Raw genomic sequence first — 260,226 nt, 5'->3', positions numbered from 1 at the left:
CCTGTGATAGCCCCCAGATGGTCTATCATTCAAAAAATGCCATAAATCGTGATTGAGTCATCACGCTGGCCCCCGGCGCCTGCAAGTCGCTAGATACATCTTCATCTCTGGGCTTCATCATCGTTCACATTTGTTCACTCTCTCTATTTTCAACTACACATGCAACACATTCCTCAATGTGGCAAGGAGTTCTTGGTCAGCCAGAGGATTGAGGACAAGAAAGTCACAACATCTTTCCAGATACATTAGCAGATCAGGACTGTCATCCTTTTTCTCAAAGGTAGGACATTGCAATTTAATGGGCTTCACACCCACATGACGTCTACTGAAAATGAACACCAGGATGCATGGTGGATTGCATCCGGCAGGGTGTGGCTGCAGCATGGCTTTGCCTTGGCTGTTCTGAGGTGACAGCTCGGCCCTGAGTGGTCTGAACAAAGGTGGACACCAGGGAAGCTGTGTGCAAGGAGTTGTGCCTAATGGAGGCCATGTCAACGGACACATCATCCAACATTTTACCATATTTAGTGAGCTCTATCTGTAGGTGGTCTACAGTGTTCACCAGAGGAGAAAATACTGAATAAACGTCCTTGAGGACCTCAGTGTGGTGATGTTGCAGGCGCCACTGAAGGGTGGTAGCGAGTTGGGTTCTGTGGTAGTAACTTCCCTTCTTCCACTCTCACTGAGCTCTGTTAGTTAGTGGGTTAGAGTGCTCAGTGAGTCTCTGAGGTCCATTGTGCTCTGTTGTTGATCTTCACTCAGACGTTGGAATTTATGGTGGATGAGAGCTTGGAGATGTTGGTGAGTCCGACAAATATCAAGTATGCCACCTTGACGTTGTAGGACTACGACCTCTGGAGATGAACCAGAAGAGGGAGGGAGGTCGGGGGTCAGAGGGAGGGCTAGCTCAGAACTTCCACACAGGTCCACGTCAATAAGAGAGTGACTATTTATGCCTCCTGTGGCCTGTGGTCGAGACAGAGCATTCAGATTCCCAGAGCTCTGGCCCAAATCAACTCCATTATCTCCATTCACATTATCCGTATTCACATTATTATTTGCATTGTCCCCACTGTTATTTGCATTTTAAGCTCCATTGTCAGAATGACCGCATGCATTCCCATTGACAGGTATGATAAGGAAGAGCACATTTTCTTGGGTTGAATCCATTGTTGTAATTCCACACACACACAATGTTGTCTCAATGTTGTTAATGTCCCATCTGGGGTGCCATTTCTAAAGTAACATCAGTCTCATTTTTCAGTCATAGTCTAGACCAATACAAAGGACTTATGTAAAAGTCAGTGTTGTAAAATACACTTTGCATTAACCCTTAAACATTAAAATAAATAACTTGAAAACTGTGTTCTTTTGCTTTTTGTTGTATATTCAACATAAATGATCTCACAAACATAACACAGTCTCAAAATAATAATACCTTAGGGTCACTTGTAAATGTCCCGCTTGTAAAATAGTCCAGCCCGGTAAATTATTAGAGTGAACCAAGTGACCTCAGTCGCAAGCAATTGTTCGTTCATAAATTCAGAAGGCAATAACTACCCAACACAGGAATGGCAATGATAAGGATTCACTATCTTTTTACCAACAACTGAACACAAAACCCAACACAACACAGAGTAAATCACAATAAAAACAAATGAAATACCGCTTGGGAAAAGTTGTAGTCAGTCAATCAATCCAATCCACCAACAGATCTCCAGCGGAGAAAAGCCTGGAGAACAGCTGATACCAACTGAGATTTGTAGTTGTCCAACTATAGAAATGAGTAGATCCGATCCATGTTAATCTTACGACAAGGCTACAATGCACACTGTTAAATACAACAAAACGGTCTAAAGGAGCTATGAAACTGAGGGTTTAACTTCCTCAGCCATCTTTGTGCAGCTAATGCTGGCCATTTAATGGGGAATTAAAAGGAATGTGCTGTGTCGGGAGGAGCATTGAGATGGTTCAGACATAATTCGGGGCCGTGACAATATGTCTGAGGTTATCTTTTATGATGACAAAATGATGCAGTTGCACAAATTATAAAGATAGTCTACAATCATAAAAATACAGAATTGAGATAAAATAATTGAATAATTTATATATGTGACTCGTTTCAGGAACCTATGCGTATGTCGCAAGTCACGACTTTACAGGAGAAGCATTTGAACGTTTATTTTAAATTTTTTATCAAAATGCGTTTTTTGGCACAAATGCCTTCTGGAACATTTGAACTTTTATGTGCCTTAATAACAAACTTGTATGCCATCTGTAAATATGAATACTGCTGTTAAATTACGAGACTAGTTGCTTTAGCCACAGGAAAAGACAGGAACCTTCCTGCTAGCCATGATTGGCTGAGGTAATGAATGGGCTGGACATGCCGAGAGATGAGTTTCGGATTGGTCAGTGGGAAAAGGTTGTGATGGACTACTTTCAGGAGGACGACGGCACCATGCTGACTCTTTCTGACTCTGAAAATGAATCAGACGATGAGGAAATACCTGATTTAGGTAAAACATTTTAATTGAAGAAGACATTGTAGAGTCTTCTGATGACAGTGATGTGGAAGAAACGGCGATGAACAGTGTTCTTGTCACGGAAGAAGTTGACCGAGTTTTGAAATCAGTGGAATGTCTGGTAGAAGCAGAGTATGATAAGGAGATGAATAGAATTCTGGCGTTTCATTGTAAATGCAGAGGGAGTCGAAAAGAAAACACAGAAGGCTGTTCTATAAAACACCTGTCTTCGGATTACATCTTCAAACTAAGAGAAACCATGGCATCCGTGACAGAGAGGAAGAAAGATCGTATGATTCTTATGGCATTGCACATGGTCAGTGTGAACCAGAGTGACTTGACACAACGGCCAAGCAAGCTGTACAAACAAAACGGAAACGACACAGGACGTCTTATTTAATGAAAGGGGTTGCAGTCTGCCATGAAGCGTTCATCCATGTATACGGGTAAGAGTCCAGCTACAGTTTCAGATATTATACATTTCTAATTTTGTCAGAGTTGTTTCATTGTAAGTTATTGTTTAGCTAGCTAAACAAAAGACCCCAAGTCAAAGCGTACTGTTAGCTAGCTAGCTGACAATCGGTTTGTATTGCTAGTATTCTATGGATTGGGATTATGGTTTATTGTTTAGCTAGCTAGGTGTCTAAACAAAAGACCCCAATTTAAAGCGTACCGTTAGCTAGCTAGCAGACGTTAGATGGCTGGCTCACTAGCTAACATTATGTTTATGATCTGTGTAGTACTATTATCTGAGCAAGCCATTTGCATTGCTAGTTATAGCCTAATGTTAGCTAACTAGCTAACATTGAACCTATTTGGTTAACTTTAGCTAGCTATGACAATCAGTTTGTATTGCTAGTACTCTAAGGGTTACGGCCATCTATTGTATAGTAATGCTAAAATATTTGTATCTGGAATTTGTCTTTCAGCATCATTAGAACACGCCTGACTCTCCTCCACCAGTCAACAAGTCAACTACTTGATTGATGAAGGCATGCCATCCAGCAAAGGCAGCAGCGCAGTCATCAACTACATGCACCATTTCTTCACCAACTACGGAGTTGGGGAAACAAGTGTGGACCTGAATTGTGATAACTGCAGTGGCCAAAACAAGAACAAGTTTGTGCTCTGGTATTGTGCCTGGCGGACCACGCACAAGCTCCACCACAGTCTGGACCTTCACTTCCTGATCACAGGCCACACCAAGTTTGCCCCTGACTGGTGCTTTGGCCTCATCAAGCAGAGTTTCAGAAAGACCAGAGTGAACACTTTGTCAGAGATTGCTGGTGTGGTGAAGGACAGCACTGTGACAGGGTTCAACATCCCATAGCTGGTTGGACTGGAGGATGGTACGGTGATGGTGGAAAGCTATGGTTGGCAACAACCCCTGACTCCGTACTTCAGGCCGCTGCCACAGATCAAGCAGTACCAGCACTTCAGGTGAATATCAATATTGCATTGTATGAGGTAATTCTTCTTATCTAAACTTGGGAGGTGAATTGATGTTATGTAAGGTTGTAATGTCTTCTCAATTTTTGTTTGTTATTTCCTGTTTTACAGCTTCGATGCTCTGGAGTCTGGTGTTGTTGTCGCCAAGGAGCGTTCTGACTCAGTCGGGACCAGGTTTCAGCTGCTGCGCAACGCTGACATCCTTCCTCCCATAGATGGTCTGCCTGTACAAGCACCACCTGGACTGGACACAGCTAGACAAACATATATTTTTGAGAAGATCAGGGAGTTTTGCGATGAAGAGGCTATGGACATCACATGCCCTGCACCAAAGTCAAGGGCAGGACAGAAACAGGCTCAACAAATATAGATTCCCTTGTTCATGCGTGGTTTGGACAGACTAGTTGGGGATGAGTTCCCAGTCATCAGCACTATCTGCAGTGCCTCTATGGACATTCACTACCGGTCAAAACACCTACTCATTCAAGGGTTTTTCTTAATTTTTACTATTTTCTACATTGTAGAATAATAGTGAAGACATCAAAACTATGAAATAACACATATGGAATCATGTAGTATTTTTTATATTTGAGATTCTTCAAATAGCCACCCTTTGCCTTGATGACAGCTTTGCACACTCTTGGCATTCTCTCCATAGCATCAACTCCATCTGCCCCAGTTACAAGGATGTGAAGATACAGTGGAGTTATTGAGGACAATGGATGCAGCTTTTGATGTCCTCAACAGCAGGAATCCTCTAGCAAGGGGAACCAAAACACCAATGATGCCATGCAACAAGGTAAGCTTTAAAGACATCCTGCAAAAGACAGAGAGGTGCCTTCTGGAGCTCAAGGATGGAGGGGGCAAGCCTATGCATAAAATTCTGGTAAAAGGAAAACGTGTGATTGGCTTTATTGCCAGCATCAGAAGTGCCCTGAATTTTTTTCCATTACCTTGTGGAAGCACCAAACGCTCCAAGCAGGTACCTTCTGACCTACAAGCTCAGCCAGGATCACCTTGAGCTTGGTCTGTCAGACCACCGAACAGCATTTTCAGAGGCTTCTAAGTACAACAAGCCAACAAAGGGACAAGGAATAACAGCAGGCATTGTCCAGGATGTTCTTGAGGCTTATGCTGAGAAGAGTACAGTGCCATCAGAAATTATTCATACCCCTTGATTTAGTCCACATTTTGTTGTGTTACAGCCTGAATTCAATGTGGATTACCTTTATTTATTTATTTTTAATTTAAAATTAAATACAGAAATATTCATTTACATAAGTATTCCCACCCCTTTGCTATGACACTCCAAATTGAGCTCAGGTGCAGGAGTCTAATTCAATTGTTTGGACATGATTTAGAAATAAACACACCGCTTTGACAGAGTATTTTGTGCAGATTATTTACAAACAAATCCAATAAAATTCATTTTAACCCCACTTTGTAACACAATCAAATTTGAAGAAATCTAAGGTGTCTGAATACTGAGTGGACTGTCCCACAGTTGACAGTTTCTAGAGTGTTGAACGTTTCTAAGAGCACAGTGGTCTCCATCATTGGGAGATGGAAGAATTATGGAACTACCCAGACTCTCTCTAGAGCTGGCCATCAGACCAAACTGAGCAACCGGGCAAGAAGAACCTTGGTCAGGGAGGTGACCAAGAACCCAATGACCACTCTGACAGAACTACAGAGTTCCTTGGCTGAGATGGAAGAACCTGCCAGAAGGACAACAGTCTCTACAGCACTTCACCAATCTGGGCTTTATTGGAGAGTGGCCAGACGGAAGCCACTCCTGAGAAAAAGGCACATGACAGCATGCCTGGAGTTTGCAAAAAGGCATGTGAAAGACTCTTTCTGTGGGCACTGTATGTTCCCAGAGCTGCACAGGCACGTTTGACTTTGCTGTAGTCAAATCATCTGCATTTGCTGATAATAATGGCATCCTCCTGGTATTGTAAGATCCACATACACCACTTGGCAAGACAGGTGAATGACATGAGTACTGAGAAGTCTGCTAGAAGAAGATTAACAAAAACTGTCAATTACATGTGACCGTTGAGTCACGGTAATCCCCTCTTATGCACTCTGGACATGCGTTAGTAGTACCCAACTCACTAACGATCATTAGGTCGCTAATGGCCTGGTACTAAGGGCTCAATTGTCCCTCAAACCACTCTGACATCAATGCAAATGCAATAAAAAATCACATCAAACACATCATCAAAACAGTATGCACTTTCAAAACTCATCTCACTGTGATTGATACATTTGAAGAAAGAAGTTCAACAAGAGGTTGAAACTGAGTGGAAAACATGGTAATTGTGGATGTTGTTTCAAAGCCTAACACAACGAAATGGACAGAGCTTTCTATGGTGATGATTAATTCAAAACACCCATATGCATATTAGAGCTTATGCATACGCATAGGCCTATGTATGAGCCCAAGCCCGAAAAAAACCCTGAATTAAAATAATGATTGTGCCGTTATACAATACATAGCCTACCGTATATTACACACGGCAGAAAAACATACAAAATACTTTGGTACATAATTGGTCTAGCCTAAATTAAACAAATTCAGAGTTAAAGTGAATTTGTATTTGATTTTGAATAGCCTTGTAATAGGGATTTTATATTTTCATAATTAACCCTTTGACACATACCAACAAACGGTGTGATCATTCTACAGTGGTCCCTGCAGCGTACGCTCAAACCGGTGTGATTAGAACGCTTATTTAGAACGTCCAGTTTCGATTGACGCAACAGTCTCTGTTTGAGCTGGTCACACAATCCTTACAAAGTTATGTCCTGAATGTGACCAGTTTATTTTTGGATGCAATGTTCAGACATTCACAGAAGTAACGACAGCATAACACAATCATCCAAACTGAGGAAAGATTGATGTAACACAAGCGGTCATATTTAGCTAACTCTCGGCTGACAGAAACCACAATATGAATTAGCTAATAGCAATTACTATTCACAATTCATCACATCATGGGTGAGCTCACCATTGTTCGAAATAATTCAGTAAAACACTTTCTAAAAATCTAAAGTAATCTGACGATGGTTAGTTTGTGCGCGCCACCATGTTTGTTTTTTTCGTGTCAACCTAATATAAGAAGAGGAGACAAGATGAGTTTGGTCTGTTTGCAGTATGCATGTTGACGGGGGTGTGTCGTCTACGATCATTCACTTCCCATCATTCAATTCCGGACGTTTACTCGAAAGATGAGTGAACCATTCCTTCACCTCATTTTGTTATAACATCTTTGGTCTGACAGACGTTTACATGACACCCAGAATGCATTGTATAATGTCAACAAACATGGCGCCACATATAGCTGGCAAATAGCTTAGCATTAGCTCATCATAATCAGTACAACCTTCAAAAAAGTATTTTACACACATCATAGGTGTTCATTACAATCTATGCAATAATCGGAATGATTTGTCAGCAGTACTTGAAAATGTGAATAAAACTATAAATGCATTATGCTCCATACATACATATACAGTTGAAGTCGTAAGTTTACATACACTTAGGTTGGAGTCATTAAAACTTGTTTTTCAACCACTCCACAAATTTCTTGTTAACAAACTATAGTTTTGGCAAGTCAGTTAGGACATCTACTTTGTGCATGACACAAGTAATTTTTACAGACAGATTATTTCACTTATAATTCACTGTATCACAATTCCAGTGGGTCAGAAGTTTACATACACTAAGTTCACTGTGCCTTTAAACATTTGCAAAATTCCAGAAAATGATGTCATGGCTTTAGAAGCTTCTGATAGGCTAATTGACATCATTTGAGTCAATTGGAGGTGTACCTGTGGATGTATTTCAAGGCCTACCTTCAAACTCAGTGCCTCTTTGCTTGACATCATGGGAAAATCAAAAGAAATCAGCCAAGACCTCAGAAAAATAATTGTAGACCTCCACAAGTCTGGTTCATCCTTGGGAGCAATTTCCAAATGCCTGAAGGTACCACGTTCATCTGTACAAACAATAGTATGCAAGTATAAACACCACGGGACCACGCAGCCGTCATACCGCTCAGGAAGGAGACGTGTTCTGTGTCTGTTCTGAACGTACTTTGGTGCGAAAAGTGCAAATCAATCCCAGAACAACAGCAAAAGACCTTGTGAAGATGCTGGAGGAAACAGGTACAAAAGTATCTATATCCACAGTAAAACGAGTCCTATATCGACATAACCTGAAAGAACACTTTGCTGCAGGAGGGACTGGTGCACTTCAAAAAATAGATGGCATCATGAGGAAGGAAAATTATGTGGATATATTGAAGCAACATCTCAAGACATCAGTCAGGAAGTTAAAGCTTGGTCGCAAATGGGTCTTCCAAATGGACAATGACCCCAAGCATACTTCCAAAGTTGTGGCAAAATGGCTTAAGGACAACAAAGTCAAGGTATTGGAGTGGCCATCACAAAGCCCTGACCTCAATCCTATAGAACATTTGTGGGCAGAACTGAAAAAGCGTGTGTGAGCGAGGAGGCCTACAAACCTGACTCAGTTACACCAGCTCTGTCAGGAGGAATGGGCCAAAATTTATCCAACTTATTGTGGGAAGCTTTTGGAAGGCTACCTGATACGTTTGACCCAAGTTAAACAATTTAAAGGCATTGCTACCAAATACTAATTGAGTGTATGTAAACTTCTGACCCACTGGGAATGTGATGAAAGCAATAAAAGCTGAAATAAATCATTCTCTCTACTATTATTCTGACATTTCACATTCTTAAAATAAAGTGGTGATCCTAACTGACCTAAAACAGGGAATTGTTACTAGGATTAAATCCGGAATTGTGAAAAACTGAGTTTAAATGTATTTGGCTAAGGTGTCTATAAACTTCCGACTTCAACTGTAAGTACTACAGACTCGGTCAGGGAGAGGTTGACAATGTCAGTGAAGACACATGCCAGTTGGTCCGCGCATGCTCTGAGTACACGTCCTGGTAATCAGTCTGGCCCTGCGGCCTTGTGAATGTTGACCTGTTTAAAGGTCTTGCTCACATCGGCTATGGAGAGCGTGATCACAGGTCGTCCGGAACAACTGGTGCTCTCATGCATGCTTCAGTGTTGCTTGCCTCGAAGTGCCGCCACCACTTAGAGTTTTGTGAACATAGTTATTTATTTTACAGTTCTGAATATATTGTAATGTTGTAACTTGCCTACATCCAAAAAACAACAATACAAATCTTGTAATATCGAAAAAGTAGGTTGTGTCGTTTTCCTAGTATTGGCATTACTTTTACAGTAGCCTATCACACAATGTCTGTGTAATGCAAATGAATGATAACAGAGTGATAGTTCGCCTACTTCATTTAGTAGGCTACACACAGTATTGGCCCTACATACAAAATGTACAAAAATGTAGGCCTATCTGAAATGCAGCCATATATACAACAACTGTCATTTTGCACATAAGAAAGCATGCAATGTTGAAGAGAAGCCCCATGAAGACTGGTAGAGATGTGCCCAAGATGTGTTAATTAAAACAGCACACACCGTAACCATCGATTCAGGACAATGGACAGAAGGCTACCGCCAGGCAGCGCGATGAAAGGACAACGTTAGATGCACTGCCAGTTTCAGCGACACCTCAGAGCACAACCAATAGGTTACATTGGTCATTGTCCCTATACCCGTCAAATAACGCAAAGCTATATATCTATCGACAGCAATTAGACCCGCAAAAGCAAGCAATGACATTAAGAATCACAGAAAAATCTAAAAGATGTATTGAAGTAAAAAGCAAAGGCCTAAACTATACATTACATAAAAAATCTGCCTAACAATCAGTAGTCTCCCGAGTGGCGCAGTGGTCTAAGGCACTGTGCATCGCTGTGCCACTAGAGATCCTGGTTCGAATCCAGGCTCTGTCGTAGCCGGCCGCGACCGGGAGACCCATGGGGCGGCGCACAATTGGCCTAGGGTAGGGGAGGGAATGGCCGGCAGGGATGTTGCTAGAGCACGGCGTTTGCAACGCCAGGGTTGTGGGTTCGTTTCCCATGGGGGGCCAGTATGAAAAATATATATAATGTATGCACTCACTAACTGTAAGTCGCTCTGGATAAGAGTGTCTGCTAAATGACTAAAATGTAAATGCTTACATGAGGGAAAACCAATGAATTAATCATTCTGGCACAGCGGCCAGGACAATAAATGTTGTAGTTTACCATTTAGACGAGTTGCAGCCTCCTCCATGCTGTGTTGAACCTCATGAGAAGTTTCTGATTCCATTCTCCTTCCTGGTGAAATGTACTTGTCAGATCCCTCTCAAATGCCAACTGGACAAGCTTTTCGTTGATGTGTTCACTGTGGAGTGGAGAAGGAATTTTCACACATTGCTGTAGGTCCATGTCTCAGTGCCAACAGCACAGTCGGCATTGCTGACAAAGGCCTGCCGTATCTTTGAAGAACATTGAGTGGGGTAAATTTGTTGTTGCTGGCTGTGGTTGCGATTTCACTTAGCAAGAATTAATAAACTCTGCTTCCACCGTTTCAGTTTTGGTTAGATCCTACAGGTCATCAGGTGCTAGTGGCTGGGGTAACGGAGGTGCAGGTGCTTGTTGTTGTGACGAGTTCCCACGAGGGGGCCATGTGCAATGGGGGGGGGTGATTTACAATTACACCTTCACACAGGAACCAGTGTCACCCTTCCTGTCTTTGAGGGGTTTACCAGAGCTACAATGCAGGATCCATGATATGGTGGGTCCATAAAGGCCACCAGGGACAATAGCTTATCTGTCCCAGAGGAGATCAGGAATAGGAGACACACCTTCAAATCAGCAGATCGCCTTGTGATCTGCCTGGGTTACTAGACAAGGGGGGTTATCAGAGACTTTGGCGACAGAGCTGTGTTCCAAGAAAGAAAGAAGAGTCAGGGACTTTTTCTTCCCACTCCCCGTAACAAAGAGAAAAGGACGCCAATACCACCAGAACATATTAAACATGCTTCTTATCAATGTATTAAACTGAAAAATCTCATGACATTGAAACATAACGTGATATTTCCGTTCTGATCCTCCTATGTCATTCAGTAAGTATAATGTGGATGTTGCTTTAACATACCAAGTGTGTAAATCAAATCAAATTTTATTGGTCACATACACATTTTTAGCAGATGTTATTGCGGGTTTAGCAAAATGCGAAAAGGAACAATGGTCATGTTTCACTCTACAGGCTACGTATTTCATGTTAAAGATTGTGAAAAACATTATGTGAACACTTTTGAGGAAATCTCAGGTTTATCTCATATGAACATTACATTTGTTGAGTTCTTAGGACCAATAGACCATCTGTCTATAGGAGCCTACCTTCTGTGTGTCTCCCTATAAATTAGAGGACTTACTAAACAGACTGAAGATTAAGTTCCGCAAGGCGAGGCCATGCCAGTTGGACGAATGAGCCCATCTCCTTGGAAACCAAAACACCGGTCAAGGAAGTCTTATCCTACTCAGACAGAATAATCACCTGAGAGGACCCTGCGGAGAGCACTGTTGCTCATTCAAGACTGATGGACTGAGTTCACAATACATCCCAGGGGATCAAAGAAAGAACAAGATCAATTCTGACATACTTTACTTTCATGGACTGATCACTGAAAACCAAGAGAGGAAGATGTGGGAATCACTCCTTTGGCTATGAGCTATTTCCAGCCCGCTGGTGAGCTAGAGACTGAGACCACCATTCTCCAACCACTCATCCCATCCTGACGGAATCCACTGGCTTCCAGTTGAAGCTCGCATCCGTTACAAGACCATGGTGCTTGCCTATGGAGCAGTGAGGGGAACGGCACCTCCGTACCTTCAGGCTCTGATCAGTCCCTACACCCAAACGAGGGCATTGCGTTCATCCACCTCTGGCCTGCTGGCTCCCCTTCCTCTGCGGAAGCATAGTTCCCGCTCAGCCCAGTCAAAACTGTTCGCTGCTCTGGCACCCCAATGGTGGAACAAGCTCCCTCACGACGCCAGGACAGCGGAGTCACTCACCACCTTCCGGAGACATTTGAAACCCCACCTCTTTAAGGAATACCTGGGATAGGATAAATTAATCCTTCTACCCCCCCCAAAAAAAAATAATAATAATAATTGTAAAGTGGTTATCCCACTGGCTATAGGGTGAATGCACCAATTTGTGGGTCGCTCTGGATAAGAGCGTCTGCTAAATGACGTAAATGTGCCCTTGAGCAAGGCACTTAACCCTAATTGCTCCTGTAAGTCGCTCTGGATAAGAGCGTCTGCTAAATGACTAAAATGTAAATGTAAATGTAAAAGTCTGGTGAATGTATTTACTGTTGTATTTGCTGAGTTGGGTAGGGAAGTTAATTTATATTGACCTGTGGAGATTCTCACCTCAATAACTGTGCTGTATCCCGAATACACTGCCTCTGTAGTGTATCTGTTAACTACATCATTTTCCAACTTATTTAGTCTAGTAAGTAAAATATTCAACAAATTATTTGTGGCGTCAGTTCATTTAAAAGCGATTGGGTTCTTGAAGTTTCCAATCTCGACGACCGTTCAGAATGATAACATAGTAAATTGACTGTTGATTAAGACTATTGTTGATATAGGATTAATGATATAACGGTTAATGAGAACTACTGATAGAGTTAATTCAAGGGGTCTCTCTATATCAAAACCCTTAATGGTGCCCCTCTTTGATTCATTTGGATAGGAAAACCAAATTAATTAAATCAATTAGTTAAATTAATTATTCCAGTAATTATCTTGTTGGGCAGCAGGCAGCGTGGGGGATGGGCAGGTATTATTTGCTGCTAGGCTCCTCAACCTCGGTGGTCAGCACTCGACATGGTGGTCCTCCGCTTTCTTGGCGGTGGCCAGCCATTTTCGGATATCCATGCTATAATTATTATTATTCAGCTTGCCACTACCAAAACGTAACGAAAGTAGTAGCTAATAGCTGTAGCTGTCTGGAAAAGTGAACAACCTTTTTCCCTCTCTGTGAGAAAAAAACGATCAATTTTACCCCACCCTGGGTGTGATCCAATGAGCTTCCTAAACAAGGTAATGAAGGCGATATCTTATGACATTGCATGGCTAGGTGCCCAATCAGAATGCATTTTTAGATTTGAACTACTAAATATTACATGATTATTTCCCCCCTCCTCAGATCATGAGCGCACACCAGGCATAGCTTCTGTTCCGGTCAGCACTACTGGCAGGCCCGACAATGCTACATTGGCAAAGCCGGGCATTTTAATTAATTTACCATTTGTTATGATTTTGGAGAAACAAAACTTGGGGGGCACAAATTCTATCTGGGGGATCCATGCCCGGCTTTTCCACCCCGTAGAGCCGGCTCTGCCTTGTTGTGGCGAGTTGGCTTTAAACCAAACCAGGCATCTCAATTTGTCTCAATTCCCATTTGTTGTTTTTCACTGGTATTCTGTAACTTGAGTCTTTTCTCAAATTCCTACAGCCCAGAATCATGTCCATTTGCATAGAATTCTTTAACACCATTAAGGCTGGGTTAGCAATAAGATTATCCGTTCTTTATGTCATGATGAGTCCAGTGACGCGACACAAATGTCAATTTTGATCCTTAGCAGATCACTATCCCACCATTTCACAACTCTTACAAACAGCCATGAGGTCAAGGGAATGCTCTGTGGGATTAGAGTTGGCTCATCACTGTTTAACAATGAGAATTACATTTAGGTCTGTACAAATTATGTATCTATACATTTTTCGTTCAGTAATGTGGGTGAGGAAGATGTGACACAACAAGGCATCCCTCCATGGCAATTACTGCTCAGTACCATGTCCACTTTCACCCTGGCCATCACACCCCCAGATGCCCCAAGACCAGTGGAGGCTGCTGAGGGGAGGACGACGCATAATAATGGCTGGAACGGAGCGAATGGAATTGCATCAAACCATGTGTTTGATGTATTTGATACCATTCTACTGATTCCGCTCCAGCCATTACAACAAGCCCGTCCTCCCCAATTAAGGTGCCACCAACCTCCTGCGCCCAAGACTGACTGGTTTCCTGAGGGGGGTTGAATCTTCTTGTGTTTTTCACCTTCAACCTTAGATACTCAGGGTCACTGACCAACAGCCTTTCACATGGGCGGTCCCTGGAGAAGGATTTTCCCAGTTACAGAGAACACTAACAATATTTGATTTAATTTCCCAGATACAGTACCTCCTATTAGTGGACCTACACCCTTGAACTGAGATAGTGGCATGTGTTTGTTGTTTCTAAGTAAGTAAATACTAAAAAAAACCTGTCAGGTAAGTTCAGTATTGGTATTTTAACCCAGTCTTGTGACTAACATACAGTGGCTTGTGAAAGTATTCACCCCCCTTCGCATTTCTCCTATTTTGTTGCCTTACAACCTGGAATTAAAATGGATTTTGGGGGGGGGTTGTATCATTTGATTTACACAACATGCCTACCACTTTGAAGATGCAAAATATTTTTTCTTGTGAAACAAACAAGAAATAAGACAAAAAACTATTCACCCCCCCAAAGTCAATACTTTGTAGAGCCACCTTTTGCAGCAATTACAGCTGCAAGTCTCTTGGGGTATGTCTCTATAAGCTTGGCACATCTAGCCACTGGGATTTTTGCCCATTCTTCAAGGAAAAACTGCTCCAGCAAGTTGGATGGGTTCCGCTGGTGTACAGCAATCTTTAAGTCATACCACAGATTCTCAATTGGATTGAGGTCTGGGCTTTGACTAGGCCATTCCAAGACATTTAAATGTTTCCCCTTAAACCACTTGAGTGTTGCTTTAGCAGTATGCTTAGGGTCATTGTCCTGCTGGAAGGTGAACCTCCGTCCCAGTCTCAAATCTCTGAAAGACTGAAACAGGTTTCCCTCAAGAATTTCCCTGTATTTAGCACCATACATCATTCCTTAAATTCTGACCAGTTTCCCAGTCCCTGCCGATGAATGGTGATCTCGGGATGATGAGAGGTGTTGGGTTTGCGCCAGACATTGAGTTTTCCATGATGGCAAAAAAGCTCAATTTTAGTCTCATCTGACCAGAGTACCTTCTTCCATATGTTTCGGGAGTCTCCCACATGGCTTTTGGCAAACACCAAAAGTGTTTGCTTATTTTTTTCTTTAAGCAATGGCTTTTTTCTGCCCACTCTTCCGTAAAGCCCAGCTCTGTGGAGTGTACGGCTTAAAGTGGTCCTATGGACAGATACCCAAATCTCCGCTGTGGAGCTTTGCAACTCCTTCAGGGTTATCTTTGGTCTCTTTGTTGCCTCTCTGATTAATGCCCTCCTTGCCTGGTCCGTGAGTTTTGGTGGGCGGCCCTCTTTTGGCAGGTTTGTTGTGGTGCCATATTCTTTCAATTTTTTTATAATGGATTTAAATGGTGCTCCGTGGGATGTTCAAAGTTTCGGATATCTTGTGACAGATCATGTGACACTTAGATTGCACACAGGTGGACTTTATTTAACTAATTATGTGACTTCTGAAGGTAATTGGTTGCACCAGATCTTATTTAGGGGCTTCATAGCAAAGGGGGTGAATACATATGCACGCATCACTTTTCCGCTATTTATTTTGTAGAATTTTTTGAAACAAGTAATGTTTTTCATTTCACTTCACCAATTTGTATGTCCATTACATGAAATCCAAATAAAAATCAATTTAAATTACAGGTTGTAATGCAAGAAGATAGGAAAAGCGCCAAGGGGGATGAATACTTTTGCAAGGCACTGTCCTTTGCTCATATGTGTAATTTTCTCCTGTTCATAATTTCTTGCTTGAATACAAAATGGATGAGCACCTCAAATTTGTTTTCAGGGTTGCCTTTTAGGCATCATTTGTGCCATGCACTGTGAGGTACAAACCCTTGAGGTCATACAAGTAGTCATAGTCTCTTGCGCCCTCCTGGCCTCTTCACCCCACTGCCCTCCTGTTGCATCTCAAAAAGTAAAGGTGAAAGAATGCTACACACAAATGAATGATCATGTGATGTGTACAAATACTAGCTGTGTAATTCTTCACCATATAATTTAGCAAATTAACAAATTATACATTCAGTAATGAATTTTTATTTATTTAACTATACTGTAGTAATATTTGTCATATCATTTTAGATTGTGTGACCTGTCATGCAATCTTCGTCATGGATTCAATGCAAGGACAAAGCAGTGGACTCCAATGTAAGTTAATTTCTCAAATTATAAATGACACTGGTTGTACTCTTAGTTATGGCAGTTACATTGCAAGCATGATCATCTCACCTGACATTATTTTAAGGAGCATTTCATGCCCCAAAAAATTATTTATATGGAATGAAGCCAAGAAACAGGCAAGTAATGTGGACTCAAAACTTTCATTACAGTGAAAAGGATTGGAATTGTGGGTTCCAATCTGGTGCGCCGAGCTGAATCAAGGGCTATCCGTATATGCAGGGGGCAATGATTTAGGAAGGCTTAAGAGCGTGGAGCTGGTTATAAGAATGAAAAGAGACATGCTGAGTCTACGCGCAGAGTTCCCCTCAATTAAGATATTTTACTCCTGTATCAGTCAATGCGTGCATTGGAGGAATGCTCATCCAGTGAAGATCAACAAGGCACGGATCTAGGTCAACAATGTGATGACAGTCATTGTCAGGGGATTGGGGGGAGCAGCAAAAAAGCACACAGACATTAAACACAGTCACTCAGGGCAATTTTTGAGGGATGGGGTTTATCTCACTGCAATGCTTCTGAATGCCATCCACCTAGGAATTAAAAAATACTGCTGAGGTCCTTTGGCCCCCTTCTCAGCTGTAACATACAAGCTCTCTGTTTTGCACACAGACTTTCACACACATGAAACTTAACTAAGCAAAAATTGGCCATACAATAATGTAACCCCCCTCCCCACACACAATTCAGTCCCTTTCAAAATCCTATTTTCCCTAACCCCTAACCCTAAACCAAACCCTAACCTGTACCCTAACCTTAAAACCTATCCTTAACCCTAAACCTAACCGTAGCTCCTAACCCTAACCCTAAAACTAACCCTAGCTCCTAAACCTAAACCTAAACCTAATTCTAACACTAATTCTAACCTTAACCCTAAACTTAGAAATATCATTTGACCTTGTGGGGACTAACAAAATGTTCCCAGTTGGTCAAATTTTTGTTTGTTTACTATTCTTGTAGGGGAAAAAACATACATTTAATATCCCTTTGAGCATGGTGAAGTTATTAATTACACTTTGGATGGTGTATCAATACAGCCAATCACTACAAAGATACAGGCGTCCTTCCTAACTCAGTTGCCGGAGAGGAAGGAACCCACCATGAGGCCAATGGTGACTTTAAAACAGTTACAGACTTTAAAGGAAAAATCAGCCCAAAACCACTCATTCCTATAATCGCACGTCACTACTTCACAGGACCGGCATTTGAACTTTTTTATATTTTTTTATCCAAATGCGTTTTCGGAACATGTGGAACATGTGAACTTTCATGTGCCTTAATAACAAACTTGTATTCCATCCATAAATACGAATACAATTATTAAATTACGAGCCTAGTTGGTTTAGCCATGGAAAAAGACAGGAACCTTCCCGCTAGCCATGATTTGCTGAGATAATGGATGGCCTGGACATTTAGGGAGATGAGTTTGGATTGGTCTGCCATGTAGCAAGCTTCTGTCTATAACGTGAGCTGTTCAGTATGTGTTGACAGTCCTTTATACTGCGCCGTTTTTGAAAGATATAACGTTAGCCATCGAAAACTACAAACGTTTTGCTACTTTTCTCAACAACATTGATGCCCTGAATTTAGCAGGCGCTATCGACAGATCAGTTGGAAAAAGTGATGGGCTACTTTCTGCACACGCCACGGTCAGTGTGAACCGGAATGACTTTACACAACGCTGGCCAAACAAGATGTAGCTACAAACAAAACTGAGTTAAATGGTTCCAGTCTGCCGTGAAGCATTCATCCATGTATACGGGTAAGAGTCTAGCTACATTTTCAGATATACAGTGAGGGAAAAAAGTATTTGATCCCCTGCTGATTTTGTACGTTTGCCCACTGACAAAGAAATGATCAGTCTATAATTTTAATGGTAGGTTTATTTGAACAGTGAGAGACAGAATAACAACAACAAAATCCAGAAAAACGCATGTCAAAAATGTTATAAATTGATTTGCATTTTAATGAGGGAAATAAGTATTTGACCCCCTCTCAATCAGAAAGATTTCTGGCTCCCAGGTGTCTTTTATACAGGTAATGAGCTGAGATTAGGAGCACACTCTTAAAGGGAGTGCTCCTAATCTCAGCTCGTTACCATGCAAGATCTCACCTCGTGGAGTTGCAATGATCATGAGAACGGTGAGGAATCAGCCCAGAACTACACAGGAGGATCTTGTCAATGATCTCCAGGCAGCTGGGACCATAGTCACCAAGAAAACAATTGGTAACACACTACGCCGTGAAGGACTGAAATCCTGCAGCGCCCGCAAGGTCCCCCTGCTCAAGAAAGCACATATACAGGGCTGTCTGAAGTTTGCCAATGAACATCTGAATGATTCAGAGGAGAACTGGATGAAAGTGTTGTGGTCAGATGAGACCAAAATCGACCTCTTTGGCATCAACTCAACTCGCCGTGTTTGGAGGAGGAGGAATGCTGCCTATGTCCCCAAGAACACCATCCCCAACGTCAAACATGGAGGTGGAAACATTATGCTTTGGAGGTGTTTTTCTGCTAAGGGGACAGGACAACTTCACCGCATCAAAGGGACGATGGACGGGGCCATGTACCGTCAAATCTTGGGTGAGAACCTCCTTCCCTCAGCCAGGGCATTGAAAATGGGTCGTGGATGGGTATTCCAGCATGACAATGACCCAAAACACACGGCCAAGGCAACAAAGGAGTGGCTCAAGAAGAAGCATATTAAGGTCCTGGAGTGGCCTAGCCAGTCTCCAGACCGTAATCCCATAGAAAATATGTGGAGGGAGCTGAAGGTTTGAGTTGCCAAAAGTCAGCCTCGAAACCTTAATGACTTGGAGAAGATCTGCAAAGAGGAGTGGGACAAAATCCCTCCTGAGATGTGTACAAACCTGGTGGCAAACAAAAAGAAACGTCTGACCTCTGTGATTGCCAACAAGGGTTTTGCCACCAAGTACTAAGTCATGTTTTGCAGAGGGGTCAAATACTTATTTCCCTCATTAAAATGCAAATCAATTCATAACATTTTTGACATGTGTTTTTCTGGATTTTTTTGTTGTTATTCTGTCTTTCACCGTTCAAATAAACCTACCATTAAAATTATAGACTGATCATGTCTTTGTCAGTGGGCAAACGTACAAAATCAGCAGGGGATCAAATACTTTTTTCCCTCACTGTAAGTTTCAAATTTTGTAAGAAAGTCGTTTTTATTGCAAGTTAAAGCGTACTGTTAGTTAGCTAGCAAACGTTAGCTTGCTGGTTCGCTAACTAACATTACGTGTAATATTATTCAAATCAGAAATCCATCTGCATTGCCAGTTCTTGCCTAATGTTAGCTAGCTAACATTGAACCTAGTTTGTTAGCTTTAGCTATCTGCAGATTCATACTACAGCTATGACAATGTATGTATTGGTAGTAGTATGTTGGGATTATTACGCAATAATAATCTTGCGTAACAGTGTGTGTGCTCTGTTACGCAAGCACACACACACACACACACACACACTTTTTGCTGACCCTGTACAATACCCACACATGCACACATACACTCAAGTCAAATACATGTGTTTATGTCTGTGTGTGTGTGTGTGTGTGTGTGTGTGTGTATCTGTGTGTATGTACGTGAGGCTCTGCTCTCTGCAGTCCCTCCAGGTGTACATGTGTGTGTAATGTGACTGACTTCTCCTGCAGGTCATGCAGGCTCTGCTCTGCTCTCTGTAGGCCCTCCAGGTCCATCATCATCTTGCCCAGGTGGTCTTTGGAGCTGCGGTTCTGGATGTAAGCAAACCAGCAGCCACCCAGCGCCATCACTATGGAGACCACCAACATCAGGTCCTTCAGGTAGCTGTGTCTGCTCACTGCCAGAGAGAGAGAGAGAGACAGAGACAGAGAGAGAAGAGAGAGAGAGAGAGAGAGAGAGAGAGAGAGAGAGAGAGAGAGAGAGAGAGAGAGAGAGAGAGAGAGAGAGAGAGAGAGAGAGAGAGAGAGAGAGAGAGAGAGAGAGAAAAGGGGTGGGGGTGAGCGGGAGAGGGACAGAAACAGACATGGTTTGTTTCATTTGAAGTTGATTTCACATGTGTTGAGAACCCAAATTGTATTCTGATCTGAAGAGGACTAGCCAGAAGAGGCCTGGCCACCCCTCTGAGCCTGGTTCCTCTCCAGGTTTCTTCCTAGGTTCCTGCCTCCTAGGGAGTTTTTCCTGCCCACTGTGCTTCTGCCTATGCATTGCTTGCTCTTTGGGGTTTTAGGCCGGGTATCTGTAAAGCACTTTGTGAAAACTGCTGATGTAAAAAGTGCTTTATAAAATACATTTCATTTGATTGATCTGATGCCTTTGTTTGTGGGAAGGAAGTTTCCTTTCTTATGGCATTGAGGGGGATGTTTATACAATGGGTGTATGGAGAGTGATAAAGATCTGATCATGAGACAAGTGATGGTTGCACTGTAGGCTACACAGAGTGACATACAGTAACCTCTGTGGAACAAAATGTGTGCATAAACAGGTGTGTCTAAAGTGAGATTACTGGAAATGTTGCCTATTGTTTGTTTAAGGTTGGCAGAGCAATGAATGAATGCTGTTGACTAAAGGTCTTCACGGGTCCAAAAAGTTTGACTTGGACCTGAATAGACCCAAGGACAACCAGACCCAAAACAGGTACAAAACATGTCAGTCAGGGCTATAATTAGCACTGAGGACACCTAGGTCATGACCTTGTATAGGCTATTTTCCTAATTTGAGTGAAGATTTTTATTTAAAAAATTAAATGAATAAAATTGTAAATAGTAATGAAAATCAAATACAGGTGAATATTAAATTATAAAATTAAAATATAAAGAGCTGCTGCTCTGGTTCTTTTCCCTTCCTTGTACGTGACTCACTCACTTGACTATCGATTTTACCGTGGCAGCAGTGACACCTAACCTGGCTGATGCGACCCATGTGGTACACAGCAAGGGAGAGCTGTGCCCTATTGGCTATTTAAAGTTATATTTCATTTACATAAGTATTCACACCCTTTTGCTATGACACTCCAAATTGAGCTCAGGTGCATCCAGTTTCCTTTGATCATCCTTGAGACGTCACTACAACTTGATTCCACCTGTGGCCAATTCAATTGTTTGGATATGATTTAGAAAGAAACACACCTGTCTATATAAGGTCCCACAGTTGACAGTGCATGTCAGGGCAGAAACTATACCATGAAGTCCAAGGAACTGTCCGTAGAACTTCTGAGATAGAATTGTGATCAGGCACATATCTGGGGAAGGGAATAAAACAATTTCTAGACTGTTGAAAGTTTCCAAGAGCACAGTGGTCTCCATCATTGGGAAATGGGAAAACGATGGAACTACCCAGACCCTGTCTAGAGCTGGCTGTCCGACCAAACTGAGCAACTGGGCAAGAATGACCTTAGTCAGGGAGGTGACCAAGAACCTAATGACCACCCTGACAGAACTACAGAGTTCCTTGGCTGAGATGGGAGAACCTGACAGAACAGTTTCTACAGCACTTCACCAATCTAGGCTTTATTATTGTCTAGACAGAAGCCACACCTGAGAAAAATGCACATGACAGCACGCCTGGAGTTTGTAAAAAAGGCATGTGAAAGACTGGAGTTTGTTAAAAAATAATATGAAAGTCCTTGAGTGGCCAGGCCAAAGCCCAGACTTGAATCCCATTGTAAATCTGTGGAAAGACTTGAAGATTGCTGTTCACCGCCGCTCCCCATCTAACTTAACAGAGCTTGAGAAAATCTGCAAGGAAGAATGTGTGACAATCCCCAAATCCAGATGTACAAAGCTGATACAGACATACCCAAGACGACTTTACACTGTTATCGCCGCCAAAAGGGCTTCTACAAAGTCTTGACTCAGGGGTGTGAATACTTATGTAAATGAGATATTTCTCGACTTCCTTTTCAATACATTTGCAAACAAAATGTTCAACATTGTTATTATGGGGTATTGTGTGTAGATGGATGATACATTTTTTTTTCATCAATTTAAAGTTCATGCTGTAACAAGTCAAGGGGTATTGTATATGCCTTCAGAAAGTATTCACACCCCTTGACTTTTTCCACATTTTGTTGTGTTACCGCCTGAATTTAAAATACCCCATAATGTCAAAGTGGAGTTATGTTTGTAGACATTTTTACAAATTAATAAAAAATGAAAAGCTGAAATGTCTTGAGTCAATAAATATAAATAAGTTCAGGAGTAAATATGTCCTTAACAAGTCACATAATAAGTTGTATGGACTCACTCTGTGTGTAATAATAATGTTTAACATTATTTTTGAATTACTACCTCATCTCTGTACCCCACACATATAATTATCTGTAAGGTCTCTCAGTCGAGCAGTGAATGGGTAAAAAATAAATAATAATAATAATAATATCCCTTTGAGCATGGTGAAGTTATTAATTACACTTTGGATGGTGTACCAATACAGCCAATCACTACAAAGATACAGGTGTCCTTTCTAACTCAGTTGCCGGAGAGGAAGGAACCACCATGAGGCCAATGGTGACTTTAAAACAGTTACAGACTTTAAAGGAAAAATCAGCCCAAAACCACTCATTCCTATAATCGCACGTCACTACTTCACAGGAGCGGCATTTGAACCTTTAAAAAAATAAAAATATCCAAATGCGTTTTCGGAACATGTGGAACATGTGAACTTTCATGTGCCTTAATAACAAACTTGTATTCCATCCATAAATACGAATAAAGATATTAAATTACGAGCCTAGTTGGTTTAGCCGTGGAAAAAGACAGGAACCTTCCCGCTAGCCATGATTTGCTGAGATAATGGATGGGCTGGACATTTCCGGAGATGAGTTTGGATTGGTCTGCCATGTAGCGCGCTTCTGTCTATAACGTGAGCTGTTCAGTATGTGTTGACAGTCCTTTATACCACACCGTTTTTGAAAGATATAACGTTAGCCATCGAAAACTACAAACGTTTTGCTACTTTTCTCAACAACATTGATGCCCTGAATTTAGCAGGCGCTATTGACAGATCAGTTGGAAAAAGTGATGGGCTACTTTCTGCACACGCCACAGTCAGTGTGAACCGGAATGACTTTACACAACGCTGGCCATACAAGATGTAGCTACAAACAAAACTGAGTTAAATGGTTCCAGTCTGCCGTGAAGCATTCATCCATGTATACGGGTAAGAGTCTAGCTACATTCTCAGATATAAGTTTCAAATTTTGTAAGAAAGTCGTTTTTATTGCAATTTAAAGCGTACGTTAGCTTGCTGGCTCGCTAACTAACATTATGTGTAATATTATTTGAATCAGAAATCCATCTGCATTGCCAGTTATTGCCTAATGTTAGCTAGCTAACATTAAACCTAGTTTGTTAGCTATAGCTACCTGTAGATTCATACTACAGCTATGACAATGTATGTATTGGTAGTAGTATGTTGGGATTATGCCGGTTCATTGTTTAGCTAGCTAGCTAGCTACATGTCTAAACAAAAGACTGACGGCCTGATAATTACATGACCCATCAAATTAGCCGGGTGTGTCTGGGGATGATTACGGCCATCTATTTTATTTCATGAATATGTGTACATGTCTAGACAGTAGTGACCCATCCACTTACAGTTGAAGTCGGAAGATTACATACACTTAGGTTGGAGTCATTAAAACTCGTTTTTCAACCACTCCACAAATTTCTTGTTAACAAACTATAGTCTTGGCAAGTCGGTTAGGACATCTACTTTGCGCATGACACAAGTAATTTTTCCAACAATTGTTTACAGACAGATTATTTCACTTGACACTGACCCAACACACCTCCAGGCTGTGTAAGGGCTAATTACCAAGAAGGAGAGTGATGGGGTGCTGCATCAGATGACCTGGCCTCCACAATCCCCCGACCTCAACCCAATTGAGATGGTTTGGGATGAGTCGGACCGCAGAGTGAAGGAAAAGCAGCCAACAAGTGCTCAGCATATGTGGGAACTATTTCAAGACTGTTGGAAAAGCATTCCAGGTGAAGCTGGTTGAGAGAATGCCAAGAGTGTGCAAAGCTGTCATCAAGGCAAAGGGTGGCTATTTGAAGAATCTTTAAAATATAAAATATATTTTGATTTGTTTAACACTTTCTTGGGTTACTACATGATTCCATATGTGTTATTTCATAGTTTTGATGTCTTCACTATTATTCTACAATTTATTTTAATTTTAATTTAACCATGTAAGCCAGTTGAGAACAAGTTCTCATTTACAACTGCGACCTGGCCAAGATAAAGCAAAAGCAGTGCGATAAAACAACAACAACACAGAGTTACATATGGAATAAACCAAACGTACAGTCAATAACACAATAGAAAATCTATATACAGAGTGTGCAAATGTAGTAAGTTATGGAGGTAAGGCAATAAATAGGCCATAGTGCAAAATAATTACAATTTAGTATTAACACTAGAGTGATAGATGTGCAGAAGATGATGTGCAAATAGAGGTAGTCATTTGAGAAACCAAGGCTATTTAGTCTGCCAATAAGAAAGCGTTGACAGAGTCAAAAGCCTTGGCCAGGTCGATGAAGAAGGCTGCACAGTACTGTCTTTTATCGATCGCGGTTATTATATCGTTTAGGACCTTGAGCGTGGCTGAGGTGCACCCATGACCAGCTCGGAAACCAGATTGCATAGCGGAAAAGGTACGGTGAATCAGTGATCTGTTTGTTAACTTGGCTTTCAAATACTTTCGAAAGGCAGGGCAGGATGGATATAGGTCTGTAACAGTTTGGATCTAGAGTGTCACCCCCTTTGAAGAGGGGTAGAAAACGTAAAAAAAAAAAAAAACTGGAATGAGTAGGTGTGTGGTACTGTATGTGAGAACAATATTTTTTGTGAACAAATGTTTCAATTTGTCGTTATAGTAAGGTTGGTAGCAACATGTGAACATCGTTGTGGAAAATGTTGCAGCTCAAGTTGACTACAAAACCCACAATGCAATACTCTCTCTATGGGCTGGCTGGCTAGCTAGTTAGCTAGCAAACGTAGCTACACACAATAATATTAAAGTCAATATCAGCATGTGAAGTAGCTAGTTTGCTGTAAAATCGCCAAAACAAACTGCACTCTTAATTTAGGAGTCTACAATCTTACCATGTTCAACCTACAGATCGATGTGCCTTACAGAGTGGTCTGACATTCGCAACGGCACCATGCAATGCACCCTGGACTGAAGAGGCAGACAAATAGGAGAAATGTGTTAGACCCTTTGCTAAATAATACATTTCTCAAGAGAAGACAACTCCCGCGTTATGACATCGTCCAGTATTGAAATCTGACGTATGATAGATGTTTCACGATCTAAAAGTCGTATTCCTATTAACTTCCATGAGAGTGGCTTTATTGCAATGCTACGTCATACCAGACAAATTTCTGGCTGCTAGAAAGGCAATAGCTCAGATACACATGAAAACATAAAATTACCCAGGGAATCGATAAAACATTGCTCAGAGATGCTCTCTAGAAGCTCTGATAAGAGATGTACTGCAGCGGAAAACATTTGAGAAAGGGGGAAAAGATAAGTCACCATGACTAGGCGTGAAATTGCCGGAGATTGGGTCCCCCGAAATTAACACCATTTGCGAGGTCGGAAACGTTCACCTTAACCCCGCCTTACTCCAATCCCAGTCCAGGGCCCATTCGATCTAGACATAAGCCCATTGGGCTTTGTCTAGAGACCATGATATAGATGTTGCAACGCACAAGGTAAGCAGTGCTGCAACAGCTGATTCCTCTCCCATTCCGATAGAGGACCCACTGGGTCACGAAGTACAACAATCTGTCTTAAAACTCAACACAGATAACTCACCAATCCGTTTTGCCAACCCACTCCACTTTGTTGGCGATATGACAAGAAAAACTGACTCGAACAGGCCATTCCGCAAAGCTGTCTTAGAGGACTGTTTGACCTGTGATGCGCTGATAGATTCGGGTTCAACTATTTCCCTCATATCTCAAACTTTGCTGGATGAACTCAAAAGGGCAGTGGACCCAGTGAAACGTTGGTTAAAAACAGAACGATGTGACACTAAACTTCGAGGTTTCACTCAGGCTACCTCGCCTCTTACCAAGCATATCCTACTAAAACTGAACTGTGTACGTGACTAGCATTGACACCGAGCAGATGCTGATTGGGATGGAGTTAATAGACCATTTGGTACCACTGATGGATTGGAAATCCAACCAAATCTGGTCACAAATCGCAATAACTCAGCTGACACCACCGCCTTCATCGAAGGCTACATGCAATACGTTATGTGACGACGATGGTTCGGCGTCGTCAACTGAATACCCCCAGTGAACTTGGTAATGAGTCTGCCATTTGTGGCAGATGACAGGGTGACTAGTTTAACTCGGAAAATAACCGAACATGAGGTTTTCCTATGTAGCTTGGGTGAATCACCAGCCGATACATACCGCCCTCCACTGATCAGTTTGGAAATGTTCAACAACATTTCAAAAGCGACTAACTGCCACCCCCTGGTTCCGAAAATGTTCCGATTCCCACTGGGAACGACTCCCCAGACGACACTCACCACTTTAGGGGAATGTGCGCTATCGATCCGCATTGGAAACAAGGAAGTATTTCACTACTTACTGGTTGTCGCGAACCTCCCGCATACAGTCTATGTGGGAGCGGACATTTTGGTGAGATTGGGTGTTAAAACTCGATACCATACACCAAGTTTTTTGGTCTTTGGCGCGGCCAGCTCAACATGCCTTGTCTTTCGACCCTGTGCGAATGGCATCCGGGCAGACTATTCATGAAGCTTGCAACGTGATAACTGAGTCCGCCGTGGTGATACCGGCAAGAACCACAGTGGTTTCTATAAGACTGAACCTGGCACCCGGCTACCGGATGGAAGGCAAAACTGCGTTCTTCCAAACCTATTTCTCTAATTATGCATTTTTGTAGGGTTGAGTTCCTTTGGATGATCCTGACACTCTGCGCCCTGGTCAAAACCAATCCAGCAGATGTACTCACGAATGGACCCCCTAAGGGAATCGTTCTCCGTGATCATCCAGGACTCCTTATAACCAACTGCAGAGTACACACGCAGAAGGTGTACATCCACCTAGATGCAGAGAACGTGTACCGCCAACACATTTCCTGTGCGACACATATGAGTTGGGCCAGGGCTGACTGGACGCTCAGCTAGACACTGACCACATGTTGGCCCAACTCCAAAAGTTCACAGTCACCCAGTCAGAACTAGCAGAGCCCAGGCAAGAAAAACGATTCCTCGGGGCGCTACTCTCAATAGGTGCAGCCGTAGGGTCACTATTTGCTCTAGGTACCACTGCCGTCAACGCAGTCAGTCTAGCCATGGTCAAAATAAATGTTAGGGAGATTACTGAAGAGATGCCACTTATGCAGCAACAGATGCAATCACAGGCACTCAGGTTGCAGTATGTGGGAAGGTCTCTCCAGGACACTATTCTGGTGGTAAACACACACGCTACTCTCCTGAACAAAACCCTCCTGTCAAGCTAGTAGAGGTCATGAACCATGACTATCCCCATGTCTAATTGGTTCGATTGTTGTTGAAGGATTTTCTCTGTGAAGTTAGCTCTTCTATGGACCACTTGGCCATGAAAAGAATCCCCTCATATCTAGTGCCCCTCTCAATGGTGCACAACATATTGAACTCAGCTACCACAACCATGATAAAGCCGTTACAGTCACACCTGGCCTACAGTGAGGGAAAAAAGTATTTGATCCCTATGATGAAACTGGCTCTTATGAGGACCACCACATGAATAGAAGACCCAGAGTTACCTCTACTGCAGAGGATAAGTTCATTAGAGTTACAGTGAGGGAAAAAAGTATTTGATCCCCTGCTGATTTTGTACGTTTGCCCACTGACAAAGAAAGGATCAGTCTGTAATTTTAATGGTAGATTTATTTGAACAGTGAGAGACAGAATAACAACAACAAAATGCAGAAAAAGGCATGTCAAAAATGTTATACATTGATTTGCATTTTAATGAGGGAAATAAGTATTTGACCCCCTCTCAATTAGAAAGATTTCTGGCTCCCAGGTGTCTTTTATACAGGTAACGAGCTGAGATTAGGAGCACACTCTTAAAGGGAGTGCTCCTAATGTCAGCTTGTTACCTGTATAAAAGACACCTGTCCACAGAAGCAATCAATCAATCAGATTCCAAACTCTCCACCATGGCCAAGACCAAAGAGCTCTCCAAGGATGTCAGGGACAAGATTGTAGACCTACACAAGGCTGGAATGGGCTACAAGACCATCGCCAAGCAGCTTGGTGAGAAGGTGACAACAGTTGGTGCGATTATTGGCAAATGGAAGAAACACAAAAGAACTGTCAATCTCCCTCGGCCTGGGGCTCCATGCAAGATCTCACCACGTGGAGTTGCAATGATCATGAGAACGGTGAGGAATCAGCCCAGAACTACACGGGAGGATCTTGTCAATGATCTCAAGGCAGCTGGGACCATAGTCACCAAGAAAACAATTGGTAACACACTACGTCGTGAAGGACTGATATCCTGCAGCGCCCGCAAGGTCCCCCTGCTCAAGAAAGCACATATACATGCCCGTCTGAAGTTTGCCAATGAACATCTGAATGAACTGGGTGAAAGTGTTGTGTTCAGATGAGACCGAAATGGAGCTCTTTGGCATCAACTCAACTCGCCGTGTTTGGAGGAGGAGGAATGCTGCCTATGACCCCAAGAACACCATCCCCACCGTCAAACATGGAGGTGGAAACATTATGCTTTGGGGGTGTTTTTCTGCTAAGGGGACAAGACAACTTCACCGCATCAAAGGGACGATGGACGGGGCCATGTACCGTCAAATCTTGGGTGAGAACCTCCTTCCCTCAGCTAGGGCATTGAAAATGGGTCGTGGATGAGTATTCCAGCATGACAATGACCCAAAACACACGGCCAAGGCAACAAAGGAGTGGCTCAAGAAGAAGCACATTAAGGTCCTGGAGTGGCCTAGCCAGTCGAGTTGCCAAACGTCAGCCTCGAAACCTTAATGACTTGGAGAAGATCTGCAAAGAGGAGTGGGACAAAATCCCTCCTGAGATGTGTGCAAACCTGTTGGCCAACTACAAGAAACGTCTGACCTCTGTGAATGCCAAAAAGGGTTTTGCCACCAAGTACTAATTCATGTTTTGCAGAGGGGTCAAATACTTATTTTCTCATTAAAATACAAATCAATTTATAACATTTCTGATATGCGTTTTTCTGGATTTTTTTGTTGTTATTCTGTCTCTCACTGTTCAAATAAACCTACCATTAAAATTATAGACTGATCATTTCTTTGGTCAGTGGGCAAATGTACAACATCAGCAGGGGATCAAATACTTTTTTCCCTCACTGTATAGTCTGGGGTCTGCAATTCCAGTACACGTTGATGTTAATCGAAATGAAGTGGGATTTTTACTGACGCTGCCGGTTGTTGAACTGGAGAATATCTATAGGTTGAAAACAGTTCTAAATGTAGGATTTTGGCGTGACAACACCCATGTGAAAATCATCACACCTCCAGTCATAGCTTATTAGGAACACAATCCAGATTTCTATCTCAACCCTAACCTGTTACTGTGTACTCTAACCAAAGACGTCCACTACTTGTATCCTAGCAAACCCTTCATCAGGGATAACACTGAGCGCCTTTGTGGCCTTAAGCCTATCACCAGCGAAGAATGCTGTAGAGCCAAACTAACAGCAAGAGGTGGCGTCACCACCACGCAAGTGGAAGTGGTAGGGAATCAATGGCTGATTAACATCCCATTCACGTCTGCCACTATGACTTACGAACGACATGACTCAACCACCCAACTGAACCTCCCCAATCAGACAATTTTTGTTAAGGTACCAGAGGGGGGCGATTATCCACATAGACGACCTAGCCCTATACCAACTTCCTGATGACAGGATAGACACAGATATTGAAATGCCTGATGCTATTCAAAACCAAATTCAGTACGAGGGACCGATGACTGTTGATCTTAGGATACTGAATGAGGCACTTTTAGTTGACCCGATTGGCTATAAGCCAAAAGATTGGTCTGTCACCCGCTCTTGGACGGTGCTGGACAGTATCCTGACTGTTACCATGATCTTTGGTCTTATTGCCCTTGGCGTGTGCACCTACAATGTACACAGGCGCAATGGAAGACCTAATGAGGTCTTATGCTAGGATCACCTGTGGGACGGAAGCAATCCCGATTTCGGAAAGCTGCCAATAGATTCCAAAACCCCATCAGGTGACCCATCTACAGCATCCCCAGCTTCTTCCCCACAGTTTGCTAGGTCAGCACTGTAGTGCCACCAATGGAAGCTTTGTCATTCAGGGTGCCATTTTAGAGAGTGCCTTAACTACCCACCTTCAAATTGGATCGCCCTAGATATGTGCCGGTCTTGACACCTTAACAGTGCCATAAATTAGAGAGGAGGAGAATCTATCTCTGGCCCTCTAGTATAGTGAAAGGAATGCCTTTGTTTCAGATACTTTTTGCCACCCAAAAACTTCAACATCCAACAATGAGCATTGGGACAATATATTTCAACATCCAAACATTGGGAATGATGAGAAATGGAATATGGAAAATGTATGTATATTTTGTGATACCATTCAAAATGGTGTAAAGGTGTTATAATGAAAACATTGTGACTTGAAGAGCGTTTACACTGTGTATATCAGGCTTACATCCTTTACCTTGTGTAGAAAATATCAAGGAGGAAGACAATGTTTTCGTGAAGATAGGAATGTGATTTTAGCTTTCTAACAAGATCATAATGATGATGATATTTTGCCTCGTAACTAGCAACGCCCGAGGGAGCTCAGAGAGCGTGTCAGTATGACGGAAACGCCCCTCTTTACCAGAGTGCATAAAAGATTGAGATAAGAATGATCAGATCACACTAGACGGACCTCAAGCTGCAGCTTTTGTCCATATTGGTCCCGACCCTGGAAATCAACACGAGGTGAAGACGACAAAATTGTCTCCACTAACAATCAATGTTACGGCTGAGTAGCTGTTCTAAGTACTGTATCTAAGAAGGTGAATTTAAGTGGGACCATCCTGTTACTCTCTTCAAACCATTGTCTACTACACTGCTCTCATCACCCCACTGGGGATCATCGACACGGCTGATTAGTCGTCCTCAGAAGACCAATTCCAGAAAGAGTGAAAGTAAACAGACAACTAAGAAGGAGGGCATTGTGGACAATCTGAGCCTTACATCCGAAAGAGAAGGCCCAATCGACCCCTTCCCACGAAGGCCTGGGTCCAACAGATATACACGACGAAGATCTCCAACACGTAAATACATGCATTGCTTTTATTCCCAAACAGGCGGCAGTTCGGGGCAAAGTATTTGGATTACTGTGAGCATAGGTCCATGTGTATCTAAGTGTTTTCTCTCTCTCTCTCTCTCTCTCTCTCTCTCTCTCTCTTTAACTCGCCATCTTTTGTAACAAGTGTCATATTGTGTTAGTCCGCTAGGGACCCGTTTCCATTGTATTAAGTTTCTAATCCCTACCTATACCGTGTACGTGTTTGTATCTTGTGTTATCATTTTTAATTAGTTAGTAAATAAATAATGAAATCAATTTGTGTGGTACGGAATGATCAGTAAGACCCGGGTGCGTGCAGGCTTAAAGAGTCTACGACTTTCAGAATGAGACTGTTATGAGGTAAATCATTAATAAATGACTGTTAAACGATAAGAGATATCTAGATATCTTTAGAGTTAATTCGGGAAACGGTATCTCGTTAAACAACTTTTCCCGTGGTGCCCCAAATTCCTAATGAGTTAATTGTTACATGATTAATTTAATCTAGTAACAATTAAACATGGTAGATAATTATTCGTTAAATAATAGGTAAACACAATAATGAGAGTCACGTCACGACACTTGTTAAATGTTCATTTGTGGAATTTCTTTCCGTCTTAATGTGTTTGAGCCAATCACTTGTGTTGTGACAAAGTAGGGGTGGTATAAAAGACCCAAGTCCATATTATGGCAAGAACAGCTCAAATAAGCAAAGAGAAACGACAGTCCATCATTTAAGACATGAAGCTCAGTCAATATGGAACGTTTCAAGAACTTTGAAAGTTTCTTCAAGTGCAGTCGCAAAAAACATCAAGCGATATGATGAAACAGGCTCTCATGAGGCCTGCCACAGGAAAGAAAGACCCAGAGTTATTAGAGTTCATTAGAGTTACCAGCCTCAGAAATTGCAGCCCAAATAAATGCTTCACAGAGTTCAAGTGACAGACCTTAGCCAAATACATTTAAACTCTGTTTTTCACAATTCCTGACATTTAATCCTAGTAAAAATTCCCTGTTTTAGGTCAGTTAGGATCACCACTTTATTTTAAGAATGTGAAATGTCAGAATAATAGTAGAGAGAATGATTTATTTCAGCTTTTATTTATTTCATCACATTCCCAGTGGGTAAGAAGTTTTCATACACTCAATTAGTATTTGGTAGCATTGTTTAACTTGGGTCAAACGTTTCGGGTAGCCTTCCACAAGCTTCCCACAATAAGTTGGGTGAATTTTGGCCCATTCCTCCTGACAGAGCTGGTGTAACTGAGTCAGGTTTGTAGGCCTCCTTGCTCGCAAATGCTTTTTCAGTTCTGCCCACACATTTTCTATAGGATTGAGGGCTTTGTGATGGCCACTCCAATACCTTGACTTTGTTGTCCTTAAGCCATTTTGCCACAACTTTGGAAGTATGCGTTGGGTCATTGTCCATTTGGAAGACCCATTTGCGACCAAGCTTTAACATCCTGACTGATGTCTTGAGATGTTGCTTCAATATATCCACATAATTTTCCTTCCTCATGATGCCATCTATTTTGTGAAGTGCACCAGTCCCTCCTGCAGCAAAGCACCCCCACCGCATGATGCTGCCACCCCCATGCTTCACGGTTGGGATGGTGTTCTTCGGCTTGCAAGCACCCCCTTTTTCCTCCAAACATAACGATGGTCATTATGGCCAAACAGTTCTATTTTTGTTTCATCAGACCAGAGGACATTTCTCCAAAAAGTACAATCTTTGTCCCCATGTGCAGTTGCAAACCGTAGTCTGGCTTTTTTATGGCGGTTTTGGAGCAGTGGCTTCTTCCTTGCTGAGCGGCCTTTCAGGTTATGTTGATATAGGACTTGTTTGACTGTGGATATAGATACTTTTGTACCTGTTTCCTCCAGCATCTTCACAAGGTCCTTTGCTGTTGTTCTGGGATTGATTTGCACTTTTCGCACCAAAGTACGTTCAACTCTAGGAGATAGAACGCGTCTCCTTCCTGAGCGGTATGACGGCTGCGTGGTCCCATGGTGTTTATACGTGCGTACTATTGTTTGTACAGATGAACGTGGTACCTTCAGGCATTTGGAAATTGCTCCCAAGGATGAACCAGACTTGTGGAGATCTACAATTTCTTTTCTGAGGTCTTGGCTGATTTCTTTTGATTTTCCCATGATGTCAAGCAAAGAGGCACTGAGTTTGAAGGTAGGTCTTGAAATACATCCACAGGTACACCTCCAATTGACTCAAATGATGTCAATTAGCCTATCAGAAGCTTCTAAAGCCATGACATCATTTTCTGGAATTTTTCCAAGCTGTTTAAAGGCACAGTCAATTTATTGTATGTTAACTTCTGACCCACTGGAATTGTGATACAGTGAATTATAAGTGAAATAATCTGTCTGTAAACAATTGTTGGAAAAATTACGTGTGTCATGCACAAAGTAGATGTCCTAACCGACTTGCCAAAACTATAGTTTGTTAACAAGAAATTTGTGGAGTGGTTGAAAAACGAGTTTTAATGACTCCAAACTAAGTGTATGTAAACTTCCAACTTCAACTGTATATATTTGTCTAAAGTATGTCTATGTCTATGTATACATCTATATCTACATTTATGTCTATATCTACACTGAACAAAAATATAAATGCAATATTGCAACAATTACAAAGATTTTACTGAGTTACAGTTCATATAAGGAAATCAGTCAATTGAAATAAATTCATTAGGCCCACATGACTGGGAATACAGATATGTACTGGTCACAGATACTTAAAAAAAAAGATAGGGGCGTGTATCAGAAAACCAGTCAGTATCTGGTGTGACCACGATTTACCTCATGCAGCATGACACATCTCCTTCGCATTGGAGTTAATCAGGCTGTTGAATGTTGTCCCACTCCTCTTCAATGGCTGTGCGAAGTTGCTGGATATTGGATGAAACTGGAACATGCCGTTGTACACGTCGATCGAGAGCATCCCAAACATGCTCAATGGGTGACATGTCTGAGTATGCAGGCCATGGAAGAACTGGGACATTTTCAGCTTCAAGAAATTGTGTACAGATCCTTGTGACATGGGGCCGTGCATTATCATGCTGAAACATGACACGATGGCGGCGGATGAATGGCAAGACAATGGGCCTTAGGATCTCGTCACGGTATCTTCAAATTGCCATCGATAAAATGCAATTGTGTTCGTTGTCTGTAGCTTATGCCTGCCTATACCATAACCCCACCGCCACCATGGGGCACTCTGTTAAAATCAAATCAAATCAAAATCAAATTTTATTTGCCACATGCGCTGAATACAACAGGTGTAGACATTACCGTGAAATGCTTACTTACAGCCCTTAATGTCACAACGTTGACATCAGCAAACCGCTCGCCCAAAAGACGCCACACACGCTGTCTGCCATCTGCCCGGTACAGTTGAAACCGGGATTCATCCGTGAAGAGCACACTTCTGCAGCATGCCAGTGGCCATCGAAGGAGAGCATTTGCCCACTGAAGTCAGTTACGACACTGAACTGCAGTCAGGTCAAGACCCTGGTGAGGATGACAAGCACGCAGATGTGCTTCCCTGAGATGGATTTTGACAGTTTGTGCAGAAATTCTTAACTTGTGCAAATTCTTTAAAACAACGTTGGAGGCGGCTTATGGTAGAAATTAACATTCAATTCTCTGGAACCATCTCTGGTGGACATTCCTGCAGTCAGCATGCCAATTGCACGCTCCCTCAAAACCTTAGACATCTGAGGCATTGTGTTGTGTGACAAAATGCACATTTTAGAGTGCCCTTTTATTGTCCCAGCACAAAGTGCAACTGTGTAATGATCAAGCTGTTTAATCAACTTCTTGTTATGCCACACCTGTCAGGTGGATGGATTATCTAGGCAAAAGATAAATGCTCACTAACAGGGAGGTAAACAAATGTGTGCACCAAATTTGAGAGAAATAAGCTTTTTGTGCGTATGGAAAATGTATGGGATCACCGACTGGAGAGCTCTTCTTTGTCTACACCCATTCAGCATCGTTCACACCCTCTTAAACTATTGCCCTGCCCGTAAACTCAGAGCGTTTTCAGATTATCCGTTCGTAAATTCAGAATGTTTCGCTCTCGGAGCGTTCAGAGCGCACTGGCCAAGGAGTAGGGTTGATCCGAGCGTTCTGTCCTAACAACAGCAGTCAAGCACCCAATCTAACGTTGGTTAGCTTGCTAGCTACTTCCAGACACAAATGAGAGAACAGCTCACTTTGACCATTTTATTCGCCCTAGCAGAGCTAGTTATGCTGTTTTTATGTTATCCAGAGCATTGATGACTGCAACTGTGCTACTAGTAACAATTTAATAACGCTTTCTTGCCAACATTTACTGACACCGGCCATATTCAACGTGTGTTGAGCGTTCATAAATTCGGCAGTTATTCTGCGCTCTGGCACAATCAGACGAGAGTGCTCTGAAATCGGAGTAGGTAGCCAGAGCAAATTTACCAGCTACATCTATCAACAATTGTTGCATTGACATCATGAACATTCTATTGAAATGGTTACTTGCATAGTGGAGTCTTTTATTAAGAAATTTAGCTGGCTAGCTAAACAATTAACCATAATCCCAACTCATGACGTTACTACCCTGCATGAATCTGCAGGTAGCTAACCAACCCGTTCAATGTTAGCTAGCTAACATTAGGCTATAACTAGCAAAGCAAATGGCTCTGAGATACGAATAATAAGATCATACACGTAACGTTAGCTAGAGGACCAGCCAGCTAACGTTAGCTAGCTATCTAACAGTACACTTTAACTTGAAATGAAAATGACTTTCAGACAAATTAGAAATGAGTAATGTCTGAAAATTTAGCTAGCTAAACTATCTTACCTGTGCTCTGAAATTGGAGTAGATAGCCAGAGCAAATTTACCAGCTACGTCTATCAACAGTTGTCGCAGTGACATTCTATTGAAATGGATACTTGCATAGTGGAGTCTTTTGTTAAGACATGTAGCTAGCTAGCTAGCTAAACAATGAACCATAATCCCAACTCATGTCGTTACTACCCTACATGAATCTGCAGGTAGCTAACCAACCAGGTTCAATGTTAGCTAGCTAACATTAGGCTATAACTAGCCAAGCAAATGGCTCTGAGATACGAATAATAAGATCATACACATAACGTTAGCTAGCGAGCCAGTCAGCTAACGTTAGCTTGCTATCTAACAGTACACTTTAACTTGAAATGAAAATGACTTTCTGCCAACATTAGAAATGTGTAATATCTGAAAATGTAGCTAGCTAGACTATCTTACCCGTATACATCATGGTTGGACGCTTCTCCCTGTCACGGATGCCATGGTTGCTCTTAGTTTGAAGATGTAATCCGGAGACAGGTGTTTTCTCCATCTCCTTAGCTATCATACACTAATTCCACTGATTTCAAAACGCGGTCCTCCAGAAACTGAAGAGCAACACTTATGCAGTTCTAATAAGCGATATATTTAAAAGAAAAGCCACGTTAGACAGGATTACCTACACATACTGACCAGCTCAAATAGACAGAAGTGTGCTATACGGCAGACCAATCCGAACTCATCTCTCGGCTTGTCCAGCACACACATGTCTCAGCCAATCATGGCTAGTGGGAAGGTTGCTGTCATTTTCTGTGGCTAAACCAACTAGGCTCGTAATTTAACAATTGTATTCGTATTTATAGATGGCATACACGTTTATTATTAAGGCACATGAAAGTTCACATGTTCCAGAAGGCATTTCTCCCAAAAAAACACATTTTGATTTTTAAAAAAGGTTTACGTTCAAATGGCTCTCCTGTGAGGTAGTGACCCACAACATACGCCTAGTTTCCTTAATCGAGTCACATGTTTCTATGTCTATATATCTACGTCTATTTCAGGGATGTCAGGCTATTCCAAACACAGACACAGTAAATAGACAGCGTACAGCAGAGAGCAGACAAGGTCAGACAGGAATTCACATATCAACCCCACACACGCACACACACGCACACACTCAGAGACACTCACTGAGTGGTGGTCCGAACAGCACGGTGTCCAGAGCTTTAAGCTGTAGTTTCTGGGCGTGACTCCGGTCAATAATCTTCAGAACGGACAGAGTGAGAGTGGTGTTCTTTACTGCCAACCTGAGGGAAGAGAGGAGAGAGGGAGTAAGGAGGAGAGATGAGAGAAGTGTGTGTGTATGGTATAAGGTGTATGTGTGTGGCTGGTTCTTGAATTGTGGTGGCATTTGGGCATGGCATTTTTGATTTTTTTATTTAAATGTAATTGGGTACAGGTTCCCATTCTAAATCAACTAATATGGCATCTTAATGACATTATTATTTTTTTAAACCTTGATAACATTGTGCCACCAGTAGGGGGTAACACCAAATAAAAATTGTAGGTTATTGAGTTTTTTTAAAAATGTCTCAACAGCCTCCACAGATGCCCAAATCTAAGGTCATTAACCCTTTAAAATTAATTTACTAAAGTGATATGGTTTATAATTTTTCTCATAATGTTATTTCCCATAATTTAAATTGAGTAACACCAAGTGACACATTGGAATAAGACACACCAAATGATCAATGGAATCCTCAAATCTATGACACACTAAAAGGGTGTGCTTAGCTAATAATTTTCTTTAACACTAGAAATGCCTGGCCTCGAGAAACATTATGGAAATAAGAACATTTATTTGAAAAGAACAGAATAGCATATTTTGATATGTTTTAATATTTTAATATGTTACTAGTCTTTGCATAGTAGCCTGGGCTATATGCTGCCGCATGCTCACTTGTGGAACGCATGGAACAGCGGCTATTCTTAGAAAAGTGATATTTTAAAATATAACTCACCTTCTACATTTTGAGTTAATTGGCAAAGGTAAGTGTTTTAGAAACTTCTCTTTCTGATACAATACAGTGCATTCGGAAAGTATTCAGACCCCTTGACTTTTTCCACGTTGTTACGTTACAGCCTTATTCTAAAATTGATGAAATTGTAGTTTTTTTCTCATCAATCTACACACAATAACCATTAATGACAAAGCAAAAACTGGTTTTCAGAAATGTTCGCTAAAAAATAAAAATACAAGTATTCAGACCCTTTACTCAGTACTTTGTTGAAGCACCTTTGGCAGCGATTACAGCCTGGAGTCTTCTTGGGTATGACGCTAAAAGCTTGGCACACCTGTATTTGGGGAGTTTCTCCCATTCTTCTTTGTAGATCCTCTCAAGCTCTGTCAGGTTGGATGGGGAGTGTCACTACACAGCTATTTTCAGGTCTCTCCAGAGATGTTTGATCGGGTTAAAGTCCGGGCTCTGGACATTGTCCCGAAGACACTCCTTTGTTGTCTTGACTGTGTGCTTAGGGTTGTTGTCCTCTTGGAAGGTGAACCTTCACCCCTAGTCTGAGGTCCTGAGCACTCTGGAGCAGGTTTTCATCATGGATCTCTCTGTACTTTGCTCCGTTCATCTTTCCCTCGATCCTGACTAGTCTCCCAGTCCCTGCCACTGAAAAACATCCCCACAGCATGATGCTGCCACCATCATATTTCATCATAGGGATGGTGCCAGGTTTCCTCCAGACGTGACGCTTGGCATTCAGGCCAAAGAGTTCAATCTTGGTTTCACCAGACCAGGTAATCTTGTTTCTCATGGTCTGAGAGTCCTTTAGGTGCCTTTTGGCATACTTCAAGCGGGAAGTCATGTGCCTTTTACTGAGGAGTGGCTTCCGTCTAATCACTCTACCATAAAGGCCTGATTGGTGGAGTGCTGCAGAGATGGTTGTCCTTCTGGAAGGTTCTCCCATTCCACAGAGGAACTCTGGAGCTCTATCAGAGTGACCATTGGGTTCCTGACCAATGCCCTTCTCCCCCGATTGCTCAGTTTGGCCGGGCAGCCAGCTCTTCCTAGAGTCTTGGTGGTTCCAAACTTCTTCGATTTAATAATGATGGAGGCCACTGTGTTCTTGGGGACCTTCAATGCTGCAGAAATGTTTTGGTAACCTTCCCCAGATATGTGCCTCGACACAATCCCGTCTCGGAGCTCTATGGACAATTCCTTCAAGCTCATGGCTTAGTTTTTGCTCTGACATGCACTATCAACTGTGGGACCCTATATAGACAGGTGTGTGCCTTTCCAAATCATGTCCAATCAATTGAATTTACCACAGGTGGACTCCAATCAAGTCTGTAGCCATGAAGTGCTTTGAAAGGCTGGTCATGGCTCATATCAACACTATTACACCAGAAACCCTAGACCCACTCCAATTTGAATACCGCCCTAACAGATCCACAGATGATGCAATCTCTATTGCACTCCACACTGCCCTTTCCCACCTGGACAAAAGGAACACCTATGTGAGAATGCTATTCATTGACTACAGCTCAGCGTTCAACACCATAGTACCCTCAAAGCTCATCACTAAGCTAAGGACCCTGGGACTAAACACCTCCCTCTGCAACTGGATCCTGGACTTCCTGATGGGCCGCCCCCCCAAGGTGGTAAGGGTAGGTAACAACACAGGTGCCCTTCAGGTGTGCGTGCTCAGTCCCCTCCTGTACTCCTGTTCACCCATGACTGCATGACCAGGCACGACTCCAACACCATCATTAAGTTTGCCGACGACACAACAGTGGTAGGCCTGATCACCAGGATACCACCAGTGGTTCCAGGATAACAACCTCTCCCTCAACGTGATCAAGACAAAGGAGATGTTTGTGGACTACAGGAAAAAGAAGAGGACCGAGCACGACCCCATTCTCATCGACGGGGCTGTAGTGGAGGAGGTTGAGAGCTTCAAGATCCTTGGTGTCCACATCACCAACAAACTATCATGGTCCAAACACACCAAGACAGTTGTGAAGAGGGCATGACAAAGACTATTCCCCCTAAGGAGACTGAGAAGATTTGGCATGGGTCCTCAGATCCTCAAAAGGTTATACAGCTGCACCATCAAGAGTATCCTGACTGGTTGCATCACCACCTGGTATGGCAACTCCTCGGCCTCCGACCACAAGGCACTACAGAGGGTAGTGCGTACGGCCCAGTACATCACTGGGGCCAAGCTTCCTTCCATCCAGGACTTCTATACCAGGCGGTGTCAGAGGAAGGCCCTAGAAATTGTCAAAGACTCCAGCCACCCTAGTCATAGACTGTTCTCTCTGCTACCACACGGCAAGTGGTACCGGAGCGCCAAGTCTAGGTCCAAAAGGCTTCTTAACAGCTTCTACCCCCAAGCCATTATTTTTTACTTTAGTTTATTTATTCTAAAAACTCTTAACTCTTATTTTTCTTAAAGCTGCGTTGTTGTTTAAGGGCTTGTAAGTAAGCATTTCACGGTAAGGTCTACAGTCGTGGTCAAAAGTGTTGAGAATGACACAAGTATTGGTCTTCACAAAGTTTGCTGCTTCAGTGTTTTTAGATATTTTTGTCAGGTGGTACTATGGTATACTGAAGTATAATTACAAGCATTCCATAAATGTCAAAGGCTTTTATTGACAATTACATTAAGTTTATGCAAAGAGTCAATATTTGCAGTGTTGACCCTTCTTTTTCAAGACCTCTTCAATCCGCCCTGGCATGCTGTCAATTAACTTCTGGGCCACATCCTGACTGATGGCAGCCCATTCTTGCATAATCAATGCTTGGAGTTTGTCAGAATTTGTGGGTTTTTGTTTGTCCACCCGCCTCTTGAGGATTGACCACAAGTTCTCAATGGGATTAAGGTCTGGGGAGTTTCCTGACCATGGACCCAAAATGTCGATGTTTTGTTGCCCAGGCCACTTAGTAATCACTTTTGCCTTATGGCAAGGTGCTCCATCATGCTGGAAAAGGCATTGTTCATCACCAAACTTTTCTTGGATGGTTGCGAGAAGTTGCTCTCGGAGGATGTGTTGGTACCATTCTTTATTCATGGCTGTGTTCTTAGGCAAAATTGTGAGTGAGCCCACTCCCTTGGCTGAGAAGCAACCCCACACATGAATGTTGTCAGGATGCTTTACTGTTGGCATGACACAGGACTGATCGTAGCATGGTCAAGCAAGTTAATGTTTCCGACATTTTCCGACCATTAAACAATTATTGATTTAGAACCACAGAGAGTTCACTATTCCAGCACCATTTCAACTTCCACATTTCAACATCATCAAATCACCTCTACTTAGTCTAATATAGTGACAACTAAAAGATACCAAAAACGATTTAGTCCAATCAACATAAGCTAAATATGATGTGGCCGTACATGGATCTGATTTCTGTGTGTGTGCGTGTTAGTATAAAAACAAAAACATGTTGACTCACCCAACTTGTAGAGAAACGCCAATGCCATCTTTCATATTGACAAAACGGTCTATCACTGTCACACAGTACACGCTTTTTGTTGTCCTTGCTCGCTAGCCTAACTGCCATTCAGGGGCAACGTTAGCTAGTTAACATTAGCCTTCTACAGTACCAGTCAAAAGTTTGGACTCATCTACTCATTCAAGGGGTTTTCTTTATTTTTACTATTTTCTAAATTGTAGAATAATAGTGAAGACATCAAAACTATGAAATAACACATATGGAATCATGTAGTAACCAAAAAAGTGTTAAACAAATCAAAATATATTTTATATTTGAGATTCTTCAAAGTAGCCACCCTTTGCCTTGATGACTACTTTGCACACTCTTGGCATTTGCTCAACCAGCTTAACCTGGAATGCTTTTCCAACAGTCTTGAAGGAGTTCCCACATATGCTGAGCAATTGTTGGCTGTTTTCCTCCACTCTGCGTTCTGACTCATCCCAAACCATCTCAATTGGGTTGAGGTCGGGTGATTGTGGAGGCCAGGTCATCTGATGCAGCACTTCATCACTCTCCTTCTTGGTCAAATAGCCCTTACACAGCCTGGAGGTGTGTTGGGTCATTGTCCTGTTGAAAAACAAATGATAGTCCCACTAAGCCCAAACCAGATGGGATGGTGTATCACTACAGAATGCTGTGGTAGCCATGCTGGTTAAGTGTGCCTTGAATTCTAAATAAATCACAGACAGTGTCACCAGCAAAGCACCCCCACACCATCACACCTCCTCCTCCATGCTTCATGGTGGGAACCACACATGCAGAGATCATCCGTTCACCTACTCTGCATCTCACAAAGACATGGCAGTTGGAACCAAAAATCTCAAATTTGGACTCATCAGACCAAATGACAGATTTCCACCGGATAATGTCCATTGCTCGTGTTTCTTGGGCCAAGAAAGTCTCTTCTTCTCATTGGTGTCCTTTAGTAGTGGTTTCTTTGCAGCAATTCGACCATGAAGGCCTCATAGTCTCCTCTGAACAGTTGATGTTGAGATGTGTCTGTGACTTGAACTCTGTGAAGCATTTATTTGGGCTGCAATCTGAGATGCAGTTAACTCTAATGAACATCCTCTGCAGCAGAGGTAACTCTGGGTCTTCCTTTCCTGTTGCATTCCTCATGAGAGCAAGTTTCATCATAGCGCTTGATGGTTTTTGCGACTGACTGGCTCAAACGCATTAAGAAGTAAAGAAATTCCACAAATTAACTTTTAACAAGGCACACCTGTTAATTGAAATGCATTCCAGGTGACTACCTCATGAAGCTGATTGAGAGAATGCCAAGAGTGTGCAAAGCTGTCATCAAGGCAAAGGGTGGCTATTTTGAAGAATCTCAAATATAAAATATATTTTGATTTGTTTAACACTTTTTTGGTTACTACATGATTCCATATGTGTTATTTCATAGTTTTGATGTCTTCACTATTATTCTACAATGTAGAAAATAGTAAAAAATAAAGATAAACCCTAGAATGACTAGGTGTGTCCAAACTTTTGACTGGTACTGTACATTTAGCTACATATTGAACTTCCATCCTCTCAGGCCAGGGGCACAACAATGTATGAATGAATGGTTGGATCAGAATCGCCATTATAATCATTGGTCAGTACGGAGAATTAAGTAAAACCACAAGTCCAAATCCCTATCTCCATCCACGGTTAATTTAGGAAAGGGCCAATTTTAGCTAGCTGGCTAGCTAGCCACCGGAGGACAACAACACAACGAGATGCAACAATTCAAGTTTTTCTGTCAATGATGTATGCTCTCAATGGGATTTCATAGGAGTGACGCCAAATCCAAGCTGGCTTCCCTTGACACTTTTTTTGGTGCGCCAGAACCATTCATAGTTGAGCTCGCTCAGTTTAGCTCTACGCTGTTTTATAAAAATAATTGTCAAGGGAGGCCAGATGCTCGCTGGCTTCCCTTGCCTTCAATGCTATGGGCGGCAACAATGTCATACTCATTTGGACCAGACAGCATCAGATAGATGGCCTACACGTAGAGAGACAGAGGGGCACTGTTTCGCTCACTCGGATGCTTCTCCTGTGATATACATTCAGCCTCTTGCGAATTGAAGGAAAATTGTGAAACACAGAGTGACGAAATAAAAATTAATTTATGTTTTTTTATTGGTACATTTTTTGGGGGAGCCTGGCTTCCCTTGGTATCCATGAATACACACCACTGTGTGTAACTATTTGTCATTGTAAAGTGTTTTTCATGGTTGCAAAGGCAAAGGGACGCAAATGCCCCCGCAATTCAAGAACGACCCGTGTGTCTGTATGAGGCGTGTGTGTGTTACCTGGGTAAGGCCTTTCCGTCTAGATTGTGCTTCCTGAAGGTGTCCACATACAGAGGGAGCTCCACATAGTGTATGAGCCAGTCTTCCACCTCCACCACTGTCCAGTTGTACACTACACACACACACACACACACACACACATACATACACAAGGGAAGATTAATTGAGTAAGAGCACTGGCGGATCTCTGTCTTTGTCCCAAATGGCACCCTATTCCCTATAGAGTGCCCTACTTTTGAACAGAGCCGCATGGGCCCTGGTCAAAAGTAGTGCACTAAATAGAGACTCGGGTGCCATTTGGGACGCAGCCCCTGTCTATCTGGGGCCTACTCTGTCTCTCTGTATCTACCATGCTAATCTGCTCTAACACAAACAGCTGTCCCAACGCACCCCACACTCACTAACACAAAACAGCCTATTGGAGGACTGGCTGTCCCAATGGACAAACCAGATACACCTGGATTTATGAGAGTGTGAACGGTCTCAGGCTTACCCTCCCTCCTCCACAATCCCTCTTCGCTCCCTCCCAGATACCCCCTTCCCACCCACCTCCCTCATTCCCTCCGTACCGTCCGAGGCCCTCCATACGTTCCACATGTCCTCTACACTGATGAGCAGGTCTGCTCCATGGAAACTGTTGTGTTTTCCTTTGGGGTCATGGTACTTCAGATCCTCCCTCAGGAACTGAGAGAGAGAGAGAGAGAGAGAGAGAGAGAGAGAGAGAGAGAGAGAGAGAGAGAGAGAGAGAGAGAGAGAGAGAGAGAGAGAGAGAGAGAGAGAGAGAGAGAGAGAGAGAGAGAGAGAGAGAGAGAGAGAGAGAGAGAGAGAGAGAGAGAGAGAGAGAGAGAGAGAGAGAGAGAGAGAGAGAGAGAGAGAGAGAGAGAGAGAGAGAGAGAGAGAGAGAGAGAGAGAGAGAGATTACATACTGCTACTGTGTGTTTTGCCTTACATTGTGAACAACTGTTCAAATCCTCAGCCACAAAAACACACACACACACACAAGAAACACACAGAAACACACACACGAGAAACACACAGGATTAGGAGAGCTGTTCAGAGCGCTGCCAGAGGGTTTGGAGTGACACATAGGGACAGGGAGGTCGGGGGGATCATGGGGAGAGTACAGGTGTGAGGACAATGAGGGAGGGAGGCGGGGGGGGGGGGGACAGAGAGGACAGGGGGCAGGAGGATACAGTTACATTTTGTCATATTATTTTGGCCGATATTATATAGATACTTTGACTCCAACTATCAATTTAATTTATAAAAAATGTAATCCTATAGCTTGTTCTCCATCTTCTTTTTAAATAGTGAGCCAACCTGTTTTGAGCACTTTTTTTCCATGACTGATCAAAACTCACTTCTCATGTTTTCTCTTGTCTTTCTGCAGCAGACATATACTGAGTGTACAAAACATTAAGAACACCTTCCTAATATTGAGTTGCACCCCCTTTTGCCCTCAGAACAGCCTCAATTCGTTGGGGCAGGTTTTACAAGGTGTCGAAAGCGTTCCACAGGGATGCGGCCCCATGTTGAATCCAATGCTTCCCATAGTTCCCATGTTGAATCCAATGCTTCCCATGCAATGTTGCAGTTCTTGACACAAACCTGTGACATCAATAAGGAATCATAGCATTCACCTGGATTCACCTGGTCAGTCTACGTCATGGAAAGAGCAGTTGTTCTTAATGTTTTGTACACTCAGCAATATGTTTGGAACATCAAACTGCAATAAAATCACAGTATCGAATCGCAATACATATAGAATCATGAGAATCACAATACATATTATATCGGCACCTAAGTATTGTGGTAATATCGTAACGTGATGTCCCTGGCAATTCCCACCCCTAGTGCTGGTTTTCATCTAATTTGGAGTCCAGGAAACTGACACCTCTCGATAAAACAGCCTTGAGTTTTAATGTGGCCCTGACCTTCAGTACAGTGTGTTTGTGTGTGGATGTGTGTGTGTGTGCATTGTTATGTGTGTATCTCACCCCGTCTGTCTCGCTCATATCCACGGCTCCATCTGCATCATCGTCCATCAGTTTGTGGATGCTACGGATCGCCTCGTAACTCAGCAAAGCGTTCTGATCCTGGCATAGAATCACATCTATCATACACAGTTCTATGGAGAGAGGGAGGGGGAGAGAGTGGGGGCAGAGAGGGTGGGGAGAGAGAGATAGGGAGGGAAAGAGCGAGAGGGAGAGAGAGAAAGTAAGAGAGGGAGGGAGAGAGGGGAGTTGTGAGAAAGAATGAGAGAGAGGGGGGGGGAGAGAGAAAAAGCGTGAGAGAGGGAGAAAGTTAGAGAGGCAAACAGCATCTGTTTACACTAGGCTAATTTCAACCCATCCATCAACACAGCCAACAAAGTGGCCTTCAGGGGAACTGACAGAGGGAGGAAATTACTACGCATTTCTAAGTATGTGTGTGCACACAATGCATGCGTGCGTGCGTGTAGTATTGGCCAAGTGAATGTGCAGGGCTATGGGGTTAGACCTCATGATCTAACTATAAAATAAACAGGTATTAATAGACTAGGAACCACACACAGTCCCCATTGGGAAAACAATACAGTGCTGTGCATTTGGAAAGTATTCAGACCCCTTGACTTTTTCCACATTTTGTTACGTTACAGCCTTATTCTAAAATTTCCTCAACAGTCTACACATAATACCCCATAATGACAAAGCAAAAACAGTTTTTTAGAATTTTTGCAAATGTATTAAAAATATTACATTTACATAACTATTCAGACCCTTTACTCAGTACTTTGTTGAAGCACCTTTGGCAGCGATTACAACCTTGAGTCTTCTTGGGTATGACGCTACAAGCTTGGCACACCTGTATTTGGCACACCTTCTCTGCAGATCCTCTCAAGCTCTGTCAGGTTGGAAGGGGAGCATTGCTGCACAGCTATTTTCAGGTCTCTCCAGAGATGTTAGATCGGGTTCAAGTCCGGGCTCTGGCTGGGCCATTCAAGGACATTCAGAGACTTGTCCCAAAGCCACTCCTGCATTGTCTTGGCTGTGTGCTTAGGGTCGTTGTTCTGTTGGAAGGTCAACCGTCGCCCTACTCTGAGGTCCTGAGCGCTCTGGAGCAGGTTTTCATCAAGGATCTCTCTGTACTTTGCTCCATTCATCTTTCCCTCAATCCTGACTAGTCTCCCAATCCCTGCCACTGAAAAACATCCCCACAGCATACATCCCCACAGCATGATGCTGCCCCCACCATGCTTCACCGTAGGGATGGTGCCAGGTTTCCTCCAGACGTGACACTTGGAATTCAGGCCAAAGAGTTCAATCTTGGTTTCATCAGACCAGAGAATCTTGTTTCCCATGGTCTGAGAGTCTTTAGGTACCTTTTGGCAAACTCCAAGCAGGCTGTCATGTCCCTTTTCCTGAGGAGTGGCTTCTGTCTGGCCACTCTACCATAAAGGCCTAATTGGTGGAGTGTAGCAGAGATGGTTGTCCTTCTGGAAGGTTCTCACATCTCCACAGAGGAACTCTGGAGCTCTGTCAGTGACCATTGGGTTCCTGACCAAGGCCCTTCTGCCCCGATTGCTCAGTTTGGGGGGTAGGAAGGTGTCCTTAATGTTTTATACACTCAGTGTATGTTGTACTGTGTGTGTGTGTGTGTGTGAGAGAGAGAGCTTGCTAACTGTGGGATTCTTTAAGCATTGAACAGGTCAGAGTCAGTGTTTGAAGTTGTTAAGTGGAAGTTTTTGGCAATACACTGTAGATGTAGGCATATTTGTTCCAGAGTAGAGAGACCCACAGTAGCTACTGTAATTGAACACTGGCAGTGTCTGCTGTGGCAGGTGGGAAGGGGCAAATTACCGGAATGTCTTTATATTGTATTCGCTTTTGAATATAATTGACATTAGTTTATTCTTGTAGTTTTTGTTGTTGTTATTTTACATTCTTAGTAGATTTAACCTCTCAATGTTCATCACAAAGTGCACCAGATTGATGCATTTAGCTGTTCAAATTCCATTTTCTTTCTTCCGGGGGAGACCCCCGGATCCGCCTACTAGGGTTCCCCATTAAGCTTTGGGCTAAGCCCCAAATGTCCTCAAATCCTAGAAACAGCCTTGCACACTCACACAGCCAAAACCATTCTAGATATATAGCCTAGGTCATTTCCATGTAAAAGGACTCATGAGCACCAACATGTGAAGTTCGTGGGAGCATGTCAAATTGGGTGTCAAATGAAAGCTAAGTCTATTTTTTTATTTTTTTATTAAGACGTATATACATTTTTCAACCATTTTCCATCCTAAAAAGTAGGAATAATGAAAGGCTTTGATTTCTTGTCAAACAGATGGAGAAGGGGTCTTTGAAAACATCTAGCAGAAAAAGTATTAAAAGGTATTAGAAATAAATCCAAACTCAATAATGTTGAAGTAAAGACCCCTGCCAACTAATAGCAACACATATTTAGTTTGGGATAATTTTTTCTGCCTTCTGTAAGTTTAAGAAACCTTGTCTTCTGCCTTGAAATTCCGTTACCAAAAAGCCACATATCTTTAAGATATTTTCTAATTTCTCTCCCTCATGAGGGAGGATAATAAACATTCACAGAAGTAACAAGTAAAGGTAGATCTATCAATGACTTACAGATTTTTTAAATTCATTATTAAATGATAAAAAAATCTAACAGAATTTCTGAAAAAATCAGTAACAGTTGTAACAGTTCAATTCTGCAATTGAATTGGCTACAATGGGAAATCATAGAAGTCACAAACCACAGTTGGGTCACCTGCTACGACTTTCTGTCATCTGGTGGTCAACGCAAGAGTGTGAAATGTCTGGACATCCCCTCCCTCTCCCTCCCTCCCTCTCTTCTCTCTCTCCACATAATGCCACCTGTCCCGGCTCTTACTGACACCTACCCATGAGCCCCCTCTCTTTCCGTTTACTGTAAGGAGCATACCCACTGAGCACTGACCGACACCGGACGTCCGTTGATGTCTAAAAGTAGTATAAATTTGGTCAGTCCGCCCTGGCTTCGATTTCAACGTCCACATTCTTCGGACCAGCCTTGATTTCAATGTTCACAGACGTCTGGACCGACCTTCATTTGGCCTAAACATAGACGTCCATTAATGTTTCAGATTTGGTCCGGTCCAAATCTGAACCAATCATAGACATCTAAGTTTCACAAGTTTGTACAGCACAGTAGAGTACAGTACAGTCCATTACAGTAGAGCACATTAGAGTACAGCACAGTACAGTAAAGAAAAGTAGAGTATAGTACAGTACATTACAGTACAGTAGAGCACAGTAGAGTACAGTATAGTAAATACAAGTAGAGTAGAATTCAGTAGAGTAGAATAGAGTGGAGTAAAGTTAAGTACAGTACACAGTAGAGCACACTAGAGTTGACTATACTGTACTGAACTCTACTCTACTATATTCTACTGTTCAGTAATGTACTGTACTGTACTCTACTGAGCTATACTGTGCTGTACTTTGATATACTAACTTGTGAAAAGTAGACATCTATGATTGGTTCCGATTTGTTCTGGTACGGCCCAACCAAATTTGGTCTTGTTTGGTGGCGGAGCTCATTCAAATAATAGCCAGTGTGTAGAATAATACCCAAATATATGCAATATGGATTGCCCCCTACTGCAATCCATGAAACACACAAGTGCCACCATACACTAGAGACAGTGAGGGAGCAGAGAAAGAGGTGGATAGAGTCAAAGAAAGATGAGTAGCATTCCTTTTGGAATGAAAAGAGGAAACAAGTGGATGTTAGAGATTCGAGTGAGAGGCCACAGTGCATTCCTTTCCAAATTATTTTCCTAAATTGTGCCTTCCCAGAATTACACACGCACACACAGTTCTCCTGTTGCATGATGTGTGTGTGTGTGTGTGTAAAGAGATCTGAGGAGTCTGACAGAGAACTGGAGCCATGAGGATTTATACAGTGTTCTGTTTAGACAGGTCATGTTCAGCTCCCTCTTTCTCTCTCACACAAACACACGCACTCTCTCACACACATCATAACTAACACTCTCACTCACAGAGCAGTCAGACTAACACAGGCCGTGTCCGAATACATTTACATTATATTTTAGTCATTTAGCAGACGCTCTTATCCAGTGCGACTTACAGTTAGTGAGTGCATACAGTATTATTATAATATATTTTTATTTTTATTACTGGCCCCCCGTGGGAATTGAACCCACAACCCTGGCGTTGCAAACGCCATGCTCTACCAACTGAGCTACATCCCTGCCGGCCATTCCCTCCCCTACCCTGGACGATGCTGGACCAATTGTGCGCCGCCCCATGGATCTCCCGGTCGCGGCCGGCTACGACAGAGCCTGGATTCGAACCAGGATCTCTAGTGGCACAGCTTCCACAGAGACCACTGCGCCACTCAGGAGGCCCATACTTACATCCTAAATAGTAGGCCGTTTCAGTATCCGAAAAAATAATGTTTAATAGTATGTGACATTTCGGAAATCAAGTATACTTTAAATGCCCGGATGTCATACTCATTTCGGCTTTGACAACAGCTGATCAATTAGATATGGGGATGGCTACCAAAATCAACGAATAGCAGGAAGCAACGCAATCGCGCATTACACATTCTCAGTATGCGAAAATATAACGTTTTATAGTATGTGAATTTCAAAAATCTAGTATGCTTTAAATGCCAGGATCTTATACTCATTTTGGCTTTTCATCTAGTACAATTCGCTGCACACTTTTTGGGAATTTCACAGCCACAGTGCATTGGAAGAGGGGCGTTGCGAATTTTGATAGCTAGGTCTCTTTATGTAAACAAAACATCTTGGCAGATGGCAAATAGTGAATCTTCTGCGGTGGTGTTTAAATGTAAGTAGTTTTTGTTCTCCTTAAAATGATCGCAACTATTTCATTGTGATGTTACTGTAATGAATACTCAGGGAGAAAAAGGTGTAGATTCACGCGCAGAGTGTGGCAGGTGTTTATACGCCTTTGCAGAAGGCAGGAATCATGGTCACAGGCAGGCAATGGTCATACACCGGTAGGCAAACAGGCAGGTGAAACAATACTAGGACTGAAGGCTAAAACTGGTTCTTATAAACGAGCTAGGAAAAGGCTTAGTAGAGTCAAAACGAACAATACCTCACAAGGCACAAACAGAAAGAACTGAACTAAATAAGGAGGTGATGAGACCAGGTGAGTAACTAACACAGGTGAAATCAATGAACAAAAATGAAAGACAGGGCTACGTTCAAGAACACAAGGTGAACTAAGAAAATAAATACAGAACCTTACAGTTACATCTTTGAAAACAGATCTGCAGCCTGACGTGCCCTTAGCTAGCTACGTGCTTTAGGAGGACTAGAAGTTATACAGTGCCTTCAGAAAGTTTTCACACCCCTTGACTTTTTCCACATTTTGTTGTGTAACAGCCTGAATTTAAAATGGATTCACGAGCCTACACACAATAACCCACAATGTCAAAGTGGAATTATGTTTTTCGAAATGTTTACAAATTATTTAAAAATGAAAAGCTGAAATGTCTTGAGTCAATAATTATTCAACCCCATTGTTATGGCAAGTCTAAATACGTTCAAGAGTAAAGATTTGCTGAATAAGTCACATAACATTCCTATTTTCCACAGCGGTGCTGGTCCCAACACTTCTCTTTTCTTGTAGTTCTCATGATTTGTCACATTGGTTTATCTGTGTTAAACTGATTGTAATTTTAATGCTATGCAATGTCCCTGATTGCACTGACTTTGCTCACAGCTGCTTGTTTGAAGAAGTGTACTTACTGTGATCAAGATGTGGTTGTCCCACTGGCTATCCTAAGTTGAATGCACCAATTTGTAAGTCGCTCTGGATAAGAGCGTCTGCTAAATGACTTAAATGTTAAATGTAATAACAAGTTGCAATAATAGTGTTTAACATGATTTATGAATAACTACCTCATCTCTGTACCCCACACATACAATTATCTGTAAAGTCCCTCAGTCGAGAAGTGAATTTCAGACACAGATTCAACCACAAAGACCAGGGAGGTTTTCCAATGCCTCGCAAAGAAAGGCACCTATTGATAGATAGGTACAAATTGAAAAGCAGACATTGAATATCCCTTTGAGCATGGTGACGTTATTAATTACATTTTGGATGGTGTATCAATACACACAGTCACTACAAAGATACAGGAATTCCTAACTCAGTTGCTGGAGAGGAAGAAAACTGAGGATGGATGAACAACATTGTAGTTACCCCACAATATTAACCTTATTGACAGAGTGCAAAGAAGGAAGCCTGTACCGAATAAAAAATATTCCAAAACATGCATCCTGTTTGCAACAAAACATGCATCCTACTGCAAACTATTTGGCAAAGCAATTCACTTTTTTGTCGTGAATACAACGTTTTATGTTTGGGGCAAATCAAATACAACACATTACTGAGTATGCTTGTAATCGTTTAGGACTGGGGGTTTTCAGGATAAAAAAAGAAACGTAATGGAGCTAAGCACAGGCAAAAACCTGGTTCAGTCTGCTTTCCACCAGACACTGGTAGATTAATTGACTGTTCAGCAGGATAATAACCTAAAACACAAGGCCAAATCTACACTGGAGTTGCTTACCAGTGAATGTTCCTGAGTGGCCTTGTTACAGGTTTGACTTAAATCTGCTTGAATCTATGGCAAGACCTGAAAATGGTTGCCTAGCAATGATCAACAACCAATTTGACAGAGCTTGAAGAATTTTGAAAATAATAATGGGCAAATGTTGTACAATCCAGGTGTGCACAGCTCGTAGAGATTTACCCAGAGAGTTCTAATCGCTGCCAAAGGTGCTTCTAAAAAGTATTGACTCAGTGGTGTGAATACTTGTGTAAATGAGATATTTCTGTATTTCATTTTCAAAAAATTTGCTAATATTTCTAAAAACATGTTTTCACTTTGTCATTACGGGGTATTGTGTGTAAATGGTTGAGAAAAAGTTTAAATAGTAACCGTAGCTACAGGGAACTTGCTTGCTGTTGAGCGAAAACTTCATATTTAACATAAGCCTAGTTAGCTAGCTAGCTACTTGCTGTAAATACCAGGGCTTGTGTTCAAACTGTTACAGGGTCTAATGACAATACCAAGCATTGAATTCAGTGGCGAACACGGCAGAAGAAAAAAAGGTTTTGAATTAGCTAACTATAGCCACATGACTATCTTGCCACTGCACTATGCACTGCCACTAGCTATAGCTAACGTAGTAACGCGGTAGCCTACTGTACATTCCTATTTTCCACAGCGGTGCTGGTCCCAACACTTCTCTTTTCTTCTAGTTCTCCTGATTTGTCACGTTGGGTTATTAGTGTTAAACTGATTGTAATTTTCATGCTATGCAATAATAGTTTCTACCTGAATGGTCACAGCCTGAATGGGTCTAGCTAGTTCCATTGCACATAACCTGTTATGGTGAAAGTAATGGTAAGCTGCACTCGTTACTGTTTTACCTCCGTACTCCAATTTGATAAAGTATGTGGCAGTCTAGCTATCTACAGAAATCTCACACAACTCTAGTTTGCTCATGTTTTGGTTAATGTTGTACTTCATCTTATGTCTTTTCAGGATCTATGTGAAGGAGTGTGAGCTGGAGAGGCAGCTGTCACCTGCATGGGTGAAAAAGAAGTAGGAGAACCATAAGCAAAAATTCACGGTATGCTATTGTATGTTACAGTATCTTGACATTAATTGCTGTGCTGAACTTGGCTAATAAAGTTCCCCTTTTCTCTGAGAACAACAACACTTACCCATCTATTTCCTATGCTTCACCAGCACATTCATGTAAGTGTGAAGATATACATGTTAGAAAGGTGCAATTATGACAGAGAAATGTAATTGGCATAATACCTTTTACAGGCGTTTACATGTAGTATGTTTGATTCTGAAAGCTATCCTTTTCCATATTTTTCAGGAGTTGAAAGCTTCTCCCATTGGAGTCAGGGGCTGCCACTCCAACACCCCACCGGTCATCATCTCCTCCTCTCCCTCTCAGAAGGGTCCAGATGTGGAGGTGGGAGAAGTAGGTGACTGCCAGGGAGGCACGCCTTATGACCATTTTAGAGGCCATGATTAGGAAGTAGTTTTATGTATTTTATTCCAAGGTGTAACAGTAATGAGTGCAGCTTACCATTACTTTCACCATAATAGGTTATGTGCAATGAAACTAGCTAGCTAGCTAACTAGGCTAATTTTAAATATGAAGTTGTCGCTCAACAGCAAGTAACCGTGTAGCTAACGTTATTGTTCGAACAGTTATAACTTCTAGTCCTACTAAAGCACATAGCTAGCTAAAGGCACGGCGGGCAGCAGGCTGCAAATCTGTTTTCGAAGATGTACGATGAAATAGTCATAATCATTTTAAGGAGAACAAAAACTACTTACATTTGAACACCACTGCAGAAGCTTTGCTATTCGCCACCTACCAAGTTGTTTTCTCCGAGTGTGTGTGTGTGTGTGAGTGTGTGTGTGAACGTGTGTGTTGCTGTAATGTACTACTCATCTATCTGTGACATAACCAGCGTGAAATACAGTTCCCCACACTGGCACTCTCCGTCCCGTAGTTAAACTCCTAGCTAAGTGGTTATAAACCTTCATACCTGATTATGTAGTGTTTACGTAGCTATTAAGTAGCTCTTATGAGGGGTCTAAGGCAAACTGTGAGTGATATTGTTTAGCTGTGGCTGTGAGGGGTGGATAGGACTCTGCTTCTACTCAGGGAGATGGACAGGCAGTAGGATTCCTGCAATGATGGCCTGCATCCCAAATGGCACTATATTACCTCCATAGTGCACTACTTTTGACCAGAGCCCTATGGCCATATAGGAAATAGGGTGCCATTTGAGACGCAACCATGGACTATAGCAGATCATTCAGACAGCAGGGGTAAATATTAGGATTAGTCTCCACCAGAGCAGAGCAGAGCAGGGCTTTGTGCCAAATAGCACCCTATTCCCTTTATAGTGCAATGTAGTAAACGTAGGTTCAATCAGTAAGGCTGGTCTGAATGGTCGTTTAACTTCATCCATTAATAGGGCTGAGCGATTAACCAACATTTCATATTTTTGTTTTGTTATTAAACAACTAATTGACTGACGTCGGATCAATTACTTGAATTCCATTTTAATTTTTAATTTTTGTGAGCCCATTCACGAAAGAAATCAAGTCAAGAAATATGTGGGACGCTGGGTTGAAGGGAGTTGTAGTTTTCATTAAGCAAATATTCAACCTAGCTCAGTGCAGAAATGTGGTAATCAACTACAATGACAATATTCCATTGCAACAGTTTTTTCAGGCTCAGACGGATCAGAGGAAGAGGCGAAGCGAGAGATTTGACTCTCGCCCAAACCTGTCCAAAATAGGCCCGATGTGTTTCTATGGGTATATTTTGGACCTAAGCTTGTCACCTGCCTTACCTACTTTGAAGAACTAGTACAATTATTTTGTCAGACAGCTCTGCAGCATACGTAGGCAGGCTAGCTAAATAGGATGACTAAAGACAGTACAGTATGGGGAGCACATAATGTTAGATGGCCTGGCTGGCTGACTGCTACTGCCTGAGCAGAGATGATATGATTACTTTAAGGAATTAAAAATAATAAAGTCATCAAATAAAAACTAAGTAATATACACAACTGAAATATTTTATCATTTCATAGTATGTTCTTATATTTCTATTGATGTCTACCCAATGTTGACCTGATCAAAGACAATGCAATATTTTTAAATGTCTTGGCAATTGAATGTTCACTATTTTTGGCTTTGGAATTTCCATTAAAAAGCTCATTGTAATGTAAAAAAAATCATTGTAATGTCATTATTTCATAATGCATTTCATGTAGAATTGTTTTAATCAAAACCAAAATAGAAAACCGTGATTACATTTTAATAATCGAACAGAAATAGAATCGACCTCAAAAAGCAGTTAATCGCTCACTATCCAGTAAGCATAACATAATTCACATTATTCCCTATTCTACGGGGATAGTGGGAATGAATACAAACGTATCATCAGCATACAAGCGTGGAACCCCGTATTATCGGCATATTCAACAGCGTTTAAGAAATATATTACCTTCAACAGTGTTATCTTGTGATCAAGCCATCAATGTTTTGTGATTATTGGTGTGTTAAAAAATGTTAGCTAACGGGTTAGCAATTAGCATGTTTGACATTTCAGTGGAAATACTACTGTTATCAGCTTTTTGATAAGCAGTCTAGCAAAAAAATACGTCCCGGCATTAAACAGGACTTTTCAATGGCTGAAGGGTCAAAAGGGAAGAGGCCACACTTTTAAACCCTTCCACCACATAGCACATTTCCCTGCAGCGCTGGTACGGGTAGCGGAATACTCTGGCAAATTCTGATTTGTTTACCATGTAGGACTGGTAAAAATGGCTAAGGTCTCCAGCTACCTTGGAGAACTCAGCCTTTAAAGGGCCAAAGTATGTCACGTCCAGCAGCTGCAGGACATGGTGCAGTGTGGTGGAAGACAAATATAAGTATAACCCCTTCCCTTAGTGCTGCCGCGTGCCCCTCCGGGTCCATGTGGCTCTTGTGCCCATCGAAGAGGAGAAGGAGAGAGCGCTCCTTCACTGCATGCTTAATGAAGTGCTGAAACCACTTCCTGAACAGGTCCCCGTCAATGTAACCACTGTTTGTCCATCCATACAAGGCTTGGGGGGGGCTCCCAGTGTGTAGTGGCCACCGGGGAAACACTTGGGGTAGATGATAAACGGGGGGACGTCCTCCCCAGCTGCATTGAAGCAGGCCAGCACTGTGATGTGCTCCTTGGTACCCGGAGCCTGCTGGTACACGTGTTTTGTGCCCCAGGGAGCCAGCACTTTGTGCCTGCTCTGTTCGCTATGAAATCGCAGTTATAGATTTGTCTGGGTTTCTCCCTCAACCCACTCTCTTCTAAGTGCTTCTCATAAGATGTGAAGAAGGTGTCCATCGTCAGACGTGTGTCACACTCAGCTCTCCCCCTGTCCAGGGTGTCCGGCCTCCTCATGCTCAGGTTCTTGTGCCTCCTCCTGAACATTTCCCACCACCTTTTCCCCAGTGGTGGGATTGTTTCCCCTGGGTGCCGAAACCTACAATAGAATAGAATATATAATTGTCCATCCAGGATGAACATGTTTTGTTTTGGCATCACCATCCACATCCACATTTACATCACACACATTGGGAACAGTCAGTCCATAATTCTACATACATAAAAACAAAAGATGCCTTGGCAGCCTGGCGGATAGCCATCCCTGCCCCACAGTCCACCATGGCATGGAGCATGTCCACCTCACTCCATTGCTTCCTCTTGACTTTCTCCATGCTGTGGTGGTAAATACATGTAGCTAATTAACTTGGCATACTATACACATTTTAGAAAGATAACTCAATCTGAATATGTATAAACATTTACATTTCAAAGCTAAGGCATTGAAATGTGATGATGAAAGTTTTCACAATAACTGAAAGTGTCCCCAAGTTTTTTGTTTGATATTCTCTGTAATGAAAATTAGTGTCCCAATTAGTTTAATATTGATGCATACACTGTCACATTTGACTAAATACTGCCTCTATGTAGCTGTTGTACGATGAAACATAGCCAACAGTGATAGGTGTCAAAAAGATTATGGTTCAAAATTAAAATTTTATTTTTGCAGATTTGCAAAACGCCCCTGTCAAACTCAAATTTTGATACGGTAAAGCTTGACAACATTCAGCTGTTTTCGTGATACAGTTAAAGTCTGAAGTTTACATACACCTTAGCCAAATACATTTAAACTCAGTTTTTCACAATTCCTGACATTTAATCCTAGTATAAATTCCCTGTCTTAGGTCAGTTAGGATCACCACTTTATTTTAAGAATGTGAAATGTCAGAATAATAGTAGAGAGAATGATTTATTTCAGCTTTTATTTCTTTCATCACATTCCCAGTGGGTCAGAAGTTTACATACACTCAATTAGTATTTGGTAGCATTGCCTTTAAATTGTTTAACTTGGGTCAAACATTTCGGGTAGCCTTCCACAAGTTTCCCACAATAAGTTGGTTGAAATTTGGCCCATTCCTCCTGACAGAGCTGGTGTAACTGAGTCAGGTTTGTAGGCCTCCTTGCTCGCACACGCTTTTTCAGTTCTGCCCACAAATGTTCTATAGGTTTGAGGTCATTGCTTTGTGATGGCCATTCCATTACCTTGACTTTGTTGTCCTTAAGCCATTTTGCCACAACTTTGGAAGTATGCTTGTGGTCATTGTCCATTTGGAAGACCCATTTGCAACTGAGCTTTAACTTCCTGACTGATGTCTTGAGATGTTGCTTCAATATATCCACATCATTTTCCTTTCTCATGATGCCATCTATTTTGTGAAGTGCACCAGTCCCTCCTGAAGCAAAGCACCCCCACAGCATGATGCTGCCACCCCCGTCCTTCATGGTTGGGATGGTGTTCTTTGGCTTGCAAGCACCCCCTTTTTCCTCCAAACATAACGATGGTCATTATGGCCAAACAGTTCTGTTTTTGTTTCATCAGACCAGAGGACATTTCTCCAAAAAGTACGATCTTTGTCCCCATGTGCAGTTGCAAACCGTAGTCTGACTTTTATATGGCGGTTTTGGAGTAGTAGCTTCTTCCTTGCTGAGCGGCCTTATGTCGATATAGGACTCGTTTTACTGTGGATATAGATACTTTTGTACCTGTTTCCTCCAGCATCTTCACAATGTCCTTTGCTGTTGTTCTGGGATTGATTTGCACTTTTCACACCAAAGTACGTGCATCTCTAGGAGACAGAACGCATCTCCTTCCTGAGCGGTATGACGGATGCCTGGTCCCATGGTGTTTATACTTGCGTACTATTGTTTGTACAGATGAACGTGGTACCTTCAGGCGTTTGGAAATTGCTCCCAAGGATGAACCAGACTTGTGGAGGTCTACAAAAAAAAAATTCTGAGGTGGTTAATTTCTTTTGATTTTCCCATGATGTCAAGCAAAGAGGCACTGAGTTTGAAGGTAGGCCTTGAAATACATCCACAGGTACACCTCCAATTGACTCAAATTATGTCAATTAGCCTATCATAAGCTTCTAAAGCCATGACATCATTTTCTGGAATTTTCCAAGCTGTTTAAAGGCACAGTCAACTTAGTGTATGTAAACTTCTGACCCACTGGAATTGTGATACAGTGAATTATAAGTGAAATAATCTGTATGTAAACTATTGTTGGAAAAATTACTTGTGTCATGCACAAAGTAGATGTCCTAACCGACTTGCCAAAACTCTAGTTTGTTAACAAGAAATTTGTGGAGTGGTTGAAAAATGAGTTTGAATGAATCCAACCTAAGTGTATGTAAACTTCCGACTTCAACTGTATGTATTATCTAACGCTTACAATTTCTTCCTTTTTGCTTACTTAGCAGTTCTATCAACATTTAGCAACTAAGCTATCAACATTAGAAAATCTGTTAGCTATATTTCAGAGGTAAAAAGTTGGATATTAAATTATGTGTGGTCTGTCGCATAGTCGAATTTTACAATATTCAGCGTGTCCCACAAAATGTGTATACATATAACTTTTTGAAAACTCTCAAAACCTAACTTAACTTACATAAATTGCACTGAAAATCGGTGGTCAGCTAACTAGAAGGGTGTCTTTAGTCGCAAAACTTACCGTTATTTTCCAGTACATTTAATTGTTGAGCTCGATGTGATTTAGTCCTCCAACTGCTAGAGGGTGTCCGATGTTGGGGGAAAATTAGCTATCTTGTTTCTTCTCCTCTTTCCTATTAGCCATGTGCGGAATGTCATTCACTAATAGCCTATAAGCACTGCACATTCCTCACGCTTGCTGTTCAACCTATGGGCTCACTCTTGCAATTATCACCTTTATCTCAACTAATGGTCGTTAATCTTGGGATGTCAATTTACCCTTGTTCTCTCACTTGCTGTTTTTCAGCAACAGTTTTCACACATGACTATAAGTTGCTTTGGATAAAAGCGTCCGCTAAATTGTATATATTACATTATATTTCACTAAAACTTTCTCTCTTGGGTGCTTAGTCTATATTGGGCCTGACCTCAACTTCCCCCCCAAATACTGTGCTGCAGGATGAAAAACACTCAAAAGTGCATTCATGCACAACAAAAAACATTGGTAGGGCCTTTAAAAATATTTTTTTATTTTTTGCCTACTATTTTCTTTCCCAAATTCTGTTTTCTTGGTTTTGTTTTTCCAGGTTTCGGATTTCCCCAATTTTTTCTGGTTTACACTTTTTTAAATAGAAAAACAACCAAATTGGATTTTCTGCTTAAACCACATCAGGGAATGACTTTTGAGGTCTGGGAAAAAGAAAGTGTAGTTGCTCTATAATTCAGTGAGCATGCCCTGCACTGTTGTTTGGTTAAGAGGTTTTCTGTAGCGCAGTAAGCGCAAGTGATGTGACTTGGTTGCCAAGGGAATGGGTGGAGTAAAAGACCAGCAACACTCCGCATTATTCAGAGCCGCATGAAATTACACCATTTATACATTCTACAGACCCCACTGAGTATTCCCTACAATACTTTTACTGCAGCATCTAGAATAGTTATTGCTCTAAGCCAATATTTATTCCATTGGGGGCATTTATTTGACCTTGGAACATGTTTTAAAACCCAAATGTCACTTAAATATGAACAAATAAGAATCATTGTTAATGTTTAGACAGTAATTTCTCATATATCATGAATGGTTATTGACACTTTCCTACTATTACGTGGGGGACTTTTATCTTGAAAATGTCAAAAATTCTGTGACCCACTTGTGCTGCCAATGGACAGCGCAAAACAAGTACGTCAACCTTTATTTTATTTTTGGGGGGTTTTGGTATTTTATTAGGATCCCCATTAGCTGTTTTGAAAGCAGCAGCTACTCTTCCTGGGGTCCACACAAAACAGGAAAGATGACGTAATACAGAATATTAATAGACAAGAACAGCTCGAAGACAGAACTACATACATTTTTAAAAGGCAAACTTAGCCTACATATCAATACATACACACAAACTATCTAGGTCAAATAGGGGAGAGGCGTTGTACCGTGAGGTGTTGATTTATCTGTTTTTTGAAACCAGGTTTTCTGTTCATTTGAGCAATATGAGATGGAATGGCGTTCCATGCAATAATGGCTCTATATAATACTGTACGCTTATATAATGACTTTGGCTTCCCTCCAGGCCTGAGGACAAAGACTTTCCTCTAGGCTCAGATTAAAGATATGACAGATAGGAGTGGCTATATAGTCAGCTACCATCCTCAGTAGCTTTCCATCTAAGTTGTCAATGCCAGGAGATTTATCATTATTGATCGATAAAAAAAATTCAACCTCTTCAACACTAACTTTACAAAATTCAAACTTGCAATACTTTCTTTCACTTTTATTTATTTCATTAATTGGGTACTTTTTACCCCTTTTTCGTGATGTCCAATTGGTAGTTACAGTCTTGTCCCATCTCTGCAACTCCCGTACGGACTCGGGAGAGGCGAAGGTCGAGAGCCATGCGTCCTCCGAAACACGACCTCGCAAAGCCACACTGCTTCTTGACACACTGCTCGCTTAACCCAGAAGCCAGCCGCACCAATGTGTCGGAGGAAACACCGTACAGCTGGTGACCGAAGTCAGCGTGCATGCGCCCAGCCGTCACATGGAGTCGCTAGAGCACGATGGGACAAGGACATTCCAGCCGGCCAAACCCTCCCCTAACCCGGATGACGCTTGGCCAATTTTGCGCCGCCTCATGGGTCTCCCGGTTGCGTCCGGCTGCGACACAGCCCGGGATCGAACCCAAATCTGTAGTGACGCCTCTAGCTCTGCAATGCAGTACCTTGGACCGCTGCGATGGCTCACTGTTCTTGTTGGCATTACCTGCCTAAGTTTGCCCACCTTGCCAAAATAATTGACAACATCAAATGGTTTTGTGATGAATAATCCATCTGATTCGATGAAAGATGGAGTTGAATTTGTCTTTCTGCCCATAATTTCATTGAAAGTACTCCAAAGTTTTTTTCCCATCTTTATATAATTTATCTTGCTTCATAATACAGTTTCTTCTTCTTCTTGTTGAGTTTAGTCACATCATTTCTCAATTTGTAGTAAGTCAGCCAGTCAGATGTGCAGCCAGACTTATTACCTATTCCTTTTGCCCCATACATTCAACCACACAGTTTTTAAATTCCTAATCAATACATGGAGCCTTAACAGTTCTAACAGTCAGTTTCTTAACAGGTGCATATTTATCAATAATTGGAAGAAGCAATTTCATAAATTCATCAAGTGCAGCGTCTGGATGCTCCTTATTAATCACATCAGACCAACACATATTTTTAACATCATCCACATAAGAGTCACAGCAAAATCTTTTGTATGATCTCTTATACACTATTTTAGGCCCAGCTTTTGGAACTTTGTCTTTCCTGGATATAGCCACTATATTGTGATCACTGCATCCAATGGGTACGGAAACAGCTTTAGATCAAAGTTCTACAATATTAGTAAAAATGTGATCGATACATGTGGATGATTTTGTTCCTGCAGTGTTTGTACCCCCCGTATATATTGCCTCCCTACTGTTATTTTATTTTACTTCTGCTTTTTTTTTCTCAACACTTTTTTGTTGTTGTTTTATTTTACTTTTTTAAATTAAAAAATAAATGCATTGTTGGTTAAGGGCTGTAAGTAAGCATTTCACTGTAATGTCTACACCTATTGTATTCGGCGCATGTGGCCAATAAAATTTGATTTGATTTGATTAATAACCTGAACCAGATTACAGGCACTGGTTACAGTGAGAAGCTTAACGAAAACCAGTCAATATTCAGGTCCCCAAGAAAGTAGACCTCTTTGTTTACATCACATACACTGTCAAGCATTTCACACATATTATTTAGATACTGACTGTTAGCACTTGGTGGCCTATAGCAACACCCCAAAAGAAAAGGCTTTAGATGTGCCAAGTGAACCTGCAACCACAACACTTCAATCACACTTGACATAAGATCTGCTCTAAGCATTACAGGGATTTGGCTCTGAATATATACAGCAACACCTCCCCCATAAGCATTTCTGTCTTTTCTATAGATGTTATATCCTTGTATTGCTACTGCTGTATCATCAAATTAATTATCTAAGTGAGTCTCAGAAATGGCTAATATATTCATGTTATCTGATGTTAGCAAGTTATTGATTTCATGAACCTTATTTCTAAGGCTACATATATTAATATGGGCTATTTTCAGCCCTTTCCTGGGTAGCTTATCAGAGATAGACATCATATGGAAAAGAGCAAACAAAGCAAGATGAAAAAATATACATTCAGCAGTCCATTAATCAGTTGGTGTGTGTAAGTGTATGTGTGTTCTGCGGGGTTGAAGCTACGAACCCATAGGCTTGGCTCTCTCATCTCTTCCAGGCTTTTGGGAGGGAGGGTGGACAATGAGCCTGTCATAGCGGATGTAAGCAATGTCTCCATGCGCTCTGGCAGCTTTCATGGCTGGGATAAGATATTTTCTCTTCTGGCGCACATCTTTAGGATAGTCCTTGTTGAGGAAGATACAGTATATGTTCCTCTCAAGTTCTTTGCTCTTTCCAGAACAGCTACCTTGTCCTTGAACCTCAGGAACTTGACCACTATCGGCCTGGGTCTGACACCTGGGCCGGTGATGGGTTTTCCAGTTCTGTGGGCGCGCTCCCCCACAATCTTCCATCTTCAGTTTCTCAGAGATCATTTCCCTCACTTTTTCCTCAGATTCCGTCCAGGTCTCATGTGGAGATTCTGCAATTCCATCCACAACCATGTTGTTCTGCCTGGATTTCTCCGTCATTGTTATCATGGATTCATATACAGAACTGATGTCCTCTCTCAATGACTTACAGATTGCTGTCATTTTGCTGTTCTCCTGTTTAAACTCATCGAGCTGACCCTGTGAGAACTGCAAACTGTTCTTCAGGTCCTGGACCTCTCTGGTCAGATCATCCATTCTTTTATTAGTTGACTCCACCAGTATTTGGACAAAACACTTGAAGCTATTTTCTTGTTGTTGTAGAACTCTTTTTATTTGTTTAAAAGTTCCTTGACCTGTGATTGAGAAACACCACTGTTCTCAACGGTACTCCCGCTGGCTTTGGTCTTTATCATGGTAGCAACGTAGGTTACGCTGTTACTCCTCGCAGTTCCAGACAGGGCAGGTCGCAGGGTAGATTGAAAACAACAACAAACAGCATCAAGCCCGGGACAATCCCGCGGCCCCAGCCACAATGGCTAACCGCGTCGTGGGCTGCATTCAAGTCTTCAAGAAACCCCTGCTAGCTTGATAGGCAGTTAGCTAGCAGCTAGGTTAGCTGCTACGCCAAATAGCTCCTCAGACCCGGCCTTGATCGGCAGGATCACTGTACAGAGAGTGGAAGTCCCAGCAACTGATTCCAACCGCATCACGCGACCCAAACACAAAAGGTAGCTAGCTACTAAAAAACTTTTCAATACACTTTTAAAACAACAAACTTTCCAAAACAACAAACCGAGCTCTCCCTCGTCTGCGTTCAGCTCTCCCTTGAAGTAGTAGTTAAGTGTTCAGTTAGATTACCTCAATTGTTATTTCAAATTGCTAAATTTACCTCAATTGCTAAATACAAATCCCCCTAGATGCAGCCACATCTCATAGCCAGTATGAAAATGTATGCACTCATTAACTGTAAGTCGCTCTGGATAAGAGAGTCTGCTAAATGACTAAAATGAATATTTGTAAATTTACATTTTAGTCATTTAGCAGACGCTCTTATCCAGAGCGACTTACAGTTAGTGAGTGCATACATTTGCATACACTGCCTGCCCTCCAGGACACCTACAGCACCGATGTCACAGGAAGGCCAAAAAGATAATCTAGGACATCAACCACCCGAGCCACGGCCTGTTCACCCCACCATCATCCAGAAGGCGAGGTGAGTACAGGTGCATCAAAGCTGGGACCGAGAGACTGAAAAACAGCTTCTATCTCAAGGCAATCAGACTGTTAAATAGCCATCACTAGCCGGCTTCCACCCGGTTACTCAACCCTGCCCTATGTACATAGACATGGAATCACTGGTCACTTTAATAATGGAACACTAGTCACTTTAATAATATTTACGTACTGCTTAATCATTTCATATGTATATACTGTATTCTATTCTACTGTATTTTAGTCAATGCCACTCTGACATTGCTCGTCCTAATATTTATATTTTTCTTAATTCCATTCTTTTACTTTTAGATTTGTGTGTATTGTTGTGAATTGTTAGATACTACTGCACTGTTGGAGCTAGGAACACAAGCATTTCGCTACACCCACAATAACATCTGCTAAATATGTGTATCTGAGCAATAAAATTAGATTTGATTTGATTGTGATGACTGACATAGTGTTAGAATTAAAAAAGACACAAGGTTTAATCATGCCATCTCTCTCAACATCTGCCTCTTGTCTTCAGGTATGTTTTGATGTGAGAGAGGATCCCTTCATCGCCACCTCACCCACTCCAAAATAACCCTCAGGCCAACTGGGGGCCCAAGGCTGGTTAGGAGACACTGCTAGAGACACTATTATGGAATTGTGATGACCTGAAGGAATATGAAGTTTAGTAGCCCTGTAATTCATTAATCATATTCTGTCTTCCCTGCTCCACTGTTCTTATCTCTTTCCCTTTCTGTCTTCTCTCACAACTCTCTTCCCTTCTTCTCTTTCTTCCTGTCTATGTTTATATAATGCACACCAGATGTGCAATGAAGTACAGATTGAACTTGTATTCATAATACAATAAATATTACAATTATAATATTTATAATACATGTATTATGCATTTATAACACTTGGATAATTAACTTATTTCAATCAATCTTTTCACATTCTCTAATGGAATTGGTTCACATTCTCTTCTGGTTGAAATTAAGTCGTTCATTTGATGAAATACTACACCCCTCTTGTGTCCTCATATCAGTGCAGATGAAGGAAATTCGATGGTGAGATGAACCTGTTTTACAGTATTTACATGATGCATAGGAAGTGTAATGTACCGTTTTTTAATTCTGGTCCTACATATTTCAATTACAAATCAGCCTTTAACTAGTTAAAAAATGTGTTTTAGTCTACTGCAGAGTTACAATGTGTAACCATTGATGTCCCAGGACCAGGATTGGTAAACACTGTTGAAGTGTATAATTGTAATACATACACAACCAGTCAAAAGTTTGGACACACCTACTCATTCAAGGGTTTTTCTTTATTTTTACTATTTTTTACATTGTAGAATAATAGTGAAGACATCAAAACGATGAAATAACACATATGGAATCATGTAATAACCCAAAAAGTGTTAAACAAATCAAAATATATGTTATATTTGAGATTCTTCAAATAGCCACCCTTTGCCTTGATGACAGCTTTGCACACAATTGGCATTCTCTAAACCAGCTTCATGAGGTAGTCACCTGGAATGCATTTCAATTAACAGGTGTGCCTTCTTAAAAGTTAATTTGTGGAATTTCTTTCCTTCCTGCGTTTGAGCGAAATCAGTTGTGTTGTGACAAGGTAGCCCTATTTGGTAAAAGACCAAGTCCATATTATGGCAAGAACAGCTCAAATAAGCAAAGAGAAACGACAGCCCATCATTACTTTAAGACATGAAGGTCAGTCAATACGGAACATTTCAAGAACTTTGAAAGTTTCTTCAAGTGCAGTCGCAAAAACCATCAAGCGTTATGATGAAACTGGCTCTCATGAGGACCGCCACAGGAATGGAAGAACCAGAGTTACCTCTGCTGCAGAGGATAAGTTCATAAGAGTTACCAGCCTCAGAAATTGCAGCCCAATAAATGCTTCACAGAGTTCAAGTCACAGACACATCTCAACATCAACTGTTCAGAGGGGACTGTATGAATCAGGCCTTCATGGTCGAATTTCTGCAAAGAAACCACTACTAAAGGACACCAATAAGAAGAAGAGACCTGCTTGGGCCAAGAAACACAAGCAATGGACATTAGACTGGTGGAGATTTGTCATTTGGTCTGAAATCCAAATTTGAGATTTTTTGTTCCAACCGCCTTGTCTTTGTGAGACGCGGTGTGGGTGAATGGATGATCTCCGCATGTGTAGTTCCCATCGTAAAGCATGGAGGAGGAGGTGTTATGGTGTGGGGGTGCTTTGCTGGTGACACTGTCTGTGATTTATTTAGAATTCAAGGCACACTTAACCAGCAAGGCTACCACAGCATTCTGCAGCGATACACCATCCCATCTGGTTTGGGCTTAGTGGGACTATCATTTGTTTTTCAACATGACAATGACCCAACACACCTCCAGGCTGTGTAAGGGCTATTTGACCAAGAAGGAGAGTGATGAAGTGCTGCATCAGATGACCTGGCCTCCACAATCCCCCGACCTCAACCCAATTGAGATGGTTTGGGATGAGTCGGACGGCAGAGTGAAGGAAAAGCAGCCAACAAGTGCTCAGCATATGTGGGAACTCCTTAAAGACTGTTGGAAAAGCATTCCAGGTGAAGCTGGTTGAGAGAATGCCAAGAGTGTGCAAAGCTGTCATCAAGGCAAAGGGTGGGTATTTGAAGAATGATTTGTTTAACACTTTTTATGGGTTACTCCATGATTCCATATGTGTTATTTCAGTTTTGATGTCTTCACCATTATTCTACAGTGTAGAAAATAGTAAAAATAAAGAAAAACCCTTGAATGAGTAGGTGTGTCCAAACATTTGACTGGTACTGTACATGCAGACACAGCATTATTCAATGCTGATACTCCTGCTATTGGAGTTTGATACTCCTGCTATTGGATATGACTGCAAAATAATGTTTTACAGAAATCCATACCTGAACAGCACCTTTATTTTCCAAGGCATAATAACTTAACAACAATAACAACAGTAACAACAAACACATACACACATACACACTCACTAGTTATGTGCAGTTCGCAAAGACTCTTCACTGACTCGATAGTCATGATTATTTTTTCTGAGTGAAGCGTTCATTTTAGTAATTTGGTTGACCTGGGTCTGTCTAGTGAGAATCCTGGGTCTAGTGAAAATGTGCAGCAACAGCTTGCAGAAATGAGTGGTAATAGAACTTTGTGGCCATTCAACTTTGGAGGCGGCGTGGTGTGAATTGAACTTGATATCAATACCAAGAACAATGATAGTGATCTCAGTGCAAATATCACAATTTCCAAGATAGATTAGGTTATAGTGCATTACAGTGCAATAATTGTATCCTTCTTTTATCCTCAATTAACATTTCAGACAGTGAGTGATCACCACGAGGTAGCAAAGCGATACATTAAACTAACATTGCTTCTGTAACCATTTCCTTCAGCAAACATTCAAACCATTGATTCTTAGTTTCAATTTCGGAAGTAAATATAGTCGGGGGCCACACACGCACGCACACATACACACACGCGCATTCACACACACGCACGCACGGCTAGTCCTCCTTGGCCTCTGCTTCATAAATGATCCTATGGATGTGGAACCTGACGGCTGCTTTTTTGGCAATAGTCAGCCTTTTCATTGATGGGAGTAAGCTTTAAAAAAAAAACTTGTCCTCATCCAGATCCGGAGAGGCCTGGATAGGGGCCTGAGTGGGTGGTGGTATGAAAATGTATGCACTCACTAACTGTAAGTCGCTCTGGATAAGAGCGGCTGCTAAATGACTAGAATGTAAATGTAAATGTGGTGATGGTGGACCCTCCGATGCCTTCGTTGCTACTACAAGGAGTTCTTTCTCCAAAATAGTCTCTTTACAGAGGGAGCTTGTGGCTCAGCACTGGGAGGGAGCACTGAGTTGGTTGTGGTTGACCACAAGACTATCCTCACTCTCTGATGCTGCGGCTTCTCCTTCGTCTCTCTCTCTTTTTCTCTTTGCCCCTGCCGCTCCTCCTTCTCCTCCTCCTGCCGCTGCTACTGCCGCTCCTCCTTCTCCTCCTCCTGCCGCTGCTACTGCTCCTCCTTCTCCTCCTCCTGCCGCTGCTACTGCTCCTCCTTTCCCTCCTCCTGCCGCTCCTCCTTCTCCTCCTCCTGCCGCTGCTACTGCTGCTCCTACTTGTCCTGCGCTTGGCACTCCATGGCTGTCCATTACTCCCCCAACTCCTCCAGCCATGTTGGAAGTGGTCTGGCGGGACTCAAGGAAGGGGTTGAGGAAACTCATGACAGCCAGTGAAAATATTCAATGTATAGGCTACAATGTGGGGAACTCATGCTTGGCAACAACTTCATGTAGCTATATACGACTTGCATCCTTGACACCATAAACGTCAATTATATTCTACTCAAGCCATAGGCTTCATTGATGCCATTAAGAGTGTCTTGAAGTCAATACAACCGGCTATGCTAGCTAAGGTGTATGGCTAGCCAGCCAGCCAACTAGCTAGCCGGCTAGCTAATATTGACATGATATTTAATATTGACATAAAAGTTATGTTATTTTATGAAACCCACCAGGGACAACAACATTCTACCACATTCCTCCACGCTGCATTCTTTTTGTTTGTGTCTCTATACATAAAAAGGGTCACATCATAGAGTTCTGGAAACCCCATCACAGCAATAATCAATTTCTCCTCTATTGTTTTTGTTGAAGCTATCAATGGATACACATGAAAACAACTTTATGACCAATAAATATGCACAATCATTTGTCCCTACATTAACTAACATATTCCTCTAAACTGTAGATTTTTTGCATGATTCGTTATGACGTTATAATTACTTACATTTGCTTCAATCCTAGTATTTTTGTCAGCCATCTTTGCTGAAGAAAGTCTCCAGCGTTGGGTCGCAGAGCATCAAATTTGTCATGGGAACCACTCGGTATGATTGGTCATCGCCCAGCGTTCACCACTTGTGAACCATTTCTCCGCCTCCCACGCCATGTTCGCGCCGCCCAACGTTCCCCCGCCCATTCCGCTCCTCAACACTTTCTTTCCATAGAAAATGAATGGGAAGCAGTGTCTCACCGCGTGGTGCCGCTCTCTAGTGTACAGAGGCCGTCACTCACCTGCTTCTCTCAGTCCGCTCTTCACGCGCGTCTAGTCTATTCCTCCGTCAGTTTAAAAAATATATAATTTAGCCTAGATGACCCTGATGAGTCTTCTGTTGTTAGAGTTGTACATTTGTTACATTGGAGCAGCGTGTAAAGCGAGCAATGTTGATACATTGCATAATTTCATTGCCTGTTATAACCAAGAGCACAGACCAGTCTGAGTAGACTTTCCAAGTTCACTGTCATGCAGCCTCAGAGAGGTAAAATGGAGCACCGCTTCGCGACAAGTATACTTGCAGCTTTACAGTAAAGAAAACGGCTTGTCTCTAGCCTAAACGGTAAAAAAAATATTACCAGAGGTGCTTTTTTTTCGTTCTATTGGGATTCGCGCGCATTTTATACAATTTCACAAATCATGTCGCCAGCCATTTTAAACTAATCCCAGGTCGCTAATTATTGGTTTGATAACAAGCAATGTTGTTCAGTCATGTTACCTAGCTAGCTAACAACCTGGTAACTTGGTTTAGGCTAATTTGATTGGCACAGGAAGAAAGGAAAAGGGTCTGCTACTCATGAGATGTGCTTCAAAAGGTAGGATTCATATAGGCCTAATGCAAGCTTAAACTATATCAAAAAAAAATTCTGGTGCTCCTTAAATTTTGTATGGTGCCTACTGTTTTAAAAGTTGGTAGCAGTACGTGTTTGTGGGAGAGAGAGAGTGGTGTGTGTGTGTGTTTATGAGAGTGAGGGAAACAGAGTGTGTGAGGAAGGGAGAGTGTGTGTGTGTGTGTGTTAGGGGTGCAACTTTCACTGGGGACGGGGGGGACATGCCCCCACATTCTGAAATTGAGTTTTATCATTGCAATGTGATACAAAATGCGGCAACGGTGTGCTATAGGACCATGCGGACGCCTCCGAGCGGTTGGGTAGGCTGTTTGGAGTGTTTAGCCGGTTGGATTTAGGACCACGCAGACACCACAGAGCGGGCTGACAGGCTGTGCGAAGGCAAAGCTTCTGGAAGGCTGGCTGGACCAGCATGGGAGAGTTGAGCATAGTTCAGTGTGTATGTGTTGCGCTCTTCCACCGAGTTGTAAAAGGAAGCAGAGCAGAAACTGGCTACTCTTTAGTTGACTGATGTAGCTGGCAAGGTAACTGCTGCTTAACTTAACAGAAAAAAACAAAACTAGTGTTTATTCGCAATGCTGAGCTAGTATTATAACTGACATGTAACGCTAGTGTTTCATGCCTCTCGACTGAGGTGAATGAATAAGCTATGCTAGCTAGTAGCTACCACAACCAGGTCAGCTCTAGCCTCTAGTTATCTGTCAGATAGCGATATGAGGTGGCTATTATTACTATCTAACAGCTGTTATTTGTATGGAAATGTTGTGTAGCCTTTGTTTTGTCCCGTTTCAGAAGTAAATGAACTTGGCAAGTTTTCGCAAGGAGAGCTGGCCTAAAGTTGGCTATTGTTAGCTATTGTTTTTGCCTCAATCATACTAGACCTGAAACAAACGATGAAACCATCGGCCAAATGATTGAAGATTGATATTCTGACGTTTTTTCTGTGCAATGTGAGTTTTATTAGTCAGTATGGCAATGTAACGTTATTGATCTGTTAGTTTTCATAGCTAATTCCCTACTTTTCACACTGACACAGTAAAAAACAGCTCTTGTTAAAGCCTTCACTATCATGGTGCACAGTAAAGGTCTGCGCTAAGGCTGTTACTGTGCGGTGACCGTATTACCGCCACACCGGCGGTCACGAGTCATGAAGGCATTCAAATTCCACGTGACCGTTTAGTCACGGTAATTAGGCTTCTCCAAGCTTTGATGCTGCTGATGGTCATTAGTAGCCGACCAAACTTGCTATTTGCCTGGTATTCAGCACTCTATTGTCCCTCTAATCACTCTGACATCAATGCAAATGTAATCGAAAATCTAATCAAACACTTCATGAGAGACCATGAGCTCATGTTGCACAACATTTCTATAGGCTATGCAATTGTGTGAGAAAACAGAGTGATGGCCTCTATTAAAAAGAGGAGGATCCCATCAGCTTTCTATAGGCTAGTCCTACTATATTTATTTCTCAACTTTCCTAATATTAAGTACATTGCTTCTTTTTACAACAGGAGTATAGCTTACCTGGCTGGCATGTTAATTAACCACGGGAAAAGTGTCCTCCATTGGCTATTTAAGTGCATAGATGACATGTATTATTTTCCCGCTGCCCCTGTTTCAAGACAGGTGCATGATAATGGTCCATTCTAAATCAAAACAAATTTCACACATATGATTTAGTATATGTAAAGACAAGATTACATCAAGAATAGTCTGATGGGTGACAATATTAGCCTATCACTTGTGAATTATATATTATCACCTGTGAATGATGCCCAGTGTAAGGCAAGAAACAATGCATACCTTTCTTTGGAGACTTTTTCAAATCATAGTCCCATACCTCATGTAGCCTAGCCCATAGGCCTGTATGTTTTGATAAGGTTTGTATCACAACTAAAGTGGCCAAATAACTTCTTAAAATGAAGCACATTAATCCGCTTTACAATGGGTGTAGAGCCTAACCGGCATACCAAAAAAAATAGTTTAAAATTTGGGGAAGATAATTTCCACCATAAAAATGCACCTTTAAAAGCATTACATGCATAATCGCATTTGCGGTCACTTTTGATAATGGTGTTTTCCCGCTAATGGAACATTCAAGCTTATAGCCTAATGCAGTGTGCACATTGCTGCACTTATAATGTGAAGAAATAGCCTAATAGTTTATCAACATTGCGTAAAAATTTTTGGGGGATGCTAGTGGTTGTATTAATTTGGGATCTATCACATCCCACAACTGTCCCAGACTATGTTTGGAATATTTATTTCTCGCACAGAATAGAATAGGTCAACTTTTGTACAATGGGCGATAGTAGATTGACATAGGCTAGTGCTTTTGATGTTCCTTAGGCCTACTCATCTCGTTGGCTGACGAAAAGTAAATGTGGACAGTTCTTCCAATATCTTCAATATGCGCCTCGGAATTCGATATTGTTTCGTCCCTGATGTGTCTGTCTTCACTTGTAGCCTGTGAGAAAGACCCGATCACGTGACAGAGAGCCATGTGAGTGAGAGGTGCTTCGGAGCACACAGCACGCAGGGAGAAGGGAATACAAAGTATTATATTCTGCCAAAGGGCACAACGGCCACTGGCCGCAAAAGGCATGGATTTTTTTAAGGGGCATTACGTCCACACAAAGGGGATGCCGCCGGGAAATTTGAGGCATTATCAAGAGCTTGTCAAATTGTGAATGAGAGACTGATGAAGTGTGTACAGCCTGCACAAAAAAAACAAAGCAGAGCTCATGCCGTTCATGCGACTTTATTCAAATCATGCAGCCTTAGAATGTATTAAAAATCAAAACATATAGCCCCACGTTTGTATCACAACTAAAGTTACATAAATAACTTTAAATTAAGGATATATGAGCAGCTGTTTATTTGTTAACCGTTCAACACAGAATAGCTTCATGTGCGCACTCCCTCAAATCATTTGGAGAAAATATAAAATATATTGTTCAATTGTATTCTTCTGCGCAGGACCGATTTCTTCATCCCGCTCCCGCTTGCTTTCTGTCTAACTCCCACCCCCTACCGCAGTCCCCCAAACCCAACTGCAGTCCCCCAAACACTACCGCAGTCCCCCAAACCCAACTGCAGTCCCGCAATGTTATTTTAGGCGTATTTGACGCAGCTCACTTGTTAGATTACCAGAGATTCTCACATGGCCCTTATATTGTATTACTGGGCTATATCAGCCAATATGCTAGATGTAGTTTGAAGAGAGCAGAGTGGGAGAGACTTGCACTTTCTCTTGAGCTATTTTTATAGCCTACCTTTTAGGAGTGGGAATATTTTCAGACGGACAAATATGGGTGATCAATACTTAGGCCTATTTCTAGGCAATGTAGTAAGCTATAGCCTAATCATAGGCCTATTTAGGAAGTACATTTCCTTGGAAAGATAACTGCCCCGTGCTTCTCCACCCATGCATAGGCTATAGCCTACTCTATTTAATTGAGACCACACACGCACCTGATCTCGCAGGTATGGCTACTGAACTGGAAGCAGCAATAATGATGACAGCGACACTTGCTACGTTTAGCATAGTCTTATAGGATATAGCCTACCTTTTAGAAGGACGATTTGCAGGCAGAGACAAATAAATGGTTAATCAATACTTAATGAAAATGAAAAGGCACAACGCACGCTCACCATAGTGGCATAACCTATGTGCGCATTGTGCCTTTTCCTTTTCAATGATGATTACATTTTTTGATTGCACTTCAACTCATATTTAAGTTAATTTCACATTCAAGTTAACTGCCACGTGATTCTCCGCCCATGTAGGCAGCCTACTCTATTTTAATGAGACCACACATACTAGGCGTACTTGAACTCGCACGCCCAACTAGGAGAGGAGAGGTAGGCTACTGAAGTTGAAGCAGCGAGTTCTGAGTGTGTGAATAATGCAAAACATATGTGTTTTTAATTCAATGGGTAGGCTAACGCATACAAAGCAGAAAGAGGACCGTTTCCAAATAATCTGTGGGACAACAAAAATATTTTCATCCCAAAGTCGTCTGTCTGACCGCCCGCTCCCACCCGCAGCATGACAAATGCCTACCGTGCCGCAATGATCCCTGGTGGGACCCGCAGGTCCCGCAGGCATCCCGCGGGAATGCAGCCCTCTAGTGCAGTCAGTACACAACACTATGCTCATCATGTCTTAGCAGGATCAGATGGTGACAGGTGTCCCAGCAGGGTCAGACAGCCAGGTGAAGACCAGTCTACAGAGCTCAGGTGAATTTAGCAGTATATTAACATACCAGTGAATGATACAAAGTTCCATCTTGAATTGATGGGTAGACCTACAGTACCTACAGGATTGCAGCTTAAGCTTAAAGCTACAGTCTGGGATCTGGAAATAATGGTCATTTCAATTACTGAACCATTGCTTCTATTCTTGGATAATATAATGTATAAATGTACACCAAGGTAATTCTTTGTCATGCCTCATTTTAGGATGATCAGATGGTGATAGGGGTCTCAGCAGGGTCAGGCAGCCAGGGAAGGCCAGTCTGTGATGGAGGTGAGGTGAATTTTTGTAGATACAACACTTTATTCTCTCTGTGCAGCAAACACTGGACAAGCCAAATGCTATTTTAAGGCAGTCTGACAAACCTCCAAAGTTGATTTCCAAACTGTATCAAGGGATGATAAGAGGCTTTTCCCGATGACCCAAAACATGTTAAAAAGAAATGTGAGGAAGACCTGGTAGAAGCTATTGATGATGATAAATGGATACAGATATGTTTGAATGCCCAGTCATGTTCATATCATCTCAGAAATAAATTACTGCAGTTTAAGGCCATCCATAGAACTGTAGTTTAACTGAAATACATGCACTCAGAAATGTCATTCCTCTACTGGAGGTGTAAAACACAAAAGGGGACATATTTGCATATGTTATTGTCTTGTGAAGGCTGGCTTAATTCTGGCAAAGAGTATGTTCTTTTATCTCAGCATGTCTACAGATTCTCCCTTCTCCCTGTTTTTGTTTGCTTGGAAATGTTGATACTGGAGACTGTTATCTGAATAAACTGTGTAACCAAGCATTTATAGCGGCTAAGAAATGCATTGCCATTAATTTAAAGGTTGGTTTTCCTCCCACAATGTCAAGTTATGTATCACTACATTTTATTTATTACAAGATTAAGGGTATACTGGGAAACTTTCATAAGGTCTAGATGCCTTATACAGAACGACTAAAGGAGTCCGTATTGAAAACATGCCCACATCAGGGGAGATACCTATTTAGGCAATCCCTAGCTGCTGGGCTGCTCAGTCCTGGCCCTGGGGCTCTGCCGTCCTGTGGGTTGTCATTCTGGCCTTGGCCTAACACACCTGAAACCAATAATGAATGTTTCACTAAGATCCTAAAGCTGAGTGGGGTGTGTTGGGTTGGGGCGCTGCAGGGTGGTGGACCCCTAGGGACAGGACGGGGCAACCCAGCTATACTGTGTGCAAGTAAAAAGAGCTCTACAGTGCTATTAGTCCTATGATATTGATTATATGGAGGATTTGCTATTTATGTGTGTTAATGTATATTTGAGGTGTATGTGGGGTTTTTTGTTTAGTTTTTTGTTTCCAAACCTTTCCCTTGGGAATAAATGTTTTTAAAGGTGAGAACTGGGAAGGAAATTGTGTTGGGAGAGAATTGAATTATTGACTAGACTGGTGGGGTTGGGCGTGCATGCGGCTCAGGCTGGCTGGTGGGTCTGGCTGAAATTTGATATTGAAGATGTCTTCATAAAGACAATCGAAGTCTTTGTATTTTTTCAAGAGTTGGTCATTTGTTAGGCTATTGGTTAAAGGTGCAACATAATATTTATTATTGAATTATCTTTGATCTAGTTCAGTCTTATTAATCACTTAAACATTTTTAAATAATGATCTCTTACCTAGTTTGATGACTGTGGGCATTTTTGCTAATTTTTTGTTCTAAATGGAGAGGGCATATTGGATTGTGTAAAAATGCAGAAAAAGTGATTTAGATGCCCAAAGAAATTCTGGGGGAGGACCCCAGACCCCCTGCTTGGTTATGTCCCCACCACTTCTAAAACCAAAGTGGCGCCCCTGGTCTGTGTTAACTGAAGAGTAAAGAAGGTTTCATGCAGTGTTTTCCCCTTACTGACACAATGAGATGCAGATCATTATGCATGTATATCACAGGAGGTTGGTGGCACCTTAATTTGGAAGGACGGGCTTGTGGTAATGGCTGTTGCGGAATGAGTGGAATGGTATCAAACACATGGTTTCTATGTGTTTGATGCCATTCCATTTGTGCTGTTTCAGCCATTATTATGAGCCATCCTCCCTTCAGCAGCCTCCACTGATGTATATTCCTTCCTCCCATTCCTCCAACCAAATCACAGGTAGGCCTTTGCAAATATGAGCAAATCAGCCATTCTATTATACATTGAACAGTGTGAAGTTAAATTCAATTTGTTGTATTGAGTAGAAGTGTGAATTTCAGTGACAGGTTTTTGGAGAACGTTTAGAAAACGTAAACAAGCATCCGGGGGACAGGGCGAACAGGATCGTGATACTTGGCCTGGTATCGTATCATTTGTAAAATGTTGGTATCGTGAAAAGCCTAGTATGGCCAAATAAACATTTTAATCAAATATTTTGTACATATTTTTGGGGGATGCTTCAAGGGGTTTTACATTCTAAATCAAATAGCAAAATGATCCTTGGTATGACCTTCTTAAAACAATTCCATATAGCTTAGTAGAACCCCCCATAATGCACATTCCTAACGCTTGCTGTTCAACCTATGGGCTCAATTGCAATCACCTTTTATTATTCAAATATCCACACTAATGTTAGCTAGCTAGCTAGTAGCCTTGGGCAGCCTCTTTCTCGTTCTAGCATAGGAGGGTACATCAAATGCAAGATGAATTTGCAAATACAAGATGAACGATCATTGTTCCATTATAATCAGATCGCGGCGAAGAACTCCATCCCACCCGAATAGGCTGAAGTTCCAGGCGTTTTTTTCAAACAGCTCTTACACAAAAAGGGCATTATCAGCTTTATTTCGACCTCATAGTGTGGAAACATTATCGATGCCGTTTTTGTTGCATTCCATCTTTGTTGTTCATGTACTAGACTGAACTACTTTTGACCAGGGCCCATAGGGAATAGGGTGATTTTTGGGATGCACCCCCAGTAGAGGGCAAGAGAGAGGCTGGGTTAGGCCCTCCTCTACCCACAGAAAATATGGTCTGTGTGGGCTACAGATGTCAGCAGTGTCCCTTAGGACGGGAGAGCTACAGCAGATGAGAGAGAAGGAGAGGGAAGAATATGTGGCGATAGAGAGAAAAGGAACAATAAGGAGGGGGCATGGAGGTAGTCTTTGTACTAAAAACATCATGCCAAATAGCCAATAAAGCAGTTTGAATTAAATGTTGAGATCAAGAGATGAAAGGGAGAGAGCCTTTAATAGAAAGTAACTTTGAAAAGACAGTACACATATAGTCTAATGACACATGTGTGTCCCAAATGGCACCCTATTTCGTATATAGTGCACTAGTTTTAACCAGACGCCTATGGGCCCTGGTCAAAGTAGTGCACTATAAAGGGAATAGAGTGCCATTTGGGAGGCATCCACAGTGGGTCAGTAATAACTTGGCTAATCTAATGACAGTATCTATCCCAATCAGTTCTCTGTGGTCACAGTTACCTAACTAACCTAAAAATACTAAAGGAAGGTTGTTATGCATTCCAACTGCAGGAATGTTTTAAGTCTCTCTATGGCTCTCTCTCTCTGCCTTTCTCTCTTTCTTCCCTCTCTATGCCTCTCTTTGCTCTCTCTATTTGACTCTCTCCTTCTCCCCGACTTTCTTTCTCTGTCCTTACGCCTCTCTCTCCTAGTCTCCTATCTCTATGCCTCTTTCGCACTCTCTCTCTCTCTCTCTCTCTCTCTCTCTCTCTTTTACTCTCTCAGTATGTGAGTGGATGCAGCTGTGTACAGATGAACAATATCCTCATCATATCTGAACAGTAGACTAATGCGTTAGGATACGATTTTCTCTGAATGTAACTTTAATGATGGAAACCCAGCTGTTGTTATTAATAGCCTAGCAGTTTTGTCTCTGTCATACATACCTTAAGGACCCTATAGGGGGGAAGAGTCATATGCCTGTGAGCTCCGCGCCAGTTTATACACCTGAAGCTTCTCCTTCCCTGTACCACCTCCACTACTACTTCCTTTCTAAACTGCCTCAACACCCTGGCCTATCAGCTGTGGAAGACCACCGCCAAGTCAAGACCTGCCACTGCCAGAACCCTACATTTGTTTTTGTTCTTGTTTTGATTCTCTTTGTAATGAAAAGCGCTATTAAAAAAAAATATTGTATTATTATTATATTATTATTATGCCTAATGCCAACAACCCCCGAGACGCCAATGCTAAGGAGAGTTAAATAGGGAGTCAGTGCCAGCGAGGGTAGGCAGCACTGTGTGCAATCCTTACAAGCAAAGCAACATGACCATCACTGAAAAGAATGCACAGACAAAAGATCCTAAAGATCTAATAAATAATCTGCAAAATGTGTGTTCAATTTAAAAATGAAATAAAATCCAAAACAAAACTCTTGCTTTCTCTCGCCCTCTCTCTTTTTCTCTCTCTTATCCCTCTCTATCTCTCTCTCCTCTGTTGTGGGTGGTCGGTATGAGGCAGTGAAGTCAACCATGCTGTTTCCCATACTGTACTGTACTCAGCTACAGCTGTCAGCAGCTGGCTGCTCTGCTAACTTAGGCCACAGGAAGGCCAAATGGAATTAGTTAGTCTGTATGAATATGATATGAGATGGGGGAGGGGGGGGGAGAGAGAGAGAGAGAGAGAGAGAGAGAGATGCGAGGGAGTGAGAGACGGAAAGAGGGGAAGTGGGAGAAGGAGGAGAGTGAGTGTTTCACTATGCAGTGTATTCTCAGGGGAAGATGCTCTAATGCCTAACCAAACCCTTATCATTTAGTGTGAAACAACAAAAGATGAACTTGGTTTCCAAGTTTTATACCGTTCCATTCAAGCTTTTACTCTGAGCAGTCCTCCTTCACCAGCCTCCTGTTTAAACCAACATAAATCTTGGCTGTGTCCCAAACGGCAACCTATTCCCTTTATGGTACAATACTGGACCCCATAGGGCTCTGGTCAAAAGTAGTGCACTATAAAGGGAATATGGTACTGGGCTCTGGTCAAAAGTAGTGCACTATAAAGGGAATATGGTACTGGGCTCTGGTCAAAAGTAGTGCACTATAAAGGGAATATGGTACTGGGCTCTGGTCAAAAGTAGTGCACTGTAAATGGAATAGGGTGCCATTTGGGACACACCCCATAACACTTCAGACAGTTGTCATCACATCTTTCCTTTCCCATCACCCACTCCTCCATCATGGTAGAGTGGAGTCTATTTCAGTCTCACAGAACTTCCTGTTGTAGCGTCACCACATGTCAGAAACCAGGAAACTGTGGTGGTGAGAGACACACAGCCTCCCACACTATCGCTACAGCTTAGCTAGATACAGGCACGCACGGCAGACCCACGCACAGACGCACGCACACACACACACACACAAACACACAGCACGCACAAACACACACACAGCACACAAACACATGCATGCACACACACGTACAGTGGGGAGAACAAGTATTTGATACACTGCCGATTTTGCAGGTTTTCCTACTTACAAAGCATGTAGAGGTCTGTAATGTTTATCATAGGTACACTTCAACTGTGAGAGACGGAATCTAAAACAAAAATCCAGAAAATCACATTGTATGATTTTAAAGTAATTAATTTGCATTAATTAATAGATTCTGTCTCTCACAGTTGAAGTGTACCTATGATAACAATTACAGACCTCTACATGCTTTGTAAGTAGGAAAACCTGCAAAATCGGCAGTGTATCAAATACTTGTTCTCCCCACTGTACATGCGCACACGCACACTCTGAAATTTGAGAAGCAGAAGACACCCTAAAAAACTTGACCAGCCACAGACTGACAGATACTAATGATGAGGAAGAGTGGAGAGTCGTTGGTCTTCTTTACAGTGGAATGAATACACCCCTGATCACGTGTAAACACAGTTCACTTTCATAACAGCCACGTTGTATTCCTTCTCGCATTTATGCGCTCTCCTCCTCTCACCTTGACCCTTCGCTTGTGGACTTCAATGCACAACACATCAGCTGTATGTGACCAGGCAAAAAAAACTTTCCAAACCATATCATAACCGCTACACACGGCCTACTTCATTGTCACCATATTAGCTAAAGTTACATCATAGTCAACATAACTAATAGAACTAACACATTAGTAACGTTACAGTGTACAGTCAGTAAGCAGTTTAGTAATTACACCGGCAGGCCCCGGTGGCAATAAATTTCTCAAACCAAAAGCTTACCTTGACTTGGAAGAGTTCCAATGTTGTGTTGGATAGTCATAGCCAGCTAGCTAACATAGCATCCCTCTATTTGAGCAGGTTGTTTGAGTAGGCTAAACTAGCTAGCTGCATTTGCTAGCTAAGTGAGTGAAACTGAAAGTGAAAAAATAGATAAAACCTGTTTTTGCTTTATCATTATGGGGTATTGTGTGTAGATTGATGAGGAAAAATTCCTATTAAATCAATTTTAGAATAAGGCTGTAACGTAACAAAATGTAGAAAAAGTCAAGGGGTCTGAATACTTTCTGAATGCACTGTCTCAGTAACTGGGTTCATCAGGAAGTGCATAGTGGATGTTGTTTCTACTGTGACGATTAGAACTTTTCCAAACCCCAAAAATGTGGATAGATGGCAGCATTCGCACAAAACTTAAAGCACAAACCACCGCATTTAACCAAGGCAAGGTGACTGGGAACATTGACGTATACAAACAGACCAGCTATGGCCTCCGTAAGGCTATCAAAGAGGCAAAACGACAGTACAGGGACAAAGTGGAGTCGCAATTCGAGACATAAGTGGCAGCGACTCCAGACAATCATTATAAAGGTTTATAAAGGGAAAACCAGCCACGTCGTCGACACCGATGCCTCACTCCCGGACAAGCTAAACACCTTCTTCGCCCGCTTCGAGGAAAACAACACTGATCCGCCACTCACGAGGACTGTGTGCTTCTGATCTCCGTGGCCGATCTTCAAGCGTGTTAACCCTCGCAAGGCTGTCGGCCCAGACGGCATCCCAAGCTGTGTCCTCAGAGTATGTGCAGACTAGCTGGCTGGAGTGTTTACGGACATATTTACTGTAATCTCTCCCTATCCCAGTCTGTTGTCCCCACTTGCTTCAAGATGTCTACCATTGTTCCTGTACTCAAGAAAGCAAAGGTAACTGAAAGAAATGACTATCGCCCCGTAGCACTCACTTCTGTCATCATGAAGTGCTTTGAAAGGCTAGTTAAGGATCATATCACCTCTAGGGATGTGAAAATGTAAAACATTTCTTAATGTTTAAACTGCAATTTGTATCATTTAAACGATAAGAAAAAAAATCACAAAATGACGTGAATTCACAATTCAGATACGGTCCTGCGTATGACCGCTAGGGGGCAATGCAGTTCAATTTAGCCTTCCACAAGCTTCCCACAATAAGTTGGGTGAATTTTGGCCCATTCCTCCTGACAGGGCTGGTGTAACTGAGTCAGGTTTGTAGTACTGTCACGTTCGTTGAATGACGGGTCAGACCAAGGCGCAGCGTGATATACGTACATGTTTATTTAACTTAATAAACACTCAACAAAACAATAAGCGAAACGAAACGTGAAGTCCAAGGTAGCACACACACCATACCTTACAAGGAACAAGATCCCACAACTAGACAGTGCCAATAGGCTGCTTATGTATGGTCCCCAATCAGAGACAACAAGCGACAGCTGCCTCTGATTGGGAACCACACCGGCCAACATAGAACTAGACATACTAGATCCTCATACATAGAACAAGCACAACAAGGAATATACACACCCTGACTCAACATATAAGCGTCCCCTGAGTCAGGGCGTGAAAAGTACTCCTTGCTCGCACACGCTTTTTCAGTTCTGCCCACACATTTTCTGTAGGATTGAGGTCAGGGCTTTGTGATGGCCATGCCAATACCTTGACTTTGTTGTCCTTAAGCCATTTTGACACAACTTTAGAAGTATGCTTGGGGTCATTGTCCATTTGAAGACCCATTTGCGACCAAGCTTTAACTTCCTGACTGATGTCTTGAGATGTTGCTTCAATATATCCACAAAATATTCCTTCCTCATGATGCCATCTATTTTGTGACGTGCACCAGTCCCTCCTGCAGCAAAGCACCCCCACAGCATGATGCTGCCACCCCCGTGCTTCACGGTTGGGATGGTGTTCTTCGGCTTGCAAGTCATCTCCTTTTTCCTCCAAACATAACGATGGTCATTATGGCCAAACAGTTCTATTTTTCTTTCATCAGACCAGAGGACATTTCTCCAAAAAGTACGATCTTTGTCCCCATGTGCAGTTGCAAACCGTAGTCTGGCTTTTTTATGCCGGTTTTGGAGCAGTGGCTTCTTCCTTGCTGAGCGGCCTTTCAGGTTATGTCGATATAGGACTTGTTTTACTGTGGATATAGATACTTTTGTACCTGTTTCCTCCAGCATCTTCACAAGGTCCTTTGCTGTTGTTCTGGGATTGATTTGCACTTTTCGCACCAAAGTACGTTCATCTCTAGGAGACAGAACGCGTCTCCTTCCTGAGCGGTATGACGGCTGCGTGGTCCCATGGTGTTTATATTTGCGTACTATTGTTTGTACAGATGAATGTGGTACCTTCAGGCATTTGGAAATTGCTCCCAAGGATGAACCAGACTTGTGGAGGTCTACCATTTTTTTGGCTGATTTCTTTTGATTTTCCCATGATGTCAAGCAAAGAGGCACTGAGTTTGAAGGTAGGCCTTGACTCAAATTATGTCAATTAGCCTATCAGAAGCTTCTAAAGCCATGACATCATTTTCTGGAATTTTCCAAGCTGTTTAAAGGCACAGTCAACTTAGTGTATGTAAACTTCTGCCCCACTGGAATTGTGATCCAGTGAATTATAAGTGAAATAATCTGTCTGTAAACAATTGTTGGAAAAATTACTTGTGTCATGCACAAAGTACTGTAGATGTCCTAACCGACTTGCCAAAACTATAGTTTGTTAACAAGAAATGTGTGGAATGGTTGAAAAACAAGTTTTAATGACTCACACCTAAGTGTATGTAAACTTCCGACTTCAACTGTATATGTTTTTAAATAACATTCTTAGAATGTTCTCTGAACATTACTTACGTTTTCTTGTGGTTTTGATTGAAAGTTTTCTTAAAGTTCTTTGAACAATTTGAGAACATGACAGTAAATAGAACCATGAGGAAACCTGTAGGAAACCTTATTTGGAAATTCCCACAGAAGAACTGTCACACCCTGGTTCTGGGACTCATTATGTTGAGCCAGGGTGTGTGCATTCTATGTGTTCATTTTCTATGTTTGTATTTCTGTTGGGTTTATTTCGATGTTTGGTCAATGACTCCCAATCGGAGGTAACGAGTGTCAGCTGTCGGCTCGTTATCTCTGATTGGGAGCCATATTTATACTGTGTGTTTTCACCTTGGGGTTGTGGGTTTTTGTTCCTTAGTCGGTCAGTGTAACCGTTGGACTTTACGTATCGTGTTTTGTTTGTTATTTAGATACTTTAACTAAATAAAGTCATGTTCATTTCACACGCTGCGCCTTGGTCTACTCTCCTTTACGACGATCGTGACAGAAAAACCCACCATACCAAGACCAAGCAGCGTGTCCAGGAGCAGGCAGCCTGGACGTGGGAGCAGATCTTGGACGGGCAGGGGTCCTGGACCTGGGAGGAAATCCTTGCCGGGAGGGATCGCCGGCCATGGAGGGAGACGGTGGAGGCGCGCCGTAGAGAGGAGCTACGGCGTGATCAGGGTCGTCGTCGGACGGTCGTGAGTCAACCCCAGAAATTTTTTAGGGGGGGGCACACGGCATGGACGACGGGGCTGACGGAGGAGAAAAGGGGGAGTATCCAGGAGGCCACCAGGCCAGGGGTACACCGCCCTGTACGTCCTGTGCGGATGCCTCACACAGAGTGTGTGAGGGTAGGCATTCAGCCAGGACGGGTGGTGGCCGCTGTTCACTCCAGGCCTCCTATCCGTCTCCACAGCCCGGTCCGGCCTGTTCCTGCCACCCGCACCAAGTCTACGGTGTGCGTCGACAGCCCTGCCCGGCCTGTTCCTGCTCTACGCACCAAGTCTACGGTGTGCGTCGACAGCCCTGCCCGACCTGTTCCTGCTCCCCGCACCAAGGCTACGGTGTGCGTCGACAGCCCTGCCCGGCCTGTTCCTGCTCTACGCACCAAGTCTACGGTGTGCGTCGACAGCCCTGTCCGGCCCAGTCCTGCTCCCCGCACCAAGTCTACGGTGCGCGTCGCCAGCCCGGTCCGGCCTGTTCCTGCCACCCGCACCAAGTCTACGGTGCGCGTCGCCAGCCCGACCCGGCCTGTTCCTGCCACTCGCACCAAACCTACGGTGCGCGTCGCCAGCCCGGTCCGGCCTGTTCCTGCCACCCGCACCAAGTCTACGGTGTGCGTCGCCAGCCCGACCCGGCCTGTTCCTGCCACTCGCACCAAACCTACGGTGCGCGTCGCCAGCCCGGTCCGGCCTGTTCCTGCCACCCGCACCAAGTCTACGGTGTGCGTCGCCAGCCCGACCCAGCCTGTTCCTGCCACTCGCACCAAACCTACGGTGCGCGTCGCCAGCCCGGTCCGGCCTGTTCCTGCCACCCGCACCAAGTCTACGGTGCGCGTCGCCAGCCCGGTCCGGCCTGTTCCTGCCACTCGCACTAAGCCAGGGGCGCGAGTCGTCAGCCTGGTAAGGTCCATTCCTGTTCCACGCACCAAGCCAGGGGCGCGTGTCGTCAGTCCGGCGCCGGCCAGCGGGGCTAGACAGGACCAGGGGTACTGTGGGGGGTGTATCGGAGGGTGGTGGTATAGGCCGGAGCCAGAACCGCCACCGAGGAGGTATGCCCGCCCAGCCCTCCCCTGTTTGGGGGTTTTGAGGCGCGGTCGCAGTCCGCGCCTTTAGGGGGGGGTACTGTCACACCCTGGTTCTGGGACTCATTATGTTGAGCCAGGGTGTGTGCATTCTATGTGTTCATTTTCTATGTTTGTATTTCTGTTGGGTTTATTTCGATGTTTGGTCAATGACTCCCAATCGGAGGTAACGAGTGTCAGCTGTCGGCTCGTTATCTCTGATTGGGAGCCATATTTATACTGTGTGTTTTCACCTTGGGGTTGTGGGTTTTTGTTCCTTAGTCGGTCAGTGTAACCGTTGGACTTTACGTATCGTGTTTTGTTTGTTATTTAGATACTTTAACTAAATAAAGTCATGTTCATTTCACACGCTGCGCCTTGGTCTACTCTCCTTTACGACGATCGTGACAGAAAAACCCACCATACCAAGACCAAGCAGCGTGTCCAGGAGCAGGCAGCCTGGACGTGGGAGCAGATCTTGGACGGGCAGGGGTCCTGGACCTGGGAGGAAATCCTTGCCGGGAGGGATCGCCGGCCATGGAGGGAGACGGTGGAGGCGCGCCGTAGAGAGGAGCTACGGCGTGATCAGGGTCGTCGTCGGACGGTCGTGAGTCAACCCCAGAAAATTTTTAGGGGGGGGCACACGGCATGGACGACGGGGCTGACGGAGGAGAAAAGGGGGAGTATCCAGGAGGCCACCAGGCCAGGGGTACACCGCCCTGTACGTCCTGTGCGGATGCCTCACACAGAGTGTGTGAGGGTAGGCATTCAGCCAGGACGGGTGGTGGCCGCTGTTCACTCCAGGCCTCCTATCCGTCTCCACAGCCCGGTCCGGCCTGTTCCTGCCACCCGCACCAAGTCTACGGTGTGCGTCGACAGCCCTGCCCGGCCTGTTCCTGCTCTACGCACCAAGTCTACGGTGTGCGTCGACAGCCCTGCCCGACCTGTTCCTGCTCCCCGCACCAAGGCTACGGTGTGCGTCGACAGCCCTGCCCGGCCTGTTCCTGCTCTACGCACCAAGTCTACGGTGTGCGTCGACAGCCCTGTCCGGCCCAGTCCTGCTCCCCGCACCAAGTCTACGGTGCGCGTCGCCAGCCCGGTCCGGCCTGTTCCTGCCACCCGCACCAAGTCTACGGTGCGCGTCGCCAGCCCGACCCGGCCTGTTCCTGCCACTCGCACCAAACCTACGGTGCGCGTCGCCAGCCCGGTCCGGCCTGTTCCTGCCACCCGCACCAAGTCTACGGTGTGCGTCGCCAGCCCGACCCGGCCTGTTCCTGCCACTCGCACCAAACCTACGGTGCGCGTCGCCAGCCCGGTCCGGCCTGTTCCTGCCACCCGCACCAAGTCTACGGTGTGCGTCGCCAGCCCGACCCGGCCTGTTCCTGCCACTCGCACCAAACCTACGGTGCGCGTCGCCAGCCCGGTCCGGCCTGTTCCTGCCACCCGCACCAAGTCTACGGTGCGCGTCGCCAGCCCGGTCCGGCCTGTTCCTGCCACTCGCACTAAGCCAGGGGCGCGAGTCGTCAGCCTGGTAAGGTCCATTCCTGTTCCACGCACCAAGCCAGGGGCGCGTGTCGTCAGTCCGGCGCCGGCCAGCGGGGCTAGACAGGACCAGGGGTACTGTGGGGGGTGTATCGGAGGGTGGTGGTATAGGCCGGAGCCAGAACCGCCACCGAGGAGGTATGCCCGCCCAGCCCTCCCCTGTTTGGGGGTTTTGAGGCGCGGTCGCAGTCCGCGCCTTTAGGGGGGGGTACTGTCACACCCTGGTTCTGGGACTCATTATGTTGAGCCAGGGTGTGTGCATTCTATGTGTTCATTTTCTATGTTTGTATTTCTGTTGGGTTTATTTCGATGTTTGGTCAATGACTCCCAATCGGAGGTAACGAGTGTCAGCTGTCGGCTCGTTATCTCTGATTGGGAGCCATATTTATACTGTGTGTTTTCACCTTGGGGTTGTGGGTTTTTGTTCCTTAGTCGGTCAGTGTAACCGTTGGACTTTACGTATCGTGTTTTGTTTGTTATTTAGATACTTTAACTAAATAAAGTCATGTTCATTTCACACGCTGCGCCTTGGTCTACTCTCCTTTACGACTATCGTGACAAGAACGTTGTTTCTTAATGTTCTCTGAACTATTTGAGAACCTTCCCAATGTCAAACCAGTTGGAGAACATTCCTAGAACATTACCAAAATTGAAATTAAATGTAACTTTTAGTGTTAAGTGCTAGCTGGGTTTTCAACTGTACATGTCATACATCAACTATGCCATCCCATCCACAACAGTCCAGAAACAGTTTGGTCATCCTGAATGCACCCAAACAGGTCAGTCTCTCACAGATCTGAGGGGCCTATAGGCAGGAAGTAAGCAGGTAGTAGGCAGGGCTACGTTCAAAGGATCTTGTTTTAGTAGAAAATCATTGCACTCTCCCAGCTCCGTTCGTAGAAAGTATTTTTTTGTTGGTAAGTGAAACCAGTGAGGCAGTAGTTAGATATACAAACAATAGGTTCCACTCACCTAAAAGTGATTTAGAAATGGTCAAATTAAGAACAAAAATGAGTGCAGTGGACATGATTGTTCATATACCAACACAGAGCACCATACTAACTCATGACTCCACACAATACTGGAAGGAGAAGGCAGGCTGGAGTTGAGACTTGTTGCATGCAAATTCATGTAGCACATGACAACCTTTAACCCAAACCGGAGTCAACCTCATGTTCCCAGCAGTCTGCAAAACAAAACCAACCACAGAACCACTTCCTATCTGTGTCCCGAATGGCACCCAATCTTCCCTATATAGTGAACCACTTTTGACCAGGGCCCATAGACCCCATAGGGCTCTGCTCAAAAGTAGTGCACTATGTAGGGAATGGGGTGCTCAGTCTGGTCTGTGTGATGATGATGTCACTCGCTAGGCCACAATGGATGGAATAGGCTGCTCTATGTTGTGTGTTACATTGCAGAATGCTGTAAAGATCTGAATGCTGCCAAACGCTGCGATCCTGAATGTTATTTAGAGTTTGGCCAGTTTTGCCAGTCAGTCTTACCTGAGGCTCCATTGCCAAACTGCAGGTGGACGGGAGAGGCCTGGTTGGTCCTGTCTGACCAGCTCTGACCCCAAAGGCACACACACATCACATACACCGTCACCAGCCACATACACCCCATCCTCCTGAGAGAGAGAGAGAGAGAGAGAGAGAGAGCCCCAGGACAGCAACACAATTAGACCCAACCAAATCATGAGAAAACAAAAATATAATTACTTGACACATTGAAAAGAATCAACAAAAAAACTCAGCAACCTAGAATGCTATTTGGCCCTAAACAGAGAGTACACAGTGGCAGACTACTTGACTCTGTGACTGAACCAAAGGAAAGCTTTGACTATGTACAGACTCAGTGAGCATAGCCTTGCTATTGAGAAAGGCCGCCGTAGGCAGACACGGCTCTCAAGAGAAGACAGGCTATGTACACACTGCACACAAAATGAGGTGGAAACTGAGCTGCACTTCCTAACCTCCTGCCAAATGTATGACCATATTAGAGACACATATTTCCCTCAGATTACACAGACCCACAAAGAATTAGAAAACAAACCCAATTTTGATAAACTCACATATCTATTGGGTGAAATACCACAGTGTGCCATCACAGTAGCAAGATGTGTGACCTGTTGCCACAAGATAAGGGCAACCAGTGAAGAACAAACACCATTGTAAATACAACCCATATTTATGTTTATTTATTTTCCCTGTTGTACTTTAACTATTTGCACATAATATGTCATTTGAAATGTCTTTATTATTTTTGAACTTTTGTGAGTGTAATGTTTACTGTACATTTTTTGTTATTTTTATGTAACTTTTGTTTATTATCTATTTCACTTGCTTTGGCAATGTAAACATATGTTTACCATGCCAATAAAGCCCTTAAATTGAGAGAGAGAGAGTTTATTTATTTTCCCTTATTTTACTTCAACTATTTGCACATCGTTACAACAGACATACTATGACATTTGAAATGTCTTTATTCTTTTGGAACTTGTGTGAGTGTCATATTTACTGTTCACTTTTTATTGTTTATTTCACTTTTGTTTATACATTTCACTTGCTTTGGCAATGTAAACATATGTTTCCCATGCCAATAAAGCCCCTTGAATTGAATTGAATTGAAGTGAGAGAGAGAGAGAGTGAGAGAGAGAGAACAGTCTATGACTAGGGTGGCTGGAGTCTTTGACTATTTTTAGGGCCTTTCTCTGACACCGCCTGGTATAGAGGTCGTTGATGGCAGGGAGCTCGGCCCCAGTGATGTACTGGGCCGTACGCACTACCCTCTGTGGCACCTTGCGGTCGAATGCCAAGCAGTTACCATACCAAGCGGTGATGCAGCCAGTCAATATGTTCTCAATGGTGCAGCTATATAACGTTTTGAGGATCTGAGGGCCCATGCAGAATATGTTCAGCCTCCTGAGGGGGAAGAGACCATGATCATTCCTTAGTGATGTGGACACCGAGGAACTTGAATCTCTCGAACCGCTCCACTACAGCTCCATCGATGTGGATGGGGGCGTGCTCAGCCCTCTGTTTCCTGTAGTCCACGATCAGCTACTTTGTCTTGCTGACTTTGAGGGACAGATTGTTATCCTCTCACCACACTACCAGGTCACTGACCTCCTCCCTCGTCGTCGGTGATCAGGCCAACAACCATTGTGTCGTCAGCAAACGTAATGATGGTGTTGGAGTGGTGCGCGACCACGCAGTCGTGGGTGAACAGGGAGTACAGGAGGGGACTAAGCACGCACCCCTGAGGGGCCCCCGTATTGAGGGTCAGCGTGGTGGATGTGTTGTTGCCTACCCTCACCACCTGGGGGCGGCCCGTCAGGAAGTCCAGGATCCAGTTGCAGAGTGAGGTGTTCAGTCCCAGGGTCCTGAGCTTAGTGATGAGCTAGGAGTGCACTATGGTGTTGAACGCTGAGCTATAGTCAATGAATAGCATTCTCACATAGGTGTTCGTCTTGTCCAGGTATGTAATATGTAACACTGTAAATACATCAGTTTATTATAAAAGCTCAAATGTTGATAAGAATACATGTCTTTGAAATGACAAAGTCATTTGTGGAATATTAGGTTTCTACATTGTGTGAAAGAACTATTTTCCTATTGAGATAAACTACATTGAAAATTGTACTCAGTCTCTAAAAAAGTCAGGTTTGTGATGACAACATGCAAGAGATCTGTCATTCATTCATTGCTATTTAAAACATATATATATTTCACCTTTATTTAACCAGGTAAGCCAGATGAGAACAAGTTCTCATTACAACTGCGACCTGGCCAAGATAAAGCAAAGCAGTGCGATAAAAACAACAACACAGAGTTACATATGGGGTAAACAAAACATAAAGTCAAAAATACAACAGAAAATATTTATACAGTGTGTGCGAATGTAGTAAGTTATGGAGGTAAGTCAATAAATAGGCCATAGTGCAAAATAGTTACAATTTCGTATTAACACTGGAATGATAGATGTGCAAAAGATGATGTGCAAATAGAGATACTGGGGTGCAAAATTAGCTAAATAAATAACAATATGGGTATGAGGTAGTTGGGTGGGCTAATTTCAGAATGGCTGTGTATAGGTGCAGTGATCGGTAAGCTGCTCTGACAACTGACGCTTAAAGTTAGTGAGGGAGATAAGAGTCTCCAGCTTCAGCGAGTTTTGCAGTTCTTTCCAGTCATTGGCAGCAGAGAACTGGAAGGAATGGCGGCCAAAGGAGGTGTTGGCTTTGGAGATGACCAGTGAGATATACCTGCTGGAGCGCAGACTACGGGTGGGTGTTGCTATGGTGACCAGTGAGCTAAGATAAGACGGGGATTTGCCTAGCAGTGATTTATAGATGACCTGGAGCCAGTGGGTTTGGCAACGAATATGTAGTGAGGGCCAGCCAACAAGAGCGTACAGGTCACAATGGTGGGTAGTATATGTGGCTTTGGTGACAAAACGGATGGCACTGTGATAGACTACATCTAATTTGCTGAGTAGAGTGTTGGAGGCTATTTTGTAAATGACATCGCCGAAGTCAAGGATCGGTAGGATAGTCAGTTTTACGAGGGCATGTTTGGCAGCATGAGTGAAGGAGGCTTTGTTGCGAAATAGGAAGCCGATTCTAGATCTAACTTTTGATAGGAGATGCTTAATGTGAGTCTGGAAGGAGAGTTTACAGTCTAACCAGACACCTAGGTATTTGTAGTTGTCCACATACTCTAGGTCAGACCCGCCGAGAGTAGTGATTCTAGTCGGGTGGGTGGGTGCAAGCAGCGTTCGGTTGAAGAGCATGCATTTAGTTTTATTAGTGTTTAAGAGCAGTTGGAGGCTACGGAAGGAGTGTTGTATGGCGTTGAAGCTCGTTTGGAGGTTTGTTAACATAGTGTCCAAAATGGTATCGTCCGCATAGAGGTGGATCCGAGCGTCACCAGCAGCAAGAGCGACATCATTGATATACACAGAGAATAGAGTCGGCCCGAGAATTGAACCATGTGGCACCCCCATAGAGACGGCCAGAGGTCCAGACAACAGGCCCTCCGATTTGACACATTGAACTCTATTTGAGAAGTAGTTGGTGAACCAGGCGAGGCAGTCATTAGAGAAACCAAGGCAATTTAGTCTGCTGATAAGAATACGGTGGTTGACAGAGTCGAAAGCCTTGGCCAGGTCGATGAAGACGGCTGCGCAGTACTGTCTTTTATCGATCACGGTTATAATATCGTTTAGGACCTTGAGCGTGGCTGAGGTGCACCCATGACCAGCTCAGAAACCGGATTGCATTGCGGAGAAGGTACGGTGGGATTCAAAATGGTTGGTGATCTGTTTGTTAACTTGGCTTTCAAATACTTTCGAAAGGCAGGGCAGGATGGATATAGGTCTGTAACAGTTTGGATCTAGAGTGTCACCCCCTTTGAAGAGGGGGATGACCGCGGCAGCTTTCCAATCTCTGGGGATCTCAGACGTTACGAAAGAGAGGTTGAACAGGCTAGTAATAGGGGTTGCGACAATTTCGGCGGCTAATTTTAGAAAGAAAGGGTCCAGATTGTCTAGCCCAGATGATTTGTAGGGGTCCAGATTTTTCAGCTCTTTCAGAACATCAGCTGTCTGAATTTGTGTGAAGGAGAAGCGGGGGGGGGGCATGGGCAAGTTGCAGCGGAGGGTGCAGAGCTGGTGGCCGGGGTAGTGGTAGCCAGGTGGAAAGCATGGCCAGCCGTAGCAAAATGCTTGTTGAAATTCTCGATTATTTTAGATTTATCGGTGGTGATAGTGTTTCCTAGCCTCAGTGCAGTGGGCAGTTGGGAGGAACTGCTCTTATTTTCCATGGAATTTACAGTGTCCCAAAACTTTTTGGAGTTAGTGCTACAGGATGCAAATTTCTGTTTGAAAAAGCTAGCCTTTGCTTTCCTAACTGATTGTGTATATTGGTTCCTGACTTCCCTAAAAAGTTGCATATCGCGGGGGCTGTTCGATGCTAATGCTGTACGCCACTGGATGTTTTTGTGCTGGTCAAGGGCAGTCAAGTCTGAGGAGAACCAGGGGCTATATCTGTTCTTAGTTCTGAATTTTTTGAATGGGGCATGTTTATTTAAGATTGAGAGGAAAGCACTTTTAAAGAACAACCAGGCATCCTCTACTGATGGAATGGAGGTCAATAGCCATCCAGGATACCCGGGCCAGATCAATTAGAAATGCCTGCTCGCTAAAGTGTTTTAGGGAGCGTTTGACAGTGATGAGGGGTGGTCGTTTAACCGCGGACCCATTACGGACGCAGGCAATAAAGCAGTGATCGCTGAGATCCTGGTTGAAGACAGCGGAGGTGTATTTAGAGGGTACATTTGTTAGGATGATATCTATGAGGGTGCACTGTTAACAGATTTAGGGTTGTACCTGGTAGGTTCGTTGATAATTTGTGTGAGATTGAGGGCATCTAGTTTAGATTGTAGGTTGGCCGGGGTGTTAAGCATATCCCAGTTTAGGTCACCAAGCAGTACGAACTCTGAGGATAGATGGGGGGCAATCAGTTCACATATGGTATCCAGGGCACAGCTCTGGGCTGAGGGGGGTCTGTAGCAAGCGGCAACAGTGAGAGACTTATTTCTGGAAAGGTGGATTTTTAGAAGCAGAAGCTCAAACTGTTTGGGCACAAACCTGGAGAGTACGATAGAGCTCTGCAGGCTATCTCTACAGTAGATTGCAACCCCACCCCCTTTGGCAGTTCTATTTAGATGGAAAATGTTGTAGTTGGGGATGGAAATTTCTGAATTTTTGGTGGCCTTCCTAAGCCAGGATTCAGACACTGCTAGAACATCAGGGTTGGTGGAGTGTGCTAACGCAGTGAATAACTCAAACTTAGGGAGGAGGCTTCGAATGTTAACCTGCAAGAAACCAAGGCTTTTACGGTTACAGAAGTCAACAAATGATAACGCCTGGGGAGTAGGAGTGATACTGGGGGCTACAGGACCTGGGTTAATCTCTACATCACCAGAGGAATAGAGGAGGAGTAGAATAAGGATATGGCTAAAGGCTTTAAGTACTGGTCTTCTAGTGCGTTGGGTACAGAGAAAAAAAGGGGCAGACTTCCGGCCGTTGTAGAATAGATTCAGGGCATTATGTACAGATAAGGATATGGAAGGATATGAGTACAGTGGAGGTAAACCTAAGCGTTGAGTAACGATGAAAGAGATAGCATCACTGGAGGCACCGATTGAGTCTGTCTCCACGTGTATGGGGGTGGGGCAAAGGAGCTATCTAATGCAGGTTGAGCTGGGCTGGGGGATCTACAGTGAAATAGTACAATAAGAAATAACCGAAACATCAATAAGCAAGGCATATTGACATGGGAGAGAGGCATAAAGCAATCACAGGTGTTATTTGAGAGAGCTAAGACTGGTAATGGCGACAAAGTTTGGGCTGAGGCTAAACATAAACAGGATGCGGTACCGTAAAAAGGAACAGTCCAGCAGGCATCAGCTGTGTAGCTGAGTTATCATAAGGTCCGGTGAACAGCAATAGGAGAGTTCGTAGGTAGTTCGGGGGTTGCTATAGCACTGGCGAGAAAAGAGGCCACGGCTAGCGTGTGTTAGCGGGCCGGGGCTAGCAGATGGATCTTCGTGGTCGACGTCGTAACGGGAAGCATGTTGTAACCACATCAGACAATTTCGTCGGCAGACCAGTCGTGTTGGATCGGCGGGGCTCTGTGTCAACACTAGGAGGTCCCGTCCGGTTGACAGAGAGGTAGATAGCCGGGAGATGGGCCTGGCTCATCATTGATCTCCTGAAGAAGCTATCCCTTTTCCTTTCTTTCTGTGCCCCCAAATGTTTGGATATACTGGTAAAGCTACCAGGATGTTAGCTAGGTAGCCAATTATGTAACATGACTGAACAAAGTGGAACAAATGGTTAACGACGCGCAAGTAGTTTTAGAACGGCCCACAACATGGTTTATGAATGTAAAATGCGGTCTCGGCGATCCGCTACAGGAAGATACAAATGTTGCACCGGTAATACGGGTCAGATCTTTTGACCTGTTTGGGCTTGAAGCAAGACGTTTTCGCTGTAGTAATGGTGCAACCATGACGCTAAAGAACCTACACTCACTTGTTTCTCTAGAGCACTCATAAATAACGGTACAGTGAAGCCTTTTCATTACAACAGTTATTTTTTTCATAGTCACACAGTGCTCCCCAAATAAAACTCCTAGTCGCACAGCAAAATATTTTGTTGCATATGCGACCAGATTGGTCGCACTTTAGAGCCCTGTCTACATCACATGGTTTGCCTTGCTTAGACAAAGGGTTACAGTGTAAATCCTATTACACATTCTACTGTACTGTCCCTAGTAACGCATTTCAACGAGTGTTGTAGTATTCGAGTCCAGGACTCGGACTCGAGCCCCGATTTTCATGACTTGTGACTCGACCATTGGTGACTCGGACTTGGACTCGCCTTCTTGTGACTTGTATTTGCACTTGGACTGGATAGGCTACTATGAAAAGCAGAATATTAGCAGCACTGGGTACACAGAGCAGCGAGGGTTCTGTTCTCTAGCTAGCAGTGGGAAGGTGGGCTGGAAATTGGGGTGTGAGCAGGTGGGTCTGGGCAGGTGTGATGTTGTTCATGTTTGTGTGCATTTGTATGCTGTCGTTTGTATGTGTATGTTTTGTATTGAGTGTGGGCAGGCGACTCGCTTGCTTCCCAGTAACCACCAGTCACCAGCCTACTATTTAGCTTTACCTGGTTAAGAAACAAACTGCTTTACGAAATTGAAAACAATAGTATTGAGTTTACAAGTAAAACAACAGTCTAGCTATTGTCCCTCTCTCCCCTTGAATATCGAAAAGTAGGCTGTCTTTGAATTTGTCGTTTCGCTCTGCTCTCCCACTTTCCCCAGTCTCCCTTTAGTCTTCACTCTGGAATAGAAACACCTACACAAATATCAGTGGACGATTACAAAAAAGTAGCTGAGACCCTGTTACTATTATTTAAAATAATAATCTGGTCAATCTAACTAGAACAATAGCCAATTCCATCTAGTGACCATTCATCCCTTCAAAACATCATTAGGCCTATTCATTTGACAGAACATTCAAATAAAAAATGTATGTGAGCCTGTGTATGAAGGACTTATTTGCTTCATAGGCTATTGCATATTGCAGTTAATTATCTAAATCTATGCGTTACTTCAATGCTCACAGGAAAATCTTCCCGCCAGCCCGCCACTAGTTAGTTGTTGCTGGTCAGATTTCTTCTACACAATCCGAGCCAAATCAATAGAGGTGCGAATCTAGCAACAGATGAGCATCGAGCCAGCTACAGATGGCTACATCGGCCCGCTAATACAGGACTAGTAAAGGCCCAGCGCACTACTTTTGTGGAAAAATAATGTTTTCATTTATATTTACTTGTTATTTTTCCGATTTTCCAGGGGGTGCTGCAGCACCCTCAGCACCCCTGCTTCCCATGGCTATGGGACTGGGCGATATGCCTGTTCCAAATGCCTGTATTGCAAGAATCAAGGTTTAAAAATGTTTCCGTTTTTATTAGTTTATTTTTGGTCTCGTCTCCTTCGCTCATTCTGTGCACTGTGCATCTTCCCACTCGCACAGACACCAAGCCCCTGCCACTCACAACAAGAAAGACAAAATATAATCTTCTTCCTCTCTGACAACAAGCAGTTTCAACGCGCTGTTTGCATTTGAGGTTTGGTCCAACATAATTGGTCATATGGAAACCGAAACACATTGAGACATTATTTTACTGTAATAGAGGGTAACGATACACTTTTTATGTCTCAACTCTGAACATTTTGAACAGAGCAGACTCTAAGACGGGAGTATCAATGAACATGATTGTGGAAAATTACTGCTCAGTTTCTGTCATTGTGGTACCACGTACTGCTAGCAACATTTTAGCCACAGACTATTATGTGCTATCTGTCTAGTCTGTGTTTTTGTAAATGTGCAAAGATCAATAAAACATGCATTTATATATGGAATTGGCAACTCATTCTAATTCTGAGAAATAAGCATCTTCTTATCCAGGTAGGCCACTTGATATCAACATTAAACAGGCTATGTTGTTCAAACAGTTAGAGATAGACAGGAAGGGTGTATTCATAACAGTTAAACTGTTCTACCCTGTTAGCAAGCAAATAGATCCAAGTTGGCTAGACTTTAAATACTGTAGAAAGATTAGCTGGCTACTCACTAGCAGTTGGGATTGCTGCGATAGGAGAAAACTGAGGATGGATCAACAACATTGTAGTTACTCCACAATACTAACCTTATGAGATTTGTGTTACATTTTCTATAATGCCTGCTACCAGATATTGGTCATTATTAGTGAATGCATTATGCTTGGTTCTGGAATTAATTTTTTACAAAAAGGGCATTTACATAGACAGTCTTGAAAGCCAGATCAGTGATTATTGCAAAAAAGCAGGTTAAACTATTTTGATAAAATAATTTAATTACAGGTGTGGAAAAGGTACCCAATTATCATACTTGAGTAAAAGTTAAGATATCTGAATAGAAAATTACTCAAGTAAAAGTGAAAGTTACCCAGCAAAATACTACTTGAGTAAAAGTTTACAAGTATTTGGTTTTAAATATACTTAAGTATCAAAAGTAAATGTAATTGCTAAAATATACTTAAGTATCAAAAGTAAAAGTATAAATAATTTCACATTCTTTATATTAAGCAAACCAGACTGCACGATTTTCTTGTTTTTAAAATGTACGGATAGCCAGGGGCACACTCCAACACTCAGACATAATTTACAAAAGAAGCATTTGTGTTTAGTGAGTCCGCCAGATCAGAGGCAGTAGGGATGATCAGGGATGTTCTCTTGATAAGTTTTCACGTTCGTTGAGTACAGGAGGTGCAGCGTGGTATGCGTACATGTTCGTTTATTGAATAAACACCGAACAAAACAACAAAAGCAACGTAACATGAAGTTCTCAAGGCTAACATCAAACAAGCCAAACACACAGAAACAAGATCCCACAACATAGGTAGGCAACATGGCTGCCTAAGTATGATCACCAATCAGAGACAACGATCGACAGCTGCCTCTGATTGGGAACCACACCCGGCCAACATAGATCTACAATATCTAGATCTTACACATAGAAATTCACACCCTGACCAAACCAACTAAAGAAAAAGGGCTCTCAAGGCCAGGGCGTGACAGTACCCCCCCCCCCCCTCAGTCCTCCCACGATGCACCAAGCCCTGTCTGGACCCTGGTGTGGGAGGCCCCGACCCTGGAGAGGGGTTGACGTCTGGTTCTGGAGTGGAGCCGCTGACCGGAGCTGAACTGGGCACCGGTGGAGCGGACTGCTCTGGCTCTGGACTGGAGCAGCTGACCAGAGCTGGACTGGGCACCGGTGGAGCGGACTGCTCTGGCTCTGGACTGGAGCAGCTGACCAGAGCTGGACTGGGCACCGGTGGAGCGGACTGCTCTGGCACTGGAGTGGAGCAGCTGACCGGAGCTGGACTTGGCAGCGGTGGAGTGGACTGCTCTGGCACTGGAGTGGAGCAGCTGACCGGAGCTGGACTGGGCACCGGTGGAGCGGACTGCTCTGGCACCAGCCGTACCGGGCTGGGGACACGCACCACTGGTCTGGTGCGAGGAACAGGCACGGGCCACACCGGGCTGGGAACACGCACCAGTGGTTTGGTGCGAGGAGCAGGTACAGGCCGTACCGGGCTGGGGAGGCGCACTGGTGACACAGTGCGTAGAACCGGCGCAGGATATACTGGACCGTGGAGGCGCACTGGAGGTCTGGAGCGTAAAGCTGGCACAACCCGTCCTGGCTGGATGCCCACTTTCGCACGGCACGTGCGGGGCGCTGGCACAGGACGCACTGGGCTGTGAAGGCGCACTGGCAACACAGTGCGTATCTCCGCATAACCTGGTTCCACAATGAACACACGCTCCTTACAGCGAGTGCAGGTAGCTGGCTCTGCTAACCTCTACTCTAACGACTGAGCTCTCTGCTGCTGGAGGGTTAATTCCTCTCTCAGCTTCTCTTGTTGCCTGGCCAGCTCCTCTCCCTGTGCAACCATTGACTCCTTCTCCCTAAGGGCCTCCTGCAGCGCCTCCTCTTGAAGGGAGCCCCCGTAAAGTGGTTGCCTCTTCTATCAGAGTGCTAATCTGCAGGTCTCTCGGAGCCTCCTGCTGCTTAGCCAACCACCCTGTGTGCCCCGCCCAAACATTCTTTTATTAGGGTTGCCTCTTGGGCTTCCTTAGCGGTCGGCACCGTTGGGGTCGCCGTTGATCCTCTCCTACCTGGGCTTCTACCTTCGCCCAGGGTCCTTTACCTGCAAAAATCTCCTCCCAAGACCACGTCTTCCCCACCTGTGTACAGGGTGTTTGCTCCTCCTGTCCACGCTGCTTGGTCCGTTGGTGGTGGGATCTTCTGTCACGTTCGTTGAGTACAGGATTGGACCAAGGTGCAGCGTGGTTTGCGTACATGTTCGTTTATTGAATAAACACCGAACAAAACAACGTGACGTGACGTTCTCAAGGCTAACATCAAACAAGCCACACACACAGAAACAAGATCCCACAACATAGGTAGGCAACATGGCTGCCTAAGTATGATCCCCAAACAGAGACAACGATCGACAGCTGCCTCTGATTGGGAACCACACCCGGCCAACATAGATCTACAATATCTAGATCTTACACATAGAAATTCACACCCTGACCAAACCAACTAAAGATAAAACCGGGCTCTCAAGGCCAGGGCGTGACATAAGTGGACCATTTTCCTGTCCTGCTAAGCATTAGAAATGTAACTACTTTTGTGTGTCAGGGAAAATGTATGGAGTAAAAAGTACATTATTTTCTTTAGGAATGTAGTGGAGTAAAAGTAAAAGTTGTCAAAAATATAAATAGTAAAGTACAGATACCAAAAAAAACGACTTAAGTAGTACTTCAAAGTACTTTTACTTAAGTACTTTACACCACTGTTAAATTATTAGTGGATCTTATGGTTGAAAGTTTATATGTAGCCTAGATGTAATTTTACAAGTCCTGAATTCATTAGATTATTCCCGACTGTTTGAAATGCAGTGTATTGACCTTTAATTAGTTTTCTATTCCTAAACAAACCACACAGACACGAAACACATCAATCCAGAAACAATGACAACAAACGTAGCCTATCAATGTTGTTATGCTGAAGAAAACAATAAGAACTGCCTACTTTGAAAGTGAAAGTAGGCCTTTAACTATGGATATTGGTTAAAATAACATTCTCAAGTGTGCTGGAAACAATATTAGATATTGCAGAACTTGTGGTCAAGTCCTTCAGTTACTCACTTTTAGTTTCGCTTTATTTTACAAACAACCCAGCTAGCACATAATGTTCTAAGAACCATATGTTTCTTAGTTGGGAATTTCAGTAGGCCTACTTCAGTATGTTTCCTACAGGTTTCCTCATGGTTTTATATAAGTCAAGTTCTCAGAATGTTCAGAGAACGTTAAGAAACAACATTCTTCTGTGGGAATTTCAGTACTTCAGCAGAGTTTTCTGCAGGTTTCCTCATGTTTCTATTTAAAGTCATGTTCTCAGAACATTCAGAAAATGTTCCATGAAAACCTTAGTAATGTTCAAAGAACATTGTAAGAATGTTATTTAAAAACATATACACTAAACTGTCTATCTTGTTAAGTGTGTTCAGGTGTGTGGGCCGCACCCAATAATTGGCCACACTTGAACATAATGAGTGCTTGTTTCCTTTGAAATGGGGTCTGTTTTAATAGACAAAAATGTACATCTTTGTATGAGTTTTAAAAAATGGCACACTAGCTCCTTCCTGGTGGTGCAGTGGACTAGTTCCTTGGTTAAAGAACAGAAGATTATAGGTTGGAATCTCACTGAAGTGCCACAATAAAAAATAAATTTGTTTGCGTGATTAATGCCTAACCAAACCTATCGGTGCTTGGAATTCAAAACAATTAAACTAAGCTAGCAGCGTTATTGGAAGTCTTATTGAAACATTCAGTGAAACTTTTAAGGAAGTTATTAAAAAAGCTCAAAAAAATACTATAATTTCTGTTCTATAGTAAACCATAGTAAAACGTTCTCAGAACCTCCCTGCAACCTAATAATGTATGTTCCCAGAACAGGCAAAACTTTCACTTCCATTCACAGAACATTTAAAAGTTAAGTTTTACTGGTCAGGAAACGTTTGGCTTAGTTCCCAGAACCAATGGAACAAACCAAAAAGTACGTTCCCACAACTTCTAAGGCACCAAATGTGCTAGCTGGGAAGTGACACAAAAAGTAGCCAGACAATAAGCATATCACAATAAGTAAGAGACGTCAATGTAAACAAAGTAACAACCTTTGATGTATACCTAATAATTACTCGGTATTTAATATCAAAGCGCAACTTTTCATCTCCATTTTACTACGTCGTCGTTGGGAAACTCACCTTTACAACATGGGATATCCTATGAGATGTGCAGCCGTCTTACGATCCCCTACAGTAAAGTCCCCTGGAGTTTCTGTGTACTGTGACTAGATACTGTCCGGTCCTTTTGTGTAGTCCATTTGAAATCAGTTTTAATTGCAACGCCAGGGTTGTGGGTTCGATTCCCACGGGGGGCAAGTATGAAAAACGTAAGCACTCACTAACTGTAAGTAGCTCTGGATAAGAGTGTTCGCTAAATGACTAAAATGTAAATGTAAATGTTAATATAAGTCCACCCGGAGTGCGATGTCTGATGTCGCCCCTTGGCACCCCTGTCTTCGCGCGTCTCAGCGGTCGTGCATATAACAGTGCATATAACAGGAGAGTAGGCACTGCACTGTATGAGTAGACTAGGCTATACCTAATCGAGATCAGTTTACTTCGAACAGCTCCTTCCCCTCTCACCAGAATAAACTAAACTTTTAAAGAATCACTTACTCGTCCTCTGGATATGATCTGTAGATAGTATATTGTCGGATACTGAGTGCGCATCACAGGCGGAGCGCGGGAGCCACCTTCAGGATTTACCAGAAAAGAGCACTTCATTCTGGAGGCCTATAAACATACTTTTATCTGTTAAATGTAGGGGCCTATGTCTATCCTATTTAAATATATTGCACACACACTTTATTTATGTTTTCTTTGTGGTTAACCATGCGCAAAAGTGTTATAAATGCATGAAGATGGTGTTTAACGAATTATTTATTTTTAAAGTACAAAATATTGTGTGAGCAATTACCTACAAAATATAATCTTTATGATCACTTTTATTAGGATGTACAAAACAACTGTAGGCCTAGGCTACTAAAGCTATGGTTCTCAGTCAGAGTCGCATCCTCAGCTCAGCGGCTATTCGCCAACAAGTAAACTTCCTCAAACTTCACCAAAGCGGTTTCATACACTTCCTATCCTCTCCTCTCCGCAAATGAAGCGACTTCCTTTATAACGCAACTCCGCCCGCCCGGCTGACAACACAAGACAACGAAGATCCATCCGCTCCTCCGGCGCCCGACCAATTCTGCCACAGAGAGAGAGAGGAGGAAGGACTATGTTAGGTGAGTTTTTGACCCAAGACTCCTTACTTATTATACCGCATCGGAAATGAACAGGCTGGGACTACTAGACCTTTTAAAACTATGTAGTTTAGCCTAATGCTGCGAGTTATTCCACAACAAGTTTTGTCTGGCTTCCCAGAAACTCTACAGGGTTTGACTCCGAGATGTCCAGCTTTCTGTCTGGAGTCTCTCCATTATCATTTAGACGTTTGCTATAGGCTAGCATCAGTTATTATTTGTCTCTGCGATGTGATTATAGGTTATTGTGTTTTACTCATAAGAAAGTTGATTGAGGGACCAACCACTCCCTAAGAATGTTGACATGTCTTCTACACTCACTTGTTTACGGGTGTTCTGTGTGTGTGTGTGTGTACGCGTGAGTGCTAGTGCATGTGCGTGTGTGGTTTTCAGTAATCTGTATCATATCCTATCACCAGAAACAGATGTGAAATCATTCATAGAACAGTCACTCAGACAATCACAGTTTGATGGTTTCATGTTATGTAGCAATAGAGTGAAATGACTGACTTTACACCAAAATGTCACTAAGTACTTTTCCTTGCACCACCCACCCTCCAATATATATTATCTGTCTGTATACTCCAATACTGTTATTTCAGTATGGTGGTGGTGGTATTTTCATACTTTACTAGTGATTTCTCTCCTCGAACAGTTAGGTGGGGTTCGATACCTGAAACCTTTTGTGGGGAGGGAATGAGGGAGGTAAGGAGGGAGGTAAGGAGGGAGGGAAGGAGGTAAGGAAGAAGGGAATATTGAGTTCTGTGTTTGGACAGCTGGTTGTCTGACAGCTCAGTCCTCAATGGTTTTAACAGCCACCAAGAGGTGTTAATAAAACATTATAACACACCCACCAGTTGATGTCTGCCTGGGCCACATACAATATAAAGTACATATGTTTTAAAGGGGCAATCCGGGATTGGTATCTATTTTGTGACTTGCTAGATAGATAACCATTGTATATAGCCATTGTTGTTTTTCGAATCCCGGATTGCCCCTTTAACCGCTAGTCACTTTGGATGAGTAAATGGTTGCTAAATGACCATATTGTTGTCGTGATAACCCACAGCTCATAGAGTAGACTTTGACAGCTGACCCAACTAGGCCTATCCCTCAGGACATCTAGCCCTTCCTGTTTCATTTTCTCAAACCACTAGTTCACTCTCCTGGGGCCTCGCCTAGGGCCTCGCTTGTAAATGCTGTGAACTACACACACACATGCACGCACACACATTCCCAGTTTAAAGTGCTGCCTCTCTCTTTCTCTCTCTCCGAATGTTTCTTCTCCTTTCATTGTCACATCTGACAGTCTCCTCTGTGTCTCTCTCTTTCCACTCTGCATCCTCTCTATCTCTTTCTCTTTCCTTCCCTCTCTCACTCTGACTGTAGTTTAGTGCTGCTGGGGAGTGTTAGAATGTGTAACATGCTTACTAGATCGGGCATGCGTGTGCGCCATCGCGTGAATGTTGATTTTGTCCATCCACACCAGATGCGATCAAGACACTCAGGTTGAAATGAACAAAATGAACTCTGAACCAACTACACTATATATACCAAAGTATGTGGACACCTCTTCAAATGAATGTATTCGGCTATTTCTGCTTCTTCTTCTTCTTCTTCTTCTTCTTCTTCTTCTTCTTCTGTGGACTTTACATGGCGGTTGGCAACCAACTTTAAGGGGCATTACCATCACCAACTGGTTTGGAGTGTGGACCTCAGTTCAACTTTCAATCACCCACGTGGATATACAGTGAGGGAAAAAAGTATTTGAGTATTTTCTCAATCAGAAAGATTTCTGGCTCCCAGGTGTCTTTTATACAGGTAACAAGCTGAGATTAGGAGCACACTCTTAAAGGGAGTGCTCCTAATCTCAGCTTGTTACCTGTATAAAAGACACCTGTCCACAGAAGCAATCAATCAATCAATCAGATTCCAAACTCTCCACCATGGCCAAGACCAAAGAGCTCTCCGAGGATGTCAGGGAAGATTGTAGACCTACACAAGGCTGGAATGGGCTACAAGACCATCGCCAAGCAGCTTGGTGAGAAGGTGACAACAGTTGGTGCGATTATTCACAAATGGAAGAAACACAAAATAACTGTCAATCTCCCTCGGCCTGGGGCTCCATGCAAGATCTCACCTCGTGGAGTTGCAATGATCATGAGAACGGTGAGAAATCAACCCAGAACTACACGGGAGGATCTTGTCAATGATCTCAAGGCAGCTGGGACCATAGTCACCAAGAAAACAATTGGTAACACACTACGCCGTGAAGGACTGAAATCCTGCAGCGCCCGCAAGGTCCCCCTGCTCAAGAAAGCACATATACAGGGCCCATCTGAAGTTTGCCAATGAACATCTGAATGATTCAGAGGAGAACTGGGTGAAAGTGTTGTGGTCAGATGAGACCAAAATGGAGCTCTTTGGCATCAACTCAACTCGCCGTGTTTGGAGGAAGAGGAATGCTGCCTATGACCCCAAGAACACCATCCCCACTGTCAAACATGGAGGTGGAAACATTCTGCTTTGGGGGTGTTTTTCTGCTAAGGGGACAGGACAACTTCACCGCATCAAAGGGACGATGGACGGGGCCATGTACCGTCAAATCTTGGGTGAGAACCTCCTTCCCTCAGCCAGGGCATTGAAAATGGGTCGTGGATGGGTATTCCAGCATGACAATGACCCAAAACACACGGCCAAGGCAACAAAGGAGTGGCTCAAGAAGAAGCACATTAAGGTCCTGGAGTGGCCTAGCCAGTCTCCAGACCTTAATCCCATAGAAAATCTGTGGAGGGAGCTGAAGGTTCGAGTTGCCAAATGTCAGCCTCCAAACCTTAATGACTTGGAGAAGATCTGCAAAGAGGAGTGGAACAAAATCCCTCCTGAGATGTGTGCAAACCTGGTGGCCAACTACAAGAAACGTCTGACCTCTGTGATTGCCAACAAGGGTTTTGCAACCAAGTACTAAATCATGTTTTGCAGAGGGGTCAAATACTTATTTCCCTCATTAAAATGCAAATCAATTTATAACATTTTTGACATGCGTTTTTCTTGATTTTTGTTGTTGTTATTCTGTCTCCTTCTGTTCAAATAAACCTACCATTAAAATTATACACTGATAATGTCTTTGTCAGTGGGCAAACGTACAAAATCAGCAGGGGATCAAATACTTTTTTCCCTCACTGTATACTCCTAAAAAACAATGAGGAGATGGGAGAGGCGGTATTTTGAACGCGTCAAGCATCCAAAATAGAACCAAGCGCGTGAGCAGTTTGGATTAAATGATTATTTTGCAATGCTCGCGCACGCAACGCGGGCGGTGTGGTCAGCATGTAACGTGCTGAATAGACAAGGTACGCACGTGCATCCGTGTGCGCCATCGTGCGCATGTTGATTTTGTCCATCCACACCAGGCGCGATCAGGACACGCAGGTTGAAATATCAAAACGAACACCGAACCACCTATATGAATTTGGGGACAGGTCAAAACGCATGAAACATTCATGGCCATTTAGCTAGCTAGCTTGCTGTTGCTAGCTAATTTGTCCTGGGATATACACATTGGGTTGTTATTTTACCTGAAATGCACAAGGTACTCTACTCTGACAATTAATCCACAGATTCTAGTAATCTCTCCTCCTTCAGTCTTCTTTTTCGTCTTCTTCTGACTTTATATGGCGATTGACAACCAACTTTAAGGTGCATTACCACCACCAACTGGACTGGAGTGTGGACCTCAGTTCAGCTTTCAATCACTCACGTGGGTATATGCTCCTAAAAACCAATGAGGAGATTGGAGAGGCGGGACTTGCAGCATGTCACACGTCAAAAATAGAACCAAGTTATATTTTAGCGCCTGGCTACGCAGACGCTCGTTGACGCGCGCAAGCAGTTTGGATGAAATGATTGAATAACATGTATGTGTACATTTATTTTGCAATGCTTGCGCACCCAACGCAGGCGGTGTGGTCAGTATGTAAGTGGTAATGTAACGTCCTGTCTCACTTCTCCTTTCACCACTCTCTTTCGATGAAGTTGTAATCTGCGGTGAGGAGGACGTGTGAGGTTCTGAGTGAGCTTCTTTACCATGGCACCCTATTCCCTATATGGGTCATTCTACAGAAGTGGTGCAAATTGGGGGTTGATTTTATTTTGCATTTATATCCTATTTTTCCCCAAACGTTCAGAACACATGTCTTCCAACATACACTACCGGTGTAAAGTCCTGGGATATAAATGGCTGGCCATGCTTTCCACCTGGCTACCACTACCCCGGTCACCAGCTCTGCACCCTCCGCTGCAACTTGCCCATGCCCCCTGTTTGTCATTGAACCTCCAAACGAGCTTCAATGCCATACAACCCTCCTTCCGTAGCCTCCAACTGCTCTTAAACACAAGTAAAACTAAATGCATGCTCTTCAATCGTACACTGCTGGCACCCGCCCACCTGACTAGAATCACTACTCTCGACGGGTCTGACCTAGAGTATGTGGACAACTACAAATACCTAGGTGTCTGGTTAGACTGTAAACTCTCCTTCCAGACTCACATTAAGCATCTCCAATCCAAAGTTAAATCTAGAATCAGCTTCCTATTTCACAACAAAGCCTCCTTCACTCATGCTGCCAAACATGCCCTTGTAAAACTGACTATCCTACCGATCCTTGACTTCGGCGATGTCATTTACAAAATAGCATCCAACACTCTACTCAGCAAATTGGATGTAGTCTATCACAGTGCCATCTGTTTTGTCACCAAAGCCCCATATAAAACCCACCACTGTGACCTGAACGTTCTTGTTGGCTGGTCCTCACTACATATTCGTCGCCAAACCCACTGGCTACAGGCCATCTATAAATCACTGTTAGGCAAATCCCCGCCTTATCTTAGCTCATTGGTCACCATAGCAACACCCACCCGTAGTATGCGCTCCAGCAGGTATATCTCACTGGTCATCCCCAAAGCCAACACCTCCTTTGGCTGCCATTCCTTCCAGTTCTCTGCTGCCAATGACTGGAACGAACTGCAAAAATCTCTGAAGCTGGAGACTCTTATCTCCCTCACTAACTTTAAGCATCAGTTGTCAGAGCACCTTACCGATCACTGCACCTGTACACAGCCCATCTGAAATTAGCCCACCCAACTACCTCATCCCCATATTGTTATTTATTTTGCTCATTTGCACCCCAGTATCTCTATTTGCACATCATCTCTTGCACATCTATCATTCCAGTGTTAATACTAATTGTAATTATTTTGCACTATAGCCTATTTATTGCCTTACCTCCATAACTTGCTACATTTGCACACACTGTATATATATTGTCTGTTGTATTTTTGACTTTATATTTTGTTTTACCCCATATGTAACTCTGTGCTGTTGTTTTTATAATAATAATATAATAATATGCCATTTAGCAGACGCTTTTATCCAAAGCGACTTACAGTCATGCGTGCATACATTTTTTTTGTGTGTATGGGTGGTCCCGGGGATCGAACCCACTACCTTGGCGTTACAAGCGCCGTGCTCTACCAGCTGAGCTACAGAGGACCACAGTTTTTATCGCACTGCTTTGCTTTATCTTGGCCAGGTCGCAGTTGTAAATGAGAACTTGTTCTCAACTGGCTTACCTGGTTAAATAAAGGTTAAATAAAAATGTTTTTAAAGATTGAGCTGTTCTTGCCATAATATGGACTTGGTCTTTTACCAAATAGGGATATCTTCCCCCCCCCCCTCACCTTGTCACAACACAACTGATTGGCTCAAATGCATTAAGAAGGAAATAAATTCCACAAATTAACTTTTAAGAAGGCACACCTGTTAATTGAAATACATTCCAGGTGACTACCTCATGAAGCTGGTTGAGAGAATGCCAAGAGTGTGCAAAGCTGTCATCAAGGCAAAGGGTGGCTATTTGAAGAATCACAAATATAAAATATATTTTGATCTCAAATATAAAATATATTTTGATTTGTTTAACACTTTTTTGGTTACTACATGATTCCATGTGTTATTTCATAGTTTTGATGTCTTCACTATTATTCTACAATGTAGAAAATTGTAAAAATTAAGAAAAACCCTTGAATTAGTAGGTGTGTCCAAACTTTTGACCGGTATTGTATGTCAGGTAGACATATATATTACTCACACACTTTGTTTGTATTTGAAATATTTCCTTACCACCCCACCAGATTTGTCACTACCGAAACTTTGTGAAACAGTTGTCATAAAGGGAGAACCATGCACAGTAGTGATCATTTTGATTAACCTTCTATTACAGATTAATTGTAGAAATTGTATTTGCATACTAAATTAACAAAATAGTAAAACATGATTTTGAACCAGATTTTCAAAACCTTTACATTTAATTTTGAGAATTATAATCTCTATTGTTCTCTGTAAAATGTTCAATGTTGATTGTAGGAATCTGAAACTTGTTGATTGATTGAATTACTTATGCATCTAATTAATTATGTTGTTAGATGCAAGGATTGGAACCAGTTCATGGAACAGAACCAAAAACAGACAAGGAACAGACCGGGAACGAAAATGATCCATACTGTTCCAGAACATACCATTATTTTAAAAGCATGTAAATCGGATAATAACATTATTTTACATTCCAGTCCCACAAAAAAATGCCATTGAACTCTAAACAGTGGAAACGTGTTCTCTGGAGTGATGAATCACGCTTCACCACCTGGCAGTCCGACGGACTAATCTTGTTTTGGCGGATGCCAGGAGAACACTACCTGCTCCAATGCATAGTGCCAACTGTAAAGTTTGGTGGAGGAGGAATAATGGTCTGGGGATGTTTTTCATGGTTCAGGCTAGGCCCCTTAGTTCCAGTGGTGAAATCTTAACGATACAGCATACAATGACATTCTAGACGGTTCTGTGCTTCCATCTTTGTGTCAACAGTTTGGGGAAGGCCCTTTCCTGTTTCAGCATGACAATGCCCCTGTGCAGAAAGCAAGGTCCATACAGAAATGGTTTGTCAAGATCGGTGTGGAAGAACTTGACTGGCCTGCACAGAGCCTCAACCCCATCAAACACCTTTGGGATGAATTGGAACGCCAACTGCGAACCAGGCCTAATCGCCCAACATCAGGGGGGCATGAGGGGTCGGCAGGGGGACTTTAAATGTACTCTTGAAAGTTGTAATAGTAGAATGCACAAGGTGTAATTACGAAATTGGGTAGTGCAACATCAGTTCCTCTTGTCATGTCAGTCATTGCATACCTTAGACAGCTATTTCTAACTTGCCAGACATGTCCAGATCAGCTAGCCCATGTCAGCTAATGTTTATTTATTTAGTTTTTTTAGCCCATAGATATTGTTGTCATTTTTTTGTCACTCAATTATCACATGAATACACATTAGACATGGCAAAAAGTATAGAATTGCAAGAAAGTGTGCTTTAAAACTGCAAACATTTCTTTGCACCCCATGACAAGATCTGTAGAATTGAAGGAAATAAGCTTTAAACCTGCAACATTCTCTCCACCAACAAGAGGGGTGTGAACAGTTTGTATCATGAACAGTGTTTGTGCCCATTGTGTGTTCCACAATGCTGGGGGCCCCAAGTTAAAACGTTTTGGTACTTTAGATAATCCTTCATATATAAGATGTTGGGTAGTGACACATCTTAAAAATACATGAAGATTTACTAACTTGCTCACTCATTTTCTACTAAATGTTTGCAGACAGACTACTCACCATGTGGCCATGCTGGAGAGGGGTGCAATCCCATCACCTGGTGATATTTGTAGGGGTGTGGCTGAAGGCACATTCTACAGTCTTTTAATATGTGTGTTTCGGTAGAGACATTAAAAGGTGGGACAGCATTTTTTAGAGAAAGATGTTTAAAAATAAACAAATCTACTAATTAGATCAGTATCTTTCAATGTATTAATAGCACAACTCAAGATGTTCTATTGAAATATTAATGTAAAAAAAAAAAGAATCCTTCATTGCTTTCTTAAAAAAAAAGAAGTTTAGGAGTCAGAGTTTAGGACAGCCACCTCTCAATAGAAATAGGTGTTCAAACAATTACATTGTACTATATTAATTTAACAATATGTTTGTTATTGCCTTGGATTGAATTAGAACATATCATGATGTAAATCAATTTTCTAAATTGTTTATTTGGGCTGGGACTGCAATTTGCACCACTTCTGTAGAATCACCCATATAGTGCACTACTTTTGATGAGCAAGGGCCCGTAGTAAAGAAGCTCACAGGGCTCTGGTCAAAAGTAGTGCACTGCATAGGGAATAGGTGACATTTGGGATGCACCCAATTAAATCAGCATTATGGGGAAACGTAATCCTTCTCCACATGATTGGCAGAAGACCAGTGGGCCTGGGTCACGCATAGCGGATAGTGATTGACAGGCATGAGACCCCAGCAATAAGGCCTGTTCTGATTGGTCTGCAGGCTACAGTGACCTCAGTGGGTCACACCCCGAGGGGAGGTGGGGCTGACTGCCTGTTTCCCTGGAGACTGGGTGAAGTCACTGTATCTAAACATCTGGACAGAGCGAGAGAGAGAGAGATGAGGGGGTGAGAGAAAAATATGATTGATAGAGAAGGAGAGCGAGAGGGAGATGAGGAGAGAAACATACAGACATAGCAAGAGAGAGATAGACATGAGTCTGTATCTCATGTAAAGTAAATCATTCTAATTTTATCCGTTTGCGCTCTATGGGAGGATGTTGCTCAGTGTGTGTGTTTGTGTGCGTGCGTTCCACAGAGCTGAAGCCCATTGGCTGAACCCCCTGAACCCAGGATAACATCTCTGTTTTGTTTGGATCCCGTTTCCTTGTGTACTCTTCATTTACATAAACACAAATACTGTGGAACTAACAACACTGTTTCTCTCTCTGTCTCTCTTTGTGTCTCCTCTCTTTCTCTCTCTCTCTGTCTGTCTGTCTGTCTGTCTGTCTGTCTGTCTTGGTCTCTGTCTGTCTGTCTGTCTCTAATCTCTTTCTAATTTAAATTCAAATTCACTATGCTTTAATGGCATGACTGACAAGGTCAATGTTGCCAAAGAGAAGTGATACACATAACAATTATGAAAACAACAGCGACAACAATAGGAATAGTAGCTATAATACTAAAAGTCTCTATCTCTGTCTGTGTCTCTGTTTCTGTATGTCTCTTTCTCTCTTGTCTCTTTTGGTCTCTGTCTCCTCTTTGTCCTGGACTAAAAAGCATGCTCAATGAAGAATCTCTATTGAAAGTGTTTTATAGTCCAGGACTAGGCTTAATCTGTGTCCGGGAAAACTGGCCCTTATGTCTGATTCCTTTACAGTCCTCTAACCCTCAGCTGTTTACTGATACGTAGGTATATAAGCATGATCTGTACCCCCCCATGATACAGTACTTTCACCCATCCGGTCTTCCTATCTCTCTATGCAAATAAAATCAGTGAGTAGGGGCTAGAGTAGTGTTTCCCAATCCTGGTACTGGGAACCCAAAGGGGTGCACAATGTTGTTGATTTGTTACTTCTAGGGAAAAAAACGAAAATGTGCATCTGTTTGGGTCCCCAGGACCAGGATTGGGAAACATCGGGCTAAGGGAACGGTGAAGGAACCGAAATAGAATGGGACCTAAGTGTGTGTTATGTCTGTGTGTTCCAGCAGGTTGCTGAGGGGTGAGAGTTGAGGGGTCGGCAGCGCAGCAGGCATGCAGAGCATTAAGTGTGTAGTGGTGGGCGACGGTGCTGTAGGGAAGACCTGTCTGCTCATCTCGTACACAACTGGAGCCTTCCCTAAGGAATACATACCCACCGTGTTTGACAATTACAGCAGCCAGGTACTGTGTATGTGTTTGTTTGTGTATGTATCTGTTTTTACACCTGTGTGGGTGTGTGTGTTTATACCTGCCTGCATGTGTGTGTTCCCTGTGTGTGTCTGTTTACTTACCTGTGTGTGTCTACTTCCCTGTGTGTGCGTTTACGTCCCTGTGTGTGTGTCTTACACCCGTGTGTTTGTGTGTTCCAGGTGACAGTAGACGGGCGCTCCATCAGTCTGAACCTGTGGGACACGGCGGGTCAGGAGGAGTACGACCGCCTGAGGACCCTGTCATACCCTCAGACAAACATCTTCATCATCTGCTTCTCCATCTCCAGTCCCGCTTCATATGAGAACGTCAAACACAAGTGGCACCCAGAGGTCAGTGTGTGTGTGTGTTTGTCTGTGGGTTTATTACATGTTGTGTGTGTGTGCATGCTTGCGTGTAAATGTCTGTGTTTACACATGTCAAAGGTTTGGACACACCTACTCATTCAAGAGTTTTCTTTATTTTTACTATTTTCTACATTGTAGAATAATAATGAAGACATCAGAACTATGAAATAATACATATGGAATCATGTAGTAACCCAAAAAGTGTTAAACAAATCAAAATATATGTTATATTTGAGATTCTTCAAATAGCCACCCTTTGCCTTGATGACAAGGTCACCTGGAATGCATTTCAATTAACAGGTGTGCCTTCTTAAAAGTTAATTTGTGGAATTTCTTTCCTTCATAATGCGTTTGAGCCAATCAGTTGTGTTGTGACAAGGTAAGGGGGGTATACAGAAAATAGCCCTATTTGGTAAAATACCAAGTCCATATTATGGCAAGAACAGCTCAAATAAGCAAAGAGAAACGACAGTCCATCATTACTTTAAGACATGAAGGTCAGTCAATACGGAAAGTTTCAAGAACTTTGAAAGTTTCTTCAAGTGCAGTCGCAAAAACCATCAAGCGCTATGATGAAACTGGCTCTCATGAGGACCGCCACAGCAGGAATGGAAGACCCAGAGTTACCTCTGCTGCAGAGGATAAGTTCATTAGAGTTACCAGCTTCAGAAATTGCAGCCCAAATAAATGCTTCACAGAGTTCAAGTAACAGACACATCTCAACATCAACTGTGTGAATCAGGCCTTTATGGTCAAATTTCTGCAAAGAAACCACTACTAAATGACACCAATAAGGAGAAGAGACCTGCTTGGGCCAAGAAACACGAGCAATGGACATTAGACCGGTGGAAATTTGTCCTTTGGTCTGGAGTCCAAGTTTGAGATTTTTGGTTCAAACCGCTGTGTCTTTCTGAGACGCGGTGTGGGTAAACGGTGATCTCTGCATGTGTATTTCACACCGTAAAGCATGGAGGAGGTGATGTGATGGTGTGGGGGTGCTTTGCTGGTGACACTGTCTGTGATTTATTTAGAATTCAAGGCACACTTAACCAGCATGGCTAGCACAGCATTCTGCAGCGATATGCCATCCCATCTGGTTTGGGCTTAGTGGGACTATAATTTGTTTTTCAACAGGAAAATGGCCCAACACACCTCCAGGCTGTGTAAGGGCTATTTTACCAAGAAGGAGAGTGATGGAGTGCTGCATCAGATGACCTGGCCTCCACAATCCCCTGACCTCAACCCAATTGAGATGGTTTGGGATGAGTCGGACCGCAGAGTGAAGAAAAAGCAGCCAACAAGTGCTCAGCATATGTGGGAACTCCTTCAAGACTGTTGGAAAAGCATTCCAGGTGAAGCTGGTTGAGAGAATGCCAAGAGTGTGCAAAGCTGTCATCAAGGAAAAGGGTGGCTATTTGAAGAATCTCAAATATAAAATATATTTTGATTTGTTTAACACTTTTTTGGTGACTACATGATTTCATAGTTTTGATGTCTTCACTATTATTAATAAAGAAAAACCCTTGAAAAGTAGGTGTGTCCAAACTTTTGACTGGTACTGTATGTGTGTGTGTGTACCCACAGGTGTCCCACCACTGCCCCGGTGTGCCTGTCCTCCTGGTAGGCACTAAGAGCGACCTGCGGAACGACGAGGAGACCCAGCGCAAGCTGAAGGAGCAGAGCCAATCTCCTGTCACGCATCACCAGGGGGCGGGGCTGGCCCGTCAGATCCACGCCGCCCGCTACCTGGAGTGCTCCGCCCTCAACCAGGATGGGATCAAAGAGGTGTTTGCTGAAGCCGTCCGAGCCTTCCTCAACCCCCACCCCACCACCAGCAAGAGGTCCTGTAGACTACTGTAGAGAGGGAGGGAGGGAGAGGAGGGGAAGGGAAGGAGAGAGGGAGAGAGAGAGTGGTTTAGGGAGATAGAGAGGAAGAGAGCGGAGTGTAAAGGAGGGGTAAAGAGACAGATGTTCACTGAGGCCATCCGGGCCTTCTTCAACCCCCAGCGCACCACTAGCAAGAGGTCCTGTAGGCTACTGTACAGAGAGAGAGAGAGAGAAAGGGAGGTGGGAAGAGGGAGAGAGGGACAGTGGGACAGAGGGAGAAAGAGAGAGTGAGAGAGAGAGAGAGGGGTAAAGAGAGAGAGGAAAGAAGGGTGGCTAGCTAGATGAAGAGATAGAAGGGGGTGGGCAGTTGAAACTGAAAAACTTACTGCAACAATGGAAATAATATGAATGTACATAATTCAGTTACATGTAAATATGACAGGAGAACAGTATTCTCTTTTCCCTCAGTGACCGACGAGCCTTACTATTGGGAAGAGGGAGGGGCAACTGTACTCTTCAAATAACGAATTACAGTGGTCTGCTTTCATGGACACTTGGGCAGTCCTGATAGGCCAGAGCAGTGTCACTCAACGGCTTTACCAGAGACTGATTGGTCTGTGATGGTGGCGCCTGCTTTCTCTTCCCACCCCCTGACCCTCGTCTCGTTTCGTCTTCTTCCCGCTGTAGAGCTCAGTAGAACTAAAGCATATTGAGAAATATCATGATGAGCCATGCCTTTTTCCGACTAATATTTGTTTGTAAATCAAAAATGTGCCATGTTTGTTGACGCTGGCTGCCTCTGTTCAGGCCAGAGGTTAGAGGTCACAGATGAAGCTGGGGACCTGAGAGGTTGTCCCCCAAAAGTTGTGAAACCTTTTTTCCTTTCTTCCACAACCACTGATCTTCCTTTATATCTTCCCCTATGTCATAACCCCTTCTGTGTTTGCAGCCCTGAGTGGTATACTACGAAGTAAGCTAGATCTACTCAGGCTTTTATAAAGCTAGCCAACTTCAGTTAGCTTCACATTCCACCGTACTACGACGGTGGATATTGCTCGTCCGCCCGCCCGCCGTTAACTCTAGCAGGCTTGTAACTGCGCGTGCATGTCGCACATGGCTAGTCGCATGCCAAACTCTTCATTGAGACAATGCTGAATCATCAATCCATGGGCGAGCAGTGCCACATTTTCATTTGTGGCGAAATCTAAATGAAATTGAAGTTATCTTGCAAATTTCAGCAGGCTAGGGTGTGAAATAGGCTTTAAGCCATCTTTATTTTATTACTTATCGTTAATGTTACTTTTGGTGTGCTTTGGTGTGCTCATCAATGCACAAGCACCTTTTTCTATCTGTGGAACAGCTTGTTGCCATAGCCATAGCCATATAATCCTGTTTTTGGTTTTCGAAACTTTAAACCTGGTAATTTGACTGTTACACTCATGGTAACCTAACGTAGCAGGCGTAAAAGAAACGCCTGAAACTAGAAATTACTGGTCTTGACAATAAGAAGAAAAAACTGTTCAACCAATCCAATAAATGTGGAGGAGTTAAGATGGAGTGTCGTGCTGTTAATAACGTCTAAAAGCGGAAGTCGCGCCACAGGCTCTCTTTCCAGTTCCCCTGAAAATCAGAACATCCAGCTGTTGAGGACTCGACAGAGGCTACATTCATGGGTACACTAGCAATGGCTGCCAGTCTTCACTTGAATGGGCACTGCCATCTATGGATTATATGTCTATGGTTGGTTGCCTTTCGCAAATTTCAAAATACAATTGCACAAACAACATACAGTTTGGAAAGCAAATACTGTCATTACTAAATGTGTCGTGATGGGTGTTAAAAAATAAAACTATTTAGACACAAAAAACATTTTATTAATGTAATATTTAATCAATCGTCTTCCTCAAATGAAGGGGATAATAACACAATCTTTAAAGAGAGGGAGGGTATCTGATTTCATTGGTCCTCAACTCGAGGCTCAGACACTTCATTCAGGATAAATGGAGTACGCCCTGAGTTAGCCTGCAGGTTAGACACAGCTTGAGTCCAGAGTCTCTTTGCTACAGGAAGTAATCCTCCTACTGAGGTTCACAACGAGGCAGGGAGCCATTTCCACTTCCCCCCTCACTTCCTGTCTGCCTGTATACCTTCCAGACCATTCCAGCAGTGGAATGTTTACAGACCACCCTCCGTCCCCCTCCCCTCTCCTTTCATTCGCTCTTCTCCCCTCCTCTTTGCGCCTCTCCTCTCCCCCCCCTCTCCTTTCCCCTGTTCTCCTACCCTATGCCTCCCCTCACCATTACTTCCTTCTCCTCCCCCCCATTATATTCCACATGGGCTGTGCTTGAAAGTAATTTTTTTTATGTAGAATATCTATCAAACCTGTAAGGTAATTTGTGTTTAACATTATTTAATATTTTTTGTTTTAAATATTTCAGTGACCATGCAATGTTAAAAAAGTTGTCAAATGCCAGGCATTGTGTAAACTGAGAAGAGCTAACATTCAGACTGTGTTAATTTGATTTAAACTGAGAATAAAATCATGTTACAATCCTGACCGCCATCCTGTCTTTTACAATATTGGAGTCAAAGATATGTTCTAATTCAGCTTCTTGAATTGGAATTTTTATAGTAATTATTTGTGAGTGTGTGTGTCTCTGCTTAAACAGTCCAATTCTATAAAAGCTCCACATATCAGGAGTAGGTCTGTGTCCCAAATGGCACCCTATTCCCTATATACTGCACTACTTTTGTTTCTTTACAAAAGTAGTGCACTATGTAGGGAATAGGATGCCATTTGGCACTCCGCTCAGGACTTCCTCCTGGCCAGTATACAGTATTGGTGAACACTACAGTATCATGATGCACAGGCTTAACAAAAGCAGCCCTACTCTATCAACAAACACAGTTCCTCCACACTGGGTGGTTCCCATATGTGTCTGTCTGTAACTCAAAGAGGGAGAGAGACAGAGAGAGAGGAGAGGGGAGAGAGAACGAGAGACGGAGACAAGTGGGGGTGGGGTGGGGGGGGCATGTAAATGTGAGAGAAAGAGAGAGGGGGGGGTAGAGCTGGGGTGGAGAAAACGGGGACCTGAAGAAGAGAGAAAGGGTAGATGGAGGGAAGTGGACAGAGGTACACTTATTCCAGAGAACACTTAACCGTGACGCTGACTCACACACATGCACTGAAAGGTTGGGATTCCTGGAAACAATGAACTACTATGAACAGGGTTGAAAATCATATAGCATTCCTCACATTCGCCCAAACCTGCCTTTAGCAGTAGCACTGGCCTGAGGGTTGGAGTGTGAGAATGGTCTCTAATTCTCACGTTGGGGAGACCAGCAGAGTGAGAGCTACAAAAATATTTTTCCTGTGTATGTGTTTATGTCTGCAAGTGTGTGTGTGTGTGTGAGAGACAGTAAATTCCCGCCACTTAGCTACATTTACACCTAACACCTTTCACTGTTTTCAAGGCCCAACCTGTCCAGTCTTACTTTACCTACTCGAACAACCCTAATCTCTCGTGGACAGATGCACATAGCATAAACGGTGATAGCATCTGTCAACAGACTGGGATGCAACGACTAAAGAGGAACTTTTCTCCAGTACGCACATTTCTTGTCACTGATCATTTGGACAAATCACAATTTCACAGGTGCTTGCATCTTTTAGATTTCTGAAGGGTAGGGGACATCTGGCCCATAGACTTGCCCAAAACTCGCTGTCAGTTTCCGTTTCAAGGGGTGGAGACTTCGGACATTATCTAACGCGTCTCCTTCTAGAATTTAAACAAGCATCTGATGCAATTACGCCAGATTTTAGTTCTGGGTGTCCGAGATTAAACAAGCTCCAAAAGTATCTGTACACCAGAGCCAAATGATACAACGACTATGAGGTTAAAGTGCAGAGTTAGCGGCAGGCGGACAAGCAATAACCGTCGTAGTACGAGCCTGATCTGGAATGTGAAGCTAACTGAAGTTGTCTAGCTTTATAAAAGCCTGAGTAGATCTAGCTTACTTCGTAGTATACCACTCAGGGCTGCAAACACAGAAGGGGTTATGATATAACGGAAGATATGAAGGAAGATCAGTGGTCGTGGAAGAAAGGTTTCACAACTTTTGGGGGACAACCTATCAAATTCCCCAAGAAATGCTAACCTCTCACTATTACAATAACAGGGGAGGTTAGCATTTTTTATGACTAATTTTTGGCAGTTTTACTTTAGTGCCTTATTGCAAACAGGATGCATGTTTTGGAATATTTGTATTCTGTACAGGCTTCCTTCTTTTCACTCTGTCAAGTAGGTTAGTATTGCGGAGTAACTACAATGTTGTTGATCCATCCTCAGTTTTCTCCTATCACTGCCATTAAACTCTCTGTTTAAAGTCACCATTGGCCTCATGGTGAATCTTTCTGTAACTTTTTCACTCATCATTATTCTTGATTAATTCAGGATTATCCGTAATCATGGATGTTGAAGTATTTTGAAACACTTCTGATTTACAATAAAAGTGACTCCAAAATGACACAATACATTATTTACCATACATTTCTATTGGGCACAAAATAATCTGAAACACAACCAACACAAACAGCAAATGCATCCAAGTTTGTAGAGTCACAAGCTTCATGTAATCATTGCGTGCTAGGAATATGGGACTATGTACAAAAAGTACTGTAATTTCTAAACGGTTCACCTGATATGGATGAAAATACCCTCAAATGCACTTTAACCTCATAGTCATTGAATCATTTCAAATCCAACGTGCTGGAGTACAGAGCCAAAACAACAACAAAATTGTCACTGTCCCAATACTTTTGGAGCGCACTGTACCTCAACCACAGACCAGGGGTCGTATGTATCAAGATTTTCAGAGTAGGAGTGCTGATTTAGGATCAGTTTAGCTTGTTAGATCACAATCAATAAGACTACATGGACAGGGGGGACCGGATCCCTGATCAACACATTTACTCTGAGAGGGTTCACACATATGGCACCACTGTACTGCATCTCTAGTTTGACTGTATAACCAACCCAGGCCCATCCTGTTACCTGCCTCCTCCCTCCCTGCTCTGCTTCCTATAGCCAGTCTGATTTGAAAGTCAAATCAACCCTCAGTATTTCCCTGCACCTCTCACAGGTTCAATCATAATGTTCCTTTGTCCCAGGCAACCGCATGCTGCGTCACCCTCGTTTCTGTAACACACTCAAGCATACTGTTACTGCGCTGGTGATGTTCACAAGTGTACACACACTCACGCAAACACACCGTGGTTATATGGGCATTGACTGTGGGCGACAGCAGGCAACTGTTTGAGTAATCCATGAGGTGGCGTGTCCCACTCTCTAACCCCTGACCCACACACAGTAATAACACACTCATACAAACAGTACATATAATCATAGCATACAGCACAAAATGGTCCCATAATATGACTGATACAGTGCCTTCAGAAAGTATTCATACCCCTTGACTTACTCCACATTTTGTTGTGTTACAGCCTGAATTCATAATGGATTCATTTTTCCCCTCACCAATCTACACACAATACCCCCTAATGACAAAGTGAAAACATGTTTTTAGATTTTTTTGCTAATTTATTGAAAATTTAATTCAGAAATATCTAATTTACATAAGTATTCACACCCGAGTCAACACGTTAGAATCACCTTTGCCAGCCATTACAACTGTGAGTCTTTCTGGGTAAGTCTCTAAGAGTTTTGCACACCTGGATGGTACAATATTTACACATTAAAAAAATTCTTCATGCTCTGTCAAGTTGGTTGTTGATCATTGCTAGACAGCCTTTTTCAAGTCTTGCCATGGATTTTCAAGCCGATTTAAGTCAAAACTGTAATTAGGCCACTCAGGAACATTCAATGTCGTCTTGGTAAGCAACTCCAGTGTATATTTGGCCTTGTGTTTTAGGTTATTGTCCTGCAGAAAGGTGAATTTATCTCCCAGTGTCTGTTGGAAAGCAGACTGAACCAGATTTTGCTATAGGATTTTACCTGTGCTTAGCTTTATTCAGTTTCTTTTGATCCTAAAAAACTCCCTAGTCCTTGCCGGTAACAAGCATAACCATAACATGATGTAGCCACCACCATGCTTGAAAATATGAAGAGTGTTACTCAGTGATGCGTTGCGTTGTATTTGCCTCAAACAAAACACTTTGTATTCAAGACATAAAGTTAATTTCTTTGACACATTTTTTGCAGTTTTACTTTAGTGCCTTATTGCAAACAGGATGCATGTTTTGGAATATTTGTATTCTGTACAGGCTTCCTTCTTTTCACTCTGTCAATTAGGTTAGTATTGTGGAGTAACTACAATGTTGTTGATCCACCCTCAGTTTTCTCCTATCACAGCCTCTGTTTTAAAGTCACCATTGGCCTCATGGTGAAATCCCTGAGCGGTTTCTTTCCTCTTCGGCAACTGAGTTAGGAAGGACGCCCGTATCTTTGTAGTGACTGGGTGCATTGATACACCATTCAAAGTGTTAGTAATAGCTTCACCATGCTCAAAGGGATATTCAATGTATGGGTTTTTTGCAAGGCATTGGAAAACCTCCCTTGTCTTTGTGGTTAAATCTGTTTGAAATTCACTGCTCAACTGAGGGACCTTACAGATAATTGTATGTATGGGGTACAGAGATGATGTAGCCATTCAAAATCATATATATTGCACACAGTGCGAGTCCATGCAACTTATGTGACTTTTAAGCAACTTTTTACTCCTGAACTTATTTAGGCTTGCCATATCAAATGGGTTGAATACTAATTGACTCAACATTTCAGCTTTTAATATTTAATTAATTTGTAAACATTTCTGAAAACATAATTCCACTTTGACATTATGGGGTATTGTGTGTAGGCCAGTGACACAAAATCTCAATTTTATCAATTTTAAATTCAGGCTGTAACACAACAAAATGTGGAAAAGGTAAAGGGGTGTGAATACTTTCTGAAGGCAGTGTATGTGGTTGTCCCACCTAGCTATTTTAATATAAATGCACTAAGTTGCTCTGGTTAAGAGCGTCTGCTAAATTACTAAAATGTTAAAGTACAGAGGTTGTGCTTTGAGTTCTCTAGATCTCGATATCAGTGTTTCCTCAACATCTTTCTGATTGGGGACTCACACCTGGCGAGATAATCAGCGACATAGCTACCAGCGACCAGTCATTTTGCATTGAAAGGAGACAACGACTTAACGGCCAGCGACCAGAGATCGGCACGACTGCGCGACAGCCAATCGGGAGAGGGCAGCTCTTGCTTGCAAGCTTTGACATTGGCTTATAGGCCCTCCTGTAGCTCAGTTGGTAGAGCATGGCGCTTGCAACGCCAGGGTTGTGGGTTCGATTCCCACGGGGGGCCAGTATGAAAAATGTATGCACTCACTAACTGTAAGTCGCTCTGGATAAGAGCGTCTGCTAAATGACTAAAAGGTAAAATAAAACTGCCATCCTACACCCACCAGGAGAGATCTCAACGTCTTGATCACTGATTATCTCGGCAAGTGTGAGTCTACAGTCAGAGCTTCATCCAGGGTTGCTGACACTGACAGCCTTTTCATATGAACCCATCGGAGGCAGAGGCATTTTTTTTGTAATGGTAAAGATGAACTACTAAATCCAATGTATACACATGATGGGCCCCAAATGGCACCCTATTCCATACATAGCATGCTACTTTTGACCAGAGTCATATGAGCCCTGGTAAACAGTAATGCACTATACGGAGTAGGAAGCCATTTGAGATGCAGCCTGTCTTTTCAAACGATCAAAACATCTTTGGAGTCTGTCCACTGCAGTTTTGTTGAGCTGACATACTTGTACAGTAGGTTTGACATCACGATGTGTAATCCGAACCACATATGATAAGTATGAAACTAACCCAAAGATCCTGTTGCTCTAGCCTGAGTGCCAGTCTTTTCTGCTCTCTTGCCAACTCCTTACGGAATTGTCTTGGCAAAAAGGGTGTAAAGCAATATGGGGGCAACTCCGTCTGGCCTACCATAGCGACAGAATGTGTAAGAGGAAAGCTAAAAAAAGACCTCGGGGTAGATTTCAGACTGGACAAAGTCTGAAATCCCACGCTACAGAAGGCTATATAGGTCCGCTAACAAAGGAATAGTAAAGGCTTTTTTTAATTCCGATGTTCTTTTTATTTCCGATTTTTTTCCACTTCCAGCTATGCATGAGACCAGACCTGGGTTCAAATATTATTTGAAATCAAATACTGTACTTTGATCATTTGTTCTAGCCTGACTAGAGCGCCAGATGTACAGGGTTCACTTTTGCGACTACTATTGTTCCATTGTGCCAGGCAAGCTCAATCAAGCACGGGTAAATGCATTTGAAATGTTTTCCAATAGTATCTGAACCCAGGTCAGGAGAGATGAATGTGTTTAATGTCAAATGGGAACAATTGTGAAAGTCTATAGGCGATTCTATCACAGCTTTATTTTGAATGACGAATATTACAGGCAGCAAGTGAAATTGAGCAAAACAATATCAAGATGGAAAAATCAAATGAGAAGTCAACAGAAAACTTACAGCTGAGCAAAGCTTAAGAAAGAACCGTTGTATAGAGTAGGCCTATTTCCATAGCCTATTATTAGCAATGTAGGCTACAACCTACCTACAACGTATAGAAGCCTATTTAATAATTATGCAGTTCTGGGGACAGCAGTTGCGTGCTCTGCATTTACAACCCATCCCGACGCACAGCCAGCGGTTGTCACTTGCGCGTCGGCACACACAGACATCTTCCATGCCACAGCTCCAACAGAGAGGAATAAACCACCCAAAAATATTTTGGCTCCAAAATATATTTTGGCATGATTCCTTTCATCCCTCCTGTAGCATGCGAGCGAGCTCACGATAGCGGTCCTTTTAAAATTGATTTGTGTAACCTTTTTTCTTTAAAAAATATATATACTTTTTTGGGTTGGCCAATTCATGGGTTGCACGTTTCGTCACAATATTGTTCAGAATGTTGGTTTTAGGACTAATGGCAAACTGAACATTCTACTCAATACATCCTCAATAGGCACTGATAAAGATTTGGTCTAGTCATTTTTATCCAGAGCGACTTACAGTTAGTGAGTGCATACATTTTCATGCTGACCCCCCGTGGGAATCGAACCCACAACCCTGGCATTGCAAACGCCATGCTCTACCAACTGAGCTACACGGGACTAAAGTGCATTATTGTGGCTTGAAAACATGATGCCATTTCTAAAGACAGTAAATTATTAGTAGCAAAACCTTGTGTCATAATTTTTATGTCGTCAGATTTACTTTAGTTGCAGTATAATGTTAGCTCGCTAAGACTGAGTGGAGACTACTGGATTTTAGTTGGCTGAAGTTAGCATTTCTAGCTATTTTTGACTAACTTTGCTAGCTAATAACAACATTGCCATCTGTCTAAAGTACATTTGACGACATGATGGCTAAGTTGTTTCCTCCTAAATATTTGACGACTTTAGCAATGTCATCGTACTTACAATCCACTATAGTGTAATTTAGGCGAAACAGTCATCGCTCCCGTTCAAAGTCATTAGCCCCCTTTCTACTTTGACATCAATGTGGCTGCGGCGTCTGTAGAACGTTGATAACAATGACGCGACCGATTGACGGAGGTGCAACAATGAATAGGGGGGTGATACCATTGTATATCACAATGTTATATGGGTACTTAATCGCAGGTTGGCATTTACTGAGATGACTCATGTACTGGAGGCAGCTCTTCAAGGTGGTCACTAGCTGGCACAGTCACAAAGTCATACAATCTGATTTTAAACCTAACCCTAATCTTAACCACACTGCTAACCCTAATGCCTAACCTAAAATTAAGACCAAAAAGCACATTTTTGTTATGATATAGACAACTTTGCAGGAGGCCGATCTAGCGGCAACAGATCAGTTCTGCCTCCAGGACAAGATTCATGACAATAAAACGTCAACCTGCTACTTAAATCACGATAGGACAATGGTTGACATCGCCCAACCCTTGACCACACCTCCCAAGACTTTCAGCATGATGAAGAGAATGAAGAGTAGGGGTGTGTCCTCCCTCACTCTGTCTTCAGTAGTGTTTGTCCTCTGTTGGTGTGGTGACCATCACTTCCTTGTTTCCAAAGTCCCAGAATGCCGTCATGTGAAAGGCCATGTTGGAGAGCACCACCAGGTACTCACATAGAGCAAACAGAGTGTAGACTGGAGGGAGAGGGAAATAGAGAGGGAGGGAGTAGAGTAGATGAGTCACTTGTCTCAGTGAAGGAGAGCGGTATACTGTATAAACAAAAGTATGTGGACACCCCTTCAAATTAGTGGATTCGGCTATTTCAGCCACACCCGTTGCTGACAGGTGTATACAATCGAACACACAGCCTTGCAATCTCCATAGACAAACATTGGCAGTAGAATGGCCTTACTGAAGAGCTCAGTGACTTTCAACGTGGCACCGTCATAGGATGCCACCTTTCCAACAAGTCAGTTCGTCAAATTTCTGCCCTGCTAGAGCTGCCCCGGTCAACTGAAAGTGCTGATACTGTGAAGTGGAAACGTCTAGGCGCAACAACGGCTCAGCCACAAAGTGGTAGGCCACACAAACGGGACCGGCGAGTGCTGAAGCGCGTAGCGCGTAAAAATAGTCTCCTTGGTTGGAACACTCACTACCGAGTTCCAAACTGCCTCTGGAAGCAACGTCAGCACAAGAACTGTTCTGGGTTTCCATGGCTGAGCAGCCGCACACAAGCCTAAGATCACCATGCGCAATGCCAAGCGTCGGCTGGAGTAGTGTAAAGCTTGCTGCCATTGGACTCTGAAGCACTGAAAACACGTTGTCTGGAGTGATAAATCACGCTTCACCATCTGGCAGTCCGATGGACGAATCTGGGTTTGGCGGATGCCAGGAGGACGCTACCTGCCCGAATGCATTGTGCCAACTGTAAAGTTTGGTGGAGGAGGAATAACGGTTTGGGGCTGTTTTTCATGGTTCGGGCTAGGCCCCTTAGTTCCAGTGAAGGGAAATCAAAACGCTACAGCATACAATTACATTATTGATGATTCTGTGCTTCCAACTTTGTGGCAACAGTTTGAGGAAGGCCCTTTCCTGTTTCAGCATGACAATGCCCCCGTGCACAAAGCGAGGTCCATACAGAAATGGTTTGTCGAGATCGGTGTGGAAGAACTTCACTAGCCTGTAAAGAGCCCTGACCTCAACCCCATCTAACACCTTCGGGATGAATTGGAACGCCGACTGCGAGCCAGGCCTAATCGCCTAAAATCACTGCCCGACCTCACTATTGCTCGTGGCTGAATGGAAGCAAGTCCCCACAGCATTGTTCCAACATCTAGTGGAAAGCCTTCCCAGAAGAGTGGAGGCTGTTATAGCGGCAAAGGGGGGACCAGCGCCATATTAATGCCCATGATTTCGGAATGAGATGTTCGACGAGCAGGTGTCCACATACTTTTGATCATGTAGTGTACATTCATACAGATGATATACATAGCATGTTACAGAAGAGTTGAGAGAATGTGTACACTAGAAGAGACAGGAGTAAGAAACCAGCTGGGGTGGAGGTCAAAGGAGCGGAGCTTTCAAACTGTAGTATTGGTGTTATCATTACTGGTAAAGCCGGGGTTGACAAAGATATGAGGGAAATGGAGAAACAAAACCCTCAACACAGACAACTTCGACTGAAACTTCCTCTACTACAGGGTGATGTATATTAGGAAACATGACTTTACCAGCACCTGATTGACTGAGCTGAGAGGAGCATAAGTAAAAAATGGGTGGGACTCTGTTCAAAAGTAGGACACTATATAGGGAAAAGGGTTCCAATACGGATGCAGCCAAACACTCACTTCCTGGTTCACAGTACTTGTTGTGGCGTCTGAAAAAGTAGGCGGCGACCAAACAACAGCTGACATTGAAGAGAAAGAGACGCACCTTCCAACGAAACGACGTGAACTCCTGGGAGAGACAGAGAGAGAGACAGAGAGAGAGAGAGAGAGAGAGAGAGAGAGAGAGAGAGAGAGAGAGAGAGAGAGAGAGAGAGAGAGAGAGAGAGAGAGAGAGAGAGAGAGAGAGAGAGAGAGAGAGAGAGAGAGAGAGAGAGAGAGAGAGAGAGAGACCGACAGACAGAGGCAGAAAGAGAATGAGAGATCAAGACAGATAGAGAGATTGAGACAGAGAGGGAGAAAGAGATGGAGACAGAGAGACACACAGTGAGCGGTTATAATGTAGCTATAACAGGTGGTGTTGTAACAGTGTATTTAGAGTTCAGAGTGCCTCAGGCTGGTGAGGGTAGTTGGGTTGGTTCCAGTGTGCGTAACCCACTTCCCCTGCTCTGCTCTGAACAGACCAAGCCACACACTAACAATAAACAAGCTGTGGACTCACACACACACAACTCGGGTGACACCATCATAGTTCTGTGTGTGGTTATAAATTAATTTCCACACCTGTTTGCTGGTGTTGAAACTGTGGCTCAATTTGTGTTGAAAGGCTATCAGAGACCAGTGTGTGTGTCCATAACGAGCCAGGGCCATAATGAGCTCTCTGGTATTCAAAAAGCATTTCAAAGCAGGAATGCTAATCTAGGATCAGGTCTCCCTGTCCAATTGTATTAATTATGATCAAAAGGCATAATTAATCTTAGACTCTTTATTAATAGGGGCCCTGGTAACAGTAGCTCAACACTGTCACGGGTGGTGAGAAAGGGTCCTGTTCTCTGGCACGGCTGCTGTAGCAGTAATGACCCAGCCTCCGGCACACGTCTACAGTAATGGCATTTTCACTCACAAAAATATATTTAAAAAAAGAAAGGGTCCTGTTCCAAGTACTGGAACGAACAGCAGCTTTTTTTTGTAGGATGTTGAGACATTTATGACAAGTCTTACAAAGTGGGATAACACGACGAGGATTACGCTAGTACTCAAGGACTGAAGAGGAATGGCAATACGAAGGCACACAGCACAAATGACAAACATGCACACAGACACACGCACTCACACACTCGGTAAGGTGAGGGAATGAGGGTGTGTACTCTACCTCGGGGTTGAGACTGAACTTCTTAATCACCTGCCACAGTCTGCAGGTAATGAGCATGTGCAGAAGAGAGCAGGCGGTGAACGTGATGAAACCATTCTTGTGAACACCTGCCAAACACAAACCCAGCAGTGAATTTAACTCTAAAAACATCAGTACATAATAATAATATAAAGCCATTTAGCAGACGCTTTTATCCAAAGCGACTTACAGTCATGTGTGCATACGTTTTTACGTATGGGTGGTCCCGGGGATCGAACCCACTACCCTGGCGTTACAAGCGCCATGCTCTACCAATTGAGCTACATCTGTTACTTACTCTAAAACGGAATGAAATTACATTAATGCACCCGTCCTTTGGTCACAAGGGTGTATGAATGCATGTGTACGGTGCATCAGTCCCACGTCCTAACTTGGAATGCAAAGCAGTGTGTGTGTATGCATGTTCGATGCATGCTTGTGCACCTACCGGTACTCACTGTAGGTCTCAGTAGAGGACACATATCTTAAAGCACAAAGCAGTTTGTGTTTGTGTGTGTATGTATGGTGCATGTGTGTGTGTGTACGGTGCATGTGTGTGTGTATATACAGTGAGGAAAAAAATATTTTGTACGTTTGCCCACTGACAAAGACATGATCAGTCTATAATTTTAATGGTAGGTTTATTTGAACAGTGAGAGACAGAAAAATAACAACAAAAATCCAGAAAAACGCATGTCAAAAAATTTATAAATTGATTTGTATTTTAATGAGGGAAATAAGTATTTGACCCCTCTGCAAAACATGATTTAGTACTTGGTGGCAAAACCCTTGTTGGCAATCACAGAGGTCAGACTTTTCTTGTAGTTGGCCACCAGGTTTGCACACATCTCAGGAGGGATTTTGTCCCACTCCTCTTTGCAGATCTTCTCCAAGTCATTAAGGTTTCGAGGCTGACGTTTGGCAACTCGAACCTTCAGCTCCCTCCACAGATTTTCTATGGGATTAAGGTCTGGAGACTGGCTAGGCCACTCCAGGACCTTAATGTGCTTCTTCTTGAGCCACTCCTTTGTTGCCTTGGCCGTGTGTTTTGGGTCATTGTCATGCTGGAATACCCATCCACGACCCATTTTCAATGCCCTGGCTGAGGGAAGGAGGTTCTCACCCAAGATTTGACGGTACATGGCCCCGTCCATCGTCCCTTTGATGCAGTGAAGTTGTCCTGTCCCCTTAGCAGAAAAACACCCCCAAAGCATAATGTTTCCACCTCCATCCACATTCCTCCTCCTCCAAACACGGCGAGTTGAGTTGATGCCAAAAAGCTCGATTTTGGTCTCATCTGACCACAACACTTTCACCTAGTTCTCCTCTGAATCATTCAGATGTTCATTGGCAAACTTCAGACGGGCCTGTATATGTGTTTTCTTGAGCAGGGGGACCTTGCGGGCGCTGCAGGACTTCAGTCATTCACGGCGTAGTGTGTACCACTTGTTTTCTTGGTGACTATGGTCCCAGCTGCCTTGAGATCATTGACAAGATCCTCCTGTGTAGTTCTGGGCTGATTCCTCACCGTTCTCATGATCATTGAAATTCCACGAGGTGAGATCTTGCATGGAGCCCCAGGCCGAGGGAGATTGAGTTATTTTGTGTTTCTTCCATTTGCGAATAATGGCACCAACTGTTGTCACCTTCTCACCAAGCTGCTTGGCGATGGTCTTGTAGCCCATTCCAGCCTTGTGTAGGTCTACAATCTTGTCCCTGACATCCTTGGAGAGCTCTTTGGTCTTGGCCATGGTGGAGAGTTTGGAATCTGATTGCTTGTTTGCTTCTGTGGACAGGTGTCTTTTATACAGGTAACAAGCTGAGATTAGGAGCACTCCCTTTAAGAGGGTGCTCCTAATCTCAGCTCGTTACCCGTATAAAAGACACCTGGGAGCCAGAAATCTTTCTGATTGAGAGGGGGTCAAATACTTATTTCCCTCATTAAAATGCAAATCAATTTATAACATAACAGCGTTTTTCTGGATTTTGTTGTTATTCTGTCTCTCACTGTTCAAATAAACCTAACATTAAAATTATAGACTGATCATTTCTTTATCAGTGGGCAAACGTACAAAATCAGCAGGGGATCAAATACTTTTTCCCCCTCACTGTATATATGGTGCATGCCTGTGTGCATCAGTCTACTCACTGTAGGTCTCCGTAGAGGACACATAGGTGAGCAACAGCAGGCCTATGTTCTCAGCCAGGGCAGCTATGAGAGCCAGGCCACTAAGGGCCAGGTCAGGGAAGCTCTTAGCAAACCGCCCGCGGTAGAAGCTGAAGTAGGCCGCAGCCACCAGGAAACGAGGAGCGGAGTGCAGGCCGATACAGAACCTCCAGATATAGCGCTCTGGGACCAGACTGATAGACGCACTGATTGAGGGAAGGTAGTTGGGCACCTGGTGGAGAGGAGGTGTAGCAGGAGGAGAGGTCAGTTAATGAGTCCAGAGATACGCACTAATGGAGGGGAGGTAGTTGGGCACCTGGTGTGGTGGCAGCAGGAGGAGGGGTCAGTCAATGGAGTGTTATTTGTGTATGTAGTGTAGCACATTCTACAATGCTGTATTTAATTAAGTGACACACACACATTGTCAGTATTACCAGTAGTGTAGCATGTGTAGTGTAGCACATTCTGCATATAGCAAAGCTAATACTGCATTTATCAAAGTGCAACATAGGCCCTTATTAAAATTAAAATTCCACCCAAAAAGTATATTTTGGTATTCGTTTCATTAGTCCATTGTTGATATAGTCCCAAAATGTAATGCATGTTAGCATTCAAGATGTAACTTTTAAAATACATAAATAGAGCCGGTATGATGAATTTTGCATCATTTGATGCAGAACGCAGCATCATATGATGCAAAATGCATCATACCTGCTATATTTCCGTATTTTGAAAGTGATGTATCTTGAATGCTGACATGTAATACATTGTGGGACAATAACAGCCATGGACTAATAAAACAAATAAATACAAAAATTATTGGGAGGAGTTTTCCTTTAACTACCCAAAAGCAAGGACAGTGGTGAGGGAAACCTCCCTAGGAAGAGTCAGAGAGAGAAAGGAAGGCAAGACATACAGAGACAGAAAGACACAGACCGAAAGGGAGGTGAACTACTCACCTGACAGTGGGTATAGGTAGACTCATCGAAATGGAACATCAGAGAGATGACGAGGCAGGCTATTAGACCGGTTAGAGCCAGCAAGACGGTCCCGACGGCGAAGTGCGTGAAAGGCAGCCGGATCAGCGGCTTATCCCGATCCAGACTTCCGTACAGTCCCTGCAGCATCCTGCCAACACAACATCACCCAAACAAATGGAACAGCTCCCGTTAGCGGAGCTCCTTCCTTGACAACTTTTTTAAAACATGGATGCATGGATAACGTTAGCTGGCTAGTAGAATAATAAAAGCTACATAACGTCGTTTGCTGTATTTCAATATCCAGCTAGCTACTATAGCCTACCATCGGCGCATGCGCGGCTAACTATGGCCAAACCAGTTAACGTGACAGAAGATTCGTTAGTTAGCTGCTCTGGCATGCATTCTCAAATTAACCACAATAATAAATCAACCAAAGATAACTAGTATGACAGTACACGCAACACAAGGTAGCCTACCTGGCTTTCCCCCAAGCTATCCCGACCAGGAGCTGGATTTCATAGCCTTCCACCCGGTCTCATCCACCAGACTACCATTTTCGCTAACGTGTAACACGCGTTAGCTCCCAGCTCGCTAGCTAGCTGGCTAAAGAGGTAACAAGCTACCGGTACTCAAATAGGTCGTTAAAATTAAGATATGTAGCTAGCTAGTGTAAAGTAATCGTTATCAGTGGTGTAAGTATACTGTGCTGATAGTTTAGTAATCCGTTAGCAGGTTGAATCTAATGGTGAAACAGCTGTAGCCGAACAAGACTTGAGCTACATCGCTTCACCCGGAAGGACCGCTACGTACATCAGCAGGCGGCGTTTTTTCATTGTTTCGCCCACCAAGCAAGGAGTTTATTTATGGCGATCAATGAGTGTCGAATTTGTAAAATAAAATACAAATGTATGTATTATTTGCTACATGAGGTTTATTGCATTGAATATAAGTTTCGTAATGCTTAAATTGTTAAGATTGTACTGATATAAGTAGGACACGTGACATCCTGGCAATTTTGAGAAAAAACACTTTATATCTGAGTTGTCTCGAGATGGCTATGCATATTCATAGCATGAGGCTAGAAGCATGCAGTGGAGGCTCCTCCTCCGAGGGGGAGGGGGAGGACCATCCTCAGTGAATTTCATAAAAATGGTAAAACATTACAAAAGTTATCCTTTTTAGATAAAACTGTACTAAATATAATCACATGTCACCAAATAATTGATTAAAACACACTATTTTGCAAAGAAGGTCTACAGTAGCCTCAACAGCACTCTGTAGGGTAGCACCATGGTGTAGCCGGAGGACAGCTAGCTTCTGTCCCCTCTGGGTATATTGACTTCAATACAAAACCTAGGAGGCTCATGATACAGTAATTATGACAACTTCCAGACGTCCTCCAGCCTATCAGAGCTCTTGCAGCATGAACTGACATGTTGTCCACCCAATCAAAGGATCAGAGAATTAATCTAGTACTGAAAGCATAAGCTACAGCTAGCTAGCTCTGCAGTGTATAAAATGTGGTGAGTAGTTGACTCAAAGAGAGAGAAAGACAATAGTTGAACAGTTCTGAACAAATTAATTGCTTCCAAAATGAAGGAGAAGCAAGAGAGAAATAGAGAGTTTGTCTTTTTTTTTTCACTTTCAATTTCACTTACTTAGCTAGCAAATGCAGCTAGCTAGTTTAGCCTACTGAAACACCCTGCTCAAACAGAGGGATGATATTGTAACGACCTGGCTAGATCATAAATGAGCAATTGTCCAGACAGAGGTTTGAGTTCCTGGTTTATTAACCAAACTCAACACAGGTTACTGTTTGGCCGTAGCCCACGCCAAATAAATCAAGGATACCTGTATAAAACAACAGTGACCACCTCTTGTTAAGACCAGATGAAAGAGTAAGAACAAAGGCTAAGCATGGTCTTCAACTAGCGATGCTCCCCCCCCCCCCCCACACTCCACTACCAACAGGATGCCCGGCACCAGAACATTCCAGGCATTCCCGTGGTTGGCAAATAGCAGGTTGACTGGTATGTCGGACCCCACGAACACTGGGTACTGGTATGTACAAGACAACAAACGAACCGCATAACACATAACATTTACATTTACATAACACACAGCTGTCTGTGCGGGTCGCTACACAGCCCCCCCACCACAAAGTCCCTCAACCCCGAGGGAACTAATAAAGTCTCTGAAGCGACCCGGAAGTCTCCTTTGCCTGCGTGGCCATGATGGTTGCAGAGTGTCCAGATTTGGAACAGGGGGCTCAGTCCGTGGCAGGGGGCTGCCCCTCTGGGGCCCAGGGGATGAAGGCAGGGACATCGGGGACAAGGATGAGGGAACGGGGAATAGAGTCCGTGGCTCCGGGGAACCATGCGGTGACACGGGAGGGAGACTGGGTGAGTGGGCTGTCTGGAGCCTTGTCTGCGGCGCCTGGGGGTGGGTGCTTGGAGAATGTCATTGCCAGAGGGGGGAATTGTGGTGGTCCCTGCGGTTTGGGGAGAAGAGGCCCCTCTGTATGGGGCTAACCTGTCCCGGTGCAGTGCCACCTTTCTCCCCCTGGGAGAAGGCTGCACCCGGTACACAACCTTCCCTACCCTCTCCAGGGCGCTGCAGAGCCCCACTCAGTGGCTGTCCAACTTGGGGCATCTGCCTTTCTTTCTCAGCGGGCTGTAGACCCAGACCAGCTCCCCAGCCACAAAGTGCCTTCCCCGGTGTGCACGTCATAGTTCCTCTTCTGCCTAACACCTGCATTCACCAGCTGCTCTCTGGCGAAGGTGTGGGCTGTCTCCAGGCGGTCCTGGAGTCTCCGGGAATACTCCAGCCCCGCGGGAACAGGAGGGCCAACCAAACGCCATCTCTGCAGGGGTGCGGATCTCTCTCACCAGCATGAGGAGGGCAAGTGTGCAGGAGGTGGAGTCTTGGACAGCGGCGCGGCATGCCATGAGGACCATGGGCAGGAGCTTGTCCCAGTCACGCTGGTTTTTGGCAGAGACGATGGCCAGCTGCTGTCCAAGCGTTTTGTTGAAGCGCTCCACAAGGCCATCACTTTGAGGATGGAGAGGAGTAGTGCAGGTCTTGTGCATACCCAGCCTCTCAAAGTTTCTGCTTTGGTCGCTGTGGATGGACTCCGCAGCTCCAAACCTGCTGAATATCCCCGCTGTCAGGGCGTCGACGATGGTCTCTGCCTCCTGGTCAGGAAGAGCATAGGCCTCGGGCCATTTTGTGAAATAGTCCATGGCCGTGAGCACCCAGCGGTTTCCACTGTCTGTGGTGGGGAACGGCCCAACTACATCCACTCCCACTCTCTCTATGGGAGCCCCAACTGGGAACTGTTGGAGCTGAGCATGAGAATAGAGGGCCCATTCTTGCTGTGCAGTTGTCACAGCAGCGGCACAGACCCCATCCTCCGCACACAGCTCTCTCTCACGGCTCAAATGCTCAAAAGTAGCTGGAGCGTTGCACAGGCCGAAGCACAGGACCTTGAACTGCCAGTGTCCTCTGTTAGTGGAGAACGCAGTTTTGGCTCTGGCCTCTGGGGAGAGGGACACCTGCCAGTAGCCGCTACGGAGGTCTAGTGAGGAGAACCAGGAGGACCCCCTAACCAGGTCCAGCGACTCATCAATGCGTGGTATGGGGTATGAGTCCTTCCTGGTTACCTCATTCAGCCGCCTGTAGTCTGCACAGAACCTCAGCTTGCCTCTCTTCTTAGGAACCATGACGACTGGTGCCGCCCAGGGGCTGTCTGAGGGCTCGATGAAGTTTGCCCGCTGCATCTCCAACACAGCCTTGTCTGCCGCCTCCTGGCCTGCCAGCGGGATACGGCGGGGACGCATCTTGATAGCCGAGCATCACCTGTGTCGATCTCATGCTGTACCAGATGAGTCTGACCCACCTCTTCCTCACTCAAGCTGTCTCTGAATTCAAACAGCAACTGCCACAACCGTTCCTGCTGCTCGGGGTCAAGACCAACACAGTTCTTCTCCCATATCTCCCTCACTGCAGACAGCGTCCTCTCCTCTCCCATCTGAGGTAGCTGGGCTGGGGGGGCGTGGCCCCGGCTCCCGGAGGGATGTGTTGTGGAGGTAGCTGGGGGAATGTAACACACAGCCGTAGGTGACAGAGCGGCTGGGGAAAAGTCACACACAGATGTGGGGGAGGGGGGGCACCCATGAGTCTCTGCTGCTTTAACTGTTGGTGTAAGGGGGTTGTTGTGTTGTGTGAATGTGACATTAGTGAGGGCCATGGTGACTGCCGCCCTCCCTGGAAGCTCAGTGTGCCCCCATTTAGGTCTAACTGACAGCCTGTGCTCCTAAGAAAGTCCAACTCCAGGATACAAGGGTCCTGCACAGCCGCCACCCACACAGGATGACGCACAGTCCTGCCTCCTACTGTCAGAGTCATTATTCTCTTCCCTTTCATGGGTGCCAGCTCACCTGTGACTATACGGAGCTGCACAGTTGTGGGCTCAAACTGAGTCCAACCTGGCACAATATCCAGCCTCACCAGGGTTACTGTGGACCCAGTGTCCACCAGGGCAGAGCTGGGCACCCCCTCCACAGTGACAGGGACATGACAAAAGTCCCCAACACAGGTCCGACCCACCACAACAACAGGTTCCATCCGCCTACACTCGTCTGCTTCTGGGGGGGCGTGGAGCCTTGCTCCCCCGTCTGTGCCGGTGGGCTCCTTCTGGCGAAGGTGGTGGTTGGGAAAGAGAGCCAGGGGCCCGCACCGCCCCGTCTATGAGTACCCCAAGCCGTTTCCCTGAGCTCTGAGGGACATGGGGCAATCCCGGCGCAGATGGCCTGGCTGGCCACACCCCCAGCAGACCATGGGACCATGTGTTGCGTGCCACCTGTAGCGACACAGCACGAATGAGTTCAGTCATTTCAGCCACCCATGCAGGCTTTTCTGGCTCTGGGCTGCTCTGCCATGATAGTCAGCTTGCTAGTAGCTGGCTAACTTTTATCCATGTTTTTACTTCTGACGCCAATCTAATGACCTGGCTAGATCATAAATGAGCAATTGTCCAGACAGAGGTTTGAGTTTACGAATTCCTGGTTTATTTTACCAAACTCAACACAGGCTACTGTTTGGCCGTAGCCCAAGCCAAATAAATCAAGGATACCCGTATAAAACAACCGTGACCACCTCTTGTTAAAACCAGATGAAAGAGAGAGAACAATGGCTAAACATGGTCTTAAACTAGTGGCTGGCAACGTTCTTATCCCTTGCTTGCTAGATAGCCAACTATGGCTAACTTACAGTCATGTCAAACAGTGCAGCCAGAATACCAGCAAAGTAGCTGCATTTGCATTTGTTCAAGCTGTTTTCTAGTGACATTTATTTGGATACATTCATAACAATGAGCTAAGGATGCACGATTTCGCCTGGCATAGAAAATGTGGTCTCTCATCAGGACACTGTTGTTCAGAGGAGCTAGCCAACAACAAAGCTAACACAATCACTTCAAACTGAAGCTGGAAAGATAGCAAACTAGCGGCATTTCATTTTGTTTTACCTGTTTTCTATTGACATTTCTTTGTATATATCCATAAAAATGATGCCAGCTGATTCATGATTTCGTCTGGCTGAGAAAAACTGCATGCCTGTCTGTCTCGTCCCGACTCCCGACACTTCATTACTATGGGACAGCTGGATTGAAACAATGTTGCAAATGTCGGAGAGACAGACAGTAAGGTTTATACAAATCTCTGCTGTTGAAAACCAAATGCTAGTCTAAAAGAAATGTGAGATAATGTCTAGATACTTTTTATAGTGGATATCAAGTTTATAAATTGCCTGGCTGGGCTGATGAGACAGTGAGATGGAAAAGAGTAAATAGGCATTTAAATGTCATAGATTTAGCCGGTGGTAACTTGGGGAATAGACACCGGCTGGAATGCGGTTTTAACCATCCGGGATTAGACCCACCGTTGTATAATAATGAGTTATAACAACACCCCTGCCAATATATCCTCCAAACACTGGCTTCTCGGGCATTATCACTTAAATGTATCCATCAATCCAAAGAAAGGATAGGCGGGAGCTAGAAAGCCTGTCGTGCCGCTTTGTGGACAACTACTCCAATTGTTAGGGCGGAAAGACATATCTTGTCAGTATATCCATAATCTTTGCTTCAACCTAGGGGGGCAAGGTGGAGCTATAGAGAGCAATAGTAATGGCGTCTTTTTGTAGGCACTAACTCCACCATGGTTCTTTGAACAAAGCTTATGGGAAAATGAATGGAGTTTTTGTAGGGTTTTTGGATAAATGCCAAAATTAGGTCTGTGGTAAACACAGGCTTAGAAGATTTGTTCTACAGTATGAGATAATCTTCATCAGCTAACGTCACTTTTTGTGAATTCTGAAGGATTTATGGAATAAATAAAAACACAATGCTCATAAAAGCTTCATAATTCCTAAAAGTTATGTTAACTGGCTGATAATGTCTCATAGAACAAAACGTGTCAGATCTCATAAACCTGTGTTAATCTCAGACCTTATTTTTGGCATTTATTACAAAACCCTATTCTTTCCATTCATTTTTTCCCATAGGAATGGCTGAACGAAGCAGAGGTAAATCATTTCAGTTTTTTAGGACTACAAGCAGGCGAGCTCTATTACCAGATTGATTACACCTGTCAAATCATCTCAGATCTCCACAAGTGCATAGGGCGTAGGTTTTAGGGGATGATTTGTCATTGAGCCAGGCTGGGCACCACTTCTAAATTGATTGATTCTAAAAAAAAAATATGGACCTGTCATGCCAAATAGTGTCCCCCTGCCAAAAAGTGTGTCCCCCCGCGTCACAATGGGATTCGATGAGTTCTAGCTACTGTTGCTAAGGCTGTTGCTAGAACTTGCCAAATTCTGACCAGATTCCCTAATGAACCAAACCATCCGTTGCTATTCTGGTTGCTTGGCTCTATTTTACCTCGTAGGGGTCGCGAAGGAAGGAGACACTCGCTCAGTCCGCGCAAAATTATTACCTCAGAATTGCTCTCCAAGGACGGTGTTTTTGACTGTGACAACCTGCTGACTACCTGCTGCTTCAGAGGACAGAAAAGACTGGAAAGAGAACACTCTTTCTTTACCATATATTTGCCTTTATGTAAGAAAATATTGTTAAATAGAAAGAAATAATTTAAGCTGTTTTTAGATTGACGTTGCTAGCTACTGTCCTTATTTACCTCAGCCTGCCTAGTTAGCTGGCCAGCTGACTAGGCTAGCTGACAAGCCAGACAGTTTTATTTAGCTAACTGTACTGTAACTGTTATTGTAACTTTCTGTGTGTATGTAACTTGCACTTCAATGGCATTCCTCGAGGAGATTTTATTTTGTCTTTCCAACCACGCAAAGTACTATGAAGGCAGCACTGATCTCGACAAGATGCGCAACATTCAGAGAAATTCAGGGTAACGTTAAGCAGTTAACTTGTTTTAGATAACTGGATGGATTTAGCTATGTACAACCATTTTTCAACAACCATTTTCCATCTAGCTAGTTGGTCATCTACAAGTTGCTAGCTATACATATAGGTCAGTGGAGGCTGCTGAGGGGGGATGGCTCATAATAATGTCTGGAATGGAGTAAATGGAATGGTATCAAACCATGTGGTTGATACCATTCCATTAACTCAATTCCAGCCATTATTATGAGCCGTCCTCCCCTCAGCAGCATCCACTGATATAGTTATATACATATGTCTGTCATATTGAGGTATCTAGCTATGAGTTAAACCTGATCAATCAGGATTTATGGTAATTCCAAATGCCCTTAACTACGTGGGGGAGGGAGAGAGGAAGGAAGTGAGAAAGAAAGGATGAAAGAGAGAGAGGTGGGAAGAGAGTGGAAGACAGAGGGAAAGAGAAAGACAGCAGTGCAAATGTACTTAGACTTTGGTATTTCAACAACTCTTCTCTTCCAACTTGTTAGGCAATCATATGTACCTACGGGGGAAAGATGGACAGCCACACAGGAGGGTGATTTTTACTAAGGAGGAGAAGGAGGCCGTGCTGACCGAGATGCATGCTGGCCATTTCGGAGTGAAGCGCATGATTGCCAAAATCAACCTATGCTTCTTCTGACGGTGAATTGTCAAGGAGGTGGACAGCTGGGCAATTGAAATAACCTTTTGTTTATCAATCACATTCTATTATATCCTAAATTATTATGATTTCAATGAATGTCATATCAGAGAGCACACAATGTTTCAATGTGTCACTTTTTGCTTAAAGGTCAGTACCCTGTCTAGCCTGCCAGAAGTTTGAGAGGGCAAAGACTGTGGCGCCGGAGTTGAAGCCCATCAAAGTTGTTTCACCATGGAACATGATCGGTGTCCCAATCCAAATGTTGCCCTGATAAGTTGTTTTGTAATGGTTGCTTTATTTGACCACAGTTCAATATTATACACTGCTCAAAAAAATTAAGGGAACACTTAAACAACACAATGTAACTCCAAGTCAATCACACTTCTGTGAAATCAAACTGTCCACTTAGGAAGCAACACTGATTGACAATAAATTTCACATGCTGTTGTGCAAATGGAATAGACAACAGGTGGAAATTATAGGCAATTAGCAAGACACCCCCAATAAAGGACAGGTTTTGCAGGTGGTGACCACAGACCACTTCTCAGTTCCTATGCTTCCTGGCTGATGTTTTGGTTACTTTTGAATGCTGCCGGTGCTTTCACTCTAGTGGTAGCATGAGACGGAGTCTACAACCCACACAAGTGGCTCAGGTAGTGCAGCTCATCCAGGATGGCACATCAATGCGAGCTGTGGCAAGAAGGTTTGCTGTGTCTGTCAGCGTAGTGTCCAGAGCATGGAGGCGCTACCAGGAGACAGGCCAGTACATCAGGAGACGTGGAGGAGGCCGTAGGAGGGCAACAACCCAGCAGCAGGACTGCTACCTCTGCCTTTGTGCAAGGAGGAGCAGGAGGAACACTGCCAGAGCCCTGCAAAATGACCTCCAGCAGGCCACAAATGTGCATGTGTCTGCTCAAACGGTCAGAAACAGACTCCATGAGGGTGGTATGAGGGCCCGACGTCCACAGGTGGGGGTTGTGCTTACAGCCCAACACCGTGCAGGACGTTTGGCATTTGCCAGAGAACACCAATATTGGCAAATTCGCCACTGGCGCCCTGTGCTCTTCACAGATTAAAGCAGGTTCACACTGAGCACGTGACAGACGTGACAGAGTCTGGAGATGCCGTGGAGAACGTTCTGCTGCCTGCAACATCCTCCAGCATGATCGGTTTGGCGGTGGGTCAGTCATGGTGTGGGGTGGCATTTATTTGGGGGGTCGCACAGCCCTCCATGTGCTCGCCAGAGGTAGCCTGACTGCCATTAGGTACCGAGATGAGATCCTCAGACCCCTTGTGAGACCATATGCTGGTGCGATTGGCCCTGCGTTCCTCCTAATGCAAGACAATGCTAGACCTCATGTGGCTGGAGTGTGTCAGCAGCTCCTGCAAGAGGAAGGCATTGATGCTATGGACTGGCCCGCCCGTTCCCCAGACCTGAATCCAATTGAGCACATCTGGGACATCATGTCTCGCTCCATCCACCAACGCCACGTTGCACCACAGACTGTCCAGGAGTTGGCGGATGCTTTAGTCCAGGTCTGGGAGGAGATCCCTCAGGAGACCATCCGCCACCTCATCAGGAGCATGCCCAGGCGTTGTAGGGAGGTCATACAGGCACGTGGGGGCCACACACACTACTGAGCCTCATTTTGACTTGTTTTAAGGACATTACATCAAAGTTGGATCAGCCTGTAGTGTGGTTTTCCACTTTATTTTTGAGGGTGACTCCAAATCCAGACCTCCATGGGTTGATAAATTTGATTTCCATTGATCATTTTTGTGTGATTTTGTTGTCAGCACATTCAACTATGTAAAGAAAAAAGTATTTAATAAGATTATTTAATTCATTCAGATCTAGGATGTGTTATTTTAGTGTTCCCTTAATTTTTTTTAGCAGTGTATAATATGTGTGTGTGTGTGTGTGTGTCAGTATCCTTAAAAATATGAAAATCTGCATACACAGATATGGGTAAGAATAAAGTAATCTTCTCTCTAACACTTAAAATGTTAGGGGTGGACCTCATCGGACCCTTCACGAATCCAGGAATGGCAACAGCTGGTGTCTGACCGATCACTTTACCAAGTGGGTGGAGGCAATACCCATTAAGGTCAGTAAAGGAAGAGTATGTGCTTAACTCTAAATTCCCTCTGTAACCCATTAAAAAGGGTGCTTGGAACCAAAAATAGATATTCATTTTGTATGATACCCATCAAGGACAAGACTGGCGAGGCCACCTCCAAGGCGATGATGGACATCTTCTACACCTACGGTTCTCCTGAGGTCATCTTGAGTGACTGAGGTCATGAACGCTGGAACAAGGTACGGATGTTATAGGTTATATTCTGTCACCAATGGTTTGTTTTATTTATTTTTTACAATTTGTTTTTGTTTTTCCATGGTACATAATCAGACATATTTCAATATCTTACATTGTCAATAGATATCGCTTTCCTACCCCCTCCTCCAGGTTTAGTGAATGGACCAACCAGACCCTCAAGACTGCCATGGGCAAGTCCCTTGATTGGTACCAGGAAGGGTGGGAGAGCAACCTGAAGGTAATTCTCTTTGCACACAACAGCATCCAGGGGGACCAGCTTGAGGTAGGCTATACCTTCCAAACGTGTTGAAAAGTACATATCTCCCATTTATAACCCTGCACTAATCCATCAAAGTTTCTCACAGTAAAGTTTAACCTGTGTGTTTGCTTGTTTACGTCTCTGTCTCCTACCCTGTTCCCTTTAACTCTGCTCCTGTTCTCCAGGACCAAGGGGTTCTACCCAACACCCAGATGTGGATCCACGTGATGTCCTTCATTACCAACCAACCACCCTCCAACTTTTCATTACATCATCTACAGCTACTGTTATTGTCATGTTGTCATTATCTGATAAGAAAGTGTTCTTGCTCTATCATACTGGAACATAATATGTGAGATACACAGATTAACTAAAAACACTAGCACTGCAAACACTCAGAACAAAGAGAGCAGTAGTGCCTGGACTTTGCAGTCTCCTTCTTCAAGTCCCTCTTCCGAGACTGGCTGCCTGTTGAGAACAAGTGACAGGCAGAACCTCCCACCCACACAGCAACCACCGCCTCAATATTCCACACATGAAAATTGTTTATTTTAGTCTGATTGCCATGTGAGTGTACAAAAAATCTGTGAAAATAAAATCTTAAATATTGCCAGGTTGGTTTTCACAGGTGTTTATTATTGTAAGTTGTAAGGTATCCTTTGATGGTATTTATTTGTTCCACATTATTCATTGTTGTATACTAGGACCTACAATAGATACATATATATTCAACCACAAGGGTGTACTAATGAACTATGTGAGATAGAAAAAATTTTATCACAATAGAGGGCTACTGAAATTATATTATTTCAGTGTAGATAAGGGAAGGGCAGGTTAAAATAAAAACATGACAGCCAGACAAGTAGTGTATGAATCAAACATATTTGCATATGAATGGAGTGGAAATTAGCTGACTTCGTGATCTGGAAGGTAAGTAACTATAATGTGTCAAGCAGACTACACGTTTTCTTTGCCATGTCCGAAACGTTGCAGTGTTTAAGACATGGATTTCATGTTGTAATGTTAACAAGGGACCCAAAAGTAGTTCGAATTAATGTTTTCATTTTATTAGCTAAACAAAACTTGTTTACACAGCAAAATTGTCGCGGAAATCAGCCTTGTTTGCATAGCGATGGTGAAAATAACGTAATTTAGGCTGTAATGATCTCCAAAATTCTAATCATTAGGTCGTCACACCGTTGATATAGCAACGGACGCTAATAGTTCATTGAATCCCATTGTGACGCAGAGGGGGACGCTAGTTTGGCCGGGGGACATTATTTGGCATGACAGACCCTTTAGGCAGAACCTTTTTTTAAAATACTGAACAAAAATATAAACGCAACATGTAAAGTGTTGGTCCCATGTTTCATGAGCTGAAATAAAAGATCTCCGAAATTTTCCATATGCACAAAAAGCTTATTTCTCTCAAATTATGTGCACAAATTTGTTTACATCCCTGTTAGTGAGCATTTCTCCTTTGCCAAGATAATCCATCATTACACAGGTGCACCGTGTGCTGGGGACAATAAAAGGCCACTCTAAAATGTGCCGTTTTTTCACACAACACAATGCCACAGATGTCTCAAGTTTTGAGGGAGCACGCAATTGGCATGCTGACTGCAGGAATGTCCACCAGAACTGTTGCCAGTGAATTTAATGTTTATTTCTCTACCCTAAGCCGCTTCCAACGTCATTTTAAAGAATTTGGCAATACGTCCAACCGGCCTCACAACTGCAAACCACGTGTAACCACGCCAGCCCAGGACCTCCACATCCGGCTTCTTCACCTGCGGTATCGTCTGAGACCAGCCACCTGGACAGCTGATGAAAGTAGGTTTGCACAACTGAAGAATTTCTGCACAAACTGTCAGAAACCGTCTCAGGGAAGCTCATCTGCGTGCTCGTCATCCTCACCAGGGTTTTGATCTGACTGCAGTTCGACATCGTAACCGACTTCAGTGGGCAAATGATCACGTTCGATGGCCACTGGCATGTTGGAGAAGTGTGTTCTTCACAGATGAATCCCGGTTTCAACTATACTGGGCAGATGGCAGACAGTGTGTATGGCGTCGTGTGGGCAAGCGGTTTGCTGATGTCAACGTTGTGAACAGAGTGCCTCATGGTGGCGGTGGGGTTATGGTATGGGCAGGGAGGCAGGCATAAGCTATGGACAATGAACACAATTGAATTTTATCTATGGCAATTTGAATGCACAGAGATACCGTGACGAGATCCTGAGGCCCATTGTCGTGCCATTCATCCACCGCCATCACCTCATGTTTCAGCATGATAATGCACAGCCCCATGTCGGTAGGATCTGTACACAATTCCTGAAAGCTGAAAATGTCCCAGTTCTTTCATGGCCTACATACTCACCAGACATGTCACCCATTGAGCAAGTTTGCGATGCTCTGGGTTGACGTGTACGACAGCGTGTTCCTGTTCCCGCCAATATCCAGCAACTTCACACAGCCATTGAAGAGGCCACAATTCCACAGGCCACGATCAACAGCCTGATCAACTCTATGCGAAGGAGATGTGTCACGCAGCATGAGGCAAATGGTGGTCACATCAGATACTGACTGGTTTTCTGATCCACGCCCCTACTTTTTTTTAAAGGTATCTGTGACCAACAGATGCATATCTGTATTCCCAGTCATGTGAAATCCATAGATTAGAGCCTGATGGTCCGTGTGCTTATGGATAATTTATATTTATTTTCATCTCGGCAAGACCAAACAAGAGGAAATTAATAATTGCATAATTTTTCAAGTTCAAAACGAGAATTATAAAAAAATCATATTTTCCCTTTTGCCAATTTTAAAGCCAAAAATGTTAAAATGGCAAATGCTTTTATTTCCCACTTTTCCATTTATTTCTAAATGTGATGACGGTAGCAGACAAAATATAAAAACAAGTGATTGCTCTATTTCCAAGTAAGAATTCATTTATTTTCCTTTTCATGTCTTAAAAAAAAAAAATTGTGTTCTTTTAAAGTTGGAAGATGTCAAATTGCAGAAAACAAAAAAGCACTGAAGAATATAATGATGAGAGAAAATAACGGAATTGGTTCTATTTCTCATTGCTGGTGATTTGGGTGGAGCTAAATCTGTAGTCCTGTCTCATTGGCCATATGCATATCCTGTCCAGCCTTAAAATAAGAGTTGAGTGTTAGTTTGTTGAGTTTGTGTTGTGCCAAAAGTCAGTGAAACCAAAGGATTAGGATATATGTTTGGACAATGAAAAAGAGAATCTTTCCTATTTGTAATAAAATGTGTGGGACTTTTCGTTGGAACAGACGCTCTGGCATTTCTTAAAATGTATCTTGTTCAACAGTCCAAAACATACGAAACGTCTTAATCTAAAACACAGTCAGAAATACGAATGAATAGCACGGGCTTGGAAGCTCTAACCCTGGCAATAGACTGGTAAACTCATAGGTACACTCGCAACGGCTGCCTGGTATTGTGATGCAATAATTTCCATGGTATTTTGTAATGTTTAATCAACTGATGCTGGATTGCCACTGTAATGTAGAATGTTCATTCAAATGATACTAACTGATGTCGCTCATGCAATGGAATGTATTTTTTGAAATGTCAGTTGAGTTGACTCCACAAATCACAGCACAGATTGAAGGGTACACTTCCTGGCATGGGTACACTCAAAATGGCTGCCAGTCCACCGATTATGCCATCATTGATTTGAATGGAGACACTCTTTCTATTCATTCTTATTTCTATGTTGCTCCCTTCCCTCAGGCAATATTAGGCTGTTTTTATTATCATAGTAGTATTATTATCAGAATCCTCTAAAATAATGTAATTTATGCAAGGCTTAGACTATGCTTGTATATGAGAAATGTACAAATTAGGCTAGCCTACATTGATAGAACTTGGATCTTCAAATGTAATTACTTCAAACATTTGCACAATATCAACAAATAAAAGCAAAGTGAATTAGTTTTCAATTCAAAAACCATAATCAATTTCTGCTAGCCCAAAATATCTGAAAGTTAAATTGCTGAAGCAGTTGTCGCTAATGGGACTAGAGTTTTTTCTTAAACAACAACAATACAATACAATGGGACTAGAGGTTTAAGATACTCTATTTTGCTTAAGAACTAGTTCTAAACTGAACTGTCCCTAATCTACACATTTTTACAGTAGACTATGCCATTGATGAGTTCAATACTTCCTTTATTGGTGCAGTACCACTAACGGCCTACCTTGTTCAAAGGGAACGATCTTCATGACACTTCAGAGATTGTGTCTCTTCTCAATGCTGCAGTGCTGTGCATCTAAGCATTCTAAAACAATATCATGTCTACTGCCTACATATATGTACTTGGTTCATCCACCACTGCTAATAAACAATTAGCAGCCTGAAAGGCTTTAAACAATAGAGGGAACTTCTTCACTCACTCCTCACTGGACCTATTCATAAACAGTGACATGTAGCAGGCACTAGAATAGACTCCACCAAGAACATGTAAACACATAGATCTATAATAACAAGATACATGCAATAATCACATAACCAATAGGTTTTCTATGGTGTTAAATATGGTGCGATATGGCTGTGAGATGTTCGGGCACCATTACGGATTTCAACTGCAGTGTCAGACTCAAAGTGTTTACATAGTTGCGAGGGGCACATGTGCTTGAGAAATAGAACCAGTTTGAGACCAGGGAAAACGTATCCCACTGAGAGACAACAGTAAAACAACCGTGAAAATCCACTTTCACTTTCCTTTGAAACAACTCTCGAACTTCACACTTCTACACTCACACCTACAAGTGCCTTCTTGTACTGGAGTATGAGTTAAGATGAACAACGGATCTGATGTAGCAGCGCATCCTGGAAAGTCTGTGGGTTGTAATTATGGAATTTTCGAAGAGCACTGCTAAATCTGGATAGGAATAAGCAAAGCGCCTTTCTGCTTGGACTCGCTCTTCTTCATTTTGGAAGGGGTCCGCTCTTCTTCACTTTGGAAGGTGTCTCTTCCAAAGATCGACACCCTGGTCAAAGATGAAACATTCTTTGCCTCGTACACTTCCGCAGCTTGAGAGGCACTGGGCAGTAGACACTCTGGTGTGTTCTTTATGCAGCCGTTCTCAAAACGTTTGGTATTCCTTTGCCTGGAAAGAGAGATGTCTGTGGTTAATCATCCACAACTAAAGATATTGTAGTTAATTGACACATCTTAGTAGTCAAGACTCAAAGCCTCTACTTCTGAGTTATACTGTACAGAAGTGCTGTAATAAACAATGTGGAACTGTCACGGTTTCGGCCGAGGCGGCCCCTCCTCCTTGTTCGGGCAGGCTTCGGCGGTCGTCGTCTCCGGAGTACTAGCTGCCACCGTTCGATGTTTCATGTTTGATTGGTTTTGTCTGTTTGTCACACCTGTTTAGTGTTTAGTCTCATTAGGCACCCTATTTAGTTCCTTGTGTTAGTTTAGGTGTTGTGTGTAATTGTTTTACTGTCGTGTGGTATTTTTGGTCCGCTGTATTTTGTTCTCTCTTTATTTCGTGTTGTATTAGTGAGTCCTGCACTTTGTGCACACTTACTTTGTTCAGTTTAGTGTGCGTTTATTTCGCCTGTGGCCTGTGGCCGTTGTTGTCGTGTTTCTACGGACTTCACTAAAGACCTTTGGATTTATATCTCTGTGTCCTGCGTGTGATTCCACATTCCACTACACTCCACCCTTGACAGGAACAAGAATGAATGCCAATGTTATTGTGCGTAGGAACATTCTACATTTCTTAAGAAAACATTTAGAACTCTTTAAAATACTTTATACGTAAAGTTGATAAATCAGTGCCTTGGGCCTCAACACCAGTCTACTGTTGTACAGAGCCAAAACAATCAGAAATATTTCAGTCTGTCTAAGTCCCTAAACACCTTAAATTCTATGAGCATTCCATGACTCCACAAGTCCGCTCACTCCAATTCAGGCAACATGACAAGTCAGATTTGAAACAGAATTTCATGGCGTTGTCCTCTATGTCTATAATTTCTTGGTCCAGTAGATCCACCAAAGCTGCCTTAATTAGGTGGATAATTCACTCTTTGGTTGACTTCAGGCCACACCCTCTCAACACGGTGGTTCTGTTGACATTAAGGAAACAAATTAAGATTGATTAAAATATGCCATTTAATCAACTACCTCTCTGGACAATTAGTTGTGGTCAAGGGACAAACACTAGTCTAGCGCATAGAAACATACTGCACATAGGAGTCTATGTAGTAGAATGTTCAGTGCCCGAGGTCATGGTGGTTATTTGCGGTTGCCAAGTTAGGATTGGCTAGTCAGCGTTCAGTGTAGAATTTGTGCAAAGGGTGAATTCTTAGGTTTCACAATGTAATTTGAATGGAGCTATGAGACACATAAAACATCTCTAGGAAATGAATGGTGTACTGATCAGTGATGCACTGGATGCACATTTTTTTTTTTTTTTTTTTTTTTTTTTTTTCACCTTTATTTAACCAGGTAAACCAGTTGAGAACAAGTTCTCATTTACAACTGCGACCTGGCCAAGATAAAGCAAAGCAGTGAGATAAAAACAACAACACAGAGTTACGTATGGGGTAAAACAAAACAAAGTCAAAAATACAACAGAAATACATATATATACAGTGTGTGCAAATATAGCAAGTTATGGAGGTAAGGCAATAAATAGGCTATAGTGCAAAATAATTACAATTAGTATTAACACTGGAATGATAGATGTGCAAGAGATGATGTGCAAATAGAGATACTGGGGTACAAATGAGCAAAATAAATAACAATATAGGGATGAGGTAGTTGGGCGGGCTAATTTCAGATGGGCTGTGTACAGGTGCAGTGATGGGTAAGGTGCTCTGACAACTGATGCTTAAAGTTAGTGAGGGAGATAAGTGTCTCCAGCTTCAGAGATTTTTGCAATTTGTTCCAGTCATTGGCAGCAGAGAACTGGAAGGAATTGCGGCCAAAGGAGGTGTTGGCTTTGGGGATGACCAGTGAGATATACCTGCTGGAGCGCAGACTACGGGTGGGTGTTGCTATGGTGACCAATGAGCTAAGATAAGGCGGGGATTTGCCTAGCAGTGATTTATAGATGGCCTGGAGCCAGTGGGTTTGGCGACGAATATGTAGTGAGGACCAGCCAACAAGAGCGTACAGGTCACAGTGGTGGGTATTATATGGGGCTTTGGAGACAAAACGGATGGCACTGTGATAGACTACATCCAATTTGCTGAGTAGAGTGTTGGAGGCTATTTTGTAAATGACATCGCCGAAGTCAAGGATCGGTAGGATAGTCAGTTTTACGAGGGCATGTTTGGCAGCATGAGTGAAGGAGGCTTTGTTGCGAAATAGGAAACCGATTCTAGATTTAACTTTGGATTGGAGATTCTTAATGTGAGTCTGGAAGGAGAGTTTACAGTCTAACCAGACACCTAGATATTTGTAGTTGTCCACATACTCTAGGTCAGACCCGTCGAGAGTAGTGATTCTAGTCGGGTGGGCGGGTGCAAGCAGCGTTCGGTTGAAGAGCATGCATTTAGTTTTACTAGTGTTTAAGAGCAGTTGGAGGCTACTGAAGGAGTGTTGTATGGCATTGAAGCTCGTTTGGAGGTTTGTTAACACAGTGTCCAATGAAGGGCCAGATGTATACAAAATGGTGTCATCTGCGTAGAGGTGGATCTGAGAGTCACCAGCAGCAAGAGCGACGTCATTGATATACACAGAGAAAAGAGTCGGCCCAAGAATTGAACCCTGTGGCACCCCCATAGAGACTGCCATAGGTCCAGACAACAGGCCCTCCGATTTGACACATTGAACTCTATCTGAGAAGTAGTTGGTGAACCAGGCGAGGCAGTCATTTGAGAAACGAAGGCTATTTAGTCTGCCAATAAGAATGCGGTGGTTGACAGAGTCGAAAGCCTTGGCCAGGTCAATGAAAACGGCTGCACAGTACTGTCTATTATCGATCGCGGTTATTGAGACTTCTCAATAACCGCGAAATTGAGACTTTTATATTGTGAGTTGAACTTAATAAAAGAACCTACCCTTGTTGATTGGGTCTGCAGGAAAGGTGACCTGTCCTGGTTGTGCCTGTAGACCGACAGTTGGTCTTCCACAAAGAGACACAAGCAAAACTCTTTCCATTTGTCAACCCTCATTTGATCCCATATTCCACAGCTAACAACTGCTTGCCTGTCGAATGAAGTAAAATTAAAATTAAAAACACACAAGACAAACTTAACTCCATAATACATATAAACATATATAAACATACAGCGAGGACCAAAAGTATTTTTACAATGTCTCATGTTTTGTTGTTTTGGCTCTGTACTCCGGCACTTTGGATTTGAAATGATACAATGACTATGAGGTTAAAGTGCAGACTGTCAGCTTTCATTTGAGCATATTTTCATCTATATCGGGTGAACCGCTTATAAAATACAGAATTTGCTGTACATAGTCCCCCCATTTTAGGGAACCAAAAGTATTTGGACAAATTCAATCATATATGTATGAAGGTTGTCAAAAGTGTACTATTTGGTCGCAAATTCATAGCACGCAATGATTACATCTAGCTAGTGACTCTACAAACTTATTGGATGCATTCGCAGTTTTGTTTGTTGGTGTTTCAGATTATTTAGTACTGAATATAAATTAATGGTAAATAATGTATTGTGTCATTTTGGAGTCACTTTTATTGTAAATAAGAATAGAATATGTTTCTAAACACTTTTACATTAATGTGGATGCTACCATGATTACGAATAATCCTGAATGAATTGTGAATAATGATGAGTGAGAAAATTACAGAGGCATAAATATCATACAACCCAAAAATGCTCTAATGCACTGCATCTCAGTGCTTGAGGCACTACAGACCCCCTGGTTCGATTACAGGCTGTATCACAACCGGCCGTGATTGGGAGTCCCATAGGGCGGCGCACAATTGGACGGTGTAGGCCGTCCTTGTAAATAAGAATTTCTTCTTAACTGACTTGCCTAGTTAAATAAAGGTAAAATAAATATAAATAAAGGGTGAGAGTTTAGCATGTCTTTGGGCTATGATCTTTGTGCCTCTGTAACTTTCTCACTCATCATTACTCACAATTCATTTGTCTTTCTCTTTTTCCCCATACAATTCTGATAACTCCATGAAATACATAACTCTACCATTCCAATTTACAATATCATTTAAAAACAAAATACCCTTTTCAAACATATTTTGCATAAATGCCAAGAGTGTGCAAAGCTGTCATCAAGGCAAAGGGTTGCTATTTGAAGAATCTCAAATGTAAAATATATTTTGATTTGTTTAACACTTTTTTGGTTACTACATGATTCCATATATGTTATTTCATCGTTTTGATGTCTTCACTATTATTCTACAATGTAAAAAATTGTAAAAAATAAAGAAAAAACCATGAATGAGTAAGTGTGTCCAAACTTTTGACTGGTACTGTACATTAGATCGTTCTTGAATAAGTTCCTCCAGTTCTTTTTATTTTTCCTCTAACTTATTTTGTATCTCTGTAGTACAGTTTTTATTGCTATCTACCTGTACTATTAGTTAATGTATTTCCCTTGTTAGTCTTGTCTCTTTAGACAGAAACTACTTTTTTATTATTGATGAATATTGAATTGAATGACCTCTGAAGGTACATTTAAAGGTATCCCAAACAATAAGGGGATTTGCTGAACCTATATTGCACTGGAACAATGCAGTTATAAATTATTTTGTCTTAGTTAAAAATAAATTATCCTCCAGTAAACTTTCATTACATTTCCAATATCCCCGTCCACGTGGAAATTCTTTAACAGTTATGTGAAGGCCAATGAGATGATGATCCGATCGCATACTGTCTCCTATTAATACTTTTTTAACCTTTGATGCAATGAGAAAGAGTCAAGAAAGTAGTCAAGACGACTAGCTTGATTAAGTCTCCTCCATGTATATCTCACTAGGTCAGGGTGTTTTAGTCTCCAAATATCCACTATTTCTAATGTGTCCACAATATTTGTGATTTCCTTAAGGGCACGGGGATGATAGTTTGTAGAATGATTTCCTTTACGGTCCATTGAGGTACTTAACACTATGTTATAGTCTCCCACCATAATGATTTGATCGTTTGTTGCCTGTACGTTTTTCGAAGAAGTATGGATCATCCTGATTTGGACCATATAGATTAATGAGCCAAATCTGTTTTTCATCCACTTTCATATTCAAAAAGATCCACCTTCCTTGCGAATCATTCCTGACTATTTGCATATTCAGATCGACATTTTTGTTAATTAATATCATCACACCTTTTGTGTTCCTTTATCCATCACAGAACATTATTTCACCACCCCCATTCCTTTTCCCACACAACTTCATCTAAGGATGTAGAGTGAGATTCCTGTAAACAGTATATGTTATATTCCTTTTATTTTAGCCACGTAAAGACTGATCTTCTTTTTTTTATAATCTACTAAACCCTTACAATTATAACTGGCTATACTTATTTCACCCCTTACCATAACTAGATATTATCCTCAGTCTAAATTGGCCATAATTAGTGCTTGTAAAGTTACTTCCATAAGAGGTATTATGACGGTCAAAATGTATGATTTCAAATGTCTGATATTCAGAATTCAAGAAACAGGTTCTAGCAATATTTGTTTTATTCCCTTGCCTGTTTGCCTGTGAGCCAATGCTACAGATGTTAGAAAATTGAGTCAAGATATTATGTGTGTAGTAAATCTGAGTAGGTTGATATGTATGATATTGGATGTGATTTTGTGAGAGTGTGTATGATGTCTGGATAAGAGTAAGACTAGAATGTGTGATGTCCAAATATATAATAACCCAGACAATTTGCATGGTAGAGTGTCAATGTGTGTAAGATGTAGTGAGTATAGCCTTAATATTCAGGATGATAATTGTAATCCATACAGTATTTTTATATCCTTTTCATTATATAGCATACTTCCATTTTATTATGTGCTTGATAAAAGTATTGCATCTTCACTTATCAAACCTTTCAACTTTCCAACCTTCCCTGCTGGAGAAATAACACATTTTCTGCAGGAAATGTACCTTCTCTAGTTCTATAATGACTTCTTACCAGTATACCTCCTCATAGATTATGAGGTTGTTTTTGATAGGCATGGTTGATTTGCCAATGATTTTTCCACTGAAGCCATCAATGGCTATGACGTGTGACACCGAACATGGCCATCTTTTCATTTTGGGTGATGTGAATTTTATGGACCACATATGCTGCATAGTACGGTACAGGGTTCAGGTTCCGGGCCTCCTGGGGATAAATAGAAATATCATATTGTGTTTATTAATGTCCAAATACACAATGTCATGAGACAAGATCAAAATGCGGATGCCATGCTGAGCTGAGACCAATTTTCTAGAACAACGATATGATTTAATTTGTTTTATTGTTGCATTGTTGTGTTTATGTAATAATAATAAGCCATTTAGCAGACACTTTTATCCAAAGCGACTTACAGTCATGTGTGCATACATTTTTACTTATGGGTGGTCCCGGGGATCGAACCCACTACCCTGGTGTTACAAGCGCCATGCTCTACCAATTGAGCTACAGAGGACTCAATTGAAGATCTTAATGACGTAAAATATCTGGATTAGATTTTGTATTTTTGGGGGGGCAGATTCTACCCTTGCCAGAAAGACAGGCTGTATGTAGGCTAATTAAACAAAATGCATAACAACCTTAGCGCAATTACAACCTGGCGACACGTTTCTTGATATGCTGGTTCGACAGTTCGTAGCACCTCCATCACTCTACGCTCAGATGCATTTATGCCTTTGGTGGCTAAGTAGCCGGTCATCATTTACAGCCATAAATTGGCCCCATCTGTAGAAGCCATCAACAAAGTTGTTTCAGTTGAAAAAGAGATATTACTAACAAATTACAAATGCAAATTAAGATAGTGTCATGCCTTTGTTATACTAGCCTAAACAGCCACTAGTGGGTGCTATTGCCTCTTTTCTTGAGGTACTAGCGCCCAATAGCAGCTGTCTAGGCTATTGTTATACAGTTACTAATGTCCACTTCAAATCTATCCTGCAAAGTAACATTTTCTTTAAAAAATATCACAGACTAGAGTCCACTCATGACTTAGTCTAACTGCTCACTGATTCCAAAAATAGCCTACCAAAAATAGCCAATGGAATTTATTATCATATTTTCGATCAATTAAATCAACAGAGTTCAGCAAAAACAAATGGGTGGTCTTATTTGGAGCATACACTGGCATAGAGGTCGGCTACAGTAAAAACCAGGGAAACTTCACCTGTAATTAAAATTGCACTTTCCATTAGATCTTTCTGGTGATGTTATGAAAAGGAAACTATTTTGCAATTAAGACTTTTCCCACACACATGAAGACTTAGACAAATGTGGCAGCCATTTTACCTGGGTATAATTCTCATGAATGCCTATACAAACACCACCTGTATAACTGTCTTGTAGGGCTATGCTTACAATACTTTTATGGGGTTGACGTTTGGTAGGTACCCTGAACCAGAAATTAGAATCTGGCTTTACAGGACATGCTGAATGGCGATTCTCCTTTAAGCTCAGGAAGCAGCCATTCAACTTGCCATTCACCAGCTTTTCAAGCGTTAGGATGTCAAAATATGGTCGTTATTCACCAAATATGGAGTTTCATTGAGCAACTATCGTAATTTACTGCCATCACGGCCAGTATGTACTTCCAAAAAAGCTCTAAATAAAAATTCACAAACAAGTGACAAAATGTCTTGCCTGGAAAGAATCTGTATTGTTTTTGACCAAGTTTGCATGCACCAAATCCACCTATTCGCACCTCCAGATGCGCATGAGCACTTGGTCAAAAACAATACTTTAACTTCTTTCATGACGAGATTTATTTTTTCTTGGCTTAAATGACAATCGCCATTTAACGTCTCCTGTAATGCCAGATTCTGGTTCACCCTACCCCGACCACACTAAGCACGGCTCCGCGATCTGACAATAGGTGATTCAACAGAAACCTAACCCCTTGAATGGCTTCAGCTTATGACAAATCCAACTGAGAGTCATCTACAAGTCCTTTCGTCCCCAATTTTATCTTGGCTGCAGAACCACCTCTCGGCAAACCCATTGATACCAGTGACGCTGATATTTCATTATATGTTTTTTCCCATTTTGCTTCATTTGTGCGATGACATCATAATAAGGTGCGAGAGTAGATGAAGTCATATTTCCACTTGTACCATGTAGACATGGATCCACCGCAAGAGATAAGTTTACTCAAATATATGATACATTTTCTCCCTGATGTGCTTAGCTAACTGACTAGACTGTACTAGCTAGTGAGAGTGGAAGCTGTGCTGCGCCATCCCGACTCGCAAGCTCTTCTTCATTGGTAACTTTCAAGGCAACTTCCGGACGTTTTTAAACAGTCTGTGCTATTCAGTATCCTTGGGAGGTCCATACTCCCATTGAAGTTGAAATGTAAAATGGTTAGGGTTAGGGTTAGGCATAGGCATAGACTGTAAGGGGTTAGGTACGGGTTATGGTTAAAGTTAGGCTAAGGGTAGACTTTAGGGTTAGGTTTTAGGGTAGGGACGTCCAAAGGATAAACAACTTAACACGCCAAATAGCAAGCGCTATACTTACAAATTGACAGTGACAGAATCTTAGCCTGGTGTAATTGTTGCCTGGCTCACTAAACTCAATGCTAGTTTTTGTTCACTCTTCTAAATAAATACCACAACTTTATAAGTAGGCCTACTTGGAGTGACAGAATCGTTATGAGTACACATCCCGCCTACTGTTACTTTGTTGATTGATGGCTTACTGGCCAATCAGATGAGAGCTCTATTGTTTGCACTGGTTGAGCGTCAATTTTGACTTAATGTATGGCCCCGGCACGTAACACTGTTCTTTAGGTTAAGGTTAGGAAAAGGTTTAGGGTTAGCAAAAATGCAAAAACATTCAACTTTTGACTTTAGTTTGACAAAAGCTGGATGTTGTGTCCTTCTTTCCACACCTCCAAGCAACAAGGAGTTGGAAACAAAGGAACAGGGTCATTGATCTAGCTGTAGCTAGCTACTGTTAGCCAACTGTGGTAAAGCTAACAGGAGACGGCTAATCAACTCCACGGAGCAACACAACAATAGCTAGCAAAATGCTATTTTTCCCTCATATTTGCCATGTCAAACTGTCTTTGTTCCAGCTGTAGATGGATGGTGGCATTCAGATGAATCTGTAATTACTACAGGCTCCAGGTTTCTCTGTCCACTACATTGTACGTTATACAGAAAATATTATGTAGCTACAGGTAAGACCACCCATGGAGCAACTGGCACAGTTAACACCTAAGAGAACCTAACTGTTGTTGTCACAGCAAGGCCCTTCGTATCACCAACAACCCCCCTCACACCACTGTCCAATCATAATATAGGTATTACCAGGTTCAAAGAATTTCCACCAGGCTGCCGGTGTGCCCAATGTACATAAACATTATTTAGGAGACGCTCTTATCCACAGTGAATTACATTAGCAATTAGGGTTAAGTGCCTTGCTCATGGGCACATTGCCAGATTTCTCTACTAGACGTCTTGGGAATTCAAAGCAGCGACCTTTCGGTTACTGGCCCAAAGCACTTCACCGCTAGGCTACCTGCTGCTGTACAATGTGTACAGCAAACCATGTTAATACTGCACCCACTACAACTGCCCATTTCATTCTAGTCATAGACATATGATCAATTACATTGACCTGTACTTTATTGTTACCAAGGCGTGTTGTTGGACTAGTGGCTCATGTAAGAACATTACTATACAATCATTTTCAGAAACACTGAAATTATATGCAAAGGCCATGTATTTAAGAAAGAATTGAACAATTAAGAACCCACAACTGGTCAATATTTCAAGTATTTAAGAGAAATCTAACTATAACAGTAGTTATACTCTTGACAGTATTTAACAACTTTAGTATAAAACATCTTCCTCATATTTCTTTTAACAGTTGCTTTAAAAAAAATTGAAACATTTGGAGAAAATAATAGGATTAAGGACAGATTTATATTAAATATATTAACATCTTAAAGAAAGTTGTTTATTTCCTACTAATTCGTAGACCTCAGGGGTTGCTGTCTTGTCCCCCGGCAAAAAACAACATCTTCCTTAACAAATATCAATACAATGGAATGCTCCCCAGTACTCCTGCATAAACACCCTTCCACTCAAACAGATATTCTCTCATGAAGCCAACAATATCATCCAGCCCAGTAATCCTCTCATTTACACTAGAGTGTTCCTCTCGACACTTAGGGCACACGGTGGATGTTGTATGCAGTTGGTTCACACATGCTGAACATCCAATCACACTGGCGAAGCAGATAGCGAAGACTGGCTCAGACAGAACATCTGAAAATGAATGTAGAAAGACAAGAGAACAGCATTTGAAATGTCACTCACCTGTTTTGGCAGTTTATCTCAACTTAGTAAAGTATAAGGGTCATTTCAAAAATCAGGGGGCCAAATTGAAACATTGGGATCCAAATTTCAAAGTGGTTTAATAAAGATGAATAGATATGTTTAGTACGTACACTACCGGTCCAAAGTTTGGACACACCTACTCATTCAAGGGTTTTTCTTTATTTTTAATATTTTCTACATTGTAGAATAATAGTGAAGACATCAAAACTATGAAATAACACATATAGAATCACGTAGTAACCAAAAACTATTTTAAATTTGAGATTCTTCAAATAGCCACCCTTTGCCTTGATGACAGCTTTGCACACTCTTGGCATTCTCTCAACCAGCTTCATGAGGTAGTCACCTGGAATGCATTTCAATTAACAGGTGTACCATTTTAAAAGTTAATTTGTGGAATTTCTTTCCTTCTTAATGCGTTTGAGACAATCAGTTGTGTTGAGGCAAGGTAGGGGGGGTATACAGAAGATAGCCCTATTTGGTAAAAGACAAAGTCCGTATTATGGCAAGAACAGCTCAAATATGCAAAGAGAAACGACAGTCCATCATTACTTTAAGACATGAAGGTCAGTCAATACAAAAAATGTCAAGAACTTTGAACTTTTCTTCAAGTGCAGTCGCAAAATCCATCAAGCTCTATGATGAAACTGGCTCTCATGAGGACCGCCACAGGAATGGAAGACCCAGAGTTACCTCTGCTGCAGAGGATAAGTGCATTAGAGTTACCAGCCTCAGAAATTGCAGCCCAAGTAAATACTTCACAGAGTTCAAGTCACAGACACATCTCAACATCAACTGTTCAGAGGGGACTGTGTGAATCAGGTCTTCATGGTCGAATTGCTGCAAAGAAACCACTACTAAAGGACACCAACAATAAGAAGAGACCTGCTTGGGCGAAGAAACACGAGCAATGGACATTAGACCGGTGGAAATGTGTCCTTTGGTCTGGAGTCCAAATTGTAGATTTTTGGTTCCAACCGCCGTGTCTTTGTGAGACACGGTGTGGGTGAACGGATTATCTCCGCATATGTATTTCCCAACGTAAAGCATGGAGGAGGAGGTGTCATGGTGTGGGGGTGCTTTGCTGGTGACACTGTCTGTGATTCATTTAGAATTCAAGGCACACATAACTAGCATGGCTACCACAGCATTCTGCAGTGATACGCCATCCCATCTGGTTTTCGCTTAGTGGGACTACCATTTGTTTTACAACAGGACAATGACCCAACACACCTCCAGGCTGTGTAAGGACTATTTTACCAAGAAGGAAAGCGATGAAGTGCTGCATCAAATGACCTGACCTCCACAATCCCCTGACCTCCATCCAATTGAGATGGTTTGGATGAGTCGGACTGCAGAGTGAAGGAAAAGCAGCCAACAAGTGCTCAGCATATGTGGGAACTCCTTCAAGACTGTTGGAAAAGCATTCCAGGTGAAGCTGGTTGAGAGAATGCCAAGAGTGTGCAAAGCTGTCATCAAGGCAAAGGGTGGCTATTTGAAGAATCTCAAATATAAACTATATTTTTTATTTGATTAACACTTTTTTAGTTACTACATGATCCATATGTGTTATTTCATAGAAACACCCTTGAATGAGTAGGTGTTGAAACTGGCTAGCCAGCTAACTTAACATTAGCTAGCTAGCTAACAAGCGAGAAATGAACCAAAACATTGTTTAGAAAGTTAATTTTAGTTGCCTGGTTTGCTAGATTGACATATACAAAATTCATTTTTAAACAGATGGATTTATTGGTGTTAAAATAAAATAATAATATAAAGGTTAAATAAAATAAAAAAATCCACCAGTTATGCAATTTTGGACCAGCAGGCTGCTGATGTCATGCAGCCTGTTGTTTTTGTGTTTATACTTTTCATAACGACAACGACAAGTTTGATGTCGGATGACAATAGAATTAATGATGTCACTGCTACAAATGTCTACAGACACGTCAATAGACGTAGTATAAACCAGCCTTTAGTCTTGAAATCTTTGGTTGTTTAGTACACTACTGTACTCACCCTGTTTAGCACATGGCCTCACATGTGAATCCTTAAAGAGATGGGTGGGGCTAAGGCTTAAGAGGGTATGAACCATGCTGAATGAGTGTAGACAAAGAAGAGCTCTCCAGTAGGTGTAGCAAAACATTCAAGGGCCATTTTCTCAAAAGAGGGGTTGCAAGTTAATCAACTTTAAAGCAGAATTACTTTCCCATTGTTCCTCAACTGTAATGTATAATATAACATTTTCTAGCTCTGAGTCTCTACTTTTATCGAATGTAAAAAACACAATTGAAAATGTTGCTACCGAATCGAGCCGGTCGGTCACAAATATAGATGAAAACTCTCTTGGTAAATAGTATGGTCTGCAGCTTATCATGAGGTATTGTAACCTCGAGACTTCTTTAACATTATAGATCGTGCACCAGTTGTTGTTAACCAAGAGACACACACCTCCCCCTTAACCTTACCCGAAGCTGCCGTTCGGTCTTCATGATGCATTGAAAAACCAGCTAGATGTATATTATCCATGTCCTTGTTCAGCCACGACTCATAGGATATTACAGTTATTTAGGTCTCATTGATACGATAGTCTCGAACGGAGCTCGTCCAGTTTGTTCTCTAGTGATTGTACGTTCGCAAATAGAACGGAGGGTAGGGGCAGTTTATTTACTCGCCAACAGAGTCTTGTTTGCCTCTCTTGCACTGTCTCTTCCTCTTTCGAGTCCCAAATAAAATGAAATAAAATGTTATTGGCCACATGCGCCGAATACAACAGGTGCAGACATTACAGTGAAATGCTTACTTACAGCCCTTAACCAACAGTGCATTTATTTTAAATAAAAAAGTAAAATAAAACAACAACAAAAAAGTGTTGAGAAAAAAAGAGCAGAAGTAAAATAAAATAACAGTAGGGAGGCTATATATACAGGGGGGGACCGGTGCAGAGTCAATTTGTGGGGGCACCGGCTAGTTGAGGTAGTTGAAGTAATATGTACATGTGGGTAGAGTTAAAGTGACTATGCATAAATAATTAACAGAGTAGCAGCAGAGTAAAAATATGGGGTGGGGGGTGGAGGTAGGGGGGCAGTGCAAATAGTCTGGGTAGCCATAATTAGCTGTTCAGGAGTCTTATGGCTTGGGGGTAGAAGCTGTTGAGAAGTCTTTTGGACTTGGCACTCAGGTACCGCTTGCCGTGCGGTAGCAGAGAGAACAGTCTATGACTAGGGTGGCTGGAGTCTTTGACACTTTTGAGGGCCTTCCTCTGACACCGCCTGGTATAGAGGTCCTGGATGGCAGGAAGCTTGGCCCCAGTGATGTACTGGGCCGTACGCACTACCCTCTGTAGTGCCTTGCGGTCGGAGGCCAAGCAGTTGCCATACCAGGCGGTGATGCAACCAGTCAGGATGCTCTCGATGGTGCAGCTGTATAATTTTTTGAGGATCTGAGGACCCATGCCAAATCTTTTCAGTCTCCTGAGGGGGAATAGGCTTTGTCGTGCCCTCTTCACGACTGTCTTGGTGTGTTTGGACCATGATAGTTCGTTGGTGATGTGGACACCAAGGAACTTGAAGCTCTCAACCTGTTCCACTACAGTCCCATCGATGAGAATGGGTGCATGCTCAGTCCTCTTTTTTTTCCTGTAGTCCACAATCATCTCCTTTGTCTTGGTCACGTTGAGGGAGAGGTTGTTATCCTGGCACCACACGGCCAGGTCTCTGACCTCCTCCCTATAGGCTGTCTCATCGTTGTCGGTGATCAGGCCTACCACTGTTGTGTCGTGCCTGGCCATGCAGTCATGGGTGAACAGGGAGTACAGGAGGGGACTGAGCACGCACCCCTGAGGGGCCCCCGTGTTGCTGATCAGTGTGGCAGATGTTTTGTTACCTACCCTTACCACCTGGGGGCGGCCCGTCAGGAAGTCCAGGATCCAGTTCCAGAGGGAGGTGTTTAGTCCCAGGATCCTTAGCTTTGTGATGAGCTTTGAGGGCACTATGGTGTTGAATGCTGAGCTGTAGTCAATGAATAGCATTCACACGTAGGTGTTCCTCTTGTCCGGGTGGGAAAGGGCAGTGTGGAGTGCAATAGAGATTGCATCATCTGTGGATCTGTTGGGGCGGTATGCAAATTGGAGTGGGTCTAGGGTTTCTGGGATAATGGTGTTGATGTGAGCCATGACCAGCATTTCAAAGCACTTCATGGCTACAGACGTCAGTGCTACGGGTCGGTAGTCATTTAGGCAGGTTATCTTAGTGTCCTTGGGCACGGGGACTATGGTGGTCTGCTTGAAACATGTTGGTATTACAGACTCAGTCAGGGACATGTTGAAAATGTCAGTGAAGACACTTGCCAGTTGGTCAGCACATGCTCGGAGTACACGTCCTGGTAATCCGTCTGGCCCTGCGGCCTTGTGAATGTCGACCTGCTTAAAAGTCTTACTCACATCGGCTACGGAGAGCGTGATCACATAGTCATCCGGAACAGCTGGTGCTCTAATGCATGCTTCAGTGTTGCTTGCCTCGAAGCGAGCATAGAAGTGGTTTAGCTAGTCTGGAAGTATTGTGTCACTGGGCAGCTCGCGGCTGTGCTTCCCTTTGTAGTCTGTAATAGTTTTCAAGCCCTGCCACATCCGACGAGCATCAGAGCCGGTGTAGTACGATTCAATCTTAGTCCTGTATTGACTCTTTGCCTGTTTGATGGTTCGTCGGAGGGCATAGCGGGATTTCTTATAAGCGTCCGAGTTAGAGTCCCGCTCTTTGAAAGCGGCAGCTCTACCCTTTAGCTCAGTGTGGATGTTTCCTGTAATCCATGGCTTCTGGTTGGGGTATGTACGTACGGTCACTGTGGGGATGACATCATCGATGCACTTATTGATGAAGCCAGTGACTGATGTGGTGTACTCCTCAATGCTATCTGAAGAATCCCAGAACATGTTCCAGTCTGTGCTAGCAAAACAGTCCTGTAGCTTACCATCTGCGTCATCTGACCACTTTTTTATTAACCGAGTCACTGGTGCTTCCTGCTTTAGTTTTTGCTTATAAGCAGGAATCAGAGGATAGAGTTATGGTCAGATTTGCCTAATGGAGGGCGAGGGAGAGCTTTGTATGCGTCTCTGTGTGTGGAGTAAAGGTGGTCTAGAGTTTTTTTTCCTCTGGTTGCACATTTAACATGCTGGTAGAAATGAGGTAGAACGGATTTAAGTTTCCCTGCATTAAAGTCCCCGGCCACTAGGAGCGCTGCCTCTGGATGAGCGTTTTCCTGTTCACTTATGGCCTTATACAGCTCATTCAGTGCATTCTTAATGCCAGCATTGGTTTGTGGTGGTAAATAGACAGCTATGAAAAATATAGATGAAAACTCTCTTGGTAATTATGGTGGAAAAAGTATTTGGTCAATAACAAAAGTTTCTCAATACTTTGTTATATACCCTTTGTTGGCAATGACACAGGTCAAACGTTTTCTGTAAGTCTTCACAAGGTTTTCACACACTGTTGCTGGTATTTTGACCCATTCCTCCATGCAGATCTCCTCTAGAGCAGTGATGTTTTGGGGCTGTCGCTGGGCAACACAGACTTTCAACTCCCTCCAAAGATTTTCTATGGGGTTGAGATCTGGAGACTGGCTAGGCCACTCCAGGACCTTGAAATGCTTCGTACGAAGCCACTCCTTCGTTGCCCGGGCGGTGTGTTTGGGATCATTGTCATGCTGAAAGACCCAGCCACGTTTCATCTTCAATGCCCTTGCTGATGGAAGGAGGTTTTCACTCAAAATCTCACGATACATGGCCCCATTCATTCTTTCCTTTACACGGATCAGTCGTCCTGGTCCCTTTGCAGAAAAACAGCCCCAAAGCATGATGTTTCCACCCCCATGCTTCACAGTAGGTATGGTGTTCTTTGGATGCAACTCAGCATTCTTTGTCCTCCAAACACGACGAGTTGAGTTTTGACCAAAAAGTTCTATTTTGGTTTCATCTGACCATATGACATTCTCCCAATCCTCTTCTGGATCATCCAAATGCACTCTAGCAAACTTCAGACGGGCCTGGACATGTACTGGCTTAAGCAGGGGGACAAGTCTGGCACTGCAGGATTTGAGTCCCTGGCGGCGTAGTGTGTTACTGATGGTAGGCTTTGTTACTTTGGTCCCAGCTCTCTGCAGGTCATTCACTAGGTCCCCCCGTGTGGTTCTGGGATTTTTGCTCACCGTTCTTGTGATCATTTTGACCCCATGGGGTGAGATCTTGCGTGGAGCCCCAGATCGAGGGAGATTATCAGTGGTCTTGTATGTCTTCCATTTCCTAATAATTGCTCCCACAGTTGATTTCTTCAAACCAAGCTGCTTACCTATTGCAGATTCAGTCTTCCCAGCCTGGTGCAGGTCTACAATTTTGTTTCTGGTGTCCTTTGACAGCTCTTTGGTCTTGGCCATAGAAGTTTGGAGTGTGACTGTTTGAGGTTGTGGACAGGTGTCTTTTATACTGATAACAAGTTCAAACAGGTGCCATTAATACAGGTAACGAGTGGAGGACAGAGGAGCCTCTTAAAGAAGAAGTTACAGGTCTGTGAGAGCCAGAAATCTTGCTTGTTTGTAGGTGACCAAATACTTATTTTCCACCATAATTTGCAAATAAATTCATTAAAAATCCTACAATGTGATTTTCTGGATTTTTTTTCTCAATTTGTCTGTCATAGTTGACGTGTACCTATGATGAAAATTACAGGCCTCTCTCATCTTTTTAAGTGGGAGAACTTGCACAATTGGTGGCTGACTAAATACTTTTTCCCCCCACTGTACATGACAATACAGCAAAATCTGTGTTATCCATAACACATCCATAGCAATCCGAAACAATCACACTTCTTAACTACTGAAAATGAATAGACATATGCATATTGAAATCTAACTATGACATATAACAAAGTTTCAACCTTTATGATGAGAACATTTAGCCATCTGCATGTCAAAAACATCAGTAGTAGAGAGGCTGGACACAAATTACCTAAGCAATGACAATCACAAAGGCCTTTGAAATGTATCAAATGCAAGCAGCTCCCCTCCATAGAGAAACCCTGACTCCCAGACACTCAACACAAAAACCACAACAACAGGCATTAATGATGTCAATATTTACTGTCTGGTAGCATTAATGATGGCACAAAGGATTATTAGAAGTTTAATCATCATATTAAAAATAATCTAACGGTTAAAAAAGGGACAAGGGACTGTCTGTTTCACAAGGGATTGAGGGATAGCGAGATGGAGTGATGGGGGCATAGAGGGACGGGGATGCTGCTTCAATCCCCTGGCAACCCTCCTTAATGAAGTCATATTAATATTTAATATGATAAATAAACATCTATTTTGTTTGTGTCGTCGTTAACATGGACATAATGAGTGTCTGCTGTGGTTGTTGTGTTTACTGGTGGTCAGGGTTTCACTATAGGGAGAATTAAGGGCCTGAATGATGCTGACGTCTGCTCAGAGAGACAGGCAGATAGGCCTCTGTCACTAAGGTCCTGTACACACTGAGGTCATACAATTGATGCACAATGCATTTGACAAAATGGTTGTTTTACAAATGATTGTTTATTTTTATTGACATTTTCAATGTTGTATACAGAAACAACAGAATACAACAAATACAAAGTAATAAGACCCAACAAATAAAAAACGACTACATTAAACTAAAATCACTAGTTAATCACATCACACTGGCAGAGAGAATAAGATAAATACATCAACCAAGATTATGAAACACATGAAGCGGGTTATGCTTATGGCTTAAATGTAACACTTAATTTTCACTGAGGTCTCATGAACCACTGATATGATCAAGATATTTACCCCATTTCAAATAATATTTAGTTGGAAAGACAGTTTCTCGTATGCTGCTACAGTACCCAGTTGGGAGAACCGTACTGGGGGTATACAAATGATATTTTAGTGATACAATAGATAGTTTGTCTGCAAAATAATGTGTGGTGTCTCCACAACACTTGTGTAATAATTTTTGTGCAGACAACTCTTTGCTGTATAACAACCATTGTGCCAAATGAGTTGTACATCAGTTGAGTCAACTTGAGTGTGACCTCAGTCACAACACATTCTTTGTTCTCCTTAACTATCCATCTCAAAGCAAGCAGCCGTATCTTGTAGTTGGTCTTGTGGTCTCGGTTTAGATAGTCACTAATAATGACATCTATGCAGAAGTTAAGGTCATTCATTGCTTAGCCCAAACTCTAGTGCTGAAGATGCTCATAGGGCCACAAAACAATCCTGATAGTTTAAAATAAAGCTGTGAAGAATATCTCATTATACTTTTCTTGATGTGAATAATGTTTAATCATTAGCCTACAACCCTTTCTAGACACTTCACCAATTATTTGAGTCCACGATTAATAAAGACATTGGCCGATATGATCCATACCGGCACTCAAGGGCCACTCACTACAGTATGCTACCAGTTTGTGTTTCTCTCTGGATCCTGATTGGCAACAGGACTGGCAGCACTACCACTGGACCAGACTACAGCATGCAACCATTTCTTGATGATTCACCAATAATTTAGCAACTATTTTAGAGTCCACATTTAATAAAGACATTAGACCGACATCTGCCCTCAAGGGCTTGATCACCTCATGCTTCTCTGTTATTGGCTAGAGGACTGGCATGGTGTGACGTAGAGTGAGTTGTCGATATATGTCTTATAAGAGGTGGACGAGAGCTGAACCCCACACACCTTGGGCAGAGCCCTACAGAGCCTCAGCCTGTAACTGAACTGACAGTGAGTATTTCTGCTTCGAAATTACTTTAGGAGATCTCCCTGGTGATTCCTCTGCTTTCAATGTGAACTGAATAGTGACTGAAAAGCTACAGAAGAAAACAGTTCTGGGATTTTCTAATATTTGTCTTTTATTGTCTTTTCAGTATTCAATTGTTTTTGCTATTCAATTACAGTAATAAGCATAGCATTTATAGCAGTTTGCATTTGAGATTTTATTTGATTGTTATCAGATTGCATGTTTGATTTCATCCTATGGGGGTCTGTACAGGGCAGGCAATATGCTAGTCTGGTCCCAGAGCTGTTGTTTGGCATTGACAACAACCTTAGGAGTTGGCTATACAGCACAAAGAGATCTGGGACCAGCCTAATAATGTTTCTCATAGAGGTATAATGAATGTATGTTTGTCCTAACGTATATGACTGAGACATGTCCAATACAACACCACCATTCCAAATCTGTCCAGGGCTGAAGGAAATATATTACAGATTTATTATAATAATGGATGTATTTTTGTCTCTACAGAATGATGCGACTGAGACATGTCCAATACTACAACACCTGTATAAGCAATATACTGTATTACAGATGCAGTGAGGTCCAAAAGTACTTGGACCGTGACCATTTTGTTTTTGTTTTGGCTCTGTACTCCAGCACTTTGAAATGATACAATGACTATAAGTGCAGACTGTCAGCTTAATTTGAGAGTATTTTAATTCATATTCATAATGTAGAATTGTTCAGAAACATATTCTATTCATATTTACAGTAAAAGTGACTCCGAATATGACACAATACATTATTTGCCATTCATTTCTATTGGGCATAAAATAATCTGAAACACAACCAAAACAAACTGCAAATGCATCCAACAAGTGTGTAGAGTCACAAGCTTGATGTAGCCATTGCGTGCTTGGAATATGGGACCAAATACTAAACTTTTGACGATTTTAATACACATATAAGTGAATTTGTCCCAGTACTTTTGGTTCCTTAAAAGGGGGGAGACTATGTACAAAAAGTGTTGTAATTTCTGAATGGTTTGCCCGATATGGATTACAATACCAAAGTGCTGGAGTACAGAGCCAAAACAACCTCACTGTATATGTGAGTCTTTTTGTCTCTACAGATGCGCCTGAAACATGTCCAATACAACACCCCCATTCCAGCTCCTGTCCAACAACGTTTCGTTGACCAATCAGAGGTTGGCAGTGCCCATAAGGACGTTCATGGGCTTTCTGTCTGTGTCTCCATGTCTCCTCTTCCTCTATATCAACACTGTCATGCTGTACAGTCTGAAGAGCAAGCCCATGTTCAGAGAGACCTCACGCTACATCTTGTTTGGTAACCCTGGCTACCGGAAGTTTTACACAAGATTAACACATTTAGTTTGCAATTCTTTAAAAAATATATTTTCTAAGGGTTTTCAGATGTATTGAACAGATAGTGAGAGAGGATGACAGTGCGGAAAAATAAAGAGAGGTTGTGTCAAGGGGCCAGATCTGAACCTATGCCACCACTGTAGAAGTGTGCAGAGGCTTCAACAATACCGCTAGCCCAGTCAGGGCATACATTCCATTTGAAATATTCCGTGGCATGTGGCTTGTTACATGATAACCTGTTTCCAATACATTTGATATGTCTTTAGGAGCTCTAAATGCACTCCAAACTAGCTTTTCATGTGTTTGTGAAAGCAAAGAGGGTAGAATGTGTCACAATTCAAGTTGTGTTAAAATACAATTTGTTATTGTGTAATTATTGTATTTCCAACTAATGTTTAACATGTTCATTTCCGGTAGGTAACCTCCTCTTCGCCGACACCATCCTACTGGTGACCAGCCAACTGCTGTACATATTAGCCGTGGCTGGGTTGTTTGTGATCCGATACATATGTGTTGTGATTGTGTTGGTGGCCATTTTCACCAGCGCTGTTTCCCCTCTCAACCTGTCTGTGATGTCGCTAGAGAGGTATGTAGGCCATCTTTCTTTCTAGTAAACAATTGTTGTTTATACCCTTTTCCCCGTTTAGTCCCCCTGACAAAAGAGGTTTCTAACCTCAAGGGTTAAATAAAGGTTAAATAGTGTACTACTTTTGACCAGGGCCTATATTTGGGACTCAATAAAAATGATCCTTTCCAGGTACGTGGCTATCTGTTATCCTCTGAGGCATGCCTCCATTGTCACCCCCGGGACTACGGGCGTGGTCATTGCTGTAGTGTGGATCCTGTGTTCCCTAAACACTATCATTAAGCTTATCATGCTGCTGGTTCTAGAGTCCATGCCTCTGGACCAGTTAATGCAGGAATTCTGCTCTACCAGCCAACTTTTCCACCTGAAGATTCACAACCAGGTAGACAACGTGTTCATCAGCATCGTCTTCATAACCGTTAGTTTTATCATCATATACTCCTACATCGCTATGATGATGGTAGCCAAGTCCGCCTCCTCAGACAAGGACTTGAACACCAAGGCTCGTAACACGGTTCTACTGCACCTGATCCAGCTGGGGCTGAGTCTCTCTTCAACCCTGGTTCCTACCATAGTGTCAGCCTTGAAATCCAAAGCAATGGACAAAGCCACACAGATCGAGTACATTGTGTTTATCATCCTGATTATCCTGCCCAGGTGTCTGAGTCCTCTGATCTACGGCCTGAGAGACCAGACGTTCAGACACATCCTCGTGTACCATCTCACCTGTGGCCTCAGATGCACAGTGCAGCCCATTAAAATCTCCAGCTATTGATAACATTCATGTTTTTTATTGTAACAGAAAAATTCCTTCCGTTTTTAATGAAAACTGTTTTTAAGAACTTGTAATAATGCTGAAGAAATGTACTGAACTAATACACACGCATGTGAACTCTTTAAAGGGACAATCTGCAGTTGCTACATACATTTTTTGACTTCAAAATTAAGGATATGCACCCATTGATTCTTGAAGAATATAACTTATAAATGCCTCATTAGCTTCGTTCAACTGTCAGAACCCAAAGTATAAGTCTGTTTGACTATAATGTTCGTAAACAAAGTAAAATGTAAACAAACACTCTATAGCTTCAAACATGGTTAAAACTAGCATTTTGATATCATGGAATGTCAGTCCTTACATCCATAGCACTTTCTTTGAATTTGAGAGTAGTTACATTTCTCCAGCCCCATCCCTCAGCTTTTTACAGAAACAGTGGCGCTTTGTTATTGTTTCAACTGCGGATTGCCTCTTTAAGGAGTTACTTAAAGTTTTCCTGTAATACAATTTATGAAATAAACACCTTGATTTTTAGGAATATTTAATAAAAGGGATTTGACTTGAGCCTCCTCGTGCTTCCCGAGCTTCTTTACCTTTTAATGTACATTCACTCTTTTGATCCATCGTAGTGACCCACTCCTCTGTTTGACCACCCGATGGAGCCAAATTGCAGTTAAAGCCTTCCAGCACCGGCCCTTTGGTCACATATACTTTTTTAACCAGACTGAACGCTGCGCCCAATGATAAGTGCAGCTTTCAGTCAGGTTTAACCAGGCTACCTAGCCACATATCCTTCAATGTGCCATGTAGATGACACATTTTATCTCGGTGCTAAGCCATCTCCTATTCTGATAATCTGACTCATACAAAACAAATCACAGACACAATAGAGGCACAGAGAGAGACAACAAGTATGGATAAATGCACTTTAATATATTCACAAAGTAATTCAGCATCAGTGCTTTACAAACAAGAGAAAGAGAGAAATTGGCACTTAGTACGGTATAGTTTGTGTGACTATCGAGTGATGATGTTATCCATCAACTGTGATAAAGAGGATTTAGTGATAGAGGGTGCTGGATGTGTCACAAACGGCACCCTATTCCATATTTTGTGCTCTAGGCCTACATTTGACCAGGTCCCATAGGGTGGCATTTGGAACACATCCAGAATATATTTTTCAAAAGTAGTGCACTTTAATGGGAATACATTTACATTTTAGTCATTTAGCAGACGCGCTTATCCAGAGTGACTTACAGTAGTGAGTGCATACATTTTCATACTGGTCTCCCATGGGAAACAAACCCACAACCAAGGTGTTTCAAGCGCCATACTCTACCAACTGAGCCACATGGCACCCATTTGGGACCTATTTGGGACAGATCCCCACCACCCCCCAGCATCCAAAATCTGACATAGATACATTAGCCTACTTATCCAGCGGGAAAAATGTGGCATTGTAAACTGGTTTTCTGGTTATAAAGATAACCTGATTACAACAAGGTAAAGAAGACATCTGGGAAAGATGTCATATTTTTGTTGTTAGAGGTCTTTTCTGGTCACTAAAAAGATGTCTAAAAAACATATTTCTCTGACCTCACTTTGCAATTGCATGATATTTACACTAAGTGTAAAAAACACCTGCTCTTTCCATGACATATTGTAGACTAGACAGGTGAATCCAGGTGAAAGCTATGATCCATCATTGATGTCACTTGTTAAATCCACTCCAATCAGTGTAGATGAAGGGGAGGAGACTGGTTAAATAAGGATTTTTAAGCCTTGAGACATGGATTGTGTATGTGTGCCATTCAGAGGGTGAATGGGCAAGACAAATATTTAAGTCCCTTTTAACAGGGTATGGTAGTAGGTGTGAGGGGCACCAGTTTGAGTGTGTGAAGAACTGCTATGCTGCTGGGTTTTTCACGCTCAGCAGTTTCCAGTGTGTGTCAAGAATGGTCCACCACCCAAAGGACATCCAACCAACTTGACACAACTGTGGGAAGCATTGGAGTCAACATGGGAGGGCATCCATGTGGAACGCTTTTGACACCTTGTAGAGTCCTGCCCCGACGAATTGAGGTTGTTCTGAGGGCAAAAGGGGGTGCAACTCAATATTAGGAAGGTGTTCCTAATGTTTTGTACACAATGTATATTACATACGTTTCACCCGAATTGAAAGATGAAAAGACAGTTGAAGATATGTAATATTGTATACATTGTAATATTGTTTACATTGTAATATTGTATACATTGTCGTCAACTTCACTATACCAAAATATGACAGTAGCTGACTGAATGTATGTTTGTTGCATAGAGAAAAATAGGCAGTAGTACAACCACATGGTTTGTGTTTGAAATTGGGTTAACAACAACCTATTCTAACTCTGTTGTATTCCATAAGGAGCACCACCAACTCCACTGGGTCTGTCATAAGATGAGAGACACTCATCCCCCTTCACATCACCCTCTCCTCCGACTCTCACACTGACCCACATGCAGGGGCTGCGTCCCAAATGGCACCCTATTCCCTACATAGTCCACTACTTTTGACCAGATCCCTATGGGCCCTGGTCCAAAGAAGTGCACTATATAGGGAATAGGGTGCCATTTGAGATGCAGCCAGCCCAGTATATCCTCAGCCAACCAGACAGAACCAGAACCAGGAGGAAGCATAGACCAGAGTTGCTCTGTTGTTGAAGAAGGCATGCCATATGTAATGCCCTGGACCAGAGCATAGGGCCAGAGACCCAGAGACACACTGTATGGTATTGATAATGCAACTTTGGTCAAAGACACATGAGTATTAATAAAATGTTTGACATGATTTAGTAAGGAGAGAGGGAGTGGGCCCATCCCTCAGCTTTATAGCAAGAAAATTGGCAGGCTGAAAACATATTTTTGACATATAGTAACAAGAGAATGAGTATCTGTTCATTTCTAAACATTTCAGTGGTTTCTGCATATTAACTGGGGGAAATACATCTTAACAGAGTGAGAGGCCAGGCTATGGCTTATGTTACTGTCTCTGAACTAACTGAATGTTTATGAGGCCTGGGTTCATTGGTCTAGGAGACCTATCTCAGCCACTCTCACTTGTAAGCTTCATTTCTGCACAGTAGGTAGAAGAAGCTGTTATACACTGATACAGGGTCAGATGTTTTCCATCCCCTAGTGGTAAAGGTTAGAATTGGGGTAATCTGATCCTAGATCTGTTGTTGACTGATTTATGTAATAGTGGAGAACAGCAAGCAGTGTTTTTTTTTATATAAATCTTTGGAATGAACTCCCTGTAGCATTGGTCTGGTCCCAGATCTGATGGTGCTCTTGCCAACTCCATTGCTGTCGTTCTGAAGTCAATGTTAGGCATGACAATGAGTGACAGGAGTTGGCAAGATAGCTCCAACAGACCAGCACTCAGGCTAATGTAGTACCACTGTAAACCAATCATATAAGTCCATATCATTGTGCTCAGAGTTCTTTCTTGAGGCGTGGTCATGAATAGAGGCAAGGGTTTTTCTAAACAGGTTAAACTTCTGGCCCTTATTTGTGAGGCTTCAAGGTTTGTCTTTCTAAACATTGAACAGCATCACAAGCGTAGTCACTTCTAGACTAGTGATATAGGCTTCGTCCCAGATGGCACATAGGCCTCTAGTCAAAAGAAGTGTACTTCATAGGGAATAGAGTGCCATTTTGGATGTAGCCATAGTGTTGAACCCAAGTAATAGACAAACATTACCAGATAATCATGCATCCATTAGAAACCATTAGAAAACATCAACTGGAGTGTGTCATACATTTATATACAGTGCATTCGGAAAGTATTCAGACCCCTTGACTTTTTACACATTTTGTTACGTTACAGCCTTATTCTAAAATTGATTAAATTGTTTTTTCCCCTCATCAATCTACATACAATAACCCATAATGACAAAGCAAAAACAGGTTTTTAGAAATGTTTGCATATTTATAAAGAATTATAAACTATACTATAAAAAAACTGAAATATCAAATTTACATAATTATTCAGACCTTTTACTCAGAACTTTGTTGAAGCACCTTTGGCAACGATCACAGCCTTAAGTCTTCTTGGGTATGACGCTACAAGCATGGCACACCTATATTTTGGGAGTTTCTCCCATTCCTCTCAAGCTCTGTCAGGTTGGATGGGGAGCGTTGCTGCACAGCTATTTTCAGGTCTCTCCAGAGATGTTAGATCGGGTTCAAGTCCGGGCTCTGACTGGGCCATTCAAGGACATCAGAGACTTGTCCCGAAGCCACTCCAGCGTTGTCTTGGCTGTGTGCTTAGGGTCTTTGTCCTGTTGGTAGGTGAACCTTCGCCCCAGTCTGAGGTCCTGAGCAGGTTTTCATCAAGGATCTCTCTGTGCTTTGCTCCGTACATCTTTGCCTCAATCCTGACTAGTCTCCCAGTCCCTGCCGCTGAAAAACAACCCCACAGCATGATGCTGCCACCACCATGCTTCACCGTAGGGATGGTGCCAGGTTCCCTCCAGACGCGACGCTTGGCATTCAGGCCAAAGAGTTCAATCTTGGTTACATCAGACCAGAGAATCTTGTTTCTCATGGTCTTAAGAGTCTTTAGGTGGCTTTTGGCAAACTCCAAGTGGGCTGTCATGTGCCTTTTACCTGGGAGTGGCTTCCGTCTGGCAGCTCTACCATAAAGGCCTGATTGCTGGAGTGCTGCAAAGATGGTTGTCCTTCTGGAAGAGTGACCATCAGGTTCTTGGTCACCTCCCTGACCAAGGCCCTTCTCCCCCAATTGCTCAGTTTGGCTGGGCGGCCAGCTTTAGTAAGAGTCTTGGTGGTTCCAAACTTCTTCCATTTAAGAATGATGGAGGCCACTGTGTTCTCGGGGACCTTCAATGCTGCAAAAATGTTTTGGTACCCTTCCCCAGATCTGTGCCTCGACACAATCCTGTCTCGGAGCTCTACGGACAATTCCTTCGACCTCATGGCTTGGGTTTTGCTCTGACATGCACTGTCAACTGTGGGACCTTATATAGACAGGTGTGTGCCTTTCCAAATCATGTCCAATCAATTGAATTTACCACAGGTGGACTCCAATCAAGTTGTAGAAACATCTCAAGGATGATCAATGGAAACAGGATGCACCTGAGCTCAATTTCGAGTCTCATAGCAAAGGGTCTGAATACTTATGTAAATAAGGTATTTCAGTTTATTTTTATTTTTATACATTTGGAAAAAATAAATACAAAATGTCATTATGGGGTATTGTGTGTAGATTGCTGAGGGGGAAAAAGTTTATAATCCATTTTAGAATAAGGCTGTAACGTAACAAAATGTGGAAAAAGTCAAGGGGTCTGAATACTTTCTGAAGGCACTGTATATGTACATGTACATACATGAATATATAGATATAGTAAAGAACTTAAACAATCGTTTTTGTGGGGTAATTCATTCTTTAGTGAAGTGAATTTTTTAGGAGTGTTTCGGCACAAATACAGGCGCACACACACATACACGCATACACACGCACACTGTTCATTCCATGGATATGAATCAGCACAAACTGTAGAATAGATGTCAGTATAAAGAGGCTTGAGACAGCGCTCGCATCATCAGAAGCAGACAGACAGTGCTCGCATCATCAGAAGCAGCCAGCATCTGGCTCCTCTAGAAAGGGAGGGACCATTGCAGTGTTTCGTCATCCCTCCTTCCCTTCCACCAGGATCGAAAACTGCAGACCAGACTAAGGCCAGGCCAGACGCTAACCTTGCTAATCTTGAGGATAAGGCCCCAGACAGGCCAGAGGGCATCTCCCGCTCCCTATCTCTCTCTCTCTCCCTCTCTCTCTGCCCTTGGCCGTTCCTTTTCTCTCTCCCCCCTGTGTAAAAAACCCCCAGGTACTCCAGGTATTGCAGTACAAGTCCAAGTTATCTTGTGATCCCATTTGGTCCAGCCATTGGCAGTGATTAGTATATAACATAGAGACTGTTACTGCTGGCAACCTGAGCCGATACTGAAACACAGCTTCTGTTGCATGTCCTGGTTGGTGGATGGCTGGTTGAACAAGGTCTGAACACCAGTGAAACGAGCCACAAGTGAAAAAGCAGTCAAAAGGCAAATAACAAAACAAGAATAGACTGAAGAGAAGAAGAGCATTTGCACCATTAAGCTAGCACGTCATGATGGTGATGTACTGTACCCGACCACGGATTGCTCACTAGTCTAGGGATTAGTCTAGTGGCAGTTGTAGCACAGCGGTACTGAAGCCAGCACTATAAAATCCACTCTGCAGCTTTGAGAGGGATAGGCTGAGGGTTGACTGGAATGTTGTCAGAGCTACTGATTGTGCTTCGTGTGTGTGTGTGTGTGTGGGTGTGGGTGTGAGTGTGTGTGTGTGTGTGTGCGTGCGTACCTGTGTGTGTGCGCATCTGTGTGTCTGTGTTTGTGTGTGTAAGATAGTATATTTACTGGTAAGCTTAATAAAGGACTGAAATTAATTATCAGGTCATTCACTTATTTTCTAATTAGCCCAAAACTCAAATGTCTCTGTGCCTGATTGACATTTTGAGATAGTATGCGTGTTCTTCCATTCATACACTTGGAGTGCATACATTTCCTCTTAATTCAAGGCCCTTCCATGACCAGAGGATGTATCTGGAGAAAGAAGGCCTATACGTTGGGTTCAGACAAAGAGCAGAAACACTGAAGATCCCAACTCATCCGCTGTGTCTGGCTGCATCCTCTTCATGATAAGATAGTCCTATAGTCCCATAGTCCACAAACACTGGCTACTGTTTCTGTTTGATAAACCACACTACTTTTCATTAAATGAAAGAATCTACTTTTTCCTTCATTCTTTCATTTTCTTTCATTTCCAGTGTGTTCAGAAGGTAGTACACGTAATCAGCAGTGCACATTTGGCAAATCAACTCTCCTTTATCATGAGTCACGGCACAACCCTCGAGAGGGAGAAGTAATACTGAGGGCTTGGACACTTCCTCACTTTCTTCATCTACACAGTCCTCTCTTCCTCTCAGGGGAGGGAGGTGACTTGGCAATATTCGATTCCTCACACACCCACGTCCCAAATGGCACTGGTCAAAAGTAGTGAGTGCACTATGTAGGGAATAGGGCACCATTTGGGACACAACCTCAGTCTCTCACCGTGATAAGGCCGTGGCTGGCTGCCTGGCACATTTAAAGGTGTGCCTCAGGGTGTCAGGGAAAGGGCAGTGAGGGGGTGTCGTTTTTTCAGTGTTTAGGTGAGCAGGCAGTGTAGACGCGAGGATTGTTTTTTGCAGAGTGACTAAATACAGCTGGTGTGATGAGAGAAAGGTGGTCCAAGTGCACAGCGATCCATCCAGGCAGCAATTTACAGTTATTATTGATATACCGCTTCACTGCAGAGTCATACGCACTAGTACACCATGACCACCACATTCAGAGTACAGTGAGAAACACTGATGCATAACAACAACGCAAAACCAAAACAGACCGCCAGACCCCAGGCATTGGCAAGATAGATAACTCAAGAAGAAGACATAGCACAAATCGTCGTCGTTCCAAGTGCAAACGTTGTACTGTAGTCAGCGATAGATACAACAAGTGCTCCAAGATAGTAGATACCACAGGGCATTCTTTCCCACGGATAGCTAGCAGTTTGCCAGCCCCTCAGACCAGAGACAGGGACAATGGAGGGAGGGATGGACCTGACAGTATGGCCCCCGGCCCAGCCTCCCTCCATCCCTTTCTCCCTCCCTCTGCTTACTTCTCCTTGATGATCTCCTCGTATTTGGGCGGTGGGTCGCTGTACGGCGCCGACACCTCTTCGCTGCTGCTCTCCAGTTGTCCTGTCACCTCCTCGTAGGAAGGAGGAGGTGTGGCACCGGAGAGACGCGACGCTACTGACACAGACGGATCCTGGACGTACAGGGCGGAGCGAGTGTTCTGAGGGGGGTGTGGATGGGAATGGGGCTCTTGGGGAACGCTTGCAGCGTAAACCAGCGACCCTCCTCCACTTCCTCCTCCTACTATTCTCTCCACCCCACTCACCACCACGGTGGGCCTGGATAAGGGTGGGTTGGGGTGGGAGGAGGTCTCGGAGTGGGACGGCGTGTCCCGGTGGACCAGGATGCGTGGCAGGCTGCGGGTGTTGCGGTTGTTCATGTAGCGGTTCTGGGTGTAGGCGGGCCGCCGGCGGGTGGCCTTCTGCAGCTGGCACCTCCAGATGAGGAAGAGGGCGATGAGGAGGAGGAGAGCCACGCCCAGCAGGGGAACCACCATGTAGAGGTGACCCTCTGAATGGCCGTCCCTGTTCTGTTCGTGGCTGCTCACCGTGTACACACTGCGAGTCTTCCAGAATTCCATCTGGAGGAGAGGAGAGGCAGGTTGGCATTTATTAAGACCAAAAAGCGAATTTCTGTTTTCATGGATTTTTACGATAATATAGCCAATTTTGACTTTGCAGCTGGCCCATCTACACTGTAAAAAAAAAAACTAATTGTTTCAACTAAATATCATTAAGTAAGTGGTTCCACAGACATTTTTTGGTTTACTCAACTTTTGGGTCAAAATGTTTCCTGAACTTTTAAAAAATGGTTGGCCCAAACTTAGCTCCAACATGACAAAACTTTGGCAAATATTCTGTCAACTTAAAATGATGTGTTTGCTCAAAGTGTCTCATATCTTCATTCAACTAGAAACTATTTTTGGGACATCTTACCTAAAAAAAGGCTGTGGAACTAGTCAAACACACAGTGCTTTTAACATACAATGTTTTCAACTCACACAGTTCACATACAGTACATGATTACATTGCACATGTTCATTTATACAGTAATTCATATTCAAAATGTCTACACCTGGGATTTGAACTCACAACCTCTTGGTTTTCAGCATTCCAATCTTCCTGCTACACCACCATGTCTGTGTCAATAACTGATTTCACCTGTATGGCTACACTTTGCACTTAAAAGTATACCTTAGCTCTGAGATGTACTTTTAAGTGCAAAGTATAGCCTTAAAGCCCTACTCGGACGGGATAAGTTTTACTGGGGAGCTAGGGTAATGTAATTATGTGCACAAGCACAAATCACCACATCAGTAATTTTAGCCCCGTCCGAATCTGCCATGCTGAAAAACCTACAGTTTTTCGGCAAACTCCCAGGTCCTCTGATAATACTTAGCCTGTGTGAGTCATCATCCCTGTGTTTTGAGGGATATTACAGAGTTGAACAAGTTCTGCACCCAGATTGGGTAAGAACGTGGGAACATGCTCTTTTAAAAGATGAAATGCCAATGAATTGATAAATTGCCAAATACGTCAGGTAATTAAATGTCTGCATAGGTTACAGGTCATGGTTCTTATTGATATGCATTATTATTTTACTTTCTCCGAACTGAAGGCCAATAGGCCAATATCAGGCTATCCCTAGACATTTTGAAATATCTTCACTCCTAGAAGAGCCTCCAGGCTTCCATCAATTTTGAATGAGGAAAAAAAAGAATTACAGGGGCAGTTTGGTCAAACTAATCCCGTACGAATCGTCCACTGGAAGAACTGACATGCTGGGGTAATAATTACATAACTGACGTTCTATAGTAATACTAGTCCCCGTGCGAATAGAGCTATAGAGGTGAAATCAGTTATTGACACAGACATGATGGCGTAGCAGGAAGATTGGAATGCTGTGAACCAATAGGTTGTTAGTTAAAATAGTTAACCAATAACTACCCGGAATATCGACATTGACCCTTTTTGCACTAGTCTCTTTTGACTCATCACATACGCTGCTGTTACTGTTTATTATCTATCCCATTGACTAGTCACTTTATCCCTACCTAAATGATATGTACATATCTACCTCAATGACCTCATACCCCATAGCCAAGTTATCGTTACTCATTGTGTATTTATTCCTTGTGTTATTATTATTTTATTTTATTTTTTATGTCTCTCTCTACATTGCTGGGAAGAGCCTGTAAGTAAGCATTTCACTGTTAGTCTACACCTGTTGTTTACAAAGCATGTGACAAATAACATTTGATTTGTTAAAAGTACACTCAAGAAAAACTATTTTATTTATCATAGTGATTAAGGAGTAACATTAAAACAGAGTAATATGCCCCACCAACTATACAGAAAAAACTAAAATTGCTTAAATAAGTAAATAAAATCTATGAGGGAATAGTCAGATTTAACTGATAATTGACACAGACATGGTGGCGTAGCAGGAAGATCGGCATGCCATGAACGAAGGGGTTGTGAGTTCAAGTCCCAGGTGAGTAATAACAATTACAGCATAAATGAACATGCAAAATGTAATCATGTGTGTCAAACTTCAATGTGAAAAGCACTGTGTGTAACCAGTTGCACAGCATCTTTTAGTTAAGATGCCCAAATAATAATACATAATTTTAAATTGACTGAAGTTTTGCCAAAGTTCTCAGATTGGAGTTAAGTTTGGGCAAACAATTTTTTTTTGTTCAGGTAACAGTTGGACCAAAAAGTTGAGTAAACTAAAGAAAGGCTGAGGAAACAGTTACGTAATAATAATAATTTGAAACAACTAGATTTGTGGGTGTTTTTTTCTTTGCAATGTAGCGGAAATCACTCAGTTCTGCCTCCAGGGCAAGATTCATGACAATAAACGTCAACCTGCGAGGAGAGGGGAGGAGAAGAGAGGAGAAGAGAAGAGGAGAGGAGAGGGGAGGAGAAGAGAGGAGAAGAGGAGAGGAGAGGAGTAGAGAGGACAGAAGAGGAGAGGACAGAAGAGGAGAGAAGTGAGGAGAGGAGAGTAGAGGAGAGAAGGGGGAGAGGAGAAGAGGAGAGACGTGTGTTATAACATGGGCACATACATGTATAACCAGAACTCAATAACCAAAACTCAATGATTCAGACCAGTAATCAATACATCTGTGTATCTAAAGAGGAGTGTGATATAATTTACTGTTCGCTCTTTGTTCTCAAACACTTCATTGGCCTCCTCGAAGCTGCAGCTCTCCTCCACACACTCCCGTTCGATGTTACCCTGTCTGAACTCTTCCAGGAAACTGTTGGCTCGGGGGAAGCGCTTGAGAAGAGAGTGAGCATCCTTCCCATCTAGGAACGCTACAGAGAGATATAGGAGAGAGTGAGCATCCTTCCCATCTAGGAACGCTACAGAGAGATATAGGAGAGAGTGAGCATCCTTCCCATCTAGGAACGCTACAGAGAGAAATAGGAGAGAGTGAGCATCCTTCCCATCTAGGAACGCTACAGTGAGATATAGGAGAGAGTGAGCATCCTTCCCATCTAGGAACGCTACAGAGAGATATAAGAGAGAGTGAGCATCCTTCCCATCTAGGAACGCTACAGAGAGATATAGGAGAGAGTGAGCATCCTTCCCATCTAGGAACGCTACAGAGAGATATAAGAGAGAGTGAGCATCCTTCCCATCTAGGAACGCTACAGAGAGATATAGGAGAGAGTGAGCATCCTTCCCATCTAGGAACGCAACTGACTCACAGCGAGGAGAACATGAAATAGCATGACACAAACACACACACATACACATACAGTTGAAGTCGGAAGTTTACATACACCTTAGCCAAATACATTTAAACTCAGTTTTTCACAATTCCTGACATTTAATCCTAGTAAAAATTCCCTGTCTTAGGTCAGTTAAGATCACCACTTTATTTTAAGAATGTGAAATGTCTGAATAATACTAGAGAAAATGATTTATTTCAGCTTTTATTTATTTCATCACATTCCCAGTGGGTCAGAAGTTTACATACACTCAATTAGTTTTTGGTAGCATTGCCTGAAAAATTAAAAAATTGTTTAACTTGGGTCAAACGTTTCGGGTAGCCTTCCACAAGCTTCCCACAATAAGTTGGGTAAATTTTGGCCCATTCCTCATGACAGAGCTGGTGTAACTGAGTCAGGTTTGTAGGCCTCCTTGCTCGCACACGATTTTCAGTTCTGCCCACAAATGTTCTATTGGATTGAGGTCAGGGCTTTGTAATGGCCACTCCAATACCTTGACTTTGTTGTCCTTAAGCCATTTTGCCACAACTTTGGAAGTATACTTGGGGTCATTGTCCATTTGGAAAACCCATTTATGACCAAGCTTTAACTTCCTGACTGATGTCTTGAAATGTTGCTTCAATATATCCACATACTTTTCCTTCCTTATGATGCCATCTATTTTGTGAAGTGCACCAGTCCCTCCTGCAGCAAAGCACCCCTACAGCATGATGCTGCCACCCCCATGTTTCACGGTTGGGATGGTGTTCTACGGCTTGCAAGCGACCCCCTTTTTCCTCCAAACATAACGATGGTCATTATGGCCAAACAGTTCTATTTTTGTTTCATCAGACCAGAGGACATTTGCAAACCGTAGTCTGGCTTTTTTATGGTGGTTTTGGAGCGATGGCTTCTTCCTTGCTCAGCGGCCTTTCAGGTTATGTCGAAATGGGACTCGTTTTACTGTGGATATAGATACTTTTGTACCTGTTTCCTCCAGCATCTTCGCAAGGTCCTTTGCTGTTGTTCTGTGATTGATTTGTACTTTTCGCACCAAAGTACGTTCATCTCTAGGAGACAGAACGCGTCTCCTTCCTGAGGGGTAAGATGGATGCGTGGTCCCATGGTGTTTATACTTGCGTACTATTGTTTGTACAGATGAACGTGGTACCTTCAGGCATTTGGAAATTTCTCACAAGGATGAACCAGACTTGTGGAGGTCTACAATCTTTTTTCTGAGGTCTTGGCTGATTTATTTTGATTTTCCCATGATGTCAAGCAAAGAGGCACTGAGTTTGAAGGTAGGCCTTGAAATACATCCACAGGTACACCTCCAATTGACTCAAATGATGTAAATTAGCCTATCAGAAGCTTCTAAAGCCATGACATCATTTTCTGGAATTGTCCAAGCTGTTTAAAGGCACAGTCAATTTAGTGTAGTGTAAACTTCTGACCCACTGGAATTGTGATACAGTGAATTATAATTGAAATAATCTGTCTGTAAACAATTGTTGGAAAATGTACTTGTGTCATGCACAAAGTAGATGTCCTAACCGACTTGCCAAAAATATAGTTTGTTAACAAGAAATTTGTGGAGTGGTTGAAAAAAACGAGTTTTAATGACTCCAACCTAAGTGTATGTAAACTTCCGACTTCAACTGTACACAGCAAGGAGAACATGGACTAGCACGCCAAGAGAAGCATGACACAATGGAGGTGACCTGTGGCTGGTTGACCTTGGTTATCTATTCTAATGTATTCACACATTCTGTTGAATACACACACAGACACACACACACACACAATGTCCCCTTTCCAATGGGGAGTGGTCAGAGTCTGTGTCCCAAATGGCACCCTATTCCCTGTGAGGCTCTGGCCAAAAGTAGTGCACTATACAGGGAATAGGGTGCCATTTGGGAGGCACACAGAGAGAACAACTGACACATATACCAACCACGTATACAATAATGCTATAGTGTTTTAATATAGTTATAATACAGTACTAACACGCTTATGATACAGGTTATAATACAGTTGTTACAATGAACAGATCAGTCATATGAGATCCAGAGAAGCAGGCCATGCTATGTTCTTACCTTCCGCCATGCTACTCAGACCAAGATGTTCTGACCTGGGGGAGGAGAGAAGAGGAGAGAGGAGCACAAAGTTTTATATGTGCCAAAATTAAACCTTTTTCCCAGGGTAATGTTTATGATAAATTAACAATAGGCTACTACTATGATCTTGATATTAAATGCCTTACAAATGTATAAAATATTGTATTGAGAAATCATATATAATGTTGCAAAGGACTCATGATTAAATGTTTGACTGTCTGATATTTGCGATTATCAACAGTTGCTTTTTAGGAATGTCCTCCCCCTCCACCTCCTCCTCTTCAATCAATGATGGGTCCAGCCGTATTTCTACTTAAAGCAGGGCGCTGGGCATGATGTCATACAGCAGCCTAACCATAAAATGGCTCTTACATGTATTTCAGGCAAAGACACTGAGTTTTAATAATGCATGGTGGAGGAGCATGCTCTCTATAGTAGGGATGTATATGCTTTTATAAATGGATCACCATGTTGTAGCCTAGGCCAACCTTGGTAAATATATTCCACCTATAAATATGCCGACATGAGGAGGGGGTCGGATGGCTGGGGGGGTAGCATAGCAACGGGGATGGGGAATAGGAGTCCCGCGAGAGGCAACGTAAGCAGTGCCCGATCCTGGATGCTACCAAAATTGAATAATTACGAGAAGGCGCGTGTGGAGATGGAATATTTAAAATGTTATCTGTTGTAGAAAATGGGGATATATGAGCGCAAGCAGCACGCACCGTAGATCGCGCGGGCCATCTGCCATACAGAGCAGCACGCGATAAACGAGCCCTATTCATCAACTCTCTCCAGCCTCCTGTAGACCAACAACACAGATGCTTGCAAGGCAAGCCCTTACAAGCATACCCCGGCCTCAGTTTGCACATCCACAATCTCAAATAGTAGGCTACCATGTAAAATGAGTGGGGGGAATACATTTAGAAAGGCCTAAGAATAATTGTATGCCCTTAAATTACACTTAAAGGGAAAAATATGACAATACAATATTCAACAATAATTTTAATAATCTAAAGAATGACATTTGAAGAAGAAAAAAACAATTTAAAAATGTGTGATTGTAGTGACCTTAGCCAAGGATCCTTCTGCTCTTGCTGCAATAATAGAAAATGAAATATTTATAAAGACCCTTGTTGAGTTACAGTCCTTTTTCTGGAAAGGCAGACCATTGCTGACTGTCCGGCTGTCGCTTTACTCTCACTCTCTCTCTCTACCATTATACGACACATCTCTGATCATAAAATATATGTTTTTCTCTAGCCTACTCCAATGAAATGCTTTCTCCCATAAGTGTCCGTCTACAACTAGTTTAGAAATTAACAGAAGAAGAAACCCTACCTTCCACTCTACCGATACAGCAAAGAGCTTTTCATATCCATCCGTTTCCTTGCTATTTGGGATCCTTGGGATGTCCCGCTCTGACGTCACCCCTTTGAATTTGAAATCTAAAATGGTTAAGGTTAGGGTTAGGTAAGGATTATGGTTAATTTTAGGGTTAGGGTAAGGGTGGGGGTTAAGATTAGGGTTAGGGTTTAGGGTGTGGACGTCTCAAGGATCCCGAATAGCACATTATTTTATAAAAAGGGAGTACCCCACCACATGAGACAGTACCACACTGTGACCGAAATAACGTTCATGCAATAGCAGAAGAGGAATCCCCGGCCTTGTCCAATGAAATGACTCCTAGAAAATCGGAGACAACCCTCTATGAATACGGAGACATTCGGGTGATGGAGTTGTTGAATAAACGCGTCCCCAACTCCATCTAATTAGTTTTGTGTGTGTGTGTGTGTGTGGGGGGGGGGGGGGAGGGGGGGGGTTGATGTGTGTTGTGTGTTTTTAACCAATCAATGTTTTGCTGTTGATCCGTGCTATCACTCTTGTTCAGGGTATTTATGAAAGCCTTCCGGAAAGCACCGGAGTCTGCTCCAAGCCACACCTTACACCAAAATACTTCACCTCCCAGAATTCAACCGTTCGGTCTTCACGCAATTGGCTTTTTATAAGTCAATGAGCTGTGGGACTCGTGATGAGAGCTGAGCTGCGTTTAGTTCGATTGAACGTTTACTATGTTGCGGAAGGGTTTGCACTGAATGACACGTTTTCCCAAAACATTGTTGTACGTTCTTCAACAAACTTTGAGGTACGTTTGCTCCTGTTTGGTGGGTGTGGCAAGGGGTTGCTTGAAGCAACGAGTGACGTTTTTAAAGGATAGTGGCCATGCTGAAAGCGTTCCCCAATCCACAACCCCTCCTCGTTTTTCATCTGGTCGTTCAGTACAATTGAATGGCCCAGAACGTAAAAACTTTACTTAACGCAGCACTAGTTAAAGGCCTTTATAGCCCATCTGTAGACTTCAAAAGAGATGGAGACAGGATGATAATTGTTTAATGAATAATACATTATTATGGTAAATAAAATAATTAGTCTTGCATAATGCGGAAAATGAAAATGAATGTTGTTCATAAAAAGTCATATTAGCCTACCTTCATTATATATAGTGCATTCGGAAAGTATTCAGACCCCTTGACTTTCTCCACATTTTGTTACATTACAGCCTTATTCTAAAATGGATTAAATAAAACATTTTCCTCAGCAATCTGCACACAATACCCCATAATGACAAATAAAAAACAGGTTTTTAGACATTTTTGCAAATTTATTAAACATAAAAAACGGAAATACCTTATTTACATAAGTATTCAAACCCTTTGCTATGAGACTCGAAATTGAGCTCAGGTGCATCCTGTTTTCATTGATCATCCTTGAGATGTTTCTACAACTTGATTGGAGTCCACCTGTGGAAAATTCAATTGATTGGATAATATTTGGAAAGGCACACACCTGTCTATATAAGGTCCCACACTTGACAGTGCATGCCAGAGCAAAAATCAAGCCATGAGGTCGAAGGAATTGTCCTTAGAGCTCCGAGACAGGATTGTGTCGAGGCACAGATCTGGGGAAGGGTACCAAAACATTTCTGCAACATTGAAGGCCCCCAAGAACACAATGGCCTCCATCATTCTTAAATGGAAGAAGTTTGGAACCACCCAGGCTCTTCCTAGAGCTGGCTGCCCGGCCAAACTGAGCAATCGAGGGAGAAGGGCCTTGGTCAGGGAGGTAACCAAGAACCCGATGGTCACACTGATAGAGCTCTATAGTTCCTCTGTGGAGATGGGAGAAACTTCCAGAAGGACAGCCATCTCTGCAGCACTCCACCAATCAGGCCTTTGTGGTAGAGGGGCCAGACGGAAACCACTCCTCAGTAAAAGGCACATGACAGCCCGCTTGGAGTTTGCCAAAAGGCACCTAATGACTCTCAGACCATGAGAAACAAGATTCTCTGGTCTGATGAAACCAAGATTGAACTCTTTGGCCTAATTGCCAAGTGTCACATCTGGAGGAAACCTGGCACAATCCCAACGGTGAAGCATGGTGGTGGCAGCATCATGCTGTGGGGATGTTTTTCAGCGGCATGGACTGGGAGACTAGTCAGGATCGAGGAAAAGATTAACAGAGCAAAGTACATCGATTAACAGAGCAAAGTACAGCGATTACATCTGCTGTAATCGCTGCCAAAGGTGCTTCAACAAAGTACTGAGTAAAGGGTCTGAATATTTGTTTTACTTTTTAATTTGTAAGTCGCTCTGGATAACAGCGTCTGCTAAATGACGTAAATGTACCCCTTTTTGCCCCAATTTCGTGATATCCAATTGGTAGTTAGTCTTGTCCCATCTCTGCAACTCTCGTACGGACTCGGGAGAGGTGAAGGTCGAGAGCCATGCGTCCTCCGGAACACCACCCTGCCAAGCCGCACTGCTTCTTGACACACTGCTCACTTAACCCGGAAGCCAGCCGCATCAATGTGTCAGAGGAAACACCGTACAACTGGCGACCGCATCAGCGTGCATGGGCCCGGCCCGCCACAGGAGTCGCTAGAGCGCGATGGGACAAGGACATCCCGGCCGGCTAAACCCTCCCCTAACCCGGACGACACTGGGCCATCGCCTCATGGGTCTCCCGGTCGCGGCCGGCTGCCACACAGCCCGGGATCGAACCCGGATCTGTAGTGATGCCTCAAGCACTGCAGTGCCTTAGACTGCTGCGCCACTTGGGAGGCAGGGTCTGAGTACTTATGTAAATGTGATATTTCTGTTTTTTTATTTGTAATACATTTGCGAGAATTTCTTCTATAAACCTATTTTTGCTTTGTCATTATGGGGTATTGTGTGTAGATTGATGAAGAAAAAATACAATTTAATCAATTTTAGAATAAGGCTGTAACGTAACAATGTGGAAAAAGTCAAGGGGTCTGAATACTTTCAGAAGGCACTGTATGTATTGCTGCCCTGTGAAATTGCAATACACCTAGGTAGTAACACACAGGAGGCAATGTATCAATGTTTTGAATGCTATCATGCCTGGTTGCATGTAAGCCTAAGTTCACTCACATTGGATACAGGATATGTAAACTCCTTGGTGTTGTAACACTTGGGAATGCAGAATGCTCATTCCTTTAACATGTCGTAAAGCCTCAGAGTGGACTCTCTCGCAGGCAGCCAGGCCAGGCCCGCTGTGCTGGTGTCATTCACTGGCACTGACCTCCTGGTAAGGGGAAACTTTGTGCGACAGACAGACGCTCTAGACTTGCCACATGTCAGGGCAAAAGGGGCCTGAACTCTATCTCCCCTCTCACCCTCTGTTGGGTTCTGCCTGCTTGTAGCTAGCCTATAGCTAGTACGTTCATAAACGTGACCAAACTAAAATGCAATTTCTACAGGACAGTTGCTCTTTCTCAACAATCTCTCAGCTTCAGTCTGCTAAAGTCGTTGGCTAAGACTTGAACCCGATCTAACATCTCTGGAGAGACCTGAAAATAGCTGTGCAGCGATGCTCCCCTTCCAACCTGACAGAGCTTGAGAGGATCTGCAGAGAAGAATGGGAGAAACTCCCCAAATACAGGTGTGCCAAGCTTGTAGCGTCATACGCAAGAAGACTCGAGGCTGTAATCGCTGCCAAAGGTGCTTCAACAAAGTACTGAGTAAAGGGTCTGAATACTTATGTAAATGTGATATTTCAGTTTTTTATTTTTAGTACATTTGCAAACATTTCTAAAAACCAGTTTTTGCTTTGTCATTATGGGGTATTATGTGTAGATTGATGAGGGAAAAAACTATTTCATCCATTTAAGAATAGGGCTGTAACGTAACAAAATGTGTAAAAAGTCAAAGGGTCTGAATACTTTGCGAATGCACTGTAGTTACAGATCCCCTGCCCTGTTCACAGTCAAACAGATGATCCCAGGCACAGATCCGCACACATACAGAAGACTGAATCCCTGAAATATTTAATTGTGTGTGTGTGTGTGTGTGTGAGCATACGTGTGTTAATTTAATGCATGTGTGTGTGCTCATCTGTGTCTAATCTGTGTATGTGAGTGTGAACCGGGCGGGGTTGCTAGGGGGTGCTACAGGGGTAGGGTGCTAGGGAGTACCTAGTCTTGCGTAGCCATACCTCCAAATCACATTGTTTTCACACCTCCTTTGAGGGTCTGTAGAATTTTGTATTAGCCGAAACAGCTAGAATGGCCCACTGGCTTCCAGCGGCTTGATTTAATTTTTAAATACTGTATGTTACATTTCAAGAACCCTCCCCCACATGCCCGTAAAAGGGATGCCCGGCCATCCTCACACACTGTTGCTCCTACGGCACTAATCTACATTCTTAAAAGTATAGGTGCAAGTTGGAACCAAATAAGGTTCTTGAGAGCGATGCCATAGGGGAACCATTTTAGGGTCTCTGAAGAACCATAAATGGGATGGTTATTTGAAGAACCATACAAAAATCCATAACCAGAAATGTTTCGGCCCTCCAGGACCAGAATTGAATAGGCCTGCTGTAAGGTTTTAAGCCTTATTTGCATATTTCCCAGGGTGCCTTTCGAGTGAATTTTAGAGTTGCCAGTACCACCCATGACTGTGTTTGCTAGTGACAGAGACATGGTTGTTTCACTCACTCATTTTCAGTCCTGTGGCCTTCACCAAGTTAGATCCTAAGTGAATGTTGTCATTAAAATTAAATTATTTAAGACAATACAATACATATTTTATAAGGCCTTATTTTTTAGGACCTAGTTTTATACAGTGGCCTGAAAATCATAGTTTACAGGCCACATCACCACTCCAGCCGGAGTGGGGATATCCAACATTTGGAATTTTTATTCACCTGCCACCTGCATTCAGAATGACTGCCAGGGTTGGGAAGACTAAGATATGAGAATACCTAAACATCTAAACTGGAACAACCATTTCAGTAACGGGTGCAATATGTCCAAGTAACAGATTGGAATAGTTTAGAAAAATGTATGTTATTTATATTTGAGTAGCACATAAGATTAATTTATCAATCAATGTACATGCAAAAACAATGTACAAGTAAAAAGTTTGGACACACCTACTAATTCAAGGGTTTTTCTTTATTGTAAAAATGTTTTACATTGTAGAATAATAATGAAGACATCAAAACTATGAAATAACACATACGGAAACATGTAGTGACCAAAAAAGTGTTAAACAAGTCAAAATATAGTTGAGATTTGAGATTCTTCAAATAGCCACCCTTTGCCTTGATGACAGCTTTGCACACTCTTGGCATTCTCTCAACCAGCTTCACCTGGAATGCTTTTCCAATAGTCTTGAAGGAGTTCCCACATATGCTGAGCACTTGTTGGCTGCTTTTCCTTCACTCTGCCGTCCGACTCATCCCAAACCATCTCATTTGGATTGAGGTCAGGGGATTGTGGAGGGCAGGTCATCTGATGCAGCACTCCATCATTCTCCTTCTTGGTAAAATAGGCCTTACACAGCCTGGAGACACTAAGCCCAAACCAGATGGGATGGCGTATCGCTGCAGAATGCTGTGGTAGCCATGCTGGTTAAGTGTGCCTTTAATTCTAAATAAATTTACATTTTAGTCATTTAGCAGACGCTCTTATCCAGAGCGATTTACAGGAGGAATTAGGGTTAAGTGCCTTGCTCAATGGCACATCGAAAGATTTTTCACCTAGTCGGCTCGGGGATTAGAACCAGCGACCTTTCGGTTACTGGCACTACGCTCTTAACCACTAAGATACCTGCCGCCCCACAGACAGTGTCACCAGCAAAGCACCCCCACACCATAACACTCCCCCTCCATGCTTTATGGTGGGAATTACACATGCAGAGATCATCCGTTCACCCACACCGCGTCACACAAAGACACAGCGGTTTGAACCAAAAATCTCAAATTTGGCTCCAGACCATTGCTCGTGTTTCTTGGCCCAAGCAGGTCTCTTCTTATTATTGGTGTCCTTTAGTAGTGGTTTATTTTGCAGCAATTCAACCATGAAGGCCTGACTCACACAGTCCCCTCTGAACAGTTGATGTTGAGATGTGTCTGTTACTTGAACTCTGTGAAGCATTTATTTGCCCTCATGACAGCCATTTTCATCATAGCGCTTGATGGTTTTTGCGACTGCACTTGAAGAAACTTTCAAAGTTCTTGAAATGTTCCGTATTGACTGACCTTCATGTCTTAAAGTAATGATGGACTGTCGTTTCTCTTTGCTTATTTGAGCTGTTCTTGCCATAATATGGACTTGGTCTTTTACCAAATAGGGCTATCTTCTGTATACCTAAGACGGAAATAAATTCCACAAATTAACTTTTAAGAAGGTACACCTGTTAATTGAAATGCATTCCAGGTGACTACATGAAAATAGTAAAAATAAAGAAAAACCCTTGAATGAGTAGGTGTGTCCAAACCTTTGACTGGTACTGTATATTGAAACAAACTATTCTAAAAATCAACCTGCAACAGAGCATGCTGAGAAATATGATAATGATGGGCGTGGTTTTGGTTCAACTCCGGTCATTAACACCAACACTTGGATTATTTTACACCACATTGTTAATTTAACTCTTTACAGTGTTAATTTACGTTCTGAATCAACACTAGAAATGTTATACTGTAAAATTAACACTAGTTAAGACTGGCCAATTTTCTGTGTGCTATGAAAGGGACACATCTTCAGGATTCCATACATTTCAAGAACCTTTTAGAATTCTGAAGAACCGTAGATGCCATGTCAAGAACATCACACTTAAGAATTGAGGAATAACTATTTAAGAAGCTTAATTTTCAGTGTAGTGAGCACCTTTTGAGCTCTGCCCATGCAAGGCATTTGATTGGTTTGACGTGTTGTGAGGCTTCACTGGTTTCCACCCCTTTGGGGTGACGTTAGGGAAACGTTGTTTTCGACGAGGCTAGGGAGTGCCATGTGACAGGTCAGGCCTTAAGTCGTAAAACTGACAACAGCAGAGGTGTCCGGTGAACTGTGGCCCCAGAGATCCTAATCTCTGACCACAGCCCTGGAAGCCCTCGCTCTTCCATCAGTTCAACCTCTGCCTGAGACACTGAGGAGTATGTGTCCCAAATTACACCCTATTCCCTATATAGTGCACTACACTTAGAAAAAAGGGTTCCAAAAGTGTTATTCAGCTGTCCCCATAGGAGAACCCTTTTTGGTTCCAGGTAGACTCATTTTTGGTTCCAGGTAGAACTATTTTGGGTTCCATGTGGAATCCTCTGTGGAAAGGGTTTTACAAAGGGTTCGCCCTGGAACCAAAAAGGGTTCTCCTATGGGGGCAGCCGAAGAACCCTTTTGGAACCCTTTTTTCTAAGACTGTAGTGAACCTCCACTCTTCCCAGCCGCAGAGAACTAGCAGATATAGACAGATCAAAGGAGGAGAGGAGAGATAGCAGGGTGAAAACAGAGAGTGGAATCTGATTCCCCTCACAACAACAAGTGTGCGCCCCAAATGGTACCCTATTCCATAGTGGACTACTTTTGACCAGAGCCCTGTGAGCCCTGGTCAAAAGTAGTACACTATAAAGGGATTAGGGTGCAATTTGGAGCATAAACATTGTTTTTCTCCAAGTCTCTGATCATGTTATCAATAGGAAAAGAACAAGACAAAATAATCAGGTTTTCCCAGAATAGGTTTTTATTTTAACAGCTGTTGTTTAGACAGTGTTTCGACCGACAATATACAAAAAAGTTGCAAAATAGGAAATATATAAACATATACTGTATGTATCTATATACAATTGTACATCATAAGTTAGATATGTAAATAAAACGCATATAGATTATTTTTTATACACAAACAAGGTTCAGACCCTGTGATAAATGATCCCAATGTGGGATTTAATGTATGCAGTTATACAATCCCCAACAGACATTCCACTGCCCCCCAAGGAAGACTCATAGATGGTACTAGAGCAAGATTGTATACATTACTGTTACTGTACAACTTTCCATTACTATGTATTGCTACAGAAAGTCTTAGCTTGACAGAGCCTATGCCAACATAGTAGCAATACAAGATACCAGTTGAAACAGGCTCCACAATTCACATTTAACTTATGCTTCTTGGCTTTCATGGAGGTAAGATAAACAATCTAGAATACATAAGACATTACAATCACTTCTCTGTGCTCGGCATGCTGTGTACTACTGAATATGTGACATAAAGGGTTTGTTAGATCGTTCTGTGCTCCTGTAGGACAAGTCTATGACTCTGACTGACAGTGGTTATTCCATTCATAGAATAAGAATGGATTCTGATTCTGAGGACAGTTCCAGTTCTATTGGTTCTTCCAGGTGTCTCACCAGTGGCACAGCCCATCTGTTGACTCTGAGCGGAAGGCAGCAGACATAATTTTCTGTTGCACCAAAAAGAGATGTTCCGGAACACCCCATCTAATGTTCCATCTGTTCCAATTGGAACTCCTCTAGACTTCAGTTGTAGCTGGTGTAGTGGGACTGAAGCTTGAGGTACTCCTTTTCCTCACTGTCCTTTTCTTCTTCCCACTCCTCGTCCTCCTCGTCATCCTCGCTGTCTGACTCCTCGTAGAAGCTGATGGTGGCCTGGACAGGGAAGTTCCTCAGCAGAGCCTCTCCGTCGCTGTACAGGTAGTCAAACGACTTGGACTTGGGCCAAAATAGTCTGTGGTGGTGGGAAGAAAAACGAAACGTTAACAAAACGGATACCTTTCCTAATAGACTGAGAATTAAAACACACACACTAAGACAGAAGTGTGTGGTAGAAGAAATAAAGCCATGTTAACACACCAACCCCTTGGAATAGCTTCAGACTGAAAACAGACACTCACTAAAAGGTCAAATCCTAACTTGAAATCCTCAAATGCAATTCTTGACTTTCAAGTAAATCATGCTGTGATGAGAATGAGATATTAATAACGTATATATATCTCAAATTATAATTTGGCCCTAAGTAATACAGATATATTATCTGTATCGACAGATTAAAACTGTTTTGGAGTAGGAGGAGTGTAGCCTATTGGGACTTGGTACTGACCTGACAGGGTGCTGGAAAGACTGGGATTTCTCATTGAATGGGAAGAGACCTGGAGCTGCGGGGGTGGAATCTGTAGGTCTGGAGTAAGGCTGTTAATACACAGAGAGAGAGAGAGAGAATTAGGCGTTAATCTACCACACTGTCCTGTCAACACACAAATACCAAATGCCCTGCTATCATAATCACCACCTGGACCTCCTCCTGTCCTGCATTAGTTCACCATACTGCCAGAGAGAAACACAAATACACAAACACCTATCTTGACCTGACCACCTGTCCGAGCAAATCCAACGCCAGCGTCAACGCCAACCACACCACACATGAGGTACTGCCAGCTGGAGTTGGGTGCCAAACCAGGGAAGTCACAAGAGGTGTTTGCTGTGTGTGAAGTACCTGTGGGAAACTCTCTCAGCCTCTCTCCCTCTATCTCGAACATGACAACCCTCCCTGAGGTGTCCAGTTTAGTGTTTTTCAGGCGAACAGCAGGAAAGTGCCAAGCTAGTAGGATATCTGGAAGGCATTACTCTCTGGTTGTCGCCTTCGGTGTCGGTGTGAGGTGTGGTGTGGGGCCAGCTCAGCTCAGGATAGAGCCAGAGTGCGTGCCAAATGGCACCCTATTTCCGATATAGTGCACTACTTTTGACCAGAGCCCTATGGACCCCAAAGTAAATGCACTAAATAGGGAATTAGGGTGCCATTTGGGCTGCAAAACAGTCAGTATGAAACAGTCAGTATGAAACAGTAAAGGTCCATATGCTGCTGCGAGTCAGTCTGTCAGGGTGCAACAGACAGGCCTTCTCACCCTCTGAGCCTCAGTTGATTGGCTCAGTAACAGGAAAACAGATAGGCACTCACACCTTCTGCTCTGTCACAATGCTGCTAATGGTAATACTGCCCTCCCTCCCTCCCTCTATCCCTCTACAGGACTGTCTGACTGTCTCCTGCCTGGCCCTGGACACCGCCTTAAATGCTGTTCTGCAGCTCCTCTCTTGCTTCAATCAAAATGATACACAAATACACAGGCACTATCTTACATTCTATGTGAAATTAAATGCCAGACTTTCACTGCTTTTATCAACTTTCATATTTTCCTGTATATAAAACTGGTGACCTATGTTTGAGGTGGGCTAAGTGTCCCCATATTGAACGAACCTAATAGAACTACAACACAACAGAAAAGACAATAGCTTATTATTGGGGCTAATATAAACTTACACATGACTGTCTGCTTCTCTGGCATTCCCTTTGCATATCCTTCTTTGTCGCGAGCCAGGGTCTCCATTGTGAAGCATAACTGCAGAGAGAAAGGCCGTGCAGGATGGTTATAGTGTCAATCAAACAGAGATCATTAACATTCTAAGGGATGTGGAAGGAAACGTGCTCTGAAGAATTAAATGCGAATGCTGGTATGAATTCACCCTACTGTACAAGCTTAAGTTAGATAATATTATTGTCTACACTTAAAAATAATAGTATTCAATGCAAAAATAATACTTTCCTTTTGGAAAATTACTGAAAAGGTAATTGGGTGGTGCCATAATAAAGCACATTTTACGAGTCAATATAGGCTTATTATATAAATAATTTATTGTTACATTATATCAGCATCTAAAGCGCTATATATAATTCCTGGAATATTCTGTGATCTTCTTCGGAGCGCTTACCTGTCATTTGTCTGCGGACGAGTGTCCATCCCTACCCCGAGCGGAGCAACAACGAAGGGCGTCTGTTTGACGATCAGACATGCGGTACTCATTTCTGTAGCTGGTATCCCTTGAATACTAGACTGAATAACGATATTCCCTTTGCGGTAAACGCAGCGATATCTGCTATGCTATGGCTTAAATCGGCGGCGAGCTACTATTGGTGCGCTTCTGTCCCGTGGAACGGCTACACAGAGAAGTATAGAAGGAGTGTGTGTCCAACTGGTCACAACGCCCGCGGTTTATAAAGACTTCTAGATCTGGAGGGGGTGTGGGAGGAGTTGACCTGCCAAATGACCAGGGGTAGGAGGGCGAGATATACCTCAGTGGGTGCGAGCCTGTCTGGCAAATGATTGGGGGGTCGGGACAATTTGTTGTGAAGAGTTCTCCAGTTGTCCAAACAGCGGACCGCAGCGAGAGGGTGAGAAATCTGGTACCGCAGGGTTATTGGAAAAACACAGAGGAGAAAAGAGAGACACCATCTGTGAGAAAGACAGCGGGGGACAAATAAGGGGGAGTCATCCTATTATTTACCAATTAACGAAGAACAGAGTTTGAGCAAGCATCGAATTTGGTAAAGAAGGATAGGCCCGCCTAGCAGAGAGAAATCTAACACCAATGGACAGAGCGGGAGAAATGTCTGAATTCCCAATGCAGTCATATAACGCATCCTTATGTAGTCTTGGTTTTGGTATTATTACTTTTAATCTGAAACTGGATTTAGTCTATATTAGCTAAATCCCTGTAGCCTAAATCATATATTGTGAAGCACTTGGATATTTCTAGAAGGTTAGACAGGGTCCTATCCCAAGGAGATAATTCCATCATGGTCAACAGTGTTTAGCCTACAACTAATCTGTTATCAGGATTATCTACAGTTTATAATTTTAAAAGACTTGTCTTGAAGGACGTCAACAACACCATGCAGTTATCAAATGTGACATGGAGTCTGGTATGACAGAGCCTATAGTATATAAAGGCCTTTCTGTCGTTACCAAACATTTTCCCTGTAAATGTAAAAGTGATCACTAGCCCTATTCAAACCCCATGGTGTTGTCCTGAGCGCACGCGTCATAGCCTAGCCAGGTGTGAGAATCATCACCACTGCGTTCTAATGGTCCTAATTGCGGCGTGATGGACTCTGCTGCTGCGGCTTCCTTTGGAAAAGCAAACCTCGAGCCCAGCAGCTCCATATGACGTCCCGTCGAGACGGCAAACTGGCGCAAACGGCACAAATGGATAGGGACATGCAGAGTTATACATTACGCAGAACACTCAAACGCGCTATCAGCGTAATCAGTCGATAAATATCAGGAGGGCCCTATCTATTTAACTTGCAGCATGCACAAACATAGTTGGATTGATTGCGTAAATTACATTATAATTATTACATACGAATTCACGTTAAAAACGCAGAAAACGGTGACATGATGGGCCTACACGCAATGCTTGCGAAATGAAAGGCTAATTCTGTCCAAAATCTAGGCTATAAACATGAACAAACACTTGTTTTTTATACCTAATTTTGACATCTCTGAATAACTGTAGAGTAAATGTAGGGTTAGTGCTATCCGGAATCCTTGGGACCTCCTTACCCTAAACCCTAACCCTAACCTTACCCTAATCTTAACCATAACTATCACCTAACCTTAACCATTTTAAATTTAAACTTCAAATGGGGGGTAGGGACATCCCAATGACCCCAGATAGGGGAGAAACTAAATTAAATCTAGGGGAGAAACTAAATTAAACTTCAGTAGACATTTCAGAAAATAATAATTGCATGCTTGTCATGGTAACACATTTGCCCATAGTTTACAAATAGATTGTGACAAGATATGATTTGGACTTGATTTAGTAATATCCAATACAAGGGAAGGGATTGTCTTTTCTCACTAACAAACAGTCAGCAGATGAATACAAGAGCAAAGAAAAAGACTCACAAAAGTATTCTGGATAATTTATTGGATCTTTCTATTCTATGAAGATTCTCAGAGGATGACTAAGGTCTTGACCAGAACAGTGAGACTATAGCTGTCTTTAACAAATTGTAGACAAACTCATCCAACAGACATCGTAAAGTATTCTGGATAATTTATTGGATATTTCTATTCTATTCTAAGAAAATTCTTAGAGGATGATTAGAAGGTTGTGACCAGAAAAGACAGACTATGGCCAACTGACTTGTACTAGAGCACTGTTAAACAAAACCAACAGTCATCCTGAAGTATTCTGGATAATTTATTGGATCTTTCCATTCTAAGAAGATTAGAATGTGTTCTAGAAGGCTGGAAGGTCATCACCAGAACAGGCTTTGGCCAAGTCGCCTGACTTCTACAAATAGTACTAGCTTTTAGACAAAAGCTGTCCAGAGATCCAAATGTCTGATCTCTAAAATAGAGCCTTACAACAACAAGGAATGGCACAGCTTGTATATTTTGCTCATCTATGTGTGTGTGTGTGTGTGTGTGTGCGTGCGTGCGTGCGTGCGTGCGTGCGTGCGTGCGTGTGTGTGTGTGTGTGTGTGTGTGTGTGTCCCACTGTTTTCACATTTGCTGATAGATAGGAGAGGCACAGAGAGCCCCCTCCCTTCTCCTCCCCAAAAGCCTCTCTCTCCCCCATGGTGTGGAATGCCAGTAATTGGCGACCAACTGCTCTTTTGCCTTATGTACATATGTTTCTTTCACAAGGTCAATATGATCCTTATCTAGGCAAACTAAAAAATAAGTGTGGTGGTGGTGATAACATTTTGAGCTAAACAAAGCTTAGGATACTTACATAATCCTCTCGGTCCCTTTTGGGGACTTTGGGGCGGGCAGGCTAAATAAAAATCAGATTGCTGTGAAGTTGGCCTTGTAGGCCTGTAGCCTTGGCTAGAATTAGTTAAGGGATGTATTGGTATATGGGTGGGCTTGGCATGGTAGTTTGAGCTCTATTGCTTCAGGTATAGTGAGAGTAATGTGGGAAGTATGCTCACCAACAACACTGGTCTGCTTTTATGGAGTGGTCTAATATGGTAGTTAGTTACATAGGCAGCTTGTAAGTAATTACTTTACATGTACATGTAACTACAGTGTAATTAGACACGTTTTAGGCAACATAATATAATGTGGAACCGAAATTATTGTAGACAGAAAATATCCAAGTGTCTTTCTCTAGCTCGGCATGTTTGAGCACATCAGTGACGTTTGATAATAATAAATAATATGCCATTTAGTAGACACTTTTATCCAAAGCGACTTACAGTCATGTGCGCATACATTTTTACGTATGGGTGGTCCCGGGGATCGAACCCACTACCCTGGCGTTACAAGCGCCGTGCTCTACCAATTGAGCTACAGAGGACCACCATGCGTGGTCCTGATGCGCCATGCCTCCAGCCCAGGTCAATTCTATTTGAATTCATTCAATTCAGGGCATGAATTGAAATTCAATTGAAATTCAAGAAATTATTTTAAAAGTCCACATTAAATCAAATTAAATTCATGTTTTGAAAAGTCCACACTGAAAATAACTGTCCATTTTAAATCTCCTGAATTGTCTGAATTGAAATCGATATGACCCAAAACCTGGTGTATGTGTGTAACCACAGTGTGTCCTTGCCTCTGGCCCTCCTGACCACGCCTCACACCTCTGGCCTCATTTGGGGAGGTGTTGGGGTGTCAGGTCAGCCCTCGCCCCCCTCCACTCACACCTCCACAGGCACACTCCAGGGCCGAATTCTCCCCTTCGACCAGGGCCCAGTGCCCCCTCCCCTCTTCGCTCTCCTAGCATCTTGTTAGAGACAGTCTCACCCTCAGGAGAAATACACTGCATCTCTCAGGGGTCCCACATCAGCACCTATAGAATAAATGAAATTGTATTTGTCACACGCTTCGTAAACAACAGGTGTAGACTAACAGAGAGATGCTTACTTACGGGTCATTTTCCAGCAATGCAGAGTTAAAGATAAAGATAAAATAAAAATAGTGACACAAGGAATAAATACACAGTAAATAACAAATAACAATAACTACTAAAAAAGAACATGGGTCTATACAGGGAGTACCAGTACCGAGTCAATGTGCAGGGCTACAAGGTAACTGAGGAAGCTATGTACATACACTGAGTGTACAAAACCTTAGGAACACCTGCTCTTTCCATGACATAGACGGACCAGGTGAAAGCTATGATCCCTTATTGATGTCACCTGTTAAATCCACTTCAATCAGTGTAGATGAAGGGGAGGAGACAGGTTAAATAAAGATTTTCAAGCCTTGCGACATTTGAGACATGGATTGTGTATGTGTGCCATTCAGAAGGTGAATGGGCAAGAAAACATTTTTAAGTGCCTTTTGAACGGGGTATGGTAGTAGATGCCAGGCGCACCGTTTTGAGTGTGTTAAGAACTGCAACAATGCTTGGTTTTTTATGCTCAACAGTTTCCCGTGTATATCAAGAATGGTCCACCACCCAAAGGACATCTAGCTAACTTGACACAACTGTGGGAAGCATTAGAGTCAACATGAGCCAGCATCACGCTTTCGGCACCTTGTAGACAAATTGAGGCTTGTCTGAGGCCAAAAGGGTGTGCAACTCACTATTAGGAAGTAATGTTTTGTACAGTGTTTAGGAAGGGGTAAAGTGACTAGGCAACAGGATAGATAATAGACTGAACTGTAGCAGCAGCGTATGTGGAGCTGTAGCAGCAGCATATGTGAAAGTGTGTGTGTGAGTGTGTGGCATCAGTATGCATGTGTGCGCATATTATGTATGTGTGGGTGTATGTGTTGGGATGTCAGTGTAGGTATGTGTGAATGTGTGGGTAGAGTCCAGTGTATGTGCATAGAGTCAGTGCAAGAGAGTTAGTTCAAAAAAGGGTCAGTGCAGGTAGCCGTTTGATTAGCTATTTAGCAGCCTTGTTTAGCAGTCTTATGGCTTCGGGGTAGAAGCTGTTCAGGGTCCTGTTGGTTCCAGACTTGGTGCACTGGTACCGCATGCCATGCAGTAACAGAGAGAACAGTCTATGGCTTGGGTGGCTGGAGTCTTTGACAATTATTTGGGCCTTCCTCTGACACCGCATGGTATAGAGGTCCTGGATGGAAGGGAGCTCGGCCCCAGTGATGTACTGTGCCATATTCACCACCCTCTGTAGCGCCTTGCAGTCGGGTGCCTTGCAGTTGCCGTACCAAGCAGTGATGCTTTTCAGCCTCCTGAGAGGGACGAGGTGCTGTCGCGCCCTCTTCACAACTGAGTGGGTGTGTGTGGACCAATATCGTCCAGGATATTCTTTCCCATAAGTATGGTAGTCGCTCTAATCACCTGCTCTTAAACTCTACTTTGCCCAGATATGTGTTCAAAAGACACTTCTGTGGTAGAGTTTATGTCACTGACAACCACTCAGAGGGGTTATAAGATTGCTGAAATCAGTGGAAAGTTGCATGAACACTCAAAGGGCCAATAAAAAACATGGACTTTGATTTGGGAGCATTTGTGGTAAACCCTACTTGGGAGATACAGGATAAGTGTACAAAGGCGAATCTGCTCATCATTGCAAAGCATTATGAGGTCAAAGTGGCACATGCCGATTCAAAAGCAGTAGTCAAAGAGTTAATTGATACTGCTTTGGTGGAGGAAGAAATCCTTCCGGAGAGGGAGGATGATGAAAAGAGTCCTACGGGTGGTAGAGTACACCCTGTAGACGTGCAACTGTGAGAGGTAGAACTAAAGGCAAAATGGGAGCAACAGAAATTAGAACTCAAGCACAAGGAAAGGGAAAGAGAACGTGGGGAGAGATAGGACCAACAGAAATGAGAGTTCGAGCAGGCCATTCGGTTAAAACAGATAGAACAAGAAGTACCGTATGTGCAGCCAGAGAATGAGAACAAGAACGTAAACAGGCCATTCGATTAAAAGAGATAGAGCTGGAAGCACTTTGAATCAAGTCAGGCCATCCTGTACCCTCAATAGAGTTGGTCGGAACAGCTGGCTTGTACCGACTTTCAACGAAAAGGAGGTGGACGTATATTTCACCTTGTTTGAGCGGATTACTATATCCCTAAAATGGCTGCGAGATATCTAGCCACAGTTCATCTAAAGTGTTCTTGTGGGAAAAGCTCATAAAGTGTACGCCGCTTTATCTCTTGACCAGAGGTCAGATTATGACACTGTTAAAGCTGCTGTCCTTCAAGCTTACGAGTTGGTCCCAGAGGCATACAGACATCAGCTCCGTAAATTACAAATGACAGAATCACAAGGCCATGTTGAATTTGCAAGGGAACAAGGATGTCTTTTTGATCGGTGGTGTGGTTCTCAAGATGACCTTGAGGATTTAAATTTAAAGACACTCATACTACTCGAGCAGTTCAAGAATTGCCTTCATGAAAGGGATGCTACTTACATTTATGAGCACAAGGATCTCACTCTCGAGAAAGCTGCAGTCCTTGCAGATGAGTTAGTGTTGACACATAAAACTACTGTGATGGAAATTGTAATGTTGGTGCTTTTCTATTCTATACATTTCTATGTTCTATTCATGTGCTGTTCTAATAACCAATTTCTGTGTTCATGCAAGTGACTGATCGGACGAATCCTCACTTATCAGTATCTGCAATTTGGCAGTACGCCCAGACCTTTGTTTTGAGAACAAGTTTCAAGGTCTCAGCTTAGAGAAAAGAAGACTTGTGAGGTATTGGTCTGTCACATGCTATGAACCAGTATTGGTCGGTCACATGAATTAAACAAAACGGAAATTATGAATTAATTATGCTAAATCATGCAAATATAACTTGTCTGTGTATAGCCGTATATAAGACAACTGCTGGGACTGCCCCAGCAGAGCTTCTGACAGATGTTGACTATGGTGCATTATGTTTGTTGGAACCTCTCCAGCATGCTGACAATAAACAATGATTCATTTAAGACTGACTTCGAGTGTCACTGTGTAAGAATTTCCACGACACTACCTTCACAAATAAAGCACCCGGTAGTTATCCCTATACAAAAAGCAATCCAGAGAAGTCACCTCCTACCAAAAGGTTTCAGTATTTTTCCCCAGTGCCCAAAGACAAGGATAGGCAGAAAACTGGTTCTTCGTATCCCCCAGTTCGTCATTACTGCCATGAGAAAGGACACATTGTCTCTCAGCGTTTTAAGTTGAAACAGAAAAATGAGAGAGATAGAGAGAGAAAGCCATTTCTTCTTGTGGGAGCACTCCAGCCCGTTAAGTCTCTGGTTGGGATTAGTTTATCTCCTAAACAAGATTTTGGATCAGATGTGTATGAACTCTTTGTTTCAAAGGGTTTCTGTCTCTGCACAGCCTGGTCTCATAGAGTAGACATAACATAGTATATGTAAATCCTGGACACTCAAATTAGTATGATATGTTACGTTTGGTATAGTTATTTAAGCCAGAAGGTTACATAAGGCAAAACAAAAGTAGGGTGGTAGACGTATAACGCGAACATTTAGGTTGTGTGTTCGAATCTCATCATGGAAACTTTAGCATTTTAGCTAATTAGCAACTTTTCTACTACAAAGTACTTTTTAGCTACTTTGCAACTACTTAGCATGTTAGCTTACCCTTCCCCTGACTTTAACCATAACCCTTTTAGCTAACCCTTCCCCTAACCCTAACCTTAACCCTTTAACCTAGCTCCTAAACGTAACCCTAACCCCTAGCCTAGCTAACGTTAGCCAGCTAGCTAACATTAGCATTAGCCACCTAGCTAACGTTAGCTAGAACAAATTGGAAATTCTAACATATCATATTGTACGTTTGCAAATTCATGGTATTTCGTACGAATTGTAATTCTTAACATATTATACAAAATGGATGATGGACATCCACAAATTAATACATACCATACGAAACGTAACATATCATACTAAATGGAGTGTCTCAAATTTACGTACTGAATAATACGAAATGCACTGAGACCAGGTTGCGCTGCAGAGTGGTGACGCTGTTAAGCAGCCTGTGAAGATATTGCGAGACACTGGGGCATCCCATTCCTTCATTTTGGAGGGTGTTTTGCCTTTGTCTGACATTTCAGCAACTGGTTACAGTGTGTTAGTTCAAGGCGTGGAGATGGGGTGCATGGAAGTTCCTTTGTTTAATGTGGAACTTGAGTCTGATCTGGTTTCTGGTTCTGTTGTCATAGGAGTGAGGCCTAGCCTACCGGTAAATGGGGTCTCATTCATTTGGGCAACGATTTGAGTGGCGGGATGGTTGTGCCAAATCCTGTTGTTTGTAGGGAACCCAGAGTGGAGGAACCTGATGGGTTATCGGAAAAGCAGCCTAGTGTTCACAGCATGTGCGGTTTCATGTGCTATGTCTAAGAAGATAGCCGAGACAGTCTAGTGTTAGGGATGATGTCAGCGATTCCACCATGTTCGTTCTGTCTGAGACATTTTTGTGTGGTCCTGATTTCGGTAAACCTCCTGAGTTGACCTCTCCTTGTGAGTGAATTTGTAGGACCTCTGACAGAAGAGAAGGTTCATACAGTTGACACTTTGATGTATAGGAAGCAGATTATTGCTGAACAGAGTAAAGATGTTTCCCTCTCCCCTCTTTTTGCTGAGATACATCCAGAGGAGGAGTTTGATGAAGTATGCTTGGGTTACTTTGACAGAGATGGTGTTCTGATGAGGAAATGGCATTCTCGCTCCACTTCTAGGCAAGACGATTGGCCTAGTGTATCTCAAATTGTCGTTCCAGTTACATTTTGACAAGAGATACTGGGGTTAGCTCACAATGGTATTATGGCCCGCCATCTTGGGGTCAACAAGATGTATGACCGTATCTTGCATAACCTTTTCTGGCCTGTTCTGAAACAGGATGTTGTGGCGTACAGTAAATCCTTGTCACGCCCTGGCTCTGGGGACTCTTATATGTTGAGCCAGGGTGTGGATTTTCTATGTGTGATTTTCTATGTTTTGTTCTAGTTCGTGTTTTCTATGTTGGCCAGGGTGGTTCCCAATCAGAGGCAGCTGATTCTCGTTGTCTCTGATTGGGGACCATACTTAGGCAGCTTGTTTGGCATTGTTGTTTTGTGGGATCTTGTTCCGTTAAGGTTTGTGTTGTATGACCTAGGACTTCACGTATCGTTTGTTTTGTTGTTTTTGTTCGTGTGTGTACAAGTAATAAAAGTATGTACGCTTACCACGCTGCGCCTTGGTCCGCTGTTTATGACGATCGTGACAATCCTGTTACGTTTGCTAGCGGATGGGTAAACCAAACCAATCTGTACCGGTTGCACATTTGCAGTCTATTCCTGCTTTTGACGAACCTATCAGCAGGGTTCTGATGCACTGTGTTGGTCCTTTGCCCAAAACAAAGACCATCATGTGCGCTGCGTGAGGTCATTCCACTGAGGAAAACCACAGCTCCTAGTATCGTTAAAGTCCTTATGAAATTATTTTAAGCTTTGAGCGTTGTGTCGAGCTCTACCCGTCTTGTGGTCTATACCGATCCTAACTCTCTCGTTTTCCTGCAAAAGATGAACTCCACGAATAGCTGACTCCTTAGCTGGAGTCTCACATTGCAGGAGTTTCCCCTTGAAATCAGACATGTCTGTGGTAAGGACAACTTGGTTGCAGATTGTCTTTGAAGGATGGGTAATCAAAAAAGTTTTGTGTTTTGCCAGTGTGTAGCCCTGGCACACATTTTGTTTTGACTGCACGTTTTGCCATATTCGAGATGAGTTTTGTTTGGGTTGGGCTCGTCCCAAGGGGATGAGCGTTAGAAAGGTAAAAAGATAAAAAATGTACCTCTGTTTTTCAAAACTTCTCCGTTTTAGACAGCTATATACAGTACCAGTCAAAAGTTTGGACACACCTACTCATTCAAGGGTTTTTCTTTATTTTTACTATTTTCTACATTGTAGAATAATAGTGAAGACATCAAAACTATGAAATAACACATATGGAATCATGTAGTAACCAAAAAAGTGTTAAACAAATCAAAATATATTTTATATTTGATATTCTTCAAAGTAGCCACCCTTTGCCTGGATGACAGCTTTGCAAACTCTTGTCATTCTCTCAACCAGCTTCACCTGGAATGCTTTTCCAACAGTCTTGAAGGAGTTCCCACATATGCTGAGCACTTGTTGGCTGCTTTTCCTTCACTCTGCGGTCCAACTCATCCCAAACCATCTCAATTGGGTTGAGGTCGGGTGATTGTGGAGGCCAGGTCATCTGATGCAGCACTGGCTCCCAAGTGGGTGGGCCAGTCATGTGAAATCCATAGATTATGGCCTAATTAATTAATTTCAATTGATTGATTTCCTTCTATGAACTGTAACTCAGTAAAATCTTTGAAATTGTTGCATGTTGCATTCATGTTTTTATCCAGCATATATACAGTATATAGGTTTAAAAAATAAGAAAAATATTATTTAAAAAAGGCTATATACAGTGGGGGAAAAGTGTATTTAGTCAGCCACCAATTGTGCAAGTTCTCCCACTTAAAAAGATGAGAGAGGCCTGTAATTTTCATCATAGGTACACGTCAACTATGACAGACAAAATGAGAATTTTTTTTCCAGAAAATCACATTGTAGGATTTTTAATGAATTTATTTGCAAATTATGGTGGAAAATAAGTATTTGGTCAATAACAAAAGTTTCTCAATACATTGTTATATACCCTTTGAAGGCAATGACACAGGTCAAACGTTTTCTGTAAGTCTTCAATCAGAAGCAAACGTTTCTGTAGACAATCAGAAGCAAATACTACGACCTCTGTCTATCACGTGACTTCCGTCTCGCTTCCGCATTGTCTCCGTGCTGCTGTGCTGTTTGTTGCTACTTGGCTACCTGCCAAACTATTCACGTTTTACTTTTAATAAACGTTTAATCAATCTCTGTGTTCAACAAATTTACCAACTTTTTAGTTTTGTCCTCACTCATCTTTTTTCGTTAAACTTTTTCACCCCGGACGTTTATCCCGAGACAGAAGAGTCATTTTCCTGTGCGTTTTAGCTGCCAACTTTACGTTATTTTCCTTTTTTCCATCGCAACTTTTTTCCCTTATTCAACTTTTTCACTCCGGACGCTTTATCTGGACATGGTTCATCAACATCTTCAACAGCCGAAGCTAAGTAGTAACATTAACATGATGTCTTCTAATTGCAGTCGCTGTACTCATAATATACAGGAGAACGATCGCCTTACGGCGAGAATAGCTGTGCTACAAGCCCAGCTTCAGACGCAATCGTTAGGCAAGGGTAATCTCAGTGTAGGAAAGGAAGAAACAGCGTCTGTGCCACCAGTAAGTACAGACAGTAACGTTAGTATAAATCCCCCCGCACAGTCCCCGCAGCCGGACAACTTTCTCATGGCTTCTGGAGGGAAATACTGTTGGAATGCTCAACCGGTGTCGCTCATTCAGCCGACAGAAACCTTCAACCGGTTTTCCCCATTATGTAGCGAGTCGGAGTCTGAGTCTGAGTCTTCTCTAGTCTCTACTCCTCCCGTTACGGGGTCTGAGACGCCGAAGGCTCCCACCATTAGCTCTGACAAATTGAAAACCCTAGTCATTGGCGACTCCATTACCCGCAGTATTAGACTTAAAACGAATCACCCAGCGATCATACACTGTTTACCAGGGGGCAGGGCTACCGACGTTAAGGCTAATCTAAAGATGGTGCTGGCTAAAGCTAAAACTGGCGAGTGTAGAGAGTATAGAGATATTGTTATCCACGTCGGCACCAACGATGTTAGGATGAAACAGTCAGAGGTCACCAAGTGCAACATAGCTTCAGCGTGTAAATCAGCTAGAAAGATGTGTCGGCATCGAGTAATTGTCTCTGGCCCCCTCCCAGTTAGGGGAAGTGACGAGCTCTACAGCAGAGTCTCAGCACTTAATCGCTGGTTGAAAACTGTTTTCTGCCCCTCCCAAAAGATAACATTTGTGGATAATTGGCCCTCTTTCTGGGACTCACCCACAAACAGGACCAAGCCTGACCTGCTGAGGAGTGACGGACTCCATCCTAGCTGGAGGGGTGCTCTCCTCTTATCTACCAACATAGATAGGGCTCTAACTCCTCTAGCCCCACAGTGAAATAGGGTGCAGGCCAGGCAGCAGGCTGTTAGCCAACCTGCCAGCTTAGTGGAGTCTGCCAATAGCACAGTCAGTGTAGTCAGCTCAGCCATACCCATTGAGACTGTGTCTGTGCCTCGACCTAGGTTGGGCAAAACTAAACATGGCGGTGTTCACCCTAGCAATCTTATTAGGATAAAGACCTCCTCCATTCCTGCCATTATTGAAAGAGATCGTGATACCTCACATCTCAAAATAGGGTTACTTAATGTTAGATCCCTCACTTCAAAGGCAGTCATAGTCAATGAACTAATCACTGATCATAATCTTGATGTGATTGGCCTGACTGAAACATGGCTTAAGCCTGATGAATTTGCTGTGTTAAATGAGGCCTCACCTCCTGGTTACACTAGTGACCATATTCCCCGTGCATCCCGCAAAGGCGGAGGTGTTGCTAACATTTACGATAGCAAATTTCAATTTACAAAAAAAAAAATGGCGTTTTCATCTTTTGAGCTTCTAGTCATGAAATCTATGCAGCCTACTCAATCACTTTTTATAGCTACTGTTTACAGGCCTCCTGGGCCATATACAGCGTTCCTCTCTGAGTTTCCTGAATTCCTATCAGACCTTGTAGTCATAGCAGATCATATTCTAATTTTTGGTGATTTTAATATTCACATGGAGAAGTCCACAGACCCACTCCAAAAGTCTTTCGGAGCCATTATCGACTCAGTGGGTTTTGTCCAACATGTCTCTGGACCTACTCACTGCCACAGTCATACTCTGGACCTAGTTTTGTCCCATGGAATAAATGTTGTAGATCTTAATGTTTTTCCACAAAATCCTGGACTATCGGACCATCATTTTATTACATTTGCAATCGCAACAAATAATCTGCTCAGACCCCAACCAAGGAGCATCAAAAGTCGTGCTATAAATTCTCAAACAACACAAAAATTCATTGATGCCCTTCCAGACTCCTTCTGCCTACCCAAGGACGTCAGAGGACAAAAATCAGTTAACCACTTAACTGAGGAACTCAATTTAACCTTGCGCAATACCCTAGATGCAGTTGCACCCCTAAAAACGAAAAACATTTGTCATAAGAAACTAGCTCCCTGGTATACAGAAAATACCCGAGCTTTGAAGCAAGCTTCCAGGAAATTGGAACGGAAATGGCGCCACACCAAACTGGAAGTCTTCCGACTAGCTTGGAAAGACAGTACCGTGCAGTACCGAAGAGCCCTCACTGCTGCTCGATCATCCTACTTTTCCAACTTAATCGAGGAAAATAAGAACAATCCAAAATTTCTTTTTGATACTGTTGCAAAGCTAACTAAAAAGCAGCATTCCCCAAGAGAGGATGGCTTTCACTTCAGCAGTGATAAATTCATGAACTTCTTTGAGGAAAAGATCATGACCATTAGAAAGCAAATTACGGACTCCTCTTTGAATCTGCGTATTCCTCCAGGGCTTAGCTGTCCTGGATCTGCACAGCTCTGCGAGGGCCTGGGATCGGGAGAGACACTTAAGTGTTTTAGTACTATATCTCTTGACACAATGATGAAAATAATCATGGCCTCTAAACCTTCAAGCTGCATACTGGATCCTATTCCTACTAAACTGCTGAAGGAGCTGCTTCCTGTGCTTGGCCCTCCTATGTTGAACATAATAAACAGCTCTCTATCCACCGGATGTGTACCAAACTCACTAAAAGTGGCAGTGATAAAGCCTCTCTTGAAAAAGCCAAACCTTGACCCGGAAAATATAAAAAACTATCGGCCTATATCGAATCTTCCATTCCTCTCAAAAATTTTAGAAAAAGCTGTTGCGCAGCAACTCACTGCCTTTCTGAAGACAAACAATGTATACGAAATGCTTCAGTCTGGTTTTAGACCCCATCATAGCACTGAGACTGCACTTGTGAAGGTGGTAAATGACCTTTTAATGGCGTCAGACCGAGGCTCTGCATCTGTCCTCGTGCTACTAGACCTTAGTGCTGCCTTTGACACCATCGATCACCACATTCTTTTGGAGAGACTGGAAACCCAAATTGGTCTACACGGACAAGTTCTGGCCTGGTTTAGATCCTACCTGTCGGAAAGATATCAGTTTGTCTCTGTGAATGGTCTGTCCTCCGACAAATCAACTGTACATTTCGGTGTTCCTCAAGGTTCCGTTTTAGGACCACTATTGTTTTCACTATATATTTTACCTCTTGGGGATGTTATTCGAAAACATAATGTTAACTTTCACTGCTATGCGGATGACACACAGCTGTACATTTCAATGAAACATGGTGAAGCCCCAAAATTGCCCTCGCTAGAAGCCTGTGTTTCAGACATAAGGAAGTGGATGGCTGAAAACTTTTTACTTTTAAACTCGGACAAAACAGAGATGCTTGTTCTAGGTCCCAAGAAACAAAGAGATCTTCTGTTAAATCTGACAATTCATCTTGATGGTTGTAAAGTCGTCTCAAATAAAACTGTGAAGGACCTCGGCGTTACTCTTGACCCTGATCTCTCTTTTGACGAACATATCAAGACTGTTTCAAGGACAGCTTTTTTCCATCTACGTAACATTGCAAAAATCAGAAATTTTCTGTCCAAAAATGATGCAGAAAAATTAATCCATGCATTTGTTACTTCTAGGTTAGACTACTGCAATGCTCTATTTTCCGGCTACCCGGATAAAGCACTAAATAAACTTCAGTTAGTGCTAAATACGGCTGCTAGAATCCTGACTAGAACCAAGAAATTTGATCATATTACTCCAGTGCTAGCTTCCCTACACTGGCTTCCTGTTAAGGCAAGGGCTGATTTCAAGGTTTTACTGTTAACCTATAAAGCGTTACATGGGCTTGCTCCTACCTATCTTTCCGAGTTGGTCCTGCCGTACATACCAATACGTACGCTACGGTCACAAGACGCAGGCCTCCTAATTGTCCCTAGAATTTCTAAGCAAACAGCGGGAGGCAGGGCTTTCTCCTATAGATCTCCATTTTTATGGAACAGTCTGCCTACCCATGTGAGAGACGCAGACTCGGTCTCAACCTTTAAGTCTTTACTGAAGACTTATCTCTTCAGTAGGTCATATGATTGAGTGTAGTCTGGCCCAGGAGTGTGAAGGTGAACGGAAAGGCTGGAGCAACGAACAACCCTTGCTGTCTCTGCCAGGCCGGTTCCCCTCTCCACTGGGGTTCTCTGCCTCTAACCCTGTTGCAGGGGCTGAGTCACTGGCTTGCTGGTGCTCTTTCATGCCGTCCCTGGGAGGGGTGCGTCACTTGAGTGGGTTGAGTTACTGACGTGATCTTCCTGTCTGGGTTGGCGCCCCCCCCTTGGTTTGTGCTGTGGTGGAGACCTCTGTGGGCTATACTCGGCCTTGTCTCAGGATTGTAAGTTGGTGGTTGGGGATATCCCTCTAGTGGTGCGGGGGCTGTGCTTTGGCGGAGTGGGTGGGGTTATATCCTTCCTGTTTGGCCCTGTCCGGGGGTTTCTTCGGATGGGGCCACAGTGTCTCCGGACCGCTCCTGTCTCAGCCTCCAGTATTTATGCTGCAGAAGTTTATGTGTCGGGGGGCTGGGGTTAGTTGGTTATACCTGGAGTACTTCTCCTGTCTTATCCAGTGTCCTGTGTGAATTTAAGTATGCTCTCTCTAATTCTCTCGTTCTCTCTTTCTCTCTGAGAACCTGAGCCCTAGGACCATACGTCAGGACTACCGGGCATGATGACACCTTGCTGTCCCCAGTCCGCCTGGCCTTGCTGCTATTCCAGTTTCAACTGTTCTGCCTGCGGCTACGAAACCCCTACCTGTCCCAGACCTGCTGTTTTCAACTCTTAATGATCGGCTATGAAAAGCCAACTGAGAGACCTGAGCCCTAGGACCATACGTCGGGACTACCGGCCGTGGTGACTCCTTGCTGTCCCCAGTCCGCCTGGCCTTGCTGCTATTCCAGTTTCAACTGTTCTGCCTGCGGTTATGGAACCCCTACCTGTCCCAGACCTGCTGTTTTCAACTCTTAATGATCGGCTATGAAAAGCCAACTGAGATTTATTCCTGATTATTATTTGACCATGCTTGTCACTTATGAACATTTTTGAACATCTTGGCATGGTTCTGTTATAATCTCCACCCGGCACAGCCAGAAGAGGACTGGCCACCCCTCATAGCCTGGTTCCTCTCTAGGTTTCTTCCTAGGTTTTCGCCTTTCTAGGGAGTTTTTCCTAGCCACCGTGCTTCTACACCTGCATTACTAGCTGTTTGGGGTTTTAGGCTGGGTTTCTGTACAGCACTTCGAGATATTAGCTGATGTAAGAAGGGCTATATAAAATAAAATTGATTGATTGATTGATTCACAAGGTTTTCACACACTGTTGCTGGTATTTTGGCCCATTCCTCCATGCAGATCTCCTCTAGAGCAGTGATGTTTTGGGGCTGTCGCTGGGCAACACGGACTTTCAACTCCCTCCAAAGATTTTCTATGGGGTTGAGATCTGGAGACTGGCTAGGCCACTCCAGGACCTTGAAATGCTTCTTACGAAGCCACTCCTTCGTTGCCCGGGCGGTGTGTTTGGGATCATTGTCATGCTGAAAGACCCAGCCACGTTTAATCTTCAATGCCCTTGCTGATGGAAGGAGGTTTTCACTCAAAAACTCACGATACATGGCCCCATTCATTCTTTCCTTTACATGGATCAGTCGTCCTGGTCCCTTTGCAGAAAAACAGCCCCAAAGCATGATGTTTCCACCCCCATGCTTCACAGTAAGTATGGTGTTCTTTGGCTGCAACTCAGCATTCTTTGTCCTCCAAACACGACGAGTTGAGTTTTTACCAAAAAGTTCTATTTTGGTTTCATCTGACCATATGACATTCTCCCAATCTTCTTCTGGATCATCCAAATGCACTCTAGCAATCTTCAGACGGGCCTGGACATGTACTGGCTTAAGCAGGGGGACACGTCTGGCACTGCAGGATTTGAGTCCCTGGCGGCGTAGTGTGTTACTAATGGTAGGCTTTGTTACTTTGGTCCCAGCTCTCTGCAGGTCATTCACTAGGTCCCCCCGTGTGGTTCTGGGATTTTTGCTCACCGTTCTTGTGATCATTTTGACCCCACGGGGTGAGATCTTGCGTGGAGCCCCAGATCGAGGGAGATTATCAGTGGTCTTGTATGTCTTCCATTTCCTAATAATTGCTCCCACAGTTGATTTCTTCAAACCAAGCTGCTTACCTATTGCAGATTCAGTCTTTCCAGCCTGGTGCAGGTCTACAATTTTGTTTCTGGTGTCCTTTGACAGCTCTTTGGTCTTGGCCATAGTGGAGTTTGGAGTGTGACTGTTTGAGGTTGTGGACAGGTGTCTTTTATACTGATAACAAGTTCAAACAGGTGCCATTAATACAGGTAACGAGTGGAGAACAGAGGAGCCTCTTAAAGAAGAAGTTACAGGTCTGTGAGAGCCAGAAATCTTGCTTGTTTGTAGGTGACCAAATACTTATTTTCCACCATAATTTGCAAATAAATTCATTACAAATCCTACAATGTGATTTTCTTGATTTTTTTTTCTCAATTTGTCTGTCATAGTTGACGTGTACCTATGATGAAAATGACAGGCCTCTCTCATCTTTTTAAGTGGGAGAACTTGCACAATTGGTGGCTGACTAAATACTTTTTTCCCCACTGTATATGTTTTGTCTTGTACGATAGACAGACAAACACCAGGTTTAAATTGGAGAAAACTAGGCATTTAAGTAGCGAGGCATTTAAGTTGATCATGTTGTGAAATGGGAGTTGTTTTCTGTTGGTTGTGAGCAAAAATATGGGATATATTTGTTGTCTTAAAAGGGGAATTTCACCCTGGGGGAATCTGGGCTTGTATTCATTATGTCACGACACTCTCCGAAGCTGTCACCTCTCCTTGTTCGGCAGGCTTCGGCGTTCGTCGTCAACGGCCTTCTAGCCACTGCCGCTCCTCATTTCATCATTCCATTTGTTTTGTCTTGTTTATTACACACACCTGGTTCATATCCCCTCATCAGTACCTGTATAAGTGTTCCCTCTGCCTGCTTGTCTTTGTGTGTGATTGTTTATTGTGAGGATAGTGAAGCTCGGTTGAGATCCTTGTATTTTGTATCGCCAGTGTCACGATCGTTGTAAAAGGCAGACCAAGGCGCAGCGTGATAGGCGTACATCTTTTAATGAGTTCTTAACACCAACAACAAAACGATACGTGAAGTCTAAAGGTTCACCAACACAAACCTATACAGAACAAGATCCCACAATCAACTGTGCAAAACAGGCTGCCTAAGTATGGTTCCCAATCAGAGACAACGAGCAACAGCTGCCTCTGATCGGGAACCACCCTGGCCAACATAGATCTAAACGATCTAGACAGAAAACAAGGAACAACTAAACATAGGAACTAACACCCTGGCTCAACATTAAAGAGTCCCCAGAGCCAGGGCGTGACAGTACCCCCCCCAAAGGCGCGGACTGCGACCGCGCCAACCAAACACCACAGGGGAGGGGCCGGGTGGTTATTCCGCCTCGGAGGCGGATTCGGCTCCGGGCGTGACCACCACTCTCTCTCTCGCCCTCGTGGTCTGGCCCTGCTGGCCGGAGCTGGACTGAACACCGGTGGAGCGGATTGCTCTGGCTCCGGCGTGGAGCAGCTGACCGGTGCCGGACCAGGCACAGGTGGAACAGGCACCGACCGTGCCGGACTGACGACGCGCACCACTGGCTTGGTGCGGGGAGCGGGAACGGGCCGGACCGGGCTGACGACGCGCACCACTGGCTTGGTGCGGGGAGCAGGAACAGGCCGAACCGGGCTGGCGACGCGCACCACAGGCTTGGTGCGGGGAGCAGGAACGGGCCGAACCGGGCTGGCGATGCGCACCACAGGCTTGGTGCGGGGAGCAGGAACAGGCCGGACCGGGCTGGCGACGCGCACCACAGGCTTAGTGCGGGGAGCAGGAACGGGCCGGACCGGGCTGACGACGCGCACCACTGGCTTGGTGCGGGGAGCAGGAACGGGCCAGGCCGGGCTGGCGACGTTCGCCACAGGCTTGGTGCGGGGAGCAGGAACGGGCCGGACCGGGCTGACGACACACCCCAGTACCTCTCGCCGTGCCTCTACACTCTCCTTCCCCCTCATGACCAATGGCCCCCGTAACCTGGTGGCCTCCTCTCCTAGTCCGCAAACTCGCCCTGTAGCTGCCTCCAGCAGCCCCGTCATCCATGCCGTGTGCCCCCCCAAAAAATTACTTGGGGTTGCCTCTCGCCTGTCCGACGACGGCCCGGTTGGCGCCGCTTCTCCTCTCCTGCCTGGGAATCCTCCCTCATCGCCCTCCGGTAGCGGACGGCCTCCTCCTCCGTGATTCTCCCCCAACCGAGGAGGACATCTACCAGAGTAACCTCCTGTTCCATACCCGGCGTTTGCTCCTGCACACGTTGCTTGGTCCTATTTTGGTGGGATCTTCTGTCACGATCGTTGTAAGAGGCAGACCAAGGCGCAGCGTGATAGGCGTACATCTTTTAATGAGTACTTAACACCAACAACAAAACAACAAAACGATACGTGAAGACTAAAGGTTCACCAACACAAACCTATACAGAACAAGATCCCACAATCAACTGTGCAAAACAGGCTGCCTAAGTATGGTTCCCAATCAGAGACAACGAGCAACAGCTGCCTCTGATCGGGAACCACCCTGGCCAACATAGATCTAAACGATCTAGATAGAAAACAAGGAACAACTAAACATAGGAACTAACACCCTGGCTCAACATTAAAGAGTCCCCAGAGCCAGGGCGTGACAGCCAGGTTATTTTCCCTGTGTGCCTTGTTGGTTCCAGTGCGCCTGTTTTGCATACTGGACTGTTTTGATGCATTACTGCGTAACTCTGTTTTCCGGAATAAATCCTGTTATTCGGTGATTTACCCTCCTACGCCTGACTCCTTCAAATCACCCATCACAGAATAACACACCCGCCATGGAGTCAGCAGGAGAGGAGCACATGCCTGGAGTCGTGGCACGGGTCCGGGAGCATTCGACGATGCTAGCCAGCTTGGGAGAAGCGATGGATCGGGTTCTCCAGGTCGTCCAATGCCTGGAGAGGAGAGGACGCGATCTTTCTGGACCAGCTGGCCGACTGGATCCATCTACCCACACCCCAGCACACAGAAGGATCCATATATCCCGACCACGGGATTTAGACGGGACAGCTGCTCTCTGCCAGGGATTCCTCCTACAACTGGAGTTGTACTATTCGAACTTCAGCCCGGCTCCATTGGAGCGGGAGAAGGTGTCCGCCCTCCTCTCCTGCCTCTCGGGGAAAGCGCTAGAGTGGGCCAGCGCGGTCTGGAGTGAAGGAGGAGCTGTGTTGGACAACTACGGGGAGTTCGCTTGCCTATTTCGGGCTGTCTTCGATCACCTGCCTGAGGGTCGAGATGCGGGCGAGCGGCTGGTCCACCTGAGGCAGGGGACGAGGACCGCGCAGGACTTCGCCCTGGAGTTTCGGACTCTAGCGGCTGGGTTTAGGTGGAACAAGCGGGCCCTCATTGACCACTTCCGATGCAATCTACAACAGGACGTCCGAAGGGGATAGGCGCTGTGGCAAGGTCACAGCTCCCATCATATCTCAGTTGAAGGGTGGGCCGTCCCGGCTCCGCTGGTCTGCTGAGGCTGACAGGGCCTTCAGTAACCTGAGGGTTCTGTTCACCTCAGCCCCGGTACTGGCCCATCCCGATCCATCACTACCGTTCGTAGTGGAGGTGGATGCGTCTGAGGTAGGGATAGGCGCTGTCCTATCTCAACCCTCGGGCACGCCACCCAAGCTCCGCCCCTGTGCCTTCTTCTCCAAGAAGCTCAGCCCGGCGGAGCAGAACTACGACGTTGGTGATCGGGAGCTGTTGGTTGTTGTCCGAGCCCTGACCGTGTGGAGGCACTGGCTCGAGGGGGCGAAACACCCTTTCCTCGTCTGGACGGACCACCGTAACCTGGAGTACATACAGGCAGCGAGGAGGCTGAACCCTTGCCAGGCCAGGTGGGCCCTTTTCCTCACCCGTTTTGATTTTACTCTATCATACATCCCAGGTACGAAGAACGTGAAGGCAACGCACTGTCACGGCTGTACGACACAGAGGAGAGGCCCATAGACAACACCCCCATACTCCCAGCCTCCTGCATTGTGGCACCGGTAGTATGGACATTGGATGTGGACATAGAGCGGGCGTTACGCACAGAGCAATCTCCACCTCAGTGTCCAGCTGGGCTGCAGTACGTGCCGTCTCTTGTCCGTGACCATCTGATCTATTGGGCACACACGTCCCCCTCCTCTGGTCACCCAGGTATCGGTCGTACAGTGCGCTGCCTGACCAGAAAGTACTGGTGGCCTACCTTGGCTAAGGACATGAGGGTGTATGTCTCCTCCTGCTTGGTGTGCGCCCAGAGGAAGGCACCTAGGCACCTCCCAGCAGGTAAGTTACAGCCCTTACCAGTTCCACAACGGCCATGGTCCCACCTTTGTATTGACTTTCTCACTGATCTTCCGCTCTCTCAGGGTAACACCACCATCCTGGTTGTTGTGGACCGCTTTTCAAAAGCCTGCCGCCTCCTTCCTCTGCCAGGTCTCACCACGGCCCTGCAGACTGCGGAGGACCTGTTTACTCACGTCTTCCGGCACTACGGGGTGACAGAGGACATAGTGTCTGACCGGGGTCCCCAGTTTACATCCAGGGTCTGGAAGGCATTCATGGAACGTTTGGGGGTCTCCGTCAGCATGACCTCTGGTTTTCACCCCCCGAGAGTAATGGGCAGGTGGAACGGGTGAATCAAGATGTGGGTAGGTTCCTGCGGTCCTACTGCCAGGACCGACCGGGGGAGTGGTCAGTGTTCTTGCCATGGATAGAATATGCCCAGAACTCTCTTCGCCACTCCTCCACTAACCTATCGCACTTTCAATGTGTTTTAGGTTATCAGCCGGTTCTGGCACCATGGCATCAGAGCCAGACCGAAGCTCCTGCAGTGGCTGACTGGTTTTGGTGCGCAGAGGAGACGTGGAACGCCGCTCACGTCCACCTCCAGAGCGCAGTGCGTCGCCAGAAGGCCAACGCTGACCGCCACCGCAGTGGATATTTCAACTGGAATAAAGTGAAGAGGATTCGAAACAAAGAGTTGGATTTAGCTAACATTAGAAGCTCAGCTACAGCCGATATCAGCACCAAGAGGGCAGATGACAGTAAGAGGGCAGATGCCTAGCTAAGTAAGTTATTTATCCTGCAAGCCACCTAGTTAGCTAGCTAATTTTAGTTTATCTACTGAAATCCATATTGTGTATTGCTGGCTAACATACAGTACTACTGTGTTACAGTGTGGGGAAATCAAATTATTTTTCTGTTTGCTAACTTAGCTAGCTATGTAGCTAGCTAGGTAGCTAGCTAGCTAAGTTAGCTAGCTAAACAACTACCGGTAGCCGTATCTATGACTAAAAATAGAAAAGGTTTTGCAATAGGAAATAGTTTGTATCTTGACGGTAAAACCTCTTATTTTTTTAGTCATAGATATGGCTAGCTACTAAACAGCAAGCTACAACGTTACAACCTACCACCTAAAGCTAGGTTTACCAGCAAACGTTAGCACATGACTGGAGTTGGCTGGCTAGTTAGCCTGGCACCTGCTAACTTGTTATGTGCCACGTCTCACGTTTGTAACTTGTTAGCAATGATGTGTAACATCAGCAATTGTAAATAATTTTGCTAACTAGCTATGTAACATAATTGACTAGGGTTGACATTGGTTATGATTATGACCTTGGATGCATTTCAGTCTCACAAAATTATAGGCATGATGCAAGATAGGATTCCAAACAGATGTAAATAAAAAGCATTGCATATCCAGCAAGCTAGCTAGCTAAATGTACTAGCAAACCGTGAGGAGAAACAATAATACAACAACTTACTGTTGTAAATCTCTAAAACTGAAGCTGGTTTTACTATAAAAAAAATAATTGCCTAAGCATGCCTGATAGACATGGCTGTAGGTAGATAGTCTGCCTCCCTACCTAGGCTCATTTGTACGGTCTGGTCACTGTGCAAAGGCTGAGGGTTTATGCCATATTTCTTTCTATTAGGCTAGATATTGTTGTAAATGTAATCTCTGTGCCTGTGCATATGTATGCATGTTCAACTAGTCTACCGTAATGTTGACGTTATGCTGGCACGGTTCAACTGTTGTTCAAACTGTACAATAGAGTATAATTTTCTTGTCTTACAGACAATACTGTGTGGTGCCTGGGCTTCATCCTGTAGTGGATTCTAGATACAGAAACAGAATTCCTTTGCCTGCGTGTGTCATTGTAGCAGAACTGTATCCCATTAACTGTATCCTTCTCGAGGGATTAGACATTAAGATGGATTTCATGAGGAGCTGAATGGCAGTTTGATCATGACAACACTCCTCCCACAGCTTTATAAGTATTCCCTGAACTTACTGTATGTTTCTTTGGAATGGCAATTTCATCATGACCACCTCTCCCATCATCTGCTGATCACCAGTTTTCTTAGCTACAGATTGTTACACCAGATAATGTGATTTAACCAAAGATGTTTGGTATCCATTACTGGGAGTTACAGGATAGGTACTGTTTGGTGTAGCACAGAACATTTTCTACCAACCTGAGCGATGCCGGTTTCGTCCTCGATTTGGGGGAAAAGGAGTCTCATAAAATGTCAGTGTCCAGTTGCAGGGGGTCAGTTTGAATTTAGAAAATGATCCGTTATACTTTTTTGCTCTACAAAGTATTCTAACAATATGTGTGGTGCCATCGTGTCTATTTCAACTCTTCTCACTCTTTGATTGAGACAGGTCTCTGTCATCATGACATGCAGCACGTCTCGATCAATGAAAGAAGACTTGAAATAGACAAGATGTCGGCAAAAATCTTTGGGTAAATCACATTATCTGGTGTAACAATTTGTAACTACAGTTCTCTGCACTTGAGACACACACTCAGACACACTGAACTGTACTACACTGTTCATACTATTTTTTTGTATGTTACTTTTACCATATAACATTGTTGTTGAATACCCGGTTCTCTTGAGTTAGCATTAAATAGTGTACACTCTCCTGTATTTTAGATTTGGACAAATAAACATGATGCTACAGAGCCCTGTACAGCTTATATAAATATATTCTGTAAATCCATAAGGGCAGACACATTTCGAAGATTGATAGAAAATATCCATATTTATTTTATGGTGGTTCTACTTCAGGACTCTCCAACCCTGTTCATGGAGAGCTACCATCCTGTGGGTTTTCACTCCAACCCTAATCTAGCACACCTTTCTAATAATTAGCTGGTTGATAAGCTGAACCAGGTTAGTTTCAACTGGGGTTGTAGCGAAAACCTACAGGAGGGTAGCTCTCCAGGAACAGGGTTGGAGACCCCTGTTCTACATGGTCTTATGCTGAGCCACACTGGCTGTGTTTACACAGGGAGCCCAATTCTGATACTTAATGACATCAGATCTTTATCAGAACTGATCTGATTGGTCAAAATACCAATTAGTGAAAAAAAAGGTCAGAAATAGGCTGCCTGTGTAAACGCAACCATAGTCCTTTATCCGGCTTCGGTACACTGGTAATGGTGCGCTGGGGAAGCTGAGACTCTTTGTGCTTATGGCGATGGGCTTGTCCTGTCTGTGGTGAACGGCCAGCTGGATAAGACTCTGCCGAAAGTGGTGTAGGGCTTCTTAGCCACAAACGATTTTGTTTTCTTGCAGAAGATTTCTGGTACCGCACGTCTCCTGGAAAGACATGGTTGTGGTGGTGTTAGCATTTTACACTTTTTGTGGAAGGGAGTAGGGCAACACGCCTTTGTTGGTAAATGTATAAACCGAATGGGACCAGCTAGCGTATTGTTTAGGGACAATAAGGGGACATTGGGAGCTGCTTTTGAGAGCAATGATCAGTCAACAAAGTGAATGGGATGGGGGGCAAAAGAAGGTGTGAAAAGTCATAGGAATGCAGTTCTTACACAGTATGAATTGTGGTGTATGGGAGATTGAGGAGAAATGGCACCTCAATCGCTCTCATACACAATACATTTACTGTCTAAGCACAACCCTGCACACCCAAAACCCCCTTCCTCATCTCAAAGTACTGTCTGTAAACCTCCCCCAGCCCATTGACATTGAAAGATCATGCTTGTCAACAGTAGTCCTTTGCAGGGGAATTTTGTATTGTCTTTGTATTGTGTTTTGAGAATCTGCAGAGAAGAATGAGGTGGTTGTGTCATTACTGTTGTAGTCTTGATTTTATACCTTTCAGTGTCCCTTGCTGGTTTCTGTCCAGCAATCTTGGTGTGCTCCATAACCGCAAGGTGTGTCCGCTCCCTCATGCTTGTGTACCCAAAATGCCCCCGCTATGGGGTATTTTTCAGCAGGGCACTGTGGAATGACCTGGTTTTACAAAAAGAAAAGTTAAAAAGAGAAGAGGGGTAGACCAAATTGATGACATGGTCTGTAAGGTACTCTGTGGTCCTCAGGCTACCTCTAACCACATGTAACCCCATAACACAAATACAAACCATACAACACTACCCAATTCATGTTTATACCATGCTTACTGTAAATTGAGCTACTGTATCTTAGCCGTCAGCTTGGAAATATTTTGGCCAATTTACCTTCACCTTGCGCAGAGCTAGGGGTTGGAAGCGCATGTTGGTAGAATCAGATTCTGTGCCACCTACAACAAAATAACCACCCCACTAATTGGATGTATCTCTATTAGACTAGCTAAGCATACCTAACATGGACATTTCAATATTGTCAGCTTGCTGTTAGCTAACTAGCATCACCAAATTGTCAACAAGATTGCTAGTCAGCTGAGACTGGCTGAGAACCAACCGACTAATACACATTCATCATTGCTACCAACACACAAAACAGCGTTTGGTTTGCTCCACTTGCTTTTATCTCCATATTATACACTACCGTTCAAAAGTTTGAGGTCACTTAGAAATGTCCTTGTTTTCAAAAAAAAAAAAAAATTGTCCATTAAAATAACATCAAATTGATCAGAAATACAGTGTAGACATTGTTAATGTTGTAAATGGCTATTGTAGCTGGAAACGGCTGATTTTTTATGGAATATCTACAAAGGCGTACAGAGGCCCATTATCAGCAACCATCAGTCCTGTATTCCAATGGCACGTTGTGTTTGCTAATCCAAGTTTATCATTTTAAAAAGACTAATTGATCATTAGAAAAACCCTTTTGCAATTATGTTAACACAGCTGAAAACTGTTGTGCTGATTAAAGAAGCAATAAAACTGGCCTTCTTGAGACTAGTTGAGTATCTGGAGCATCAGCAATTGTGGGTTCGATTACAGGCTCAAAATGGCCAGAAACAAATAACTTTCTTCTGAAACTCATCAGTCTATTCTTGTTCTGAGAAATGAAGGCTATTCCATGCGAGAAATTTCCAAGAAACTGAAGATCTCGTACAACGCTGTGTACTACTCCCTTCACAGAACAGCGCAAACTGGCTCTAACCAGAATAGAAAGAGGAGTGGGAGGCCCCGGTGCACAACTGAGCAAGAGGACAAAATACATTAGTGTCTAGTTTGAGAAACCGATGCCTCACAGGTCCTCAACTGGCAGCTTCATTAAATAGTACCTGCAAAACACGTCTCAACGTCAACAGTGAAGAAGCGACTCCGGGATGCTGACCTAGGCAGAGTTGCAAAGAAAAAGTCCAGTGTCTGTTCTTTTGCCCATCTTAATCTTTTCTTTTTATTGGCCAGTCTGAGATATTACTTTGTCTTTGCAACTGCCTAGGTCTATAGAGTTGAGTGCTACACACTTTGACCCAGTGGCGTGTATTCATGGATGCCAAGGGAAGCCAGGCTTCCCAAAAAAATGTATCAAGAAAAAAAGAAAACATTTTTTATCTTTCGTCTCTCTGTGTTTCATAATTTTCCTTCAATTCGCAAGAGGCTGAATGTATTTCGACGGAGAAAGCATCTGAGCGAGCGAAACAGCGCCCCCTCTGTCTCTGTATGTGTAGCCCATCTATATGATGCTGTCTGGTCAAAAAGAGTATGACATTGTTGCCGCCTGTGTCATTGAATGCAAGGGAAGCCAGCGAGCATTTGGCATCCCTTGATAAAAAACGAAACCGTTTTATTCTACTTGCACGAACGCACATACACACCTTAGGCCTATACAGTATATTACGGTGGCAATGCAATGAACTAACAGGTTATAGAGCAAACAAAGCAATTATCACAACACATACTGTAGGTTCTAATATGGCCTTTTTTCTGGCTTGGTTTCCCCAGTGATTTTACCCACACAACGCTACTGCTGTGACCTACGTAGGAAAAGAGAGAGACACACTGGCTTGCCTGGACATACTTGGTCAAATAACCACATGCTGAACCACTGACCTCATTTTGAGGAATAAAATAAAGATTATATAGAGAGTTGAGGCCATATAGAGACTGAGTTGAGGCTGACTGAGTTAAGGTTATATACTGTAAAACTTCAATTAAACGCTGAGTCTCAAATAGCAGCCTGTCCCTTTTAATAGCCGGGGTGTGGCACACATTTCAGCAAATAAACCCCCTTTTTAAATAAACGCTGGGTCTAAATGAATTGTTTATGAGGTTATCATGAATTACCATGAATTGTTTAAGAGAATGTTTGATTTGTTACATTAAATAATTCAGTAATGACTCAAAAAAATATTTTTAACCGCCAGTAAGAAACTGCTAGCCATTGGCTGCTAACAGCTTCTTCTTATTATTATTCTTTGGGTTTTATGGCGAACTACACGCAAAAAGGTGTATTGTTGCCACCAACTGTGCGGGATGAATATAAAAGATCCCAAAATACAAAATGTATGTGGATAACAAAAAAAAACTATCATCAACATGCTCCTTGTTTCATCTGTTAAAATCAATAATCCATGTCTGATTCCTACACAGGCTCAGGAGCCTGGGAAGCCTGCACATCTTCTGTTCACCAACCCTTGTAAATCTTATAATAAATAAATATAATATGCCATTTAGCAGACGCTTTTATCCAAAGCGACTTACAGTCATGCGTGCATACATTTTTTGTGTATGGGTGGTCCTAAAGCCCCAGATTCTTTCCTGCCTCAGTCACAATGATGTCCAATTTCTTTGATTTCCTTTCTACTTGAGCCGTGCAGTTTATCACAGTTGCAATGAACGCCACAAAATACACTTTCTTTACATACAGCATGTCTGGTTCTCTCGGTTGACAAATAGGCCTATTCACTACGGGCATTGGTGCATCCACTACCATTTCGTCAACTGCACTTGCTCTCTCAATTATTTTGATTGCCTCCGCATAGGAGATCGGATGGACCGCCCTAAATTGTGCCACCTTAACCTCCTTCACCCTTATAAGGCGCTCCATGAACTCTGGGTCATGATCCCCACCACAATTGCAACATGGCCGTTCTTCACTCCGATCTTCTGTATACTCCACCCGTCTGAACACACTTGAAACATGGCCAAATCCTTTACAATTTTTCACTAATGGTTTGGGGACAAAAGCTCTTACTGCGTACCTCATATACCCCAGCTTTACAAGCGTAGGGAGGTGCTCATCATCAAAAAACAATAGAACCGACACTTTCTTTCTTTCTTTCTTCCATCCACCATGCAGGTCAAGCGATGGGCACTAAACATGCCTGGGATTCCTGTCGCAAGATTTTCCTCCCTGTAGATGACTCCCTTAAAATCATTAAGAGTCTATTGATGCACCTGTGCGTCAATCTAAGTAACATAATAAAAGCTAGAGATATCCATTCTTTTGCATGGGCTGCGTTTCAATCTGCCGCATCTGCCTATGTGGGCCTTCCAAATCTGCGTTTTGTTGTCAGACCTTCTCACAAAGACGTCTGTAGCATCCGAACGGTTTGGACTAATATGACTCTATTGAAAGATGACACTCATGAACACGATGGTGTTCTCCGTTTTGCTCTACGTCCCCCACAAGCCCCATGGGACTGGTCTGAATTCGGTAACGCTGATGTGCGAACTTCTGTAGCATCCGAACCGTTTGGGCTACAAACCAATATGACCCCACTGTGGAAAGGGGAGACTCTCACGAACAGAGTTCTCCATTTTGTACTACAACCCCCAAGTGTCATGGGACTCGTCTGAAGCTAACCCATATAAATGAATGGAAGTCTGGAGGTAGATTGATTCTAACAAAAATAAGGGGTTAAATATGTATTTTAAAAAACAAAAATATATCTAGAGCTTTTTTATATATTCTAGATATAGGACAGACACACTTCAAAACCTTATTCAAGATTAATTTTTTACCTTTCTTTTTTGCCATTTATGCATTTATGTTTCTACGGGCTATAGTAGTAAAGGACACATTTTATAACATTTTTTATTTACAAAAAATTATACCTAAAGGCGTCCTAAAATTCTAACTCAAATAGCTAAATGATCCATATTATGACCATCTTAAAATAATTCCATACATTATCTTAGTACCGCCCCCCCCACCACCCCTCCCAGAAATTGGCTGATAGTGGCGAAAGTAAGAACTGCCGATAATACACAGTCACAGTGAGTAAATGATTACACATTAGTGCAGGAAATGAAGAAATTGATTGAAATGCTGGAAGTGAATGCTGAAATTCAACAATTAACTATGCAAACGAGCAAAAGCTGTGTGCATTAAGGAAATATATGCCGGTCTCAAATAGAAGCCTATCTCAAATAAGCGCCTGTTGTGTTCTGTGATTTAAGCAAATAAACGCCCAGGCTATTAATTGAAGTTTTACGGTAGATACAGAGTTAAGTGACACAGTAGGTCCACAGTCTGTTATATTCAGAGACAGTAGATGTAGGCTTACAGTATGTGTATAAAAACAAAGAGACCAAAATGAGCATTTACACAAAAAGTGAAGAAATCTTGTTTTAGTCACCATGTTTACAATGTAACCTCCACAGTCAATTCAAGTAGTTGAACAGCACACTGTATTACATTAGAATAAATATTACAGAGATATCACTATAATGAAATGTAACGGTACATTTTGATTGTCCACCCCACTCTGACCCCATTGAGGGTCACTGTGTGTCTACAATGAACAGTTGAAACTCGTTTTTCAACCACTCCACAAATGTCTTGTTAACAAACTATAGTTTTGGCAAGTCGGTTAGGACATCTACTTTGTGCATGACACAAGTAATTTTTCCAACAATTGTTTAGAGACAGATTATTTCACTTATAATTCACTGTATCACCAATTCCAGTGGGTCAGAAGTTTACATACACGAATTGTCAGGAATTGTGAAAAACTGAGTTTAAATGTATTTGGCTAAGGTGTATGTAAACTTCCGACTTCAACTGTATATGGGTAACCACAGAGTGACTTTGCCTCTGGCCCTCCTGACCACGCCTCACACCTCTGGCCTCATTTGGGGAGGTGTTGGGGTGTCAGGTCAGCCTTCACCCCCCTCCCCTCACACCTCCACAGGCACACTCCAGGGCCCAGTGCCCCTCTCCCTCCCCTCCCCTCCTCTTTCTCCTAGCACCTTGTTAGAGCCAGTCTCATGCACCCGCAGGAGAAACACACTGCAATGTCCCAGAGTTCCCACATCAGCACCTAGACTGTACACTCTCACTGTGACCTGCAGGCACTCACACACTCACTGACATGCCTGAACAAGCTCAGATACACACTTTGAGCCACTGCACTGACCCTGTATTGACCAGTACTAATTTCGTAGAGAAACAATGAAAGCATACAACATAGCCCACATTCTTATATCCCTGACATTCAGCTACTTCGATTCTCATGTCATCACTGGGCAGTGAAAGGGAAATAGGGATGTGGCTGTAAAAACACTTTAATTCAATTCCCAGGGATATCCAAATGTATTTTATATAGGATTAGTTTGGGAATTACATCCTTATCCTTCTGGTGTTTTCCTCTGATGATTTTCAAACATGTTTCTGAGGAGTTGTATTTGTATGATATTTCTATAGGTTGTAGCGATGTCATCTTCAAAATGGCATTATATACTCGAGAGGGTCTCTCCGAAATGGTTCTGGACAGACAGGGAACAGCTAATGCCGATTGAAGTTGTTTTAATAGCTGTATTATCAATGTTACTTCTGTAATGTAATTATTGTGTATTATAGGTCAGAGCAGGGTCAGTAGTAGTAGGTCAGGATATATTTTTTTAAACTGAAATATCACATTTACATAAGTATTCAGACCCTTTACTCAGTACTTTGTTGAAGCACCTTTGGCAGCAATTACAGCCTCAAGTCTTCTTGGGTATGACACTACAAGCTTGGCACACCTGTATTTGGGGAGTTTCTCCTCCATTCTTCCCTGCAGATCCTCTCAAGCTCTGTCAGGTTGGATGGGGAGCGTTGCTGCACAGCTATTTTCAGGTCTCTCCAGAGATGTTCCATCAGGTTCAAGTCAGGGCTCTGGCTGGGCCACTCAAGGACATTCAGAGACTTGTCCCGAAGCCACTCCTGCGTTGTCTTGGCTGTGTGCTTAGGGTCGTTGTCCTGTTGGAAGGTGAACCTTCGCCTCAGTCTGAGGTCCTGAGCGCTCTGGAGCAGGTTTTCATTAAGGATCTCTCTGTACTTTGCTCCATTCATCTTTCCCTCGAACCTGACTAGTCTCCCAGTCCCTGCCACTTAAAAACATCCCCACAGCATTACATTTTACATTACACTTACGTCATTTAGCAGACGCTCTTATCCAGAGCGACTTACAGTTAATGAGTGCATACATTTTTCATACTGATATCTCAGCTTGCTGCCACCACCATGCTTCACTGTAGGGATGGTGCTAGGTTTCCTCCAGACATGACGCTTCGCATTCAGGCCAAAACGTTCAATCTTGGTTTCATCAGACCAGAGAATCTTGTTTCTCATGGTCTGAGAATCCTTTAGGTGCCTTTTGGCAAACTCCAAGCGGGCTGTTGTGCCTTTTACTGAGGAGTGGCTTCCGTCTGGCCACTCTACAATAAAGGCCTGATTGGGGGAGTGCTACAGAGGAACTCTGGAGCTCTGTCAGAGTGACCATTGGGTTCTTGGTCACCTCCCTTCTCCGCCGACTGCTCAGTTTGGCCAGGCGGCCAGCTCTAGGAAGAGTCTTGGTGCTTCCAAACTTCTTCCATTTAAGAATGATCGAGGCCACTGTGTTCTTGGGGACCTTCAATGCTGCAGAATGTTTTTGGTACCCTTCCCCAGATCGTTGCCTCGACATAATCCTGTCTCGGAACTCTAAGGACAATTATTTCCCCATGGCTTGGTTTTTGCTCTGACATGCACTGTCAACTGTGGGACCTTATATAGACAGGTGTGTGCCTTTCCAAATCATGTCCAATCAATTGAATTTACCACAGGTGGACTCCAATCAAGTTGTAGAAACATCTCAAGGATGCTCAATGGAAACAGGAAACACCTGAGCTCAATTTCGAGTCTCATTGCAGGGTCTGAATACTTATGTAAATAATGTATTTCTGTTTTTTATAAATTTGCAAAAATTTCTAAAGACCTGTTTTCACTTCTTCACTATGGGGTATTGTGTGTAGATTGATGAGGGAAAAAGTTAATTAAATCAATTAAGAATAAGGCTGTAATGTATCAACATGTGGGGGAAAAGGCAGGGCGATGCACTGTACAGAATGCACTGTACATGGGATAGGGAGGTGCGAGGTACAGTCAGTTCCAAAATTATTGGGACCTTTGATAAAGATGAGCAAAAAATACTATTAAATAAAAAATACAAATAGTAAGCTGTATTGTATGCTAAACATTTTTTTTAATTCTATTATTTTATGCTAATGAAATTGCTCAGAGAGATTTTGTTTAACAAGTAATAGTTTTTCATCTCATAAAGATAGGTTTCACAAATATTGTTATACATGTCAAAAAATATATAAAAATATCAACATTAACATTCTACTTTAAAAAAAATGTTTATCTCAATTTAAGGAACTGTAATTGTGGCCTTCCATGGCTTCCTGTTTCACTGGGGTATAAAAATGAGGTAACACGCATGTCAAATCCCTAGTTACCACAGACACAAGGCCCGCCTGGACCAATCAGATAAGGGAGTGTGATGACGCGTATTCTGACCAGCTTGCAGGGGCAGAGGAGAGACATGCATTTCTTTTATCTATTGATCCATCAATGACTTGGTTATTTATTAGATATAGTAAAAAAAAAAAAAAAAAAAAATTACTTTAATTGGCACCCAGGCACTTACTATAGTAATTTATTTATTTAACTTAACATAGCCTTGCTGTTCATCTTATGGGTATTTTGTAACCGTTTCCATCTCTGTACAAAGGCATGGTCTTCAGTGTGTGGAAGATGGCAGCAGTTTAATAATAATAATAATTAATTGGACTTAAATGATGGCACATTTCTAGACACCCAAAGCCCTTTACAGTGTAAGGGGAAACTCATCACCTTAACCCAACTTACATACTCTTTATTTGTATTTATTTAATTGGCCCATCCACCTCCCTCTTCAGAGGACTAAAGTTACTTACATTTCGGTTTTTACAGATATTTTTTTTACATATACAGTGCCTTCAGAAAGTATTCACACCCCTTGACTTTTTCCACATTTTGTTGTGTTACAGCCTGAATTTAAAATGTATAAAAAATTAAAACATTTTTACAAATTAATTAAAAATGAAAAACCTCGAGTCAATAAGTATTCAACCCTTTTGTTATGACAAGCCTAAATAAGTTCAGGAGTAAAGAAAATCTTAACAAGTCACATAGGTTGCATGGACTAACTCTGTGTGCAATAATAGTGTTTAACATAATTTGTGAATGACTACCTCATCTCTGTACTCCACACATACAATTATCTGTGTCCCTCAGTCGAGCAGTGAATTTTAAACACAGATTCAACCACAAAGACCAGGGAGGTTTTCTAATGCTCGCAAAGAGCACCTATTGGTAGATGGGTAAAAATAGAAAATAACAGACATTGAATATCCCTTTGAGCATGGTGAAGTTATTCATTACACTTTGGATGGTGTATCAATACACCCAGTCACTCCGTTGCCGGAGAGGAATGAAACCGCTCAGGGATTTCACCACGAGGCCAATGGTGACTTTAAAACAGTTCCAATGTTTAATGGCTGTGATAGGAGAACTGAGGATGGATGAACAACATCGTATTTACTCCACAATACTAACCTAATTGACAGAGTGAAAAGAAGGAAGCCTGTACAGAAAAAAATTATTCCAAAACATGCATCCTGTTTGCAACAAGGCACTACAGTAATACTGCAAAAAATGTGGCAAAGCAATTCACTTTTTATCCTGAATGTAAAGTGTTTTGTATTTGCCCCAAACATCACATTACTGAGTACCCCTCTCCATATTTGTAAGCAATGGTGGCTGCATCATGTTATGGGTATGCTTGTAATCGTTTAAGGAAAATTTCAAAACATTTCAACTTCATATTCATCATCTCTAGCACCACCCCAACATCAACATATGTGAAAATTGTGCGTTTCTATGTTTCGTAATAAAAAAGATAGAGGAAGGTAAGTGTTTCCGATGACATCATCGATGTGCATTGTGTGATTTTAACCAATACATTCCATGCTGGAACGTTCCAAGCACTCTTCCTACCGGGGGAGCCGTTTCCAGTGCATTGTCAGGCATTGCCAACAGGGAGGATATATTGATAAATATGGATCCAATTTGTTAAAATTACAAAATGACATTCACAGAATGTAAAAGGTACAGCAATGTGCTTGTGAGAACAATTTTGGACATTTTAAAAACAAGTGTTTCAACATAGTATAACCACTAGAGCTGATGCTAACTAGCTAGCCTCTTCCATAGACTTGACTGGTTAGCTAGGAAGCATCAGAGCTTACTGGCTAATATACAGCACATTCGGAACGTATTCAGACCTCTTCCCTTTTTCCACATTTTGTTACGTTACAGCCTCATTCTAACATTGATTAAATAAATATTTTTCCTCATCAATCTACACACAATACCCAATAATGACAAAGCCAAAAAAGGTTTTTTGAAATGTTTGCAAATGTATTATAAATACAAAACAGAAATACCTTATTTACATAAGTATTCAGACCCTTTGCTATGAGACTCAAAATGGAGCTCAGGCGCACCCTGTTTCCATTGATCATCCTGGAGATGTTTCTACAACTTGATTGATTGGAGTCCACCTGTGGTAAATTCAATGGATTGGACATGATTTGGAAAGGCACACACCTGTCTATATTAGGTCCCACAGTTGACAGTGCATGTCAGAGCAAAAAGCAAGACATGAGATCAAAGGAATTGTTCGTAGAGCTCTGAGACAGGATTGTGTCGAGGCACAGATGTGGGGAAGGGTACCAAAACATCTCTTCAGCATTGAAGGTCCCCAAGCACACAGTGGCCTCCATCATTCTTAAATGGAAGAAGTTTGGAACCACCAAAACTCTTCCTAGAGCTGGCCGCCCGGTCAAACTTAGCAAACCGGGGAAGAAGGGCCTTGGTCAGGGAGGTGACCAAGAACCTGATGGTCATGCTGACAGAGCTCCAGAGTTCCTCTGTGGAGATGGGAGAACCATCTCGAAGGACAACCATCTCTGCAGCACTCCACCAATCAGGCCTTTATGGTAGAGTGGCTAGACGGAAGCCACTCCTCAGTAAAATGCACATGAAAGCCTGCTTGGAGTTTGCCAAAAGGCACCTAAAGGACTCTCAGACCACGAGAAACAAGATTCTCTGGTCTGATGAAACCAACCTGAATGCCAAGTGTCACGTCTGGAGGAAACCTGGCACCATCCCTACGGTGAAGCATGGTGGTGGCAGCATCATGCTATGGGGATGTTTTTCAGCGGCAGGGACTGAGAGACTAGTCAGGATTGAGGGAAAGATGAAAAGAGCAAAGTACAGAGAGATCCTTGATGAAAACCTGCTCCAGAGCGCTCAGGACCTCAGACTGGGGCGAAGGTTCGCCTTCTAACAGGAAAACGACCCTAAGCCCACAGCCAAGACAACGCAGGAGTGGCTTCGGGACAATTATCTGAATGTCCTTGAGTGGCCCAGTCAGAGCCCGGACTTGAACCCAATCGAACATCTCTGGAGGACCTGAAAATAGCTGTGCAGCGACGCTCCCCATCCAACCTGACAGAGCTTGAGAGGATCTGCAGAGAAGAATGGGAGAAACACCCCAAATATAGATGTGCCGAGCTTGTAGCATCATACCCAAGAAGACTCGAGGCTTTAATCACTGCCAAAGTTGCTTCAACAAAGTACTGAGTAAAGGGTCTGAATACTTATGTAAATGTTCTATTTCCGTTTTTTATTTGTAATAAATTAGCATTCATGTGCCAGACCACATGAATGTTTATTGGTCAGTTGTTTGACATACTATTCTGGAAAATATTGCTTTGAAAGACCTTGGTCCATAGATGCCTTTATCAAGTTTCATTCAGATCGACCCTGTGGTTCCGGAGGAGATGTCATTTAAGTGTTTTTCAAAATATCTAAAAATGGTGGAAAATCTATCATGGCAGACCTTGTGGGTCCTTGAGGTAAATTTGTTCCTTGTGAGAAGAGGGACCTATGCACAGAATTTCAGTGGGCCGCAAAGGCCTCGGATAAATTTATCTCAGAAAATAGTAGAAAAATCTATTGTCAGACTATGTCATAATAGTATTTTAATTCCTAATTCTATGGTCAGGCCACTGTCTGTCTCTCTCACCAGTCTCTCTTATCTTGTATCCCCTGCCCAGTATTCATGGATACAGCTCTCAGATGATAAACAATGGTCCGTGATATTCAGAATCCTTTGGATGTCCCTACCCCATTGAAGTTGTCATTTTAAAATGGTTAAGTTAGGTAAGGGATTTGGTTATGTGTAAGGTTAGGGTAAGGGTTAAGGTTAGGGTTTTGGTTTAGGGCAGGGACATCCCAAGGATCTCAGATAGCACTGAACATAAACACATAGGAGTTATGGATGCAAGGACTGGCCATCCATTGTATACAAATTATAGTTTTAACCATGTTTTGAGGCTATAAAGTGTTTGTTTTCAGTTAAACAGGCCTATGTTTGGTTCTGATGGGGAAGAACAGTTCAACTAAGCTCAACAAGCATTTATACTGTAACTTATTTTCTTAAAGTCTACACACCCTTGAGCCGTTTTCAAATTTGAGATTGACTCCTTTACTGTCCAGCCACACCAGCTCAGGCTCGGTGTGCCAGCCTTCAGATTCACATTTTGAGTATTTGGCGCACGGTGGTGGAAGGTGGCGACAGTCCATCAGAGAGGCTGAGGGTGGAGAAACAGAGTCTGCTGGTAGGGAGACAAACAAGAAGATATGTATTGTCGAGCACATCACTTTACATGGGGTTCAAGTGAGGAATGGGATCAGCTGGAAACACTAATCATTCAACCTATAGAATGTTGTTTTACATTATACTTAGTTTATTTAATTTTTTTTATAATTTGCTTTTCAATGAAAGAAGACAGCAGCTGATTGACACATAGGTCAATATGAACCATATAGGGTCAACCATGAATAGTTTCGCAAAACTATTTATTGTTTTGTGGTCGACCACTAGCTAGATCCAAATAATTCAGATAGCTTACGTTATACAGAACAACCGGGACCATATACAATTGTATGTGTTACTGTAATTCAGCATTTAGCTGACATAGTACACATGACACGAAATTAACCATTATCATCATCATTGTTGTTGAATCTTGGAGAGCTCTTTGCCATCACCGCTCGAGACCAGTTGGGGTCGCGCGACTCCTTTGTGACTCACTGGACATAGCTAGCTAGCGCAGCTACTGTGACCATTAGCTAGCTATGTTAGCCAGGTACTTTGCTTAGTCTTAGCTAGACTACCAATGTTTTACAAACAAAAACGCTAGCTAGCTCAATTAGCTACCTAATATCACATAGGCTAGACCCTAAACGTATTGTCTTAGCTAGCTACCTCTGTTCTAACAGTTAGCTACGATAGCTAGCTAGCTAACAGTCACAGTTAGCTGACGTTAATGGAGAAACATTGACCACATCCATGACCAGTCCAGAATTGAACCTAGGTAATTTGAGCTTTTTGGGTATTTTCTCCAGCTGGTCTCAACTGTTAACCAACTGACTGACTCTCACAACGATTGTTGGAAAGTCAGGCGCAGAGGCAGGCTCGAGCTGCAAGGCAGACGGCTCGAGTAGCAGAGACCACCGCTGCTGGATCGTGTTTTTGGTTCCTTTAGAGGTAATACTAGCTCCCTATTAAGGATACTTCAGTAAGCATTGATGTTGGCAACTGCCAATACAGTGAGGGAAAAAAGTATTTGATCCCCTGCTGATTTGGTACATTTGCCCACTGACAAATAAATTTTAATAATTTTAATGGTAGGTTTATTTGAACAGTGAGAGACAGAATAACAACAGAAAAACATGTAAAAAATGTAAAAAATTGATTTGCATTTTAATGAGGGAAATAAGTATTTGACCCGCTCTCAATCAGAAAGATTTCTGGCTCCCAGGTGTTAGATTAGCTAATCTCAGCTTGTTACCTGTATAAAAGACACCTGTCCACAGAAGCAATCAATCAGATTCCAAACTCTCCACCATGGCCAAGACCAAAGAGCTCTCCAAGGATGTCAGGGACAAGATTGTAGACCTACACAAGGCTGGAATGGGCTACAAGACCATCGCCAAGCAGCTTGTTGAGAAGGTGACAACAGTTGGTGCGATTATTCACAAATGGAAGAAACACAAAATAACTGTCAATCTCCCTTGGCCTGGAGCTCCTCTGTAGCTCAGCTGGTAGAGCATGGCGCTTGTAACGCCAAGGTAGTGGGTTCAATCCCCGGGACCACCCATACACAAAAAATGTATGCACGCATGACTGTAAGTCGCTTTGGATAAAAGCATCTGCTAAATGGCATATTATATTATATCTCACCTCGTGGAGTTGCAATGATCATGAGAACGGTGAGGAATCAGCCCAGAACTACACGGGAGGATCTTGTCAATGATCTCAAGGCAGCTGGGACCATAGTCACCAAGAAAACAATTGGTAACACACTACGCCGTGAAGGACTGAAATCCTGCAGCGCCCGCAAGGTCCCCCTGCTCAAGAAAGCACATATACAGGGCCGTCTGAAGTTTGCCAATGAACATCTGAATGATTCAGAGGAGAACTGGGTGAAAGTGTTGTGGTCAGATGAGACCAAAATCGAGCTCTTTGGCATCAACTCAACTCGCCGTGTTTGGAGGAGGAGGAATGCTGCCTATGACCCCAAGAACACCATCCCCACCGTCAAACATGGAGGTGGAAACATTATGCTTTGGGGGTGTTTTTCTGCTAAGGGGACAGGACAACTTCACCGCATCAAAGGGACGATGGACGGGGCCATGTACCGTCAAATCTTGGGTGAGAACCTCCTTCCCTCAGCCAGGGCATTGAAAATGGGTCGTGGATGGGTATTCCAGCATGACAATGACCCAAAACACACGGCCAAGGCAACAAAGGAGTGGCTCAAGAAGAAGCACATTAAGGTCCTGGAGTGGCCTAGCCAGTCTCCAGACCTTAATCCCATAGAAAATCTGTGGAGGGAGCTGAAGGTTCGAGTTGCCAAACATCAGCCTCAAAACCTTAATGACTTGGAGAAGATCTACAAAGAGGAGTGGGACAAAATCCCTCCTGAGATGTGTGCAAACCTGGTGGCCAACTACAAGAAACGTCTGATCTCTGTGATTGCCAAAAAGGGTTTTGCCACCAAGTACTAAGTCATGTTTTGCAGAGGGGTGAAATACTTATTTCCCTCATTAAAATGCAAATTAATTTATAAAATTTTTGACATGCGTTTTTCTGGATGTTTTTGTTGTTATTCTGGCTCTCACTGTTCAAATAAACCTACCATTAAAATTATAGACTGATCATGTCTTTGCCAGTGGGCAAACGTACAAAATCAGCAGGGGATCAAATACCTTTTTCCCTCACTGTACATGTATGCTGCTATTTGCTATGTTGAAAATTACAATCACAGATTTGTAAAACAGACAGGAAATAGTAACCTATTGTTGACTTGGTGATGTGAGGTCTCAATCTTGAATTAAACTTAGTCTATGTTCAGGTTCAGCAACAATGTGGCATGACAAAGAAACGCTATGATGGTGATACGATATGGATTACAATTATCATCCTGAATATTAAGGCTTTACTCACTACATCTTACACACATAGACACTCAACCATGCAAATTGTCTGGGTTATTATATATTTGGACATCACACATTCTAGTCTTACTCTTATCCAGACATCATATACACTCTCACTAAATCACATCCAATATCACACACATCAACCTACTCAGATTTACTACACACATAATATCTTGATTCAATTGTCTAAGATCTGTAGCATTGGCTCACAGGCAAACAGGCAAGGGAATAAAACAAATATTGCAAGAACCTGTTTCTTGGACATGGCAATCTGCATGTCCAAGTATCTATTTTTCAAACAAGCATTGCAGAGCTGGCTACAATTTCAATTTCATCCTCCTGAAAAGATAGAACAAATATTACAACAAATATTATGGCTGAACTCAAATGTGCTGGTTGATAAAAGACCTGTATTTATGGGAAAGATGTTTGAAAAGGGTATTTTGTTTTCAAATGATATTGTACATTTGAATGGTAGAGTTATGTCTTTCATGGAGTTAACACAATTGTATGGGAAGGTCTGCTCAATCCAAGATTACAACCAATTGATTACAGCATTACCCCAAAATGGAGGATGCAGGTGGCAGTGGGAGGAGGTAGGGAACTGGTCTGTCTGCCCAATATAAAGGATCAAAACTGGCAGAGGAATAAAAATAGCATAAATAGGAAAGTACAGTGGGGAGAACAAGTATTTGATACACTGCCGATTTTGCAGGTTTTCCTACTTACAAAGCACGTAGAGGTCTGTAATTGTTATCATAGGTACACTTCAACTGTGAGAGACGGAATTCTGGAGACAAAAATCCAGAAAATCACATTGTATGATTTTTAAGTAATTAATTAGCATTTTATTGCATGACATACGTTTTTGATCACCTACCAACCAGTAACAATTCCGGCACTCACAGACCTGTTAGTTTTTCTTGAAGAAGCCCTCCTGTTCTCCACTCATTACCTGTATTAACTGCACCTGTTTGAACTCGTTACCTGTATAAAAGACACCTGTCCACACACTGAATCAAACAGACTCCAACCTCTCCACAATGGCCAAGACCAGAGAGCTGTGTAAGGACATCAGGGATAAAATTGTAGACCTGCACAAGGCTGGGATGGGCTACAGGACAATAGGCAAGCAGCTTGGTGAGAAGGCAACAACTGTTGGCGCAATTATTAGAAAATGGAGTTCAAGATGACGGTCAATCACCCTCGGTCTGGGGCTCCATGCAAGATCTCACCTCGTGGGGCATCAATGATCATGAGGAAGGTGAGGGATCAGCCCAGAACTACACGGCAGGACCTGGTCAATGACCTGAAGAAAGCTGGGACCACAGTCTCAAAGAAAACCATTAGTAACACACTAAGCCGTCATGGATTAAAATCATGCAGCGCACGCAAGGTCCCCCTGCTCAAGCCAGCGCATGTCCAGGCCCGTCTGAAGTTTGCCAATGACCATCTGGATGATCCAGAGGAGGAATGGGAGAAGGTCATGTGGTCTGATGAGACAAAAATAGAGCTTTCTGGTCTAAACTCCACTCGCCGTGTTTGGAGGAAGAAGAAGGATGAGTACAACCCCAAGAACACCATCCCAACCGTGAAGCATGAAGGTGGAAACATTCTTTGGGGATGCTTTTCTGGACAGGACGACTGCACCGTATTGAGGGGAGGATGGATGGGGCCATGTATCGCGAGATCTTGGCCAACAACCTCCTTCCCTCAGTAAGTGCATTGAAGATGGGTCGTGGCTGGGTCTTCCAGCATGACAACGACCCGAAACACACAGCCAGGGCAACTAAGGAGTGGCTCCGTAAGAAGCATCTCAAGGTCCTGGAGTGGCCTAGCCAGTCTCCAGACCTGAACCCAATAGAACATCTTTGGAGGGAGCTGAAAGTCCGTATTGCCCAGCGACAGCCCCGAAACCTGAAGGATCTGGAGAAGGTCTGTATGGAGGAGTGGGCCAAAATCCCTGCTGCAGTGTGTGCAAACCTGGTCAAGACCTACAGGAAACGTATGATCTCTGTAATTGCAAACAAAGGTTTCTGTACCAAATATTAAGTTCTGCTTTTCTGATGTATCAAATACTTATGTCATGCAATAAAATGCAAATTAATTACTTAAAAATCATACAATGTGATTTTCTGGATTTTTGTTTTAGATTCCGTCTCTCACAGTTGAAGTGTACCTATGATAGAAATGACAGACCTCTACATGCTTTGTAAGTAGGAAAACCTGCAAAATCGGCAGTGTATCAAATACTTGTTCTCCCCACTGTGTGTGTGTGTGTGTGTGTGTGTGTGTGTGTAATATATATATATATATATATATATATATATATATATATATATATATATATATATATATATATATATATATATATATATATATATATATATATATATATATATATATATATACACACACACACACACACACACACACACTACTGGTCAAACGTTTTAGAAGTTTGGACACACCTATTCATTCAAGGGTTTTTCTTTATTTTTACTATTTTATACATTGTTGAACAATGGAGAAGACATCAAAACTATGAAATAACACATATGGAATCATGTAGTAACCAAAACAGTGTTAAACAAATCAAAATATATTTTATATTTGAGATTCTTCAAATAGCCACCCTTTGCCTTGATGATAGCTTTGCACACTCTTGGCATATATATATATATACAGTTGAAGTCGGAAGTTTACATACGCCTTAGCCAAATACATTTAAACTCAGTTTTTCACAATTCCTGACATTTAATCCTAGTAAGAATTCCCTGTCTTATGTCAGTTAGGATCACCACTTTATTTTAAGAATGTGAAATGTCAGAGTAATAGCAGAGCGAGTGATTTATTTCAGCTTTTCTTTCTTTCTTTCATCACATTCCCAGTGGGTCAGAAGTTTACATACACTCAATTAGTATTTGGTAGCATTGCCTTTAAATTGTTTAACTTGGGTCAAACATTTCGGGTAGCCTTCCACAAGCTTCCCCCTTGACTTTGTTGTCCTTAAGCCATTTTGCCACAACTTTGGAAGTATGCTTGGGGTCATTGTCCATTTGGAAGACCCATTTGCGACCAAGCTTTAACTTACTGACTGATGTCTTGAGATGTTGCTTCAATATATCCACATAATTTTCCAACCTCATGATGCCATCTATTTTGTGAAGTGCACCAGTCCCTCCTGCAGCAAAGCACCTCCACAGCATGATGTCTTGAGATGCTGCCACCCCCGTGCTTCACGGTTGGGATGGTGTTCTTCGGCTTGCAAGCACCCCCTTTTTCCTTCAAACTTAACGATGGTCATTATGGCCAAACAGTTCTATTTTTTGTTTCATCAGACCAGAGGACATTTTTCCAAAAAGTACGATCTTTGTCCCCATGTGCAGTTGCAAACCATAGTCTGGCTTTTTTATGGCGGTTTTGGAGCAGTGGCTTCTTCCTTGCTGAGCGGCCTTTCAGGTTATGTCGATATAGGACTCGTTTTACTGTGGATATAGATACTTTTGTACCCGTTTCCTCCAGCATCTTCACAAGGACCTTTGCTGTTGTTCTGGGATTGATTTGCACTTTTCGCACCAAAGTACGTTCATCTCTAGGAGACAGAACGTGTCTTCTTCCTGAGCAGTATGACGGCTGCGTGGTCCCATGGTGTTTATACCTGCGTAGTATTCTTTGTACAGATGAACGTGGTACCTTCAGGCGTTTGGAAATTGCTCCCAAGGATGAACCAGACTTATGGAGGTCTACCATTTTTTTTTCCTGAGTTCTCGGCTGATTTCTTTTGATTTTAGCATGATGTCAAGGAAAGAGGCACTGAGTTTGAAGGTAGGCCTTGAAAAACATCCACAGGTACACCTCCAATTGACTCAAATGATGTCAATTAGCCTATCAGAAGCTTCTAAAGCCATTACATCATTTTCTGGAATTGTTCAAGCTGTTTAAATGCACAGTCAACTTAGTGTATGTAAACTTCTGACCCACTGGAATTGTGATACAGTGAATTATACGTGAAATAATCTGTCTGTAAAAAATTGTTGGAAAAATTGTGGTCCTCTGTAGCTCAGCTGGTAGAGCACGGCGCTTGTAATGCCAAGGTAGTGGGTTCGATCCCCGGGACCACCCATACACAAAAATGTATGCACGCATGACTGTAAGTCGCTTTGGATAAAAGCGTCTGCTAAATGGCATATTATTATTATTATTATTATTACTTGTGTAATGCACAAAGTAGATGTCCTAACCAGAGCATGTGAGCGGAGTGGAGCGGGAGCGAGCGGGGAGCGCGAGCGGACGGATTTTGGACAGAGCGCAGAGCGGCATTTTTAAAAGGACAGAGCGTCGCCCTATGTCCCGCTCCAATTTCGCTCTGCTCACACCACGAGTCTGAAGCATGCTCAAGCCTGACCCAGAATCCATCTGTGTCTTGCACAGTCATCAACAGTAGACTATTTTCAGTCAAAACTCGGCTCAATAATGGAGTTCACCAAGTACTTCAAAAAGGAAAATGAGAAGTCATACAGGTGTACTATTAATATAAAACTAACTAACAATGATAATGTGGTTCAAGAAAAAGAATGTGGTGACATCGTTTCAGTCAGTAAAGATTCATTTTGGAATCTAAAAAGACACATCTCTCGAAAACACGAAAGTGTGCTACGTGAACACGCTGGGAAGAAAGCAAAAGGTTAGCAAGTTGAATAGGGTAACTTGTAACAAAAGTGTAAAGTAAATATAGCCTAATATTCAAACAAATTTGTTTTGTCATTCAAAGTAGGCCTAATATATGGTTTGTTTAATTTAATTTGTGTCGTCCATGAATTTGTATTTTATAGAGCAAGAGGAGCAGCAGCAACAAGAGAAAAGGGTTGAGGAATTCAAAAGTTTCTTCACTGCACGCAAAGGCCCAACCATAACAAGGGAGAGAAAAAGAGAGCTGGATGTAGCATTTTTAAAAATGATTTACATGGACTATGAACTGCTGAGTAAAGGAGAACGAGAAGGGATGCAACACTTCGCCAGCGCAGCTCAACCGGGCTACACCCCCCCCCATGCTACAACACCGTACGGGACACACTCATGCCACATGCCCTGGAAGAGATGGAAGCCAAACTGCAAGACCTACTGCAAAATGGTGATGGGCTCGTTCTGTCTGCGGACATTTGGACCAGTAGAAGAGGGCACAGCTTCCTTGGCATCGTGGCCAGTTTCATTGATGGGACGTTCCGGGGGCACACGGTTTTGTTGGGCTGTGAGCACATACAGGGGCACCATACCGCAGATCGTATTTACCAAAAGTATGAAAGTGTACTGAAATATTGGAACGTGCAACGACGTGTGATTCGGGTCGTCACTGACAGTGCCAGCAACATGATCAAGGCATTTAACCTCCTCCCTGGCACTGAAGAGGAGGCGGAGGGTGAAGTGACCGCGGATGCCAGCAGCAGTGCAGAACATGAAGAGGAGGATGAGGGACCACCTGCGCCCTCGCAAGTCCATGTGGAAGTGATAACCTCTAATGTAGAAACGATGATAAATCAGTACTTTACTGTGTCAAATTTACATCTGAGATGCCCCATTCACATGCTTCAGCTGGCGATCAAAGACGCCATTAACGAGCACGACAACATTAATAGGCTGTTAGTGAAAGTCGGGCACCTGGTGAAAAGTGTACGCAAGAGCACCCTGAACACAGAGGAAACCGACCAATTAGGTGTCCGCCCCACAAATGCCTGCGCCACTCGATGGAGCAGCCAGCTGCGGATGATTCAGTCGTTAATCCGGTTGTTCCAAAAAGACCCGTTATGGCAAAACAAACTCAAGTCTAATGTTGCTAACATCACCCTGAATCAAGTACAGCAGCTGACGCACCTTGTCAGTGTGCTGACACCACTGGCAGACCTCACAGACAAAATGCAGAAGGAGCTGGGGAACCTGGGGATGATCCTCCCTGCTGTCACAGAAATCAAATCCCTGCTCACCGATGACACTCACGCTGCACTTTCAATGGGCATCGCTGCTTTTGCAGAAACATTGGCAAACAACGTGTCAATTCGCTATGGAATATACTATACTGATAAACATCTCATTTTAGCATCAGTGTTAGATCCCCGTTTCAAGACAGAATGGATAATCCGAGATGAGTCTGTATGCAACAAACTCGGGGAGATCCGCGACCTCCTCATAAAAGAAGTTGAGGAAATGAATGTTCCCAGCGGGACACACGAGACAGACACCCCACCCGCCGCTGACCTGAATCCCGAGCCTGAACCAAAAAGAGCTCGCCTGTTCGGGTCATACTTCAGCGAGCAGCTACGCATAACCGGAGACGGCAAAGGTGAAGTCGAAAATTACCTCTCATCCCCGAGACAGAACCCAGACGCAGATGTTATTCGATTTTGGAAAGAAAACTCCACGTCTTTTCCCCGCCTGGCTAAAGTAGCTCGCATTGTGTTCAGCATCCCAAGCGGGTCTGCGAGCGCAGAGAGGGTTTTCTCCGCTGCTGGCCTGCTGTCAAGAAACCACCGCATGAGTCTGAAGCCTCAGACATTGGCCAAACTTGTGTTCTTGAAGGTGAACTCAAAAGAACTGTAGATAAGGAAAGCAATTCATTTTTTAAAATTTTATTTTAAAGTTTGACAATGGATATAAGACAATTTTAATTTTAATCCACGTGCAAGCTGCGCAAAAGTTCAGTTATCAGAATTTTGGCCTAATAGTTAATTTACTTTTAAAACTTTGATGTATAGCCTGTATATTTTTATTTATATAATTAGGCCCATTGATTCGTTTAATTTTACAGGACTTTTTGTTTATATTCCTTCTTACATAGGCTAGGCCTAATTTGTAATTTGAAATAAAACATTTATATTTGGAAAATGTTGTCGTTGCTCTTTAGTTCTTTGGGAGGTAAGGCTGTGGTTTAAGCTAAAAGTGAAATACATGCAGATTTGTTTCCTTTTTTGGAGAGAGCGAGAGGGCGATTTGAGTGGAGCGCGATGCAAACTTCGTTGAGCGCTGAGCGATAATGAGCGGACTGGCCTGATGTGGCTTTGAGCGGGGGGAGCGGAGGGGTGAACAGCTCCGTGAGCGAGGAGCTGAGATTCTCACCGCTCCACTCCGCTCATATGCTCTGGTCCTAACCAACTTGCCAAAACTATAGTTTGTTAACAAGGAATTTGTGGAGTGGTTGAAAAACGACTTCCGACTTCAACTGTATATTAGGACGTTCATCTATGATCAAAATATGAACAAATACAAGAAACCCTCCAAAAATATTTATTTTTAAAACTCACCCATTGTCATGAAGTCACCCATTGTCACAATACTGCACTGGAATCATCATTGTAAATATATTTAGTACTTATGGCAATATCCCAAACATTATTATGATAGAACCATATTAGTCGATTAGATCAAATATAGCAATCTTGATGTCACCATATTTGTACAGCAACGTGTCAGACAAACACTGTATTTTGCTAGTTGTGGCTGAAATAAGCTAATGTTAGTAGTAGCTATCAAAACAAATCGGAACTATGATTTGATTTAGTTTATACTTGTACATAGGGTACTTTCAGGGCAAGTAACCATTCTACAACATGAAAAATCCTGAATTGATGTTGCTAATTATGGAAATCCTCAGGTCATCATACCCAATGTGTGAATTTCACCTCCTCAGTTCCATGTCCTTCCATTTTGAATATTAAAGCTGTTGCATGTAAGGTTCATACCTGCAATTATTGCTTAATGTCAATAACATATCAGATAAGCTAATAGAAAATGACACCAGTCAGAGCATTATTACAAAGTTAAGGATTGTGCCTTTATTAAGTATGCAGAAGGAGGAACCATCTAATTAAAACAGGGGAAATCCCAATTTAATCTAAAACATTTCTGTCAAATAATGTTATCCATCAATGAAGTTGAAAGACTTACCACCCTCAAGGGCCCCTCAAACCGCAACCTTGAAAAGTAGGCCTTCTGCAAAACAATGAAAGGTTGATGAAGTACTAGAGTAAGCCAAAGTCAGCTAATCTAACTGCCTGTGTACAATATTAATTTCAGTTAGCTAAGTATTAAAAATAACATTACATCCATTAATTTACACATAAACACAAGTGCAGGAAATGTATACAGCTGCACAGTAAATGCAGAATGACCAAAACTTTTAGTGCAATTAAACAACTGTTTTACAAGGCACCATGTTACTTCTACAATGTCTTATTTATTCACTTGTTCAGTTAAAGCATTTAGGCTACATATGCATGTACCATTTTACACTTTAGCCTATATCAATTAACACTGAAACTAGAATAAACCAAAAGTGCAATAAAACTAAAGCACTGCTGCACTCAAATACTTTGATTAAAAAGCATAAGACATGAGCAAACAACGTCAGGATTAATAAATAGTGCCATCATGTGGACACCGGAGCTAGCTGGTTCTAGATTTACTAGTTTCCACTACCACTTTACTTCTCTTATTTCCTTTTGCATTCGCCCGAGTAATCCAATTATTCTCACTCTCATCTCCGCTCGACAGGTCATCCGTTTCAAACAGGTCATCCGTTTCAAACAGAACATCCGCTTCCGCCATTTTCACAAATCAGCCCAGTGTCCGCCTCCCACTCTCATCTCCACTCTATACGTCATCGGATTCAAACAGAACATCCGCTTCCGCCATTTTCCTAAAACACCCCGCGTCCGCCTCCCACTCAACCATGCCACAGATAGAACAATGAGACAGATATTTCACCGGATGTATAAATTTGAAGCAACCGCTTGGCGGTTCCACTCACTACCAAATATGGTAGTGAGGAAACCCACTGGCCGGCAGTGGGAGAAGATGGAACGAGATTGATTTTGGCCGACATTCTACACATTTTGTCATCGATTAAACATTAGATCTCAATAGATTTCATGTTGCCAAAACTACAATCTATTATGAACAGAGTGGACTAAGTTTTGTAGACTTTATCCGTTGTTTAGGAGTGCAAAGGCGAATTGAGTTCTCGCACACGCGCACTTCACAGAGTAGGCGTTCCCTAACGGAAATATGCTTATGAATGCCAATAGGATCTCGCTAGCTCGTCCTTGGCTCTGCGCGCCTCCTTGCTGGCTCTGCCCACTATGAGTCATTTGTTTCCATTGGAAACAACAGGCTGTGGTCTATCTTGGTTTAGTTATAAAAAATCTTCGACCAGATTTGTTTACAGGGCGCCACCATTTTACATTATTGTGTGCAAGAACACTAAGGTTGGTTGTCACTAGTTACCACAGCCACAACGTCAGAAGGCTCGCCTACTCGACCAATCAAATGACGTGTGATGACGTGGGAAACGACCTATCAGATGAGGTGGGCAGACAGCCGACCGGTAAAACGTCCAAAAATATCTATAAAACAAATTGCATTATCAGTGCGGCGCCACTTATTGGGGTCGGACCCACCTATGTGAAGCTAGCCACAATAAGGATTAGCCACAATAGTGGAATTTGCTCTTTGCTTTCAAAATAAAAGTATGTCATTGACAGTGATGCAAACTATGCAAATAGTGGAAATATGCCATGGATCATGCTGAACGAGGTTGGATTGTTGTTATATCAATTCAACAAAATAAAATAATTTGTTAATTTGACAAAAATCTGTTAATCACACTGGATGTATTAGACTTTAGAATTGCATTGGGGGCATATTTATTTCACTGTACAGCTTTACCTATGGATTATGGATCAATGACATGGGGTATCAGTCTACTCACTGACACCCAGAGAACATTAACGTCGTAGCTCTTATTGCGGGACTCTGAAACCACTGTGAATTGAGCCACATTTATTGTACCAGTCACCCTACTATGTGTATTGAACACTATTCCTGGATGTTTTGGAGTCTGATAACTCTGAGGAGGACGTTGGGAAAAAAGCTCTTGGTACTGAGTAGACTAACACCCCATTTAATTGATCCCCAATCCTTAGGTAAGGCTCTACAGTGCAATATGAATATCAATACACACAGTAGGCTGACTGGGGAGGTGATTTCACACAGTCACAGCCCCGCGAGCTATAACGCTAATATTTGAGTAAACTCTTCACAGTTGTGTTCTGTGGGTGTCACCGAGTAGACTGATACCCCATTTCATTGCTCCACATTCCAACCTTGTTTAACATTATATAGTCTAAATATTGCATGATTTCACCAATTGTTACCTTCTGCGTCACTTTCAAATAGGTACTTTTATTTTGAAGGGAAACAGCAAATTCCACTATTGTGGCTAATCCTTATTGTGGCTATTTTCACAACACATACGTTTACTGGCTGCTTATAAGGTTTGGTTTGGGCAACAGGGTTAAGTATTTTATTTTATTTATTTCACCTTTATTTAACCAGGTAAACCAGTTGAGAACAAGTTCTCATTTACAACTGCGACCTGGCCAAGATAAAGCAAAGCAGTGCGATAAAAACAACAACACAGAGTTACATATGGGGTAAAACAAAACAAAGTCAAAAATACAACAGAAATACATATAATATACAGTGTGCAAATTTAGCAAGTTATGGAGGTAAGGCAATAAAATAGGCTATAGTGCAAAATAATTACAATTAGTATTAACACTGGAATGATAGATGTGCAAGAGATGATGTGCAAATAGAGATACTGGGGTACAAATGAGCAAAATAAATAACAATATAGGGATGAGGTAGTTGGGCGGGCTAATTTCAGATGGGCTGTGTACAGGTGCAGTGATCGGTAAGGTGCTCTGACAACTGATGCTTAAAGTTAGTGAGGGAGATAAGTGTCTCCAGCTTCAGAGATTTTTGCAATAACTAGCTGGCTAGCTAGTTATTTTCATGAACTGAAGTTCAATTTCAAGTGGCTAGCTAGCTATTACTTACTAACATGGATTCCTAAATCATTGCTAAGAATATTGAAAATGACTGCAGTTTCTATTGGTCATTGTTTTCAGGCTAACGTTAGTTGCATTGGTGCTAGCTAGGTAACGTTACCAAGCTAAAGCTAGCTAGCTACCCCAGAAGTTGCTAATAACATCTGTATCAAAGATATTTGCAAACGTTTTTGATCCTGCTCGTTTGATCCTGATCTTATTTCAAATGCTCACACAGACGTTTTCCTATTTGGTCGAACAAATAAGGCATTATTACCAACGCGCTATTGTAAACACATCGTTGGTGGCCGGTATGTGCTTGTTTGCAGACTTTTTTGTACAGCTTTGACAGTGCTACTGATCGTAGTGGTGGCGCTTGGCTTGCACATGCAAATTCAGCACACACAACATTCTATAATGGAATTGTATTAGGGTTATTTGACGTGTATCTTTTTTGAGACGCAAAGACCCACACGGCGTTCCATAGTCATTCAAGTGCTTCTTGCCTGACGTATAATCTAGTGGACGGGACAGGATGCTAAGAACACCAACATGGCTACGTATTCATCCACCTCGATAGCTTGCTAGCCAAGGTTCATACTCCAGTCGCCAGCTACCCATACTTGAAACTCATGAACGAGGAACTCCCGTGGTTAGGAGAGGCTGGAAACGAATCGAGGAATCTGGGAGAAAGAGAGCGCGCTTGTTTGAAATGGAAAAGCGTGGCGGTAGCTATTGATAAAGAAGAACATCAAGACGAAGCAGCTGCTTTACAAGTGGGATGCGCTGTTGAGCACTACATCCCGAGGGGTTCGTGCTGATTGTACGGAGACTGTGACAGACTGTTAAATGGCGTCCCTTGACAAGGCAAGAACAAGATGTATGTCAGGAGAAGTGCAGTATTATCATAAGGAGACTAATACTTGGAATACGGAGGAGGAATGGAGGGAAAAGAGAGGCAGAGGAGGTCTAAGAGAGAGAGGGAGGAAGAGGGTGAGCTTGAGTCGGTTAAAAATGGCGGGAAAAAGGGAGATGGTTTGTTAAAGAAGAATGGTAGAAAGCGTAAGCAGAGTGAGTTGAAGACAGGAGGAGAAATGGAAGTGAATGAGGGCGAAGTATCGGAGGTGGTAGGTGTGGTGAAGTTCTCGGAGCCCGAGGCTTGCACTGAGGGTCAGGATAAAGATGAGTCTGTGACAGTAGGAGTGAAGTTTTTGGAAAAAGTGGACCCTTGCCTTTTTGGCTGATCCATTTCTGGTTTCAGGGTGGGTGAAAACAGAGTTGGGTGCTGTGGAATCTGTGGAGGTAACCTGAAGTGGTCTTGTGATAATTGTTTGTGTTTCTGCTGGTCAGATGGAGCAGGTGCTCCGTGTTAAACGAATGGGGACAAGAGATGTGAATTGTTTTGCTCTCAAGAAAAGGGTGCAGTTGAAAGGAGTGATCACTGCGGTAGCGGTAAATGTGAAAGCTGACCAAATGAAGGTTAAGATTCCTGGTGTTTGTGATGCTCGTCATTTGCTGCGACGCAGACAGGGTGGCGTGAGTGGTGAAACAGAAGTCATTGTCTGTTCTTTTGAGTTTTGATGTTGAGTCTTTGCCCGACAAAGTGATGCCGAATACTTTACGTTGTTACAGGTGTCAAGCTTATGGGCATGTTGCAGCAGTGTGTATGAGGGAGGTTCCTAGGTGTGAGAAGTGTGCAGAAGGGCATGATACAAAGGAATGTGTAGCATTGGGGAAAGTAGTGATATGTGTTAATTGTTTGGGTGCCCATGGGGCTGGGGATCAGAAATGTCCCATGCAAGAGAGGCAGGTTGAGGTTTACAGGGTTAGAGTAGTGTTCTACTCATTCATTTGTTTCAGATCTTGGCTGATCAGGGTTTTACCCTTATAATAATAATAATATGCCATTTAGCAGACGCTTTTATCCAAAGCGACTTACAGTCATGCGTGCATACATTTTTTTTTTTTTTGTGTGTATGGGTGGTCCCGGGGAAAAATCAAATCAAATGTTATTGGTCACATACACATATTTAGCAGATGTTATTGCAGGTGTAGCGAAATGCTTGTGTTCCTAGCTCCAACAGTGCAGTAGTATCTAACAATTCACAACAATACACACAAATCTAAAAGTAAAAGAATGGAAATAAGAAATATATAAATATTAGGACGAGCAATGTCGGAGTGGCATTGACTAAAAAAGATGACTTCGCCCTAATTGGTGCCAATCTACTCACCCCAGCGTTCACCCCTGGCAGGAAACAGCTCCCAGGGAGAGATGTTGAAGAATCCAGAGTCAAATCCAATGTTCGGATTCATATTGTCAAGTATATTTCTCAAATATTCCAGTAATGAACAATTCCAAATAACATTCAGAAATAAATGTAGTACTAAGAATGTGTACATTCAATAACCTGGATTACATTTGTGAACAAAGAGGAAATAAAATGACTAGTGGACTCTATTCATAGACCAGATTAGCTGAGCCACATAACTGTTTTAGACTATCACTACTTTTTTACACCCCCTGAAAGCTCTAAAGCCTTAACCCCAGTGTCACTATAGTCTATGGTGGATAGTGCCAGACTGTTTGCCTCAGTGTCTTACAACACAACCACTATACCAGTATTATATACCGCTGGGCAAGTCAAAGTTTGAAACTCATTTATTGGATTCATATTGTGTTGTTGAAGATAGTTCCAGTATGATGTGAAAGTACAGATGCTTATCCAGTATGATGTGAAAGTACAGATGCTTATCCAGTATGATGTGAAAGTACAGATGCTTATCCAGTATGATGTGAAAGTACAGATGCTTATCCAGTATGATGTGAAAGTACAGATGCTTATCCAGTATGATGTGAAAGTACAGATGCTTATCTTTATTATGATGTATTGCATTATGAGAAAAAAAGGAACGGGACAAAGCGTCGGCTGTCGTGGTTCCGGAAGACAAAACTGTTGAAAGGCATATATGAACCAAAATAATATTATGAAAATATGAATGTGCATTTTGTTATAGAGCAGGTAATCGGCGTCTTAGAGGGGAGGTTCCGTATTCTTGATGGGCCACTTTCTCTTCAGTTTGTGAAAAGACTGCAGGACTAAATGAAAACAGGGAGGTACCCACAATTGATAAAATGTTACATCAAATTACATTTTTGTCATTTAGCAGACGCTCTTATCCAGAGCGACTTACAGTTAGTGAGTGCATACATTTTCCATGCTGGCCCCCCGTGGGAATCGAACCCACAACCCTGGCATTGCAAGCACCATGCTCTACCAACTGAGCCACAGGAGGCCCTATCAAATTTTATTTGCCACATATTTGACATTACAGTGAAATGCTTACAAGCCCTTAACCAATAATGTATTTTTTAAAGAATAAAAAAAAAAAAGAGTTAAGTAAAAAATAAATAAAGGCAAATAACTAAAGAGCAGCAGTAAAATAAAATAACAGTAGGGAGGCTATATACAGGGGGGGTACCGGTGCAGAGTCAATGTGCGGGGGCACCTGCTAGTCGAGGTAATATGTACATGCGGGTAGAGTTAAAGTGACTATGCATAAATAATAGACAGAGTAGCAGCAGTGTAAAAGAGGGGGGTGGGAGTGCAAATAGTCTGGGTAGCAATGATTAGCTGTTCAGGAGTCTTATGGCTTGAGGGTAGAAGCTGTTGAGAAGCCTTTTGGACCTAGACTTGGCGTTCCGGTACCGCTTGCCGTGCGGTAGCAGAGAGAACAGTCTATGACTAGGGTGGCTGGAGTCTTTGACAATTTTGAGGGCCTTCCTCATGTGTGTGTGCAGCTTTGATAAATATGTCAGCAAGTGTGGTGTTCAACAATAACAGGTTAGGGGATGGGCAGTGTCCAGCTTCCTAATTCAAGAGCTCAATTGAAAGTAAAATCTGAACTTGAAACACAAAGGAGTATACCTGGTCAACCTAGTCAATTAAGCTAAATCAGCTGTTATTGTTAGCTCATTAGACACATTCATTTGTGTTGATATGATTGACTTAATACATGTACCAGCATCTACCTTACTGAACTGCTCTCCACCCTGCACTGTCTATATACTCTGCTTCTATCTCCTGAGAATGCAAAACATGAATTGTGACATGTATTATATTAATTGTCATGTGATTAAGACAAAACATTGAATTTCAATAAAAACGTAAATCATGTTTTAACTGACTAACTAATACATGTTCTATTTATACTGAATAGTCTTTCAACCACAATTTGTTTTACCTGAACCTCCTGGTCCATCTCTTGGGCTGAAGTTCCCACAAGCCGAGGGTAAATGTCACAATCGTTGGAGGAAGTGGACCAAGGCGCAGCGTGATATGCGTACATACTTATATTTATTAGAGTACCACACGAACAAAACGATCCGTGACGTCCTTGGTAACAGACACTAACCATACACGGAACAAGATCCCACAATACACTGTGGAAAACAGGCTGCCTAAGTATGGTTCTCAATCAGAGACAACAAGCAACAGCTGATACTCGTTGCCTCTGATTGAGAACCACCCCGGCCAACACAGAAACACATGAGCTATGAAAATGAACCTAGAACACAAACACATAGAAACTACACACCCTGGCTCAACATAACAGAGTCCCAGAGCCAGGGCGTGACAGTAAATGTGCCTCGGCCAGTATCTGCTGATGGTGTCCAATGTCTTGATGATGAAATCCTCATCTCGTGGGACACGGAAGATGACATTTTGCTAGCGGTCCAGGTGATAAAATCAGCATAGCCTGCATGACAGACAAACATCTGCAGCTGCACCTGTGAAAACAAACGGGACAAAGTAACATGCACCACAGCCCCATGATAGCCTAGCAGTCTAGGCTCTATCATGAGGCTGACGTTAAGGCTAGGGCCAAAGTGTAATTCCACTTAATTTTATATGATGCTTTCACACTGACATACTGTATATACAGTACCAGTCAAAAGTTTGGACACACCTACTCATTCAAGGGTTTTTCTCTATATAACTTTTGTCCTTTCTCAATGTTATGAATTTTGGTGACGTTGCCAATTCTTTATCCCAAATGTATTTAGTTATTTGGTCATCAAAATCAGGCGTAAACCTTCAATTCCACTCAAGGCAGTCGGCTGTAATGAGGCCTCACTGGGCCAATCCAAAATCGACCCCTAAACTCTATGCACTTCTGGAGATCTGAGAGGATTTGATTGGTATACACAATATTGTGTAAATTCCAACTAGTGGGGCAAGGTCGAGCTATACCAGCTTGATGCACCTGTCAATTCCTCTCAGATCTCCACAAGTGCATAGGACATAGGGTTTAGGGGATGATTTTGGATTGGGGCATTTATCTTGGATGTAAAAAACATTTAGACAAAACCTTTCACAGTTAATCAATTATTTAATAGCACAGCTGCTTTGGACTTGTTGAATGGATAGCATGTGCTATAATCCTTTTCTACCCTGCTTATTGTAATGTTGCATAGTCGGGTAAAGCTCGCCGCCATTGGACTATGGAGCAGTGGAAACACGTTCTCTGGAATGATGAATGACGCTTCACCATCTGGCAGTCCGACTGACTAATCTGGGTTTGGCGGCTGCCAGGAGAACACTACCTGCCCCAATGCATAGTGCCAACTGTACATTTTGGTGGAGGAGGAATAATGGTCTGGGGCTGTTTTTCATGGTTCGGGCTAGGCCCCTTAGTTCCAGTGAAGGGAAATAACGCTACAGCATACAATGACATTCTAGATTATTCTGTGCTTCCAACTTTGTGGCAACAGTTTGAGGAAGGCCCTTTCCTGTTTCAGCATGACAATGCCCCCGTGCACAAAGCGAGGTCCATACAGAAATGGTTTGTTGAGATCGGTGTGGAAGAACTTGACTGGCCTGACCTCAACTTCATCGAACACCTTTGGGATGAATTGGCACACGGACTGCGAGACAGGCCAGATCGCCCAACATCAGTGCCCGACCTCACTAATGCTCTTGTGGCTGAATGGAAGCAAGTCCCCGCAACAATGTTCCAACATCTAGTGGAAAGCCTTCCCATAAGAGTGGAGGCTGTTATAGCAGCAAAGGGGGGACCATCTCTATATTAATGCCCATGATTTTGGTATGAGATGTTCGACGAACAGGTGTCCACATACTTTTGGTCATGTAGTGTACATGGAATCAGTGAACACTATAACAGTGTAACTTTAACACTGACCTAGTGTAACATTTAAGTGTGACTGGTATTGGAAAGTGTTGGTGTTGAATGGGAAACACTTTGAAAAGTGTACATTTTGTAAATTCAACACTTTTTGGTGACTTTTATATGAATAATAATAATAATAATAATAATAATAATAATATGCCATTTAGCAGACGCTTTTATCCAAAGCGACTTACAGTCATGTGCGCATACATTTTTACATATGGGTGGTCCCGGGGATCGAACCCACTACCCTGGCGTTACAAGCGCCATGCTCTACCAATTGAGCTACAGAGGACCAAAAAGTGTTCAATTGAACACCCACAGTGTTCCATTTGCCAATTGGATTTTGCTGTGCTAAAAAAAAGCCTTTATTGAGAATAACCAACAAATATAAATGCCTGGAATTTGCAAAACGTCATTGGCACTTGGATTGGAACCGGTGCTATGGTCAGATTACATGAAAATAGAGCTCTTTGGCCACACACACCAGTGGTGGGTTTGGCGTCGAAAGAAAGATGCATATGCAGAAAGTAACCACATACCTACTGTAAAATATGTTGGTGGATCTTTGGTGTTATGGGGCTATTTTGCTTCCACTGGTCCTGGGGCCCTTGTTAAGTTCAATGGCATCATGAGCCAAAAACCTGGTTTCCTCTGCCAGGAGGCTGAAACTTGGCCGCAAGTGGATCTTCAGGCAAGACAATAACCCCAAGCACACATCAAAATAAATGGTTAATTGGCGACAAAATGTACATTTTGCAATGGCCATCTCAGTCTCCGGACTTGAAACCCATTGAAAACCTGTGGTATGAATTGAAGAGGGCAGTTCATAAGCGCAGATGAAGGATATCAATGATCTGGAAAGATTATGTACGGAGGAATGGTCTAAGATCCCTCCCAATGTGTTCACCAATCTCATAAAACATTTGAGAAAAAGGCTCAGTGCCGTTATCCTCCAAGTGGAGGGTGCCGGAGTATTGAAAACAGGGGTGCCAAGCATACAATATACTGTAGCTCAGTATTTGTATTGTTTATTTTATACAGTATTTTTTGCTAATCTTTATGGAAGCCAGTTTCCTTCTAGAACGGGTGGAGTACAGTTCAAACTATGAGTCAGAGAAGAATCAGAACATAATTTGTCATATCCATTCACACAATGAATGTGATGCAAGAACTTCCACAATTAACTTTCTTGATGCAAATTAGCAGCCGTTCATCCCTGAATTGAATGCTGCAAACTGGTAATGGATGATGGGAGGGTAACAACCACACAACATGAAACCCATTGAGATCCCGGCCGAGACGAGGAATTTCAATGACTATCTTTTTATTTTTACATTTACATTTACATCATTTAGCAGACGCTCTTATCCAGAGCGACTTACAAATTGGTGCATTCAACTTATGATAGCAAGTGGGACAACCACTTAAAAAATATATATATGTGGGGGGGGGGGGTGGGTGGGTGGAGAAGGATTACTTTTATACTATTCCAGGTATTCCTTAAAGAGGTAGGGTTTCAAGTGTCTCCGGAAGGTGGTCAGTGACTCCGCTGTCCTGGCGTCGTGGGGGAGCTTGTTCCACCATTGGGGAGTCAGAGCAGCAAATAGCTTTGACTGGGCTGAGCAGGAACTGTCCTTCCGTAGAGGTAGGGGAGCTAGCAGGCCAGAGGTGGATGAACGTAGTGTCCTCGTTTGGGTGTAGGGTCTGATCAGAGCCTGAAGGTAAGGAAGTGCCGTTCCCCTCACAGCTCTGTAGGCAAGCACCATGGTCTTGTAGTAGATGCGAGCCTCAACTGGAAGCCAGTGGAGTGTGCGGAGGAGCGGGGTGACATGAAAGAACTTGGGAAGGTTGAACACCAGACGGGCTGCAGCGTTCTGGATAAGTTGAAGGGGTTTAATGGCACAGGCAGGGAGCCCAGCCAACAGCGAGTTGCAGTAATCCAGACGGGAGATGACAAGTGCCTGGATTAGGACCTGTGCCGCTTTCTGTGTAAGGTAGGGTCGTACTCTGCAAATGTTGTAGAGCATGAACCTGCAGGATCACCACTTTGATGTTAGCGGAGAACGACAGGGTATTGTCCAGGGTCACGCCAAGGTTCTTTGCACTCTGGGAGGAGGACACAATGGAGTTGTCAACCGTGATGGCGAGATCATGGAGCGGGCAGTCCTTCCCCGGGAGGAAGAGAAGCTCCGTCTTGCCGAGGTTCAGCTTGAGGTGGTGATCCGACATCCACACTGATATGTCTGCCAGACATGCAGAGATGCGATTCGCCACCTGGTTATCAGAAGGGGGCAAGGAGAAAATGAATTGTATGTCGTCTGCGTAGCAATGATAGGAGAGACCATGTGAGGATATTTGACATTTTTTGACATTTTAGTCATTTAGCAGACGCTCTTATCCAGAGCGACTTACAGTTAGTGAGTGCATACATTTTCATACTGGCCCCCCGTGGGAATCGAACCCACAACCCTGGCGTTGCAAGCACCATGCTCTACCAACTGAGCTACACGGGGCCACGTGACTTGGTGTATAGAGAGATTAGGAGAGGGCCTAGAACTGAGCCCTGGGGCACACTAGTGGTGAGAGCACGTGGTGCGGAGACAGATTCTCGCCACGCCACCTGGTAGGAGCGACCTGTCAGGTAGGACGCAATCCAAGAGTGAGCAGCACTGGAGATGCCCAACTCGGAGACCACAAGTTTGGCCATGTTGTTACCATAGAAATATAATGTATTCTAATTCTATGGTTGGTACAGTATACCCATATAGACTCTGCTCTTAATAATCATGTAGTGTTTCTGGTGCATTTGGACCTTGGACCTCTCCCTCTCTCCCCCACCCTCTTTGTATCTGCTCCACTGAAAGAGTGGCTGGATTATATGCTAATCCCATTATGCTGTTGGTGACATGTGAGCACAGATTAATACAGATTAGGAACAGAGCGTCAGGTCTCATACACACTTAGGCCTAGTATGAACACACACTTGTATGTCTCCATTAAGGAATAACATTGACATCTCTCAACCAGACACAGGGATTTTGTGACGGTACGTGTGTGTGTGTGTGTTAATGATATTTTAATCCATAATGTAACATTATAGCTATGGGATTTGTTTTAGGGTTGAGGTCAATATTGCTAAATTTGATCTGTCCCTTACTCTCCCTTACTTAATATTTATTTCCCTTGTTTACCCTTAGTTCCATAGAAGTGTTTGGCGAAGATACAGGAGAGATGCTGCTCTCTCTAGCTTGGCCTGTCCATCAGCTGGCCTTGTTGTAGCCTGGACCGTGTACCAAAGGTCTGTTCTGTGAGAGAGATGACTGATGGCTGAATGAATGTTTAACCCACTGTGCCAATGGGGATGTCAGTGTGTGTGTGTGTGTCTGTGTACATGGAGAGGTGAAGGACCTGATAGGTTAGTTTGATGGTGGGTTCACAAAAACAACGAGAGAGGCATAATATACTGAGCCGTGGAGAGACCTAGAGAGAGGAGGAAAGAGACAAAAAAAGACAAAAGTCAGGATTGAGACTGTAGAGTAGAACAAGAATTGAGAGCGAGAGAACATCATTCATCAAAAGCCAGAATTCTTATCACAGTCGTAGCAAGCTAGTGTAACACTCCATCTGGAGGGTCTGGAGAGTGGCTACGGAGTGTTATGGTGAGGAACATGGTTTCAATCAAGTTACCAGTCAGTCGGTAGGTCAGTCTTTGCTAACCAGTATGTGTCTGAGAGAGAGAGAGTAAGGAGTTACCACAGGATTGGAACTGGTTCTATGGCCAGTTACAGTCAAAGAGAGAACAGCGTGTTTAGAGGATTGTAACAGGCAACAGTACTGTCATAACAGTCGTGTTTGTAGTAGAAGAGAGTGTAGTGTTTGTGTTAGTGTGGGGAAGGATGACCAGTGAGTGTATGAGTTAAAAGGACGGAGAGCTGGAGTTAACTGAAACAGCAGCAAGAAGGTTCATCATCATCATCATCATCATCAGTCCCACCACAGCCATGGCGTCAGCCGCTCTAGAGCTGATGGGCTTCTTCATGGGTCTGCTAGGCATGCTGGGTACCCTGGTGTCCACAGTGCTTCCCAACTGGCGGACATCTGCCCACATCGGGCCCAACATCGTCACTGCCGTCGGCAATATGAAGGGCCTCTGGATGGAGTGTGTCTACCAGAGCACCGGAGCCTTCCAGTGTGAGACCTACAACTCCATGCTGGCCTTACCCTCAGACCTCCAGGCCTCGCGGGCCCTGATGGTGGTCTCTGTGGTCTTTTCTGTCCTGGCCATCGCCATCTCCACCGTGGGCATGCAGTGCACCATCTGCATGGAGGGCTCGGCGGCTAAAGGCAGAGTGGCCGGTACTGGGGGAGGCCTCTTCCTCACCGCAGGGTTCCTGGCTCTGATCCCGGTGTCGTGGACGACCCACGAGGTGGTCCAGACCTTCTACCAACCCAACCTGCCCAGCAGCCTGAAATACGAGCTGGGGGACTGTCTGTACGTGGGGCTGGCCGCCGCTCTGCTCTCCATGCTGGGCGGGGGGCTGCTGTGTGTCTCCTGCTGCGAGAAGCAGGATGTGGGGCGCCATGGAGGGAGGAGACACGGCGGAGGGTACCCCTACCCAGCCACAGGCATGGGGGTAGCCACTGGGGGGGCCAGGACCAGCTCACAGACCTATAGGAACCCAACGCTCCAGATGGGGGTGAACGCTGCCACCAAGGCAGCGACCCTGGCGAGGAGTCACACCAGCACTACTACCCAGTCCAGCACCCCCGCCCAGGGGGCCAAGAAAGACCCACGCCGCAACCCTGCGGCGGGCTACGATGTCACCGGGTATGTCTGATCGTGTTGAGATCAATGTTAACATTTACACACACACCACGCTGTCTCTTCCATACAGTATATGGTGCAGAGAATGACAACCCCAACTACGTGCTAAGGTAACTGTGTGTGTTCTCTTTCACAATGAATTGATCATGGGACTTTCAGTGCCACACTACTGTATATGAAGACTTTTGCTCCTCACAATGGAAATCAGAGACTTGTACTGCTTGACCATGCATACAGTACTGTAGTGACTGAACGAACTGAGCGTGAAGCTCCAACTCTGAAACATGTTTTATGGATGTTTTGATAGATTTACTATTGAAAATTGATTTATTGCAGCAACATCTGTCTTGATGCGATTACTCTGAAGTGTTCGCTCCATGTGCAGATAAGGGCTCTTGAAAGTAAACACACACTCAGTAAAACCCAGTGACCTTGCACTGCATGCTGTGCCAGCCTCTTCAGTAAGGTCCACTGGGTCACCAACTGCAGTACGGTATCACACAGCCAAATAGGGTTTTAGGACACACTTTCTTTTATACCTTTTCACCCTAGAGCTGATGTCCGCGCCCACGCAGAAATCTAAATGGGCATAATAAAATATTCACCATCACAATATTCACCACACTAATATAACCCCTCTATTTTTTTGCTCTAGGACACCCACAAGCCTCGTCTGAAGGCAGCCCGGTACCAGTTTAAAACATGAATGGAAGTATATAATGGTAGCTTAGTACCCCAGAAAATGTGTTAAATATTGGTAAACAATACATATAATAATTTCCTGATCTGTCTTATATCTCTCAGATACAGGACAGACAGTTTAAAACAAACGTCCTTTTGATTTTCTTTTTTTACTCTGTTTTTCCATGTATGAATCTGTTATTCAATGCGTTTCTATGGGCTAATAGCAGTAAGGCCAAATGAAATGTTTCATTAAGAAATATATAAAATAAATGTGTTTTTATACCTAAAGGGGTCCGAAATCAAATAACTAAATGATCCTTGGTATGACCATCTTAAAACAATTCCATATGTTAGCTTAGCAGAACCCCCCCTCCCCTTGCTTATACTATTGTGGATTTAAATCATTAAATGTTCATTATCAATGACTGTTAGCTAATATTGCATGTTTCTTTTGATTAATAATCATTGATTTGAAAGTCAAAATGCTTTCTTCTCTTTTGCAGAATGTTTAATGTGATTTAACACTACTGATAGTTTTTTTTTTATATATAGTTTTTTTCATATTAAGACCTGTTTACAAATAATTGCAACACTTTCTAAACAGAACTTCTATTTCCCAAAGATGTTTTGCAGTCAAAATAGTAAAGAAAACGAAATAAAATATTTTTTAGATCTTCAAACATTAGAACTGTCAATCATTTTCAGTTTATTACAGATGAAGCCCAATGACGGCTGATTAACCTGAATGTCATCTAATGTATCTCTGCTGTAGAGGGACCCTTATGTCCCATCCCATTCCAAAACAGATGAACCATGAACGATGATGAAAGACAAACAAGGAAAGATGGGCGCAAATAAACCCAAAACAAGCAACAAAGACAAACTCCCCTCTAATCGATAAGTAGTTAGTTTCGGTGTTGGTGGTCAGAGTGAGGTCCTTGGGGAGGTTGAGGTGATTTGACAGGTGATTTGACAGATGATTTGAAGACAGGTCACTTTGGCTGTTGTCCAAAGGTATACAGTAAACAGACAAGACCGCTGTTTCCTTGTATTGGTGGGAAAGCAATGTAACTGTATGTGGGGTTCAATGACCCCTAAAACGACCTCTAAAAAGAATGCTGTACAACTGACATCCCTGGACTTTAACCTTGATTGAGCAGTATTGTGCATGGTTTAACACACACTTCTGCTGGTGGGAAAAACAAACACAACCTAACACACATTCTCTCCTCAGTACATACAGTTGCATTTCAGTTTATTCCCACTCCCTGGGACCGGTAGTTGATAATCCTCCTAGATCATTTTGTGTACGAACTTCACTTCAATCAAGGGGTGAAACACCAAGCTTATCTTTCCACTGAGTTTTAAAATATGGCCTACTAGTCAGGACTCAACTAGTCATATATCTACATTTTCTGACCATTATCATTTCGACATGAGAAGAAAAATGTGTACCTTTTCTGACCATTATCATTTCAACATGAGAAGAAAAAGGCTCCTTGCTCTGTGGGAAAGGAGAGAGGAATACCATGGAAAGATCTCCTCTACAACTCTCTCAAGTAGCAACTCTGCCCTCTACAGTCATACATGAAGACTGAAGCAAAACAGGTTCCAAAGGCAGATTATAGGGTACAGGTCAGTGAGTGCAAGGCAAAACCACTCATAATGAGCAGTGAGGTATAGTGACGTCTAGTGACCACCAGAGGAATGACACTCACTCAGAATGAAAACCGACCAATAGTCAAAGAGAACTGAAACTCATGTTGGGTTTATATAACTCACATTTCAAACACAGCCAAAGCGATAACACATAAAATCCACTAACATCCAGGACAAAAATACAAATAAAACCACATTTGTTTTTAATTGACCTTCACACAACAAATTGCACAATGACCAGAAATGTCAAACCTCAGTCATTGAGTTGAGTAGTACCTACCACTCTCCTCCTTTGACATCAGTTGTCTGTCTCTTATTAACGACTCAGCCTGTGTTGAGGCTGTAGAGTCTACAGAGGGTCAGAGATCACTACATCCTCCTTTTCTCCTCCTCCCTTTTCGGTTTATTCTCAACCCGCCGCTCTCGGCCAAACTCAATCACCAGAGATTTCCCTAGCAACCAGTACCCATTCACTATCTCCAGGGCTCGCTGGGGCGTTTCAGTGTCTAGAAAATCATATTTTATACCCTATAGAGATCACATTAAATGACTATTTAATTAATGATTATTACTATGAAATAAGCATTATAATTCCTAATTCTATGGTTATACCACTATAGGATATGACATAACATGGCTAAAGTTAGCTAGGTTAGGGGTTAGAGTTAAGTTTAGGAGTTAGATTAAACAGTTAAGGTTAGGGGAAGGGTTAGCTAACATGCTAAGCAGTTGCAAAGTAGCTAAAAAGCAGTAAGTAGTTGCTAATGAGATAATATGCTAAAGCTGTCCGTGATTCGTTTTTGCCTTAAGTAACCATCTGTCTTATGTAACCATACCAAACGTAACATATCATACTAATTTCAGTGTCCTGGGTTTACATTTACTATGTTACGTCTAGTCTATGAGACCAGGCTGATATATCAGACATGTAACATTCATTTGGGTTCCTGGATCCTTTCACAGCATTATA

The 260,226-nt window shown here is 43.0% G+C and overlaps 7 protein-coding genes and 1 pseudogene across 10 annotated transcripts in view; 3 read left to right on the top strand and 5 right to left on the bottom strand.

Moving 5' to 3' along the window:
* Positions 1 to 19,671: 19,671 nt before the first annotated feature.
* Positions 19,672 to 102,433, bottom strand: LOC311142576 (stromal interaction molecule 1-like). The gene is made up of 7 exons (XM_084178252.1): positions 101,907 to 102,433; positions 88,961 to 89,085; positions 46,163 to 46,293; positions 44,735 to 44,849; positions 44,166 to 44,277; positions 37,547 to 37,662; positions 19,672 to 20,028 (listed from the first exon to the last, which is right to left on the bottom strand). The coding sequence occupies exons 2-7, from the start codon at positions 89,079 to 89,081 to the stop codon at positions 19,739 to 19,741; spliced, it is 885 nt and encodes a 294-aa protein (XP_084034378.1). The 5' UTR covers positions 89,082 to 89,085; positions 101,907 to 102,433; the 3' UTR covers positions 19,672 to 19,738.
* Positions 102,434 to 102,927: 494 nt separating this feature from the next.
* On the top strand, positions 102,928 to 116,590 carry LOC311143233 (rho-related GTP-binding protein RhoG-like). 2 transcript variants are annotated; one of them, XM_084179047.1, is made up of 4 exons: positions 102,928 to 103,000; positions 112,667 to 112,838; positions 113,027 to 113,197; positions 114,797 to 116,590. In XM_084179047.1, the coding sequence occupies exons 2-4, from the start codon at positions 112,710 to 112,712 to the stop codon at positions 115,070 to 115,072; spliced, it is 576 nt and encodes a 191-aa protein (XP_084035173.1). In that variant the 5' UTR covers positions 102,928 to 103,000; positions 112,667 to 112,709; the 3' UTR covers positions 115,073 to 116,590. The 2 variants fall into 2 exon arrangements, with proteins under 2 accessions (XP_084035173.1, XP_084035174.1); XM_084179048.1 differs by having other exon boundaries at positions 112,664 to 112,838.
* A 6,893-nt stretch (positions 116,591 to 123,483) lies between these two features.
* Positions 123,484 to 132,081, bottom strand: LOC311143232 (post-GPI attachment to proteins factor 2-like). The gene is made up of 6 exons (XM_084179046.1): positions 131,745 to 132,081; positions 131,248 to 131,416; positions 130,271 to 130,520; positions 128,104 to 128,210; positions 126,915 to 127,023; positions 123,484 to 125,261 (listed from the first exon to the last, which is right to left on the bottom strand). Exons 2-6 carry the CDS (start codon positions 131,413 to 131,415, stop codon positions 125,131 to 125,133), a joined length of 765 nt encoding a protein of 254 aa, XP_084035172.1. The 5' UTR covers position 131,416; positions 131,745 to 132,081; the 3' UTR covers positions 123,484 to 125,130.
* Positions 132,082 to 167,369: 35,288 nt separating this feature from the next.
* On the top strand, positions 167,370 to 168,970 carry LOC311143171 (odorant receptor 131-2-like; the record flags this gene model as incomplete). Its single annotated transcript, XM_084178956.1, has 3 exons — positions 167,370 to 167,571; positions 168,027 to 168,195; positions 168,367 to 168,970. 3 exons carry the CDS (start codon positions 167,370 to 167,372, stop codon positions 168,968 to 168,970), a joined length of 975 nt encoding a protein of 324 aa, XP_084035082.1.
* Positions 168,971 to 176,649: 7,679 nt separating this feature from the next.
* prrg3 (proline rich and Gla domain 3) lies at positions 176,650 to 183,959 on the bottom strand. Its single transcript, XM_084177937.1, has 4 exons — positions 183,929 to 183,959; positions 182,567 to 182,601; positions 179,911 to 180,071; positions 176,650 to 177,328 (listed from the first exon to the last, which is right to left on the bottom strand). The coding sequence occupies exons 2-4, from the start codon at positions 182,574 to 182,576 to the stop codon at positions 176,726 to 176,728; spliced, it is 774 nt and encodes a 257-aa protein (XP_084034063.1). The 5' UTR covers positions 182,577 to 182,601; positions 183,929 to 183,959; the 3' UTR covers positions 176,650 to 176,725.
* A 7,683-nt stretch (positions 183,960 to 191,642) lies between these two features.
* On the bottom strand, positions 191,643 to 194,905 carry ripply1 (ripply transcriptional repressor 1). The gene is made up of 4 exons (XM_084177775.1): positions 194,676 to 194,905; positions 194,227 to 194,305; positions 193,012 to 193,100; positions 191,643 to 192,639 (listed from the first exon to the last, which is right to left on the bottom strand). Exons 1-4 carry the CDS (start codon positions 194,765 to 194,767, stop codon positions 192,432 to 192,434), a joined length of 468 nt encoding a protein of 155 aa, XP_084033901.1. The 5' UTR covers positions 194,768 to 194,905; the 3' UTR covers positions 191,643 to 192,431.
* A 60,524-nt stretch (positions 194,906 to 255,429) lies between these two features.
* Positions 255,430 to 258,277, top strand: cldn2 (claudin 2). 2 transcript variants are annotated; one of them, XM_084178688.1, is made up of 2 exons: positions 255,431 to 256,916; positions 257,569 to 258,277. In XM_084178688.1, exons 1-2 carry the CDS (start codon positions 256,090 to 256,092, stop codon positions 257,588 to 257,590), a joined length of 849 nt encoding a protein of 282 aa, XP_084034814.1. In that variant the 5' UTR covers positions 255,431 to 256,089; the 3' UTR covers positions 257,591 to 258,277. The 2 variants fall into 2 exon arrangements, with proteins under 2 accessions (XP_084034815.1, XP_084034814.1); XM_084178689.1 differs by having other exon boundaries at positions 255,430 to 258,277.
* Positions 258,278 to 259,625: 1,348 nt separating this feature from the next.
* LOC311143170 (RNA-binding protein 41-like) overlaps positions 259,626 to 260,226 on the bottom strand; it is an 11,106-nt pseudogene continuing 10,505 nt past the window's right edge. Inside the window, exon 6 of the transcript in view lies at positions 259,626 to 259,784. The product of the transcript in view is annotated as an RNA-binding protein 41-like (transcript). The remainder of the gene's footprint in view (positions 259,785 to 260,226) is intronic.

Source organism: Coregonus lavaretus (assembly GCF_964263955.1).
Source record: "Coregonus lavaretus genome assembly, chromosome: 15".
NCBI lineage: Eukaryota > Metazoa > Chordata > Actinopteri > Salmoniformes > Salmonidae > Coregonus > Coregonus lavaretus.
Note: the sequence above shows the minus strand (reverse complement) of the source record. Positions and strands in the feature narration are given on the sequence as shown.

Bases quoted from the DNA above. Each gene is read 5' to 3' on its own strand.
- cldn2 (XM_084178688.1), top strand. From the start codon at position 256,090: ATGGCGTCAGCCGCTCTAGAGCTGATGGGCTTCTTCATGGGTCTGCTA. The intron at 256,917-257,568 runs GTATGTCTGATC...TTTTTGCTCTAG, and splicing joins GCGGGCTACGATGTCACCGG to GACACCCACAAGCCTCGTCT.
- ripply1 (XM_084177775.1), bottom strand. From the start codon at position 194,767: ATGAGTACCGCATGTCTGATCGTCAAACAGACGCCCTTCGTTGTTGCT. The intron at 193,101-194,226 runs GTAAGTTTATAT...GTGTATTAACAG, and splicing joins AGAGAAGCAGACAGTCATGT to CCTTACTCCAGACCTACAGA. The intron at 192,640-193,011 runs GTCAGTACCAAG...CCACCACCACAG, and splicing joins TCTTTCCAGCACCCTGTCAG to ACTATTTTGGCCCAAGTCCA.
- LOC311143233 (XM_084179047.1), top strand. From the start codon at position 112,710: ATGCAGAGCATTAAGTGTGTAGTGGTGGGCGACGGTGCTGTAGGGAAG. The intron at 112,839-113,026 runs GTACTGTGTATG...TGTGTGTTCCAG, and splicing joins TTGACAATTACAGCAGCCAG to GTGACAGTAGACGGGCGCTC. The intron at 113,198-114,796 runs GTCAGTGTGTGT...GTGTACCCACAG, and splicing joins AACACAAGTGGCACCCAGAG to GTGTCCCACCACTGCCCCGG.
- prrg3 (XM_084177937.1), bottom strand. The intron at 177,329-179,910 runs GTAAATTATATC...CCTCTCCTCCAG, and splicing joins TTGAGAACAAAGAGCGAACA to ATGGAATTCTGGAAGACTCG.
- LOC311142576 (XM_084178252.1), bottom strand. From the start codon at position 89,081: ATGGGGTGTATGTGGCTGGTGACGGTGTATGTGATGTGTGTGTGCCTT. The intron at 46,294-88,960 runs GTAAGACTGACT...CTCTCTCCATAG, and splicing joins GTTTGGCAATGGAGCCTCAG to AACTGTGTATGATAGATGTG. The intron at 37,663-44,165 runs GTAACACACACA...CTCTTCCCTCAG, and splicing joins GACGGAAAGGCCTTACCCAG to GTTGGCAGTAAAGAACACCA.
- LOC311143232 (XM_084179046.1), bottom strand. From the start codon at position 131,415: ATGCTGCAGGGACTGTACGGAAGTCTGGATCGGGATAAGCCGCTGATC. The intron at 130,521-131,247 runs GTGAGTAGTTCA...CCTCTCCACCAG, and splicing joins CTACCTATACCCACTGTCAG to GTGCCCAACTACCTTCCCTC. The intron at 128,211-130,270 runs GTGAGTAGACTG...TGTGTTTGGCAG, and splicing joins GTCCTCTACGGAGACCTACA to GTGTTCACAAGAATGGTTTC.